General features: G+C 47.4%; 11 protein-coding genes across 16 annotated transcripts in view; 9 read left to right on the forward strand and 2 right to left on the reverse strand.

The window, feature by feature from the left end:
- LOC132587929 (protein PML-like) overlaps positions 1-2,676 on the reverse strand; it is a 15,267-nt gene extending 12,591 nt beyond the window's left edge. The window contains exon 1 of the mRNA XM_060260342.1: positions 2,210-2,676. Within this exon, the coding sequence (XP_060116325.1) occupies positions 2,210-2,676 (467 nt within the window). The remainder of the gene's footprint in view (positions 1-2,209) is intronic.
- Positions 2,677-14,502: 11,826 nt separating this feature from the next.
- On the forward strand, positions 14,503-32,794 carry STOML1 (stomatin like 1). Its single transcript, XM_060259931.1, has 7 exons — positions 14,503-15,830; positions 21,433-21,539; positions 24,928-25,077; positions 26,096-26,299; positions 27,211-27,421; positions 30,306-30,524; positions 31,984-32,794. Exons 1-7 carry the CDS (start codon positions 15,683-15,685, stop codon positions 32,175-32,177), a joined length of 1,233 nt encoding a protein of 410 aa, XP_060115914.1. The 5' UTR covers positions 14,503-15,682; the 3' UTR covers positions 32,178-32,794.
- Positions 32,795-35,945: 3,151 nt separating this feature from the next.
- Positions 35,946-65,985, forward strand: LOC132587510 (protein PML-like). Its single transcript, XM_060259788.1, has 8 exons — positions 35,946-36,108; positions 40,557-41,035; positions 42,187-42,767; positions 52,055-52,092; positions 53,306-53,564; positions 56,786-56,847; positions 59,522-59,651; positions 64,957-65,985. The coding sequence occupies exons 1-8, from the start codon at positions 36,061-36,063 to the stop codon at positions 65,712-65,714; spliced, it is 2,355 nt and encodes a 784-aa protein (XP_060115771.1). The 5' UTR covers positions 35,946-36,060; the 3' UTR covers positions 65,715-65,985.
- A 4,747-nt stretch (positions 65,986-70,732) lies between these two features.
- Positions 70,733-84,749, forward strand: LOC132587511 (zona pellucida sperm-binding protein 3-like). 2 transcript variants are annotated; one of them, XM_060259789.1, is made up of 9 exons: positions 70,733-71,393; positions 74,102-74,220; positions 75,114-75,217; positions 77,317-77,494; positions 77,593-77,710; positions 79,005-79,093; positions 80,440-80,603; positions 80,717-80,842; positions 84,579-84,749. In XM_060259789.1, the coding sequence occupies exons 1-9, from the start codon at positions 70,983-70,985 to the stop codon at positions 84,692-84,694; spliced, it is 1,425 nt and encodes a 474-aa protein (XP_060115772.1). In that variant the 5' UTR covers positions 70,733-70,982; the 3' UTR covers positions 84,695-84,749. The 2 variants fall into 2 exon arrangements, with proteins under 2 accessions (XP_060115772.1, XP_060115773.1); XM_060259790.1 differs by having other exon boundaries at positions 80,440-80,588.
- A 2,069-nt stretch (positions 84,750-86,818) lies between these two features.
- On the forward strand, positions 86,819-100,088 carry COMMD4 (COMM domain containing 4). 2 transcript variants are annotated; one of them, XM_060260112.1, is made up of 8 exons: positions 86,819-86,916; positions 87,015-87,086; positions 88,280-88,345; positions 89,791-89,830; positions 93,022-93,141; positions 94,581-94,661; positions 96,793-96,969; positions 99,034-100,088. In XM_060260112.1, exons 1-8 carry the CDS (start codon positions 86,914-86,916, stop codon positions 99,072-99,074), a joined length of 600 nt encoding a protein of 199 aa, XP_060116095.1. In that variant the 5' UTR covers positions 86,819-86,913; the 3' UTR covers positions 99,075-100,088. The 2 variants fall into 2 exon arrangements, with proteins under 2 accessions (XP_060116095.1, XP_060116093.1); XM_060260110.1 differs by having other exon boundaries at positions 86,914-87,086.
- Positions 100,089-102,524: 2,436 nt separating this feature from the next.
- On the forward strand, positions 102,525-116,331 carry NEIL1 (nei like DNA glycosylase 1). 3 transcript variants are annotated; one of them, XM_060259873.1, is made up of 10 exons: positions 102,525-102,583; positions 104,897-105,354; positions 106,690-106,809; positions 107,993-108,047; positions 108,260-108,359; positions 108,794-108,918; positions 110,485-110,512; positions 111,366-111,427; positions 113,255-113,501; positions 114,889-116,331. In XM_060259873.1, exons 2-10 carry the CDS (start codon positions 104,906-104,908, stop codon positions 114,945-114,947), a joined length of 1,245 nt encoding a protein of 414 aa, XP_060115856.1. In that variant the 5' UTR covers positions 102,525-102,583; positions 104,897-104,905; the 3' UTR covers positions 114,948-116,331. The 3 variants fall into 3 exon arrangements, 2 of the variants coding, with proteins under 2 accessions (XP_060115856.1, XP_060115857.1); XM_060259874.1 differs by lacking the exon at positions 102,525-102,583 and adding an exon at positions 103,025-103,082; XR_009556458.1 differs by lacking the exon at positions 102,525-102,583 and having other exon boundaries at positions 104,893-105,354; positions 114,889-115,953; positions 116,070-116,331.
- Positions 116,332-118,204: 1,873 nt separating this feature from the next.
- MAN2C1 (mannosidase alpha class 2C member 1) lies at positions 118,205-160,621 on the reverse strand. The gene is made up of 26 exons (XM_060260182.1): positions 160,466-160,621; positions 157,027-157,152; positions 155,980-156,103; positions 153,092-153,162; positions 151,642-151,819; positions 147,574-147,763; positions 146,334-146,440; positions 143,546-143,656; positions 142,018-142,110; positions 140,935-141,051; positions 139,981-140,076; positions 138,713-138,858; positions 136,781-136,904; positions 134,734-134,855; positions 131,754-131,839; positions 131,098-131,268; positions 130,877-130,962; positions 129,773-129,867; positions 129,027-129,131; positions 127,581-127,737; positions 125,100-125,243; positions 124,857-124,966; positions 123,344-123,423; positions 121,111-121,256; positions 118,792-118,895; positions 118,205-118,698 (listed from the first exon to the last, which is right to left on the reverse strand). The coding sequence occupies exons 1-26, from the start codon at positions 160,582-160,584 to the stop codon at positions 118,569-118,571; spliced, it is 3,138 nt and encodes a 1,045-aa protein (XP_060116165.1). The 5' UTR covers positions 160,585-160,621; the 3' UTR covers positions 118,205-118,568.
- A 6,639-nt stretch (positions 160,622-167,260) lies between these two features.
- On the forward strand, positions 167,261-212,669 carry IREB2 (iron responsive element binding protein 2). Its single transcript, XM_060259831.1, has 22 exons — positions 167,261-167,410; positions 172,004-172,093; positions 183,014-183,179; positions 184,416-184,553; positions 186,463-186,678; positions 187,547-187,616; positions 188,596-188,779; positions 190,092-190,231; positions 191,044-191,215; positions 192,729-192,829; positions 194,400-194,516; positions 195,565-195,724; positions 195,901-196,036; positions 199,244-199,328; positions 199,484-199,640; positions 200,310-200,434; positions 201,932-202,036; positions 203,137-203,279; positions 204,287-204,434; positions 204,539-204,661; positions 206,504-206,689; positions 208,992-212,669. Exons 1-22 carry the CDS (start codon positions 167,392-167,394, stop codon positions 209,100-209,102), a joined length of 2,892 nt encoding a protein of 963 aa, XP_060115814.1. The 5' UTR covers positions 167,261-167,391; the 3' UTR covers positions 209,103-212,669.
- A 6,663-nt stretch (positions 212,670-219,332) lies between these two features.
- HYKK (hydroxylysine kinase) lies at positions 219,333-226,699 on the forward strand. 2 transcript variants are annotated; one of them, XM_060260196.1, is made up of 5 exons: positions 219,333-219,782; positions 221,973-222,335; positions 223,913-224,055; positions 224,987-225,170; positions 226,130-226,699. In XM_060260196.1, exons 2-5 carry the CDS (start codon positions 221,990-221,992, stop codon positions 226,573-226,575), a joined length of 1,119 nt encoding a protein of 372 aa, XP_060116179.1. In that variant the 5' UTR covers positions 219,333-219,782; positions 221,973-221,989; the 3' UTR covers positions 226,576-226,699. The 2 variants fall into 2 exon arrangements, with proteins under 2 accessions (XP_060116179.1, XP_060116178.1); XM_060260195.1 differs by having other exon boundaries at positions 219,708-219,782; positions 221,983-222,335.
- A 2,854-nt stretch (positions 226,700-229,553) lies between these two features.
- PSMA4 (proteasome 20S subunit alpha 4) lies at positions 229,554-252,319 on the forward strand. The gene is made up of 9 exons (XM_060260197.1): positions 229,554-229,709; positions 234,857-234,881; positions 235,849-235,891; positions 238,030-238,192; positions 245,150-245,227; positions 248,483-248,571; positions 250,233-250,363; positions 250,541-250,664; positions 251,968-252,319. Exons 2-9 carry the CDS (start codon positions 234,879-234,881, stop codon positions 252,120-252,122), a joined length of 786 nt encoding a protein of 261 aa, XP_060116180.1. The 5' UTR covers positions 229,554-229,709; positions 234,857-234,878; the 3' UTR covers positions 252,123-252,319.
- A 20,308-nt stretch (positions 252,320-272,627) lies between these two features.
- CHRNA5 (cholinergic receptor nicotinic alpha 5 subunit) lies at positions 272,628-278,746 on the forward strand. Its single transcript, XM_060260277.1, has 5 exons — positions 272,628-272,779; positions 274,006-274,050; positions 274,792-274,901; positions 275,975-276,806; positions 278,567-278,746. The coding sequence occupies exons 2-5, from the start codon at positions 274,024-274,026 to the stop codon at positions 278,726-278,728; spliced, it is 1,131 nt and encodes a 376-aa protein (XP_060116260.1). The 5' UTR covers positions 272,628-272,779; positions 274,006-274,023; the 3' UTR covers positions 278,729-278,746.
- The last annotated feature ends 2,957 nt before the right edge of the window (positions 278,747-281,703 follow it).

The raw sequence follows: 281,703 nt of genomic DNA on the forward strand, positions 1-281,703 counted from the left end.
CTAACGTTTTAAGTTTTTTAAATCTTTAATTGCGTTTGTCTGTGTCTTTTATAAAGTTTATATCTCTGCTACCTAATGTTAAATAGGTGCACACCTATTTAACTAAATGTTAGATCCGGCCCTCATAACAAATGCGTTCAACACCCCTTCACTACGTGGACGAAAACAACTGGCGCTGTAACATGCAGTCAAACAATTATGAAACGCTAAGAAATTACTAAAATAGTTTCATTGTGTTATTTGTTAAGAACAACACAAATGATTCAATATCAGAAATATTACAGAGAAATTACATATCCTATTGAAGCACTAATAAATCCAAGAAATCCAAGAATATCTGAATGTTTTGCAACATTTGCACAGTGAAAGACAGGATGGAAAGATGGACTGAAAAAAAATATATTTTTTTTTTGTTCCAGCACAACTCACTGGACAGCAGGTGTCACTGAAGTGGCAGATGCGGTTCAATGTGGCCAAGTGCAAAGTAATGCACATTGGGGCCAAGAATCCCAGCTACAAATACAAGTTGATGGGGTGTGAACTGGCAGAGACTGACCAAGAGAGAGATCTTGGGGTCGTGGTAGATAATTCACTGAAAATGTCAAGACAGTGTGCGATTGCAATAAAAAAGGCAAACGCCATGCTGGGAATTATTAGGAAGGGAATTGAAAACAAATCAGCCAGTATCATAATGCCCCTGTATAAATCGATGGTGCGGTCTCATTTGGAGTACTGTGTGCAGTTCTGGTCGCCGCACCTCAAAAAGGATATTATAGCATTGGAGAAAGTTCAGAAAAGGGCAACTAGAATGATTAAAGGGCTGGAACACCTTCCTTATGAAGAAAGGTTGAAACGCTTAGGGCTCTTTAGCTTGGAGAAACGTCGACTGAGGGGTGACATGATAGAGGTTTACAAGATAATGCATGGGATGGAGAAAGTAGAGAAAGAAGTACTTTTCTCCCTTTCTCACAATACGAGAACTCGTGGGCATTCGATGAAATTGCTGAGCAGACAGGTTAAAACGGATAAAAGGAAGTACTTCTTCACCCAAAGGGTGATTAACATGTGGAATTCACTGCCACAGGAGGTGGTGGCGGCCACAAGCATGGCCACCTTCAAGAGGGGGTTAGATAAAAATATGGAGCAGAGGTCCATCAGTGGCTATTAGCCACAGTGTGTATGTGTGTGTGTATATATATATATATTTATATATATATATATTTGGCCGCTGTGTGACACAGAATGTTGGACTGGATGGGCCATTGGCCTGATCTAACATGGCTTCTCTTATGTTCTTATGAAATACTTGTCACTCGTTCAAAAGATAATCAGGATTCATCCACGACCTCAACTTTCGTGGCGCAATTGTTGCAAAATGTTCCTGTATCCAGAAATTCTTGCAATTGCTTCCATTGGATATATAATGTCTATGTATGCCATTTCTGATATCGAAGCAGTTGCGTTATTACGTCCAACAAATAATACAATGCAACTATTTTCGTAATTTCTTAAGAGATTCTCGATTGTTTAACTGCACAATTTACGACATCAACTGTTGTTGTCCGCACAGTGTTTTCCATTCTTTTCCGTAAGTGACACACAAAGTTCCACAGCCGCCTTGAGCCCTGATTGAATCCTGGTTATCTTTTGAACGAGTGACAAGTATTTCAGTGACACCAGCTTTCCAGTGAGTTGTGCTGGAACACACAAACAAACAAAAAACCAAAAATTCAGTCCATCTTTCCATCCCATCCCATCTTTCACTGCGCAAATGTTGCAAAACATTCAGACGAGAGAGTGGGATACAAATGTAATAAAATAAAACAAAATCCCTCTTAGGATCCCTCTGAGGATGTTCTCCGCAGCCGAGAACGAAACGTCTGGAAGGAAAACTTTCTCCAGTAGAACACGGCACTTGAGCCCAAAAGATTCTACAAACCCTAATGACGTTACCTGCCGTGAAAACTTTTCCTTTTACTGTTTCAGTCTTGGACTGAAGCGAAGGCTCTCTCAATCGCACAGCAGAGCTACTGAGCCAAGCCTCTTTTCCTTCTATTGGCTGAGACTCCTCCCCCTCCTGGCCCCCTGGGGAAGGAAGGAAAGAGGTATAAAATCCCTCTTACTTTCCCACCTGGAGGCTGGAAAAACTTCCGAGCACTCTGCTTTTCCCTTCCACAGTTCCTTCTATGCGCTTCCGTGGACTTCTTACCTTGCAATCTGACCCTGGTTACAATGGGTCGGATTGGAGCAGAAGAGGATGCAGGACTTCCGGGCCCCCGACAGGAACCTGGCGGCGGAATCGGCCTTCACGTCCTCGATCCTCTGGGCCTCGTGGCTCTTCTGCTTCAAGTACCACTGGTGAGCCTCGTGGCACTTCACGCAGAGGAACTCCTTGCATTCCGAGCACCAGAACTCTGCTTTCACTTTGCAACGGGAACACGCCAAGTCCTGGCCGGCCGCAATCTTCTGGTAAGTGCTCAGATTGGCCTGCAGGTGCGTGAAGAGGAGGTTGTCCAGGGAGCGAGGGACGGGAACCCGGCAGACGGGACAGTGGCCGACCGGCTTGGATTCTTGGATGCATTCGGAGCAAAGAGTGTGAAGGCAGGCGAGGAGTTTGGGGTTCTGGGCTTCTTTCTGGCACTTGTCGCACAACAGGAACTGGAATTCTTGCTCCATTCTGTGAGGAAGAGAGAGAAAGAGGTTAGCACCTTTTTTTGGAGAGAGCCAGTTTTGGTGTAGTGGTTAAGTGCGTGGACTCTTATCAGGCAGAACTGGATTTGATTCCCCACTCCTCCACTTGCAGCTGCTGGAATGGCCTTGGGTCATCCATAGCTATCACAGAGGTTGTCCTTGAAAGGGCAGCTGCTGTCAGAGCCCTCTCAGCCCCATCCACCTCACAGGGTGTCTGTTGTGGGGGGGAGAAGATAAAGGAGATTGAAAACCGCTCTGAGACTCAGAGATTCAGAGCGGAGGGCGGGATATAAATCCAATATCTTCTTCTTCATCATCTTGGAACAAACTGGTACCCAATGGTAGATGGCAGAACATCTTCCATCTTTTGTTTTGGAATGATATATTTCCCCATGGAAGAATGTCCCGACTCACATGCGTAACTGGTGGTGGTGAAAAGTGTCATCAAGTCACAGCCGATTTATGGTGACTCCATAAGGTTTTCAAGACAAGAGACGGGCAGAAGCGGCTTGCCATTGCCTGCCTCTACGTTTCAACCCGGGACTTCCTAGCTGGTCTCCCATCCGAGTACTAACCAAGACCAACCCTGCTTAGCTTCTGAGATATGATGAGATCATATGAACATATATATATGAACATCTTAAGCTGCCTTATACTGTATCAGACCCTCGGTCCATCAAAGTCAGTATTGTCTACTCAGACTGGCAGCGGCTCTCCAGGGCCTCAAGCTGGTTTTTCACACCTATTTGCCTGGACCTTTTTTAGTTGGAGATGCCGGGGATTGAACCTGGGACCTTCTGCTTATCAAGCAGATGCTCTACCACTGAGCCACCGTCCCTTCCAAAGGGTATGAACATATGAAGCTGCCTTCTACTGAAATCAGACCCTCAGTCCATCAAAGTCAGTATTGCCTACTCAGAGTGGCAGCGGTTCTCCAGGGTCTCAAGCTGGTTTTTCACACCTATTTGCCTGGACCTTTTTTAGTTGGAGATGCCAGGGATTGAACCTGGGACCTTCTGTTTGCCAAGCAGATGCTCTACCAGTGAGCCACCATCCCTCCCCTAGTCTGGGCCATCTAGGTGCGGGCACAGATAAACAGAGGCTGCTTGCCACTGCCTACCTCTGAACAGCAACCCTGGCATTTCTAGGTGGTTTCCCATCCAAATGCTAACCCGGGCTGACCCTGCTCAGCTTCCAAGACCTGACAAGATTGGGCTAGCCTGGGCTACTCAGATCAGCGCACATGTAAGTATAGTTTCTGTTTATCTATAGCTGCTATGTCACAAATCAATCACGACAGCCGGGAGAAAGAGCACTGGCAAACAACAGGGCTTGCACAGGGCGTGTTAAGAAAGAAAGGCAAATGTTATTTTAAGTTCTGCCACCATTATTTATATTAGGGGTGTCAAACATGTGGCCCAGGGGCCAAATCAGGCCCCCGGAGGGCTCCTATCAGGCCCCCGAGCAACTGGCTGTCATCTGCTTCCTTCTCCCTCTCTCTGGCTTCCTTCTGCATCACAGTCTTGCTTTGCCAGGCTTGCTCAACCGCGCAGCAGAGCTACAGAGCAAAACCTCGGTTTTCTCCATTGGTTGAGGCTCCTCCCCCTCCTGGTCCCCTGGGGAAGGAAGGAAAGAGCCAGAGCTTCCTTGGCCCAGTTCCCTGGATCCCATGGGAGAGATACAAAGAAAGAACCTTTTTACACCAATGTGCTAATGTTTTAAGCTTGCTTTAAGTGTTTTTTTTTTAAAAAGAAAAAAAATCTTTAGTCATGTTTGTCCGTGTTTTTTAAAAAGTTTATATCTCTGCTACCTAATCTTCAATAGGTACACACATGGCCGGGCCCGACAACGTCTCATTTATGTCAGATCCGGCTCTCCTAACAGATGCGTTCGACATCCCTGATTTAAATTGTCTGGCAAATCGGTGGTTCAGTTTCCCTCTGTCGCTGCTGGCAGCTAGTGGGGGGGTGGAGGGGGACGACAACTGAGTTTCCATATCTGTGCCGCCACTCCAGATACAGACAGGGAAACAGAAGTGTTCCTACACCAGATGTGGTTTCATTCCGTCTCAGTCCCAAGAACTGATGCAGCCTGAATTGGCAGGTAATCCATCGCTTGTCTGCAAGAGACCTGACTAAGGCATAGTGAGAGTAGGAGACTCTAGTCTGGAGCGCAGGGCTTTAATTCCCCAATTTTCCCCACGCTCTTGAGTCAGCCTCGGTTCTCTCCAAACTGGCTCAGCCCCACCTTCCTCAAAAGGGTGACTGTTGTGGGGAGAGGAAGGGAGGGAGATTGTAGGCTGCTTTGAGACTTCTCAGGGGAGAGACAAGTGAGGTGTAAAAACCAACTCTTCTTCTCACAATATGAGAACTTGCAGGCATTCAATGAAATTGCTGAGCAGTCAGGCTAGAACGGATAAAAGGAAGTACTTCTTCACCCAAAGGGTGATTAAGACGTGGAATTCACTGCCACAGGAGGTGGCGGCAGCTACAAGCATAGCCAGCTTCAAGAGGGGATTGGATAAAAATATGGAGCAGAGGTCCATCAGTGGCTATTAGCCACAGCGTATTGTTGGAACTGTCCGGGGCAGTGATGCTCTGTAATCTTGGTGCTTGGGGGGGGGGAGGCAAAGTGGAAAGACTTGTAGCCCCACTTGTGAACCTCCTGATGGCACTTGGGGGTTTTTTGGCCACTGTGTGACACAGAGCGTTGGACTGGATGGGCCACTGGCCTGATCCAACATGGCTTCTCTTATGTTCTCTTCAGGATCATTTCTGTAACAGGCCTTGTGTGAGAATTTTCTTCTGTGTGAGAATTTTTATTTTCTTATTACAAGACACTGTAATGCTGGACAGCACATCCAATTACCATGTTAGATTACACAGAGAAGCCATGGACATCCTTTAACATAAACACAACTTCAACAGGAAGGAAGTTTAAAAATGAATAGAGCATGGCTTCCAGTCCTGAAAAACACAAAATGCCCTACAGTTTACAACAGCACTACAGATAAGATTAGAATTTTAATAGCCAATCCATATACAAAAGAACCCCCTCAGGGAAGCTCCTCCATTAACATGTCCCAGCTAGGGAATCTCCTACAAGATAATCTCAGCCCTACCCCCAACTGCCCGAGTAGATATAAATTACCTGCCTACCAGCATCTTCTCAATTTGACCCAGAGAGAACTCCAGTTTTCTGGGTTATACCTCTAAGGATGCCAGTCACAGTTGCTGGCGAAACATCAGGTCTCACAATGCCAAGACCACAGCCACACAGCCCGGAAAATCTACAACCACCATTTTCTTCTGACTCCACATCCAGTAATTTGGGAGGGCCTTCCCATTTTTATCTACAGCTTCTATAGAAACATACAGCCTTAAATGGCTGGACCACATACTTGAAGGACCGTCTCCTCCCATACTAACTAGCTTGCCAGTTAAAATCTGCCTCTAAAGCCCTGCTCCCCTGCTCTCTACGTCTGGGCCTTCAGAGATGAGGCAAGCGGTGACTAGAGACAGGGCATTTTCTGTGTTGGCACCTTGATTCTGGTCACATTCAACACAGAAACACCCTGGTCATGTTTCCCGCAGGAATTACACCCTGGTCGTGTTTCCTGCAGGAATTACACCCTGGTCGTGTTTCCTGCAGGAATTTCAATCTGTGGAGCACCTAGAAGGCAAACTCAGGGCCAAATTTAAGTGGAGAGCCAAAGAATTTCCCCTGCCAAGAGCCCTACACATGTACAACTTCTAGTTCTGCTGGAATGCGTGACTCAAAATACCTGGATGTTGGGAGGAGCTACATCACTCTAAGTGTGTACAGGTGTTATCTCCTTGAATGGGAAGCCTCTCTTTGTATTAACCTGGGAGCTGCCCCTGTGACCCCTCCTCTCTCTCTCTCTCTCTCAAACTTTGTCCCTTTACTGCCGGCCTTCAGACATGCATGGACTGGATGGGCCATTGGCCTGATCCAACATGGCTTCTCTTATGTTCTTATGTTCATGTCTCTACAGGTCTCTCCTGTAAAAACAACACCCTCATACCCTCACGCACATGAAGCCAGGCAAGCTGGCAATTTGTGATAAGGGATGTACTCTTTAGATTGGGTCTCTCTCTCTCCTCCTTCCAACTGCAACCTGAACGGATCTACTTGAATAAATGCAAGTTTAGCTCTTTTGTAAAATATTTCATGGGAGATTTATTGACCGCACCCAGTTATCATGCTTCTACGACTGGGCCAAACTTTGCTATATTAAACAAAAATCCCAATAAACACAGTCCGAACACTTATTGGTGTGTCAAGGAAGCGCACTGTCTGTTTACACGGGTGGCAACGATCCCAGATCGAACTGGAAGTTCTGCAAAAGCAACGTCCCGGGGAAGAATTCACGCCCTCGTCTGCCTCTCCTTTCCATCAGGCCAGATTGAAAAATTGGAAAGCAAACAGGAAAGGAAAGTTGTCTCCCAAGTTCCGTTTTCAGCAAACAGTGTGTGTGGCTCCGTTTTAAAATGTTATGATTTCATCAACAACAACACCAAATTAAAGAGTTAACACTATAAAGCTGTTAATGAGTCGTGGAGCACTTTAAAGACCAACAAAATTTGTGTCAGGGGGTAGGAGCTTTCGCGAGCAGTGACTCTCTCAAACTCCTACTCTGCTGCAGATTTTGTTGGTCTTTTAAGGTGCTCTTGGACTCTTGCTCTTTTCTACTGCTACGGACAGGCTAATGTGGCTACCTATTTTGAGCTATAAAAGTTACAAATTCCGGCCTGACATGGATAGCCCAGGTAAGCCCAGTCTCATCAGATCTTGGAAGCTAAGCAGGGCCAATCCTGGCAAGTATTTGGATGAGAACCCTCCAGAGAATACCCAGGTCAGGAGGCAGAGGCAGGCTGTATCAAGCCATTTCTCTGAATATCCTCCATGCCCCAGTAGGAATGGCCAAAGGTTGCCATGACTTCCAGGCAGGAACACACACAAAAATGCAAAAAATACCCCCCTAAAAAAAGTTACAAAGTCCATAAAGAACTCCACATGGCATCAAGCTGAATCACACACTTTCCTCTTTGCAAATACCTAAGCCTAAGGGTGGAATTCTAGCAGGAGCTCCTTTGCATATTACGCCACACACCCCTGATGTACCCAATCCTCCAAGAGCTTACAAGGCTCTTTTTTGTAAGCTCTTGGAGGATTGGCTACATCGGTGGTGGGGGGGGGTGGCCTAATATACAAAGGAGCTCCTGCTAGAATTCCACCCCAAGTCAAATTAACATGGATCTTCTTGATTTTTTTTACCATCCAGTTCTGTATATTTGGGGCTAAAGTCTGAGAGCTGAGAGGGCTCTCACAGCAGCCGCCCTTTCAAGGACAACTCCTGCAATAGCTATGGCTGGCCCAAGGTCATTCCAGCAGGTGCAAGCAGAGGAGTGGGGAATCAAACCTGGTTCTCCCACATAAGAGTCTGCACACTTAACCAATACACCAAACAGGCTCTCAGAAGCATCTCTCTAGAAGGAAGAGTGGGAAATATGGATGAAACTCACAAACACCAGTATGAATGCACAGTACTACAGAGTTGGAAGGCACCTCAGGGTAACCTAGTCCAGCCCCCTGCACAATGCAGGAAATTCACAAATCACAAAAAAAAAAAAAAAAATTCAGATAGACGAACAAGTCGTTTCTTGGGCATGCCGAAACAAGTACCTTCACAGGTTTCCGGACGTTAATTTCCCTCCCCTAGAACTTTGAATGACATTCAAGGAAGCACCAAGCTACTGAGTTGTCCTGTCTCAAAGCATTTACAAGAATTGCAATAAAAACCTGTTTTCCCAGTGAAGCTTTGAAATTGTTTTCAATATGACATCTAAGCCATCAACAAATATTAAACTATTCAGTGTTCTTAAAAGGTAAAGGTAGTTCCCTGTGCAAGCACAAGTCATTTCCAACTCTGGGGTAACGTTGCTTTCACAACGTTATCACCGCAGACTTTTTACGGGGTGGTTTGCCATTGCCTTCCCCAGTCATCTACATTCCCCCCCAGCAAGCTGGGGACTCATTGTACCGACCTCGGAAAGATGGAAGGCTGAGTCAACCTCGAGCCGGCTACCTGAACCCAGCTTCCGCCGGGATTGAACTCAGGTCATGAGCAGAGAGCTCAGACTGCAGTACTGCAGCTTTACCACTCTGTACCATGGGGCTCAGTTCAGTGTTCTGGAGGGGGGCGGGAATCAGTATTTCCTGCTGAAACTGGCATACTGGGGATTGAATCTGGGACCTTCTACATGCCAAGCAGATGTTCTGCCACTGAGTCACAGTCTCTCCACCGGTAAATTACCAGTTCATACAAGGCAAACAAGTTACATCCGATCCCTGCTGATTTCAGGTATTCGGGGAAATTTTCAACTGTTATCCCATTCAAAATTCTATAGAAAGTCTGCATTGCTGGAATGGGCGTGTTCAAAGTTACATGCTTTGCGTTGAGATCGGCATCTCTTGACTACAGGATGGCCGATTGTGACTCGCTAGACCAAGGGCAGCCAAATTCGCTTAACGTAAGAGCCACATAGAATAAGCATAAGATGTTTGAGAGCTGAAAGACATGAATGTCAGATGTTTAAGAGCCGGAAGGCAGGAAGGCAAATGGGGGGAGGAGAGAGGTGGAAAGAAAGCAACTTTAAATGCATCCTCCAAGCTGCCAGCGATCACACGCTGACAATAATGCCCTTTCCAACTGGATTTTGCCAGTTCACACAGTAAAACCCAGTTGGAAAGGCCACTGAACGGGGTGGCCAAACTTACTTAAGAGCAACAAAGAATGAATGTCAGAAGTTTGAGAAAAGGAAGGAAAATAGATGGGGGAGGGAAGGAGAGGTGGAGAGTAAACCACTTTAACTTTAAAAGCATTCTCTAAGCTCTGCTCTGGCTGCAACGCCACTGAGGATGCTCTCCGCACCTGAGAACGAAACGTCTGGAAGGAAAACTTTCTCCAGTAGAACACGGCACTTGAGTCCGAAAGATTCTACAAACCCTAATTCTCTAAGCTGCTGGCTAGCTTGGCTTGGAGAACTGATTTAAAGAGAGAAATGCCTTCTCCAAGCCGGCTGACTGGGCAGTGGGGGTTTTGAGAGCCGCACAACATGTGTGAAAGAGCCACGTGTGGCTCCCGAGTCACAGTTTGCCCCCCCCCCTTTCAAAGTGGACTGAAAGCCCATTATTTAGCGCGTGCGATCAAAGCGCTGTTTTGTTTTGCCAGAAGAGCCTCAAGGAGCTGCCCCCTCCCTGCTTCCAGGAAAAATCCGGCCATGCATCTTCCCCCAGGCCTCCTGCGACTTCACACTGGACGGCACACCCCTGTCCCACCCCCATAGAGTTGCCAAATCCAATTTAAGAAATATCTGGGAACTTTGGGGATAGAGCCAGGAGACTTTGGGATGAAGCCAGGAGAAAGGGTGTTACAAGCATAACTGAACTCTAAAGGGAGTTCTGGTCACCACGTTGAAAGGGACCGCACACCTTTTAAACGCCTTCCCTCCATTGGGAACAATGAAGGATAGGGGCACCTTCTTTGGGGGCTCGTAGAATTGGACCCCTCAGTCCAATCTTTTTGAAACTTGGGGATTATTTTGAGGAGAGTCACCAGATGCTATGCTGAAAATTCGGTGCCTCTACCTCAAAAACAGCCCCCAGAGCCCAGATACCCGTGGATCCATTCTCCATTACACCCTATCGGAATAAGTCTCCATAGGAAATAATGGAGTGCCCAGCAGACATTCTCCCCACTCCCGCTTTCTGATGACCCTGAAGCCGGGGGAGGGCCTTCAAACCGGGGGGATCCCCTGCCCCCACCTGGGGATTGGCAAGCCTAACCCCACACACACACACCACACTATCACGTCTGAATAGGGTTGCCAAGTCCAATTCAAGAAATATCTGGGGACTTTGGGGGTGGAGCCAGGAGATATTAGGGGTGGAGCCAAGATCAAGGCTGTGACAAGCATAATTGAACTCCAAAGGGAGTTCTGGCCATCACGTTTACAGGGACGGCACACCTTTTCAATTCCTTCCTTCCATAGGAAATAATGAAGGATAGGGGCACCTTCTTTTGGGACTCATAGAATTGGACCCCCTGGTCCAATCTTTTTGAAACTTGGAGGGTATTTTGGGGAGAGGCATTAGATGCAGTACTGAAAATTTGGTGCCTTTACCCCAAAAAACAGCCCCCCCCCAGAGCCCCAGATACCCGCAGATCAATTCTCCACGATTTTCTATGGGAATAAATCTCCATAGGGAATAATAGAGTTCCCAGCAGACATTTCCCTCCCCCCCCCCCCCCGCTTTCTGACGACCCTGAAACGGGAGGCGGGTCTCCAAACCGGGGGATCCCCTGCCCCCACCTGGGGATTAGCAACCCTACGTCTGAAGGATGCCCAGGTCTCTTGAGAATGGCAAATTACGCACAGACGGGGTGGGGATGGGGAAGAAGAGAAGATCTCGGCTGGATTTACCTGCCCGGCGAGCGGATTCCGTTAGCGCTGCTGCAGCCCAGAAAAACGAATGTTTCAAAAAATGCTGATCCGGACGGCGGGAAAAGAAACGACGCGGCTGCTGGCGGTGCAAAAATCACTTTCGTTTTCTGCTTGCGACGGCTGGAGGGGAAGGAACGCCTCGGCGGGATAGACGTCGGCCAACGTGCCTGCCCAGCTTGCAACGGATTTGCAAAAAAAGAGCCGTCGGAAGGAGGAGTCGACCCGGGGCTAGGAGGTGTGTCTAACCCCTCCCCCTCCGGGTTTTCGTGCAACCCAATCTCGACTGTGTTTACTCGGGAGCAAAGGTCGTTTTCCCGCAGAAAGCAAGCGGGTTTCTCCTGCGTTGCCACCGTTGCAGGCTGAGCAAGGGGCGGTTGTTTGGGGTGTCGGCGTCACGCCCCCTTACAGTGAAAAAAATGATCCTTGCAGGGAGAAAACTAGGGTGTAAGGGCAAAAGGGGAAAGGGGCGCGCTTGGCAGGGAACTAGGCCGTTCAGCTCACAGGTTTCTCAAGGTGTGGGTATTTGCAAGGTGTAAGGAATGAATTAGTCTTTCGGAGAAACAGTTGGTATCTCATGCCGGAAGTTGCGCTAGGCTAGTGAGCTAGATTTCAGCGTGCAGGGAGTTCGTCTGGAAACGATTTCAATCACAGCCTTAAAGCTGGTTTAGTATATAACTGCTTCCTGATATTCTAGTTTTCTCCATGCAGGGGGTTTCTTTGTGGGCCTGTTCCCAAATCTAATCTGGAATGCTGAGGTAGGCTATTGACTGTTTCCTGATAGTCAAGTTTTCTCCATGCAGGGGAGTTCCTGGGTTTGAGGAACTATATTCTCAGCCTGAAAGCTGCCTGGCCTAGGTTATTGACTGCTTCCTGATAGTCGAAGCTGTCTCCATGCAGGGAGTTTGTGGGACTATTTCAGTCGCAGTGTCAAGGCTGAGCTAGGTGGCAGCTGCTTCTTGATGTCTTAGTTTTCTTCATGCAGGGAGTTTGTCTGTGAAACTATTTCAGCTTTGGCCTGAAGGCTGTGCTAGGCTGCTGCTTCCTAGCATCCAAGGTCTCTACAAGCAGGGACTGTCTTTGTCTGTAGAACTGTTTCAGTCTCATCCTGTAGGCTGAGCTAGACTGCTTCTTTTCCTAGTTTTCTACATGCAGGAAGTTTGCTTCTTTAACTATTTCAGTTTAGTCCTGAAGTTTGCATTAGACTAGTGAGGCCTTCCTGATGATCCCATTTTCTACATGCAACATTAATTTGTTTGTGGAACCATTTCAGTCTTGGCCTGAACAGCTAGGTCCATAACTGTTTCCTGACATCCTAGTTTTCTTCATGCAAGGAGTTACTTTGTTTTTGGAACCATTTCAGTCTCTGCTTTCAGCCTGAGCGGGGCTGGCGACTGCCTCCTGATACCTCTGTTTTCTACATTGCAGGGAGTTTGTTTGTGGAGCTAGTTGTGTGCAAACTGTACAGTTAAAATCCCAAAATTTTAGGCTGAGTTTATAAATTGGCTTCAGATCAATCTTAATTTAAGGAGATTTCCACCCAGGTAAGCGCATAGCTGTAGATCACAGGCCTAGGGTAATAAAGAACACTGGATATCTTTCACCAACACTGTGCCCTTTATTGACGCACATACACCCTGTTTTTGTGTCATATTTCCCCTGCCAGAGGGCTCTGCGGAACTCCAGAGCTGGCTCAAAACCTTGTGATTTTGAATTGTTCCTAAACAAGAGTACGATTGGACTACTGCAGTGCCCTCTACATGGGGCCGCCCCTGTCCCGAACTCGGAAACTGCAGCTGGTGCAGAATGCCGCGGCCTTGTTCAGTTCCGCAGGGCCTGTAAGACGACCCCCTTCCGGCTAGCTTACACCTAGCTGAGACGATAAACTCAATGTAGCTTTGCCAGACTCCTGTTCACATAGTTTTGGAATGTTTAATGGTTTTAAGGTTTTAACTGTTCTAAATGTTTTAATTGTTAATTGATTTTATGTTTGACTAGTTGTTGGGAGCCGCCCTGAGCCACTTGTGGGAAGGGCGGGATACAAATCATAAATAAATAAATAAATAAAATGATACTAATATTTCATATGGGTTTTTCCCCCTCAGTGGAGTAACGCAGGGCCTGCTGTTGGGTTTGTTGGCAAGAGATGAACATGTCTGCATTTGAAGCATCTTTAAGACCAGCAAAATTTTATTCAGGATGTAAGCATCTATTTGCATACACGCGCACTTCATCAGAAAACGGAACGATGACGTACACATGCGTATGAAAACTTTCTTTCTGAATAAAACTTTGTTGGTCTTCAAGGTGCACCTTGACTCCTACTTTGTTCTACTGCTCCAGACCAACACAGCTGCCCCCTTGGATGTGTCTGTTTTGAACAAGACAGAACCTTTCCTTGCATGAAAAACCGCACCCGTGTTGTTCTTCAGCATGTCCAAACAACCTCGGCAAACAGCCGCTTCCCTTCCCAAAGCTCGGAGGTAGGGTTGCCAATCCCCAGGTGGGGGCAGGAGACCCCCAGTTTGGAGGCCCTCCCCCCACTTCAAGGTCATCAGAAAGTGGGGGGGGAGGGAAGTGTCTGCTGGGCGCTCCGTTATTCCCTATGGAGACCAATTCCCATAGGGTATAATAGAAAATTTGATTTGCGGGTATCTGGGCTCGGGAAGCTGTTTTTTTGAGGTAGAGGTACCACAATTTCAGCATGGCATCTGGTGCCTCTTTTAAAAACACCCTCCAAGTTTCAAAAAGATTGGACCAAGGGGTCAATCAGTTTATTCGGTCAATGACCAGTCCAAGTCAAAAGCAAAAACTATTCAATAAAACATTTAAGAATAAAATTGATCTAAATATAACAGGAATGGGCCAGGGGGTCCAATTATAAGAGCCCCCAAAGAAGGTGCCCCTATCCTTCATTATTTCCAGTGGAGGGAAGGCATTTAAAAAGACGTGCGGTCCCTTTAAATGTGATGGCCAGAACTTCCTTTGGAGTTCAATCGTGCTTGTCACAACCTTGCTCCTGGCTCCACCCCCAACATCTCCTGGCTCCACCCCCAAAGGCCCCAGATATTTCTTGCATTGGACCTGGCAACCCTACTCAGAGGTGCAGAATCCGTGCTCCTCTCTGGGTGCACCAAAGTCCTCCAAGAGCCAGAGGGAGCAGTTTCGGATCTCCCTCAGAGAAAAGGGAAAAGAGGAAGCCACAACCGTCCTCCTCTTTTTCTCTCTGAACCAGGTTGTTGTTGCCGAGCTCAGGATGGAACTGGACTACGCGACCAGGAAGTCTAGCAGGAGCCTCTGCACGTCTCTATGTGAGCAAGCAAACATGTTCTAGCTTAGCCTGGAAACCAGCTAAAAGAGGCTCAATTTACCAAGGTGGAGGGATTGAAGGAAGCTGAAAGGGTCTTTTTAAAACCGGGACATCCAAGGTGAAAGGGCTGTTTAAACGGGAGGCACCGTCCAATTCTTGGAAAGAAGGGAGGCAGAGAGAAGTACCTTTGAGTAGGCTGGGAAATCCCCTGATACTAAAGGTAAAAGTTTTCTTTACCCTGTGCAAGCACCAGTCGTTTCCAACTCTGGGGTGACGTCGCATCACGTTTTCACGGCAGATTTTTTTACGGGGTGGTTTACCATTGCCTTTTCCACTCCCCCCGGCAGCAAGCTGGGGACTCATTTGACCAACTTAAGAAGGGTGGAAGGCTCAGTCAACCTTGAGCTGGCTACCTGAACCCAGCTTCCACCGGGATCGAACTCAGGTGGTGAGCAGAGAGCTCGGACTGCAGCACTGCAGCTTTACCACACTGCGCCACGGGTTCTTCCTGTGATAATAGCAGCCTGTAATGGTTCTCTGGAGACGATTGTGGCTTCCGGTTTAAGCCTTTAACTAGGGCCAGAAAGTTGGGACTTTTGAATACATTTGCATGGTGTTTCCTTCCATCAAGTCACTGCTGACTTAACAGCAACCCCTGCAGGGTTTTCAAGGCAAGAGATGTTCAGAGGTGGTCTCCCATCCAAGTACAAACCAGAGCCACCTCCTCTTAACTTCTGAGAGCCAATGAAACTGGGCTCGTCTGGGCATCTACACGCCTATGATTAGATGTGCCAACTGGCTTTTGTGGGCAATGTGAAAACAGGGTAAAGCACAAACCACAAGAAACTATCTGGAGGAGTGCCCAGGGAATATAACCGTGTTAATCTGCGGCACTAAAAGAGGCGCCCATAAGACCCCGCGAGATTTGGTCCCGGGTGTGAAGGTGATGGGAGAAAAAGAAGCATAAGTTTGAAAACGCCAGCTCAAATCAGAGAGAGCAAATAACACACACCCCTTTGGGTCCTGGTGCTTCCACGACTAGGAGTTAAAATAGGTCAGAAATGCAAAACCCTTTGTAGTTAATTCAAAAGAAGGACACGACTTTGAGACGCGGCAAAGAGGCCTTAGCGTGGAGACTTGGGGAGTCGACTGAAACATGTTCAGCCGGTCTGGGTACCAGGTTGTTCCGCTGGGAGATTTTGACCGATTCCAGCAATCCAATACCTGGCTAAATGGACCACAGAGAGGCTTTTTCTCATCGGGGCACGCATACGACCCGCTGGACCAAGTGCAGCCTGGGATAGGTAAGTTCTGGCTTTTGGTACAGGGCCTACTGTAAGCTCCAGGAGAATTGGCTACATCAGGGAAGTGTGTGGCCTAATAGGCAAAGGAGTTCCTGCTACAAAAAAAGCCCTGGGGATCGTTAACCTGGTGCATGCAGTTCCAATTAACACAACTGAAGGCACTCAACTGAACGGGGATGGGGGAATCTTTCTTCCAGGAATAAGGGGGATATAGAAAGGCAAATCAGACTACCCTTTCTGCTCCCTTTCTGGCTGGAGTTGGGAGCCCAATATCCTATGTATTTTGTTTAGCAATACTTCTCTATTAGAGAGAATTCTTTAGGATATGCAGTCCCTAAGAGATTTCCCAAAGTCTTGTGACGCTGAGGTGTTCTAGGACAGGGGTGGCCAAACTGTGGCTCGGGAGCCACATGTGGTTCTTTTACACATATTCTATGACTCAAAGCCCTTACCACCCTGTCGGCCAGCTTGAAGAAGACATTTCTCTCTTTAAATCACTTCTCCAAGCCAAGCTAGCTGGCAGCTTGGAGAATGCATTTTAAGTTAGGCGACAGGTCCTGGTAGAATTATTCCCTCTGTACCGCTCCCAACAGCTGTTCTAGCTAGCTGTAGCATGCATGTGCTGTGAGAGTGCTTGAATTTTGGGGTGTGTGCAGAGCTCCATTTGTTTCTTGCTGTATGGCATTTTAAAGAGGATAGGAAGAAGTACGGTAAGCGTGTTCTTCATTGGAGGCGGCATCAACAGCATTCCTTCGGAACTTGGTTAAATGGAACTTTGAAGGCTTCCAACTCAGTTGAGTTGTCTGGCCAACCCTTTTTGTGGGTTCTACGGTCTTCCGTTCTGTGGAATTCTGGCTCTCTGGGAGTTGGGGCCGCTCTGCTACAACCAGAACTTTTCCTTCCAGCCTCCGGTTATCCCTGCACAATTCACTGAAGGTGGGGTGTTCCGTCCCGATACATAACGGATTTGTTATAATACCCCGTCATGGGTTTTGCCCGTTAACGGACCGACTTCCAACAGCACAAACAGGGAGGTGGCACAAAGACGGGACGGCTTGTGAAGTTGGCAATGGATTATGCTCAAAAGCACGGCTTTGATTCATGACTGGCCAGGTATCGCTACCTCATATGCTTAAAAAAAAATCAGGACGGGGACAAGCTGGAACGGGTCCAGAGGAGGGCGATGAAGATGGTGAGGGGTCTAGAGAACAAGTCCTATGAGGAAAGGTTGAAGGAGCTGGGCATGTTTTGCCTGGAGAGGAGGCAGCTGAGAGGTGCTAGGATCACCATCTTCAAGTCCTTGAAGGGCTGTCCTAGAGAGGATGGGGTGGAATTGTTTCCTGTGGCCCCGGAAGATAGGACCAGAACCAACGGGCTGAAATTAAATCAAAAGAGTTTCTGGCTCAACATTAGGAAGAACTTCTTGGCCGTTAGAGCGGTTCCTCAGTGGAACAGGCTTCCTCAGGAGGTGGTGGGCTCAACATTAGGAAGAACTTCCTGACCGTTAGAGCAATTCCTCAGTGGAACAGGCTTCCTGGGGAGGTGGTGGGCTCTCCTTCCTTGGAGGTTTTTAAACGGAGGCTAGATGGGCATCTGACAGCAATGAAGATCCTGTGAATTTAGGGGGAGGTATTTGTGAGTTTCCTGCATTGTGCAGGGGGTTGGACTAGATGACCCTAGAGATCACTTCCATGATTCTAACAGCAAGATTTTTGTTGAAATAACAGGCAGAAGAATTTCAGGCAGGCCTCATTTTGGGCAAGAGCTCACAGGAACGGAGTTCCAGAACCTCTAAAGTTTATTGTGCTCTTTCTTTCTTAAACCACCTCCCCTCAAATATTTGTTCTAGGCTCCATTGCTCAACCACCCTGTGAGAATTTTGCTGAACGCTAAGATTTGACAACCTTTCTAATCTTTTCCCCTACAAAAGAATGGAAAAATAACCCAAACATAGAAAACAGACAGATGGAAATCTTCCTCGTGCCACTGTGACCACGTAGGAGAAAGAAATTTTTAAAAAGTATGATGGAGCAAGGTTTTATGATGATAATTATAATTTTATTTTATTTTTTATTATATTTATATCCCGCCCTCCCCACCGAAGGCAGGCTCAGGGCGGCTCACAGGTTGGGGGTCAAAGAATGACCGAACAAGATAAAACATCGATAAAACGTAAGAACATAAAAACAATTATAAAACATCAATTATAAAACACCATATCAGTAGGTGCTAGTGCATTAATTCATGAAACAGTTAATTTCGATGGTAGCAGTATAACTGAATGGTCAGTATTAGGTGTTCCAAAGGGACCCCGGATCGCCATAGCGTGGTAGGAAGTCCTGAGTGGCGTTAAATTTCTGGTTTATGGGCCTAATCCATTGTTGTAGAGGTTACCATTATGGGAAAGCCAAGGTGGAAGAGTGCCGTTTTACCGACCCTGCGGAACTGTGGGAGCTGAGAATTCAAGAAGCATTTTAAGATAGATGCTGAGCTGATATAATTGAGTACCTCTTCCGTTGATGTCAGGGGGTGTGCGGCATATGCAAATGAGTTGTGCTAATGAGCTCTGGCACTTCTTTTTCTATGAAACGACCCCTGATTTCAGGCATCTTGTTTCCTGTATGCTGCCTTAGCGGCACTGGAGTTTAATGGCTTCCGGGGCATGAGCTATGACCTAGAATTGGGATTCCCCCCCCGCAATATTGTGGCCATAAACATCTTTCTTGATGCCTTCCAAGTGTTTTTAGAAATTGGGAGGGCGCAGGCGGGGCTTTTGGCCAAGGGGCTTCTGATTGGCCACTGGAGATTTGATTGGCTGTGCCAGTTTGTTTGTTTTTTTTTAAATGTTCCTTTGGCTGCAGCTGCCTAAGCGGCTCAAGGGTCTTCAAAGTATGTTTTGTTCTGCTGCCCCCACTGGAATGGGTGGTGCTACACTATGCATTGGGAACGCTGGTTGCTGGGTTAGTCTCTTGTAGCGACATTATACAGGAGTGTGGTGGCGCCTGAAAGATGAGCAGAATTGATTTCAGGTTCAGCTTGTCCTTTCCTGAGTCAGAGCTCGCTTCCTCTGATACACAGAACTGTGCATCTATAGGACTGGGTTAAATACATCCCAGCTGGACCTGACCAGCGGTCCATCTAGTTCAGCATCCTTTCTCACACAGTGGCTAACCAGTGCCTCTGGAGGGGCAACAACAGGGTACAGAGGCCAAGACCTTCATAAGAACATCAGGAGAGCCCTGTTGGATCAGACCAGTGGTTGAATACTGTGGTTGGATCAGACCAGTGGCACTTGGGGTTTTTCGGCCACTGTGCGACACAGAGTGTTGGATTGGATGGGCCATTGGCCTGATCCAGCATGGCTTCTCTTATGTTCTTATATCCATCTAGTCCAGCATCCTGTCTCACATAGTGGCCAGCCAGCTCCTCTGGAGGGCCAACAACAGGGCATAGAGGCCAAGGCCTTCCAAAGAATATAAGAGGAGCCCTGCTGGAAGAGACCAGAGGTCCATCTAGTCCAGCATCCTGTCTCACACAGGGGCCAGCCAGTTCCTCTGGAGAGCCAACAACAGGGCATAGAGGCCAAGAACATAAGAGCCTTGCTGGATCAGACCAGTGGCCCATCTAGTCCAGCATCCTGTCTCACACAGTGGCCAGCCAGTTCCTCTGGAAGGCCAACAGCGGGGCAGAAAGGCTGATTTCTTCATAAAAAAACATAAGAAGAGCCCTCCTTTATCAGACCAGAGCTCCATTTAGATAGATAGATAGATAGATAGATAGATAGATAGATAGATAGATAGATAGATAGATAGATAGATAGATAGATAGATAGATAGATTTATTGTCATTGTTCTCAACAAAAGAGAGCAACGAAATGAGGTGCTCTTCCACAAACATTCCACAAACATACATTTAGTCCAGCATTTCAAGAACATATGAAGATCCTTGTTGAACCCAACCAATGATGCATCTGTAGTCTCTCATTCTGTCTCACACATCAACCAACCAGTTCCTCTGGAGGGCCAATAACGGTAGAGAGGCAGAGGCCTACATACGAACAGCCCTCCTGAAGGATCCATGGTCTATCTAGTCCAGAAGCTTAAGAACATAAGAACAGTCTTGCTAGATCAGACCATTGGTCCATCTAGTCCAGCATATTAAGAACATATGAAAAGCTCTGCTGGATCAGACCAATAGTCCATCTAACCCAGCATCCTGTCTCACACAGCATCCAGTCAGTTCCTCTGAATCCCAACAACAGGCATAGAGGCCGAGGCCTTCCCCTGATGCTGCCTCCTGGCTCTGGGATTCAGAGGTGTAGTGCTTCTGAATGTGGAGGTTCTTTTTAGCCACCATGGCTAGTAGCCACTGATAGACCTCTTCCTCTATGAATCTGTCTAATTCTCTTTTAAAGCTGTCTGTGCCCGTGGCCATCACATCCTCTGATGGAGCATCCCCCGTTTTGACCCCTCTCTGTGTAAAGAACAAAGCATCGATTACCTCGTCAATCCACAGTACAGACGGTATCTTTTATGGCGAGTCGGGATGGGGGGTTGCAATGCTGTTCGGTGGCCACCCCTTCTCTCTTGTTACTTCTATTATCTATCTATCTATCTATCTATCTATCTATCTATCTATCTATCTATCTATCTATCTATCTATCTATCTATCTATCTACATATGAAGCTGCCTCGTACTGAATCAGACCTTTGGTCCATCAAAGTCAGTATTGTCTTCTCAGACTGGCAGCGGCTCTCCAGGGTCTCAAGCTGAGGTTTTTCACACCTATCTGCCTGGACCCTTTTTTTGGAGATGCCGGGGATTGAACCTGGGACCTTCTGCTTCCCAAGCAGATGCTCTACCACTGTGCCACTGTCCCTCCCCTTATCTATCTATCATCTATCTATCTATCTATCTATCTATCTATCTATCTATCTATCTATCTATCTATCTATCTATCTATCTATCTATCTATCATCTATCTATCATCTATCTATCATCTATCTATCTATCTATCTATCTATCTATCTATCTATCTATCTATCTATCTATCTATCTATCTATCTATCTATTATTTATTGCACTTGTATCCCGCCCTCCTCAAATGGACCCATTCTCTCTTGTTACTTCTGTTATCTATCTATGTATCTATCTATCGATCGATTGATCAATTGCACTTGTATCCCGCCCTCCTCAAACGGGCTCAGGGCAGATAACAACAGTCACAATTTGATGACAGATTCACATTATAACAATAAAACATTATTAAAACATTAAAATATTAACACAGTTGAATACAGTTCAGATGGTATCCTGTCTGTTTTGAATTAATTTGTGATGATATTGTGGGGTAGATAGTACGCAGCCCCGTAGATGTTAAAAGTACCTCCATTTAGTTCTTAAAAGCCTTCCTGAACAGATATGTCTTACAGGCCCTGCGGAATTGTGATAAATCCCTCAGGGCCCTGGTCTCCTCAGGGAGGGTGTTGCAGAGGGCAGGCGCAGCCACGGAGAAGGCTCTTGCCCTTGTAGTGGTCAAATGGGCATCCTTTAGCCCGGGCATCTTTAACAGATTTAACGAGCTAGTCTCTTTTTTTCTCAGGTGCCCCCCAAGGGTTCTTCTCCCGGCTCTGCCATGGGGTGGTCATCTCCTTGGTGTTTCTACTGACCGTCCTCACCTTCCCGATTTCTGGCTGGTTTGTTCTGAAGGTAAGAGGAGGTGCAGGGACAAGTCGAAGTAACATTTCAAGGGGCGATCCAGAGACAGGTGCCTGGCTTGAAGGCCAGCTCTGTTTCAGCCTCTGCCGAAATCCGGACTAAACTCTGGATCATGGTCACAAACCAGTACTGATATTTGAAATGGAGGGGGGGGGTTGTTAGTTGATTCTAGAGAGATTCTAGAGAAATTCTGGAGACTAAGTCCTATATGGAAAGGTTGAAGGAGCTGGGGATGTTTAACCTGGAGAGGAGGCGGCTGAGAGGTGATAGGATCACCATCTTCAAGTACTTGAAGGGCTGTCCTATAGAGGATGGGGTGGAATTGTTTTCTGTGGCCCCGGAAGGTAGGGCCAGAACCAGTGGGTTGAAATTAAATCAAAAGAGTTTCCGGCTCAACATTAGGACGAACTTCCTGACCATTAGAGCGATTCCTCAGTGGAACAGGCTTCCTCCTTGGGAGGTGGTGGGCTCTCCTTCCTTGGAGGTTTTTAAGCAGAGGCTAGATGGCCATCTGACAGCAATGAAGATCCTGTGAATTTAGGGGGAGGTGTTTGTGAGTTTCCTGCGTTGTGCAGGGGGTTGGACTAGATGACCCTAGAGGCCCCTTCCAAGTCTATGATTCTGTGATCTCTCCCTTCCCCTCACACACTGATTGCAGCAGTCAGCTGTTTGTATATGTTTTAACTGTTCTATCTAAATGTACTTTTAACTAGGGATATCAGCTCTGGGTCGAGAAATAGCGGGAGATTTTGGAGGCAGAAAAAGATGATGATGATGATGATGATGATGATGATGATGATGATGATGATGATGATGATGATGATGATGATGATGATGATGATGATGATGATGATGATGATGATGATGATGATGATATTGGATTTATATCCCATCCTATACTCAGAGTCTCAGAGCGGTCACAATCTCCTTTACCTTCCCCCCACCCCACAACAGACACCCTGTGAGGTGGGAGGAGCTGAGAGAACTCTTACAGCAGCTGCCCTTTCAAGGACAGCCTCAGTGAGAGCTCTGGCTGACCCAAGGCCATTCCAGCAGCTGCAAGTAGAGGAGTGGGGAATCAAACCCGGTTCTCCCAGATAAGAGTCTGCACACTTCACCACTACACCAAACTGGCTCTCATTTGGTGTAGTGGTTGGAGGAGGAGGAGGTTGGATTTATACCTCGCCCTTCACTCGGAGTCACAGTGCGGCTTACAATCTCCTTCCCTTCCTCTCCTCACAACAGACAACAGGTGGGGCTGAGAGAGCTCTTTGAGGAACTGTTCATGAGAGCAGAGCTCTGAGAGGACTTGTATGCGGTGGAGAGTGGGGAATCAAACTCTGTCCTCCCAGATTAGAGTCTGCGCACATAACCGCTACTCCGCACTGGCTCTCTTGAGGGTGGAGCGTAGGGAGGGTAGAACACCAGAAGAGCTCTGCTGGATCAGACCAGGGGTCCATCTCATCCAGCATCCTGTCTCATACGGTGGCCAACCAGTTCCTCTGGAGGGCCAACAACAGGGCTTAGAGGCCGAGGCCTTAATAAGAACACCAGAAGAGCCCTGCTGGATCAGACCAGTGGGCCATCCAGTCCAGCATCCTGTCTCATACGGTGGCCAACCAGTTCCTCTGGAGGGCCAACAACAGGGCTTAGAGGCTGAGGCCTTCATAAGAACACCAGAAGAGCTCTGCTGGATCAGACCAGGGGTCCATCTCATCCAGCATCCTGTCTCATACGATGGCCAACCAGTTTCTCTGGAGAGCCAACAACAGGGCTTAGAGGCTGAGGCCTTCATAAGAACACCAGAAGAGCCCTGCTGGATCAGACCAGTGGGCCATCCAGTCCAGCATCCTGTCTCACACGGTGGCCAGCCAGTTCCTCTGGAGGGCCAACAACAGGGCATAGAGGCTGAGGCCTTCCCCTGTGTTGCCTCCTTGCTCTTGGAAGGACTACAATGAGGCATAATACCCTGAAGTCCATCTTCCAAATCAGTCATTTTCTTCAAGTAAACGGATCTCTGTCACCTGGGGATCTCCAGCCACCACCCAGATCTCCAGCCACCACCCAGAGACTGAAAATAAAGGTACATAACCCACCGTGAAAACCAGCTTCTATTATTGAATTATACAAAGTCAACAACGATAAACATACTCATATAAATTCCACCATCATAAATTACAAAACAACCATAACTTTTAGTCCTTAATGGAAAAGGAAGCATTAGCACCAAGAGTCCTTCTTTTCATCCTGTGGTAAAACTTCCCATCTCATTCCATGAAATCCTGGTGTAGTACTCCAGATGTTTAATGTTTGTCAAAAAATGCAGCCAATAATCCCAAATTTCCAAGGACAAGGTCGTACTGAACCCTTGTTTCGCGGGAGCTTCTTCAAGCTGCAATAATCCTCTTAGCAATTGAGCTTCTTCAAGCTGCAGTAATCCTCTTATTAGGCCAAACAGCCAGTATGTTTAAACGAACACCTACAGAGACTGGCAACCCTAGAACTCTTTTTTTAAAATTGTTTTAGCGATGCGTATGTTTGAGACGGGAGGCTGACTTTGATGATCTTATAGGGTAATTTATTCTTGCACGTTTTAAATTGTTAGCTGCTTCCGACTGCCTCTGTAAAGACAAAATAATGGGAGATAAATTTTTCAAATAAAATTAACAACTGGGGGTCCATCAATAGTCGATGCCCGGAGATTGCCATTGTGCGGGGAGAAAGAAGAAACTGCCTTGAACAATGAGGAAAGGTGGGGTATAAATAGGATTGCCAGCTCCGGGTTGGGAAATACCAGGAGATATGGGGGTGGGGCCTGAGGAGGGCAGCCGTAATGTACCAAAGCAGTTAGCCTGGGAACAGCTCATTCTGATTGGCGGAGCTGCAGCCATGGATACAGAATGTATCAATTGGAAGGAGGCTAGCAGTGGGGGAAATTGCCTCACAGTTCATACTTTGACTAAAACGTTGGTCTTAAAGGTGCCACTGGACTCTTAACTTTGTTCTGCTGCTTCAACATGGCTGCCCTTCTAACTTCCAGACAATAAATGTCAGTTTCCCTGGAGAAAATGGCCGCTTTGGTTGAGTTGCCAGCTCCGGGTTGGAAAATACCAGGAGATTTGGGAGGGGGGGGGAGCCTGTGAAGAGGGGGGTTTGGGGAAGGGAGGGACTTCAGTGGGGTTTAATGCCACAGAGTCCTCCCTTCAAAGGAGCTGTTTTCTTCAGGGGAACTCATCTCTGTCGCCTGGAGATCAGTTGTAATCCCGGGAGATCTCTAGCTACAACCCAGAGATTGGCAGCCCTAGGTCTAAATGGTGTAAGAAGTAAGGTCGCCTTTGAGTTCACACCTTGCCTTGCCTTTGCTCTCTTTCCTCTCCAGATGGTCCCAAACTATGAGCGAGTTATCGTGTTCCGATTGGGGCGGATCCGAGCCCCCAAAGGGCCGGGCTTGGTTTTTGTCCTCCCCTTCATCGACCAATGGCAACGCGTGGATTTGAGGACCCGTGCATTCAGCATTCCGCCCTGCAAGGTGAGCCGTTTCACCATCATCCCTGATGAGGTCCCTTCCCGCCCAAGGTTCCATCGGAAAACCTCCAGGGGTTGAAGGAGTGCAGTGGCCCCAGTTCACCCAGCAGAGGGGGGTGGATTCAAACCCAGACCCGAAACCAAGCTTCCCAGGTCCTAGTCCCAGGCTCTAACCAGCAGAGCTGTCTTAACACACGGGCCTGATGGGCACTCGCCCATCACGAGCATAGGGGCTCCATGCTAATCTGTGTATGATGCAGCACTAATAACCAGGCATTGATAGTTTGTGAATATATTAATGGATAAGCTTTTTATTTGTTCTTCAAGCCTTGTGTATCATATATGAACATATGAAGCTGCCTTATACTGAATCAGACCCTGGGTCCATAAAGTCAGTATTGTCTTCTCAGACTGGCGGCGGCTCTCCAGAGTCTCAAACTGAGGTTTTTCACACCTATTTGCCTGGACCCTTTTTTGGAGATGCCGGGGATTGAACCTGGGACCTTCTGCTTCCCAAGCAGATGCTCTACCACTAAGCCACTGTCCCTCCCCCTAAAATAAGAGTCCGCACACTTAACTACTACACCAAACTGGCTCTCCCAGCAGCTGCCCTTTTAAGGACAATGTAAGGGCTATGGCTGACCCAAGGCCATTCCAGCAGGTGCAAGTGGAGGAGTGGGGAATCAAACCCGGTTCTCCCAGATAAGAGTCCGCACACTTAATCACTACACCAAACTGGCTCTCCAAATCGTTCAAATCATGTTGATTAGTCGTTGCTGCCCAGCATGTTTTTAATGTTTCAACACCGGTTTTGTTGGACGCGCCAATAAAATAATATATATATTTAATTTTATCGACCATTTACATTTTTATCCCTGTGAGAAGTTGTCATAGGGGCCCAGTACACTGCTTTGCCCGGGGGCCCATAATGCTGTTAAGATGGCCCTGCTAAACAGTACGCTACACTGTCTGCCACCCGAAATGTGTCATCAGTTCGGTATTCGTTCTTTCGGCCCCCGCAGCTAAGTTCACAAGATGGCGCGCTGGTGTCTGTCGGAGCCGATGTCCAGTTCCGTGTTTGTGATCCGGTGCTTTCTGTCATGATGGTGAAAGACCTCAACATGACGACACGGATGACCGCTCAGAACACCATGACCAAGGTTCTGCTGAAGAAGTACCTGCGGGAGATCCAAACGGAGAAGCTGAAGATTAGCGACCAGCTCTTGGTAAACTTTTTTGGTAGAAAAAGCTTAGCAGGAACTCATTTGCCTATTAGGCCACACCTCTAATGTCACCATATAGGGATTTTTTGTCTAAAAAAGCCCAGCAGGAACTCATTTGCCTATTAGGCCACACCTCTAATGTCACCATATAGGGATTTTTTGTCTAAAAAAGCCCAGCAGGAACTCATTTGCCTATTAGGCCACACTCCCCGACACCAAGCCAGCCAGAACTGCGTTCCTGCTCAAAAAAAGCCCTGCTGTTATTTGACATGATCCCAGGCCATATATACACAAGCAAAACAAGACTTCACTGTTTTTTTTCCTGATAAACATTCTAAGATCATATGTCAAGTCGCTACAATCTGTGCATTAATTCTTAAATCACGAGCATTATATTTTAAAAGTTCTTACATTTGAATTTTTGATATTGTATTCCATGTTTGATTAAACTGTAACGGTAAAGGCACCAGTCGTTTCCAACTCTGGTGTGACGTTGCTTTCACAACGTTTTCACGACAGATTTTTTACGGGGTGGTTTGCCCTGGCCTTCCCCAGTCATCTACACTTTCCCCCCAGCAAGCTGGGGACTCATTTTACCGACCTCGGAAAGATGGAAGGCTGAGTCAACCTCGAGCCGGCTACCTGAAAAACCAGCTTCCGCCAGGGATCGAACTCAGGTCGTGAGCAGAGCTTAGGACTGCAGTACTGCAGCTTTAACACTCTGCGCCACGGGGCTCTTGATTAAACTGCAAGCTGGTCTTAAGACCATCATAAACAAATAAATCGATCAACTCTTCTTCTCCTTCTTCTTTTTCTTCCTAAATTGGGCTTCCACACACTGTAAAGAAGACCCAGACACCTAATACTGACGGTCGCCTGTCTGTCTGCCTGTCTCTTCCTTCCGTTATTTCTAGCTGGAAATCAATGACGTCACCAAGTCGTGGGGCCTGGAGGTCGACCGGGTGGAACTGATCCTGGAGGCCGTGCTGCAGGCGCCGGCGGAGACGGCAGCGGGTGCCTCGCGCAGGATAAGCTCATTCGACAACATCCAGCAATTGGCCCTTCATTTGTTCGGCAAGAGCTTTGCTGCGGCCGGGCCCAGCCCCAAGGGACCTCACGAGACAGGTGACGACCTCTACCTGACCGGAAAAAGAAACGAAAACCCTTTGACCCTGGCAGGGGGTAAACTGAGGCAGACTTCCCATGAGAGTGGAAGCTGTCTTCTTAGCAGGGGTCGTTTCGTAGTAAAAGAGGTGCCGGAGCTCATTAGCACAACACGTTTGCAGATGCCACACACCCCCTGGCGTCCCTGGAAGGTGGACTGAATTCTATCAGCTCGGCATCTGCCTTAAAAAGTTTCTTGAATTAGAACTGTTGTCATAAAACCGTACTCCCGTCATACTTTTTAAATTGCTTTCTCCTATGCGGCCACAGTGGCATGAGGAAGATTTCCAGCTGTCTGCTTTATATGTTTGGGTCATTTTTTTGTGGAGGAAAATATGAGAAAGTTTGTCAAACCTTAAGAGTTCAGCAAAATTCTCACAGGATTTGAACAGTGGAGCCCAGAAGCAAGTATTTAAAGGTCGGGGAGGTGGGGTTAAGAAGGAAAGAGCACAATAAAATGTAGAGGTTCCGGAGCTCTGATCCTGTGAGCTCCTGCTCAAAATGAGGCCTGCTTCTTAGCCGTTTAGATCCCCGTGAAGTTGGCCAATCCCCAGCATGGTAAAGCACAAGCTCCTCCCACCCCCTCAAGCTTGCTCATTTCCTGCTTGAAGTGCCTAGATTAGCTTCTAAATCAGGACTCTCCAACACAGTGCCTGCCAAGTGCTTTTTTAAAAAGTGGGCAGGGTTCATGCCAAGCAAGGCTTCTGATTGGCCATTGGAGGTTGGCTGCTCAGTTTTTTGGAACACGGTTGCTTGGGCAGCAGCTGCTCCCACAACACAAGGATCTTCACTGTGTGGCTGATGGCCACCTGGGGCAGCCATTTTTGTGGCAGGCTCCGCCTCTCGTGGCAGCCATTTTGTGATGACCATTTTGCGGCTGAGCCTACCACACCATGTCAGACTTTTCAAAGTGCCCACAGGTGGAGGGGGGAAGGTTAGGGACTTCCGGCCTAACCCTTTCCTTACACATGTCTAAATCAGTGAGCCGTGCTCTATCTTGTCACACTGTGTTCCAGAAGTTAATAATGTGCTACATGAAGAAGCTACTACCATTTCTTCACGCAGTGGCACCGCTTGTTCAGTTTGGGGAGAAAGAAAGAAAGTAGTTCGCTCTGGCCCGAATGAGATCCAAGCGCAAGGTAAATTCTTCCACTCCCGCCGTCTGGGTTTTCTCATCTCAGGGAGCATTTGGATGAATGGCCAGCGTGATAGATACTGCAACTGAGGAGAACTGGGCTCCAATCCCCCACTATACTACATAGAATCATAGAGTTGGAAGATACCTCCAGGAACATGGAAGATACCTCCATCTAGTCCAACCCCCTGCAAAATGCAGGAAACTCACAAACGCCTCCCCCTAAATTCACAGGATCCGCATTGCTGACAGATGGCCATCCAGCCTCTGTTTAAAAACCTCCAAGGAAGGAGGTTCCCGAGGAAGCCCGTTCCACTGAGGAACCGCTCTAACGGTCAGGAAGTTCTTCCTAATGTTGAGCCAGAAACTCTTTTGATTTAATTTCAACCCGTTGGTTCTGGTCCTACCTTCTGGGGCCACAGAAAACAATTCTGCACCATCCTCTATATGACAGCCCTTCAAGGACTTGAAGATGGTGGTCATATCACCTCTCAGCTGCCTCCTCTCCAGGTTAAACACGCCCAGCTCCTTAAACCTTTCTTCATAGGACTTGGTCTCCAGACCCCTCACCATCTTTGTCACCCTCCTCTGGACGCATTCCAGCTTGTCTTTATTAGAGGAGGAGGGAATCACATCCGCTGCCCATGAATATGATAGGGGCAGTTTCCCATGGTTTTGTCTAAAAAGGGATTGGCTGTCTCTTGGCAGCCGAGCAAGTGTTTTGCATGACGAACACTATGGTCCCCAGTTAAAAAGACCTCAGGAGAGATGAAGAGATGTCACCGGGAAGGGTAAACAACGTGACGTTGACTTGGTGTAATGTAGCTTCATAGGTCCAGTAAGAGGATATCACACAACTGAATAAAAACAAAGAATAGTTTCAGGTAGGCAGCTGTGTTGATCTGAAACAATAGAACAATGCTGGAGTCCCAAGAACAGAATGTGTTATTGACTGCTTTTGCCTGAAGTCCCTGATTTAAGTCGATTCCTGATTGTTTGTGCCTCTCCAACCTGGGAATCACTGTTTCCAGGAGATTCTGAATTCAACAAAATCCCTGATTCCTGATTGTTTATGCCCTCAAACCTGGCCATCAGTTTCCAGGAATCACTGATTTCAACAGTGCCAAAGATTCCTGATTGTTTATCCCCAAAAACCTGGGAATCACAGTTTCCAGGAGTCCCTTTATTCAGCAGTGTGAAAGATTCCTGATTGTTTATTCCCTTAAAACTGGGAATCACAGTTTCCAGGAGTCCCTGAAGTCAACAGCGTGAAAGATTCCTGATTGTTTATCCCCTTAAACCTGGGAGTCACTACTTCCAGGAGTCCCTGAATTCAACAGTGCCAAAGATTCCTGATTGTTTATCCCCCTTAAACCTGGGAATCACAGTTTCCAGGAGTCCCTGAAGTCAACTGCGTGAAAGATTCCTGATTGTTTATCCCCTTAAACCTGGGAGTCACTACTTCCAGGAGTCCCTGAATTCAACAGTACCAAAGATTCCTGATTGTTTATCCCCCTTAAACCTGGGAATCACGGTTTCCAGGAGTCCCTGAATTCAACAGCATCAAAGATTCCTGATTGTTTATGCCCCTGAAACCTGGGAATCAGTCAGGATAAGGCTGCCTTCCAATGTTTCTTTGAGGGGTTTTCGGTATTCGGTTCCCTTCTCTGGCTCCTCAAAACATTTTGACCTTTTCTCCCCCTTGTCCAGTGGAACGCATAGAGGTACAGAGAGAATCTGGGCCTTCTGCCCCTCCCGAAAGGATCGTGGTCCAGCCCATCCAAAAGCGCTTTGATCCCGAGGAGTTCCTGCTAACCGTGGAGGAATACTTGTCCGAATCCTTAGTGAACCAAGTCCAAGCTTGCTACCAGTTCAACATCCTGCTGCCGAATGGAGAGCAGAACACCTATTTCCTCGATCTCTCCACAGGTCAGTTGGTTTGATCCATGACTGATACATGCTGATGTTACACTGGCCCTAATAAGGGAATTCTACTCCTTGGGCCTAAACTGGAAGGTATATAGAGGCCCGGCACTAGGGCCTCAGGTGCCCCAAGCCAGCATCTATCCCACACCTCTATGCACCTGCCCCGCCGCCACACCTCCACCCATGGGGGAGAGCAGGCGCAGCAACATGGAAGGAGGGCCGGGCGGGCTCTGGCCGAGCCACACTGCACCGACATTCTGCGAGCCCGGCTTCCCTCACAAGGGAAGCCGAGCTCAGAAGGGAACACACCCCACCCTGCTTCTCTCGCCTTGAAGAGCAGCTGGGCAGGGGGTGTTCTCCTCCGAGCCAGCCTTCCCTCAGGTTGGCGTGGCTTCTCCGAGCCAGACTTCTCTCACCTTGAAAGTGAGAGCGACTGGGTGAGCACGCGTTCTCCCCCGAGCCAGATTTCCTTTGTGAGGGAAGCCAGGCTTGGAGGAGAGCACACGCCAATGAGCCGTCCCGCCACCCTCTGCGACCCGGGAAGCCGAGAGCTGCAGGGGAGGGGGAGGGGGCACCCAGAGGCGAGGTGGTATCCCAGGTGGCTGCCTACCTTACCCGCTCCTGCGCGTCGGGCATGTGTATGTATTGGCAATATTATCATCTCCAGTATATGTAATCGCTGCTGGCATAAAGCTAGATATATTTGCGGCCTCCCAACAGCAGCAAAAAAAATTTGGTCGTTCATTCCCAGTTTGGAACCTTCCATTTTGGGTTCTATATTAATTGTTCATTGTCTTACAAGCGTAACAGGGACTTGGTTGTAGGTTGTAATTTGTACTATAGGACCTTGGAAGAAGGCCTCCACAGGCCAAAACGGGGCAGGTTGCATACGGTTCTTTCTTGCGCGTTGGTCGCCTCGATGGTTTTATGAGGCTTCGTTCAGGCCCCTAAAAGGTTTTATATGTCTCTGTAATAAGCACATGCGCTTTCATCTATAACTGTCGACGCTTCTCACTTTTGGCCCTTTACTAGAACCGTAAACTTCCTTTGGAGGTTTCTGAGCCATGAGAAGCCATGCCGTTGGCCGCTTGCAAGCCCCCGATACTCTGGGATGGGTGGAAACGCAAACATGGAAAGCCCTGTAGGGTTTGGGTCCACAATACCTGTAGGTCCTCTCCTCCAGGATCAGCCTGTCCAAGCCCTGTAATTAATGACCTGGGCTCTTCTGCTTTGGTTGAGTCAGGATCGGTGGAGAGATCTTTGTGGCCTGCACGATGAGATCGAAAAACATCCCTGCGCTCGGACTTTGTCTCTGCGTATGTGTGTGGCTCTGCCTCCCACGGCAGCCGTTCCAGGGTGGTGCCCAGCACTGTATGTCAGAGTTCCACGCTTCCACGGACTCAGAAAGGCGTGGGGGGACCTCTGTTTTAAGACACTGACCTTCCTCTCCTTCCTTCCGTAGGCCATGGGAAAACAGGCTGTGGGCTGCCAGACCACACCCCGGACGTGGTCCTGGAGGTGGCAGAGTGCGACTTAGGCCCCTTAATCTGGGGCGACCTCAACCCCATTAATGCCTACGTGTCTGGGAGGCTGCGGGCATATGGAGACCTCTCCAAGGCCCTGAAGTTAGAACTGCTCTTCACTGCGATGAAATAGCACCCCCTCCCCCGAATAACTCCGGGCCACGACAACATCCGGGCCGCTTTCTTCAGGACAATCTATGCGGAGAGGCGTCTGTGCTACACACATGGCTCTTTACCCATCCACATGTGTACCCATTCAGGCAAGCTAGCTTTATGGGTGATACGTTGCCTCAATCCTCTGACCCACCCACCCCCATCACTGCATCTGCAAATTTGGGGCTCCCTCGGCTTTGAACGCTCAGCGAACTGGAGGGCCGCAGAGGCCCGAAGTAACTCGGAGCTGTTCCCCTTGCAGAAAGGCCGTGGCACAGATCAGCCAAGGATTGCTGCATGCGTCTTAAGCGACCAGACGGAAATAAGGGAATGATCAGGGGGCAAGAAGAGTGGGCGGGCAAAGTCACACGCCTGCTCGTGCCGTCGGCGAAGAAATTCCGCAACAGAATTCTGCACAAAATGGCAAGATCTCGGCATTTGAAAACCCTTCTTGGTTTGTTTGTTTTTTTTTTAATCTCAGCATTTCCTTTTGACATTTGTCTTTGGTGCATATGTTTTGGGTTTTTTAAATTTATATATATCCTGTATCTTAATTCTTGCTGTTGAACGTTAAGGCAATAAATGACATTTATTTATTATTCACGTCATTCCTACTTGGCCTGTCTCCCCACTATAGCGCCCATCCTTCTCCTCTCCTCCATTTTATCCTCACAACTGGGCCTCAGATTCAGCAGGAGCTCACCGGAGCACAGCTCCTGAACCTTTCTGAGGGTTCCCCCTCCTCCTCCCCACTTACCTACCTTGTCCATTGAATAGTAGGTGCAGCTGCGTAACAAACCCTGGATTAGGAGAGCGGCCAGCCAGCCACCAGGGGCTTTGCCACACCCCCAGCAGCCCTCATTAACCCCTGGAGAAGCCCGCGCCACCCTTTCTCCACTTCTTATGTGATTTTGGGCAGCGGGTGGCTTGCTAGCCTTTTGAACGGATCCCTAGCCAGCCCAAGCAGGCCTCACTCACCCGGGGCTCTCCTTTCTTGCATCAGTTTGCTTTCGGCTGGGGGGTGGGGCAGCATATGCTAATTAGTTATGCTAATGAGCCCCACGACCTATTCTACAAAGACTCCAACTCACAACAACCTTACATTGTGGGCAAGGCTGAGAGCATGTGATTGCCACAAACTTCCAGGACGCAGTGGGGATTTGAACTGGCTTCCCCAAATCCTATAGCAGGATCCTCTTTAACCAGACTAAGTTAAGTCAGACTTTTGGTCCATCGTACTCCGCTGTCCTCTTTCCAAATAGGGCTGGAAAAGGTTCCTTCTCAGCCCTTGTTCCCTGAGATCCTTGAGTGGCAATACCAGGAACTGAACTCGGGCCCCTTCTGCATATAAGAATATACACTCCCCTGGAATGGTGGCTTTTCCTCAAAAGTGGCTTTCATATGATCATATCTTTAGAAAAAGCTGCCTTATCCCCCTAGTTTGGTATTGGTTCCCATTCCGGAGGTCTCCCAGAAATACATCTCCAGACTCCAAACATCAGTTCCCCAGGAGAAAATGGCAGATTTGGAGGGTGGAGTGTATGGCATTGTACACGGCTGAGGTCTTCACCCTCTCCAGGCTCACACACACACACGTTAACTTCAGGTCCCAGAGTGGCTGGGGAAGGTTCTGTCCATAAAATACCAGTTGTAACATTGGTGTCGAACTTATTTGTTACGAGGGCTGGTTCTGACATAAATGAGACCTTGTCGGGCTGGCAGGGACATGTGTGTCAGGAAATGTAATGCCAGATAGCAGACACAAACAAAGATTTTTAAAAAAAACTTAAAATAAAACATGCTTAAAACATTAGCATTCTTACACTATTTTGTTTATTTAACAGTCTCTGATAACTGGCACTTCTTGCTCTGAATTATTGCATCAAAAACTGGAGACGATGTATGTGCTGTACCAATCTTGAGTATGCTGTTCAGGTGTGTATCTGTGAGTTGCAAGCCTACTTTTGATTTGCTTGCAGGCCTGATAGGACCCCTCCAGGGGCCTGATCGGCCCTCAGGCCGCATGTTTGACACCCCGAGTTGTAAACTTTTGCAGCCTCAGTTGGCCTCAGCAGTGCAAGGGAAAAGAAGGAGAAGTGTTAACCCTTGAGCGTTTGCTCAGTTTTGGTATTCAAATCAGGGCTTTGTTAGCATTTTTGAGGAGAAAAGCAATCAGTTTCCCCCTTTCCTTTAATAACCAAGCAGGGAGCCCATTTCGACGGGCAAATAATTTCATTAAGTAAACTGACGTCTGGGAGACTTCAGCCTTTCTCTGCTTTCTGTGTATTTTAATTTCTTTCACATGGTCTCTCTCTTTTATTACTTTTTAATTATAAATTTTAACAAAATGAAATATCATTTTTAAAAAAAAGAGCTGTACAATTGCGTAACAAACAAAAACTACTAGTGAAACAATATCAGTTATAGCATACACAAATTCGGTTGGCCTCCCATCAAAATACAAATAGCGATAGCGGGGGAATACCAACAGCAATAGCGGGAGATCTCCAGGCCCCACCTGAAGGTTGGCAACCCTACCGGGGCGTGTCTATCCCAGCCCAGCCCCAGGCCGAGCTGCGCCCTCTTCGAACCTGGATCTCCAGTGCGGTCCCAACCAGAGAGATGCCTTTCTAACGCCATTTATAAATCCATAGGCTTCAAGAGGGCAGAACTCTGTTTAGGATTGCACTGGTACGTGGGTTGCCTAGAAGTGGAATGAACCTGTATTCTTCTGCAGAGCCAGTTTGGTGTAGTAGTTAAGTGTGCAGGCTCTTATCTGGGAGAACCGGGTTTGTTTCCCCACTCCTCCACTTGCACCTGCTGGAATGGCCTTGGGTCAGCCATAGCTCTAAGTGTGCAGACTCTTATCTGGGAGAACCGGCTTTGATTTCCCGCTCCTCCACTTGCTCCTGCTGGAATGGCCTTGGGTCAGCCATAGCTCTCTTATCTGGGAGAACCGGGTTTGATTCCCCTCTCCTCCACTTGCACCTGCTGGAATGGCCTTGGGTTAGCTATAGCTCTTGCAGGAAGTTGTCCTTGAAAGGGCAGCTTTTGGGAGAGCTCTCTCAGCCCCATCCACCTCACAGGGGTGTCTGTTGTGGGGGGAGAAGATATAGGAGACTGTAAGCCACTCTGAGTCTCTGATTCAGAGAGAAGGGCGGGGTATAAATCTGCAGTCTTCTTCTTAAAATGGGACGTAGGGTTGCCAAGGGGGTGAAGCCAGGAGACTTTGGGGGTGGAGCCCGAAGCAAGGTTGTGACAAGCAGAATTGAACTCCAGAGGGAGTTCTGGCCATTCCATTTAAAGCGACCGCGCACCTTTTAAATCCCTTCCCTCCACGGGAAATAATGAATAAGAGCACCTTCTTTTGAGACTCACAGAATTGGACCCCCTGGTCCAATCTTTTTGAAATCTGGGGGGTGTTTTGAGGAGAGGCATCGGATGCTGTGCTGCAAATCTGGTGCTTCTACCTAAAAAAAAAACAGCCCCCCCCCAGCCCCAGATACCTGCAGATCAATTTTCCATTATACCCTATGGGAATCGATCTCCATAGGGACTAATGGAGTGCCCAGCAGACATTTCCCTCCCCGCCTCGGGCTTTCTGATGACCCTGAAGCGGGGGGAGGGTCTCCAAAGCGGGGGATCCCCTTATGGGATGGAGGGAGAGCAGAGAGCTTGAGGGGAAGGCGGGAGCGGGAGATCTCAGCACGGGGAGGAACCCGGCCCAGGCCTTTCCCTTCCCAGCTTTCCCCGAAATCGAAACCGAATTGCAACCAGGAAGGGTCGAGAAGTCGCGGCCGCTGCGAGAACCCACCGAAAGGGCCAAAGCCCAAAAAAACCCCAAGGCCAGCGGGAGACCTAGGATGGCTCAGGACAATGCTGGATCGAGCCCCGCGCCACCCGAGAGGCCGGTGAGGCCCAGACGCGTTTGGGGGGGTTGCAAAGGAGGGAGGCGTGTTCGGGTCAGCCAAGTTTTGCAAAGGAGTTTTGCAACCGGGAGCGTGGAGGGGGGAGGATTGGAAACGGGAACCGTGGATCTCCGCATGTGGCGAAGCCCTTGCAAAGACGCCGCTGCTGCCCCTCTGCATCGCGCAGGATCACAGCTTTTCGGTTCCTCCGGGGCGGCTATTTTTGGCCTTCCCTAGCGGCGATCCCCGGGTGGGTTTTGGAAGCAGCGCCGGGGAGAAGGCGGGGATCGAACCCTCGCGCTCTGCGACGGAGTTGGACCCTTCCAACTCCAGTCTGGGAAAAGGGGCTTGGAAGATTTGGGGAGCGGAGCCCGTGGAAAGGCAGGGGTGGAGAGGGGAGGGGGCCTAAGGCCGTCTCGTCCACCTTCCAAAGCGGCCATTTCTCTCCAGGGGGAACGGATCTCCGTGGCCTGGAGACCAGCTATTGAGCTTAGGAGATCTCCAGCCGCCACCTGGAGGGTGGCAGCCCTACCAGGCGGCCCTTGAGCCAGCCGATTGTGTCTCAAAAGCCTCCCTCCAAAACAATAATAATAATAATAATAAAAATCTCCCCGCAACTAGAAGAGAATGGCAGCAAGGAAAAGTCAAGAGATCTAACTTACTTTATGGGGAGTTTTTCTTTGTGGGAGGGGTGGGTGGGTTTGATATGACCAGGCCTCATTTGGGCCAGGAGTTCTCTGTGTCACATAATTTCCTTCCAAATACTAGCCAAAGCTAGCCCTGCTTAGCTTTTGGGATTGGGCCCATCCAGGTCAGGGCTTCTGTGTAGAATGGGGAGATGGGATAAGAACATAAGCCATGTTGGATCAGGCCAGTGGCCCATCTAGTCCAACACTCTATGTCACACAGTGGTCAGAAAAACCAGTCCACCATTGGGGCCAGGACACTAGAAGCCCTCCCACTGCCCCCCCCCCAAGCACCAAGAATACAGAGCATCACTGCCCCAGACACAATATTCCATCTATTTAAAAAAAATAGTCCCCTGTGCAAGCACCAGTCCTTTCCGACCCTGGGGTGACCTTGCTTTCACGTTTTCCCAGCAGACTTTTTACAGGGTGGTTTGCCATTGCCTTCCCCAGTCATCTACACTTTCCCCCAGCAAAATGGGGACTCATTGTACCTACCATGGAAGGATGGAAGGCTGAGTCCGCCTCGAGCCAGCTACCTGAACCCAGCTTCTGCTGGGATCAAACTCAGGTCGTGAGCAGAGGTTGGACAGCACTACTGCAGCTTTACCCCTCTGCACCACGGAGCTTCAATAAAGGTAATCCCCTGTGCAAGCACCAGTCATTTCCAACTCTGGGGTGACCTTGCTTTCACGTTTTGATGGCAGACTTTTTTATGGGGTGGTTTGCCATTGCTTTCCCCAGTCATTGACACTTTCCCCCCAGCAAGCTGGGGACTCATTGTACTGACCATGGAAGGATGGAAGGCTGAGTCAACCTTGAGCTGACTACCTGAACCCAGCTTCCACCAGGATTGAATTTAAGTCATGAGCAGAGTTTGGACTGCAGCACTGCAGCTTTCTGCGCCACGGGGTTTTGTAAATAAAGTGCCTAGAAAGCACCTTTCCTCCTTCTGTCGCCCTTAAGACTGGGAGACGTCACTGCAGAGCGACTGTGCTGAGAATTATTTCCATTTTCATTATTTAATTCCTACATCTGGGCATAGAGCAAGGGTCACTGGGGGAGTGGAGGGAGGAAAGGCGCTCTGAATTGCATATATTGTCCGGCAGGTTAGACTAGATGACCCATGGCAGGGGTGGCCAGTGGTAGCTCTCCAGATGTTTTTTTTGCCTACAACTCCCATCAGCCCCAGCCAGCATGGCCAATGGCTGGGGCTGATGGGAGTTGTAGGCAACAAACATCTGGAGAGCTACCGTTGGCCGCCCCTGACCCGTGGGATCCCTTCCAGCTCTGTCTCTATCCATCCAAAAGGCATAATTTGGGCGGGGGGGGGCGGTGTTTCAACTGATCTTCCAAATGATTGCAAACTCAGAAGGACGTTTGAAGAAAAAAGGAAGAGGAGCACGTCGGCTGTGTTGTAAACATTTGTGAAAGGGGTGTGAATTCTAGACGACAGAGGTGTTAAGAAATTGTTCAGCAGTTCCTCCTCTCTCCTCCACTAACCTCAGTGGTTTATCTTCCGTTTCTCAGAGAGAAACGTTGTTTTGTCTAGATAAAATTTAACGTGTTTTGCCGGAGAACAAACACTGTTGAAGCCAAGGTGTGTTTGCCCAAACAGGGCTGCAGTTTTGGTAGGTGGCTTTTCTTCCTCCTGGGAAGGAATTTCTAAACATTTCAATGGCCGGTGTAAGCTTGAATCGTTGGGGGGCGGTTCCATTTGAGGAAGTCTTTGGGGGTTTGAAGGGAAGGACTCTGAAGCGACAGTAGTTAAGGACTCAGGCAGCTATCAAAATTCGGCAGGATTCATGATCGTGGCAAGTGTCAAGTCACAGATTACTTAGGCAGCCCCGTAGAGTTTTCAAGGCAGAGAAGTTTCTGAGGTGGTTTGAAACAACTGTCTCTGCGTAATGAAATTTACTCACATCCACGGCTTTTTTCTCCTGGGGGAATGCAGTGGAACAGAGTTCCAGAACCTCTTTATGGAAACAAAATTCTCAAAAAGTGTTCAAAAGTTCATGAGGGGCACCCGTGTGTTTCTCCTTCATTTCCCTCTTGAGAGTTCCAACACCTCTTTTTTTCCAGAAAAAAAAAGAAGCCCTTTTTGCATCTAAAACGAACCATTGTTCTCTCAAGCACGATCCCTCATGGTGTAGAGAGCCAGTTTGGTGTCGTGGTTAAGCGTGCGGGCTCTTATCTGGGAGAAACGGGTTTGATTCCTCACTTCTTCACTCGCAGCTGCTGGAATGGCCTCGGGTTAGCCACAGCTCTCTCAGGAGTTGTCCTTGAAAGGGCAGCCGCTGTGAGAGCTCTCTCAGCCCCACCCACCTCACAGGGTGTCTGTTGTGAGGGAGGAAGATAAAGGCGATTGTAGGCTGCTTTGAGATTCGGAGCGGAGGGTGGGATATAAATCCAGTCTCTTCTTCATGGAATCATGAAGCTTTACCAGGTGACCTGTGGCACGTGGCTCTCAACCTCTGAGGACAAGATTGGTGGAGAGAAGCCATGAGCTCACAGCTGACTTAAAGTGACCCCCGTAGGATTTTCAAAGCGCAAGAGACATTCAGAGGTAGTTTGCCATTGCCTGATTCTGCTTCATGGTCTTCCTTGGTGGTCTCCCATACCAAATACTAGCCAGGATTGACACTTGCTTAGTAGAGAAGGTTCCAGACTGTTGGGCACCGTAGCCGAGGCTAGCTTCTGGCACACATACACCTTGCCCTCATAACATCACCGAGTCACATAGCGGGCATCCAATTCAGCGCCCCCAGAAGGCCAGCGCCCTAGGCAGGTGTCTAGTGGCAGGGTCAGCTCTCCTGATTAGCTTCCGAGACGCGATGAGATCAGGTCTGGTCTTGGTCTGGCCTCAGACAAGAAATCCAGAATTCTGTACCGCAGCAACTCCCTCACTTGGCAGCTGCGATGTAGACGTTTGTGTCTCATTGTTAGGTACGTGAAGCCACGTTGTTACCAATGGTGTTCCTGCCTGGCTCATTGGAGCCTGAAGGACTGAGCTTGGGGACTCGGGGACAATGGACAGAAGGATCCAAATCCAAACTGCCCTGCTCCGATCACAGGCCCCCTGCTGGTTTGAATGACCCAATCACGTGCTAGCGCGGGAACCCAGGGTTGTATATCAGGGATCCCCAACCAGTGGGCCTCAGACCGGTACCAGTCCGTGGCCTGCTAGCAACCGGGCCGTGGAGGAAAGCGGAGGTGCCGCACTGCTTCCTCCCACCCGGGCAGACGAAAGAGGCAGCACAGCTTTGGGCAAGGGTCTTTAAATGGGAGGGGGAGGCAGATTGGCCTTCTGCCACCTAGCAGGGAGGCGGCAAAAGCAGCCCCAGTCTCCCCCCCATTTAAAGACCCCCACGGGGGCAGGCTGGGGTGGCAAAACCACCATCGCCGCCGCCCCACTGGTCTGTGGAAAAATTGTCTTCCACAAAACTGGTCCCTGGTGCCAAAAAGGTTGGGAGCCACTGTTGTATATAGTTGGCCCAGCGGGCCCCATTTCTCAGTCTTGTTAGTGCAGCCTCCTACCATTCTATACTCACTTCCACCTCACCTCTTCAATGCCTAAGAACCCACTATATCAAGGGTGGCCAACGATAGCTCTCCAGATGTTTTTTTTGCCTACAACTCCCATCAGCCCCAGCCATTGGCCATGCTGGCTGAGGCTGATGGGAGTTGTAGGCAAAAAAAAACACGTGGAGAGCTACCGTCGGCCACCCCTGCACTATATTATCCTCGTTCTGTTTCTTCCTCCAGGAAATGGAGAAAGAATTCCAGTTCCTCTCGTGTGAGAATTGCCGCCAGGAAGCCGGGTGCCCCAAACTCCTGCCCTGCCTTCACAACATATGCACGGAATGCCTTCACGAAACCAAACCTGCGAATTGCTGCCCCATCTGCGAGACGCCGCACTCCCAAACGGAGGGGACCGCCGTTCAAGACAACATGCTCTTTGCCAATCTTCGAGACAAGCTGAGAGTCTTCCAGATGATTAAGAGCGGCCAGGACTTGGTTTGCAACAATTGTAAGAAAGAGGGGACGTACTGGTGCTCTGACTGCCAGGAATTCCTGTGCACCCCGTGTTTCGAAAGCCACCAGAGGTACCTCAAGAGGGAGAGCCATGAAGCGAGGGCCGTGAAGGATATCAAGGCCAATTCGAGCGAGGGATTCCTTGCGGAATTCAAGAATGTCACTGTCATGTTCTGCTCCATCGCAGACCACAGAATGCAACACCTGAGGTAGGGTTAAAGTTCCCAAGTCGCTCCTGTGGTGGTGGTGATGTGGGGTGGGGGACTTAGCAGGAGTGGGAAGGAGGCCTAGGCCTCATTGCTAGCGACACGGTGATGTCACTTCCGGCAGGCACTGGAAGTGACATCAGCATGTCACCAACATTACGGCAATGTTTTAGTACAGGGGTGGCCAAGCTGCGGTTCGGGAACCACGTGTGGCTCTTTCACGCATATTCTGTGGCTTTTGAAGACCCACACCGCCCTGTCAGCTAGCTTGGAGAAGGCATTTCTCACTTTAAATCATTTCTTCAAGCCAGCCAGCGGCTTGGATCTGATTTGTCAGGAGGTCCACCAGTGGGGCCAGGACACTAGAAGCCCTTCCACTGTGCCCACCCCCCTTCAAGCACCAATAATACAGAGCATCACTGCCCCAGAAACCTAAGAACATAAGAGAAGCTATGTTGGATCAGGCCAATGGTCCATCTAGTCCAACACTCATACATACATATGAAGCTTCCTTATCCTGAATCAGACCCTCGGTCCATCTTAGTCAGTATTGTCTCCTCAGACTGGCAGCGGCTCTCCAGGTTCTCAAGCTGAGGTTTTTCACGCCTGCTTGCCTGGACCCTTTTTAGTTGGAAATGCCAGGGACTGAACCTGGGACCTTCTGCTTACCAAGCAGATGCTCTACCACTGAGCCATCATCCCTCCCAAAGGGTATGAACGTATGAAGCTGCTTTCTACTGAAATCAGACCCTCTTGGGTCCATCAAAGTCAGTATTGTCTACTCAGACCAGCAGCGGCTCTCCAGGGTCTCAAGCTGTGGTTTTTCACGCCTACTTGCCTGGACCCTTTTTAGTTGGAGATGCCGGGGATTGAACCTGGGACCTTCTGCTTACCAAGCAGGTGCTCTACCCCTGAGCCACAGCCCCATTCATGGCTCTCCAGGGTCTCAAGCTGAGGTTTTTCACACCTACTTGCCTGGACCCTTTTTAGTTGGAGATGCCGGGGATTGAACCTGGGACCTTCTGCTTCCCAAGCAGATGCTCTACCACTGAGCCAGCGTCCCTCCCCACTCTGTGAGACCTAGACCTAGGCTTGCGGTGTTATGAAAGTTTTCAATAGCAATGATGGGCCTCTGACCTCCATTTGATCCACAGCATCTACTGCAAAGCCTGCCAGAGGTCCATGTGCTGCGTCTGCGCAGTGCTGGACTCCCGACACAACGGCCGGCACTGCCACATCCAAGAAGAAATCCAGCGGCGGCAGCAGGAGCTGCTGAGCATGAGCACGGAGTTGAAGGAGAAGAAGACCTCCTACGACCAGACATGCGTAAACCTCCGGGAGATGATCCGCAACATGGTGGAGACGAAGAACAAAACCAGGGAGCAGATCGAGCAGAAGGTGGCTGAGATGGTGCGGCTGGTGCAGGAGGAAGGGGAGAAGCTGTTGGCCTCCGTGCAAGAACAGCACCAGCGTCATGTCCAAAACGTGGATGAGAAGCTTCACAGGGTGGAGTTGGTGGTCCAGAGGATGGAATCCAGCAAGGAACTGGTGGAGAAGATGCGCCTCTATGCCTCTGACCAGGAGGTTCTGGACATGTACCCTTTCATCAGGGAGTCCCTGGAGGAGTTGAAGAGGAAGCAGCCGCCCGTGGTGGAGACTCAGATCCCGGTGGGGAACTTTGCAGAAGTGGAGACCCGCCTTCAGGCTTTTTATGAAAGAGTGACGAAGGAGAAAGGTAAGACCTTTTCACAGGAGCATGGCCAGGGTGGGTGAGATTGGGTGGGATGAGGGAGCAAGCCGGTTGAGATGCTAGGAAATTCACGTGGACACTTGCATCTGCCTTATACTGAATCAGACCCTTAGTCTTATGCAGGCCAGGGTTGTCTGTTCTCCGGTGGTCTGGTCAGTGGGTCGGTCCGACTACTGGGTATAGGCTCCTCCTCCTCATCACAGGGTCGGGTCTTCCAATTGATCCGGCAGGGGGGAGTGGCCTATACCTCCCAGAACTCTCCAGTTTTTTCCCGGCCCTGCATGAAGCAGGACAGCTTTCTTCCAAGCGCCTTTGGAGAAAAGCGCGGGAGATCCGGACGAAGAAGAAGAACGACGGCCGGGAGCGTAGGGGTTGGTCCCCAACAAAACCGGCAGAGGGGCAAGCTGTCGGAGGGCTACTCGTGAGTAGACCCGAGTCTTGGAGACGGCAGAGCCCCTGGAGCTCCGTTTCCTCGCTGACGCGACAGAAACAGAGCAGGAGGAAAGCGGCACAAAGCTGCGTGAGCCCGAAAACTGCAGCGCGGTGAGCCGCCCGGCAGTGCGAAAGGGCCTGGCATGGTTGGGAACATCGACCATAGCCCCGGGAAGAGGCATGGTATAGACAGAAATGCCTGGAGCCCAAACTGCGTTGCAGTGAGCCGCATGGCAGTGGGGGAAAAACCCTTCACGGGGGCCGAGGGAAGGGAGAAGACGTCTTAAGATCCGACAGGGGGCTCAGTGAAGGCAAGTTGCCTTCCTTTTTAGGCTTTTCGCGCCCTTTTCTTTTTCTTATGGCCTCTACTTTCACTTTTGTTTCCAGTGACGCAGGGAAGCAACGAAATGGCAGCTAGTTCAAAGAGCAATTCCCCCAGTGAGTTCGAACTGCCTCTTCTGTCAGGAACACTGGCTTCTCAGCAGGAGGCTCAGAACCCTGATCTTTCAGGGGAGGATGCCAAGGCAAATTTGCTGCAATGGCTTAAACAAGAGATGTTAAAAGAGCTGGGGCAGGACCTCCGTCAACACCCGGACTCCCCTGCTTCCGCGACGACGCAAAAGAAGCAGGAGGGAAGGAAAAGAGGCAGAGATACCAGCCCTAGTGACTCCCTGGAATGGCGACCTAAGGGCAGGTCTCATTTAGGTTTAGACTCGCCTCTTCTAAGTTCGGCTGAGGAGTCGGAGTGCTCTGATCAACAGTCAGACAGGGAAGAAGGGGAGCTTTCGGATGAGGAGGAACAGCCTGCTACAGTGCAATCTCGGCTCTTTCCCCTCGAATATTATTCAGAATTGCTCCCTAAGGTTTTAAGGACCCTTAATTTTGTGGCAACTCCTAAAGAGAAGGAGGAGCTGGATCCTGACCTTCCTACAGGCTCAGGAGAAATGATGCCAAAATTGAGTAGCTCTCAAACAGGGGTTCCTTTGCCAGCTGCCTTTTTCGCTATGATTAAGGCAGAGTGGGAGCGGCCGGCTAAGCCCAAGGCCACCCAGCAAGTTTTTTCTAAGCTCTATTCCTTAATTCCACAGGCCACTAAGAGGCTAAAGTTACCAACAGTAGATGACCCTGTAACTAGTCTCATCTCTAATTCGGTCCTGCCCATGGACGCAGATGGTTTACCCAAGGATCCATGTGATAGAAGAATAGAGCAGGCTTTGCGCAAGGAATTTGAAGCATCGGCCTGGGCCATTAAAACAGCCACAACATCCTCATTGTTTGCCAGAGCAATGTGTACCTGGGCTAATAATTTAGCAGCAGCGGATAGTGGAGCTCCGAAGGAGTTCAAGGACGAGCTGAAAAAGATTGCCTTATCTGCTGCCTTTGTGGCAGATAGTTCATTAGATACCATGCAGCAAACAGCTAGAGCCATGGCCTGTGGCGTGGCGGCTAGACGCAACATTTGGCTTCGAAATTGGGAGGTCGACACTGCGGCCCAGGCTAGGGTGGCAGCGGTACCCTTTAAAGGAGCCTTGTTGTTCGGAGAGGGCCTAGATAGGTACCTCATTGAGAACAGGGATAAAAAGAAGGTCCTACCCTCTAAGGGTAAGGAGACAAAACAGAGGAAATCCTTTCCTTCCTTTCGGGACTCCAAGAAGCCTTCTAGACCAGGCTCTTTTCGTTCCTTTAGAGGAAAATGGCAACAGAAGGGGCGGGATTCTAAACCCTACTATTCTGGAAAGTCAGACCAGAATTCAAAAACCCCCTCAAAAAAAGGGGGATCCCAATGACTATGCTGGTCACCAGGCGACGGAGAATAGGAGGTCGTCTCTCCCTGTTCGCAGACACATGGAATCATTCTATTCAAGACCGGTGGCTACTGGAGGTGGTGACACAGGGCTACGCCATAGAGTTTCACTCCCTCCCTCCCAACCGCTTTCGGGTCCCGCGGAAGCGGGATTTGGCCGCTCACAGAGCAATGTTGTCAGCCATTCAGCATTTGGTGGCTATAGGGGCTGTGGAGTTAGTCCCAACACCCCATCAGGGGTTGGGAGTTTTATTCAGTAATTTTTTTAGTGCCAAAGAAGAACGGGGAGTTCAGAACCATCCTGGATCTGAAATGGCTCAGCAAGTTCGTTCTAACGAAGCATTTCAAAATGGAGACCTTACGGTCAGTGTTGCTAGCCATTCAGCCACAGGATTTCTTGGCCTCCTTGGATCTATCCGAGGCTTATTTACATGTTCCCATTCGGGAATCCCACAGAAAATTTCTGCGTTTCTCCTTTGGAGGGAAACATTTTCAGTATCGGGCCCTACCGTTCGGTCTGAAGTGTTCTCCCCGGGTGTTTACAAAGATATTGGTGACCCTGGTGGCGGAGCTGAGACTGCAGGGCGTCGCCTTGTTCCCATATCTGGACGACATCCTGGTGAAGGCGGGGTCATACCAACAATGTCTGGAGGGCATCCAGCAGACCGTGACCATGTTACGTCGTCACGGCTTTGTAGTAAACATGGAAAACTTCTTCCCTCACAGAGGATAGTGCACCTGGGGGTAGAGACAGATACGACCATGGACAGAGTTTTCTTGACTGTAGAGAGACGGGAGAAGTTCTGCTCCCTATTACAGGGGGTTCCGCAACAACGCAGGGTATCGGTTATGTCTCCAGCGCAGTTACTAGGGATGATGGTCTCGTGTCAGGATTTGCTGTTTTGGGCCAGGTTCCACACTCGACCCGTGCAGTTGTTCCTTCGTCCTTTCCAGGACATCATAGGGTACAAACTTCGCAAACTGGTGACGTTGTCGTCAGAGGTGACAACCCAGTTACAGTGGTGGCTGGATCCGGTCCGCTTTCTTCCGGGCCATCCTCTCCGCGAACCCCAGAGAGTATGTGTGACCACAGACGCCAGTCTATGGGGCTGGGGGGCTCACTCGCAGGATCAGATGATTCAGGGACAATGGGAGCCCCACGAGATGAAGCGCAGTATCAACTCCTTGGAGCTCAGAGCAATTCGGCTAGGGTTGTTAGGTTTGCAGACAGTCCTGATAGGTCGCCATGTCCTAGTAAAAACGGACAATTCAACGGCCAAGGCGTATGTGAATCGGCAAGGAGGAACCCCGGGTGAAATCTCTTCACGCCGAGGCGAAGGTTCTTTTCGAGTGGGCGGAAGCCAATCTCCAGTCGATCAAGGCGGTTCACGTTCCCGGAAAGGGGACAACCTGCTAGCGGATTGGCTCAGCAGACGTTTTCTAGACCAGACGGAGTGGATGCTGCACAGAGAGACCTTCAGCCTGATAGTGGACAGATACGGTCCAGTGTCGGTGGATTTGTTTGCCACGGCAGAGAATCGTCAGGTGGACAGGTTCTTCGCCAAAAACAGAAGCAGAAGGGACCGATGCGCTCAGTGGCGAGCGGCCGACAGGGCTACTGTATGCCTTCCCACCCATTCCACTATTGCCCAGGGTGATTCAGAGGGTAGTGGAGTTAAGGGCAGAGATGGTGCTGGTGGCTCCTTTCTGGCCAAGACGGGCGTGGTTCCAGGAACTTCTGAGGTTGTCGGTTCAACCCCCTTGGCGACTGCCGAGGAGGGACGACCTCTTGACTCAGGGCAACATGTCACATCCTCAGCCGGACCTGTTACAGTTGACAGTTTGGAGGTTGAGCGGTTGCAGCTCGAAGGTCTAGGTTATGCCAAGAGGGTGGTGGACACTATGTTGGCGTCTCGTAAATTCTCCACTAACAGAGTGTATAACACCACCTGGAAGGTTTTCTCTGCGTGGTCGGCCCAGCAGGGGTGGGATCCGTTGAAGGTGAATGTTCAAGGTGTTCTGTGTTTCCTACAGGAGGGGGCGGACAAAGGGCTTTCCACTAGTACACTTCGGCGTCAGGTGGCTGCCATCTCTGCTATCCAAGGGGTGCGGGGGCGTAAGGCTTTGTCCATGCATCCGCATATTAGGCGTTTTCTGAGGGGTACTGCACTTCTCAAACCGCCACAGGTGCACAGGTTTCCTTCGTGGAAGTTGAATGTTGTGTTGAATGCTTTGTGTAGGCGTCCCTTCGAGCCCATGGCATCATGTGGGATTGAGGAACTAACTTTAAAAGCACTCTTTCTAGTGGGAATCACCACGGCACGTAGGGTGTCCCGAGTTACGGGCCCTTTCTGTGGATAAGGAACTCTGTGTCTTTCATAATGATAAGGTGGTGCTTAGGCCAGACCCATCTTTCATCCCTAAGGTTAATTCTATTTTCCATAGGTCTCAGGAGTTGGTGCTTCCAAATTTTTGCCCCAATCCTAAGTCTCCCAAGGAAAGGGAGTTGCACTGTCTAGATGTTAAGAGGGCACTCAGCTTTTATATTGAGCGCACAAAAGACTGGAGAAAGTCTGACTCCTTGTTTGTGTCTTTCAGTAAAAGGTCACAGGGACAACAGGTTTCCACTTCCTCTCTTAGTAGATGGCTGCGGGAATGTATTGTTCTGGCTTACAAGGCCCAAGGTCAAATCCCTCCGGATGGGATCACGGCTCACTCTTTGAGGGGTGCTGCTACATCGGCAGTGTATAGATCCTTTCCTTCTTTGGAAGCTGTGTGTAAGGCAGCAACTTGGAGGTCGGTGCATACCTTTACCAAGCACTATAAGGTAGATAAGTGGGCTTCGGCGGAGGCGGCCTTTGGGAGGCGTGTGCTGCAGCATGCACTCTAAACAGGGAAGCCGGTCCCGCCCAGTTATGTACAGCTTGGTTACGTCCCAGTAGTCGGACCAACCCACTGACCAGACCACCGGAGAACGGAAGATTTGTATCACTTACCGTGAAGCTTCCTTCTCGGTGGATTGGCAGTGGGTCGGTCCGGCCCGCCCTTTGGTGGTTGAACGGCTTCCTGGGTTTTGGAGATGGATTCTGGAGCTGGTTCCTTCCTTTGGAATAAGTTACTGTACTGTGGTCTGTAATGCTATAGTTCAATTATCCATTCTGTATGGTGCATTGAAGCATAATAAAATTGTTCTCGTTTACTCGGTAATAGAGTATGTTTGATGGGGAAGATTTGGAAGTTATTTTCTATAGGGGGATGCGGCTTGGATACAACTGGAGAGTTCTGGGAGGTATAGGCCACTCCCCCCTGCCGGATCAATTGGAAGACCCGACCCTGTGATGAGGAGGAGGAGCCTATACCCAGTAGTCGGACTGACCCACTGCCAGTCCACCGAGAAGGAAGCTTCACGGTAAGTGATACAAATCTTCCGTTGTCTGCTGCAGGAGGCGGAGCTAGCCACAGAATGGTTGCCAAACCTTAGCTCCAGTCACACAGTGGAAATCCCTGTGTCATCTAGTCCAACCCCCTGCGCAACACAGGAAACCCACAAATACCTACCCCAAATTCACAGGATCTTCACCGCTGTCAGATGGCTATCTAGCCTCTGCTTAAAAACCTCCAAGGAGGGAGAGCCCACCACCTCCCGAGGAGGCCTGTTCCACTGAGGAACCGCTCTAACGGTCAAGAAGTTCTTCCTAATGTTGAGCCGGAAACTCTTTTAATTTAATTTCAACCCATGGGTTCTGGTCCTACCTTCCGGGGCCACAGAAAACAATTCCACACCATCCTCTATAGGACAGCCCTTCAAGTACTTGAAGATGGTGATCATATCACTTCTCAGCCGCCACTTCTGCAGGCTAAACATCCCCAGCTCCTTCAACCTTTCCTTGTAGGACTTGGTCTCCAGACCCCTCTCCATCTTCGTCGCCCTCCTCTGGACCCGTTCCAGCTTGTCTATATCTTTCCTAAAATGTGATGCCCAAAGAATAGCGAGTTCAATGCATGGAGGGGTGAGGTAACAGTGATCGACGGCTCTTTCTTGTGATAACAGCATTGCGGCGGTTAAACTAAGACTGCTGAACTGGGCCAATGGGGCCAAATATATGCACAGTAAAGTTCTTGCACTGAGACGCCATTGAAGCACTAGGGGGCTGATGATTGGTCCGGGGAAGCAGAGGTTTGGATCCTGCTTCCCATTGTTTCCAGTCCCCAAGCTCAGTCCTTCAAGCTCCAATGAGCCAGGCAGGAATTAACCACACACGTGAAACTTAAAAGTTATATACACAACATCGTGGCAGCTTCAGCCAAGGCAACACAAGAAAACCACCCGGGAAAGCGCCTTCTCGATCGTGGCCCCCTATTGGTGGAGCCAACTGGTGGAGGAAGTTAGAGCCTTGTGGAACCTTGCCCAGTTCTGCAAGTCCTACGAGACAACGTTATTTCGGCTTGGCTTTAACTGAACTGCTGATATGGTAGCGTAAAAAGGATACCTAAGAGAACTGAGTGCCACCGGAAATTCAATGACATTAGCACCAAAACTGTTTTAATCGTTTACATTGTTTATACTGCTGAACTAATCAATTGTTTGAAATGTTTAATTAATGCTTGATTGAATTGTATTGTTGCCAGTGTTCCCGCTAAGCTCTGAGGGCCAGTTTGGTGTCGTGGTTAAGTGCGCGGACTCTTACCTGGGAGAACTGGGTTTGATTCCCCTCTCCTCCACTTGCAGCTGCTGGAATGGCCTTGGGTCAGCCATAGCTCTGGCAGAGCTGCCCTTGTGAGAGCCAGTTTGGTGTCGTGGTTAAGTGCGCGGACTCTTACCTGGGAGAACTGGGTTTGATTCCCCTCTCCTCCACTTGCAGCTGCTGGAATGGCCTTGGGTCAGCCATAGCTCTGGCAGAGCTGCCCTTGTGAGAGCCAGTTTGGTGTCGTGGTTAAGTGCGCAGACTCTTACCTGGGAGAACTGGGTTTGATTCCCCTCTCCTCCACTTGCAGCTGCTGAAATGGCCTTGGGTCAGCCATAGCTCTGGCAGAGCTGCCCTTGTGAGAGCCAGTTTGGTGTCGTGGTTAAGTGCGCAGACTCTTACCTGGGAGAACTGGGTTTGATTCCCCTCTCCTCCACTTGCAGCTGCTGGAATGGCCTTGGGTCAGCCATAGCTCTGGCAGAGGTTGTCCTTGAAAGGGCAGCTGTTGTGAGAGCCCTCTCAGCCCCGCCCACCTCCCAGGGTGTCTGTTGTTGGGGAGGAAGGTAAAGGAGATTGTGAGCCGCTCTGAGACTCTTTGAGTGGAGGGTGGAATATAAATCCAATGTCTTCTTCTTAGCTGTAGAGTCTTGTGAGCAAAAATTCTGCTTTTGTGAGCTATTGGTATTAAAGTTGTGAGCTCCTGCATATATTAGTGTGCTCTGGGGGCCATTTTCCCTGAGCTAAGACAAAAATGTGTGAGCTGGAGGCCAAGAATCTGTGAGCTAGCTCACGCTAACTCAGCTTACAGGGAACACTGATTGTTACTCTAATTTATTGTTTTCACTGTCTTGAGCAAGCCTTGAGCCTGCTTCGGCAGGGAGGGTGGAATATAAATCTAATAAATCAAATCAAACTCTTTTAAAAACCAGTGCAGCCAATCTGATCTCCAGTGGCCAATCAGAAGCTTTACTCTGCAAAATCCCCAACTGGCTCCACCCACTTTCTAAAGACACTCTGTGAGCACCAGGAAAGGTGTTGGCAGACACCATGGCACCCGCATTGTGGAACCCCTGCTCTAGCTTATCCACATCACCTGCAAACCAGAGCCAAACTCCCACAAATAACTCTTGAGTTGCATTTACCTAAACATACCAATCTTTGACTTGTCGGGAGCACGTCCTACTTGGCTACATCAGAGGTGTGTGGTCTAATATGCACAGGAGTTGCTGCTAGGGTCACCATCTTCAAGTACTCGAAGGACTGTCATACAGAGGATGGTGTGGAATTGTTTCCTGTGGCCCCGGAAGGTAGGACCAGAACCAGTGGGCTGAAAGACTGAACAACAACAAAACTTGTTTATTATACTATTAACAGTTCATGAACGGAGAGAACAGTTGTGAAACCAGAGAAGAATTAACGTAAGTCAGGGGTGTGCATAACAAAATTTCCCAAGCTGGAAAATATACACAAATCAGTGGTTCAGGCTGATATAGTGATTTCGCAGAATGGTAATACAAATCTGTGGTTAGTGGTATAATGAAAACCCCTTCTTGAACAATCTGTGTTTTGTTTTGCCCCCAATTTTAAGCGCTTCCCAGTAATGCAGTGTTTGCCTGTGCTTTCCCAGTAATGCAGTGTTTGCCCTGTACTAGAACTCCTTTGCATATTAGGCCACACACCCCTGATGTAGCCAGTCCTCCTGGAGCTTACAGGGCTCTTAGTACAGGGTCCAGAGACAGAATTCTAGCAGGGGCTCCTTTGCATATTAGGCCACACACCCCTGATGGAGCCAACCCTCCAAGGGCTTACAGGGCTCTTAGTACAGGGTCCAGAGATAGAATTCTAGCAGGGGCTCCTTTGCATATTAGGCCACACACCCCTGATGGAGCCAGTCCTCCTGGAGCTTACACTAGACACTGATTTCCTGAGCAACAGCAGTTCTCCCTTCCAACTGGATCCCGCAAAGGGAGGAGCACAGAGGGGCTCCCAGACAGTCACCTTTTGGGACGAGCTACAGAGAACTTCCATTCTCCTTTGTGCCCTACATTGCGGGGGTAAAGCGTGATTTGACCACTGAGGATGTGATTCACGCACCACTTCCGAGCCTGTTGATAACGGATTTTCAAAAACAAGACCAGAGAATCCATTTGCATGGAAATAACATTCAACAAAGTTGAATTATTTTCCGGGTAGGAAATAAATTCAGCTTTTAGGCCGCATTGACTGCCAAGGTATAAAATCCAGCGGAATACCTACAGCAGCTGAAGCTGTAAAACAAAATGATCAAATCTACTTTCCCCCTGCCCAGTGGCCTAATTTTCTAATCCCCTGTTACTTTATTCTTTGTTTAGAAGCTGCTCCAATTCCCGTCAGAATAACATCCAGCCAGGTAAGAGCTGCTGTGCGGTCATCTCCAGCTGCTGTATTCACAGGGTGATATTCTGGCTGGCCACAGAGAGTATCTTTTCATCCCCTTGAATATACACAGTATAGCCAAATGCAGGCCTTGAACTCAGCAGAAGCTCACAGGAGCACAGTTCATGAAACCTTCCGCACCTACCTACCTTGTCCACTGAATAGTAGGTGCAGCTGCATAACAATCCCTGGATTAGGAGAGCGGGCAGCCAGCCAGCCAACAGGGGTTTTACCATACCCCCAGCAGCCCTCATTAACCCCTGGAGAAGCCCACGCCACCCTTTCCCCACTTCTTATATGTGATTTTGGGAGGCAGGTGGCTTGCTAAGCATCAAGGGTGGACTTCTAGCAGGAGCATATTAGGCCACACCCCCCGATGTAGCCAATCCTCCAAGAGCTTATGAAAAAGAGCCTTGTAAGCTCTTGGAGGATTGGCTACATCAGGGGTGTGTGGCCTAATATGCAAAGGAGCTCCTGTTAGAATTCCACCCCAGTGTGGTGTAGTGGAGAGCCAGTTTGGTGTAGTGGTTAAGTGTGCGGACTCTTATCTGGGAGAACCAGGTTTGATTCCCCACTCCTCCACTTGCGGCTGCTGGAATGGCCTTGGGTCAGCCATAGCTTTGGCAGAGGTTGTCCTTGAAAGGGCAGCTGCTGTGAGAGCCCTCTCCAGCCCCACCCACCTCACAGGGTGTCTGTTGTGGGGGAGGAAGATAAAGGAGATTGTGAGCCGCTCTGGGACTCTTCGGAGTGGAGGGCGGGATATAAATCCAATATCTTCATCTACCTCACAGGGTGTCTGTTGTGGGGGAGGAAGGTAAAGGAGATTGTGAGCCCCTCTGAGACTCTCCAGAGTGGAAGGTGGGATATAAATCCAATATCTTCATCTACCTCACAGGGTGTCTGTTGTGGGAGAGGAAGGTAAAGGAGATTGTGAGCCCCACTGAGACTCTTCAGAGTGGAGGGCGGGATATAAATCCAATATCTTCATCTACCTCACAGGGTGTCTGTTGTGGGGGAGGAAGGGAAAGAAGATTGTGAGCCGCTCTGAGACTCTTCGGAGTGGAGGGCGGGATATAAATCCAATATCATTTTCTTCTTCTTCTTCTTCACCCCTGCCCAGCATTATATTGTTGACTTCCCTAGGGGCAATCAAAGAATGTTTGAGAACTTTGTTTTTTCTTTTCTAGGAATCTTTAGGGAAGGAGCCTGTGAAGAGGAAAATCGTGCAGGTGGGAAACTTCTCTCAAACCCCCGCAAAATTCATTAAAACTGAACCTGACAACAGTGAGCAGAAACAATCAGCCGGTCAGGTAGATCGGGAACAGCCAGGAACCAGTTTGGGAGACCATCCAGCGGGGAATGGAAGCAGCATCTGGAAAGGAGAAGATACTGAGATCATCTCCGAAAAGTGGTTCCCCGTTTCATTCTCCGAGTCGTCTGATACAGGTTGGTTAACGACATCGGGGTCTTCCATGCAGCGGTGAGGCCTTTCTAGGTCCACCTCTGATGGCCAGGTGGGCGTGTGGGACCCACTGAGCACAATCACATGACAGGAAGTCCCACGATATCACAGTCCATATGAGAGGAAGAGGAAGAGTCAGGGTTTTGAGCTCGTGTTGAAGCATTGCAAGAACCGGCTGGTGGGAGAGGCACACATGCTGAGGAAGGAAGGGGCAGAGGGGGCGCTCCAAAAGAAAGGGCATCTTTGAACCTGCCTGTTCTAAAAAAAGAATCCTGCCCAATGCCGATCGACCTTGCCTCACCTGGCTGGATGCGCTTTTCAAGGTGCAGGGAAAGAGAGAAAGGAAGCACAATGTCCTCAGTCTCTGCGCTTGCGCACTAACAAAAAAAAATATGACTTTCCTGTTGGGCTTGAGACCACCAGAGCGTCCTCACAGGGGATGTGTCTGAGGCAAGGCTTTTTTTGTAGCAGGAACTCCTTTGCATATTAGGCCGGATACCCCTGATGTAGCCAGTCCTCCTGGAGCTTACAGTAGGCCCTGTACTAGAACTCCTTTGCATATTAGGCCACACACCCCTGATGTAGCCAGTCCTCCTGGAGCTTACAGTAGACCCTGTACTAGAACTCCTTTGCATATTAGGCCACACACCCCTGATGTAGCCAATCCTCCTGGAGCTTACAGTAGACCCTGTACTAGAACTCCTTTGCATATTAGGCCACACACCCCTGATGTAGCCAGTCCTCCTGGAGCTTACAGTAGACCCTGTACTAGAACTCCTTTGCATATTAGGCCACACACCCCTGATGTAGCCAGTCCTCCTGGAGCTTACAGTAGACCCTGTACTAGAACTCCTTTGCATATTAGGCCACACACCCCTGATGTAGCCAATCCTCCTGGAGCTTACAGTAGACCCTGTACTAGAACTCCTTTGCATATTAGGCCACACACCCCTGATGTAGCCAGTCCTCCTGGAGCTTACAGTAGACCCTGTACTAGAACTCCTTTGCATATTAGGCCACACACCCCTGATGTAGCCAGTCCTCCTGGAGCTTACAGTAGACCCTGTACTAGAACTCCTTTGCATATTAGGCCACACACCCCTGATGTAGCCAGTCCTCCTGGAGCTTACAGTAGACCCTGTACTAGAACTTCTTTGCATATTAGGCCACACCCCTGATGTAGCCAGTCCTCCTGGAGCTTACAGTAGACCCTGTACTAGAACTTCTTTGCATATTAGGCCACACCCCTGATGTAGCCAGTCCTCCTGGATCTTACAGTAGGCCCTGTACTAGAACTTCTTTGCATATTAGGCCACACCCCTGATGTAGCCAGTCCTCCTGGATCTTACAGTAGGCCCTGTACTAGAACTCTATAGCAGCGCCCGCCTCGCGGCCTCACTGGATCTCTTTATTTCAGTCTCTTCGGGGTATTTTACTTGTTTATTTGATGGAAATATAATTCACTTCATAGGGGGCCACAGCAGCTTTGTTTGTTTTTCCCAAAAATATAGGCTCTCAAGAACTTTAACTCAAACCACAGATTTATTATAACACAAAGTCTTTAAACTGGGGATATGGGAGATATTTACACAGGCTAACACGTTGCTCAGTTGTTTCAGGCTTTACATTAACTTTTTCCTTCTTTGAGTCTCTCTCAGTTACACAGTTCACAGTTTCCCTATAACTTGCTCTCTCCACCTCTAGCACAGGTCTGGCCTCTTGGGAATGATGTGCCAAGTCTCACCCCTCGACTGGAGTCTCTCCTCTCAGCCCTTCTGGTGTCTCAGACCCACATCCACTCCCTCAACCTCCTCACTAGATCTTCAGGGTTGTCTATAGGTGTCTGTGACCGTTCAGGTCTTGACTGACTCACACTTGTTCCTCACACACAGCCCTCTTGGCTGGTTTTGTCGAGCTTGCAGCCTCTGGAAGTCTTTCCCGCCACTGTCTCAAGCTCCTTCACAGGATCAGCTGCCCTCCCAGCCTCTGTCAGGCACGAACTGACCCTCTCAGTCTCTGTCAGGCCCCAACTCTGACAGACTTCGCTGACAGGCACCAACACTGTCAGACCCTCACTGACTGAATCCCTGCCTCAGCAGCTTCTGTCACTCACAGACTTTCCCTCCCTGAGAGCTCTGAGCACTTTGCCCCCACCCTCAGGTCACCTGACGCAGGCCCTGTGCGTCTTCAGTTTCTGGTTAACCCCTAGCTTTCCGTCACAAACTCCTTTGCATATTAGGCCACACCCCTGATATAGCCAATCCTCCTGGATCTTACAGTAGGCCCTGTACTAGAACTCCTTTGCATATTAGGCCACACACCCCTGATGGAGCCAATCCCCCAAGAGCTTACAGGGCTCTTAGTACAGGGTCCAGAGATAGAATTCTAGCAGGGGCTCCTTTGCATATTAGGCCACACACTCCTGATGGAGCCAACCCTCCAAGAGCTTACAGGGCTCTCAGTACAGGGTCCAGGGATAGAATTCTAGCAGGGGATCCTTTGCATATCAGGCCACACACCCCTGATGCAGCCAATCCCCCAAGAGCTTACAGGGCTCTTAGTACAGGGTCCAGGGATAGAATTCTAGCAGGGGCTCCTTTGCATATTAGGCCACTCACCCCTGATGGAGCCAATCCTCCAAGAGTTTGCAGGGCTCTTAGTACAGGGTCCAGAGATAGAATTCTAGCAGGGGCTCCTTTGCATATTAGGCCACATGCCCCTGATGGAGCCAACCCTCCAAGAGCTTACAGGGCTCTTAGTACAGGGTCCAGGGATAGAATTCTAGCAGGGGCTCCTTTGCATATTAGGCCACACACCCCTGATGTAGCCAATCCTCCTGGAGCTTACAGAGCTCTTAGTACAGAGCCTACTGGAAGCTCTACTTTTTCAGAGACAAAAATGTGTGAGCTGGAGGCTAAAAATCTGTGAGCTAGCTCACGCTAACTCAGCTCAGAGGGAACACTGATTACAACTAATTTTCAGGCAATATAGAGATTTTCAGGTAATGGAGAAAATGGCTGCTTTGGAAGGTGGACGCCATGGCATCATACCCTATCGAAGTCCCTCCCCTCCTCCACCCTCAGACTCCACCCCCAAAATTTCCAGGTATTTCCCAACCAGGAGCTGGTAACCCTTCTGTTTGGGAAAGTGGAGATCACAACGGAGTGGACTGGACAGTTCTGATGCTCTGCTTTATCTCTTCCAGATGCCTTCAGCTGTTTGAACAGTGGTGGGGATGATTCGAGCGGCGATGACGTTGTATCTGTGGTAAGTTCAGGGGCCGCTCGCAAAAATTATTGCTTACTGACGTTTTATACCCTGCTAATGGAGACCCAGAGCTGCTTACATCATTCTCCTCTCAAGCCCAGGGCTTTTTTTTATCACAGGAACTCCTTTGCATGTTAGGCCACATCCTGCTGATGTAGCCAATCCTCCAAGAGCTTACAAGGCTCTTAGTACAGGGCCTACTGTAAGCTCTCGGAGGATTGGCTATATCAGGGAAGTGTGTGGCCTAATATGCAAAGGAGTTCCTGCTACAAAAAAAAAAGCCCTGCTAAACATATAAACATATGAAGCTGCCTTATACTGAACCAGACCCTTGGTCCATCAAAGTCAGTATTGTCTTCTCAGACTGGCAGCGGCTCTCCAGGGTCTCAAGCTGAGGTTTTTCACACCTATTTGCCTGGACCCTTTTTTGGAGATGCCGGGGATTGAACCTGGGACCTTCTGCTTCCCAAGCAGATGCTCTACCACTGAGCCACCATCCCTCCCCAAAGCCACTGTCCCTCCCCCAAAGCAGAGGGTCTTAACTTCTAAGTAACTATAACTGAGAAGTGGAGTTATTTTCTGCATCTCCAGATCTTGGAAAGTTATGTTTTGGAACCGGCAAAAAATGGAAGAAAAGAGTCCTGTAGCACCTTGAAGAGTTACAACATTTGTAGTAGGGTAGGAGCTTTTGTGAGTCACTGCTCACTTCGAAAGATGCAGCTAGACTGTGAGTCCATCTGTCCTATATACTGGAAAGTGGAGTGACTTCCGATGCCAGATGACAATAGCAGGCGTTGATTGGATTAGGTGTGATACGCAGAGAAGTAGTAGGCAAGAAAGAAATCAGCATTGCTAGTGAGACGAGAAACTTAGGTCTTGATTCAGTCCAGGTGGATGGATTGTCTTGAGCTTCATCATCAGACAACGCATCCACTGCAAATAAAGAGGGACATCTGAGATTTATTTATTTGGCTCTGACTTACTGTATACACTTTCTACTTTAGCTTGACATTTGGAGACTTTCACTCCATGTCAGAGTTCCTCTTCATTGCTGAAAGTTTTGTCCAACAAATTCTGAAAGCCTAGAAACATCGGCATTCCGAAACCGAGCAATCAACAGTGACCCTGGCAGCTCAGTTTATCAGGTCATTCCATGCACCCCAAAAGTTTGCCAACAGAGACCCAGATTTTCTGTTTCATGCTGTACTCCTGCACAGGGGTCGTTGTGCAGAATAAGAGGTGCCGGAGCTCATTAACACATAACTCATTTGCATATGCCACACACACCCTGACATCACCGAAAGGTGTACTAAATGATATCAGCTCACCATCTACCTTGAAATGTTTCTTGAATTAGAATTGTCATAATAAAAACTCACTCCCATCCAGTGTTCCCTCTAAGCTGAGTTAGCGTGAGCTAGCTCACAGATTTTTGTCTTAACTCAGGAAGGATGACGCCGGAGCACACTAATTGATGCAGTAGCTCACAACTTTAATGCCAGTAGCTCCCAAAGTAGAATTTCTGCTCACAAGACTGCAGCTTAGAGGGAACATGGCTCTCATCATATTTTTGAAATGACTTACTCCTATGTGGCCAGAGGGGCATAATGAAGATTTCCGTTTGTCCGCTTTATATGTTTGGATCATTTTCCCTTTTTAGTGAGGAAAATATTAGAAAGTTTGTCAAATTTTATTCAGCAAAATTCTCACAGGGGGTTTGCACAATGGAGCCCAGAAGCAAGTATTTTGGGGCAGGGGAGTAAGAAAGAAAGAGCGCAATAAAATTTAGAGCTTCCGGAGCTCTGCTCCTGTGAGCTCCTGCCAAAATGAGGCCTGCTCCCTGATTCCTCCAGTTTGGAGTTCCAGTTTGGTGTAGTGGTGAAGAAGAAGAAGAAGATGATGATTTTGGATTTATATCCCGCCCTATACTCTGAGTCTCAGAGTTTTAGAGCGGTCACAATCTCCTCTACCTTCCCCCCCCCCCCCCCACAACAAACATCCTGTGAGGTAGGTGGGGCTGAGAGATCTCTTACAGCAGCTGCCCTTTCAAGAACAGCTTCTATGAAAGCTATGGCTGACCCAAGGCCATCTCAGCAGGTACAAGTGGAGGAGTGGGGAATCAAACCTGGTTCTACCAGATAAGAATCCACGCACTTAACCACTACATCAGGGGTGGCCAACGTTAGCTCTCCAGATGTTTTTTGCTTACAACTCCCATCAGCCCCAGCCATTGGCCATGCTGGCTGGGGCTGATGGGAGTTGTAGGCAAAAAACGTCTGGAGAGCTACCATTGGCCACCCTGCACTACACCAAACTGGCTCTTAAGTGTGTAGACTCTTATTTGGGAGAACCGGGTTTGATTCCCCACTCCTCCACTTGTACCTTCTGGAATGGCCTTGGGTTAGCCATTAGCTCTGGCAGAGGTTGTCCTTGAAAGGGCAGCTGCTGTGAGAGTCCTCTCAGCCCCACCCACCTCACAGGGTGGGTGTTGTGGGGAAGGAAGATAAAGGAGATTGTGAGCTGCTCTGAGACTCTGAAATTCAGAGTAGAGGGCAGGATAGAAATCCAATTTCTTCTTCTTCTTCCCACTTCCCTATTTGCCAAGAAGGGGATTTGACCGTTTCAGAGTCGTTGTCTGAACAGGTACCACAGCGCGTGTTGTCTCATTGCTTAGGGTTCCATCCTTCAAGAGGACATCAGCTCAGAGAGCAGACAGGATGACTACTGGAGAAATATCTTCCGCCCACCCAGACAGCTTGTCTCAGGGCAAGGATCCCTGGTGTTTTTCGACCTGAAGGTTTTACGTAAGAGGCTGGTGCTCCCGCATAGATTCGAACGCAGCACCTGGGTTTCACTTGCGAGGGAGACTGGAGCTTGCAATTAGGGTTGCCAAGTCCAATTCAAGAAATATCTGGGGACTTTGGGGGAGGAGCCAGGAGACATTGCGGGTGGAGCCAGGAGCAAGGTTATGACAAGCATCATTGAACTCCAGAGGGAGTTTTGGCCATCACATTTAAAGGGACTGCACACCTTTGAAATGCCTTCCCTCCATTGGAAATCATGAAGGATAGGGGCATCTTCTTTTGGGGCTCATAGAATTGGACCCCCTGGTCCAGTCTTTTTGAAACTTGGATGGTATTTTGGGGAGAAGCATCGGATGCTGTGCTACAAATTTGGTGCCTCTACCTCAAACCACAGTCTCCCCAGAGCCCCGGATACCCGCAAATCAATTCTCCATTATACCCTATGGGAATCAATCTTTATAGGGAATAATGGAGTGGCCAGCAGACATTTCCCTCCCCCCCCCTCATGTCCCCTGTAAGCTGCAGAGCCTTGTGAGCCAAAATGCTACTTTGTGAGCTACTGGCACTAAAGTTGTGAGCTACTGCATCAGTCAGTGTGCTCCGGGGTCATCCTTCCTGAGCTAAGACAAAAATGCGTGAGCTGGAGGCTAAAAATCTGTGAGCTGGCCCACGCTCACTCAGCTTAGAGGGAACACTGCTCCCTCCCCCCCCCCCCCCCGCTTTCTGATGACCCTGAAGCGGGGGGAGGGCCTCCAAACCAGGGGATCCCCTGCCCCCACCTGGGGATTGGCAAGCCTACTTGCAATGCGAGGCAAAGAGATCCTTGGCTTTTGTTCTCCGCCCCTGTTCACAGAGGAGCCATCCCTCGGTGGCTGCTAGCCACACTTACTGAAAGGAGCCTCCGTAGTCTCTGAAACCCACTGCTAGGAGGCAACAGCAGGGCATCGCTTTTGCATTTAATTATAGCTCTCTTTTCTCCCCAGTTGGGACTTACAGCGGCTTAGAACATCATTTCCTGCTCTTGCATTCTTTTGACAACAGCCCTGTAAGATAGCTGGACAGAGAGTTTGTAGGAGGATGCTGTTACCTTCAGAGAGCCAGTTTGGTGTAGTGGTTTAGTGTGTGGACTCTTATCTCGGAGAACCGGGTTTGATTCCCCACTCCTCCACTTGCACCTGCTAGCATGGCCTTGGGTCAGCCACAGCTCTGGCAGAGGTTGTCCTTGAAAGGGCAGCTGCTGTGAGAGCCCTCTCCAGCCCCACCCACTTCACAGGGTGTCTGTTGTGGGGGAGGAAGGGAAAGGAGATTGTGAGCCGCTCTGAGACTCTTCGGAGTGGAGGGCGGGATATAAATCCAATATCTTCATTTACCTCACAGGGTGTCTGTTGTGGGGGAGGAAGGTAAAGGAGATTGTGAGCTGCTCTGAGACTCTTCGGAGTGGAGGGCGGGATATAAATCCAATATCTTCATCTACCTCACAGGGTGTCTGTTGTGGGGGAGGAAGGGAAAGGAGATTGTGAGCCGCTCTGAGACTCTTCGGAGTGGAGGGTGGGATATAAATCCAATAACTTCATCTACCTCACAGGGTGTCTGTTGTGGGGGAGGAAGGGAAAGGAGATTGTGAGCCGCTCTGAGACTCTTCGGAGTGGAGGGCGGGATATAAATCCAATATCTTCATCTACCTCACAGGGTGTCTGTTGTGGGGGAGGAAGGGAAAGGGGATTGTGAGCCACTCTGAGACTCTTCGGAGTGGAGGGCGGATATAAATCCAATATCTTCATCTACCTCACAGGGTGTCTGTTGTGGGGGAGGAAGGGAAAGGAGATTGTGAGCCGCTCTGAGACTCTTCGGAGTGGAGGGTGGGATATAAATCCAATATCTTCATCTACCTCACAGGGTGTCTGTTGTGGGGGAGGAAGGGAAAGGGGATTGTGAGCCACTCTGAGACTCTTCGGAGTGGAGGGTGGGATATAAATCCAATAACTTCATCTACCTCACAGGGTGTCTGTTGTGGGGGAGGAAGGGAAAGGAGATTGTGAGCTGCTCTGAGACTCTTCGGAGTGGAGGGCGGGATATAAATCCAATATCTTCATCTACCTCACAGGTTGTCTGTTGTGGGGGAGGAAGGGAAAGGAGATTGTGAGCCGCTCTGAGACTCTTCGGAGTGGAGGGCGGGATATAAATCCAATATCTTCTTCTTCTTCTTGCTTGTGGGTTTCTTAAAGGCACCCTGGCAGCCACTGTCTAAGCCAGGGGTGGCCATACTGTTGAACCATGCCGTAAACAAATGCCAACGTTTGATTTTTAAGACAATGGGGCAAGCTTAAAATAACGTAGATTTCTTATAAGATCTGCTTTAAAAGCTGCCATGCTTGGTACCTGGTGCTGTAGTGTAGGGTTGATCATTGGCGGGGCCATTGTGGTTTTGAACAGTAATGACTATCATTATATAAACTAGCTCACAGAACTGAGCTGTCGTGTCTCTCTCTTCTGGCTATAATCTAGGGTTGCCAATCCCCAGGTGGGGGGGGGGGCGGGGAAACACAGCCCAAAGGCATCCACAAACAACCAACCAACTATGGAAAACTTATACCAGTATTATATTAAATACAAATACATATATAAATACAAATACAAATTTAGAATGAAACAAGTAATCCCCTAAGACAAAGTCTTATCTCTCAGATGCGAAGTTGTTTTATAAAGCAGATGTCCGGGGAAAGCAATTCTTGAAGAACCGTGAGCATGGATTCCCTGAATTGTTTTCCCCGGACATCTGCTTTATAAAGCAACTTACGCAACAAAAAATGCAAGCTAGTGACCAATTTACTAAGAAGTATATAGAAATCAGTCCAAATGTCCAAAACATGTATATTCAAGTCCCAAAGTAGCGTGTAAAAGGCGTGTTTCTCATTAGGTTTTGGTTTCTTAGGACGGTCTACAGTCCAATTATAAATGCTACCGTCTGCGTAGTCTTTAAGGTCCCTGTTGAACTTCTTAACCTTAACCTCTTTAATCTTATTCTCAAAATCATATAAACTACTTCTAAATTCCTTAATTGTAGGAGTACAATAGGGAGGATGGGGATAGGAGAACTGGTGATGATTTTTTAGGACAGGGCCAGGACCAAAGGAACTGCAAGAAGACTTAGTTGTAAATTTGTCTAACCAGTTACTGACAGTTGAGCAGCGTAGGGTGCTTAATAGAGGGCTGGGTTTTGTGCCTGTACCTGATTGCAGCAGTTTTCAGACAAGAATTGATCTTTCTAAATTAATCCGAATGATCAAGCTCAAAAAATTGTTTTGGCAACGATGAGGGCAACAGGGAAATGTTCTGCCCCAAATCCACACTTAATCCCTCTATTCAGGATCCAACAATTGTAACTTTTGAAAGTTTAGTTTTGAGAGATGTCAAAAGGCTGGAAAGCAATTTAGAGTGACCTTGGAGTAATCTGCCTCGAGAGGAGGCTTTTAGCTCTTAAAGGGCTGATACAGGATGATTCTATCATAGTGAAGCCTGCTGATAAGGGCGGGGCCATTGTGGTTTTGAACAGTAATGACTATCATCAAGAGATTGAAAAGCAAGTAGCTGTTACCACACGTTATAAGTTCTTGATGAGTGATCCAACAAGGAACATTCAGAGATTGATTAAAATTGTCCTGAATGAAACTGAAATGATGGGCATAATCTCCAATAAGTTACATAACTCCTTGCCTTTGCATCTTGCCTGAGATACATAAACAGATACTCCACCACCAGGGAGACCAATTTTATCAGGCACAAACTCGGTGTTAGAACCCTTAGCAAAGTATTTAGATTATTTTCTACAACCCTTTGTCCTCAGAATGAGGTCTTTTACTAAAGACTCAACTCAGTTTATTAACAACATTGAAGGTTTATTGGTTCCAGAAGAGGCTGTCTTGATCACAGCAGATGATTCTTTGTATGGAATATTTTGTATGTTGTATCTGCTGTGATACAACATACAAAATATTGTGGTGTTTGTGTCTTTGAGCATGTTGCATTAGAAATATGTTACTTTACCTTTAAGAGGTTTGTGTAATAGCAGCTGCAAATGAGATGTTTGCCTTTTACCACACTACTTTGGGACTTGAATATACATGTTTTGGACATTTGGACTGATTTCTATATACTTCTTAGTCAATTGGTCAGTAGCTTGCATTTTTTGTTGTGTTATCCATTACAGTGACCTCTCTCAGATTGTATTTTATAAAGCAACTTTACATCTGAGAGAGAAGACTTTGTTTTAGGGGATTACGTGTTTCGTTCCAAATTTGTATTTGTATTTATAGATGTATTTGTATTTAATACAATACTGGTATAAGTTTTCCGTAGTTGGTTGGTTGTTCATGGATGCCTTTGGGCTGTGTTTTTTCTTCACTTTTCCACATTGCTCTTTGGGTCACTCAATCCCCAGGTGGGGGCAGAGGACCCCCCCAGTTTGGAGGCCCTCCCCTCGCTTCAGGGTCATCAGAAAGCCATGAGGGGGAGGGAAATGTCTACTGGGCCCTCCATTATTCCCCATGTTAACAGCACCAACGGTTTTAAATTTTAATCGATTTTATTACTATGATGCACTAATGTGTTAGTCACTTATTCTCATTGTGACTATTGTTGTAAGCCGCCCTGAGCCTGCCTCGGCGGGGAGGGTGGGGTATAAATTTAATAAACCTAAAGCTAAACATGTGGCTCTTTCACACATGTTGTGTGGCTCTCGAAGCCCCCGCCGCCCTGTCAATCGACTTGGAGAAGGCATTTCTCTCTTTCAGGGCTTTTTTTGTAGCAGGAACTCCTTTGCCTATTAGGCCACACACCCCTGATGTAGCCAGTCTTCCGAGAGCTTACAGCAGGCCCAGTACTAAAAGGTCTGTAAGCTCTTGGGGGATTGGCTACATCAGGGATGTGTGGCCCAATAGGCAAAGGAGTTCCTGCTACAAAAAAAAGCCCTGCGTCTCTTTAAATCACTTCTCCGAGCCAAACCAGCCAGCAGCTTGGAGAATGCATTTAAAGTTAACGTTGCTTTCTTTCCACCTCTCCGCTCCCTCCTTCTGTCCCCATCTGTTTGCCTGCCTGCTTGCCATCCTGTCTTGCGACTCTCAAACATCTGACATTTATTCGATGTGGCTCTTAACGGTAAGCAAGTTTGGCTACCCCTGGTCTAAGCAGAAGGCTGGGCTAGAGAGGCCTGTGTCCTGATCCAGCAGGGTTCTTCTTATGGGACCCACTCCAAGTAGCTTTTTGCGGTCTTTCTCAGACAAAACGCAGCCTCTCCCTTTTCTTGCAGCTGGGAAGATCCTTCACCTGGTAGCTGTCATTGACGAAACCAGCATATTCTCCGTTGTGATCCAGCCGCTGCTGTCTTCACCTAGAAGAGACATGCAAGGAGGTCTCTGCGAGATCGGGCTGGAGGCCTTCCTCTGCTGCCTCCTGAGTCTCCACCAGCCCATCCTCGTGGGCTACGACTTGTGGTCCATGAACTTTCCAGCCCTGGCGGGGGCCTTGAGGACCATCAAGAAGGAGGAGGACTTCAAAGGTGCTATTTTTGGTTTCTTAGATGCCCTGCCCCTCATTAAGGAGAGAGTCCCGAACCTTCCCAGCTATTCGCTGAAGAGCCTAGAAAACATCTACCTTACCGGGCAGCTGAACGAGAGCCAAGTGATCGACTGTGCCAAGACCGTGAAAGACCTCTGTATCGTTTTGGATCTGAACCCGGGGGTGGACAGAAGACTGGTGATCCCCTATTCCAGCTTGCAAAGTTTTGGTTCCCTCAAGCCTCTATTAACGAGGGGACTCCTCAGCCGTTCCACTGTTCAGGCTTTGGCTCTGCACGGCGTCTCCCTTTACGTGCTGCTCTCCGTATACAAAAAGGACCCAGGGCACGGGTTGCAAAAATTTGCCAGGTACTTGAATTCCAGGCAGATCAGTGGCGGGAGGAAAATCCGACAGCTGATCCGGGCTCGACTCTATTTTGACACTCTCCCCTCCATGTCTCAGGCCTCGACGTCTGCGGCAACGAAGTCGGAGACCTGCTTCTGCCATTAAACCTGAAAATAAGCAATATGTCTGTATCTTGAGATAAGCGATGACATATCTTCCAGGTTTAGACTGGACGTGTTTCGAGAGGCTCTCCTTTCTTCAAGTCACCATCATTACATTTGGAACTGCTGCTCAAAATAAAATTTCACAAATCAAAGGACCACTACTGGAAATGGACCAGGGACTTCTACATGGACTTCTTTTAATCTAGACACAAATAATGGCTCCGAAAATGTAATTTTGTATTGTGGAGTGCATAACACGTTATTTTAAGTAAGGTACAATGTTGTTTTGTGGTTGCTCATCCTGCACACTGTAGTTTCGCGTTTTGCTAAGTATCCTGCTATTAACCTGCCAACGCCGGGCACCACTAAAACCAGGGCTTTTTTTGAGCAGGAACGTACAGGAGTTCAGTTCCGGCTGGCTTGGTGTCAGGGGGTGTGGCCTAATATGCAAATCAATTCCTGTTGGGGTTTTCTATTGAAAAAAAAAGGTAAAGGTAGTCCCCTGCGCAAGCACCAGTCGTTTTCGACTCTGGGGTGATGTTGCTTAAAGCCCTGTGCAAAACAATGGTGGTGTGGGGGGTGGCCTAATATGCAAATGAGTTCCTGCTGGGCTTTTTCTACAAAAAGAGCCCTGGCTAAAACGGTGCGCTCTTCAGAGACGTCCAGTGAAGCCTCTGAAGAGCGAGCTGCAGGGGAAAGTGGCGGCGCTCTTGTGCGCTGCCTGTTGCTCCCTCGCCCCTCGCTCGCCTGGCCTACGCAATGACATCACTTTTGGTGACATCATCGTGCCACATGCATGCAAAGATAATTTTTTCCAAGGGAGCTGGGGGCGGGGTGCAGGGGTCTGCCTCAAGCATCAGAACCCCTAGCACAGGTGCTACCTCAGGCCCTGATCCAGATGGCCTGGGCCAGCCTATTCTCATCAGCTCTCAGGCTAAGCTGGGTCAGCCCTGGGTAGTATTCGGTATGGGAGACATAAGAACATAAGAGAAGCCATGTTGGATCAGGCCAGTGGCCCATCCAGTCCAGCACTCTGTGTCACACAGTGGCTAAAAAACCCAGGTGCCATCAGGAGGTCCATCAGTGGGGCTAGAAACCTTCCCACTGTGCCTCCCCTCCAAGCACCAAGACTACAGAGCATCACTGCCCCAGACAGAGAGTTCCAACAATACACTATGGCTAATAGCCACTGATGGACCTCTGCTCCTTATGTTATTCAATCCCCTCTTGAAGCTGTCTATGCTTGTAGCTGCCACGAGCTACTATGGCAGTGAATTCCATATGTTAATCACCCTTTGGGTGAAGACCAAAGAGTCTTTTGGGAGACCACCAAGGAATACCAGCAATCAGGAGGCAGGGGCAGGCTTTATTCAGACACCTCTCTGAATTTCCTCCATGTCTCCAGTAGGGGGTCAGTCATCAGAGGTTGACATGACTTCCAGGTGTGCACACACACAAAACAAGGGCCCAGGGTTCAAAAATACATCACAGTCCAGAAAAGTGAATTGCAGGTACATGAATACATGCATGAAGCTGCTTTCTGTTGAATCAGACCATTTGATCCATCCAGGTCATCACTGCCTACACAGAGGTCTTTCACATCATCTACTGCCTGGTCCTTAAACTGGAGATGCTGGGAATGTAACCTGTTCCTGGGACATTCTGCATGCAAGCTGATGTTCTTCCACTGAGCCATGGCCCCTCAGTTTGTTAAATTGCTGACAGGCCATTTGCCCTGCTGGACCAGACAAGTGGTCCATCTAGTCCAGAGCAGAGGCTGAGGCCTTCATAAGAACATCAGAAGAGCTTGACTGGATCAGACCAGTGGTCCATCTAGTCCAGCCTGCTGTCTCACACAGAGGCCAACCAGTTCCTCTGCAGATCCAACAACAGGGCACAGAGGGCAAGGCCTTCATTAGAACATCAGAAGAGTCCTGCTGGTTCAGACCACTAATTCACCTAGTCCAGCATCCTGTCTCACACAGAGGCCAGCCAGTTCCTCTGGAAGGCCAACAACAGGGCACAGAGGTTGAGGCCTTCTCCTGTAAGAACATCAGAAGAGTCCTGCTGGATCAGAGCAGTGGTCCATCTAGTCCCCGCATCCTGTCTCACGCAGAGGCCAGCCAGTTCCTCTGGAAGGCCAACAACAGGGCACAGAGGCTGAGGCCTCCCCCTGATGCTGCCTCCTGGCTCTGGGATTCAGAGGCTTATAGTGGCTTTGAATGAGGAGGCTCCCCTCAGCCACTGATCAACCTCTCCTCCATGAATCTGTCTAATCCCCTTTGAAAGCTGTTTCTTCCTGCGGCCCTCACGACAGCCTCTGGCAGCAAATTCCACATTTGAATCGCTCTCTGTGTCAAGTAGTCTTTCCTTTTGTCCATCCCGAACCTCCTGCCCGTCAGCTTCATTGGATGCCCTCGAGTTCTAGTCTTTGGGGGTTTCTCCCAACAGTGTTAAGAGAAAAGTCTCCATTTCAAGCTGCATTTCTCTAAAACTTTTGGCAGGCTTCCTGAATTCAATGAACAAGGAGACCTGCATAAATATGCTACGGATTGCAAGTAGGGTCCCCAGGTGTGGGTAGGGGATCCCCCTGCTTCAGGGTCATCAGAAAGCGGGGGGAGGGGAGGGAAATGTCTGCTGGGAACTCCATTATTCCCTATGGAGACTTATTCCCATAAGGAATAATGGAGAATTGATCTGCGGGTATCTGGGGCTCTGGAGGGGCTGTATTTTGAGATAGAGGCACCAAAATTGCAGCATAGCATCCAGTGCCTCTCCCCAAAATACCCCCCAAATTTCAAAATTATTGGACCAGGGGGTCCAATTCTATGAGCCCCAAAAGAAAGTCCCCCTATCATTATTTCCTATGGAAGGAAGGCATTTTTAAAAGATGTGCAGTCCCTTTCAATGTGGCGGCCAGAACTCCCTTTGGAGTTCAATTATGCTTGTCACACCCTTGCTCCTGGCTCCACCCCCAAAGTCTCCTGGCTCCACCCCCAAAGTCCCCAGATTTTTCTGGAATTGGACTTGGCAACCCTAATTGCAAGACCCCACATGTGCAAAAACAGCTGTTGTGTCAGGTGTTTGCAGGATGCTTAAAATATCCCAGAGGAAGCAGCTGGGGCAGAAACAGCACCCACGCAACATCCTCAGGCAACCTGCAGGGCCTCCCTGGAGCCAGGCTGCTTATGTTGGAGAAAAAGGTGATTCCATCCATTTCATGAGGCCTGAATGGGCTTTGAGGGTGGATTAGGGTTGCCAGGTCCAATTCAAGAAATATCTGGGGGTGGAGCCAGGAGCAAGTTGTGACAAGCATAACTGAACTCCAAAGGGAGTGCCGGCTGCCACATTTAAAGGGACTGCACACCTTTGAAACGCCTTCCCCCCCCCATTGAAAATAATGAAGGACAGGGAGACATAAGAGAGGCCATGTTGGATCAGGCCAATGGTCCATCCAGTCCAACACTCTGTGTCACATAGTGGCCAAAAAAATTATATATACACACACACACACACACTGTGGCTAATAGCCACTGATGGACCTCTGCTCCATATTTTTATCTAACCCCCTCTTGAAGCTGGCTATGCTTGTAGCCGCCACCACCTCCTGTGGCAGTGAATTCCACATGTTAATCACCCTTTGGGTGAAGAAGTATCTCCTTTTATCCGTTCTAACCCGACTGCTCAGCAATTTCATCGAATGCCCACGGGTTCTCGTATTGTGAGAAAGGGAGAAAAGGACTTCTTTCTCTATCTTCTCCATCCCATGCAGAGACCATCTTTTGGGGCTCATAGAATTGGACCCCCTGGTCCAATCCTTTTGAAACTCGGAGGGTACTTTGAGGAGAGGCACTGGATGCTATGCCACAAATCTGGTGCCTCTAACAAAAAAACCCAGCTCCCCCAGAGCCCCAGAAACCCACAGATCAATTCTCAATTATACTCTATGGGAATTGGTCTGCATAGGAAATAATGGAGTGCCCAGCAGACATTTCCCTCCCCCCTTGCTTTCTGATGACCCTGAAGCATTGGGGGGGGGGGCCCTCCAAACCGGGGGATCCCTGTCCCACCTGGGGATTGGCAACCCAAGGTGGAATACAGAGCTCTGTAACGGGGCAGGCGCTCTCCCTAGCAAAGCTAGTCCAGAGGTTCCCAATTTACAGATGGATGGACTCTAGTGCATGGGTGGCCAAACTAACATAAGAGCCACATAGAATAGACATTGGGTATTTGAGAGCCACAAGAAGGAAGGAAGGCACATAGGAGGGAGGGAGAGGCGAAAAGGAAGCAACTTAAGTTTAAATGTCTTTTCCAAAGCTGCCGGCTGGCTTTGCTTGGAGAAGCGATTTCAAGAGCCTTTCAATGCCTTCTCCAAGCCAGGCAGTGGGGGCTTCAAGAGCCACACCATATGTGTGAAAGAGCCACATGTGGCTCCCGAGCCACAGTTTGGCCCCCCCCCTGCTTTAGGGCATCATGTCCCTGCTGAGTTCCTTCCTTGTGTTGCCATCCTCCAGAGGGCACCAGAAGATCTCCCACGGTTACAATTGATCTCCAGAGGACCGAGATCAGTTCCCCTGGAGAAAATGGCTGCATTGGAGGGTGGAGTCTATGGCCTCGTACCCCACTGAGGTCCCTGCCCTTCCCAGGCGCCAGCCCCAAAATCTCCAGGTCTTTCCCAAGCCAGGGCTGGCAACCGTACGTCAAGCATCATGTCTTTGGGCTACCAGTCTCCAGGTGGAGCCTGGAGGCATGTGGGAACCTTTGGCCTGAGCCTGAAGGAGATGGAAGGATGGCCCTTTCACCTCTTGTACCTTGCAGTACTTGGAAAACTAGCCCAGAAGGCAGCGATTGCTCCGGTCTGCAAGAGAAGTTTAGCGATTGCAGCTTTTCCCACCTGAGTTTGCTTGTGGCAAGTCCCTCTAGGAACTTCTGCAGCTCTTAAAGGTATAGCAGCCCCATTCCCTGACAGCTGCGCCTTCATAGGGGGAGAGGCATTCAAATCCATCCAACCTCGTCCCTGGCTGATGCAAATCCCCCAAAGTAGCTTCAGGGTTGTGTCTACAAGAGGTTACCTTTCGTTTCCCCTCACCCTGTCCTGACTACAGCTGGATCTGATTGAGACTCCCTTTCCCTTGCAGAATTTGCAAGCTGGCAAATGCATGCAATTGGGTGAATTGGGGAGGGAAGAGGAAGGGGGGCTTCTGGATAAGGTATAAAGGCCTCCAGGAGGCCAATGCTGCTTTAGGTTGGGTCTTTAGAAACAAGCAAGATGGGACTGTCTTTGACATTAGGTCTGGCTTTCCTTGGTTGGCTTCTCAGTGGGGTGGTTGCTTTCAACCTCTGGGATTCCTCTGCGAGAAACCGGATCTTCTGGCGACCTGTTCAGACGGCCCCACCAACCTGGCCACCCTACTCTCCTTCCTGGCCTGAGTCTGATGTCTGGGCTTGGGTGGATGCTTCACAGACTAGGGCTTTGTCCACTTTCACCCCTGTTTCAGTAAAGTGCGGGGAGGCCCAGGTGGTGGTGACAGTGAAGAGGGACCTGTTTGGCACCGGAAGGCTGATCCAAGCAAGGGATCTCAGCCTGGGGTCTTCCGGCTGCAAGTACACCTCCCTGGACGCTGTGAAGGAGGAGGTGATCTTTGAAGCCATGCTCCATGAATGTGGAAGTACTTTGCAGGTAACTTCTCGTTGTCTTGACTGTTCTGTTGGGGAGTGTTGACACATCTCTGGTTGAATGACTCCAGAAGGCTTCCTCTCGCTTGGAGCCAGGTGGTATTCTGACCACAAGACTGAAGACGAGACTGAAAGTAGCTAACAGCGGCTGTGTTTGCAGTTTGCCGGAAATGTGTGGCTGTGAAACCTTCAGTTGTGTCAATATGGAGGGGCTGTGTTTGGCTGTCTAGAGACGCCTGAAGATTTGGGGGTGGGGCCTGGGGAGGACAAGGATCTCAGTGGGGTCCCCCCCACCCTCCAAAGCAGCAGTCCCCAACCTTTTCGGCACCAGGGACCAGTTTTGTGGGAAACATTTTTTCCATGGACCGGGGAGGGTGGGGGGTGCACAATGGTTTCAGGATGACACAATCATGAACTTTATTTCTATTAGTTTGGTGTAATGTTTAAGTGTGCAGACTCTTATTTGGAAGAACCAGAGTTTGATTCCCCACTCCTCCGCTTGCAGCTGCTGGAATGGCTGTGGGTCAGCCATAGCTCTCAGAGTTGTCCTTGAAAGGGCAGCTTCTGGGAGAGCTCTCTCAGCCCCACCTACTTCACAGGGTGTCTGTTGTGGGAGGGAAAGATTAAGGAGATTGTGAGCCACTCTGAGATTCAGAGTGGAGGGTGGTATATAAATCCAATGTTGTCGTCATCATCATCTTTTTCTTCCATTGTAATTGGGGAGGGACGGTGGCTCAGTGGTAGAGCATCTGCTTGGGAAGCAGAAGGTCCCAGGTTCAATCCCTGGCATCTCCAAAAAAGGGTCCAAGCAAATAGGTGTGAAAATCCTCAGCTTGAAACCCTGGAGAGCCGCTGCCAGTCTGAGTAGACAATACTGACTTTGATGGACTGAGGGTCTGATTCAGTAGAAGGCAGCTTCATATGTAATATATAACGAAATAATTATACAACTCAGCCAGGTTGCTAACAACTCACAGACCGGTACAGGTCCACAGACTGAGAATTGGGGACCTTTGCTCCAAAGCACCCATTTTTTCCCCAGAGGAACTGATCTCTGTAGTCTGGAGATGAGCTATGATTCTGGGGGGATTTCTAGGTCCCACCTGGAGGCTGGCCATCCCTCCTTCAGGGTTAGGATTTGAGAGACTAGACTAGGATTTGAGAGACTCAGATTCAAATCACTGCTCTTTGCCAAGGAAGTGTTCCGGGTGATATGGGGCTAGTTCATCTGTCAGCCTAACCCACCTCACAGGGTGGTTGTTGGTTTACTTATTTTACTTCAAGTTGTACCTCACTTTTGTCACCAGTGGGGCCCAAAGTGGTTTACAGACTTCTCTCTTCTATTTTCTCCTCACAGTGACAAATGTTATGCTCAGGGTGTGTGACTGGCCCAAGAGCTTGTGATAGTAAGGTGGAAGGAGAATTCTTTATTTGCTTCATCCATAGTCTGCCCTTCTCACTGAACCCCAAGGTGGGTTACAGAGTTCAACATAGTGTACTCAAGGAGATGCAGGGTTGCCAGCCTCCAGGTGGTAGCTGGAGATCTCCCCTTAATACAACTGGTCTCCAGGTAACAGAGATCAGTTCACCAGGAGAAAATGGCTACTTTGGAATGTGGCCGTTATGGCAATACATGCTGCTGTGGCCCCTCCCCTCCCTATACCCCACCCTCAGGCTTCCCCCCCCACAAATATCTAGGTATTTCCTAACCTGGAGATGGCAACCCTACTGAGATGAGGCATCCAATAAAACACTGCAGTCTCTGAATATCCTTCATGCCCCCCAGTAGGGGTCAGTCACCAGAGGTCGACATGACATGACTTTCAGGTGTGCACACACACACAGTGCGCATACACATAAAGTACAATTTTTTTTTAAAATGTGGGAAGGTAGGAGCCAATGTTCCCTCTAAGCTGAGCTAGTGCGAGCTAGCTCAGTTTTTAGCTTCTAGCTCACACATTTTTGGTTTTGGTCAGGGAGGATGCCCCCAGAGCAGTGTTTCCTCTAAACTGTGAAGTCTTGTGAGCTAAAATTGTACTTTTTGAGCTTCTGGCATTAAAGTTGTGAGCTACTGCATAAATTAGTTTGCTCTGGGGCCATCCTTCCTGAGCTAAGACAACTGTGTGAGCCAGAGGCTAAAAAACCCCAAACCATTAACTCAGCTTGGAGGGAACACGTCACCTGAGCGAACTAATTTATGCAGTAGCCAAATCACTTGTTTGCAACTTTAATTGCAGCAGCTCCCAAAATAGAATTTGTGCTCATGAGATTCCACAGCTCAGAAGGAGCATTTAGTAGGAGTTTTCACGAGTCATTTCATTTCTGAAGAAGTGAGCGGTGACTCAACAAAAGCTCCTACTCTGCTACAAATTTTGCTAGAAGACTGCAGATTTATACCCCGCCCTTCTCTGAATTGGAGTCTCAGAGCGGCTCACAATCTCCTTTATCTTCCTCCCCCACAACAGACACCCTGTGAGGTGGGTGGGGCTGAGAGGGCTCTCACAGCAGCTGCCCTTTCAAGGACAACCTCTGCCAGAGCTATGGCTGACCCAAGGCCATTCCAGCAGGTGCAAGTGGAGGAGTGGGGAATCAAACCCGGTTCTCCCAGATAAGAGTCCACGCACTTAACCTCTACACCAAACTGGCTCTCAAGGGGCTCCTGGACTCCTTCTCTTTTCTATTTCTAATGTGCCTTTGCCTCGTTCCGCACAGATGACGCCGGAGTCCTTGGTCTACAGCATCACCTTGTTCTACAAGCCCACCCCTGCTAGCAATGCAGTGGTGATAAGGACCAGCCCGGCTGAAGTCCCCATTGAGTGTCACTATCCAAGGTGAGTTGGGAAGGAAAAGGAGATGGTGGTTATGGATCCCACCAGGGCTTTTTTTGAGCAGGAGTACAGTTCTGGCTGGCTTAGCATCAGAAGGTGTGGCCTAATATGCAAATGAGTTCCTACTGGGCCTTTTCTTTTTAAAAAGTCCAGTGAAACAATGGCGATGCCAGGGGTGTGGCCTAATATGCAAATGAGTTCCTGCTGGGCTCTTTCTACAAAAAGCCCAATGAAACAATGGTGATGTCAGGGAGTGTGGCTTAATATGCAAATGAGTTCCTACTGAGCTTTCCTCACAAAAAGCCCAGAGAAACAATGGTGTCAGGGGGTGTGTCTAATATGCAAGTGAGTTCCTACTGGGCTTTTCTTACAAAAAGTCCAGTGAAACAATGGTGATGTTAGGGGGTATGGTCTGATATGCAAATGAGTTCCTGCTGGGCTTTTCCTACAAAAAGCCCAATGAAACAATGGTGATGTTAGGGTGTGTGGCTTAATATGCAACTGAGTTCCTACTGGGCTTTTCCTACAAAAAGTCCAGTGAAACAATGGTGATGTCTGGGGTGTGTGGTCTAATATGCAAATGAGTTCCTGCAGGGTTTTTTTCTACAAAAGCCCTGGATCCCACTGTACTGGAGTTGCCAGCTCTGGATTGGGAAATACCTGGAGACTGGGGGTGGAGCCTGAAGAGGGTGGGGCTTGCAGATAAGGACTTCAAAAGGGTACAATGTCATGGTAGCCACCTTCCAAAGCAGCCATTTTCTCCAGGGGGACGGATCTCTGTCATCTGGAGACCAGTTGCAACAGGGGGAGATCTCCAGCCACTGTACGGAGGTTGGCACCCTCTGCCGTACATTGGAGTAGGCTCTTCCTTTCATTGAAATCCCCCTTTGTCCTAGGAAGAGCAACGTCAGCAGCAAGGCTATCCTGCCAACTTGGATCCCCTTCAGCTCGACTCTTTCTGCAGAACAGAAGCTCAGTTTCTCCTTGCGCTTAATGAACGGTGAGTGGCAGGGCTCATTTTGTGGCAGGAAGGAACTCATTTGCATATTAGGCCACACCCCCTGATGTAGTCAATCCTCCTGGAGCTTACAGGGCTCTTAGCACAGGGCCTACTGTAAGCTCCAGGAGGATTGGCTCCATCAGGGGGTGTGGCCTAATATGCAAAGGAGCCCCTGCTAGAATTCTATCCCTGGACCCTGTACTAAGAGCCTTGTAAGCTCTTGGAGGATTGGCTCCATCAGGGGTGTGTGGCCTAATATGCAAAGGAGCCCCTGCTAGAATTCTATCCCTGGACCCTGTACTAAGAGCCCTGTAAGCTCTTGGAGGATTGGCTCCATCAGGGGGGTGTGGCCTAATATGCAAAGGAGCCCCTGCTGGAATTCTATCTCTGGACCCTGTACTAAGAGCCCTGTAAGCTCTTGGAGGGTCGGCTCCATCAAGGGGGTGTGGCCTAATATGCAAAGGAGCTCCTGCTACAAAATGAGCCCTGGTGAGTGGGATTCGAATGCAGCCAGGCATCTCCAACATGGTGCCCACGGGCGCCACAGTTTCCCAGGCTCCTGCCAGGTGTTTTTAGAAAGTGAGTGGAGTCAGATGGGACTTTTGCCCAGCAAGGCTTTTGGTTGACCACTGGAGATTTGATTGGCTGTGCAGGTTTTTTTAAAAAGTGTTGCTCGGGCAGCAGCTGCCAACGCAGCACAAGGATCTGCACTGTGTGACTGGAAGGAAGCCTTGGCAGCCATTTTGTGGCTTGCTACGCCACCTGCAGCAGCTATTTTGTGGAAACCGTTTTGTGGCTGTATCCACCACTCTGAGTTAGAATTCTTGTGGTGCCTACAGATAGCCAGTTTGCTGTAGTGGTTAAGTGACTCTTATCTGGGAGAACTGGGTTTGATTCCCCACTCCTCCACTTGCAGCTGCTGGAATGGCCTTGGGTCAGCCATAGCTCTCGTAGGAGTTGTCCTTAAAAGAGCAGCTTCTGGGAGAGGTCTCTCAGCCCCACCTACCTCACAGGGTATCTGTTGTGAGGGAGGACGATTATAAGATGCTCTTGAGTCTGATTCAGAGAGAAGGGCGGGGTATAAATCTGCAGTTCTTATTATTATTCTCAATAAGTCTGGGGACCTCTGTGCTAAGGCCTCTCAGCCAGATTGAAGGTGCCATATCACTGAATTAGACCCCCTTGGTCCATTGAGGTCTGTCTTACCTACTCAGACTGGCAGCAGCTCTCCAAGGTCTCAGGCTGAGGTCTTTCCCATCACCTATTGCCCAGTTCTTTGAACTGGAGATGCCGGGGATTGAACTTGGGACCCTCTACTGCAGATGCTCTACCACTGAGCCAGGGTCCCAGCTCAAGGTCTTTCCCATTGTCTACTACCTTATCCTTTCAAGTGGAGATGCTGAGGATTGAACTTGGGAACTTCTGCATCCAAAGCGGATGCTCTTCCGCTGAACCACAGCTATAGAGTGGCTCACCTAGCATTGCTGTCACACAGTCTGCAACTGGACCCATCGTTCCATCTTTACCCTGCCTTTCCCTGAGCTCTTTGGTACTTTACCACTCCTTTAGTCCTCACAACTACCTTGTGAGGTAAGTTTAGAGACCATGGTTGGTCCAAGGTCAACCAGGGAGTTTCATGGCTGGGGATCTGAACTCGAGTCTCTCAGGTCCTAGCCTGATACTCTAACCTACCAGCCCTCAACCTTCTTGAGTTTATGAGCACTTCTTGAAAATTGAGAGAGGCTAGTAAGTGTGGCAACAAAACTACTGTCATAGAACTGGGGCCACAAAATGGCTGCCATTGACCTGAGGCCAGTCACAGCACAGAAAATTCCATGCCAAGTGTCTTCATATGGTAGAGGTAGCTGTTTCCAGATGGGTGTTCTCTGCTGACCTGATGTTAATATCTCCTAGAGTTTTTTAAAATACCTGCCGTCTTTTGAGCGGGAAGAAACATGGTTCTTTGTGCTGATTCCCAAACCAGGTTGAGTGCCCAAGAGCTCATTGGGTGCCATGTTGGATTACTGCCTTGATCGTTACAAGTTGTCCCTTACTTGAATGCCTTCCAGATATGGTTCTATAACAAGCTTTCCTTCCAGATGACTGGAGTTCTGAGAGACTCTCCAATAGGTACCAGCTGGGGGATGTTATGAACATCCAGGCAAACGTGAATGGAGAGAACCATGTAGCTCTGAGACTTTTTGTGGACAACTGTGTGGCCACCATGAGCCCAGACAGCGATTCCAGTCCCAGATATGCTATAATTGACTACCACGGGTAAGAACTTCCTAAGGCCTGCCACTGAGTTACTTTGTGGGACAGGAAGTATTGCTTGTGGGACAGGAAGCATTGCTGATGGCTACCTTCTCTTCCAGCTGTCTTGTTGATGGAAAATCAGATTCCAGCGCTACCTTTTTATCCCCAAGGGTCACGGAAGACTCACTCCGGTTCACAGTAGATGTCTTCAAGTTTACAGGAGACTCTCAAGACTTGGTGAGACTTTGCTCGCAACCTGGCTTCAGCTGAAACACAGGGATAGCTCATTGCATTTGCTTCTCCCTCACCCGGTTTGGTGTGGTGGTTAAGTGTGCGGACTCTTATCTGGGTGAACCGGGTTTGATTCCCCACTCCTCCACTTGCACCTGCTGGAATGGCCTTGGGTCAGCCATAGCTCTGGCAGACGTTGTCCTTGAAAGGGCAGCTGCTGTAAGAGCTCTCTCAGCCCCACCTACCTCACAGGGTGTTTGTTGTGGGGGAGGAAGGTAAAGGAGATTGTGAGCCGCTCTGAGACTCTTCGGAGTGGAGGGCAGGATAGAAATCCAATATCTTCATCTACCTCACAGGGTGTCTGTTGTGGGGGAGGAAGGGAAAGGAGATTGTGAGCCATTCTGAGACTCTTCGGAGTGGAGGGCAGGATATAAATCCAATATCTCCATCTACCTCACAGGGTGTCTGTTGTGGGGGAGGAAGGGAAAGGAGATTGTGAGCCATTCTGAGACTCTTCGGAGTGGAGGGCGGGATATAAATCCAATATCTTCTTCTTATAAATATCTTCTACCCCTATTTTGTGGAGCAGCTGAGTTAAACTGCAGTAGTAGAACAGAATCTGAGTCAAGTAGCATCTTAAAGACCAACTAAGTTTTCCAAGGTGTAAGTTTTCGTGAGTATCCAACAAAGTGAGTTTTAACTTGTACTTATATGCTAGGGAATCTGGATGGTCTTGATGGTTCTACTGAGCTCAAACTTAGTTCCAACGCCTTCCCCAGTATCGAGAATGTCAAACAGAACAATTCAAAGAGAACAACTTGAATGTATTACTCAATATAAACCAATTAACAATGCTATCAACACAGAGCTACTCCAACATCTATTCTGAGTTTTGGTTAACATACCTTAAACTTGTATGTATTCTCAAATACTCAGAACAAGATATGAGCATGGGAAGTACTTGACCATTGGGAGCATCTAGCCCTCAGCATTTAACCATGTACAAAGAAAGCTAGGTTTTAAATGACATTCAGGACTGCATTTGAATAGTTTTTGTTGCAATTTTAATTCTGTTTTCTTCATTTATATTGTCAACCAACTTGAGTTCCAGAAAGCAGAAAGGCAGCTAATTTTAAATTTGCGTACATTGGCATTGGACTTCTGCTGCATAATACCTTAAAATTATATTCATCTGGTCAAAAATACCCACTCATGTTTGTAGAGACTTGGCCTCGGTCTCATACTTAAAGTTCCGAAGTCTTGCTGTGTTACTAACTTAAAAAAAACTGTTGGCTTCTAGTATATTACTTGCCACTTGAAAGTGACCGCTGTTGAACAGGTCCCCGATCCTGTGAAGAAAGCATGCTCTTTCAGCAAAGCAAGCAACGTGTGAGTAAGCTGATCTGCAGGTCTGTATAGGAAGTAAGATGAAAGGTTAACTCAAATTGCTATCTTTTATATTCCTGTTTCCCTTTCTAACAAGGTTGGTTCTGAGCTTGGAGCTTCCAATGGGTACTAAGAATGATCTTTCAAATGGATCACTGGTGAACTCATGAGCAGATGGAGTAATGCAGTATGGTGTAGTAGTTAGAACTGGGCTTGAACCTGAGGTGAAGGTTCAAATCCCCACTACCCCAGTGATTTGGACCTGGGTTTCCCAGATCCTTGTCTGATAACTCTAACCTACCAGTCTTCAGCCTTGTTGAGTTTATGGGTGCTTCTGGAATGTTGAGAGAGGTTACTAGGTATGACAACAAAATGGCTGCCATGGAACTGGGGCCACAAAATGGCTGCCATTCAACTGGAGCTAATCACAGTATTGGAAGGGTCCAAGTCAAGTAGAGGCAGCTATGGTAGAGGCAGCTAAGTGTCCTCATATGGCCAACTGTTTCCTACCAATATGGAACATACTGTGTATAACCTTAATGTCTGTGTCCTACCTTCCTCCAGTCTATCTAGTCCAGGGACTGACTCTCCCCCTCAGCCTTCGCCAGAAGGCCTTCAAAGCTCACTTTGGAAACCTTCGGTCAGTCACTTCCTTGGCCAAACTTACCTCAGGGTACTTGAGGGCAAAATGGATGAGAAACCATGGTTACCAGTGAACTCCTTGGAGCAGGGTTGCCAGTCCCCAGTTGGGGTAGGGGATCTCCCATTTTGGAGGCTCTCCAGGGTTATCAGAAAGTGGGGGGGCAGGGTTGAAGGTCTACTTGGTGTTCCATTATACCCTATGGAGAACAGTTCCGATAGGGTACAATGGAGAATCAATCTGTGGGGCTCTGGGGGAACTTTTTTTTGAAGTAGTGGCACCAGATTTTCAGCACAGTATCATGTGCTTCTCTTCAAACCACCCCCCACCCAAGTATCAGAAAGATTCAACCAGGAGGTCCAATTCTATGAGCCACAAAAGAAGGTGCCCCTCCCTTTCATTATTTTCAAATGGAGGGAAGGCATTTTAAAGGTGTGTGGTGCCTTTAAATGTGATGGCCAGAACTCCCTTTGGAGTTCAGTCATGCTTGTCACACCTTTGCTCCTGGCTCCACCCCCAAAGACCTCAGATATTTCTTGATTCAGACCTGGCAACCCTACCTTGGAGGAAGAAGGGTGAGTTAAAAATTACAGGTGAAAGGTTTAAAGATATAGGGCAGTGCCTGTCCCCCGCAGTTGGAGATGACTCTACTGGAAAGAGTCTCTCCAAAACTAACTTGAGTTCCTCTTTACCCTCTCTTGTACTCTAGGTGGATTCCAGTGGAAGGTAAAAGGGACATCTGTGGCTGCTGTGAAACCAGAAACTGTGGACCAACTGGTGGCCAGTCAGGGAGAGTCAATCCCTGGGACAGATGGTCTGGAGGAAGGCGAGTTGGCAGAGACGTGGCAGCCAGACGTGGTATGTTCCACAATGGTAGGAAAAGACGCCCACTAATTTTGATGTAATGACCGTCCCACCAGTTAACACTTGGAGTAGTGTAATCCTCTTGAGCTCATGGTGTCTTATTGAACTCTGTTCCGATATAGAGAAGCAGAAGAAAGAAGTGGAGACGGATGTAACATTAGGACCCATCTTCCTCATAGACGCATACATGGCTTCCAGAAGGTCCCTGAGCCACCAAAGCCAAACACTGGAGGCAACTGAAGAACAAGGTGTGTCAAACTATTAAATATCTAGCAAGATTGTCTGGTTGGGGTACAGCTGGTTTGGGGGGTCGAGCAGGAACAGGTCTAGAAATTTGGCTGCAGGCTTCAGAATTGGTGCCGAGATTAGAATCACTACGGAAGAAGCAGGACGTAAGAACGTAAGGAGAGATCCTGCTGGATCAGACCAGTGGTCCATCTAGTACAGGGTCCTGTCTCACACAGTGGCCAACCAGTGCCTCTGGAGGGCCAACAGGATCTAGGAGGCAAGGCCTTTAAGAACATAGGGAGAGCCCTGCTGGATCATACCAGTGGTCCATCTAATCCAGCATCCTGTCTTACACAGTAGTCAGCTAACCAAAAGACATGAAGAAGAATTGCAGATTTATACCCCACCCTTCTCTCTGAATCAGAGACTCAGAGTGGCTTACAATCTCTATCTTCTCCCCTTCACAACAGACACCCTGTGAAGTGGGTGGAGCTGAGAGGGCTCTTACAGCAGCTGCCCTTTCAAGGACAACTCCTACCAGAGCTCGGGCTGACCCAAGGCCATTCCAGCAGCTGCAAATGGAGGAGTGGGGAATCAAACCCAGTTCTCCCAGATAAGAGTCCACACACTTAACCACTACACCAAACTCACTCTTACTAAAAAAAAAAACCCTCACTAGTGTAATATTAAAGTGGAGACCAATATAACAAATCACAGGAAAAGGCACTTGTAATCCATGCATGGATTCCTGCAATTGTTATATTGAGTTCCACTTTAAGTTAATGTTATACTAGTGAAGGTTCTTTATGTGCTTTGGTTAATATACTGATACTCCTTCCTGGTTATTTGTGTCATGTGGCCAGCAAGAAGGCAGAGAGGCCCAGGACTTCCTCTGTTACGTCCTGGCTCTGGGATTCAGAGGTTTAGTGCTTCTGAATGTTGAGGTCCCCTGAGTCACCATAGCTAGCAGCCACTGACAGAACTCTCCTCCATGAATCTATCTAATCCCCTTTTAAAGTCGTTCCTGTGATTATCACTACATCCTGTGACTGTGAGCGTCACATTTTAATTGCTCATTTTGCAATATTTCCTTTTGTCTGTCTTGAGTCTACTGCCCGTCAGTTTCATTGGAGCCCTCAAGTTCTAGTATTTCGGGAGAGGGGAGAAAAATTTCTCTTGTCAGCTCTCTCCAGTTTGGTTAAGCGCGCGGACTCTTACCTCGGAGAACTGGGTTTGATTCCCTACTTGCCGCTGCTGGGATGGCTTTGGGTCAGCCATAGCTCTTGTAGGAGTTGTCCTTGAAAGGGCAGCTGCTGTGAGAGCCCTCTTCAGCCCCACCCACCTCACAGGGTGTCTGTTGTGGGGGAGGAAAGTAAAGGAGATTGTGAGCCACTCTGAGACTCAGAGTGTCAAGTAGGATATAAATCCATTATCTTCTTCTTCCACTCCATGCATAATTTCATATACCTCCATGCATAATTTCATATATATCATGTTCCCTCCCTTAGTTGTCTCTTTTTAACTGAGAAGTCCAAAGCTCTGAAAAATTCTCCCCATCTCTTTTACTATCAAATGCCTATTCTAAGGTTTTCTACCTCCCAGGTAGTAACTTGAGAAGAGGAGGCTGAGGGGAGACATGATTGCTCTCTAAGTATTTGAAGGACTGTCACTAAGAGGAGGGCAGGGCACTGTTCCTGTTGGCAGCAAAGGAGAGGACTTGCAATAATGGGCCTAAATCGAGGCGGGGGTGGTTAGCAGGAACGCAGTTCCGGCTGGTTTGGCATCAGGGGGTGTGGCCTAATATGTAAACAAGTTCCTGCTGGGCTTTTTCTGCCAAGAAAAGAAGGAAAGGTCCCCTGTTCAAGCACCAATCGTTTCTGACTCTGGGGTGACACTGCTTTCACAACATTTTCATGGCAGACTTTTGACGGGGTGGTTTGCCATTGCCTTCCCCAGTCCTCTACACTTTCCCCCCAGCAAGCTGGGGACTCATTTTACCAACCTCGGAAGAATGGAAGGCTGAGTCACCCCTGTTCTAGGCTACCTGAACCAGCTTTCGCTGGAATAGAACTCAGGTCGTGATAGGGTTGTCAAGTCCAATTTAAGAAATATCTGGGGACATTGGGGGTGGAGCCAGGAGACATTGGGGGTGGAGCCAGGAACAAGGGTGTGACAAGCATAATTGAACTCCAAGGGAGTTCTGGCCATCACATTTAAAGGGACAGCACACCTTTTAAAATGTCTTCCTTCATTAGGAAATAACGAAGGATAGGGGCACCTTCTTTTGGGGCTCATAGAATTGGACCCTCTGGTCCAATCGTTTTGAAACTTGGGGGGTACTTTGGGGAGAGGCACTAGATACTATACTGAAAATTTGGTGCCTCTACCTGAAAAAACAGCTCCCCCAGAGCCCCCGAAACCTCCAGATCAATTCCCCATTATACCCTATGAGAATCGATCTCCACATAGGGAATAACAAAATGCTCAGCAGACCTTTCCCTCTCCCCCCCTCCCTTCCGTTTCTGGCAACTCTGAAGCGAGGGATTGGCCTCTCTACTCACGAATCGCTGCCAACTTCTTCAAAGTAACACAGACACACCATCCCAAGAGGAAGTCGTTCAGTTGGAGACTGAAGACTCCGGAGCTGGAAAGGCACATGGTCCTCTGGGGGCGGGGCTTCCCCCCGCTGGCCAGCTGACTGGGGGCGGGAAGGAGCCCGGGACAGTGGAAGAACCCCCGCTGGGACCTGGGGATTGGCAAGCCTAGGTCGTGAGCAGAGAGTTCAGATCGCAGTACTGCTGCTTTACCACTCTGCGCCACGGGGCCTCTGGTCTAAAAAAGCCCTGGTCTAAATTAAGGGAGAGAAGGTACGGGCTGGATATTAGGAAAATCTTTTTGACAGTTGTTCAACAGTGGAATCAGCTACCACGGGAGGTGGTGAGCTCCCCCTCACCAGCAGTCTTCAAGCAGTGGCTGGACAAACAGTAGTCAGGGAAGTGTTAGGCCAGGGTTGTCATTTGTTATGAGGGCCGGATCTGACATAAGTGAGACCTTGTTGGGGCAGGCCATGTCTTGTTGGGCCGAGCCATGTTGGGCCGAGCCGTATGTGTACATATTTAAGATTAGATAGCAGAGAGATAAAGTTTATAAAGGGCGCAGACATACAATTAAAGATTTTTAAAAAAACTTAAAATAAAACATGCTTAAAACATTAGCACTCATTGGTCTTAAAGGTGCTTTTTTGTATCTCTCCCATGGGGTGCAGGGAACTGGGCAAAAGAAGCTCTGGCTCTTTCCTTCCTTCCCCAGGGGACCAGGAGGGGGGAGAAGCCTGTCAATAGAAGGAAGAGAGGCTTGGCTCAGTAGCTCTGCTGTGCAATTGAGAGAGCCTGGCAAAGCAAGCTCTCCTTCCCCACTTCCTCCCCAAGGGAGGAGCCTCAGCCAATGGATAAAATAGAGACGTTGCTCTGTAGCTCAGCTGTGTGATTGAGCAAGCCTGGCAAAGCAAGCTGTGATGCAGAAGGAAGCGAGAGGGAGAAGGAAGCAGACAAGAGCCAGTTGGTCGGGGGCCTGATAGAGTCCTCCGAGACCCTGATTTGGACCCTGGGCCGCATGTTTGACACCCCTGTTCTAGGCTGATCTTGCATTAGGCTGTGGGGGGAGGGGGAGGTCGGCCTGTCTGGCCCCTTCCAACTCTGTGATTCTTTGATATATTGGTGAAAAGTGCCTTTTAATCTTTTATGTTCTTGTTCACAGGGAGCTTTTCAACTCCTGCGCTGATCGTGGGACTGGTTTTGATGTCTATCGCTATGGTTTTAGCTCTGACTCTGGCAGTTCTCCTCTTGGCCAAGAAGCATTCCAGCTCTCCTTAAGATCTCCTAGTGATGTAATAACGTGATGTTAAAAAAATAAAGTAAATGGAACTTGCTTGTATCTTGTTGACTTGTCTGGAAGAAAGGTGTATTGGGACAGTTAGCTCATACAGCAGAGTTTGCCCTGTTGTAGAAGCATGATACTGAGCGTGGTAAATAAATCTCCCAAGAAGTATGTTGCAAAAAAGGTGAATTTGCATTGATTCAAATAGATCCAATTCACATTCAGGTTGCAGTCAAAAGAAGAGAAGGAAGCCTAATCTAGATAGTACTTCCCATATCATGAATGGCCACCTTGTCCAACTGTCGGCTCTGGGACTATCTTCAATTAAAGAGGACTTCCAGGATTGTCAAAGTTGTCTTTATGGATAGACGGAGCAGTAGCACACACATGGAGGTGTCAGAACTGGATCACCTGTAAGGTGACCAGTCTTACCTACAGGGGTGGAATTCTAGCAGGAGCTCCTTTGCATATTAGATTATGCCCCCGATGTAGCCAATCCTCCAAGAGCTTACAAAAAAGAGTCTTGTAAGCTCTTGGAGGATTGGCTACATCAGGGGTGTGTGGTCTAATATGCAAAGGAGCTCCTGCTAGAATTCCACCCCTGCTTATATACCTTATCTAGGGGCATTACTCAGCTTGCCTAAATTACAGTGCAAAAAGCCCACAAACGAGTATAACTTTTTCCCTACCAACTTCTCTGAGGTAGCAGGCAGTGGGCTGCGGAGCTGTCTCTGGAGACCAGATAAAGTGACCTTGATGTACTGGTCTGTAGGGCATAAGCAGTTACTTGTGTCTGTTACGAAGTGAAAGCATTAGTGCATCAAAGTAAAGCAAGCAGGTACGTTATAAATGGAGTATATTGGACAGATATAATAAAATGGCAAGGGAACTTAACACCGGCATCATGTGTGTGGGAGGATGAGGGCACTGTATCACAGGAGAGACATGCACAGACATGTGTGTCCATGGAAAGCCATGTGTAGAGTGAGGGAGGACTAAGCGTGACAAAGCGTGACAGGGCAGAGGGCAGCTCCCAAGTTAAGACCAAGAGAAGCATCCCATTCAAGGAGGTAACATCTAGACATTGAGTGATGTGGAGGGGGACCCCTGCATCTCCAGTCACTTGCTGAGTCACTACAGCGAGGGAGATGCTGATCAGGCAGAAAACAGCTGAGATGCTTTAGGTGCTTGTGACATCAGACTAAAATGATGGGCATGATTAAAAGTGTGGGTGGAGCTTGGGGAGGACAGGAACCTCAGTGGGGTACAATGTGGTAGAGCCCACCCTCCCAAGCAGCCATTTTCTCCAGGGGAGCTGATCCCTATAGTCTAGAGATGAAGTGTGATTCTGGGGGATCCCCAGGTCCCTCCTGGAGAATGGCAACAGTATGCAGGTGCTTATGACATAGGGTTGCCAACAAACTGGAAAAATACAATGTCTCTTTAAGAGAGGCTTTAAACTTGGAAATTTGTAGAACAGATGAAGTTTATCCTGGCAGAGACGCAAATGACATCACCTGGCTTGAGCCTATATTAAAGGGACGGGAAATCTCTCTCCAGCTGGTTTGCAGCCGTCAATTTTTACTGTGGAATTTTATTAAGCGAGTCCCCTTCTGGAGATAGCCAGGGGTATACAATTTTTTTAAAATAATGAACTGCTTCCTTTTTTCAGTTTGCAACTAGCTATCAAATCTTAGGGTCGTCGGGGCTCCCCTAGTCACTGGCAAGAGATGAAGAGGGGGACAGGGTTGCCAGATCTAATTTGGGAAATTCCTGGCGAATTGGGGATGGAGCCTGGGGTGGGCAGGGACCTCAGTGGGGCACAATGCCACGGAGTCCACCATCCAAAGCAGCCATTTTCTCCAGGGGGAACTGATCTCTGTAGTCTGGCGAGGAGTTGTAATTCCGGGGGATCCCCAGACCCCACCTGGAGGCTAGCAACCCAAGCCTACGAGGAAACTTTCCTGGTTTGGGATGTCTGATTTGCCAGCAAAAGGACATCGGGCACGGAAGGGTTACAGGCAGGAACCCAGAGTGATCAGCTGATGTCCTAATGTCAGCTGACACTGCCCTAGTCCTTCAGTGATAAGTTGAAGGAGAGGCGTTAGCTGATTGGCTGAGAAGAAGACTCAGTTCCTTCAGCGATTGGCTGAAGGAGAGGAGTCAGCTGATCCTTCTCTGCAGGGTAGAGGGAGGGAGTTCAGCGCAGGAAATCATGGTGAGTTGATGCTCTTTTTTTGCAAGAGGGATTTGGGGATTTGATTGACACGAGGACGGCTTTTGTGCATGGGAATTGATTTTGCTTCTTCTTTCCAGAGGTTCCGGTTCTGTGGCGACTTGGACTGCCCAGACTGGGTCTTGGCAGAGATCAGCACTTTGGCCAAAATAGTAGGTGGATCCATTTTTTGTGCTAAAATACGTGCTCTGTTTCTGATAGGGTGCACTGAGTGAGCTGCTCCGGTGATGGTTTAGCATTTGCCTTGCTGCGGTTGCTGCGTGGCTCTGGTTTACTCCAGACTGACAACAGTCTGCATTGCCCAGGCGAGCCCAGCGCTGTCAGATCTTGGAAATTAAGCAGGGTTGGCCCTGGCTAGGACTTGGATGGGAGACCACCAAGGACGTCTGGAGTTGCTGTGCAGAGACAGGAAATGGCGAACTGTGTCTGAACATCTCTTGCCCTAGCCTGGATAGCTCAGGTTAACCCAGTCTTGTCAGGACTCAAGAACTAAGCAGGGTTGGCCTTGGCTAATATTTGGATGGGAGACCACCAAGGAAGTCCAGGGTTGCTATGCAGAGGCAGGCAACAGGAAATCACTCCTGAACATCCCTTGCCTGCAAGCCTGGGGAAAGTGTGTGCATGGCTGAGAATGTCATGGCTTCTCTGCTAGTGCTGCTAATCTCCAGGTGGGATGTGGAGATCTCCAGGCTACAGAGATCAATTCCCCTGGAGAAAATGACTGCTTTGGATGACAGACTCTATGACATTATATCCCAGGAGTGACCAAACTGTGGCTCGGGAGCCACATGTGGCTCTTTCACACATATGATGTTTAAGGTTTTAAATGTTTTAAATATTTATATATCTAAATGTTAGTAATTTTATGCTTGACTCTTTGTTGTAAGCCGCCCTGAGCCACTTCGTGGGAAGGGCGGGATATAAATCCTAAATAAATAAATAAATAAAAATATTGTGTGGCTCTCAGCCCCCACTGCCTAGTCAGCCAGTTTGGAGAAGGCATTTGTTTCTAAACCAGCAGCGTAGAGAATGCATTTAAAGCTGCTTTCTTTCCACCTCTCTCTCCCACCTCATCTGTCTATCTTCCTCCCTCCCTCCCTTACATTAAGTAAACTTGGCCACCCCTGTTATGCTTCCCGGGTTCTGCCCCCAGATCTCCAGGAATTTCCTAGCCTGGAGTCAGCAGCTTTATATTTAGAACTAAGTGGATGGGAGTCTCTTCCATAACCCTTTATTTAATACAGTGGTGTAAAATTTAGGACGTGTTGGAATATGTTGTTTCTAGAAAGCTTCTTTGTGTCATTTATAGAGATGCTGAGTGGTGATTTTATTGTTTTTGTTTCAGTCCTCAGTGAAACTTAAGCTGATCTGCGCCCAGGTTCTAAAGGATCTACTTGGGGAGGGAATTGATGTAAGTCATTTTTGTTTTTCTTTCTCTCTTTTTTAACTTTCATCCTAGCTACACCTGCATAGACCAAACGACTGTGAGAAATCAGTTCATCTATTATCTAGTTCTGGCTGAGAATGTGGGAGATGATCTTCCCCCAAGAGAAATAAGCACGCACGTCCCCTTGAAGCTTGTACTTTCGAATAGGCTCGTTTACTGAAAGTATGCCCTCGCTGTTGGCCTGAACGTGCAGTTGTTTGTCGAGTTAAACTGGTCAAAGCCAACTGAAACTAATGGTTTTAAATTAAAGCCACTTTGTGTAGGATTGTTGCGTTAATTTTGATTTCCAGAAGTCAGGAAGCATCAGAGAAAGAACTGTTTTGGTTCTTCTGAGCTTGTGGGATGAGCGGGATAAATATTAAATAAAACCACATTCTAGCCTAAGACCGATTGTAATAAAGCAAGACATCTTGCTGTGCAACCATAGCTTAGCGAACTTGGGAGTGTGTCCTGATAGCCATTTCTTCCCCTCCCACCCCCCCCAAAAATAATTTTTGTGTAATAATGAGTTTGCAGATCTTGAAATATACATTTTAAAATCCAGTTTGTTTCCCAGTCCCAAATTATACTTGACTGGTATGACATCGGAGCCAGTTATGAGCAAATAGTTGAGCTGCAGCAGCCATGCTAGGAAATTCTGTGTGGTCTGGACTAGACTTGTGTCTCTTGAGGACTTTAGTTCCATGACAAATAAGAAGGTCTGGAGCATCCTTATGGTTTTAGGAATTAGGAATTATTAAGAGGGGAACTGAAAACAAATCAGCCAGTATCATAATGCCCCTGTATAAATCCATGGTGCGGTCTCATTTGGAATACTGTGTACAATTCTGGTCACCGCACCTCAGAAATGATATTATAGCATTGGAAAAAGTGCAGAAAAGGGCAACTAGAATGATTAAAGGTTTGGAACACTTTCCCTATGAAGAAAGGTTAAAACGCTTGGGGCTCTTTAGCTTGGAGAAACTTCGACTGCGGGGTGACATGATAGAGGTTTACAAGATAATGCATGGGATGGAGAAAGTAGAGAAACAAGTACTTTTCTCCCTTTCTCACAATACAAGAACTCGTGGGCATTCAGTGAAATTGCTGAGCAGTCAGGTTAGAACGGATAAAAGGAAGTCCTTCTTCACCCAAAGGGAGATTAACATGTGGAATTCACTGCCACAGGAGGTGGTGGCAGCTACAAGCATAGCCAGCTTCAAGAGGGAATTGGATAAAAATATGGAGCAGAGGTCCATCAGTGGCTATTAGCCACAGTGTGTGTGTATGTGTATTGGCCACTGTGTGACACAGAGTGTTGGACTGGATAGGCCATTGGCCTGATCCAACATGGCTTCTCTTATGTTCTTAGGTTCTCAAGACTGAGACCTAAACCAGGAATGTGTGTGTGTGTTTTCCCCCTCTTGCAGTACGAGAAGATTCTGAAGCTGACATCAGATGCGAAGTTTGGTGAGTCCTCTTCCCTTTTGCAATAAGTGGATAGGATTCCAGGGGCTTGGTGGCATTCGTTCATTTAGTACCCTCTGTGCCATTAATCAGAAATGGCCAAGTTGAATTTTAGTCACAGGGTCACCTTTTGAGCCAATATGGTATAATGATCAGAGTGTTGAACTGGGATCTGGGAGACCCAGGTTTGAATCTCCACTCGGCCGTGGAAGCTTGCTGGGTGACCTTGAGCCAGTCACACACTCTCCACCTAACCTACCTCACAAGGCTGTTGTGAGGATAAAGTAAAGGAGAGGCTAATTATGTAACCCACCTCAGATCCCAACTGCAGAGGAAGGTGAAGTATAAATGAAGTAAATGTTCTTCCCCTCAATTGAATTTTTAACAGAGGTTTTCCTCTAATGGCCTTCATATTTGATAATCCCAAGATCCACATGTGCTTGTTCAACAAATGTTGAGCCCGGTGGCACCTATAAGGCCACCACAAGCTTATTCAAGGTGTGAGATTTTGCATGCAGGACTTTGAATAAAGTTTTGTTGGTCCTAAGGGTCCCACTGGACTCAAAATTTGTTCTGGAGAGCCGGTTTGGTGTAGTGGTTAAGTGTGCGGACTCTTATCTGGGAGAACCGGGTTTTGATTCCCCATTCCTCCACATGCACCTGCTGGAATGGCCTTGGGTCAGCCATAGCTCAAAGGATATTATAGCATTGGAGAAAGTCCAGAGAAGGGCAACTAGAATGATTAAAGGGCTGGAGCACTTTCCCTATGAAGAAAGGTTGAAACGCTTGGGACTCTTTAGCTTGGAGAAACGTCGATTGCGGGGTGACATGATAGAGGTTTACAAGATAATGCATGGGATGGAGAAAGTAGAGAAACAAGTACTTTTCTCCCTTTCTCACAATACAAGAACTCGTGGGCATTCGATGAAATTGCTGAGCAGACAGGTTAAAACGGATAAAAGGAAGTACTTTTTCACCCAAAGGGTGATTAACATGTGGAATTCACTGCCACAGGAGGTGGTGGCGACCACAAGTATAGCCACCTTCAAGAAGGGTTTAGATAAAAATATGGAGCACAGGTCCATCAGTGGCTATTAGCCACAGTGTATGTGTGTATATAAAATTTTTTGCCACTGTGTGACACAGAGTGTTGGACTTGATGGGCCGTTGGCCTGATCCAACATGGCTTCTCTTATGTTCTTATGTTCTTATAGCTCTGGCAGAGATTGTCCTTGAAAGGGCAGCTGCTGTGAGAGCCCTCTCCAGCCCCACCCACCTCACAGGGTGTCTGTTGTGGGGGAGGAAGGTAAAGGAGATTGTGAGCCACTCTGAGACTCTTCGGAGTGGAGGGCGGGATATAAATCCAAAATCTTCTTCTTCTTCTTCTTCCCCGCTCCACTTGAACCTGCTGGAATGGCCTTGGGTTAGCCATAGCTAATATAAGTTTAAGATTATTGGATTTATACCCTGCCCTCCCCGCTGAGGCAGGCTCAGGGCGGCTCACAACCAAAAAAAATCACAGGAGTTGTCCTTGAAAGGGCAGCTTCTGTGAAAGCTCTCTCAGCCCCACCCACCTCACAGGGTGTCTGTTGTAGGGGGTGGGAAGATATAGGAGATGGTAAGCCACTGATTCAGAGAGAAGGGCGGGGTATAAATCTGCAGTCATCTTCTTCATCATCATCTGGGAGAACAGGGTTTGATTCCCCTCTCCTCCACTTGCAGCTGCTGGAATGGCCTTGGGTCAGCCATAGCTCTTGTAGGAATTGTCCTCAAAAGGGCAGCTGCTGCAAGAGCTCTCTCAGCCCCACCTACCTCACAGGGTGTCTGTTGTGGGGGTGGGGGGAGGTAAAGGAGATTGTGACCACTCTGAGATTCAGAATATAGGGCGGGATATAAATCTGCAGTCTTTTTCTTCTACTCCTGCTTCAGATCAACAAAGCTACCCACCTGGATCTATGTGCTTGTTAAGTTCAACTTTTTAACTGTGGACTATTTTGTTCATCCTAGCTGCTCGCCTCACCTCATCCTGTTCCATCTGCAGCTCTACATAACCAGAGTCTTTTTTTGACTCAATAAATCATGCAGTTGATGCCAATTAATGTTCTGTGTATAAGTATTGTTCAGCAATTGACAGATTTTAAGGACTGTTAGCTTTTAACTTTTTGTATGTTTTAAAAACGTAACCCACCCTGAACCTGCTGTGTGGGCAGGGAGGGCTAGAAATTGAATAAAATAAACTCTTACTGCAATACCCAAGTGCTCCTCAGCTGCATGCGATTGTTGATCCCCAGCACACCAAAGATGTTTGCTGCTTTGGAGAAGGGGCAGCTGCTAGCATCCATAACAACCTAGATCGGGGTGGCCAAACTAACTCAAGAGCCACATAGAATAAATATCAGATGTTTGAGAGCCGCAAGACACGAATGTCTGATGTTTGAGAGCCGAGGGAGGGGAAAATAGGTGGGGAAGGAGAGAGAGGCAGAAAGAAAGCAACTTTTAACTTTAAAAGCATTCTCCAAGCTGCTGGCTAGCTTGGCTTGGAGAAGTGATTTAAGAGAGAAATGCCTCTCCAAGCCAGCTGATGGGGTAGCTACACAATACCGGCTTCGTTACAAAGTGCTGGTCATTACCTTTAAAGCCCTATATGGCCGAGGACCTGCCTACCTTAGGGACCGTCTCTCCCCGCACGAACCCCAGAGAGCACTGAGGTCAGCAGGGAAGAACCTGGGCCAAAAGAGGCAAAACTCCAGAGTACCCGCACTCGGGCTTTCTCTGTTATGGCTCCACAACTATGGAATCAACTTCCAGAAGAAATGGGGGCCCTGTGGGACTTTGAACAGTTCCGCAGGGCCTGCGAGACCATCTTGTTTCGAACGGCCTTCACTGATTAGAACTGCTAAGTAAAGTTTGCCATCTAGGTAACAGCACAAAAATATTAATTTGACTGTTTTTAGAATTTTAATAGATTTTAATTAATTGTAGTTAAAATGTTGTATTGTACAATGTATGTATTGAATTCCTGTTGTTAGCTGCCCTGAGCCTGCTTCGGCGGGGAGGGCGGGATACAAATAAAATGTGATGATGATGATGAAAGAGCCACAGTTTAGCCACTCCCACCTAGGTCCTTGCAGTGACGTGCGAGTCCCTTCCATTTGTGTGCTGATCATTGTCCCTGTTCCTCCTCTCCTCTGCAGAGTCTGGGGACATCAAGGCCACCATCGCGGTCCTCAACTTCATCCTCTCCAGTGCTGCCAAGCACAATGTCGACAGTGAGTCTTTATCCAGCGAGCTGCAGCAACTGGGGCTGCCAAAAGGTGAGCCAGGCCGAGGTGAGACGGGGAGGGAGATCCTTGGAGTGAGTGGCACCATTCCCAAGCAGCGACAGCAGCTATTGCAAACATGGGAAGCTGCTTTATGTACAGCAGGACCCTAGCTAAGATCTGTCTGGTAGGCGGACATTCTCCAGAGTCATGCGAAGAAGAATCTTCCATAAGAATTTAAGAAGAGCCCTGCTGGATCAGACCAGTGGTCCATCTAGTCCAGCATTCTGTCTCACACAGAGGCCAGCCAGTTCCTCTGGAGGGCCAACAACAGGGCACAGAGGCCGAGGCCTTCATAAGAGCATCAGAAGAGCCCTGCTGGATCAGACCAGTGGTCCATCTAGTCCAGCATTCTGTCTCACACAGAGGCCAACCAGTTCCTCTGGAGGGCCAACAACAGGGCACAGAGGCCGAGGCCTTCATAAGAGCATCAGAAGAGCCCTGCTGGATCAGACCAGTGGTCCATTTAGTCCAGCATTCTGTCTCACACAGAGGCCAGCCAGTTCCTCTGGAGGGTCAACAACAGGGCAGAGAGGCCGAGGCCTTCATAAGAACATCAGAAGAGCCCTGCTGGATGAGACCAGTGGTCCATCTAGTCCAGCATTCTGTCTCACACAGAGGCCAACCAGTTCCTCTGGAGGGTCAACAACAGGGCAGAGAGGCCGAGGCCTTCATAAGAACATCAGAAGAGCCCTGCTGGATGAGACCAGTGGTCCATCTAGTCCAGCATTCTGTCTCACACAGAGGCCAACCAGTTCCTCTGGAGGGTCAACAACAGGGCAGAGAGGCCGAGGCCTTCATAAGAACATCAGAAGAGCCCTGCTGGATGAGACCAGTGGTCCATCTAGTCCAGCATTCTGTCTCACACAGAGGCCAACCAGTTCCTCTGGAGGGTCAACAACAGGGCAGAGAGGCCGAGGCCTTCATAAGAACATCAGAAGAGCCCTGCTGGATCAGACCAGTGGTCCATCTAGTCCAGCATTCTGTCTCACACAGAGGCCAACCAGTTCCTCTGGAGAGCCAACAACAGGGCACAGAGGCCAAGGCCTTCAGAAGAGCATCAGAAGAGCCCTGCTGGATCAGACCAGTGGTCCATCTAGTCCAACATCCTGTCTCATACAGTGGCCAACCAGTTCCTCTGGAGGGCCAACAACAGGGCAGAGAGGCTGAGGCCTTTCCTTAATATTAAGAACATCAGAAGAGCTCTGCTGGATCAGAGCAGTGGTCCATCAAGTCCAGTATCCTGTCCCACCCAAGGGCCAGCCAATTCCTCTGGAGATCATTGTGTGCAGGAATAAGATTTTGTCTTCTAGATCCTTACGGGTGGATTTGGCTTAGGACTGACTCCAGCTCAGACTGAGTTGAGACCTGTTGACGGCTGGCTGGATCCTTGCCTCTGGCTTGATTTCTGAATCCCCTGTTTTGTGTTTTAGAACATGCCACGGGACTGTGCCGGTCCTACGAGGAGAAGCAGAGTCCCTTACAGGAGAGTCTTAGAGGATGCAGCCTGCGATGTAAGTCTAACCTTGGATTGGCTTTGAGATGCTGGAAGGTGGCTCTCGTGAGAAGCAGGCTCGCAAGATGTTCCATCTCTGTATAGCTGAATTTGCCGTGGCCCTCCCAATAAGCTTGTGAAATAAGTTAGGCTGTATGATTGTGGCTTGCTCAGGGCCAGTTCCCAGAATTCTCTGCCAGTTCTGTGATTATAAGAAAAGCAACACTCTCACTCTGTGCAGAAAATAGAAGAAGAAGAATATATTGGATTTATATCCCGCCCTCCACTCCGAAGAGTCTCAGAGCGGCTCACAATCTCCTTTATCTCCCTCCCCCACAACAGACACCCTGTGAGATAGATGAAGATATTGGATTTATATCCCGCCCTCCACTCCGAAGAGTCTCAGAGCGGCTCACAATCTCCTTTCCCTTCCTCCCCCACAACAGACACCCTGTGAGGTGGGTGGGGCTGGAGAGGGTTCTCACAGCAGCTGCCCTTTCAAGGACAACGTCTGCCAGAGCTATGGCTGACCCAAGGCCATGCTAGCAGGTGCAAGTGGAGGAGTGGGGAATCAAACCCGGTTCTCCCAGATAAGAGTCCGCACACTTAACCACTACACCAAACTGGCTCTCCTCGATATAATCCAGAATTAGAAATGTTTATGAACTAATAAACAATTCAGTGTTACAGATAATAAACCATCCTATGCACGACACAACTACTGTCCAGAGAACCGCGCCGTTTTAACTGTGGTCCTATGAATGATAAAAGAACCAGTCCAGTTTTGTTTCAGAAGTATCCTCCTTCAAGGGACCGTCTTTTGCACTCATAGGTTAAGTAGAGTTGAAGTGCCCTAATCCATTTCCTGGCTTTCCAAATTACTGTTGTTAGAAAATTTTTCAATTCTTTCTGGAGCGCTACTGCCAGTCACAATCCTTCAGCGTTTGATAGCATAGGATGGTTTATTATCTGTATCACTGAATTGTTTATTAGTTCACAACAATTTCTAATTGTGGATGATACGGAGTGTTCTATTTATTTATTTATTTTATGATTATATCCCGCCCTTCCCACCAAGTGGCTCAGGGCGGCTTACAACATAGAATCCCACATAGATAAGGCTTAAAACATTTAAACAGTTAAAATAATTAAAACATTTAAAACATTAAGAGCAGCAGAAGTCTAATAGAACCACACTTAGTTTCTTGTGCCGGTTAGTTATAGGCCAGCCAGAAGAGGGTTGTCTTACAGGCCCTGCGGAACTGAGCAAGGTCCCGCAGGGCCCTCACCTCTTCCGGCAGCTGGTTCCACCAGGAAGGGGCCATAACAGAAAAGGCCCGGTCCCTGGTAGATTTTAAATGGGCTTCTTTTGGCCCCGGGGATAACAAGGAGGTTTTGAGTTCCCGATCTCAGTACTCTCTGGGGAACATGTGGGGAGAGACGGTACTTCAGGTAGGCAGGTCCTAGGCCATATTCTACACAGAGTGAGTGTGTTGTTTTTCTCCACTTCTGTTTACCTCCGTGGTCCCGATCTCTGCTGAGTTCTGTGAATTTAGGCTGATTGTGAGAAAGAGGGCAGAAAGGAAAGCGCCAGTGCTTGGCTCTCGTGGCCCTTTCTTTCATACCCAGCGTCTGCCCTCATTTTGGTCAGGAGCTCACAGGAGCAGAGCTCTGGAACATCTACATTTTATTGTGCTCTTTCTTAGCCGCCCCCCCCCCCCCAAAAAAAAAAACCTTGCTTCTGGGCTTCATAGTTCAAACCCCCTGTGAGAATTTTGCTGAACTCTTTAAGGTTTGACAATTTTTTTCATATATTTGGGGAAATAACCAAAAACATATCGAGCAGACAAATGGAAATCTTCCTCATGCCGCTGTGGCCACAGAGGAGAAAGTGATTTTAAAAGTATGAGGGGAGCCAGGTTTTATGATAACAATTCTAATTCAAGAAGCATTTTCAGGTTGCTGCTTTCGGTGAAGTCAGGGGGTGTGTGGCGTATGCAAATGAGTTATGCAAATGACCCCTGCCCAGGGTGATGCCAATCCACTTTGAATCAGGGAGAAATTATCCTCCAGGCCAGATGGGCTCAGGGATCCACATTTTTTCACAAATGGTCTCCCTTAACCATCCGTGTCTCTCTCACTGCCCACAGTGAACCGCTTGGATTCTGTGTCCTGGCGAGTGGATTATACTCTTAGCTCCAGCGAGCTCCAACAGGTTAACGAACCAATTGTTCATCTCAAGCTTAACGTGCGGGATGCTGACAAAGGAGTCTTGGAACCGGTGGTGACGACGCTATCGGCAGAGAAGTTCCGCGTCTTACTTGCAGGTTGGTCGCTTTGCTTTACCATTTGATCCCAGCCCACTTATGGCGACCCTCTTGGGTTCAAGGCATTTAGAGGTGGTTTGCTGTTACCTGCCTCTGCGTTGCAACCCTGGACTTCCTCGGTTGGTCTCCCATCCAAACACTAACCAGAGCTGACCCTGCTTAGCTTCTGAGATCTGACAAGATCGGGCTAACCTGGGCCATCCAAGTCAGGGCAGAAATAAACAGAGGTGGTTTGCCCTTGCCTCCCTCTGCGTAGCAACCCTGGACTTCCTTGGTGGTCTCCCATTCAGATACTAACCAGGGCTGATCCTGCTTAGCCTCCAAGGACTGACTGTATAGCGTGGGCTATACAGGGCAGGGCTTATTTGCAGGTAGGACACTAGAAATAGCTAATCGTTTCGTAGGGCAAAGAAGTCCAAATGTTGGGTGGGTCTTAAAACTGATGTGGAGGTTGCTGGAATAGAGGTTGTCGCCTGCCCTGTTGCATGCAGGGTCTTTCTTGTAGAGCCAGTTTGGTGTAGTGGTGAAGTGTGCGGACTCTTATCTGGGAGAACCGGGTTTGATTCCCCACTCCTCCACTTGCAGCTGTTGGAATGGCCTTGGGTCAGCCATAGCTCTGGCAGAGGTTGTCCTTGAAAGGGCAGCTGCTATGAGAGCCCCCTCAGCCCCACCCACCTCACAGGGTGTCTGTTGTGGGGGAGGAAGGTAAAGGAGATTGTGAGCCACTCTGAGTCTCTGATTCAGACTGAAAGGCGGGGTATAAATCTGCAGTCTTCTTCCTTCCTTCCAATTTGGTGTAGTGGTGAAGTGTGCGGACTCTTATCTGGGAGATCTGGGTTTGATTCCCCACTCCTCCACTTGCAGCTGCTGGAATGGCCTTGGGTCAGCCATAGCTCTGGCAGAGGTTGTCCTTGAAAAGGCAGCTGCTGTGAGAGCCCTCTCAGCCCCACCCACCTCACCGGATGTCTGTTGTTGGGGAGGAAGGTAAAGGAGATTGTGAGCCACTCTGAGTCTCTGATTCAGACTGAAGGACGGGGTATAAATCTGCAGTCTTCTTCCTTCCTTCCAATTTGGTGTAGTGGTGAAGTGTGCGGACTCTTATCTGGGAGATCTGGGTTTGATTCCCCACTCCTCCACTTGCACCTGCTGGAATGGCCCTGGGTCAGCCAGAGCTCTCGTAGGAGTTGTCCTTGAAAGGGCAGCTGCTGTGAGAGCCCTCTCAGCTCCACCCACCTCACAGGGTGTCTATTGTGGGGAGGAAGGTAAAGGAGATTGTGAGCCACTCTGAGTCTCTGATTCAGACTGAAAGGCGGGGTATAAATCTGCAGTCTTCTTCCTTCCTTCCAATTTGGTGTAGTGGTGAAGTGTGCGGACTCTTATCTGGGAGATCTGGGTTTGATTCCCCACTCCTCCACTTGCAGCTGCTGGAATGGCCTTGGGTCAGCCATAGCTCTGGCAGAGGTTGTCCTTGAAAGGGCAGCTGCTGGGAGAGCCCTCTCAGCCCCACCCACCTCACAGGGTGTCTGTTGTGGGGGAGGAAGGTAAAGGAGATTGTGAGCCACTCTGAGTCTCTGATTCAGCGAGAAGGGCGGGGTATAAATCTGCAGTCTTCTTCCTTCCTTCCTTCCTTCCTTCCTTCCTTCCTTCCTTCCTTCCTTCCTTCCTTCCTTCCTTCCTTCCTTCCTTCCTTCCTTCCTTCCTTCCTTCCTTCCTTCCTTCCTTTTTGGTGTAGTGGTGACGTGTGCGGACTCTTATCTGGGAGAACCGGGTTTGATTCCCCACTCCTCTACTTGCAGCTGCTGGAATGGCCTTGGGTCAGCCATAGCCTTGGCAGAGGTTGTCCTTGAAAGGGCAGCTGCTGTGAGAGCCCTCTCAGCCCAACTCACCTCCCAGGGTGTCTGTTGTGGGGGAAGGAAGGTAAAGGAGATTGTGAGCCGCTCTGAGACTCTTCGGAGTGGAGGGCGGGATAGAAATCCAATATCATCTTCGTCTTCTACTGACAGCGATTTACAGTCTTGCTTTATTTGCCCCCATTTTTGGTCTCCTTCTCTTCCCTCCTTCCAGAGCTGAAGCAGGCCCAGGCCCTTATGAAAACACTCGACTGAGGAGTATCACAGACAGAGCAAGCGGAGCCGGAATGAACTGATCTTTTGTCGGCTCGAGAAGCATTAAGTGAACCATCGCTCCGCGAGGGAAGCTCCACGCACCCCGGTGCTTCCCCCCTGCTGGCGTGGAAGGCGTTGCTACAATCCGTTCCACCTCCTGGGATTTTTGGGCCAAAAACCGAGGCAGGTCCTGCAGCACATGGTAACAGTGGCCCCTGCCTGCTGATCACGTATTTCAGTTTAAAAATACCTTCCGGCTGTTTTCAGCTCCCGCTGAAGCCTGGACGTTGTGGAATCTGACAAACTTGCTCTCTTCCCCACCATTCTTCTAGATTTTTCATTACTGGCAAAGCAAATCAAGGATACTGCCCCCTCCTTGGCTAGTGAGAGGTCCCTGCTGGAAAAAAAAGCTCCTTGCTAATCCTACTGCTCCAAATAAAGGCCAGTAATTCCCCAGCAAAGAGGAACGAGACAAAGCCGTGCCACACCGTCCTTGTTATGGGCCTGTCTCAGGTCTGCTGAGACTCTGGGCTCAGGTGTGTGATCCTCAAAAAAAAAAGCCATCTGCAGGCTCTTTGAAGCTTTACTTGGTCAGTTCACCTGTATAGGAGACCCCCAAGGGTTTCAGAGCTCTTGTGACTTCATAGCAGCAGGAGATCTCGATGGGATTCCACCCTGTCCTTGACATACCCTTCTCTGAGGAGGCCTTGTTGATCTTCCAAAGGACTTCTACCGGCTGCCATTTCTTGGGTCCATCTTCCCACAAACGGGGGACGACGTTTCTCCCCGCCGAGCACGATGACAACTTTATTTACAGGCACTGAAAGGGAGACGCCTGCCCTCTTCCCAAACGTGTGCTTTTTCGGCCTGCGATCCTCTGAACGATAAATCTGGGAAGCTTCGCCTCTCTCAAGCATCTGCAGTTCACTGCTGACGCGTGAAGTTGTTCCTTTGTAAAAACAAAATTGTACTTTGGGAGGGATGGGAGAAAATAAAATCTTGGTGCATTGAGAAGGCTGAGTTGGATTAACGTCGTCTGGTCAGGGAGGGGCTGTGGCTCCGTGGTAGAACAGCTGCTTGGCATGCAGAAGGTCCCAGGATCAGTCCCTGGCATCTCCAGTTCAAAGGGCCAGGCAGGAGGCAATATGAATGCCTGAGACCCTGGAGAGCCACTGCCAGTCTGAGTAGACAATACTGACCATGATGGACTAAGGGTTTGATTCATCTGTTATTGGGGAGGGAGGGTGGCTCAGTGGTAGAGCATCTGCTTGGTAAGCAGAAGGTCCCAGGTTCAATCCCCGGCATCTCCAACTAAAAAGGATCCAAGCCAAGTAGGCATGAAAAACCTCAGCTTGAGACCCTGGAGAGCCGCTGCCAATCTGAGTGGACAGTACTGACTTTGATGGACCGAGGGTCTGATTCAGTATAAGGCAACTTCAGATGTTCACGTCGCTTCTGGTAGACTTGTCTCTTATTTTAAACAGGAAATACTTCTGTTTCCAGAGTACACTTCAGTTGTAAGCATGCATGCCTCTTTGGCATAAACAAAATTAATGGTCACTGTCTGTTTTGGAGATTTGCACGCCATTGACCCTGAGCACTGCTTTCTACATGGCGGACATGAGTGTTATTCAGCTGGGTACGAATCACAGAGATGGACAGAGGGTGATTTCCGTGGAGAGCTTCCTACTCCAATGGCTCTTGTTATTTTGTCCTCTGATACGCTTCTCTTTTTTCCCCTAGAGCAGGGGATTTAACATAACTCACAGAATCAATCGTTGGCTTATAGGAGAACTACCAGAGAACAATTCAAGCCATCCATTTGATAAACCAGGCAACAAGAACAAAATCAGAGCCAAATAATTTTTGGTTCATTAATCAGCTGCCTTTTCCTGATTGGGCTGTGAAATTTAAATGAATGTGCATATTCTCAGAATTTCAAGAGAAGGGTGAATTTTGACACAGTGAAGTTATAGCCATCTCTTCTCCTTTGCAAGCCAGATGAAATGTAATATTTTTCCACAGCATCATCCTCAGTGTGGCAAAATAACTGCTGTACCCTTTAATAGGCTTATCTGTTAAAAACGTCCCTATCATTAAGAACATCAGAGAAGCCATGTTGGATCAGGCCAGTGGCCCCTCCAGTCCAACACTCTGTGTCACATAAGAACATAAGAGAAACCCTGTTGGATCAGGCCAGTGGCCCCTCCAGTCCAACACTCTGTGTCACATAAGAACATAAGAGAAACCCTGTTGGATCAGGCCAGTGGCCCTTCCAGTCCAACACTCTGTGTCACATAAGAACATAAGAGAAACCCTGTTGGATCAGGCCAGTGGCCCCTCCAGTCCAACACTCTGTGTCACATAAGAACATAAGAGAAACCCTGTTGGATCAGGCCAGTGGCCCTTCCAGTCCAACACTCTGTGTCACATAAGAACATAAGAGAAACCCTGTTGGATCAGGCCAGTGGCCCTTCCAGTCCAACACTCTGTGTCACATAAGAACATAAGAGAAACCCTGTTGGATCAGGCCAGTGGCCCCTGCAGTCCAACACTCTGTGTCACATAAGAACATAAGAGAAGGCATGTTGGATCAGGCCAATGGCCCCTCCAGTCCAACACTCTGTGTTACACAGTGGTCCAAACCCAGGTGCCATCAGGAGGTCCATCAGCTGGGCCAGAATTCCAGAAGCCCTCCCACTGTGGCCCCCACAAGCACCAAAAAGACAGAGCATCACTGCCCCAGACACAGTGTTCCTTCTGTACCTCATGGCTTATTGTCACTGATGGACCTCTGCTCCATAAATTTCTCCAATTCCCTCTTGCAACCGCCACCACTTCCTGCAGCAATGAATGCCACGTGTTAATGACTTTCTCATATCTGTTCTAAGTTTACTGTTCGTTAATTCCATCTAGTGCCCTTGCATTCTTGAATTGGGAGAAAGGGGGGGGGGTATTTTCTTCTCTATCCCATGCATAATTTTGGAGTGGCAGTAAGGTTGTCAGATCCTGGTGGGGAAACTCCAGGAATTTTGGGGATGGAGCCTGAGTAGAACAGGGACCTCAGTGGGGCACAATGCCTACAGAGTCCGCCCTCCAAAGCATCCATGTTCTCCAGAGGAACTGATCTCTGTAGTCTGCAGATGGGCTTTAATTCCCGGGGATCCCCAGGTCCCACCTGGAGGCTGGCATCCCTAAGGTTCACATCCCTGCTCTGCCATGGACCCCGGGGCAGTCACATGCATTCCGCCTAGCCTACCTCACAGGGTGGTTGTGAGGCTAAACTGGAGGAGAGAACCGTGCAAGCTCCTGGGGCGGGGGGGGAGAGAAGGTGGAGTATAATAAATGAAGTTAAAGAAGTGAGCTCTTTAGGAACTACAGCTCCCAACATGCTTTGCGGTGCGCCTTGCCCAATCGGTGCCGAGCCAGCAGCCCTTGGAACTCTTGGTTTCGCTTGCGGGCGAGATTGGAGGACGTTTCGCTTTTCGGAGTTGAGTTTTGCAACCTGGGTAAGTTGCTCGTCGGAACGGGCTGTTCCCCTGGCAGGCGGGGATTTTGCTGGGGCGCTTGCAGCTGCGCCCGGGGTGGGAGGAGGAAGTGAGCCGGGAGTTATGCAACTCCTCTGTCTCCCGCATTTGGGGAGTTTGTTAATCAAACCTGCAGGGTGGGGTATGTTTGCCTTTTGCACTAAAGCTCTTGCTTTAGGATCCAGCTCCAGTTTGGATGGCGGCGCTCAGGCCTCAAAAGAAAGCCCTAGGAAAGAGGATCTCTGAGCATGTACAGAGCGCCTGCGGAGTGGGAACTTTAGGAACCCAAGTTCTGCTCCGTCCCCGCCCTAAACCCTTGAGGAAAGAGGCGGAATGGATTTTGAAAGTGGGAACTCTGCGCTGTAAACGGTTACATGAGAACACCTGGCAGGTGCTCATATAGATAAGAACTAAGACATGCCCAGACAGCTCACTGTGCTGAAAGAGACATAGGGGACCGGATGTAAAAAGAATCTGGAAGGTCGGTGTGATTCTTAAATAATTTAAACGAAGAATTTCATGTGATTCTGTAACGTGTAGTGGATGTTAGTGGTAGTTCAGTTGTCTTTATATAAATAACTTATTGTGAATTGCTCTCTGTACATGCTCTGTGAAAATACCAGGTGTTTTATCAGTAGGCTTTAATTGTTTTTGAAATGAATTATTAAACATAATTTCCTATTTGTATTGTTTTGATAGATTCCCGCCCCCCCATGAAACTGCGCACAGAAAACACATAGGACTTATACAATCATTAGAGTCTTTCCTTTGCACCTTTTTGTCTCCTCACTTTCATCCCCCAGTAGATCTGACAAACTTTAATGCCAAGCTTTTATATAAGTCCCATACCCATACCAAACCTTTAATGGCATAATAGATTCAGATAAAAATACACAGAATATAAAAATTTAAACATTGGAGATAAAATCAAGATAAACCCGAGCTTACAGATGCACTCAAACATGGTCAAAATTAAATTTAAGGATGTCAGCCAGAAATTTTGCCACAGCCTCACTAACCACCCCCTCAGTATCACTCAATAAATAATAACAGGGTGGCAGAATAGACAAATCTGGAGAAAAAGAAAGCTTGCCAAATAAATCTTTACGGAGGTTATGGTATAAAGAACAATCAAGCAATATATGCTGGATTGAGTCAGGGGTATTTGCTCCACAGGAGCAAAGTCTGTCGGCTAAAGGGACTCGCTGATATCTCCCTTGTAAAACTTTGGAGGGAAACGCGTTTAGTCTAGCCAACATAAATGCCCTGCCAAGCTTTTATAAATAGGATGGACTAATTTTCAACAATGATATTCTCTCTCCTCTCTCTTTGCCAGTCAGGCTTTAAAAAGAAAAAAGAACACACGTTATGCAAAAAATGCTATACTGTTTAAACCATCCAGCTCTTGTGGTGAAACTCTTCAATTGGGGTTACCATGTTTCAGAAAAGCAAAAAAGAGGCCATATTTCCCGACTGAGCACTTCAAACAAGTAATCCCAATGACAAGTCTAATTTTTAATACCCCTACTATCCTGGCGGAAGCTGGGTTCAGGTAGCCAACTCAAGGTTGACTTAGCTTTCCATCCTTCCGAGGTCGGTCAAATGAGTACCCAGTTTGCTGGGGGGAAAGTGTAGAGGATTGGGGAAGGCAATGGCAATCCACTCCTGCTGTGAAAAGCCTACACCATTTTGTGATGTAGTGGTTAAGTAGGCAGACTCTTATCTGGGAGAACCGGATTTGATTCCCCACTCCTCCACTTGCACCTGCTGATGTGACCTTGAGTCAGTCACAAGTCTCGCCGAGCTGTTCCTCTCAAGAGCAGTTTCTGTCAGAGCTCTCTCAGCTCCACCTATCTCACAGGGTGTCTGTTGTGGGGAGGGGAAGGGAAAGGAGATTGTAAGCCGCTCTGAGCCTCCTTTGGGTAATGAAGAGCAGAGTATAAATCCAATCTTCTCCTCTTCTCCTTCTCATCTTCTTTGACTTCGTCTTCTTGGTGAGCCAGTTTGGCGTAGTGGTTAAGTGCTCAGACTTTTATCTGGGAGAACTGGGTTTGATTCCCCACTCCTACACTTGCAGCCGCTGGAATGGCCTTGGGTCAACCAAAGCTATCGCAGGAGTTGTCTTTGAAAGGGCAGCTTCTGGGAGAGCTCTCTCAGCCCCACCCACCTCACAGGGTGTCTGTTGTGAGTGGAGAAGATATAGGGGATTGTAAGCCGCTCTGAGTCCCTGATTCAGAGAGAAGAGGGGGGTGTAAATCTGCAGTCGTCTTCTGTTCTGTCTCATTTTATCTATAGGTTTTAAGAATGCCTGAAGGCCCAGAGCTGTTCTCAGCCAGCCGGTACATCAACGACATATGCGACGGGCTCACCTTCTCCGGACGCGTGGAGAAATCAGAGGTGAGCAAGAATCCAGAAGTGCCCTTTGAGAGCGAGGAATACCTGATCTCTGCCACGTCCCGGGGCAAAGAGCTGAAGCTGACTCTGACGCCGGTCAAACAGGAACGTTCAGCCCCTTACAAAGGGCGGGATCAGAAGCCGATGGATATCATTGTCCGGTTTGGGATGTCAGGCATCTTCAAGATGGCTTTGGCCGCTGAGCTCCCCAAGCACGCGCACTTGCGCTTCTACACCAAGGAGAGCTCACCCCGAGCTCTCTGTTTTGTGGATTACCGGCGCTTCGGGAGGTGGGAAGTGGACGGCTCGTGGCAACTCAACCGTGGACCGTGCGTGATGCTAGAATATGAGAAATTCAGGTAATATCAAAGCCTTCCATATGTCCAGCATCGGATCTATGACTGTATGGATCATCCCTATTGTGTGGGTAATCAGTGCTGGACAGTGGGGGGGATTCTAGCAGGAGCTCCTTTGCATATTAGGCCACACCCCCAGATGTAGCCAATCCTCCCAGAGCTTACAAAAAAGAGCCTTGTAAGCTCTTGAAGGATTGACAACATCAGGGGTGTGTGGCCTAATATGCAAAGGAGCTCCTGCTAGAATTCTACCCCTGGTGCTGGGTATTTTATAAAGGTAAAAGGTAAAGGTGGTCCCCTGTGCAAGCACCGGTCGTTTCCGACTCTGGGGTGACATTGCTTTCACAACGTTTTCACGGCAGACTTTTTACGGAGTGGTTTGCCATTGCCTTCCCCAGTCATTGACCCTTTTCCCCCACAAGCTGGGGACTCATTTTACCGACCTTGGAAGGATGGAAGGCTGAGTCCACCTGGAGCCAGCTACCTGAACCAGCTTCAGCTGGGATCGAACTCAGGTCGTGAGCAGAGAGCTCCAACTGCAGTACTGCAGCTTAACCACTCTGCGCCATACCCTCCCCAAAATTCTAAAATGTTAGGATGAGTTTGGGCAGGGATTCTGGAGGGGTGTTACTTTTTTTTTGCCATCATCTGGGCATGGAGTAAGGGTCACTGGGGGCACGTGAATTTGGGGGCATCTGGGTTTGACTTGATGACCCTGGAGGTCCCTTCCAATTCTACGGAAAAAAAAATGCTTTTGAAGATTTTATTTTTAATTGCTGTAGCAGCCCATGAACAACCATGAACTTACTTTAACTTCTCTTAATATTGAATCAGGCTGCCTGTCTATCGAGGTGAGTATTGTCTACTCAGACTGGCAGCAACTGTCCGGGGACTCAGACAGAGGTCTTTCTCATCCCCTGATCCTTTTAACTGGAGATGCCAGGGATTGAACCTGGGACCTTCTGCATGCCAAGCAGATGATCTACCAATGAGCTAGGGTCTCAGGTCAAGGTCTTTCCCATCATCTACTGCTTGGTCCTTTCACTGGAGATGCCAGGGATTGAACCTGGGACCTTCTGCATGCCAAGCAGGTACTCTGCCACTGAGCCACAGCCCCCCTCCAGTAAGCATTGTCTGCTAAGACTGGTAGCGGTTCTCCAGGGTCTCAGGTAGAGGGTCTTCCACATCACATGCTGCCTGGTCCTTCTAACTGGGGATGCCGGGGATTGAACCTGGGACCTTCTGCATGCCAAGCAGATGCTCTACCACTGAGCCACCGCTTCTCCCCTGCTTCTAACTGGGCTTGCTGCCTGCAAACAAGCCCTTCTGTGTTTCTAGGGAGAATGTACTGAAGAATATATCCGATAAAGCATTCAACAAGCCCATCTGCGAGGCTTTGCTCAACCAGAAGTTTTTCAACGGTATCGGCAACTACCTGCGGGCCGAAATCCTCTACAGGTGAGGGGGGAGCCGAACGCTAGCTTGAGCCAAACCGTTCAGAGTTTGTCAAGTTGCTTTAGGGGCATAGGTGACCAAGTACAGAGGGGCCCGGAAGCCTATCTGTAGAGGGAGGTGTGCGGAGAACACATGAGGCCTTCCTGCGCTTGGCCTTATGGGAAAGAGGGGGGAGTTGTCTTAGGCCTGGTTTCTTGCGTGTGGCGATGACTGTCCATCAAGGTGAAGACCTCAGCACCGATATGCTCAGGCGCCTGCTGAATCCGAGCAGTGCCCCCCTCCCTGCCCTGTATAGGGCCAGGCTTCAAGCTTTGGTGGAGGTCTGCGGTATGGCAGAGGTGGCCAAACTTGCTTAATGTAAGTGCCACACAGAATAAATATCAGATGCTTGAGAGCAAGAAGGAAGGAAGGAAAGAAAGAAAATAGATGGGGGCTGGAAGGAGAGATGGAAAGAAAGCAATTGTAAATGCATTCTCCAAGCCACTGGCTGGCTCGGCTTGGAGAAATGATTTAAAGAGACAAATGCCTTTTCCGAGCCGGCTGACGGGGAGGGGGGTGCGGCTTTGAGAGCCACACAATATGGGCGGCTTTGAGAGCCAGTTTGGTGTCGTGGTTAAGTGGGCGGACTCTTATCTGGGAGAACCGGGTTGGATTCCCCACTCCTCCACTTGCAGCTGCTGGAATGGCCTTGGGTCAGCCATAGCTCTGGCAGAGGTTGTCCTTGAAAGGGCAGCTGCTGTGAGAGCCCTCCCAGCCCCACCCACCTCACAGGATGTCTGTTGTGGGGGAGGAAGGTAAAGGAGATTGTGAGCCGCTCTGAGACTCTCCATGAAAGGGCAACTGCTGTGAGAGCCCTCTCCAGCCCCACCCACCTCACAGGGTGTCTGTTGTGGGGGAGGAAGGTAAAGGAGATTGTGAGCCACTCTGAGACTCTCCTTGAAAGGGCAACTGCTGTGAGAGCCCTCTCCAGCCCCACCCACCTCACAGGGTGTCTGTTGTGGGGGAGGAAGGGAAAGGAGATTGTGAGCCGCTCTGAGACTCTTCGGAGTGGAGGGCGGGATATAAATCCAATATCTTCTTCCATATGTGTGAAAGAGCCACAGTTTGGCCACCCCTGCTACACGATGCCATCCATGATGTCCAGGATTTGCGAGCGTGACCGTTGCTTTTCTGGGGGCTCTTTTAGGTCAAAAATCCCTCCCTTTGAGAAGGCACGGACCGTTCTGGAGAACTTGGAACAGGTGAGAGGGAAGGTGACTGAGGGGAACTCCAGCATTCAGAGGCACTAATCCTCTGAATCCCAGAGCCAGGAGGCAACAAGAGGGGAAGGCCTCAGCCTCTCTGCCCTGTGGTTGGCCCTCCAGAGGAAACGAGCCTGCTTGGGGACCAGGGTGGGGTGTCATTTTCCAGTCACGGAGGCTGCCTTTTTGTAGACTTTTCCCAACCTTCACAGAACTCCGCCGTGACGCTCAGCCGAAAGGTGAAGCTCAAACGGGAGAATCCAGATTTACTGGAGCTCTGCCACTTGGTGCCCACCGAGGTCATTCGTCTGGGTAAGGGCCGAGCTGACACAGTCTTGTGTTTCTCACTAGGGAGTGGGCTGGCAGAGGGGATGCTGGCATCCAGAATGGTGTCTAGCGGGGCTTTCTGATTGGCCACTGGAGATCTGATTGGCTGTGCAGATTTGAAGTAACAATTCAGCAGCTGCTGCCACTATGATGTTAGTTTTAGCCTTTTTCTGTTTCCTCTTTTTAAATGGCTTCCACTGTGTGTGTGATTGGCTCCGCCTCCCACAGTGGCCATTTTATGGTTGTGCCCACCACCCTGTATCAGAATTCTAGCACAGCCCTGGATTATACCATTGTGCCCTGATGCTGACGCCAACAGAATCTGAGAAGCTCTGAAAAAATTAAAGATTCTAGTGCTGAAGGTGGGTTAGGAGGTATCTAAGAGTCAGCTCTGGCAAGCTTTTCCTCCTGTGCTTCAGACACCAAAGGCTACAACCAGGGGAACTCTGACTATTACCTGACCCTTAAACAGTGGTTTCAGTGCTACAACGTTCCTGGCATGAAGTCTCTGCAGGATGCGAACAGCAGGACAATCTGGTTCCAGGTAGGGGCTGAAATTACGAACGTTTTGTTAGAGCATCGCAATAGCAAGAGATCATTCTTTCCAAGAGGATGGCATCGACTCTAGATGTTTTGCCCTGACCTATTGGATGGTTGCTATGCAGAAGCAGGCAATGGCCAACCACCTCTGTTCCTCTGCCCTGACCTGGATGGCTCAGGCTAGCTTGATCTTTTCCAATCTTGGGAGCTAAACATGGTTGAGTCTGGTTAGCTTTTGGGTGGGGGACCACCAAGCAAGTCCAGGGTTGCTATGCAGAGGCAGGCAATGGCAAGCCACCTCTGTTTGTCTCTGCCCTGACCTGGATGGCCCAAGCTAATGTCATCTTTTCAGATCTTTGGAGCTAAACATGGTTGGGCCTGGTTCATTCTTGAATGGGGGACCACCAAGGAAGTCCAGGGTTGATATGCAGAGGCAGGCAATGGCAAGCCACCTCTGTTTGTTTCTGCTGTGACCGGGATGGCTCAGGCTAGCTTGATCTTTTCCAATCTTGGGAGCTAAACATGGTTGGGCCTGGTTAGCTCTTGGATGGGGGACCACCAAGAAAGTCCAGGGTTGATATGCACCTCTGACCCTCTCTTGCCTTGAAAACTCTATGGCAGGGCTGTCAAACTCATTTGCTATGAGGGCCGGTCTTTGACCTTATTGGGCCAGGTCATGCGTGTCATAAAAAGTAATGCAAGTTCAGGGAGATGTAAACTTTATAAAGGACACAGGCAAACACACACACTCAGCCTAATCCACCTCACTGGCTTGCTGAGCCTCAGCCAACAGAAGGAAGAGAGGCTTGGCTCCGTAGCTCTGCTGTGCAACTGAGAGAGCCTGGCAAAGCTAGCTCTCCTTCCCCCACTTCCTCCCCAAGGGAGGAGGTTTGCTCTGTCGCTCCTGTGCGATTGCGCAAGCCTGGGAAAGCAAGTTGTGATGCAGAAGGAAGCAAGAGAGAGGGAGAAGGAAGCAGATGACAGTGAGTTGCTTGCGGGCCTGCTTTGGCTCCCGGGCCGCATGGTTGACACCCCTACTCTATGGGGTCACCATAATTCAGCTGTGACTTGACAGCACTTTCCAACACCACCCTAGATATCCTGCCAGTATCACAATATGTGATTTACTTCCATTATTTCCCCCCAAAAAATCTGGTAGGTAGCCCTTCTCCCATTTCGTCAGTGGTTTAAATGCAAAAGAATTCCATTACACCTCCCCACGTCAAGTAACCAGAGAAACAAAGTTCTGTGATTATAGGATGTTAGGCAGGATGCAACAACTTTGCTTAACAAAAAAAGAATGCACCATTTTCCACTGAATTTTCAAGGACTTGTTTTGCACTGAGTGCTTTTCTTAATGTTAGAAGAATGTAAGCAGAAAGCAAAGAACGCTTCCCTATGCTGAGTGGAAAAAAAGGGGGGGGGGCTTACTGTTTTCAAGTGGCTTCACATCTGGAGGACAGCATGATGATACCAAACTTTTATGATTTGTACATTGTGTTCCAGTGTCTGAATTAGGGGAGGGGGAGCTTCTGTATATTGAACACTGAGCCCTTCTTCTTTCATGCAGGGAGATCCTGGACCATTGGCCCCGAAAGGTAAGCGTCACCTTGGACACCGTTTGCAAGATCACCCTTGCTGGGGAAGGAAGTCCTTTTCAACAGTGTCGCAGGCCTTTTCAAAAGCAAGCTGTATGGTTCTGTATGGCTTGTTGAGAAAAGCCTGAAAAGGCTGGGACTTTTCAGCTTAGAAAGAGATGGCTAAGGGGGGGGGGGGGGAAAGAGTTGACAAAGAGACATTTTTTTCTTTCTCCCAAAAGGCTAGAACTAGAGGGCATCCAATGAAGCTGTGGACACTGGGTTCAGGAAGATGGACAAAAGGAAATAATACTTGATACAGAGAGTGATTAAAATGTGGCATTTGCTGCCAGAGGATGCAGTGGTGGCTGCAGGAATAAGCAACTTCCAAAGGGGACTAGACAGATAAATAGAGGAGAAGTCTATCAGTGGCCACAGCCATGGTGACTGAGGGGAACCTACAGATTCAGAAGCACTAGTCCTATGAATGTGGAGGCAGCATCAGGGAAAGGCCTTGGCCTCCATGCCCTGTTGTTGGGATCCAGAGGAACTGACTGGCCACTGTGGAAGACAGGATGCTAGATTAGATGGGCCCAGGGGTGGAATTCTAGCAGGAACTCCTTTGCATATTAGGCCACACATCCCTGATGTGGCCAATCCTCCAAGAGCTTACAAGGCTCTTTTTTTGTAAACTCTTGGAGGATTGGCAAACATCAAGGGGGTGTGGCCTAATATGCAAAGGAGCTCCTGCTAGAATTCCACCCCTGGATGGGCCACTTGTCTTATCCAACAGGGCTCTTCTGGTGTTCTTATGAAGGCCTCAACCTCTGTGCCCTGTTGTTGGCCCTCCTCTTTTATTTTTTATTTTTTACAGGGGGAAAGTCACGGAAAAGACAGTCGCGAGCAAAAGAGGAACCAGAGGTATCCAGTCCCAAGGTGAGGGACTTCCTGGATGAGTACCCATCTTTCTATCGAGTACATTTTAATCCTGCCCTCTCCTCCTCCAGGACAGCATATTTGTTTGTTTATTTACTTCATTTCTCCTTTGTCTTTCTGGGGGGGGGTCAAAATGGCTTCCATCGGGGCTTTTTTTATTGTAGCAGGAACTCCTTTGCATATTAGGCCACACCCCTCTGAGGAAGCCAATCCTCCAACAGCTTACAGGGCTTGTAGTACAAGGCCTACTGTAAGCTCCTGGAGGAGTAGCTACATCGGGGAGGTGTGGCCTAATATGCAAAGGAGTTCCTGCTACAAAAAGAGCCCCGTCAATACCAAATTACGATGTGAATACAAACTGTCACATAAATGAATCAGGAAAAAACAATGATACAGATTAACACGACCCTTTCAGTAAAGAGAATCCATAACGTCATGTATAACAATATCAGACATCCTACCAAAAGGGAGTTATTGAATCATTTTATTTATAGATATAATTTACTTCAGTCATCGTAACTGTGTCTGGGTAACCAATGATACAAACTTTCCCATTTGCACTGCAATCTATCTATCCTTATCTGCCAGCAACACAAAGAATTTCTTTTGCTCAGACCTCCCCGGCAAACTTTGTAAAATATTTCTAAGCTACTTCTCCTGAAAATTTACAAACTTTGGGCATCAAAGTGTAACATGAGCCAGCTCTTCAATGGATTTGTAGTCACAAGAGCCCACTCGATCATCAAATGAGATCTTATCATAATGGCTCTTCACTACCGCCTGTTGTAAGCAGTGTTCCCTCTAAGCTGAGTTAGCGTGAGCTAGCTCACAGATTTTTAGCCTCCAGCCCACACATTTTTCTCTTAGCTCGGGAAGGATGACCCCAGAGCACACTAATTGATGCGGTAGCTCACAATTTTAATGCCAGAAGCTCACAAAGCAGAATTTTTGGCTCACAAGACTCTGCAGCTTAGAGGGACCATTGGTTGTAAAATATCCATTTGTGCCCTAGCAAATGCCTTTCTATATTCTACAACTGTTAGGTCAAGCGGTGCATTCACACTACACTCTATAATGTGTTTTACATCCGGACTTTACTGTGTAATAGCAAAAATCCGGATGTAAAACGCATTATTCAGTGTAGTGTGAATGCACCAAAGATGTAGGAAGTACTACAGCCACCTTGAGCTAAGAGGAAAATAACTGTTTTAATAATAATAAGATGTATAACTTTACATACCAGTCCAGGCGGATAGCCATGTTGGTCTGAAGCAGGAGAACAAAGTTAAGAGTCCAGTGGCATCTTTAAGACCAGCAAAGTTTTATTCCTTGATTAAAACATTGATCGTCTTAAGGGTGTCACTGGGTTCTAACTTTGTTTTACATACCAGTGTTCTGGATTTGAAAAGAACTTGGGCACATGAAGCTATGCATGGATACATGAAGCTGACTTCTACTGAATCAGACCCTTGGTCCATCAAAGTCAGTGTGGTCTACTTAGACAGGCAGCGGCTCTCCAGGGTCTCAGGCAGAGGTCTTTCCCATCGCCTACTGCCAGATCCTTTTCACTGGAGATGCTGGGGATTGAACCTGGGACCTTCTACACGCTAAGCAGGTGCTCTTCCACTGAGCCAGGGTCTCAAGGCAGAGGTCTTTCACATCACCTTCCACCTGGTCCTTTTAAACTGGAGATGCCAAAAGACCCGGGACCATCTGCATGCCTGGTAGATGCTCTACCGCTAAGCCACATCCTCTCTCTCAGCCCACTTTGAGTGGCAGAATTGAAATTTTGCTTCTCTTTTGATCCTGCGCCATGTATCTGCCTAGGTAACAAAGCCGAGGGCGAGAAAGAACTTGAAGACTGGCACTCACGAGGAAGGTGCTGATGAAATACAAGCAAAGAAGAAGAATAGGGGCAAATCTGCCCAAGGAAAGGCAGAGGACGCTGGAGGAGCTGGCACCAGGAACCCGACCACCAGGGCTAGGAGAAAGGCCCTTGTCTCACAGAGATCTCCCACGGTTGCCTCCGCAGCAGAATCCCGCAACAGGCGAGCTTCTGCTCGGAAGAATGCAGGTGAGAGATGTGCTTTGGCATCAAGGATGCTGAACTGGTTCAAAGTAGGGGTCCCCAACACAGTGCCCAGGGGCACCGCTGTGCTCGCTGATTTCCATATGGAGCAGAGGTTCATCAGTAGCTATTAGCCATAGCATATTGTTGGAACTCTCTGTTTGGGGCAGTGATGCTCTGTATTCTTGGTGCTTGGGGGGGGGCACTGTGAGAGGGCTTCTAGCATCCTGGCCCCACTGATGGACCTCCTGATGGCACCTGGTTTTTTTGGCCACTGTGTGACACAGAGTGTTGGACTGGAGGGGCCATTGGCCTGATCCAACATGGCTTCTCTTATGTTCCAGGAGCCCACATGTTTTTAGAAAGTGGGTGCTTCTTTTTCCCCAGCATGGCTTCTGGACGGCCACTGGAGATTTGATTGGCTGTGCATACTTTTAAAAACGTTGCATGGGCAGCTGCTACAACAGCACAAGGATCTTCACGTTGTGACTGAAGGTTAGCTGCAGCAGTTGTTTGGTGACTGCCTCCGCCTCCTGCAGCAGCCATTCTGTGGCTGCATCCACCATATTGTGTGAGAATTCCAAAGGCGCCCACAGGCACAGAAAGGTTGGGAGCCCTTGGTTTAGATGGGCCCACAAAAGCAGGATTCAAGTAGACTGGGCGGATTGATGAGGGCAGGTCCATCAGTATCTCCCAGCCATGTCAATTCAAGGGAACTTCCACATTCAGAGGCAGTCAACCTCGTAACACTGAGTATGGCCTGGGCCTCTGGGCCTTCTTGTTGGGCTTCCAGAGGAACTAGTTGGCCACTGTGTGAGACAGGAGGCTGGTCTAGATGAACCACTGGTCTGATCCAGCAGGGCTCTTCTGATGTTCTAATGAAGGCCTCAGCCTCTGTGTCCTGTTGTTTACCCTCCAGAGGAACTGGTTGGCCACTGTGTGAGACAGGATGCTGGCCTAGGTTGTCTAATCCAGCAGGGCTCTTCTGATGTTGTCATGAAGGCCGAGGCCTCTGTGCCCTCTTGTTGGCCCTCCAGAGGAACTGGTTGGCCACTGTGTAGGATAGGATGCTGGAATAGATGGACCACTGGCCTGATCCAGCAAGGCTCTTTTGAAGGCCTTGGCCTCTATGATCTTTGTTGGCCCTCCAGAGGAACCAGTTGGCCACTGTGTGAGACAGGAAGTTGGACTGGATGGACCACTGGACTGATCCAACAGGGCTCTTCTGATGTTCTTATGAAGGCCTCAGCCTCTGTACCCTGTTGTTGGCCCTCCAGGGGAGCCGGTTGGCCACAGTGTGAGACAGGAAGCTGGACTGGATGGACCGCTGGTCTGATCCGGCAGGCCTCTTCTTATATTCTTAATGGTTCTCGTTGCTGATTTCCCCTTTTAGCCTCACCTGCCGTTACCACTAGAGCCCGACGTTCTAAGGCCAAAAAGGAGCCCTGCTGACAAAACCATCCCTTCTTGGAAGCTCCATCCCGGGAGACGAATGCTTTGCCTCATCGCCAATGCAGCTTGATTAGGGAATCCCCTTCTGTGACAAGCAAATTATGAAAAATTTTGCTGATTCAAGAACTCCTGCTCTGGGTTCCTGGCTTAGGGGCTGGGGACTGAGTATAAAAGCATTCCATGCTGTTGAGTCCCGCTATGAATTCACACCTCGGGTGTAGAACTATTACTACTGAACACATTAGGATCTCCGTGCTCACACCAAAGCAGCGACAGAGGATGGTGATACTAATTTGGGATTGTTTTCGGCTATAATCTCATGCTGACGCAGGACTGTGGCTGGGTTCCCTGCAAGGGAGTGGCACAGCTCTCTGCAAGAGTCTTGCAACTTTGGAAGGAAGTTGTGTTGCCTGTTAGCATAGCCAAGAATCCAATAGTGCCTTCCCTTCATTTCCATCCCAAGAACTGAACACACCTTCTCTGCCACGGGGAGATGTGTTTTTATATGAAATCAGGTTATGACTTTTTGAGACCGAACCAGGATGCCGATTCTTTGCGCTGACAATCGGATCGGGACCCATGCACAAAGTGCAGCGTCTCCTCCTGTGCGCCGGTTCGGTTCATTGTGATATCAAATCATCTGAAAACCTTGCTACGTACAATACTAGGACTAGGCAGATAAATTTTATGGAAAGGAAGTTAAGGAGAAAGAACAGGAATAATAGGCCAGCCTCGTTTAAGGACTTCACCACCTGCTTACATATGGCATGTGACCTCAAAACAAAATTTTTCACTGTGGCAAGTTATTTCTGAAGAAAGATCAGAGAGAAGCAGGGAGATATAGAACTGCTCTGATTATTCTGGGGAGTTTACTAACTCTGGCATGATATATTGTGAGCGAATGTCCTTGAGCGTTGTGTTTTTTCAGGGGGGAGCAACTGTTTCTCGTAATGAAGCGAGCCACTTGAAACTGCAGTTCCAGCGGAGCTGATGGGCGGAACCAGGGGTAGAATTCTAACAGAAATCTCCTTTGCATATTAGGCCACACACCCCTGATGTAGCCAATCCTCCAAGAGCTTACAAGGCTTTTTTGTAAGCTCCAGGAGGATTGGCTACATTGAGGGGTGTGGCCTAATATGCAAAGGCGCTTCTGCTAGGACTCCACCCCCGGGGCAGAACTACAAACCTTCCATTCCAAAAGGAACAGGATCTGATTGACTTACGTGTACCCGCCTCTAGTCTTGTCCCGGAAGTACTTTTTTAATAGTTACTTTGATCATATGCTTTGCTGCCCTCTTCTCTTGGTGACTGTACCTTTTTAAAAATTGCTTTCTGGGGATATAATTTTTGATACGAATAAAAATGTTATTTTTTTTCACAGAAATAGTCCTGCCTTGGTGTGTCTTACTGGTATTATAAAACCAGACGGCCAGCAAGAAAAGACTTCCAAGTGTCAGTAGTGCCCCTCTCTTAGCACTGCTTCGATGTGTCCAGTCCAAACATTTAGCAAAATGCAGGTCAAAGAAGTCAAAATCACTACCCCTGTATAGATCTTTGGTGTGGCCTCATTTGAATGCTGTGTGCAGCTCTGGTCCCCGTATCTCAAAAAGGACACTGCAGAGCTGGAAAAGGTACAGAGGAGGGCGACCAAGATAATGATGGGGGAGTTGGAACATTTTCCCTAGGAGGAAAGGCCAAAGAGTCTGGGACTTTTCTGTTTAGAAGAGATGACCAAGGAATCACATGATAGAGCAGGGGTGTCAAACTCATTTGTGATGAGGGCCGGATCTGACATAAATGAGACCTTGTCGGGCCGGGCCGGGTGTGTCATACAATGTAATGCCAGGTAGCAGAGATATAAAGGACACGGACAAACATTAAGATTTTTTAAAAACTTAAAATATAACATGCTTAAAACATTCGCACTTGTTGGTCTTAAAGTTGCATTCTTTATATCTCTCCCGTGTGATCCAGGGAACTGGGCAAAGGAAGCTCTGGCTCTTTCCTTCCTTCCCCAGGGGACCAGGAGGGGGAGGAGCCTCAGCCAATAGAAGGAAGAGAGGCTTGGCTGAGTAGATCTGCTTTGTGATTGAGAGAGCCTGACAAAGCAAGCTATCCCTCCCCCACTTCCTCCCTAAGGGAGGAGCCTCAGCCAATGGAGAATATAGAAACTTTGCTCTGTAGTGCCTGTGCAATTGAGCAAGCCTGGCAAAGCAAGCTGGGATGGAGAAGGATGCAAGAGAGGGGGAGAAGGAAGCAGACAAGAGCCAGTTGCTTGGGGGTCTGATTCGGCCCCCGGGCTGCATGTTTCACACCCCTGTGATAGAGGTTTATAAAATTATGCCTGAGGTGGAGAGAACTGACTAAAGAGATCTTTTTCTCCCTCTCCCAAAAGACTAGGGCATCCCATGAAGCAGATGGGCAAAAGGTTCAGGACAGACAAAAGGAAAATACTTTACACAGAGAGTGATGATAATGTGAGATTTGGTACCAGAGGATATAGTGATGGCCACAAAATTCACTAAGAAACGAGTAACTGAAGCCATTTTAAAAGCTGTTAGAGAGCACACACTCAATATAAAAGGAAATGAGGCGAAAGTCTTATGAGAGATCCCTTGGCCAGTGAGACAGAGAAGAGAGGCATACAAGGCTTTAACATCACTTCCACGGGAAAATGCTATTCCTTATAGATGGTCATAACCTGAAGGATTACTCTTTGCCTATCAAGGTAAGAGATTCAAGATTAATTCTACCTTTAAGGTTAAAGGCTTTTTAGATAACCAAGCGCAAGACCTCCGAAAAGAGAGAGGTGATAAGAAGAGGGGAAAGGGAGAAAGAACAGGAATAAACAACTCTCAAAGGGGATTTAGATAGATTCATAGAGGATCAGTCTGTCACTGGCTACTAGCCAAGGGGACTGAGGGAAACCTCCACCTTCAGAGGCACTAACCCTCTGAATCCCAGAGCCGGGAAGCAACATCAGGGGAAGGCCTCGGCCTCTATGCCCTGTTGTTGGCCGTCCAGAGGAACTGTGAGACAGAATGTTGGACTAGATAGACCATCGGTCTGATCCAGCAGGGCTCTTCTGATGTTCTCGGCCTCTCTGTACTGTGTGAAACAGAACACTGGATTGGGTGGACCGCTAGTCTGATCCAGCAGGGCTCTTCTTATATTGGACTGTTCTCTTCCGCAATTTACAGAATGTTGCCCTTCACCCACGTATAAACACAGATAGCCACCTGACATGACTGCTCACATTTTCTTTTAAAGTCTTTTATTTCCTATTCAAGGCAGTGCTTGCTGTGAAGCTGGCCACTGCCAAAGCTATTTGGCTTCTGAGGTCTGCATCACACAAGGGAGGGGAAATCTTCCTTAGGGATGGACTGATGCGGCTCACTTGCTTTGGGCAAAGCGGCCAGAGAGAACCAAAGCCCAGGTGAACGCTTCCGCCCAGCAGTGTTTTGGTCCCCACTACTATTCCTATGGTACACTCACTGGCTTCCTGCCTTCCTCAGTGTGAAAGCCGTTTCTCCGAATCTGCACCCAGTCCCTTAAGTCCCCTACTATCCCCCCCCTCAAAAGAAAGCAACACAGAGGAGGGAATGGGTGTCAGCCGTCGCCTCAGGGGCTGCCTTGCTGCTTCAAGATCAGCAGGACAGACTGGACTTGGAACAGCGTGAAGGAAAGCCTCAGCCCACACTCCTCCAACGGCAGAGGACGCCTCGGATGGGGCCGTTCCAGGAGGTCGCACCTAAGAGAGGAGAAGATGAGAAGGTAAGGAGGGGAGCTCTTGGCGGAAAATGCTGTTGGAGTGTTCCCCGACCCAGCTACGATGCACACTCACAGGGCTGCCTCTTGAACTGGGAGCGATGTGCGGAGCCATGTCTCGACGGTGCTGCCGTAAGACTCGTACAGCCGGAGGACCAGTGCGTCCGGCCTGTCCTCAGCCTGGAAGGAGGGGAAGAAAAAATTCTTCAGTACACTGCTGTCTACATCAGGGGTCCCCAATGTGGTGCCCACAGAAACCTTTTGTGGTGCCACCGAGTGTTCTTAGAAAATGGGCAGGGCCAGGTGAGACTTGCCCAACGAGTCTTCTGATTGGCCACTAGAGCTTTGATTACATTTGCAGATTTTTTTTAAAGTGTTGTTTCGGCTGCAGCTGCCCCAGGCAGCTCAAGGACCTTCACTGTAAGTAAGCTGCGGCAGCCATTTTGAGGGCTGGCGCTGCCTCTTGAGGCAGCCACTTTTGGCAGCCATTTTGAGGCTGGCTCTGCCTCCTGAGGCAGCCATTTTGGGGCTGGGACTGGCTCTGCCTCCTGAGGCAGCCACTTTTTGGCAGCCATTTTGGGGCTGGTTCTGCCTCCTGAGGCATCCGGTTTTTGGCAGCCATTTTGAGGCTGGCTCTGCCTCCTGAGGTATCCATTTTTGGCAGCCATTTTGTGGCTGTGACCACCCACCTGTCAGAATTGCAAAGGTACCCACAGGTTCAAAAAGATGATGATGATGATGATATTGGATTTATATCTAGGGTTGCCAATCCCCAAGTGGGGGCAGGGGATCCCCCAGTTTGGAGGCCCTCCCCCCGCTTCAGGGTCATCAGAAAGCGAGGGGAGGGGAGGTAAATGTCTGCTGGGAACTCTGTTATTCCCTATGGAGATTTATTCCCATAGAAAATCGTGGAGAATTGATCCGCGGATAACTGGGGCTCTGGGGGGGCTGTCTTTTGGGGTAGAGACACCAAATTTTCAGTATAGCATCTAGTGCCTCTCCCCAAAATACCCCCCCAAGTTTCAAAAAGATTGGACAAGGGGGTCCAATTCTATGAGCCCCAAAAGAAGGTGCCTTTATCCTTCATTATTTCCTATGGAAGGAAGGAATTGAAAAGGTGTGCCGTCCCTTTAAATGTGATGGCCAGAACTCCTTTTGGAGTTCAATTATACTTGTCACAGCCTTGATCTTGGCTCCACCCCCAAAGTCTTCTGGCTCCACCCCTAAAGTCCCCAGATATTTCTTGAATTGGACTTGGCAACCCTATTTATATCCCTGCCTATGCTCTGAATCTCAGAGCAGTTAGTCTCCTTTACCTTCCCCCCTCCCCACAAAAGACACCCTGTAGGTAGGGCTGAGAGAGTTCTTACAGCAGCTGCCCTTTCAAGGACAACTACAAAAGCTACGGCTGCCCCATGGCCATTCCAGCAGATGCAAGTGCAAGAGTGGGAAATCAAACCCGGTTCTTCCAGATAGGAGTCCGTGCACTTGACCACTGCACCAAACTAGCTCTCTTATCCGGTTCCTCCAGATAAGAGTCCACACACTTAACCACTACGCCAAACTGGCAAAAAAGTTGGGGATCCCTAGGCTAGAATCTTGCTTTAGAGAAGAAAATAAAGTTAAGAGGACCACTACACAGGGAGCTGATTTCCTTTCTAGACAATGCAACACAACGTATCTGCATCCAGACATAACTCCACAGTACAGGATATGAACATGTGAACATGTGAAGCTGCCTTCTACTGAATCAGACCCTGAGTCCATCAAAGTCAGTATTGTCTACTCAGACTGGCAGTGGCTCTCCAGGGTCTCAAGCTGAGGTTTTTCACGCCTATTTGCCTGGACCCTTTTTAGTTGGAGATGCCAGGGATTGAACCTGGGACCTTCTGCTTACCAAGCAGATGCTCTACCACTGAGCCACCGTCCCTCCCCTGCTCTCCAGGGTCTCAAGCTGAGGTTTTTCACGCCTACTTATCTGGACCCTTCTTAGTTGGAGATGCTGGGGATTGAACCTGGGACCTTCTGCTTACCAAGCAGATGCTCTACCACTGAGCCACCGTCCCTCCCCTGCTCTCCAGGGTCTCAAGCTGAGATTTTTCACGCCTACTTACCTGGACCCTTCTTAGTTGGAGATGCTGGGGATTGAACCTGGGACCTTCTGCTTACCAAGCAGATGCTCTACCACTGAGCCACCGTCCCTCCCCTGCTCTCCAGGGTCTCAAGCTGAGATTTTTCACGCCTACTTACCTGGACCCTTCTTAGTTGGAGATGCTGGGGATTGAACCTGGGACCTTCTGCTTACCAAGCAGATGCTCTACCACTGAGCCACCATCCCTCCTTCTGCATCTGCTGAGCTGGTGGTGTATAAACCAAGTCATATAAAATGAAGTACCTGCTTTACAGTTTCTAGAATAACAGCTGGAGAGTCCACAGAGAACGCACTCCAGGTCGGACTTTGCACTGAGGCTCTGAGCAACGGGTGAAGGGGGAAGTTCAGGTTGTAAGCCTGTTGGATCACCCTGGCCTCCTGGAAGGAACCTGCACAGGAGACAGTGGGGGGGGGGGATGGATGGATGCAGCAAGATTCGCAATTACAAATCAGGCTCCCGTTGTCACGTGATGAGAAAACCGCCTCCTGCCCAACTCCCATCTATGTTCAGAGGATGCTGCTGGGTTCGTTGGAAGGGCTCTGTCCCACTCTCTTTGGAAGTTGGTTTCTCAAGACTCACTGTTAGGGGAGTTTTCAAAACTTGAGGACAATGGCCCCTTCTCCGAGTCCAGTCCGGGAGAGGAAAGATGCACTCAAGCCTTTTTCACTAACAAAGGCAGTTTTATTAAGAATAATCATTCTGATGCAAGCCAGATTAAACCATGCCAGCATACTGAACAAGAGTCAAAGTCCTTCCTTTATAGGATAAAACAGGCAAAAGGTCAGGGTCTGGTATTTGAAGAAGAATTCACCAATTTTGTTCTCAAATGTGTCTCACTCCACTCTCTGTTTAGAGTACATAGAGAACAAAAAGGAAGCAAACCTTTTACGCTTTCCCCAACAAATAAGGATGGCCACTGGGCCTTGACCAAGATATAATTTCTTAGAGATCAAGAGGTCAAGGAACAGATTTACAGGGAGGAATATAACATCTTTAAAATGTAGCAAGCCAACACTGGCTCAGAATTTAGAAACCATTATAACAGGAGTGGCCCAACTTGCTTAACGTAAGAGCCGCAAGACATGAACGTCAGATGTTGGAAGGAAGGAAGGAAGTGGAAGGAAGGATAGAAGGGGAGGACGGAAGGATAGAAGGGGAGGAAAGATAGAAGGAGAGGAAGGTGGAGGTGGAAAGAAAGAAACTTTAAATGCATTCTCCAAGCTGCTGGCTGGCTTGAAGAAGTGATTTAATGAGACAAATGCCTTCTCCAAGCTGGCCGACAGCTGGTGGGGGCTTTGAGAGCCACACAATATGTGTGAAAGAGCCACATGTGGCTCCCAAGCTGGAGTTTGGCCGCCCCTGCATTACAAAATTCTCAGTCTTACTTGATAGTGTAACTTTCAAGATACATGCAAAATGCCACCCTCGCCTGGATAACGCAGGCAAACCCAATGTCATCAGATCTCAGAAGCAAAGCAGGCCTGACCCTGACAGGTACTTGGATGGGACACCTCCGAGGGATATCAGGGCCGAGACACAGAGTCAGGCAATAGCGAACCACCTCTTGGGGTTTGGAATACTTTCCCTATGAAGAAAGGTTAAAAATTCAGGTTTTCACGGCTGGTAACATAATTAGGGTTTGTAGAATCTTTCGGGCTCAAGTGCCGTGTTCTACTGGAGAAAGTTCTTCTTCCAGACGTTTCGTTCTCGGCTACGGAGAACATCCTCAGTGGCGTTGCAGTCGGAGCAGGCGCTCTGACCTTCTTGGCTGCTGTGCATTGAGTGGTTAAACTCAATGGTTAAAACACTTGGGGCTCTTTAGCTTGGAGAAACGTCGACTGCAGGGTGACATGATAGAGGTTGACAAGATTATGCCTGGGATGGAGAAGGTAGAGAAAGAAGTACTTTTCTCCCTTTCTCACAATACGAGAACTCGTGGGCATTCGATGAAATTGCTGAGCAGTCGGGTTAGAACGGATAAAAGGAAGTACTTCTTCACCCAAAGGGTGATTAACATGTGGAATTCACTGTCACAGGAGGTGGTGGAGGCTACAAGCACAGCCAGCTTCAAGAGGGGATTGGATATACATATGGAGCAGAGGTCCATCAGTGGCTATTAGCCACAGTGTATTGTTGGAACTCTCTGTCTGGGGCTGTGATGCTCTGTATTCTTGGTGCTTGGGGGGAAAGCACAGTGGGAGGGCTTCTAGGGTCCTGGCCCCACTGGTGGACTTCCTGATGGCACCTGGGTTTTTTGGCCACTATGTGAAACCGAGTGTTGGACTGGATGGGCCACTGGCCTGATCCGACATGGCTTCTCTTATGTTTTTATGTTCTCTCTGAAAACGTCTAACCCACATTAGAGGTCGCCAGAAGTCACCCATGACTTCCAGGCACATCTGCACACCCATGCACACGAATACCCACAAAAAGGGCAGGGGGGGGGGAATACATGTAAAATCCTTTAACACTCACCCATATGAGGCATCACTGCATATGTAAACCAGTGGCATCCAATATCGGCGGTGGCATCAGGTGACTTTGGCGCTCTTAACCTTAGTGGGAGGAATGGGGAAAATCATTTGCTTGTACAGCCCTCTGCTGCTGTCAACACAGCCATGATCCGCACTTGCATAGCACTGCCAGTGTTCAAAAGGTTTCATGCAGCAACTGGTCAACCTTACTAATAGGGAGGGACAGCTCAGTGGTAGAGCATCTGCTTGGTAAACAGAAGATCCCAGGTTCAATCCCTGGCATCTCCAACTAAAAGAGCCAGTTTGGTGTAGTGGTGAAGTGTGCGGACTCTTATCTGGGAGAACCGGGTTTGATTCCCCACTCCTCCACTTGCACCTGCTGGCATGGCCTTGGGTCAGCCATAGCTCTGGCAGAGGTTGTCCTTGAAAGGGCAGCTGCTATGAGAGCCCTCTCAGCCCCACCCACCTCACAAGGGTGTCTCTTGTGGGGAGAGAAGATAAGGGAGATTGTAAACCGCTCTGAGTCTCTGATTCAGAGAGAAGGGCGGGGTATAAATCTGCAGTCTTCTTCTTCTGGTACAGGCAAATAGGTGTGAAAAACCTCAGCTGGAGAGCCACTGCCAGTCTGAGTAGACAATACTGACTTTGATGGACCGAGGGTCTGATTCAGTATAAGGCAGCTTCATAGGTTCATATCCCCATATTTCAGACAGGGGAACTGAGGCTGGAGAGGCTTGCTTAATATCCCACTGTCCCTGCAGGCTGCTAACCGCATTAAACAGTGCGCATAGTGAAAATGGAATTTAAATTAATAATAATGCCAACATCCCTGTCTTTATAAGGATCAGAAACATTTTTTTTTTAAAAAGAGAGAAATCTGAGATTGAAGTTGGGAAACTCCGCACCCAGGGGTGGAATTCTAGCAGGAGCTCCTTTGCATATTAGGCCACAGCCCCCTGATGTAGCCAATCCTCCAGGAGCTTACAAGGCTCTTTTTTGTAAGCCCTTGGAGGATTGACTACATCAGGGGTGTGTAGCCTAATATGCAAAGGAGCTCCTGCTAGAATTCCACCCCTGTCCGCACCCATTTCTGTCTTCTACAACTGAACGCAGGAAGCTGCCTTATACCCAATCAGACCCTTGGTCCATCAAAGTCAGTATTGCCTATTCGATGCCGCCATTGCAGCGGGGACATAAGCGTTCTTGAAACAGGCACTTTTCTGTATCTCCCCTCGAATCTTTAGTCCATGTCCTATTTGACTGTGGGGCTTAACACATCCATCGTGAAGTTCTTCCGTTTTCCTTTGACCAGTAGCCAAAAACTGGAACTCCTTAAGAATCTTCAACCATGTAGGAAAGGTGGGGTACTGTATGTTTTAAGAAATGAAGAATTTGCACAGAATTGTGTGTGTCGCCAGAATACAACAGACTTGCTTTCGTGAGAATGTAAAAACCCCCTGCATTCTTGAGAACTGAAACGCCACCTGTTCCCTCCCGTTCCCTCCCCGACTCACAAGGAAAGGCTCATAACGTGGCCACGGACTGAGCAGCCGTATTTGCAGTCGTTCAGCAGCGCCACCCCAAACCCGTGCTCCGAGAGATCCATCCACTTGTGGCTCCACACCTCGAGAGGAAGAGACAACAAACAAGGTTGGCTCTCGTTCTGAACCGGAGGCCAGAACTAAATTCGAGAGCAGTCAGATCTCCCCCGAAGAGAGGCCTGCGACACGAGGTCAAAGGAGCGACTAGAATCTCACCTCAAAGCGGGCCCAATCCCACGATGTGTTCCAGTGCGTCGGTCTCTGCAGGTGGCCGAATTGGATCTCGTACGTCGCGTTGGGGCTCCGGACCTTGGTGGGAAATTCCACCTTGAGGAATTTGTGAGCTTCGTTCCAATCAACCTGCAGATGGCAAGAGGAGGGATGGATGATCACAGGAGAGGGAAGGATAATTGTAGGAGGAGGAGGATTAACCCATGGAATTCACTGCCACAAGAGGTGGCGGCGGCAAGCTTCAAGAGGGGATTGGATAAGCATATGGAGCAGAGATCCATCAGTGGCTATTAGTGACAGGATATTGTTGGAACTCTCTGTCTGGGGCAGTGATGCTCTGGATTCTAGGTGCTTGGGGGGACAGGACAGTGGGAGGGCTTCTAGTGTCCTGGCCCCACTGGTGGACCTCCTGATGGCACCTGGCTTTTTTGGCCCCTGTGTGACACAGAGTGTTGGACTGGATGGGCCATTGGCCTGATCCAACATGGCTTCTCTTGTGTTCTTATGAGGTCCCCTCTCTTCTCCCACAGCAGCTTCCAACTGTCCTGGTTGCTCCAAGGTATGGATTTTCCCCCTCTACAAACTTCTTGGTTGCCCAGACAAAGAAGTTATAACAGCGTGGCAGAAACTGAAAAACTGCTCTGGTTCCAGAGTGTTTCCCAAGAAGCAAAGAAAAATGGACCCAATTATGGCTGGACTGAACTGAAATGCTCAGTATGGGGGCAGGGACATAAGAAAAGGCCTGCTGGATCAGACCAGTGAGGGTCCATCTAGTCCAGCATCCTGCCTCACAAAGGGGCCAACCAGTTCCTCTGGAGGGCCAACAACAGGGCAGACAGGCTGAGGCCTTCCTAGGAACATCAGAATATCCCTGCTAGATCAGACCAATAGTGCATCTATTTGAGCATCACATCTCGCACAGTGGCCAACCTGTTCCTCTGGACAACCAACAACAGGACAGAGAGGCCAAGGCCTTCGTGAGAACATAAGGCCTGCTGGATCAGGCCAGTGAGGGTCCATCTAGTCCAGCATCCTGTCTCACACAGTAGCCAAACAGTTCCTCTGGAGGGCCACAACAGGGCAGAGAGGCTGAGGCCTTCATAAGAACATCAGAAGAGCCCTGCTGGATCAGACCAGTGGTCCATCTAGCCCAGCCTCCTGTCTCACACCGTGGCCAACCAGTTCCTCTGGAAACCCAACAACAGGGCTTAGAGGCTGAGGCCTTCCCCTGAAATGCTTGGGACTCTTTAGCTTGGAGAAACGTCGACTGCGGGGTGACATGATAGAGGTTTACAAGATAATGCATGGGATGGAGAAAGTAGAGAAAGAAGTACTTTTCTCCCTTTCTCACAATACAAGAACTCGTGGGCATTCGATGAAATTGCTGAGCAGACAGGTTAAAACGGATAAAAGGAAGTACTTCTTCACCCAAAGGGTGATTAACATGTGGAATTCACTGCCACAGGAGGTGGTGGCGGCCACAAGTATGGCCACCTTCAAGAGGGGTTTAGATAAAAATATGGAACACAGGTCCATCAGTGGCTATTAGCCACAGTGTGTGTGTATATATAAAATTTTTTGCCACTGTGTGACACAGAGTGTTGGACTGGATGGGCTGTTGGCCTGATCCAACATGGCTTCTCTTATGTTCTTATGAAGTTGCCTCCTGGCTCTGGGATTCAGAGGTTCAGTGCCTCTGAATGTGGAGTTTCCCCTCAGTCACCATGGCTAGTAGCCATTGACAGACTGATCCTCCATGAACCTGTCTAATCTCCTTTTAAAGCTTCTATTCCTATGGCATCAGTACATCCTCTGGCAACAAATTCCATATTTTAATCACTATCTATGTCAAGGTGTACTTCCTTTTGTCCGTCCTCCCGAACCTCCTGCCCATCAGCTTCACTGGATGCCCTCGAGTTCTAGTCTTTTGGGAGTGAGAGAAAAAGATTATTTTTGTCAGCTCTCTCCACCCCAGGCATAATTTTATAAACCTCAGTCATGTCCCTGCTAAGTCGTCTCTTCTCCAAACTGAGAAGTCCCCACCTCTTCAGCCTTTCCTCCTAGTGAAGGTGCTCCAGCCTCTTCATCATCTTGGTTGCCCTCGGGGGTGGAATTCTACCAGGAGCTCCTTTGCCTATTAGACCACACACCCTCTGATGTAGCCAATCCTCCTGGAGCTTACAGGGCTCTTAGTACAGGGCCCAGAGATAGAATTCTACCAGGAGCTCCTTTGCATATTAGGCCACACACCCCTGATGTAGCCAACCCCCCAAGAGCTTACAAGGCTCTTTTTTGTAAGCTCTTGGAGGATTGGCTACATCATGGGGCATGGCCTAATATGCAAAGGAGCTCTTGCTAGAATTCCACCTCCGGTTGCCCTCCTCTGGACTTTTCCCAGCTCTGCAATGTCCTTGTAGTGACCAGGTCCCCTTGTTTGGGGGCTTTCCCCTGCGCGCCTCCTCCAACCTGAGTCTGGAAACGGACGAAAGGGCACGCCGCATCCAGGATGACCTCTTGAGTGAGTGTGCTCTTCTCGCTGATCCGCAGGGAGAATTTCACACTGCCCCGTAATCCCCCTGGTAGGACGACTTCCGAGGGATTCAGGAGTTTTGTGATGGGCTTCCTGAAAGACAGAATAGTATAGAAAGATTTGAACAAAGTTTGAGTCCAGGGGCACCTTTGAGAACGACAAACTTTAAGGCAAAGTTGGTCTCAAAGGTGCCCCTGGACTCAAACTTTGTTCTGTTGCTTCAGACCAACATGGCTGCCCACCTGGATCTAAGGAAATGTTTGCTCCACAAGCAGGAAGACAAGGTTGGTTCAGTTTTAAGAACAGCAGGTTTCTGGTCCTCATGATGACTGAGGACACAAACTATAATTTATTATCTAATTAATTTATACCCTGCCTTTCTCCCCACTACGGAGTGGACCCAAAATGGCTTACATTGGTCTCCTCTCCATTTTATCCTCACAACAACCTTCTCTTACAATCTCCTTTATCTTCTCCCTCCACAACAGACCCCCTGTGAGGACTCTCACAGCAGCTGCCCTTTCAAGGACAGAGTCTTGGAGCGGCCTACAATCTCCTTTCCCTTCCTCCCCCACAACAGATACCCTGTGAGGTGGGTGGGGCTGAGAGAGCTCTCCCAGAAACTGCCCTTTCAAGGACAACCTCTGCCAGAGCACTGGCTGACCCAAGGCCATTCCAGCAGCTGCAAGTGGAGGAGTGGGGAATCAAACCCGCTTCTCCAAGATAAGAGTCCGCGCACTTAACCACTACACCAAACTGGCTCTTTTACAAGAACACCTAATCTTATAGATGCTTTACATTTATGGAAATTGTCCTGTATTACAATATAATTATATGGGGTTTTTTATACGTTATCTAATAGTTAACTGTGAAATGTTAATGTATATCAATAAAAAAATTATTGGAAAACAACAATAACAACCACCTTGTGAGGTAAGTTAAGCTGAAAGAGTATGATTGGCCCAAGGTCACCAAGCATGCTTCCCTGGCAGAGTGGGGATTCGAACTCAGGTCTCCCAGATCGTAATCCAACACTCTTAACAGCTACACCACACCGGCTCTCACGTAAGCTGTTCTGAATTGACTTATGAAGCGCTTCTGCAAGTTAGACCAAAGGTGTCAATGGCCATCCAGATGTTTGGGGGAATCACATCTTCGATCATAACTGTCCCAAACTGATAATATCCATATTTAGCATTACAGTCTCTGAACAGGAAGTCTAACATTTCCACCTGTCATGAGTCAGAACCACCTACCCATGCAAAAATAAGATCCTTCGGATCATTTTTCCTGGCTGATTTGCCCCAAAGCCATGGCAGGTGGGATTTGTTTATATTGATCCAGAAATACTGAATTGTGTCACTACGGGATTAAGCACCTACCTGGTCTCCAGGTGATAATCCATCACGTCCCAGGCATCCCAGTACAATGGAACATCATCAAAGATGGCAAACTGGTTGGCGTAGCAACCTTCAGGGACCACCTCTCTGAAATGATCAGTACAGGATGGTCAAAAAACACTACAAAGTGCAGGGGAAGGTCATGGCTCAGTGGGAGAGCCTCTGCTTGGCATACAGAAGGTCCCAGGTTCAATCCCCAGCATCTCCAGTTGATAAGGTAGTAGACAATGGGAAAGACCTTGAGCTGGGACCCTGGCTCAGTGGTAGAGCTTCTGCTTGGCATGCAGAAGGTCCCAGGTTCAGTCCCCGGCATCTCCAGTTGAAAGGATAAGGTAGTAGACAATGGGAAAGACCTTGAGCTGGGACCCTGGCTCAGTGGTAGAGCTTCTGCTTGGCATGCAGAAGGTCCCAGGTTCAGTCCCCGGCATCTCCAGTTGAAAGGATAAGGTAGTAGACAATGGGAAAGACCTTGAGCTGGGACCCTGGCTCAGTGGTAGAGCTTCTGCTTGGCATGCAGAAGGTCCCAGGTTCAATCCCCGGCATCTCCAGGCAAGCAGGTGATAAAAAAGACCTCCACCTGAGACCCTGGAGAGCAGTTGCCAATCTGAATAGAAAAGACTGACTTCCACTGGCTAAGGTTCTTAACACAGTTTGGACCAGCTGTTACTTGTATTCAGGAGGGCTGAAATCAGGATCGGATGCTGTTCCTTCAATGGATTTCAAAGTACCTCTCAGAACGAATAAACCAGAGTGAGGTCACGTGCCCCATGGTATCCAGGCAGACTCGAAAGATGCCGTTCTCCATGACAAAGGAACCGTCTGCCTGGAGAAAAAAAGGATGCAGGGTTGTTTAAAAGACACCCTGAACCCATGCAAATCTGTAGGAGAGAGAACTGTTTTGCCTTGCATTGTGTGAACGAAGTGCTGGACCTGACGGACCTTCAGCCTCATCCAGCAGGGCCCTTTTTGTTTTGGAAGAAGAATAAGAGGAGTTGGTTTCTATTCCCTGCTTTTCACTACCTGAAGAAGTCTCAGAGTGGCTTACAATCTCCTTTCCCTTCCCCCCCCTCCCCTCCACAACAGTGGGGAAGGGGGGCTGAGAACTGCTCTTGAGAGAACAGCTCTGAGAGAGTTACGGCTGACCCAAGGTCTTCCAGAAGCAGCATGTGGAGGAATCAAACCCCATTCTTCCAGATTAGTCTGCTTGTAACCACTACACCAAACTGGCCCTCATTCATTCGCTCGTTGGTTCGTTCGTTGATTTGTTGGTTTGTTTGTTCGTTGGTTGGTTGGTTTGTTCGTTGGTTGGTTCGTTGGTTGGTTCATTGCTTGGTTCGTTGGTTGGTTCGTTTGTTTGTTTGTTCGTTCGTTCATTCATTCTCCACTTTTCTCACCCATAGGGTCCCAAAGCAGCTTACATTGTGTGGTAGGTTAGCGTATGACTGGCTCAAGGTCCCCCAGTGAGATTCCATGGCCCAAGCAGGGATTCAAACCCAGTTCTCTGAAATACTAACCGGCAACGGTCCCTCTAAGCTGCGCAGTCTTGTGAGCCAAAATCCTAATTTGTGAGCTACTGGCATTAATGCTGTGAGCGACTGCATAAGTTAGCTTGCTCTGGGGCCATTTTTCTTGAGCTCTGATACAAAATGTGTGAGCTGGAGGCTAAAAAACTGTGAGCCAGCTCACACTAACTCAGCTTAGAGGGAACACTACTAATCGGACACTTTTAACCGCAGCACTGCACTGGCCCTCTTATATTTTTATCTGCATTTTCCTTCTGCATGGGGGTACTACTTAGATTTTTTTGGACCAACTTCCTCAAAGCAGCTCACCTTTTTGGTTACTGTCACAGGCTGTGACAGTGGGGATAATGAATCCTGAAGGGCGCAATAACCCATGCTGGGAACTGTCGCCAAAGCTGGAGGCAAAAGACACAAAACCTGATCAGGCGTTTTTGTTCGTTTCGTACTTGAATGGAAACATCAGCCTCTAACAGAAGGGCTGGCAAAATATCGACCTTTTAGCAGCCAGGTAATCTGGGGGCTGCGGCTACCTAAAGTCTCAGATCCACCCGGTCCAGTTTTGGAGATGACTTCGGTGCGTTCCCACGGCAACGTGTTGACGACAAAGACGCCTTCATGTGTCCCTTGACTGTTCCCTGGCAGATCCCCGAACAAAGACTGCATCGCGTCCGTTAGAAGACGAACTCCAGCATCTCGAATTTCTGAGAAGACATGACACGGACTTTTAAGAAGAGGGACAGACCCTTAGCAAGTGAGTTAAGGAGTATGAGGAAATTAGAAGAAGAATTGAAGATTTATTAGAGACTCAGAGCAGCTTACAATCTCCTATATCTTCTCCCCCCACAACAGACACCCTGTGAGGTGGGTGGGGCTGAGAGGGCTCTCACAGCAGCTGCCCTTTCAAGGACAACTCCTGCAAGAGCTATGGCTGACCCAAGGCCATTCCAGCAGCTGCAAGTGGAGGAGTGGGGAATCAAACCCGGTTCTCCCAGCTAAGAGTCCGCACACTTAACCACTACACCAAACTGGCTCTCAAATACCTCCCCCCGACACACACACAGTGACCCCCGATCCAGCAGAGCTGTTCTTACTCTCTCGTAGACATCAGCCTCAATCCTTAGTATCTGGGACAGTCACCCTCTCAGCCTAGTCCAATTTACAAGTCTGTTCCTTCTCCCCAGTTTACCAGAATAGAACTCCACGGCATCCTCCGCAACCATCTGGATGCAGCTGCCTGGCAGCACGTCATGGAACTGATTCAAAAGCAACAGCCTGAGACAAAGAAAGGACAGATGAGACCCCAGAAACCGCAGAACTATTCCATCTTCTACAAACAATCAATATACCTTGACTCAAAAAGGTATCTTTGATAACTGGAGACATCTCCAAACACTACCGTGAAAACTAGGCCCATCGAGTTTCGTGGAATGGTTCCCCGAGGGCTTTTTTTTGTAGCAGGAACTCATTTGCATATCAGGCCACACACCCCTGACGTAGCCGATCCCTCTGGAGCTTACAGTAGGCCCTGTCAAAAGAGCCCTGTAAGCTCTTAGTGGATTGGCTACGTCAGAGGTGTGTGGCCTAATATGCAAAGCAGCCCCTGCTAGAATTCTATCTCTGGACCCTGTAGTAAGAGCCCTGTCAGCTCTTGGAGGGTTGGCTGCATCTGGGGTGTGTGGCCTAATATGCAAAGGAGCCCCTGCTAGAATTCTATCTCTGGACCCTGTACTAAGAGCCCTGTAAGCTCTTGGAGGATTGGCTCCATCAGGGCTGTGTGGCCTAATATGCAAAGGAGCCCTTGCTAGAATTCTATCTCTGGGCCCTGTACTAAGAGCCCTGGAAGCTCTAGGAGGATTGGCTCCATCAGGGCTGTGTGGCCTAATATGCAAAGGAGCCCTTGCTAGAATTCTATCTCTGGGCCCTGTACTAAGAGCCCTGTAAGCTCTTGGAGGGTTGGCTCCATCAGGGCTGTGTGGCCTAATATGCAAAGGAGCCCCTGCTAGAATTCTATCCCTGGACCCTGTACTAAGAGCCCTGTAAGCTCTTGGAGGGTTGGCTCCATCAGGGGTGTGTGGCCTAATATGCAAAGGAGCCCCTGCTAGAATTCTATCTCTGGACCCTGTACTAAGAGCCTGTAAGCTCTTGGAGGGTTGGCTGCATCAGGGGTGTGTGGCCTAATATGCAAAGGAGCTTCTGCTAGAATTCCACCCCTGGACCCTGTACTAAGAGCCCTGTAAGCTCTTGGAGGGTTGGCTCCATCAGGGGTGTGTGGCCTAATATGCAATGGAGCTCCTGCTACAAAAAAAGCCTTGGGTTCTCCTCCCTCTCCAACGCATACCTTTTTTTTGGTCTTTTATAATCAGATTTCTTTTTTACAGGGGTTTCTTTTTTCTTTTTTGTGTATTTTAGAGGGGGGGGGTGTCAGTGTGCATCTGCAACTGGAAGTCATGTCGACCTCTGGTGACTGACCACCACCGGAGTCCTGGAGGATATTCAGAGAGGCAGCAAAAAGCCCGCCACTGTCTCCCTGACTGCTGGTATTCCTTGGAGGTCTCCCATCCAATTACTAACCGCAGTCGACTCTGCTTAGCTTCTGAGAGCTGACCCGATTGGACTTGCCTGGGCTATCCAAGTCAGGGCTACGTCAAGCTGACTTCTGACGACCCCGAGTGGAGCTGAAGTCAAGGGACGTCCACAGATGGCTTGGCATCCCTTGCCTCTAGAAGCAGATTTCGAGGGTGAATTTGGAACGTGAAATTATATAGGGGCTTTATATTTTCATTTTTTTTAAAAAATGAAAAGCAAGCTTCTAGACCTTGGGGTCTTGAAGATACATTTGGCAAGGGGCAAACAGTGCCAAGCCCTGAGATGGTTGGCCCTGGCGAGCCGTAGCTCATCAGATCTTGGAGATCAAGCAGAGCCAGCCCTGGCTGGGACTTGGATGGGAGACCACCAAGAAAGTCCAGGGTTGCTACGCAGAGGAAGGCAAGGGCCCAACCATCTTTGAACGTCTCTTGCCTTGGAAACCCTACAGCAGGGGCGTCGAACTCATTTGTTATGAGGGCTGAATCTGACATAAAAGAGACCTTGTCGGGCCAGGCCATGTCTGGTTGGGCTGAGCCATGTTGGGCCAGGCCATGTGTGTATCTATTTAAGATTAGGTAGCAGAGATATGGCGAGAGCCCCGTGGCGCAGAGTGGCAACGCTGCAGTACTGCAGTCTGAACTCTCTGCTCACGACCTGAGTTCAATCCCGGCAGAAGCTGGTTTCAGGTAGCCGGCTCAGGTTGACTCAGCCTTCCATCCTTCCGAGGTCGGTCAAATGAGTCCCCAGCTTGCTGGGGGGGAAGGGTAGACGACTGGGGAAGGCAATGGCAAACCACCCTGTAAAAAGTCTGTTGGGAAAGCAACATCACCCCAGAGTCGGAAACGACCGGTGCTTGCACAAGGGACTACCTTTTTAACTTTACCAGAGATGTAAATTTTTAAAAGAACACAGACAAACACAAATATATATATTTTTTAAACTTTAAACGTGCTTAAAATGTTAGCACTCATTGGTCTTAAAGGTGCTTTCTTTGTATTTCTCCCATGGGATCCAGGGAACTGGGCAAAGGAAGCGCTGGCTCTTTCCTTCTTTCTCCAAGGGAGGAGCCTCAGCCAATCGAGAAAATAGAGGCTTTGCTCTGTAGCTCTTGTGCAATTGAGCAAGCCTGGCAAAGCAAGCTGTGATGCAGAAATAAAGATATAGGGAGAAGGAAGCAGATGACAGCCAGTTGCTCGGGGGCGCCTGACTGGAGCCTTCCGCGGGCCTGATCCGGCCCCCGAACTGCATGTCCAACACCCTTGCCATACAGGATCGCCACAAGTCAGCTGTGACTTGACAGCACATTCCACCACCAAACAGCGTTCAGTATCTGCGGTAGCCCCCCTGGGGATTCTCTCCATCTTTTCACCTGCAGTCCTGGGGTTGGATCCAACCGACTGCAGACAAAGAAAATTTATGAAAAGGGATCTCAGCAGCTCCCCTTAACACACAGCTACTGAGTTGGGGGGGGGGTGGGGGTGAGTGATGCTCATTCCCCAAACAGACCTGATTGGTCCTCCTCCAAGAGCTACAAAGTCCTGTCTGCTACAAGGCATCAAAGAGCCCACTCACAGCTTTACCTCCAGAGACGCTGCAGCTCATCGGAACGGTACCGAAAAGAGGGTTTCCTCGACAAAGCAAAGCTGCTCAGCACCTCAACGTCGTGGAGCAGGCGTTCGCACTCCCGGTTTCCCTTTTTAATCTGGCTCCAAAAGGAAGAAGATGATGATGATGAAGATATTGGATTTATATCCCGCCCTCCACACCGACTCTCAGAGCAGCTCACAATCTCCTTTATCTTCCTCCCCCACAACAGACACCCCCTGTGAGGTGGGTGGGACTGAGAGGGCTCTCACAGCAGCTGCACTTTCAAGGACCACTCCTGCCAGAGCTCCTGCCAGACCGGGGAATCAAACCCGGTTCTGCTAGATAAGAGTCCGCACACTTAACCACAGTTTCATGAGCCCTGAGGAGGGGGAGCTGGAAGGGTTAACAGACCAGGAAGAACCAACAGCTGGCCCATCAATCACTCTCCCCTCATTCCTGCCAGCTGTTGCCAGCTGTTGACAATCAGTCTCCTCCAAGCTCTCCCCCTCCTACCTCAAGAATGCGCAGCCATCTTCGACAAACACTGGCAGAAAACAGGCGCGCTACACGCCAATGCTTCCAATCTCTTAGCCCTGATTATTAGGAGAACTACGGCCACCCAGGGAGCAGGCTGATTGAGGTGCCCATATAACTCATGCTTGGCAACCTTGTGGAAGCAACAAGTCGATTCCCTGGCATGCGTCCACGCTCCTTCCTGATTCCAGTTCCTGACCGGCTAGAATTCCTTGGCTCCCTGACCCTTTGACTTTGGACACTGACTTCTGCTTCTGGTTTGTGATTTTATTGTGGTGACTTGGCTCCTGACTGACTCCTTCCTGCCTGCGCCCCGAGAACATGACACACTACACAAAACTGGCTCTCAGAGAAAAAAAGATATGGGATTCACATAAGCTCAAGGACAGGATAAAACATGGCCTATCAGTTTCAAAATCTGAGGAGAAATGGTGTGTATATTATGCAAGTAGGAGACAAACTTAAAATGAGAAATAGAGGAGGAGGAGAAAGAGAAGAGATTGGATTTATACCCTGCCCTCTACTCAGTGTAGTTTACAATCTCCCTCCCTTCCTCTCCCCACAACAGACACCCTGAGGGGCTGAGAGAGCTCTGAGAGAACTGCTCGTGAGAGAACAGGTCTGAAAGAACTTATGACTGACCCAAGGTCATTCCAGCAGCTGCATGTGGAGGAGTGGAGAATCAAGCCTAGTTCTCCCAGATAAGAGTTTGAACCCTTAATTACTACACCAAACTGGTTCTCATCTTTAAAAATGTATATGAATGCGTTGCAGTGCATATAAACGTACCACAATGTTAGGCTGATTCAGAGTTAAGTTTTTAATATAAATGCATAAGGAACTGGATTTGGGACAAACTATTTTCTGGTTTTTTAATTGTGTGCTACCTAAAGGATCTCTTTTAAACCTTGCTATATTAAATGATGAAATATGTAACACAGAATATACAGTAATGATGAAATTAGTAACAAAGTTGCAAGATACAATTAGTAATGAAATCTGAAATGGCCAAAGTAAGGATCACTATACCTTATAGAGAATGCTTTAAAATTTCGATAAACGGGATGTTGGCGAGAAATACTTTTTAACTTCTTGTTTGATTACCCTGCAGTGTATAACAATAACAATCTTTGATATTCACAACTTGTTATATGACCCCCTTTTCCTCTGTTCTGTTACCCTTTTTACTTAATTTAAAAATATATATATATGTATCTATCTATCCGTCTGCCTGCCTGCCTGCCTGTCTGTCATCTACCTATTGTCTATCTACCTGTCTGTCTGTCTATCTATCTGTATCATCTATCTGTCTTTCTGTCTGTCAGTCTGTCTATCATCTACCAATTATCTGTCTGTCTATCTCACCTACCTACCTAAAGATTAGACATGACTTGTTGAATGTAAACCTCTGGACAGGGTTAGACCTCTTCATTGTCACTGCTATACAATGAGCCAGTGGTAGCCACAATCTAATGCCCTTTTCCAATGTTCCCGGGGCACACTAACCTGTCCGTGGGTGGTGTACGTGCCGTTATGTAACTCCAGAAAGAGTTCTCCAACCCACGTGCACAGCTGGGACTCTACTTTTTCCAAGCTGGAGAAAAACTGGTCCGGAGTGGACATCTGGACCCTGCAAGAAAGGAAGAAAGACGGGAGCTGGATAGACAACAAGACCAAGGGGCTTTCCCATCCTCCCAAAAGAAAATGCAAATGGGTATATTTTCAAGAGTTCTTCCTCTCTGCGGGTAAGACATGGGAAACCTTCCAAATGGTTTCTAGGCCCAATTCAAGGTGCTGGTATTGACCTTTAAAGCCCTGTATGGCCTGGGCCCAATATAATAATGGGACACTTTTCTGTTTAATTTGGCATACCACCCCCCCATGACAGTCCCTAGCCCCCCTTCTGGGTTCTGGGGTCTGTTTATGTGTTTTTATTGACATTGTATCATTTGAATTTATTTTAATTGTTTTTAGATCTGATTGAATGATTGCATCATTTTAAACGTATTTTAATGCTTTTCAAATGTTTGACTGAACGACTGCATCGTTTTAACATATTTTAATCGTTTTCAAATGTTGCATTGACTTATTGTATCGCTTGAAATGTATTTTAATTGCTTCTAAATGTATTTATAATTGTTTTGAAGTGTTTCAGTGCTTTTTACATTTACCATCTTGAGGACTCTGCTTGGGTATAAGGATGGCATAGAAATATTTTAAATAAAAAATATATATAAAGCTTTATGGTCCTTCCTGGGCATCTTCCTCCTCCTCTTCTTCCTATCCCAAACAGAGCCAGTTTGGTGTAGTGGTGAAGTGCGCGGACTCTTATCTGGGAGAACGGGGTTTGATTCCCCACTCCTCCACTTGCACCTGCTGAGATGGCCTTGGGTCAGCCATAGCTCTGGCAGGGGTTGTCCTTGAAAGGGCAGCTTCTGGGAGAGCTCTCTCAGCCCCACCCACCTCACAGGCTGTCTGTTGTGGGGGGAAGGAGATAAAGGAGATTGTAAGCTGCTCTGAGACTCTGATTCAGAGAGAAAGGGAGGGTATAAATCTGTGGTCTTCTTCCTCAAAGGCCCTGGATCTGTACTTCTCCAATGCTCGGCCTCAGTTTTAGCTCCCTTTTCAGAGATAAGAACGTAAGAAGAGCCCTGCTGGATCTACCCAGTGCCCCATCCAGTCTAGCATTCTGTCTGACACAGTGGCCAGCTAGATCCTCTGGAGGTCCAGTGACAGGCCATAGAGGCCAAGACCTTCCCCTGATAAGAACAGCTCTGCTCAATCAGATCAAGAGTCCATCTAGTCCAGTATCCTGTCCCATTCAGTGGCCAATCAGTTCCTCTGGAGGGCCAACAACAGGGCACAGGGGCCAAAACCTTCATAAGAAGGTAAGAAGAGCCCTGTTGGGTCAGAACAGTGGTCCATATAGCCCAGTATCCTGTGTCTGACACAGTGGTCAACCAGTTCCTCTGGAGGGCCAACAGCAGGGCACAGAGACAGAGGTCTCCTTAAGAACATCAGAAGAGCCCTGCTGGAAAAGACCAGTGGTCCATCTAGTCCAGCATCCTGTCTCACACACTGAACAACCGGTTCCTCTAAGCAGCCAACGACAGGGTGTGGAGCAGAGGCCGTCCCCTTATGTTACCTCCTGGCTTTGGGATTCAGCGGCTTAATGCCTCTGATTGCGGAAGTTCCTTCAGCAACCATGGCTGGTAGCCACTGAAAGACTTCTCCTCCATGAATCTACCTAATCCCCTTTCAAAGCTGTTTATTCCTGTGGCCATCACTACATCCTCTGGCAGCCAATTCCATGTTTTAATCTCTGCTCTCTCAGCCAACATATTGTCCAGTTCTGATCTTTCAAACACTGGCTTTCACTGTGGTGTTCTCCTTCTTTCACAGGAGTGAGGTCACGTTTTATGGTCAAAGGAGGCTGACCTGGGCAAGCCGTCCGTATCCTTCATCCTCTTTAAGCGGTCCAGCATCTTCTGCGTTGGGCCGCCTCCGCCGTCTCCAAACCCAAACAGAGCAGCGCTGTGGTTCACCCGTCCCTTGTCCTTATTGTTCTTCAGGGTCTTTAACATCTAGGAGGAGATTCAATGTAGCTGTGATATGCGGTCAATTTCACAACAACACATTCGGCATGTCCTTTCCTCCCAACGTCATTGGCTACTCAACATCACTGGCTACTCAATGACCAGTGCCACCTGTTAGGGGAGTTTGCTAAAAACAAGCACACACACACACACACCTTTCTCCGAGATGAATCTGGAAGACCTGCTCAAGGCTGACAAAGCATGCAATTAAGAATGGTCATTCTGAGCCCTGACCTTGATAGGCCAGGCAAATCTGATCTCAGAAGCTAAGCAGGGCCGACTCTGGTGAGTACTTGGATGAGAGGCCACCACAGAATACCAAGGCCAGGACGCAGAGGCAGGCAATTGCAAGCCACCTCTCTGAAAAGTCCAAGCCCCGCTGGAGGTCACCAGAAGGCAACCATGACTTCCAGGCATGTATACACACTCACATACTCACACACAAAAAGAATGATCATTCTGATGCAAACTCATTTGAGTGCCCAAGACCCAACAAGCACGCTGGCACACTGAGCAATAATCAAAGTTCTTCCTTTATAGAATAAAACAAGCAAAAGGTCAGGGTCTGGTATTTTTTTCTGGGTGGGTGGGTTGGGTTTCAACTATTCTGTTCTTAAACACAAATTCACCCTACCCTCTGTATAGAGTACATTCCACATTCCTAAGAGGGACATAATGGAAACAAACCTTATACAGAATGCTGTCAGCCCTTGATTGAGATGTAATTGTTTAGAGACAAAGAACAGAATTTGTGTCTGTTTATCATCTGAAAATAAGAGCAAGGACATCCTAAAATATAGCAGATTAATTCACAAGATAACAGATTAGCCTTCAGGCTCACTAATCGAAGTTATTGCAAAGATCTTAACTTTTTGCTCAATTCTTAATGGTGAAATAAAATTCCTTAACACCATCCTAACCAGAGTTACACCCTTTTAAGCCCTTTGCCTGAATATCATCAGAAAAGGAGGCAACAAAAGGAAGAAATACAAGAAAATACAAGAAAATGTAGTCCCAGGTCACGGTGGTTCACGGAGGATAAGTTCCAAAAGTCATAGAATTGAAGTGTACAGCCAATCAAGACAGGTACTACGTGGCGACATCACTCACCTCCTCCACCCGTCCGGAAAGCCCATAAGAATCCGCTGGCGGGAAGTGAGTCAGAACTCGAGACCCATCGATGCCTTCCCAGAGAAAGGTGTTGTGCTGCAGGAGAACATGGCCATGGCTGAATATGCAAAACTGACTGGTGAGGAGAACAGATCCTTGGTCTATTCAGCTCAGGATTGTCTACTGCAACTGCCAGAGGTTCTCCAGGGCCTCAGGTCGAGGTCTTTCCCATCACTTACTGCCTGGTCCTTATAGCTGGAGATGCCGAAGATTGAACCTGGGACCTTCTCTTTCGCAAAGGCCCTTCCCCAGGGTACATAGTGGAGGAGGGGAGAACCATGTATGCCATGCTTCTTGGAGAAAGGGCATCGTAACAATGGGTTATATGGAATTAATTAATTAATCAATCAATTTTCCCAGGGACATGTCAGGAACTTCAAAGCAAGTTGGAGACCACTGGAATCATTCTACAAAGGAACTAAAAAAGCAGATCCCAACTTACAGTCATGTGGCACACTTCAATGGAGGAATGGTGGAATTCACTGCCACAGGAAGTTGCGGTGGCTACAAGCACAGACAGCTTCAAGAGGGGATTGGATAAACATCTGGAGCAGAGGTCCATCAGTGGCTGTTAGCCACAAGGTATTCAAATGGAATCCTCTGTCTGGGGCAGTGATGCTCTGTATTCTTGGTGCTTGGAGGGTAACACTGGGAAGGCTTCTGGAGTTCTGGTCCCACTGGTGGACCTCCTGATGGCACCTGGGTTTTGTACACTGTGTGGCTTAGAGTGTGGGACTGGTTGGGCCACTGGTCTAATCCAACATGACTTCTCTTGCATTCTTAATGATGCTATCTAGTAAATGAAAGGGGGGAGGATCTCAGCAAACCAGTGGACCTAAGTGAACAACACAGGCATCTCTTTAGCTCACACCCCTGCAAAGAACATCTGCTCACCGGGAAAGTGTTCACGAGGTTCCAGCTGAGCTTCTGGGTCAGGAACCGGTGTATCCCACATCCACGCATCAGCTGGGGAAACTGGGCTGAGTAGCCAAAGGTGTCTGGCAACCAGAACTGGGTCAGCAAACAGGAGAAGGAAGAAGGTCTCAGAGGCAACATTCCCTCTAAGCTGAGTTAGTGTGAGCTAGCGCACAGTTTTTAAGCCTTTGGCACACACATTTTTTTGTCTTAGCTCAAGAAAAAACGGCCCCAGAGCAAATGTATTTATGCAACAGCCAAATCATTCACTCTCAGCTTTGATGGCAGTAGCCCTGTGCACACCACAAAAAATACTTTAAGAAACAAGAAATAGCAAGCTGAGCTCCCATCTGCTGAGTCTCAGTGAAACAGCCAAACTGAGATGAGATCATGGGTAAAACTAAGCATCTTATACTCTAAGTGTTGGCTACTAGTCAAAAGATCATGAATCAAGCTATCCCAAACACTGAGATGAATCAGGCCATCTCACACCTGGGGCCTAGCTGTGAGAGAGAACACATCAGCCTTTGCAGAAAAGAGCTGCTAAAAAGCACGAAACAGAGAAATATTTTCCTGTGAGCGGTCTGAAGGCTGTTCCCCCAGAGAACTCAAGGCAACTAAAGGTCAACTCCATCCTGTAACAAAGATGGAGTCACACAGGACCCACAATCTTCCTTGGAGGGTTTTAAACAGAGGCTAGATGGTCATCTGACAGCAATGAAGATCCTGTGAATTTTGGAGGAGGTGTTTGTGAGTTTCCTGCATTGTGCAGGGGGTTGGACTAGATGACCCTGGAGGTCCCTTCCAACTCTATGATTCTACAAGAAGGCAGTCCCAAGTGGCCACTGTAGTTGTTGCTGAAAGGCAGAAACAGATGTTAGCCGTTACCCTCAGCAGCAGTGGGGTGGATCAGAACAGAAAGTAAGCTACTAGCACAAGGGTGACCCAGGTACAAGACCCGCAGGGACTGAAAAGACAACCATGCATATGGACTATATCAGCTTTGGAGAGGAATCCCAGGAGAGTGCATGGAGGATTGAAAAAAGGTAAATCAGCTCCTACCTCGGAGCAGAGCTTCCCGAATTCCTGTTGGAAGAATCGCTGCCCTTGCAGGAACTGCCGGATCATGGACTCTCCGCTGGGGAGGTTTCCATCCTGGGGAGAGACACCAAGAAGCCTGTGCCACTTTCAAGCCCCATGAGGCTGCTTTATACTGAGTCTATTAAGGTCAATGTTGTCTACTCGGATTGATAGCAGCTCTGCAGGGTCTCTGTGCAAGGTCTTTCACATGTTTTCCTACCAGGTGCTTTTACTGGAGATGGCTGGGGACTGAACTTGGGGCCTTCTGCATGCCAAGCAGATGCTTTGCCACTGAGCCACGGCCCTCCCTTGAAAGCTGGGACACAAGAAACTGACTTATACTGAATCAAACTATCAGTCCATCAAGGCCAGTATCATGTACTCAGATTTGCACCAGCTCTCCAGGGTCTAAGGCGGAAGTCTTCAACATTCCCTACTGCCTAGTCCTTTTTTATCCGGAGATGCTGGGTTTGAAGCTGGGATCCTCTGCATGCAAAGGACTGAGCCACGTCCTCCTCCCCTAAAGATTATTGCTTCATCCTTTGTATTCATATGAACACATAAGAACATAGCATAAGAAGAGCCCTGCTGGATCAGTCTGTCTAGTCCAGAATCCCATCTCACATAGGGGTCAACCAGTTCCTCTGGAGGGCCAACAACAGGGCACAGAGGCCGAGGCCTGCACAAGAACATCAGAAGAGCCCTGCTGGATCAGACCAGTGGTCCATCTAGTCCGGCATCCTGTCTCTCACAGGGGCCAACCAGTTCCTCTGGAGGGCCAACAACAGGGCACAGAGGCCAAGGCCTGCACAAGAACATCGGAAGAGTCCTGCTGGATCAGACCAGTGGTCCATCTAGTCCGGCATCCTGTCTCTCACAGGGGCCAACCAGTTCCTCTGAAGGGCCAACAACAGGGCACAGAGGCCGAGGCCTTCATAAGAACATCGGAAGAGCCCTGCTGGATCAGACCAGTGGTCCATCTAGTCCGGCATCCTTCTCTCACAGGGGCCAACCAGTTCTGCTGGAGGGCCAACAACAGGGCAGAGAGGCCGAGGCCATCCCCTGATGTTGCCTCCAGACCATCAGTCCATCTAGGTCAGGACTGACTACTCAGACTGGCAGCAGCTTTCCAGGTCTTTCATATCGCCTAGTCTTTCCTGTAGATGCCGGGGATTCAACCTGGGACCCTCTGCACGCCAAGCAGGTGCTCCACCAGTGAGCCACGGCCCCTCCTCAGCCATAAGCAGCCCCAGCTTTCACTAGCAGCCCTGGCTGGAGAATTAAGCCCTGCAGCTAAGAATTAGCCTAAATCCTGCAGTGTTCCACACCAGAGACCAGAGGGAAGAGCAATCTGCAATGCAACAAAATCCCATTTTTTCCGATAGGAAAGAAAAGCTGTTCCAGTGTTTTCCTTATTAGCCAACAGGCTGCCCGTTCTTGGGAGTCAGGAGCCCAACTTCTGTGGCTCTTGGGAAAGTGGAGCTGGGCCAAGGGGTTGCCGCACCCTTACCATTTCCACCCAGGTGCCCCCAACAGGGATGAAGCGTCCTTCTTTAGCAAAGTCTTGAATCTTCGTGTAGAGACCGGGATACTGCCTCTTCACCCATTCGAACTGCTGGGCCTGTAGAAGAGAAGGCAGCGGCATTATTAAGAGCAGGGCTTTTTTTTTTGTAGCAGGGACTCCTTTGCATATTAGACCACACCTCCCTGATGTAGCCAATCCTCCTGGAGCTTACAGTAGGCCCTGTAAGCTCTTGGGGTTTGGCTATATCAGGGGTGTGTGGCCTAATATGCAAAGGAGTGGCTGCTACAAGAAAGCCCTAATTAAGAGCAAACAGCAAGCTTTGTGGCCTAAGCACGAATAAAAGGAACAGCAGACAAGACTCAATATTCTTTTTTAGGTTTTAGAAAAATGTATATGCCACCTTCAATGCCACTTTGGAGAGCCAGTTTGGTGTAGTGGTTAAGTGCGGACCCTTATCTGGGAGAACCGGATTTGATTCCCCACTCCTCCACTTAACACCTGCTAGCATGCCCTTGGGTCAGCCATAGCTCTGGCAGAGGTTGTCCTTAAAAGGGCAGCTGCTGTGAGAGTCCTCTCAGCCCCACCCACCTCACAGGGTGTCTGTTGTGGGGGGGAGGGAAGGTAAAGGAGATTGTGAGCCGCTCTGAGACTCTTCAGAGTGGAGGGCGGGATATAAATCCAATATCTTCTTCACTTGCAAGATTTTAAAAGAAAAATCATAAAAACAGACATAAAACCATAAAAATGTGCAGTATTTGAAGCTTTTATTTTTTATTTTCTTATTGTTTTTATTTGAAGGGGAAATGTATTATGTTGTCTCAAGTTGGCTCACAAGATTTCAAAAACATCATAAAAACAGAAATAAAAATTAACACTGTTCAGACAAGCCCACAAGTCATCGCATCTTTTTTTTTTAAAAATTCTTATTGCTCATTTTTATTTTCTAGAAAATGTAGATGCCGCTTCTCTAGCATTGTCTTTGAGATGGTTTATGAGTTTAAACTCTCATAAAAACAAAACAGAAACACAGCCGTAAAAATGATAAATATTCCCACCAGCCACAAAATAATTTTAGAGTTTTAGGCTGAAAACTGTTAAATTGATTTTAAGCTGCTCGGCTATTTCTTTTTTTAAAAAATCCTGTGGTTGGGTTTTTTAAACGAAAGGTTTTAGTTTATAACTTCTATTGATTGTGTTCTATTACCAAATTTCGTAAGACACTTCAGCAGGCCTCATTTTGGGTAGGAGCTCACAGGAGCAGAGCTCCAGAACCTCTACATTTTATTGTGCTCTTTCTTCCTTAAACCCCGCCCCCAAATACTTTCTTCTGGGCTCCATTGTCCAAACCCCCCTGTGAGAATTTTGCTGTTCTCTAAGATCTCACAAATTTTCTCATATCCCCCCCCCCCAAAGGGGGAAATAACCAAAACGTATGAAGCAGACAGATGGAAATCTTCCATATGCCACTGTGGCCACATAAGAGAAAATAATTTTAAAAGTATGATGGATTTTAGGATGGGAGTAAGGTTTTAGGATGACCATTATATTCCAAGAAGCATTTTAAGGTAGATGCTGAGCTGATATAATTTAGTACATCTTCCAGTGATGTCAGAAATGTATGGCATATGCAAATGAGTTGTGCTAATAAGCTCTAGCACCTCTCTTTCTACAAAATGACCCTTACACTTCGGGCAGGTTTCCCAAGAGAAGGAGCATAAATATTTCCTAAATATATTAATAAAACTGCCTTCAGAGGAGATGCAGACCATAAAGCAGCTACAGGATGGAACGCTATTAATAGCCCGGGTAAAAAGAACTGTTTGGCCTCCCCCTAGAGGACAATGCAGTAGGTGGCAGGCAAATCTCCAGCTGGAAAGTTTTCAACGGCCAACAGACCCCTATATTTGCTCTCCAGCTTCCTTAGGTCTCTATGCTTTCTGTGGCAAAATGCCCAATTATCTATCAGACTTAACCATTCCAAGTCATCACAGGGCATTTATGTTGGCTAGACTAAATGCGTTTCCCTCCAAAGTTTTACAAGGGAGATATCAGCGAGTCCCTTTAGCCGACAGACTTTGCTCATATATTGCTTGATTGTTCTTTTTACCATAACCTCCGCAAAGATTTATTTGGCAAGCTTTCTTTCTCCCCAGATCTGTCTATCCTGCCACCCTGTTATTATTTATTGAGTGATACTGAGGGGGTGGTTAGTGAGGCTGTGGCAAAACTTCTGGCTGACATCCTTAAATTTAATTCGGACCATGTTTGAATGCATCTGTAAGCTCGGTTTCATTTTGATTTTATCGCCAATGTTTAAATTTTTATATTCTGTGTATTTTTATCTGAATCTATTATGCCATTAAAGGTTTGGTATGGTATGGTAAGTTTTCCAGAGGTTAGATGCCACCACTGAAAAGGCCCTGTCTGTAGTCACTGCCGGTCTTGCCTCTACAGGTAAAGGTTCAGACCGAGACAGGCTCGTTCATGTACTCGTTCACAACAAGCCCATGAAGTAGGTTTGGGTGAAAGACTATGACCGGACCACAGCACATGTCAGAGCAGAGATCTGAACCCAAGTCTCTCAGATCCTGTTCCTACACTCCAACCACAGCACTACTCTCGCTCTCTACCAATGACATCTTTCCATTTCTTTCCAACCCTAAGGCAAAGGGAGACTGTCTTATCAAGCAAGTGCCAACTTGGAGCCGGAACAAAGACCTAGTGACTTCCGCAGACTGACTGAGAGACAGGCCCACGTAAATATCAATCATACCTGCGAGCAGACGAAGGTGAACTCCGGGTTCTTCTCCATCAGGCGTACGACTGTCACCCAGCTGCGTGCACATTTACGGATAGTCTCCTCGTAAGGCCACAGCCAAGCTGCGAAGGGAACGGCAGGCTGGTCTCAGATGGGCACGTAGCTTATTGCCACTTATAAACTACACTGTCCCCACAGCAGACAGAGAAATGAGACTTTCGTTTGAGGGCCAAAGCAAATTGGGTTTCCAGGAAAAGGATAAGAAGAGCTGCAGAAGACTTGGTTTTTAATACCCCGCTTTTCTCTACCCCGAGGAGTCCCAGGAGTGGCTTACAATCACATTCTCCTCCTCGCCACACAACAGGCACTTTGTGAGGTGGGTGGGGCTGAGCGAGTCCTGAGAGGGCTGTGACTGGCCCAAAGTCACCCAGGAGGCTTCATGGGGAGGATCAGTAGGGAATCGAACCTGGTTCTCCAAATTAGAGTCCTCTGCTCTTAACTACTGCACCTCTCTACAAAAGGCAAGCCGCTGACAGACGAGATCATTGTCTCTTTGGCTGGGCTTTTTTTGTAGCAGGAACTCCTTTTCATATTAGGCTACACCCCCCAGATGTAGCCAATCCTCCAAGAGCTGACAGGATCTACCGTAAGCTCCAGGAGGGCTGGCTACCTCAGGGGTGTGTGGCCTACTATGCAAAGGAGTTCCTGCTACAAAAAAAAAGCCCTACGTCGGTCACACGATAATGTGACCAACCTTTGGGCAGAAGGGCACAAGATTCTGCCGGCAGAAAACCTGCATTCTGAGCTCAGCCCAATTTATTCACAGATACAAAAGTAAATGCATTAGGAAATGCATTTATTCCCGTCGAATCCTCATAGGAATACATTCCCACTCCCAAATTCACGCCATCTGTCCCCTTCCCACCTTACTGTCTGCCAGCTCCGTTCTTGTCAAATTATTACAAAGCACAACTCTTGAAAACGCAAAGCTACTGGCAGAGACTGGCAGAACACTATAATCTCACCGTCTGCCAGTTACATGAATCTGATAGACTGACGTCCCCCTCTTACATAAACGCAAGCAGCTCGAGTCTGCTTCCCTCTGCTTCACGAGCATCCCTTCCAAAGGGTACCCACCACGTCCACAAAACCGCTCCCCGCACCAAAGCTCAGTCAAGGTGTGCGAGAAGTCCCTGTTGGGCCCGATTCCCACCTCTCAGCATTAAGAAAGCCATATCCGGGTTTCTCCTCTTACCGGAATCGATGTGGCAGTGGCCCATCGCGTGAATGACGTGCTGGCTGTCGCCGTTCTTTTGGCCGAAGACCGAACGGGCCACTTCCCGAGCCAACGGGAAAGTCGATGGATCAGTGACGTCGCACAGGTTCACCATCTGATTGGCCGTGTACAGCGCCTGGAAGCTCCGCTGGTTTTCCTCCCCGAGGAGCTGATTAGCCCAGACACAAAACGCAAGCGGCTGATATGGCTCAAGGGGATGCTCTCACGCCCGTTCTGCAAGTCCCAAAGGAACGAACGGCAGCTTTGTTCCTGGCTAGTAAGAACCGGGGGGCTTGCACATTATAAAAAGGTAAAGGTAGTCCCCTGCAGTGTTTCCTCTAAGCTGAGTTAGTGTGAGCTAGCTCGCAGATGTTTAGCCTCCAGTTCACAAATTTTTGTCTTAGCTCAGGAAGGATGACCCCGGAGCACACTAATTTATGTAGCAGCTCACAACTTTAATGCCAGGAGCTCACAGCTTTAACGCCAGTGTCCCACAAAGTAGAATTTTTGCCCCCAAGACTCTGCAGCTTAGAGGGAACATTGGTCCCCTGTGCAAGCCCTGAGTCATTACCGACCCACTGGGTGACGTCACATCATGACGTTTTCACGGCAGACTTTCCCCAGGGTGGTTTGCCATTGCCTCTGGTCACCTACACTTTCGCCCCAGCAAGCTGGCTACTCATTTGACCAACCTCGGAAGGATGGAAGGCTGAGCCAACCTTGAGCCGGCTACCTGAACCCTGCTTCCACTGGGATCGAACTCAGGTCGTGAGCAGAGCTTGGACTGCAGGATTGCAGCTTTACCGCTCTGTGCCACGGAGTTCCTCTTGCACATTATACATCATTTGAAAAGAAGCTTTAGAACCGTGGCGTCCTTTTCTGGCACCTGTCAAGTGTTTTTAGCAGGGCTTTTTTTTTTTTTATAGCAGGAACTCCTTTGCATATTAGGCCACACAGCCCTGATGTAGCCAATCCTCTTGGAGCTTACAGGGCTCTTCTTACAGGAAGCTCTTGGAGGATTGGCTACATCAGGGGTGTGTGGCCTAATATGCAAAGGAGCCCCTGCTAGAATTCTATCTCTGGACCCTGTACTAAGAGCCCTGTAAGCTCTTGGAGGGTTGGCTCCATCAGGGGTGTGTGGCCTAATATGCAAAGGAGCCCCTGCTAGAATTCTATCTCTGGACCCTGTACTAAGAGCCCTGTAAGCTCTTGGAGGGTTGGCTCCATCAGGGGTGTGTGGCCTAATATGCAAAGGAGCCTCTGCTAGAATTCTATCTCTGGACCCTGTATTAAGAGCCCTGTAAGCTCTTGGAGGATTGGCTCCATCAGGGGGGTGTGGCCTAATAGGCAAAGGAGCCCCTGCTAGAATTCTCTCTCTGGACCCTGTACTGAGAGCCCTGTAAGCTCTTGGAGGATTGGCTCCATCAGGGGTGTGTGGCCTAATATGCAAAGGAGCCCCTGCTAGAATTCTATCTCTGGACCCTGTATTAAGAGCCCTGTAAGCTCTGGGAGGATTGGCTCCATCAGGGGGGTGTGGCCTAATAGGCAAAGGAGCCCCTGCTAGAATTCTCTCTCTGGACCCTGTACTGAGAGCCCTGTAAGCTCTTGGAGGATTGGCTCCATCAGGGGTGTGTGGCCTAATATGCAAAGGAGCCCCTGCTAGAATTCTATCTCTGGACCCTGTACTAAGAGCCCTGAAAGCTCTTGGAGGATTGGCTCCATCAGGGGTGTGTGGCCTAATATGCAAAGGAGCCCCTGCTAGGATTCTATCTCTGGACCCTGTACTAAGAGCCCTGTAAGCTCTTGGAGGATTGGCTCCATCAGGGGTGTGTGGCCTAATATGCAAAGGAGCCCCTGCTAGAATTCTATCTCTGGACCCTGTACTAAGAGCCCTGAAAGCTCTTGGAGGATTGGCTCCATCAGGGGTGTGTGGCCTAATATGCAAAGGAGCCCCTGCTAGGATTCTATCTCTGGACCCTGTACTAAGAGCCCTGTAAGCTCTTGGAGGATTGGCTCCATCAGGGGTGTGTGGCCTAATATGCAAAGGAGCCCCTGCTAGAATTCTATCTCTGGACCCTGTACTAAGAGCCCTGAAAGCTCTTGGAGGATTGGCTCCATCAGGGGTGTGTGGCCTAATATGCAAAGGAGCCCCTGCTAGAATTCTATCTCTGGACCCTGTACTAAGAGCCCTGAAAGCTCTTGGAGGATTGGCTCCATCAGGGGTGTGTGGCCTAATATGCAAAGGAGCCCCTGCTAGGATTCTATCTCTGGGCCCTGTACTAAGAGCCCTGTAAGCTCTTGGAGGAGTGGCTCCATCAGGGGTGTGTGGCCTAGTATGCAAAGGAGCCTATATTAGAATTCTGTCTCTGGACCCTGTACTAAGAGCCCTGTAAGCTCTTGGAGGGTTGGCTCCATCAGGGGTGTGTGGCCTAATATGCAAAGGAGTTCCAGCTACAAAAAAGCTCTGGCTTTTAGGAAGTAGGTTGGGGCAGGAAGGAATGAGTCAGTGCTCAGCTCTCGTGGTCCTCCCCTGTATGCCCAGGGTAAAGCCAATCACCACTTCGGGATCAAGGAGGAATTTTCCTCCGAGTCAAGTCAGCCCAGGGATCCTGGAGGTTTTCTTGCCTTCCTCTGGGCATAAAGCAGGAGTCAATGGGGGAAGGGGGGGGGAGGGTAAGTGTGAATTTCCTGCATCGTGCAGGGTAGGGCTGCCAGATCTCCGATCTGAGCAGGGTCCCCCCACTTTTGTGGGCTCCTCCGCACCACTGGCCACCTGGCTGGTGGGGGGAAACCCTGCCTGCAAATGCCCCAAAATGTGGCACAAAGATGTGACCTGGAAGTGACATCATCCACTGGCAATGCTCTAGTTTTTGGGCAAATCTCTAGGGTAAAATTGGGTTCAAACCATAGAACTTTGCCCAAAAACTACAGCATCAGGAGCACAATGATGTTACTGCCAGGTGATGTTATCGCCCACCGGCAGAAAGGTAGGATCTGGCAACCCTCGTAAAGGGGGTTGGACTAGAATACCCTGATCAGGGCTTTTGGGGTAGCAGGAACTCTTGACATATTAGGCCACACACCCCTGATGTGGCCAACCCTCCAAGAGCTTACAGGGCTCTTAGTACAGGGTCCAGAGATAGAATTCTAGCAGGGGCTCCTTTGCATATTAGGCCACACACCGCTGATGGAGCCAACCCTCCAAGAGCTTACAGAGCTCTTAGTGCAGGGTCCAGAGATAGAATTCTAGCAGGGGCTCCTTTACATATTAGGCCACACCCCCTGATGGAGCCAATCCTCCAAGAGCTTACAAGGGCTCTTAGTACAGGGCCCAGAGATAGAATCCTAGCAGGGCTCCTTTGCATATTAGGCCACACACCCCTGATGGAGCCAACCCTCCAAGAGCTTACAGGGCTCTTAGTACAGGGTCCAGAGACAGAATTCTGATATAGGCTCCTTTGCATATTAGGCCACACACCCCTGATGGAGCCACTCCTCCAAGAGCTTACAGGGCTCTTAGTACAGGGCCCAGAGATAGAATCCTAGCAGGGGCTCCTTTGCATATTAGGCCACACACCCCTGATGGAGCCAATCCTCCAAGAGCTTACAGGGCTCTTAGTACAGGGTCCAGGGATAGAATTCTAGCAGGGGCTCCTTTGCATATTAGGCCCCACCCCCTGATGGAGCCAACCCTCCAAGAGCTTACAGGGCTCTTAGTACAGGGCCCAGAGATAGAATTCTAGCAGGGGCTCCTTTGCATATTAGGCCACACACCTCTGATGTAGTCAATCCTCCAAGCACTTACAGGGCTCTTAGTTCAGGCCCTAATGTAAGCTGCAGGAGAACTGGCTACATCAGGGGATGTGGCCTAATATGCAAAGCAGCTCACACTAACTCAGCTTAGAGGAAACATTGCAGGGGACTACCGTGTGGCCTAATATGCAAAGCTACAAAAAAAGCCCTGACCCTAAGGTTTTCTTCCAGCTAAGGTTTCTTCGCCAGTGCCCTGTTGCCCCAGAATGTCCATTTAAGGACAAAAAGCTTTACCTTGGCCATATCCAGAAGGATCTCAAAGTCTACCAGAAGCTCATGGACGTCCCTGTTGAAAACCACCAGCTCAGCTTTCTGCAAGGAGAACCTCTTGCCTGGATCCGGTGGGGCGATCATGCTGCCCTTCCCAGCTCCAAAGAGGCCGTTGCAGGCAACCTCCACGTACAGGGTCAGACTGCCAAAGCAAAAGAGTGATCAGCAATCTCACTGTGCTGTCGTTTGACGTTTTGTTGTAGATGTCATCGTCACCAGCGGCTCCGCTCAAGCAGCCTCACTAAAACACACAGAGGAGCTGGGCTTTTTTTTTCCTAGTAGGATCGCAGTTCCGGCTGGCTTGATGACAGGGGGTTTGGCCTAATATGCTCCCGCTGGCAGGCCTGGTGCACGCACCCTCACCCACCCCCCACCCCCAGAGGAAAAGTTATCGAACATGCGGGTAACGACCCAGAGGTGACGTCATCATGCCAGGCACTCAGTTCTTCCCCTCCCCAGCACTCTCCAGGTTTGGAGGGCACTGAGGACAGGAAGCACTGTTCTTTTCGGGCATGTCATGAGCCCTGACGAGGAGGAGCTGGAAGGGTTAACAGACCCGGAAGAGTTGCCAGCCAGTTCCTCAGCTGAACAAACAGCAGCTGGCCCATCAATCACTCTCCAGGCTCCAGTGTCAGCTGCTGACGATCAATCTCCTCCAAGCTCTTCCCCTCCCATCTCAAGAGTTCGAAGCAGGCTCCGGAAAGAACTTTCAGAGCAAAGACATGAGGCACGCCGATGCTTCAGATCTCTCAGCCCTGAGTTCTAGCAGAGTCACTGCCACCCAGGGAGCAGGCTGATTGAGACTCCCATATAACTCCCAACCAGGACCTGGTAACCTTGTGGAAGCAACAAGTCTATTCTCTGGCTTGTATCCGCACTCTTTCCTGATTCCTGACCTGCTTGATTTCCTTGGCACCCTGACCTTTTGGCTTTTGGACATTGACTTCTGATTCCGGTTTGTGATTCTGCATTGGTGACTTGGCTCCTGCTTGACTTCCTGGACTTTGACCTTGGACTGGCTTTGGACTCCTGCCTGCCTGCACCGAGAACATGACAGGGCCAGGGGATCAGGGGGAAGCTCCTCAGATCCCTCAGCACCCAGAAAGAACATGCGGCGCTTCCCCTCCCCGGCACTCTCCGAGTTCAGACAGCGCCAAGGGTGGGAAGTGCTGTTCTTTCTGGGCATTGAGGGGCCAGGGGAGCTCCTTTGACCCCTCAAAGCTGAATCGGAGGCTCAGGGACGGTGCGAACGGGGAGGGGGCGCCCGGCCTCAGACCCTGCTGGGAGCTGGCACCCTAGGGAATCACCTAGTTTGCCGGCTCCCACGTGCCGGTCCTGCCTGCTGGCCTTCTACAAAAGAGCCCTGAGGAGAATCCTCTGTAAAAAGACAGGAGGGCTTCCTGTCCTGTCTCACCTGTGGGGGTCGGTCTCCTTAAGATACTCCGTCAGGATGTAGCTGAGCTTCTCACCTTCTCGAGTCAAGCCCTGTCCACAAAACGAGAAAGAGGGTCTACAGTTCAGCTGTTTTCCACAAAAAGAAGAAGAATTGCAGATTTATACCCCGCCCTTCTCCCTGAATCAGAGACTAAGAGTGGGTCACAATCTCCTTTATCTGCTTCCCCCACAACTGACACCCTGTGAGGTGGGTGGGGCTGAGAGAGCTCTCACACCTGCTGCCCTTTCAAGGACAACCTCTGCGAGAGCTCTGGCTGACCCAAGGCCATTCCAACAGCTGCAAGTGGAGGAGTGGGGAATCAAACCTGGTTCTCCCAGATAAGAGTCTGCACACTTAACGACTACACTAAACTGGCTTCCCAAAAAGGAAGCGACTGCATGTCAGATGATGCCTGGAATAATGCGGGAACACAAACTTCAGCAGTGAGCCCCAGTCCCTTTAAGGCAGGGGTGGCCAACGGTAGCTCTCCAGATGTTTTTTTCGCCTACAACTCCCATCAGCCCCAGCCAGCATGGCCAATGGCTGGGGCTGATGGGAGTTGTAGGCAAAAAACATCTGGCGAGCTACCGTTGGCCACCCCTGCTTTAAAGCATTCTTTATGTGCATACCATTTGGGGTAATATAACTCCCCCCCGTGCCGGAGTATTCCTCATTACTACGTATGGGTGTGAAAGCTGGGCAATGGAGAAAGCTCACGGGAAGAAGAAGAAGAAGAATATATTGGATTTATATCCCGCCCTCCACTCCGAAGAGTCTCAGAGCGGCTCACAATCTCCTTTACCTTCCTCCCCCACAACAGACACCCTGTGAGGTGGGTGGGGCTGGAGAGGGCTCTCACAGCAGCTGCCCTTTCAAGGACAACCTCTGCCAGAGCTCTGGCTGACCCAAGGCCATGCTAGCAGGTGCAAGTGGAGGAGTGGGGAATCAAACCCGGTTCTCCCAGATAAGAGTCCGCACACTTAACCGCTGCACCAAACTGGCTCTCGAAGTTTTGAGTCCATGGGGCATCTTTAAGACCCATGAAGTTTTATTCCTGCTATAAGCTTCCACATGCAAACACACTTCTTCAGAGACATCAAAAGTAGAAAGTCAGTTGCCTTGAAATGTGGTGCTGGAGGGGAGTTTTACAGGTATTGTGGACCACCAAAAAGACAAACCAAGGAGGTTTCTAGCAGTGGTTTCAAATCAAGGCCTGAACGATCCCTGGAAGCTAAAAATGACAGAACGGAGGCTATTGTACTTTGGTCGCAACCAGCTGAGTCAGTGTGAACTAGCTCACAGATTTTTAGCCCCCAGCTCGCACGTTTTTGTCTTGGCTCAGGGAAAACGGCCCCAGAGGATCTACGCAATAGCTCACAACCCTTAATGCCAGTAGCTCACAACTTTAATACCGGTAGCTTACAAATTAGAATTTTTGCTCTGCAGCTTAGAGGTCACCATCACGGGAAGACAAACATCACTGGAAAAGGCAATCATGCTAGCGAAAGGAAAAGAGGAAGCCCGAAACGATAGGGGGGGGGGGGGGACTCTGTCAAGGAAGCCTCCTCGTTCCGCATCCAAAGTTCTGCCTTCTTGCCCTGACCTGGAAAGCCTAGGCAAGCCCGATCTCGTTAGATCTCGGAAGCTAAGCAGGGACGACTCTGGAAAGTACTTGGATACGAGACCTCCTTGGAATCAAGCCTGCCTCCACCTCCAGTCAGGAGGTGGAGGAAGAAGAAGAAGAAGAAGAAGAAGAAGAAGAAGAAGAAGAAGAAGAAGAAGAAGAAGAAGAAGAAGAAGAAGAAGAAGAAGAAGAAGAAGAAGAAGAAGAAGAAGAAGAAGAAGAAGAAGAAGAAGAAGAAGAAGAAGAAGAAGAAGAAGAAGATGAAGATGAAGATGAAGATGAAGATGAAGAAGATGAAGATGAAGATGAAGATGAAGATGAAGATGAAGATGAAGATGAAGATGAAGATGAAGATGAAGATGAAGATGAAGATGAAGATGAAGATGATGAAGAAGATGAAGAAGATGAAGAAGATGAAGAAGATGAAGAAGATGAAGAAGATGAAGAAGATGAAGAAGATGAAGAAGATGAAGAAGATGAAGAAGATGAAGAAGATGAAGAAGATGAAGATGAAGATATTGGATTTATATCCCGCCCTCCACTCCGAAGAGTCTCAGAGCGGCTCACAATCTCCTTTCTCTTCCTCCCCCACAACAGACACCCTGTGAGGTGGGTGGGGCTTGAGAGGGCTCTCACAGCAGCTGCCCTTTCAAGGACAACTCCTGCCAGAGCTATGGCTGACCCAAGGCCATGCTAGCAGGTGCAAGTGGAGGAGTGGGGAATCAAACCCGGCTCTCTCAGATAAGAGTCTGCACACTTAACCACTACACCAAACTGGCTCTCCTGGCAGGCTTGATTCGGCCACCTCTTTAAACATTCTCCAGGCCCCAAGTAGGAGTCAATCACCAGAGGTCACCACGACTTCCAGGTACGTGCACACACACACACACACAGGGCTGGCCCTACACCGTCTGGCTCCCTAGGCAAGGCTAACTTCTGGCACTTCCCCCCCAACCCCGTCACCGAATCATGTGGGGGGGCATCCCAGAAGGCCAGCGCCCACCTTACCTTTTTGCAAGAGATTATACTGCAGGCCACTTGTTTTCCAAGGGCTTCTCTTTGGGGAATTAAGCTGCACCTACCCTGTTTGACATGTCCTGAAATTCCACAACTGCCTGGCTTCCTGATTTCCTTAACCCCATTATTCACTGCATGAAGAATGGGCAGCTTGAAGAAGCGGGGAAGCCCACTGAAAACTGAACGCGCCCCCAGGATGCAGCATCTGAGATGGCTTGTCACTCACCTGAACCGGCTGGCCGTCCTTCCATACCATTCCTTCTCCTTCGCTTTCCCACCAAAGGTGCACTTCTTTGCCTGCCCACTCCGCGGGGATGCGGAGATCGATTTTAAACCAACAAGTCTTCCATCTGAAAGAAACAAAGTTTCTTCTGAGGGATCTCCTAGAGCAAGGAGTCCCCAGATTTTCTCAGCCTGCAGGCACCTCTGGAATGCTGATGCAGTGTGGTGGGCGTGGCCACAAAATGGCTGCCCGGGCTTCCCTTCAGTAACACAGTGAGGATCCTTGTGCTGCGGTAGCAGCTGCTGCCAAAGCAACATACTAAAAAAACCCCACAGAATCAATCAAACCTCCAATGGCCAATCAGAAGCCTTGCTGGAGAAAAGCCCAAACTGGCCCCACCCACTCCCTAAAAACACCCTGATTTTAACAGACACCACATTGGAGAAAGAACCCCTGTCCTGTTAGCAACCAGGCCACGGAGAGAGGCAGAGGTGCTGGACCACCCATTTTGCCTGTCCGGGACTCAGGCAGATGAAAGAGGCAGGGCAGTCTCACCACCTCTTCCACTCACCTGGGACCCGGGTGAACAAAACAGGCAGTGTGGCCGTGCTCCGAAGCACCACCTCTTTCATCTGCCTGGGTCCCGGGAAGACAGAAGAGGCTGCATGGCAATGACCTTCGCCTACCCCTCATTTAAAGACCCCCCCATGGGGGGCAGCCTGGGGTGGGGGGGCAGCCTGTGGCATCAAAAATCCCAGCACCCACCATCCCACCAGCCCATGGAAAAATTGTCTTCCACAAAACTGGTCCCTGGTGCCCAAAAGGTTGGGAGCTACTGCTTTAGGCATAGCGGTTGTCTCATCACAACCTTTGACCCTGAGGGTCAATTCAGGGGCTCTTCTCAGAGTCTCAGGTCTTCAGCTGAGACGCTGAGAAACCTGAGGGCCATTGGCTGGCCGCCCCCTTTGAGGGGTGATACAATTCCTAGCTAGTCTGAGGAAGCGCAACTGGGGTGCAAGTCCTCTCACGGCTTCAGAAGAGGATACTTACGTGTTTCCAAAAGGGTCCCCAACTTTAATGGGCCGGAATTCTTGTCGGATAGCTTCCTCGTAAGGGATCCGTTCAGGGGTTTCAAAGAGAGAGAGAGATTCCAGTGAGCGAGTCTCGCCAAACAGCCTGCAATTCAAAATGGCACAGCAAGGACGGAGTGATTAAAATGTGGGATTCGCTGCCAGGGGACGTAGCGAAGGCCACAGGAACAGACAGCTTTCAAGGGGGATTAGACAGATGCAGAGGGGAGAGGTCTATCAGTGGCTGCTCGCCATGGTGGCTAAAGGGAACCTCTGCATTCAGAGGCAGGCCTCCTCTGAATCCCAGAGGCAGGAGGCAACATCAAGGGAAGACCTCAGCCTCTATGCCCTGTTATTGGACCTCCAGAGAAACTGGTTGGCTGCTGTGTGAGACAGCATGCCAGACTAGACCCACTGGTCTGATCACGCATGGATCTTCTTATGTTATCAGGTCTTGGAAGAGATGTTAGAACAGTAACATCCAGAGACTCGCATAAAGACAAATTTGTGCCACATTCTGGCCAAAGTTTATTATTTATTAGACAGGTATTCCAGAAGCATTTGGTTGAGGTGGGAAACAAAGCACCTCTTTTGGAACTAGATGTAAAGTCAGGTTCAGGAACCTTCGAACACAATGTCAAGTATGCAGAAAGCAGTTTGACAGTTTAGAAAGACCATAGCAACACTGAGATCCGTCGCCACAGCCTCAGTGTTGGGAAGAGTGTGTGACTCAGCAGTAGAGCATTTGCTTGGCAGGTAGAAGGTCCCAGGTTCAATCCCTGGCATCTCCAGTTGAAAGGCTGGCTGAAAGATCTTTGCCTGCGAACCAGAGCTGTTGCCAATCGGAGCAGGCAAAACTGACCTTGATGGACCAATGGTGTGATTCGATATAAGGCAGCTTCATATATCACACATCAGCGTTCAACACTATCCACAGAACTTTTATGACCACTTTTTCAGTTCTTCGTTAATGACAACAGTAGCCAGTGAAAACTTCTGTCTACACAAGCAAGTGCTACATCATAATTCCACTTCCTGCAGCAAGCGCTACAGCATTATTTTATTCTATATGGAGTTCATGTTCTGCCATTAGCTACAGTTTACATTCTGTCATTCCAAGTAACCACTCTCTGTTCCTTCTTGTCTTTTTGATTGATTCTCAGGGTGTGTTAAATAAGCACCTCGTATGCTTTGGATGCCTGTTTTGGGGAGGGGTATGTGCTCTGCATGAAGGCCCCAGGTTCAATCCTTAGCATCTCCCATTAAAAAGATCAGGTAAGCAGGTTATATGAAAGTCTTCTGCCTGAGATCCTGGAGAGCTGCTGCCAGCCTGAGTAAACAGTACTGACATTAATGGGCCACAGGTCTGATTCAGTTTCTGATCTCTAGATGGGGAATGGTTGTGGCTCAGCAGTGGAGCATCTGCTTGGCATGCAGAAGGTCTCAAGTTCAATCCCCGGCATCTCCAATTAAAAGGATCACGCAGTAGGGGATGCGAAAAGCCTCTGCCTGAGACCCAGGAGAGCCACTGCCAGTCTGAGTAGACAACATCAACCGTGACCTTCAGTATAAGGTAGCTTCATGTGTGTTTTGCCTTACAAAGCTAAATAGTTTGGGGTTCTGCATGCCTCACATCTTTCCTATGTATCCCATAATAACTACAGAATCTCTTGAGTACAAGACTTTCTGGTAAGGGCAAAATGATAGATCCTCGGTGCAGAATGACATTTAGTTGGAGCCTTGCCAATGTCTGAGCCAGCACATTTCCCAGAAACCCTGTAGCACATTTATACTTGATAGGACTTTTACTGGCAAAGGTTTAAAGTAAATTAGTTACACTGGTGTATTATATTACAGAACATATTTCATTTTTTTTAAATTTTCTTTTAAAAACAAGATTACACATTCTGAATCTTTGGGGAGGGAGAGTGTTCACATGGGATGATACAAAATTCCTGTTAGCATTGAAGTGGGCAAACATCCGTCCCTCCTTGGGGAGGGACGGTGGCTCAGTGGTAGAGCATCTGCTTGGGAAGCAGAAGGTCCCAGGTTCAATCCCTGGCATCTCCAAAAAAAAGGGTTCAGGCAAATAGGTGTGAAAAACCTCAGCTCGAGACCCTGGAGAGCCGCTGCCAGTCTGAGAAGACAATACTGACTTTGATGGACCAAGGGTCTGATTCAGTATAAGGCAGCTTCATATGTTCATATGTTCAACAAGCAAGAAAGCCTTTCTCAGCACCAAACAAGTCTTTCCTGCAAGAGTTTTCCAGAATACCACAGTAGCCCCATTATTTTCTCCATCTTCTTACAGCTGCACCATCCAGGCAGACAACTTCCCCCAGTGCTTCTTATTCCACCGCTGCCAATTACAGCACATTAAACAAACATGAGCTGAATGACCTAACCAATTGGAAAGACCCTGCTGAGACCTCCTGTCCGCTGAGTGGGCACCCGGTGGGACATCTCAATGTGGAAGAAGACCTTTTGGCTTCTTATAAAAACCTGACAGCATATGATCAACAATTAATTACAGCCAGACTGGAGGAATTGAGATCATGTCTTTTGCAGTAACTTGAACAGTTCCCTATGATCTGGAACTATAGTTTAATCTCATTTGATCATGGCGTTGCATCATCTTCCTTACCAAGAAGGGTTAAAAGAGTGTGCAGTTTAAAACAGACAATCACAGAAGGGGTTGTAAAGGTTTATAAAATTATGCATGATGTGGAAAAGGAAGATATAAAACGCTCACCCATATTATTTGAATTTAAGGGCACCCAATTTAGTTAATAAGACAGTAAATGCAGGACTGGCCAAAGAAAGTAATTATTGATGGGGGGATTACTTGTGTAACTCACTGCCTCAGGGTAATGATTACTAGACTAAATGGCTTCAACATAGGGTTGCCAGATCCCCTTTGCCACCTAAAGCTGCCAGCTCCGGGCTGGGAAACTCCTGGAGATTTGGGGATGGAGCCTGGAAAGGACAAGAACCTTAGTGGGGTACAATGCCATAGACCCCAACCTCCAAAGCGTCCACTTTTTCTAGGGAAAGTGATCACCGTAATCTGGAGATGTGCTGGAATTCCAGGGGATGCCCGGGTCCCACCTTGAGGCTGGCATCCCTACTTTAGGGAATTAGATTCATGGAGGATAGCAATCAAGCTATCAGTAGCAATAGCGGCTCGATAGAACCTCCATGTGCAGAGACAATATATCTCTGAATACCAGTTGCCACGGAACAGCATTCGGGGAAGGTTTTTGTCTTCATGCTCTGCTAGGAGGTCTTTCCAGGAGGATCTGGTGGGACACTGCAGGAAACTGGACAAATGGCCCATTTAACACTTGTTCCGTGCATAAGTGCTGGACTTAAGGGGAATTATTTTAGCGACGGACCAACACCTCCCCCAGTTTTCCCACCTGCCCCGGAGATTACAATCCACGAAGTAGACCTCGGAGATAAACTTTTCCACCCGTTCGAGCGCCGTTCGCCGGTGCTTCAGTACCACGGACTGTGAAATTTGCCCGGTCCCTGCCATGATTCTCCACGACCAAATTTCCGCCTCCAGTGCAGTACCCAAATAATCCCGGTGAGCAACCCGAATCACGCCCAATTGTTCCGCCTTTCCCAGGTTCCCGGCAAAGGCGTAGCTCTTCAGCTCTCCTCCTCCTTTAGAATTCTGTTCTAGAAAACGGAACCGGTTGCATCTAGCAGCTCAGGAAAGATACTGCAGTTTCCTCTATCGTTCAGATAATGGGATGGTGACGTTTTGTAAATTCCCATTCGAAGTGCAGCCGCTGGCCCACAGCAATAGTTTTATCTTCACCCATTGAACTTTCTAGGAAGAACAGGAATATGAACTTTGCTCTCCCTGCTCTACTCTCACTCCAAACACTACATCTCTCACCAGATCTACCTCTCTCACCAGCAGTGTTCCCTCTAAAATGAGTATGAGCTAGCTCACAGATTTTTGTCTTAACTCAGGAAGGATGACCCCAGAGCACACTAATTTATGCAGTGGCTCACAACTTTTAATGCCAGTAGCTCACAAAGTAGAATTTTTGCTCACAAGACTCTGCAGTTTAGAGGGAACATTGCTCACCAGATTATGATAGCCAATCGGTGCTGTTGTAAATGTGCCGCTGTGTATCTGGTACACAGCTCAGCTTGGCACAGAAATGTGACAGCACATCTCTTACATTTGCTTTTTGACCCCAGCTGTTTATGTTCCACCAGTCTCTGCAAGCCACCTGCATTTGCATTGTTCCATCACCCAGGGCAATTACTGCTTTAGGCTCCTGAGTCCTAGGCTCGCCAATCTCCAAGTGAGGCCTGGAGATCTCATTGAATTGTTCTCCAAACTAGAGATAGTTCCCCTGGAGAAAACAGCTGCTTTGGGGAGTGGGGTGGAGTCTCAGGCATTATACCAGGCTGAGATCCTTCCCTAGACTCCAATCCCAAACCTCCAGGAACTTCCCAAACTGGAGTTGGCAACTATAGGCAAAGCTGGCACTGAACTGGCCCTCAAAGGTGTTGGAGCAAGAATCTACATAAACCCAGTCTGACAGCTACAGTATGACAGCTGGTGATCTAGCTGCCAGGCTAGGTCACAGTGACCTGATCAGCAGACCGGCTTGAGCCGGCAGAAGCCAAGTGATGCAATCTGCTGAGTCAGCATGGCCAGGATTGGCTGCTTGGACTATATATGATCTGTGTGTGCATCACACAGGTCTCTCCCTGTGAGATGGTGGTTAGGCGAAGCACTTTGTCCGTGGAGGTGATATTGTATAGACTGCACAAGAGAGCACTTGTCGTGTATATATGTTAATACACCTTTTGGCACTAGTTGCACGCGTCTGCCTGATTTTCTTTCCTGAAGCCCTGTGTCGGGCAAGTCATCTCCCTCACTCTGCTACTCCCGCTTCGACAGGGTTATGGGCCCAGGGCGCTTCCGCTGCGCGGAGGAGAGAGTTGAGAGTTGAGCTGACTGTGAGTTTGGAAAGAGCCGGAGGCGAGGAACGCCGGCGAAGGACACAGAAGCACCACCGTTCTCTGTTTGAGAGCCAGAGGGACGTCGGCAGCCAGCTGTGAGGAGGAGTCGGCACGATGGCTCAGCAACAGCTTGGAGTAGCCGTTGAGAAGCTCACCTCAGCCAACTACGCGGTGTGGAGCCTGAGAATGCAACACTACCTCAAGCGTGAAGGGCAATGGCTGTTCGTGAGTAACCCCCCTGCTGACTTATCTCCTGCCGAGACTGTGTTATCGGATAAGGCACTGGCCAACATAGTGCTGTCTATAGGAGATGACCAGCTGGTTTATGTGCGAGGGAAGGACACTCCCAAGGCTGCCTGGGACGCGTTGAGTGCGGTGCATGTTAGCACCACTGCTGGTTCCCTCATGGCCTTGACAAGGAGGATGTTCCGCACCGTTATGCCGGCTGGAGGGTGTGTGAAAGATCACATCAAACGGCTAACGGACTGTTTCGTTGAGCTGGAGGCAAGAGGCAAGACTGTAGCTCCAGACGACAGAGTGTACATTTTGCTGTCGTCGTTGCCACCTGAGTACACTCCCCTGATAACTTCTCTGGAGACGGTGGACGTAGCGACCCTGACCATGGAATACGTCTGTGCCCACCTGCTTGACTTCCAAGAGAGAATTGCGGCCGTGAGCTGTCCGGGGGTGTCGGCCAGGCAGCGTGCTGTTATCGGTGTGTCCGGGAAGACAGCCAAGAATGAGCCAGCTTTTGCTGCTGGCAGGCGTCCGAAGGTGGAGGAAGTGGAGCCGACTGCGTTTGCAGTCCGTCGCTGCTATGGATGCGGGTCGTCGCAGCACCTGCTCCGAGCTTGCCCTGAGAGGGAGAAGAGGCGGGGGCGTGTGCGGCGAGAGCGGAGGACCGCCAGCCCGTGTGAGGAAGCAACCCGGCTGGTCACGTCTGCAGTAGAGAGCACAGGGTCTGCTTGGATTTTAGACTCCGGGGCAACGAGCCATCTCTGCTGCGAGAAGGAGTTGTTGAAAAACATTGACAGTCCTGAGCATAAGTATGTGAGATTGGCTGATGGGACCACTGCCAATTCTGTTTGCTCAGGCAATGTGGAATTTCCTGCACTGAAATGTATGTTGCAAAATGTGTTGTATGTACCCTCACTGCAGTCTAACCTGTTGAGTGTTAGCACACTGTTTGACCAGGGATACCAGGTGAGATTTGAGAAAACCTGCTGCAAAATCCTGGGAGGTGGGGGAAAGTTGCTTGTGACAGGAAAGAGGGAAGGTAAACTGTATGTGGTCCAGAGTGATTGTGCCCAGGTGGCTCAGGTGTCGAATGAGCCTGTGCACAATAATTGTATACATTTGCTCCATAGGAGACTTGGGCACTGCGGATTTAGGGCGTTAAAGAAAACCCTGGAGCTTGTGCCTAGTTTGAAAGTAAATCCTTGCAAATGTTACTTGGATTGCCAGGTCTGCAAGAAGACCAAAAGCAAGGCGTGTGCTGTTGCTAAAGAAAGCTCAAGGGAAAGCACACGAGCCCTGGAACTAGTCCATTTAGACGTTATTGGCCCATTGCCAAAGAGTCTGTCGGGGAGGAGATACTGCTTGGTGGCCACCGACGACCACACGAGGTACGCGTGGGTTTTCACCATGGTGCATAAGTCTGAGGTGTATAAGACATTCACCAAGTGGGTCAAAGCAGTGGAGAGACAATTAGGGGTTAATCTCCTAGCTGTACAAACCGACAGAGGGGGGGAATTCTTATCTAACCAGATGAAACGTTGGCTGGAGAACAAGGGCATCGCCCACCGTCTGACGAACCCGGCAACGCCCCGAGAAAATGGGCATGGGGCTGTATTGCAGAATGTGATGCATTGCATGTTAGAGGATGCACAACTGCCAATGACCTATTGGGCAGAAACCATACATGCAGCTGTTTTTTTGCAAAATAGGGTTTGGTGTAATACTGTGAAAAATGTGCCTTACAGGTTACTGTTGAACAAGACCCCAGATTTGAGTTCTTTAAAAGTCTTTGGGTCACGGGCTCGGGTTGGCATCCACTCCACGAGTAGCGGGGAGGGGGATGTCCGGGCAGAGAGCCTAATTTTTCTGGGCTACAAGCCAAGGGCCAGGTGTTATCGCTTCTGCAATAGCAAAAGCAAGATAACACTTAATAAGAGTGCCCAGTTCAATGAAGAAAGCAGCTGGCCAAGGTTGCACTCCTTGCAGAAACAATTTGTCCTGCTGCCAAGTAGCGATAACGATGTTGGAGCGCAGCCCAGAACTCCAGCCCAGGAGGTGGCACCCAGTGGGGCTGGAGAAGGTGAGCCGAATGCTGGCACAGAGCCTGACGAGCAGAGTCAGGAGGCAGAGCCTCAAATGCAGGAACTGGAGGTAAAGTGTGAGAGTCAGGAGGTTCAACACCCAATTACAGGGGCAGAGCAACCAGCCCAGGAGGTGGGAACAGAGCAACCCGAAGAAGACAAAGCTGGTCCAAGCACAGGGCCACGGGTGTCTGCCAGGTCCACCAAAGGCCAACGTCCCGCTAGGTACAAGTGTCCCTATGTCACTCTGACTGTCAATCCAGACCCACCCGGATTAGAGGAAATGTTAAAAGAAAAGGCTAAGAAATGGAAAGCCTGGGTGGCAGAGTGCGAGGCAAGGGAGAAGGAGGCTGAAGCCAAGCGTCTGAAAGAGCTGGCTGAACAGGAACACGATGATGTGTTTTACAATCATGATGAGTTCCTGAACGAATTCCGGAAAGGGTTCCGAGCTACGTAAATATGAACTGTAATGTTGCTGGTGGACATGTATGTAAACTGTGTAAAGTGTTTTGGTGCACTGGGTTTAAATAGATTAGGAGGTGTGTTGGAGCAAGAATCTACATAAACCCAGTCTGACAGCTACAGTATGACAGCTGGTGATCTAGCTGCCAGGCTAGGTCACAGTGACCTGATCAGCAGACCGGCTTGAGCCGGCAGAAGCCAAGTGATGCAATCTGCTGAGTCAGCATGGCCAGGATTGGCTGCTTGGACTATATATGATCTGTGTGTGCATCACACAGGTCTCTCCCTGTGAGATGGTGGTTAGGCGAAGCACTTTGTCCGTGGAGGTGATATTGTATAGACTGCACAAGAGAGCACTTGTCGTGTATATATGTTAATACACCTTTTGGCACTAGTTGCACGCGTCTGCCTGATTTTCTTTCCTGAAGCCCTGTGTCGGGCAAGTCATCTCCCTCACTCTGCTACTCCCGCTCCGACAAAAGGTTTCTGCTATAGCACCAGTGCAATCCTAAACAGAGTCCTGTCCATTTAAACCCATTGCTTAGAATTGGCAATTTCCAGCGTGCAAAATCTCCTGAAATTACAGCAAATTTCCAGACTACAGGGATCAGTTTCCCCAGAGGAAACGGCAGCTTTGGAAAGTGGCATTATACCCTGCTGAAGTTCCTCCCCTCCCCTCCCCACCCCAACCCCACCCTGCCCAGGATCTGCACCCCAACCCCATCCTCCTCAGGATCCGCACTCCAAATTTTTCCCAACGCAGAACTGGCAACACTATTTTTCCCAACGCAGAACTGGCAACACTATTTAGAACCAACTAATTTGTCTTTTGACCTGTGGTGCTGAAGAAGACCCTTAAGAGTTCCTTGGACTGCAAGAAGATCCAATCAGTCAGTCCTAAGGGAAATCAACCCAGACTGTTGATTTCCCTGGAAGCTCAAATGCTTTGGCCACCCAATGAGAAGGGAGCACTCACTGGAGAAGATGCTGATACTGGGAAAGACAGAAGGCAAAAGAAGGGGACGGCAAAAGATGAGCTGGCTGGACAGCGTTACTGATGCAACTAACATGAATTTGAGCAGACTTTCGAGGATGATGGAAGGCAGGAGGGCGTGACTTGGTCCATGGGGTCGCAGAGTCAGTCTCCACTGTGCGACTGAACAACAACAAATTTGTCTTTGGTATTCGTAATGCTCTCCTCCAAAACCACGTTTCAAATGACTCAACTTTCTTACCACCCTGTTTTTATTGTCCAGGGTGAACAGACACCACTTCAGACAACATGCAAAAGCACACTTACATTACACGAGCTATATTATTATATTTAGTTTAATTATACTTAATATTTAATTTATCTATATTTCTATTTAATCAACATCTCTATAATAAAACAATTGATGTTTGTAACATTGCATTTAATAACATAAAGCAGTGGTATACAGTAATAAATATCTATATTTTTTTTCTGTGCAAATGTATTTTATTGAAAAAAACCTCATTTTCACAAAGTACAACGATGTTATATAAATAAAAGAAAGAAGACTTCCTTCTGCAATAAACGTAACATATATCCATGTAAAGGTCGTTTGGGGTACATTCCTAAACATGGGAAAAAATTAACGCAACATGCGTATACATAAATTTTTCCATATACAAGACTAACGTAAATGATATATGGTCTGACAAATTAAATTTGTCTCTCTATCCACTTATAAAATTTTCCCCATTTGATACTAGCTTCATCTTCAGGTATCCCTTTTAACAAATTTGATAAAATATCCATTTCTGCAGCGTACAGTAATAAATATCTATATTATACCTATACTTTCATTCAATTTTAGAGAGATTAGAAAGATATACACACATATTTATATTTAATCAAAATTTCTATATTAATAAAACAATTTACGTTCATAACATTGCATATAACATACAATAATAATATGCAGTAATAAGTATGTTGTATCTATACTTTTATTAAATTAGATATAAAATGTTATGCTTCTATTTAACCGACATTTCTATAATAATATTGACTAATAAAGCAATTTGCGCTCATATAATTATATTTAATAACCATACAACAATATTATACAGTACCAAATAATAGTTTTTATTAAACTACCTATATTAAAAAGATTTTAAAAATAAATTTAAAAAAAGGACCGGACTCATTTATCATGCTGAGCACCCCCTCCCCGCCGCCTTGAAATCTCGCGAGAACTCCAACCCCGCTGCCTACACCGCTATTTCTGCCCCTCCCTAGCCTCCCCCGCCTGCCTCTTCGGGGGCAAAGCCTCGCGAGCTTTCCGCCCCCTTTCCTTTCTTACCTCTCCTCCAGATCTCGCGAGGCTTCGCCAGGCTGAGGGACTCGCGGGAGAGCGGAGGGGGGGGGGAGGCGGAGAGAAGAGCTGAGCCCCGAGCCGGCCGAGCTTCGCCGAAATCTCGCGGGGTTTCGAGAAGCCCCTCCCCTCCCACGTCGGTCCCCGCCCCCTTCTTCTCCTCCTCACCTCAGCTTCCCTCCCCTTCCCCCGCCGGAACATCTCCTGAGGGGACTAATATGGTCGCCAGCGATGGAGCCGGCCAGGCCAGGTCAGTGGCAGCCCCCCAGCCCGGGGTCGAGGACAGGCAGCCGGGACAGAAAAAGGGGGTCTCGGTTCCCCCCCTTGGCCTTTCCCACAAGCCCCTTCTCGAACCTTCCTGCCCCCAATCCTCGCCCCTCCCTCTCGTTCTCCTCCTGCCCCCCTTCTCTGATGGGGCCTGGTCTGCTCTGCCCGTCTCTTCTCCCCCCTCCCCACAAAGCCCCTCATGGTGGGGGGGATGGGAGAGACATAGGCCGGGGGGGGGGGAGGAGAGCTGGGGGGGGGGCGCTCGCTCGCGCAGAGGGTGAGAGCCAGGGGTTGCCAACCTCCAGGTGGGGCCTGGAGATCAGCCAGAATCGCAAAAGGCATCAGTTCTTCTGGAGGAAATGAGGTGCTTGGGAGGGTAGCCTCTGTGCCATAGAGTCTATGGCGTTTTAAAAACCCCCACCCACATGCAGAGGTCTCTCTCTCTCTCCCCCCCCGCCCCAGTCTCCAGGAATTTAGCCACGCAGAGTTAGCAACCCCGACTCCCAGTTAAAACGCACACCCGTTTCGTGCAGCTGGAGAGAGCAAAAATTAGCTTGGCCTTTCTTAAAAAGAGCAAGTCAGGCTGTTGCATGGGAAATTGGCTCGTGGGAGGGAATTCTTTTCTCCATTAAAAAAAAATATGCAAGGGGGTTGTGTTTTTTTGTTTTTTTTTTAAGAGGGGAGATTCCTTCGTTTTAGTTAGTTATTTTATTTATATTTATAGGCATAGGTTTAGTTGGTGTGCAAATTCTTGTGTGTGTAGGTGTGGGTATATATATGTGTATTTATACACACGCATGTGGGTATTTGCATATGTGGGCATATGTGTATATATATACACACACATATGTCCAGATGATTCATGAAAGCTCCCACCCTGTCACAAATTTTGTTAATCTTTTAAGGTGCTACTGGACTTTTGCTCTTTTCTAATACTTTATATAAATGGACATATGTATACGCCCATATGTATACACATGTATGTATATAGAGAGATATAGACTAATTCATCTGCCACAGAGGTTTAATCTAGAGTGCCTGATATACTAGTTTTCTCTGTGTGGGGGATGGAGGGAGGGGAGTTGTGGAACATTCCATTTTGGGAGTGTCTGCTTGCAGTGGTACAGTCCAGGTTGGCTTGTTTTTCTAAACCTATCCCCCCTTCCAGAGAGAAGCAGGCCAGAGGATCCGCTTAATATCTTTCTTAATAGCACCTTTGCATCAAGATTTAAACACTGCAGTGGGAGATAATAGGGTTTTGCATAAGGCCAACCAGTTCCTCTGGAGGGCCAAGTCTTTTTTTTTTAATGTATTTTTAAAAATGTGCCTGGCTTAATCTGAAGCTCATCTCTCAAGCATCCTTGTTTTCTCTGTTCAGAGATGGAAAGATACCATTTTTTCTGGAAATTTGAGAGTGCCTTGTTGAAATGCTTTAGTCCAGAGAAAGTTTTTTTTTTAAAAAAATCCCTCCCTCCCACTCCAAGAAAAGCAGGTCAGAGTGCTTAGTATTTTTGTAACATTCTAACAGCAGTTCTGCATCCAGATTTACAAACAAAAGACAAGCTTTTGTCTCATTTGCTTCCTGGCTCATTTGTTGTTCTTCTTTTATTCCACCCCAAATCGGATTCAGGTCTGAGTTTTCTGCACTGTTTATTCATTCTTTACTATTTTGTATAACTTTTGTGAGGATTGTGCTTGTTCATGTAGTAGAGGAAATAGAAATGATTGTAAGAACTAATTTGGATGAACCTATTTTGGGTCAGGATAAAACACCCCTCCTCCAGCAAAATGACCCAAAATATTATAACAACATAAAAGCCCTGCTGGTTAGGATCAATACTCCATCTAGACCAGCATCTTGCTTCACACAGTGGCCAACCAGTTCCTCTGGAGAGCCAACAACAGGGCAGAGAGGCTGAGGCCTTCATAAGAACATCAGAAGAGCCCTGCTGGATCAGAGCAGTGGTCCATCTAGTCCAGCATCCTGTCTCACACAGTAGCCAAACAGTTCCTCTGGAGGGCCAACAACAGGGCAGAGAGGCTGAGAGCTTCCCCTGATAAGAACATCAGAAGAGCCCTGCTGGATCAGAGCAGTGGTCCATCTAGTCCAGCATCCTGTCTCACACAGCAGCCAAACAGTTCCTCTGGAGGGCCAACAACAGAGCGCAGAGGCTGAGGCCTTCATAAGAACACCAGAAGAGCTCTCCTGGATCAGAGCAGTGGTCCATCTAGTCCAGCATCTTGCCTCACACAGTGGCCAACCAGTTCCTCTGGAGGGCCAACAACAGGGCAAATGGCAACATTATTGAACTGAACGTGTGTCAGCACATTTTGAGATAGTCTTTCCCCCTTTTTTTTTGATCTTACATTAATAAAACTTCAAAACTGTTGGTAAATTACGAATGGTGCCATTTGAAGGCAAACAAGAGTGTGTCATCTTCCCTATTTTCTGAAAGCCACCAACACTGAGTGGAATATATATAGTTCATTCTTTTAGAGAATTTGGTTCACATTACCTTGTTGTTTAAACAGTGTTTTAAAATGTTTTAAATTTTTCAGTCTTATAAGTCTTGACATTCTGGACCCAACATGTTTGCAAATAATCTGCAACACAGAGATGGGAAATAAATATATAATCAGAATCGCTCAGTGTGGTAAATATATCATTCATTAGGACTCACATAAAACTCCCTTTAATCTATAATCAAAATATTTAACCTATATAATGAAAAAGTCACAAGCCCAGGCTTTGCAGCGTCTTACTTAATCCCCAGCAGTATAAAGTTTTTAACTGCCTTTTTTTTTGTTATTGACACTGATCTTTTAATAATAAAACAACCCAGCACAATCTTACATGCACTTTACCCTGTTGAAATGATGTTGGCTATTGACCCATGTGTATAAAGCATTCTTGTTTCAGGGTGGAAAAGAGCTGCTTGATTAAAGTAGTATAGCCTTTTTTTATTCCTCCAGATGTTGCTTCTTGTTACATAACTGGAGCAGAGAGCTGAGAAAGTACTGGCAGAGGATGAATTAATTTTAACTTACTGCACACTAACTAGGAGTCAGCAACGTTATATTGTGCAAAGCTGTACATGCTGTTGTTTTTATATGTTCTCCTAAATTTGTACTGCAGAATGATTTGTTACCCAAAAGTTGTTTTACCCCGTGTGTTTTGAACACAAAGAGTCCAATGTGTTTAAGGCTGCAGCACTAAGAACTCTTTCTTGGCAATGATCTTCTTTCACATTTTTTTTCCAAATTTTTGTTGAGTTTCGTACAGGGAAGATTGGGGGTTGGGGGGGGAAGGAATGGGGGAAGAGATACAAAAGAGGGGGAAAGATAATTACCATTATTTCTACTTTAAGAAAAAAATATATATACTTCATTATACCTGCAAGTATTCAGTATTACATACGTATTACTTTTAAACTCTACAAACATTCTGTGATCTTTTGATATTTTTATACAATCATACTACTTTGCAAATTATCTGTCATATTACAAAGCCAAATCCATATATCCTTCATCTCTAATAAGGAAAAAAGGAAGGGGGGAAAAGAGAAATTCTGGTCTTCAATACAAGCGTGTTAAGAACATTAATGGGAAACGCAGCTGCACTGTATTTAATGCATTAAAAGAACTTTGTGTAGGTTATTTCAGTGATAAGGTGAAATGTATTTATCTTGAGAACATAAGGAGAGCCCTGCTGGATCAGACCATTGGTCCGTCTAGTCCAGCATCCTGTCTCACATGCTGGCCAACTAGTTCCTCTTTAGGGGCCAGCAGCAGGACATAGAGGATGAGGCTTTCCTCTGAGGTTGCCTCCTGGCATCTTCTTAGTTTCCTCATTGATTGCCCCTTTGCATCTTGTTTTCTTGCACATGTTCCTTGCTTAAAACACTTCCCTAGTTTTTATAGCATCACTCTGCCAGCATGGCCTTCCTCAGGACTCTTAGATGTACAATACACAGGCTAGAGTAGTTACCACTAATGTCCAATCCACAGTATGTTTATGTCTGGATGCCTGAAATACATTCCTTCCTGTCTTAAGTCTTTCAAGAAGTAATCCGATGTTCCACATGTTAAGATGCTAATTGAACAGGTAGCCACGGAGCATTGAATTATTTAGGAAATGTTTATGCTGCCTCATCAGAGTCTTGCTCGAGACAGCTTATGAGTTAAAACAGAATAAAAGCATTGTGAATTATCCATGCGAAAAACAAAAGCCACAACATAGGGAGTGTTCTGCTGGATCTAACCCAGTGTTCTGGTTCCCACAATGGTTATCCAAAAACCTTTGGTAGTCATACCAGTAGAGCATGGTAATAGCCCTCCCTAATGTTGCTGTTCAACAAAAGGAATTCAGTTCTGCCTCTAAACGTGGAGGCTCCATTTAGCCATTGTGGGTGATATTTTTGGATAGACTCATTCTCAAAGAATTTGTTTAATCTCTTTTAGTACTGTCCCTTAGGGCTAGCTCAGACCAATATTTAGTCTGACTTGTCTAAATCTGTGCTGTTATAAATACTGTAATGAATTTTATTTTTTAACATTTGTGTCATTTGTCTTTCAGACTGCCCGTTCCAGCACTTAATTGAGCTTTTGGAAGACAGTCCGGGAAAGAAGTTCTACAACATTGCTAAACTCGGAGGCCCCAAATATGGTAGTCAATTTATAATTGCTTTTTATAAATAGTAATAATAATAGTAATGTGACTTCCCCTAAACTCTCAACTGTTTCATCTCAAGCATTTACAGAGCAATATTTAAGCACCTTTTCTTTTTGCAATACGAGCCCTCTGGTTTGCTTCAGAACTGTTCTAACTGAATAACGATTTAGGACACTTATCAGTTTTGTAGCATTCCGTGGAAGTTATGCATGAAGTTCCATGGAGGGCCATTCTGTGGAAGTTATGCATGAAGCTAGCTGCGTAGTATTTTTGGTATTTTGTCACAGCATTCATGAAACTGCCTTCTACTGAATCAGACTCCTGGTCCATCAAAGTCAGTTTTGTCTACTCAGGCTGGCTGCAGCTCTCCAGGGTCTCAGGCAGAGGTCTTTCCCATCACCACCTGCCAGATCTTTTAACTGGAAATACCAGGGACTGAACCTGGGCCCTTCTGCATGCCAAGCAGATGTCTTGCCACTGAGCCGTAGCCCCACCCACATTTCATAAAGTAGGTTGATCCCCCCACCCCCCACACACACACTTGCAGAGAGAAGCTAGTTTATTGATGAATGGTAACTAGACCATTACCTGCTACACAAGTAGCATTGGATATGCCTGGGCCTAGGAACTCTAGCACTTCCTTGGCAACCAGGGCCGGATCTCAGCAGCACAGAAGAAACAACAGGTATAGCTTTTGCCTATCCTAGACTCCCATACTGTGCAGCTGCTGGCTGAATCTGAAGCGAATACTTAAGATACTGGCAGCACCAGCGGGGCAGAGCTTTCACCAAGTGTATCTGGTCATCTTCCTCTCCCCTGGGCCCTTTGATTTACCAGCCCACTGGCATTTTCTCAGGTAGATGATTAACCGGGGGAGGGAAGGGGTGGCTTGGGCGAAAATGATTGCCTACACCTGGTTTAGTTGCTCGTGATTCAGGATTTTGGCTTTGGTACACGCAAACTGCTTGTCAGCTGAATTACCTGGAAATGTTACAAGTCAAGGTAATGACGCTGAAGTTCCTCAGTAGATCTGTTAACAGTGCAGCGTTGTTATGTCCTGATGCTAGTTAATTATCTTTGCAGCTTTGATCAGCTCAGATAAGTTTCCTGTTTTGCTTAAGGAGCTGTGGGCACACGCAAGCCAACAACCACGACTTCTGTTGCTGCCCCTGTTCAATAGAATGTAATGAAGCTCAGTATAAAATAAATTAATAATAATAATATTTGATGGATTGTGACCTAAAGTCACAATCCATGCTTGTCTTTACTGCAGAAGTCATCTTTGACAGCTACAACTGTTTACCTCGTTGCTGCTTGCTAAAATCCCAGCTAGGGGAACAGAGCATGATTTGCCTTGCAATTAACAACAGTTGGGGGTCATTGGCCCTAAAAGATTCGAGCCAGGGTGTTTTTTTTTTTTTTATAACTGGAAGATGCTTCTTTCAAGTTGGCACAGTCATGTTTGACCTTCCAAATGCTTCCTCAGAAGCCTGGAAAAAAGCAGTTAACAGCTGGGGAGGGCCTGTGTTTGTTGAAGCGGTTTGTAACTTCTGTGTTTAGATGGCCTCTTGGGCTTCTTTTGCTTAGTTTCAGGTCATGTTTATAACAGCAGTTCAGCTGCTGCTGTACATTCGCAGAGGTCTAAAGTCCACGCTGTTAGATTTACAGTGCAATCCTGTGCCTGTTTACTCAAAGGGAAGTCCTCTTGAGTCGATTGGGATAGTGCCTTGTAAGCATGCACAGGAGCGCCGCTCTAGTTTATCAGTTTGCTCAGCCTAGCTCCTCCAGGCCTGCAAATGTTATCTCGTAAAACACAAATGTGAACAGTTCCTGCTCTGTGTATCTTTTGAAAAGCTTATTTAAGGCAGCCTCTTAGGTTCCTTTCCTGAGTCCTTTTAGTCCAGTATTGTCTAGCTCTGACTAGCAGGAGTTCTCCAGAGTCTCAAGTGTAGAAATGTCTTTCCCAGGGCTGGCTGCCTGAGATCCATGCAACTTAAGATTCCGGGAATTTAGAACATAAGAAGAGCCCTGTGAGATCAGGCCAGTGGCCCATCTAATCCAGCATCCTGTCTAAAGAAATACTTTTCTCCCTTTCTCACAATACAAGAACTTGTGGGCACTCAATGAAATTGCTGAGCAGTCAGGTTAGAACGGATAAAAGGAAGTACTTCTTCACCCAAAGGGTGATTAACACATGGAATTCACTACCACAGGTGGTGGTGGCAGGTACAGGCATACACAGCTTCAAGAGGGGATTGGAGAAACACATGGAGCAGAGGTTCATCAGTGGCTATTACCCACAGCGTATTGTTGGAACACTGTCCGGAGCGGTGATGATCTGTATTCTTGGTGCTGGGGGTTGACAAGAGTGGGAGGGCTTCTAGTGTCCTGTCTTCACTAGTGGACCTCTTGATAGCACCTGGTTTTTTTGGCCACTGTGTGACAGAGTGTTGGACTGAATGGGCCACTGGCCTGATCCAGCATGGCTTCTCTCATGTTCTCAATCCAACCAGTTTACAAGTATAGACAGCTTGAAGAGGGGATTGGTTAAGCATATGGAGCAGAGGCCCATCCGTGGCTATTAGCCACAGCATATTGTTGGAACTCTCTGTCTGGGGCAGTGATGCTCTGTTTTCTTGGTGCTTGTGGGGTGGGGGCAACAATGGGAGGGCTTCTAGTGTCCTGGACACACTGATGCACCTAGTTTTTTTGGCCGCTGTATGGCACAGAGTGTTGGACTGGGTGGGCCATTGGCCTGATCCAACATGTCTTATGTTCTTATGTTTCTCTGGATGGCCAACAACAGGGCATAGGGGCTTAGGTCTTCCCCTGATGTTGCCTCCTGGCTTTGGGATTCAGTGCCTCTGAATACTGAGGTTACCTTCAATTTCTGGGGCTAGTAGCCATTGATAAACTTGATGCTCCATGAATCTATCTAAATCCCCTTTTTAAAGCTGTTCATTCCTGTGGCCATCACCAAATCCTCTGGCAGCAAATTCTACATTTTAATCAGTCTCAATGACTAAGTGGCATCTATGCTCTGCCAGTGAGCTATTGCCTCTCACCATTTCCATAAGAACTAAACTTCCTGTTTTATAGTTCATCTGTTCTTTCCTACCATTGAGAGAGCCTGTTCATCTAGCTTTCTGAAGGCGGAACCAAAAGAACGGTTTATAGACAATACTCCCTCTAAGCTTGTGAAGTCTTGTGAGCAAAAATTCTAGTTCATGAGCTACTGGCATTAAAGTCGTGAGTGAGCAATGGCTACTGCATAAATTAGCCTGCTCTGGCACCATTCTCCTTGGGCTAAGACCAAAATGTGTGAGCTGGAGTGTAAAAAACTGTGAGCTAGCTCACGCTAACTCAGCTTAGAGGGAACACTGGTTATAGGAAAGGTACAATTTAAGGCTAGGGAGGCACACTCCTGATGAGTTAAGGGTGGGGAGCCAGTAAGATACAGAGCAGAACCTGAGACATAGATAAAAGGCTGGACAAGACAGGCACAAAAGAAAGAATTAGTTGCCAGATCATTTTAATTACTCCAGGGATCATCTGCAGGGGAAGGCTGCAAGGAAGTTAGAAATGGAAGCAGGGACAGTCTGCAAGTTGTAAGGGAAGCCGCATGAAGGGAGGGGGCTTTAGCTCAGTGGAAGAGCCTGTGCTTTGCATGCAGAAGGTTCAAATTCAGTCCCTGGCGTCTCCAATTTAAAAGGAGTAGGCAGCAGATGATGTGAAAGACCGCAGCCTGGGATGCTGGAGCAGTGTTCCCTCTAAGCTGAGTTAGTGTGAGTTAGCTCACAGTTTTTTAGCTTCCGGCTCACACATTTTTTCTTAGCTCAGGAAGAATGGCCCCAGAGCAAACAAATTGATGCAGTAGCTCACAACTTTAATGCCAGTATCTCACAAAGTAGAATTTTTGCTCACAAGACTCCACAGCTTAGAGAGAGTGTTGCCCTGGAGAGCTACTGTGATCTGAGCAGACAATATTAGCCTTGATGGACCGATGGTAGAAATCAGTGTAAGGCTGCTTCCTGTGCATTCATATGATTTTGAGGCCCTGCAGCCCAATGCTCTTTGGGTTTCTAAGCAACTAATCAGTAGCTTGCTGCCACCTTCCAGGAGGTCCTCTGTTCTATTTCAAGAGCCAATTATACTACATCTGGCTGGCCCACTAGGAACAAAGGTGCTGTCCTCTGGGGTATTAAACTTGCCAACTGCTGCAGAACATGAGAGTCAGACTGTGTTGCAGCAGCTGATTTGAGCCGTTGCCCTGACAGTCGTTTTAGTGCATTTCTTTTGGGTCTGTCAAGGAAGCTGTTGCAGTTGTTCATTTGAAAGGACTGTATTGTGGCAACTGGGGAGAATTCAGCTAAGTGATAACTGATTAAAGAAACACTGTCTTGAAGGAAGAAGAAGACGACGACATTGGATTTATATCCTGCCCTATACTCTGAGTCTCAGAGCGGTCACAATCTCCTTTACCTTTCCCCACACACACACAACAGACACCCTGTGAGGTAGGTCGGGTTGAGAGAGCTCTTACAGCAGCTGCCCTTTCAAGAACAACTCCTACAAGAGCTATGGCTGACCCAAGGCCATCCCAGCAGCTGCAAGTGGAGGAGTGGGGAATCAAACCCGGTTCTCCCATATAAGACTCCACGCACTTAATCACTACACCAAACGCAGCTGCCCACCTAGAAGTATCTTGAAGGGTCAGAGGGGCTGCCGACAGGTAGAGGTGACTTCAAATTTTAGTAACCAGTCATAGAGCAGTTATGAACAGAGGACATTCTTGAGAGATGCTGTGGTGCATGTGGTTGCAGATGATGTGTAGGAAGTTGGCGGCAGATGATTCCGAAATGTTCTGTGTGATCTTTGCTGTTAACGTTTGTGAGAAGCGTGTCAATACCCGAGAAGCTTTTCAGTATGATCTCTGAAAGTTTTATACATTTGGTTCCTTTTGTTCTGATGAATTCTCGCTAATTATTGCAAGTGAGATGGGAGAGTCTCAGCTCTGAGAAAACCGTAGCTAGGTGTCATTTGAGAATCTTCGGGATAATTAATTCATTTTGTGTTGTGTTAGAAAAGTTCTGGGAGCTCTTAAATGAATGGGGAGGTGGGATTGCAAGAGGTATTTACGCTGCTGGGAAAAGTGGAACTGTTGCTGATTCAGAAGTAGCTTCTCATTCCAGTTAGCTTTTGGGATGAGTCACCTAATTAGGGAGAAATTATACTGTCTGCCTTGTAAAACGCAGCTAATTTAGATGAGGCCAGCGAACCCTGCAGCTGCAGTTTGTAGTTTCCAGAGCTGAATAGCTAGCGGAGGGACCTGTTAAACTTGCTCGCTCACAGCCTTTTCACCCATCTTTTCTATTGCTGCTTGTCTTGGTGAATGATTGTTTAAAAGAATAAGCTTGAACCCCCCCCACGCTGCTGTGGATGCTTGCAGGTTGCTTTGGGCCAGTCTAGCCTACCTCAGAAGACGGTTGGGAGAATGATATAGAGAATGCTTTTAGCCACTTTGGGTCCCCCATTGGGGAGAAAAGCTTGATACAAATGGAGTAAATTAAATAAAAAGTCCGTTCCAAAATGGTAGTAGACATTTGCAGCCTCTACCTGTTGCAGCCTTGCAGTAAAAGCCCAGGATTCTCTAGTTAGCCTTGTAGAAGACTGTGTGAATGGCTGCCACAGTAGGTGGTGGTGGCTACAAGCATAGCCAGCCTCAAGAGGGGATTGGATAAACATATGGAGCAGAGGTCCATCAGTGGCTATTAGCCACAGCTTATCGTTGGAACTCTCTGTCTGGGGCAGTGATGCTCTGTATTCTGGGTGCAAGCGGGGGGGGCACAGTGGGAGGGCTTCTAGCACCACTGGTGGACCTCCTGATGGCACTTGGATTTTTTTGGCCACTTTGTGGCACAGAGTGTTGGACTGGATGGGCCATTGGCCTGATCCAGCATGGCTTCTCTTATGTTCTTATAATTTCCAAAAAATCAGACTAGAAGACAAAACCCAGCAGATTTCCCACTGCAAACCACAAAGTTTCTCAGAAGGTTATTGGGTTTCTTGGCGAGCAGATTAGTCATGGTGGGTTTGCATCTCTTTCAAGATTGCTTGTTGTCTCTGATCTTTCCTGCAGTACCTAGATGCAAGGAAGTATTGGGTTCTGGATGGGATATTGGTCTGCCTTTGAATTGCTGTTTAGCACTGGGGGGAAGGGGTGGTTCAGAGGCTGTGACATCATTCCGTCATGTGGCTGTAAATGCCATGTGACTTCCTGCCTACTAGGTCCCATATTCTTCCATAAAAGTAGATCCCAGGTGCAGAAACTTGAAAACCACTGTTCTGGAGCTCACCCTGAGTTTTATAAGGAGCGTAGGGAAGCCCAACATACACCAAGCGTACATCCTATTATGTGCCTCCAGAAACTTGCCCAACAAGAAGGGTTCCTCAAACGATGTCTAGAGGAAAGCATTTCCTGAAGGTAGGAAATGTAGAAATCTGTGGTGCTACAGAATCTTAAATGTCTGTTGGCAGGAAAATTTAACTCTTTTTCTAGTTCTGTTTATCTTTTTAGATTTTTTTTTAAAAGCCTCAAAATGCAAAACTGATTGACATGATTTTTGCAATTTCCCAAATCTTGGTAGTGATGGTTTGTTCTATTCCATATTTCAGGAATTAAGTTGCAATTAATCAGTGGAAGTCTAATCTGGTATTGCTCCGTAAAATGACCATCGAGGTAAAGAAGTGCTAGGCCTAAAAACTTTCTCAACCAATTACTCAGCTCTTTCCAAAAATGTTTCAAACTAAGTTTGACCACCCCCATCAAGGAAGGGAAGAAAATCTATTATGTTATAATTGCATCTCTGACGAATTTGTTGTTCAGTCACACAGTCGAGTCTGACTCTTTGCGACCCCATGGACCAAGTCACGCCAGGCTTTCCTGTCTTCCACCATCCTCAGAAGTCTGCTCAAATTCGTGTTTGTTACATCAGTAACACTGTCCAACTATCTCATCTTTTGCCATCCCCTTCTTCTTTTGCCTTCTGTCTTTCCCAGCATCAGGATCTTCTCCAGTGAGGGCTTTTAATTATACACAAGTTCTATTTCCATGGGGCACTCCCCCGCAGTTACAATTTTCCATGGATTTTCTGTTTATATAGTCAACATCAGTATAAAAATAGCTTCCATGGTGATTATTTATTTAGTAGGCTTATGTTCTGCTCTTTCCCATAATGGGCTCAGTGTGAATCACAACACGAACTGAACAACAATTTTTTTTAAAAAAAAAAAACCCTACCATTTAAATTTAAAAACAATACAATAAAATTAGCAAACCAAAACAATAGAACAATCAAACAAAATAAGGTGCATCGTCAGGCAGGAAGGGCACATTTCGCAGAATACAGCAGTTTTCGGCCCAAGACGAAATGATGGTGATAGTAAATAGGATAGCACCATAGCCCATGATGCCCCAACAAGGGAGGCCAACTGACGGAATAGCCGCTGGATTAGGACGCCTAGTGCCTCGACCAAAGGCCTGGCAGAATAGCTCCCGTCTTACAGGGCCTACGAAATCATAGTAACTCAGGTAGGGCCTGGATCTCCATAAAGAGCTGATTCCACCAGGCAGGGGCCAGAGCCGAGAAGGTCCTGGCTGAGGCAAAACAGACGTCCTTTGGGCCCAGGGTGGTCAGGAGGTGTAGCAGACCGCAACGACCTCTGGGGCGTATATGGGGAAAGGCAGTCCCTCAAGTATATGGGAAAAGGCAGTCCCTTACATGGTCCCAGGCCATGTAAGGCTTTAAGCATCATTCAGCTGTACTTCAATATATGAGTAGTATATTGGTCCTGAAGCTTCATGTCATAATATTCTTGGATAATCACCCTTCTGGAGTAATAATAATTTTTCCCATTAGGTCATTGTATCTTTCGGCAGGCCTTTTAATTATGATATGCGGAGCTTAACATCCTGGTTTTGAAGCAACGAGCTGTTGTTCGTACTTGGTTTTTAGTAGTCATACATGGTGCCTTGGTTAACCACATTAATTACAAGAGCAGTTCAGCGTAGCTGTATCTACTTTCCCAGTATATCAGTGTTGATCTCCTGAAAGCAAAAGTCTGAACAAGGTGCAGAATCTGAGAGATCTGGCTCACCTGGCAACACTTCTGTTGGACTGGGAAGATTCATTCCTAGTGGAAGAAGAGATGCAGCGCTGTCTGCTGTTTGCGTGACCTGTTGCTGAGACACGATACTGAGTGCTGGCATCGAGTCAATTAATTTCCAAGACTAACAGATAACATTGATATGGAATTGGCTCTTCTGGAATTCCACTTAGCTTTGAAAAGTCCTAAAATATGGATGCCAGTTTACTCTGTTTACCACATATTCTTTTGGATAAAACAGCTGTATCCTACAGTTTTCAAGGTGAGGGACATTCAGAGGTGGTTTGCCATTGCCCACCTCCACATCACAGCCCTGGTAAGAACATAAGAAGAGCCCTGCTGGATCAGACCAGTATCCTGTCTCACACAGTGGCCAACCAATTCCTCTGGAGAGCCAACTGCAGGGCATAAGGGCTGAGGCCTTCTTAAGAACATCGGAAGAGCACGGCTGTGTCAGACCAGTGATCCACCCAGTCCAGCATCCTGTCTCACACAGCGGCCAACCAGATACTCTGGAGGGCCAACAACAGGGCATCAAAGATGAGGCCTTCTGATGTTGCCTCCTGGTTCTGAGATTCAGAGGATTTAGTGTCTTTAAATATGGAGGTCCCCCTCAGTCACCATGGCCAGTAGCCATAGATAGACAACCTCCAAGAATTTATCTAACCCCCTCTATATTCACTACATCCTCTGGCAGTGAACCTTACATTTTAATCACTCTCTATGTAAAGTATTTCCTTTTGTCTGTCCTGAACCAGCTGCCCATCAGTTTCATTGGTATTTCTTGGAGGTCTCCCATCCCAATACTAGCTAGGGCCAACCTTGCTTAGTTTCCATGTTCTAATGAGATTGGGCTAGCCTGCGAGAAGCACCATGAGTCACAGCCTTTGGGTTCAGATGTTTTATACACGGGAACTGGCAGAAACATGTTCCTGCCGTGGAATTAAGATCATAGGGAGAGACCCTCTTGACCATCCCATCAATCAAAGAAGCTCGTTTGGTGGTTCCAAGAGACAAGACCTTTTCAGTGGGAGCCCCGCAGTTCTGGAACAACCTCCCCATGGTAGTGTGCCCGATCCCCTCACTTTCAATCTTTAGGAAACAGTTGGAGATGGTTATATTTAGGACCGCATTTGGTTAAGTTTACTAGCAGTTCCAAGCTGTGATTTTAAAATTTTAGTTTTTAGGTTTTTAATGTATTTTTATCCTGTGCGTTTTTGTCGTAAGCTGCCCTGTGCTCAGTAAGGAAGAAAGGCAGCGAATCAGTGCTTTAAATAAATAGATGTACGTTATTTTATTCTCCCATTAAGAATAACTGGTCTGTCAGTGGAACAGCTCCTCATAGCTTTATCAGTCATATTTTGAGGTTTCAGTCAATCCCATGCTATTCATACCAAGAGTGTTGAAGAAAAAATGGTTGGAGTAATGAGGCATTGTTGTGCACAGTGGCCGTCCTCCCGGCTCTGCATATGGCTGAAGATGCCTTCATACGAACTTTACATAAGAACATAAAAGAAGCCATGTTGCATCAGGCCAATGGCCCATCCAGCCCAACACTCTGTATCACACAGTGGCAAAAAAATTTATATATACACACACACTGTGGCTAATAGCCACTGATGGACCTCTGCTCCATATTTTTATCTAAACATATTTTTATCTAAACTTTAAGACATCTGTTCTTGGTTTTCAGAAATTCTTCAGTGAGCCATGCTGAGTAGTCATGCAATACATCCGTATCAACCTTCTTTAGTCTAGGAAGGATGTCCAGACGAATTCTGTGCGGTGTTACTCCAGTCTAAACCAGTGGACTTACCCTGGTGTGAATCTGCACAGAATTGCACGTTAGATTTTTGGCTCCTGGTATCGGTGGCCCTGCTCCTGAGGAAAGGAAAGCTAAGGAAATTAGGATGCACCTTCCTGAGCTGTATTAAAGGGAAAGCACCGTCCGGCTCTTCTTCACCTCTTCAGAATTTTCTGCTGTTTTATCGATTCTGAGTCCTTCTCCTGGTTCTTCTCGCAGATCAGTGTATGAACCGTGGCAAAATACCAGAATATCTGTGTTTTGTCAAAGGAGTGGCATCTTTTCTGTAGTCAGACTTTTCTCAAAGCTGCTGGTCGGCTAATATGTGAGCAACTGCGCAGTGATCTGCCCGCCACTTCCTTGTGATACTTGTCATTCCACAGGGCTTGTTGTATGTGTGTGGCGGTAACTCACTGGCACCTTCCAGAGGGCTCTCCCAAGTCCTGATAGGGGATTGGTGGAAATGGATGCAATACGTCTCTGTGTGTGAGGAGGAGGAGTGTGTTTTATACCCTGCACTTCACTCAGAGTCTCAGAGCAGCTTACAAGCACCTTCCCTTCCTCTCCCCACAGCTGACCCCCACTGTGAGGTAGGTGGGGCCGAGAGAGCTCTGAGAGAACTGTGGCTGACTCAAGGTCACCCAGCAGCCGCATATGGAGGAGTGGGAAATCAAACGTCCCTCTACTTTCTCCAGATCAGAGTCCACCGCTCTAGACCATTACACCAAACTGTGCTGCGTGTCATCGCCTTCAACTTTCCCTCGCATTGTCATCTTTTCCAGTGACTCTTCTCATAAAAATATGATAGCCTCAGTTTAGTCATTTTAGCTTCTAGGGAGAATTCAGGCTTCGATGGTACACACACTGAAGGAGAGCAGCAGTAAAAGATATGCATGTTTCTAAATATTTCCTTGGTCAATTCTGTTACTTTCTCTTCATTGCAGATACCCTGCCTTACTCTATACGGGTACTCTTGGAAGCCTCCGTTCGTAACTGGGACGGCTTCCTAGTGAAAGAAGAAGATGTGATGAATATCTTGGACTGGAAAGCAAAACAGAACAATGTTGAAGTGCCCTTCTGTCCTGCCAGAGTGCTCCTCCAAGACTTTACGTAAGTCTTATTTTAACTAGCTCTCATGATCTCTTGCAGCAGCACAGTCTCAGAACGTCCAGGGTGGGGCCTGCCTAGTGTTTAGATAGTCGCCGCCAGTCTAAACTTACACGCATAGTTAAACTTCTGACTGTCGTCTGGTTCCAAGCGAATGTCTGTTTAAGAAGAACCAGTGGGGCATTGTTTGTATTTGTTCTGCTTACACCACACCAAAGATGGCTCAAGAGACACTTGGAGACTGGGGATGTCCCAGATAGTTGAGAAATGTTTTAAGTACGTGTGCTTGAATTCCTTTCTAATATAATGATTTTGCTGACTCCCTGCACAGACGCATGTTGCAGCGATGGTAGGTGGTTGGATCTGTGTCTTGCTTGTGCTGAATATAAGATTGAGGCCGTTTGCAAGCACTAAAATATGAATACATGAAACTTAAAGGTATAGATTTTGAAAACAATTTTTTTAAAAATATTTTTAAAAAGAGATACGAAAGTCATAACCAGATGCTTAAATTTGTTTCCAGAAAGCCAGCTGTGGTAAGATTGAGATGAGATGTCATTAAAGATGTAGACTTTTTATATGTATTGTATGGGGATGGGACGGTGGCTCAGTGGTAGAGCGTCTGCTTGGGAAGCAGAAGGTCCCAGGTTCAATCCCTGGCATCTCCAAAAAAGTGTCCAGGCAAATAGGTGTGAAAAGCCTCAGCTTGAGACCCTGGAGAGCCGCTGCCAGTCTGAGAAGACAATAATAATAATGGTGTCTCCAACATGTAAAGTTTTTGAGGGTATCGAGGGATATTCTTTAAAGGTGCCAGTGTTCACTAATAGCCTTTTGTAACAAAAAAATATTTTTGTTAGGTCTGGCAGTCATAGGAGAGCAGGATGGGGTTAATTCTGTTGAACATATGAAGCTGCCTTCTGCTGAATCAGACCCTCTTGGGTCCATCAAAGTCAGTATTGTCTACTCAGACTGGCAGCGGCTCTCCAGGGACTCAAGATGAGCTTTTTCACGCCTACTTGGCCTGGACCCTTTTTTATTGGAGATGCCGGGGATTTGAACATGGGACCTTCTGCTTACCAAGCAGATGCTCTACCACTGAGCCACCATCCCTCCCCATTCTTCAAGAGAATGCTCTTGTTTCCATAAATATCTCATGGGGTGTTGGACAGTTTGTGCAGTGCTGATGTCCTCAGCGTTGAAGGATCTCTCTGTTCCTTGCTCCTTCCCCCCCCCCCCCAGTGGGATTCCTGCGATGGTGGATTTTGCTGCGATGAGGGAAGCTGTGAAAAATCTTGGAGGAGATCCCTCCAGAGTTCATCCTGCCTGCCCGACAGATCTCACCGTGGACCATTCTTTGCAGATTGACTTCAGTAAATGGTATTTATTGTCAAGCTAGTGCTTGCGGTTTTATTTGACTTGGAAGGGAGGTAATGTTGCTAGTGAGTGATCCCAGAATGGCCACAGAGGAACTTGTCAAAATCCCTGATCTTCTTTCTTGGTGTACAATGTGGAATTATAATACTCCCATCAGTGATGACTTACTGTGTCTTCCTTGAAATCTGCTCGTTCTCCAGCGATAGATCTCCCAAGAGCTAGAGTATTTCTTTCTCCATTTCAATTATACTCCACCTGTCTCTCCAGTGGGGACCCAGAGTGGCTTACACTGTATTCCTTTCCACTGTTTTGTTCCCTTAGCCACCTTGTAAGATAGATTGATGCGGATAGCTGTGTTGGTCTAAAGCAGCAGGACAAAGCTTGAGTCCAGTGGCACGTTTAAGACCACCGAAGTTTTATTCTGGGCATAAGCTTTCATGTGCATGCACTCGTCACATGAAAGCTTATGTCTTAAATAAAACTGTGTTGGACCGATTTCCCGCTAGCCTTACGCTGCTCTCACGCGCCTCTTCTCAGCGGGGCTTCCATCGGACGTCACACTGTCTGCCCCGGGGCTGCAAACTAGCTTTGCCTTTTTAGCACGGCAAACAGAAACTGGTTTTTAGAGGATCTTGTTTGCTGCACAAAAGAGGCGGAGCGAGTGGCAGCCCCGGGGCAGATAGTGTGAAATCCGACAGAAGCCCCACTGAGAAGAGGAGAGTGAGAGCGGCATAAGGCTAGTGGAAATCGATCTCTGTCTTAAAAGTGCCACTGGACTAAAACCTGTGAGGTAGGTCAGGCCCAATATCACTCTGCAGAGGAGGGGATTCAAACTTGGTCTCCCAGATCCTCCTCCAGCACCCTTAACATTCATGCTTCACTAGATTCCAGTAGGTCATTGGCTCCTAAGCCCACATGCTGACTTGAATACATAAATCCTTTTAAAAAGTGTGTGTGAGCATGCATGCTTGCCTTTAGTTATGCCTAGTGTCAAGAATACCCAGCGCAGGGGATCCTTTGTGTAGTGGGCAAGGCTTAAAATTGCACAACCGTTCCGGTGTTTGAGCTCTCACAAACCAAGGGGGTAGCCTGCCACCAGTGCGTTCGAATATCCCTGCGATCAGAAGCCGGTGGGCAGACCCCTGATCTTCCTGGGATTAAACCAGAAAGGCAATCCTGCAAGGTTGAGCACTTGCGCTAAGAGTTTCTGTGAAACCATTTACCATAGGCTGCTTTCCTTAGGAGAAGTCAAGCGTCTTTCCAAGTTTCTTTGTTTGCCAGGCCCATGTCCAACCTGCGCCAGTGCCTCCAGGAGAGCTGAAGCCGGCTTGCTCCAACTAACCCACAAAACCCAGAAAATGCAAGCTTATTAAAAGTCTTAAGTTGAATCAGCTGGGGGCCCTCCAGCCAATCCAGAGTCAGACCTTTGAAGTTTCTTGACACGCGACCCGTGACCAAGTGGTTTAGCAGAGAAGCAGTGTATCCTGAAAGGACGCTTCTCTCTGAAGTGTAAATAAGCCTCAACAGAAAGAGGGAGGGGCGTATTCATGGTCAAATGGTGTGTCTCCTTGTCACTGTTGTTCAAATGCGCCAAATCAGATTTGTGAACTTCCTCATTAAAAAAAAAAAGCAACAGATGTTTCCCTTTCATCAATTCCTCCATCTTTCGGGCCTAAATCCCGATACGAAGCCTTAACCAAAGTTTAATTCTATGTCTAACGAAAGCAGCCGTGTTGGTCTGAAGCAGCTGGACAAGGCAGGAGTCGAGTTGCACCTTTTAAGACCAACCGAGTTTTATAAATAAATAAATAAAAACTTGGTTTGTCTTAAAGGTGTCACTTGACGCCTGCTTTGTTCTTAACACCTAGTGATTAAAATTTCTTTCCACCGTTTTTTTTTTTGCAAATGACAGTGCAATACAGAATACTCCCAATCCCGGAGGTGGGGATCCGCAAAGGCCCCCGGCAAAACTCTCTCCCCTTAAAGCACCGCGGAAGCTTCCATGCAGAGGCCAGGCCAGCTGCAGAGGACCCTGCGACGGCGAGTCGAGCCGTAACTCGGGACCGCTTTCGGTGCAGATCGAGAACACGCCTCTGCTGTGTCCTTTTCATCTTCAGCCAGTGCCTGAGTAAGTTGCCGGAGTGCGCGTTTGCTTTAACAGCCAAAAGTTCCTGATGCAAAAGAACTCTAGTGTGTCGCCTTTCCATTTTCTGATTTGCAGTACAAAGGACCAGATGCAAAGGTAAACGCTTTTCCTGGTCACGTTTAACATGAATCATCCACCTTTTGCACCCCCAGGGCTTCTGAGGTTAAAAAGGTAACGGTAGTCCCCTGTGCAAGCACCAGTCGTTTTCGACTCTGAGGTGACGTTTTCACGGCAGACTTTTTACAGGGTGGTTTGCCATTGCCTTCCCCAGTCATCTACGCTTTCCCCCCAGCAAGCTGGGTACTCATTTTACCAATCTCGGAAGGATGGAAGGCTGAGTCAACCTTGAGCTGGCTACCTGAACCAGCTTCCGCTGGGATTGAACTCAGGTCGTGAGCAGAGGGCTCTAACTGCAGTACTGCAGCTTTACCACTCTGTGCCATGGGGCTCTACTATTCTCAGCTTAGCTTCCTGTAAGAAAGAATACTGCTCAAAATTGCACTGCTTTTCTCATTGGTGATGTTGATCTTACAGGCAGGTTCCTTTCCTAATAGGTCTTATTTGCATCACTTGCCTCAAGCAAATTGGAGTGGTGACAGTTTTCACTTGCGATACTCTTGACAAGGTGTTGGCCTTTCTCAGGATGACACATCATGACACATTACACGTTTTCTTAGCATGACACATTATGACACATTGCACATTTTTAAAGGATGACACAGATCCCTGCCGTTTTTCATTTCTTTATGTTACAACCATTCCCAAACTCCACAGTTAAGCAACAACCATCTGAATATTAGGAAGGCAAATATCGATTTTTATTTGTGGTTTCTTTTTGTCTCTCTCTTAGGCCTGAAACTGTGTTAAAAAACCAGGAGGTGGAGTTTGGTAGAAATAAAGAGAGACTCCAGTTTTTCAAGGTATGTTGGTTTGGAGACAGCCTGATCCAGCAAAAGACCCATACAGAATTGTTTATTGGAGATGGTGATAAACCTGATGTGGTATTAATCTTAAAGCCTTTTCCCCTGTTTTTTAGAGAACAAAGGGGGGAAAATGTGTATCGACAATGAAGATAGCAAATCTGTTACGTTTTGTGTTGAATGTTGCTTACATGTCAAATCTCAGGAAAAGACAATGCAGGGATCTCCAACCTTTTTGAGCTTATGGACGCCTGACAGTGTGGTACGCGCAGGCACAAAATGGCTGTCACAGGAGGCGGAGCCAGCCACAGAATGGCTGCTGCCGCTTACCTTTGGTCACACAGTGAAGATCCTTGCATTGTGGTCGCTGTTGCTGCCAAAAGAATGTTTTTAAAATCTGCACAGCCAATCAAGCCCACTTGGCCCTGCCCACTTTCTAAAAACTCTTGGCAGGCAGAAGGGAAGGCGTCAGCACACACCACGGGCACCATGTTAGTGACCATTGAATGAATGGAAAGCCTTTGCAGTTTATGTTCCCAGTGGAATCACAATATAATGACTGTGCGAAGTCGAAAAGCATTTTATCAATTGCCGCGTTAATATTGCTTTTTAGCTGCTAACGATATTTGCCAAGTGGGCAGCCATGCTGGACTGAAGCAGTCGAACAAGAGTTTATTCAGCGTATGAGCTTTTGTGTGAGGAAGTGTGCCTCAACACGAGAATTCATAACCTTGAATAAACTTTTGTTGGTCTTCAGGTTGCCCCTGGACTCGATATATGACAAGTTATTCTTTGACTTTTTTGTAAACATTCAAATGTATAGTTTCCCCCCCCCCCTAAGTAGATATGGAAGGTGTTTAAGTCTCTGGTTTATTTGTCTGCATTCAAAGCTAACAGCGCTGGTGTTTGCGCAGTTCAGACATGAAACTAATTTGTCATTTCCCCCTCCTCCCCCCCCCTCTCTTTTGAAATGAACTAGTGGTGCTCCAAAATGATTGAGAACGTCTCAGTAATTCCTCCTGGGACAGGAATGGCCCACCAGGTGAACCTGGAGTATTTGTCCAGGGTGGTGTTTGATGTGAAAGATTTCCTCTATCCCGACTCCGTGGTTGGCACCGATTCCCACACAACAATGGTAAATGGTCTGGGAATCTTGGGATGGGGTAAGTTCATTTGCTTAACTGTTCATTTGTTTCTCTGTTACTTCTGCACTATAGTGGTTTTTGATTTCCTTCCTGCTGGCTGCCTTGTGTTCCAGCAAGGATGCTTAATGAAGTACAGAGACAGTGTAGTGTGGAGGTGAGAGTGCTGAGAGTCTGGGAGGGGTGGATGGAAGGAAGAGGTAGGTAGACAGACAGACAGATAGAGTGACTAGACCTGTCACATACATACCATTATTTTAAAAGTATGCAAAAAATGAGATATGCAAAATTAAAAGTTAAAATTGGAGCCTAGGAGTGGGAGTTCAAATTCCCGCTGAACCACGAAGGCCCCCTAAGTCAGTGACTCTCAGTCTGACCTCTCGCCCAAGGTGGTTGTGGGGATAACGTGGAGGAGGGGAGAATCCTGAGTGCTTCATGGAGGAAGGAGGGGATAAATAGTTGAGAGAGTCATGGAGAAGGCAGTATTTCGAAGTAGGAGGCAGTACTGGCAGAACTCTGGCACTTCCTCTTTTTAACCCTCCTGCTTGAGAACACTTTGATCACGGGTTCAAAGTGATTTAAACTTACCTTGAGCTCCTCTGGTCTTGATTTAGGACAGGACCTGTTGGAGGGTGAATTAGCTAACTCTAGCTCCACTGGTGGACTTCCTGATGACGCCTGGGTTTTTTTGGCCACTGTGTGACACAGAGTATTGGACTAGATGATCCAACATGGCTTCTCTTATGTTCTTAACTCTCACTGTGCTCTTCCCGCTTCCCTCTAAGCTGCAGAGTCTTGTGAGCAAAAATTCTACTTTGTGAGCTACTGGTATTAAAGTTGAGCTACTGGCATTAAAGTTGTGAGCTCCTGCGTAAATTATTGTGCTCTGGGGCCACCTTTCCTGAGCTAAGACAAAAATGTCTAAAATCTGTGAGCTAACTCACGCTAACTCATCTTAGAGGGAACACTGGAGGTGAAGTGCAAATGACTGGAAAAGGTAATGGCAAACCACCCCGTAAAAAGTCTGCCATGAAAATGTTGTGAAAGCAGCATCACCTGAGTCAGAAACGACTGGTGCTTGCACAGGGGATTTCCTTTACCTTTGCCTTTTTAAGCCTCGCAGGAGTAAAAACACCCCCTTTAACAGTGTGCGTGCCTCCCAGCTAGGTTAAAATGGGGCTGACCATAATTATTATGACTCTGCTTGCTGTGAAATATTCAGTAGCCTTTAAATTGAGGCAAAAAGAGGTTTACAAGAAAGCTCTCTTTAATGTTTAATGAGGATTCAGTTGCTTTACAAGCCTGTTAATGGGCAGTCATGTTTTTCTCCCAGGTGCTGGTGGAATCGAAACAGAAGCGGTCATGTTGGGAATGCCAGTCACCCTGACCTTACCCGAGGTGGTTGGGTGTGAACTGACTGGCACGGCCAGCCCACTCGCCACATCAATAGACATCGTCCTGAGCATCACCAAGGTAATTTGGAGCTTGCCCTGTCTCTGCACCGAGCCTATGGGCTCCTGTTACGCAAGCTATTCCAGAGAACTCTGGGTTCTTTTCCCAAGGAGCAGTGTGGTTTTGTAAGCTCTCAACCACAGAAGCAAAACAGGGCAGATAACGAGGCCATCTGCAGGGCTCAGGATTCAGGCCAAGGTCTTCACGCACGTACAGTGCTGCTCATTTCGACACAGTTATCTCTTCGTGAGCATTGGATTGGTAAACCAGATTGCGTTGTGGAGGTCCTGTCTGCATGTGATTGCGTGAGATCTTTTGTCTTTAAGAAATACTGGTTTCGACTGTAGCAGTTACGGCTTTGGCTGCACATAGCATCTGAAAGAGCCAGGGCTGGCTAATGCCATCTTGGGCTATGTGTGTAGTCCCTGTTCTATCCCTGCTCCTGTAAAAATCTTAAGGCTGGAGAAGGGGTGATCCACTAGTGACTTTGGAATGACGCTGCATAGCCCAATCAGATCAGAAGCCACGCAGGGTCAGTACTTGGAAGGGAGACCACCAAGGAAGATCCTGCGGAGGAAGGCAAGGGCAGGTCATCTTTGCTTCTCATTGTATTGGAAGCCCCTTGCTGGAATGGCTGTAAGTTGACTGCACTATGACAGCATTTTATACACACTCCCTTCTCTCATGACTTCTTCACCTCAAAGTCCTGAAGGCAGCCCGGTTCATTTCCATGGGTGGAGTTAGTCCAGAACAGCATAGCGCCACCATATGTCTTCTTCTTTTTCCATACACAATATTTCCATGGGGTTTTGTTTCTTTTCTCTCCCTAACAGCAACTAAGGCAAGCGGGAGTGTCTGGAAAATTCGTGGAGTTCTTTGGGCCCGGCGTTTCCCAGCTCTCTGTAGTTGACCGAACCACAATAGCAAATATGTGTCCAGAGTATGGTGCCGTTTTGAGCTTTTTCCCAATAGACAATGTGACCCTCAAGCATTTAAAACATAAAGGTAAGTTTGGAGTTTCTACTGGATGGCCCATTTGTGGAAATGATATAATTTTGCACCCACTTTTCTCTGTGGGACCATGGCTTTCCCACGCAGAGATGTGGCTCCAGCTATACTGCTGGCATCCTATCCAACTGCCCCGCGATGTATCAGACAGTCTTTAATGTGGCTGTTTTTTCCTTAAGTGTGTTTATGGCATAGCAGTTAGTCACAAGACTTTTGTAAAATGTGGGTGAAATTGAAGAGAGTTTTCTGAATCTGGTAGCAAGCTGAGTTCCGAAAGCATAGTTGACTTCTTGAGTAACCGAAGTGTTTTGTTATCCCTTGTACAGAATTCTTTCTTTCTTTCTTTCTTTCTTTCTTTCTTTCTTTCTTTCTTTCTTTCTTTCTTTCTTTTCTTTCTTTCTTTCTTTCTTTCTTTCTTTCTTTCTTTCTTCTTTCTTTCTCTCTCTCTCTCTCTCTTTCTCTCTCTCTCTCTTTCTCTCTCTCTCTCTTTCTCTCTCTCTTTCTCTCTCTCTTTCTCTCTCTCTTTCTCTCTCTCTTTCTCTCTCTCTTTCTCTCTCTTTCTCTCTCTCTCTCTTTCTCTCTCTCTCGCTCTTTCTCTCTCTTTCTCTTTCTCTCTCTCTCTCTTCCTCTCTCTCTTTCTCTCTCTCTTTCTCTTTCTCTCTCTCTCTCTCTTTCTCTCTCTCTCTCTTTCTCTCCTTCTCTCTCTTTCTCTCCTTCTCTCTCCCTCTCTCTCTCTCTTTCTCCCTTCCCTTCCCCTCCCTTCCCTTCCCCTTCCCTTCCCCTCCCCTCCCCTCCCTTCCCCTCCCTTCCCCTCCCTTTCCCTCCCTTCCCCTCCCTTCCCTTCCCTTTCTGTTTTGTTTATATATGTTATATTTTGGGGAGAGGTGAATTTATTGACATTCCCTTATTGTATTATATAGTTCTTTTAACATGTTCCCTTAAGAAAAATACATTTGCTTTAGTTTCACTTGCTATATTCATTGCTGGCTACATCTGATGATGTCCTAGCAGGGCCCAGACCTTGCTGTCAGCATATGCTTGCTAGTAAGACTTCAGGCTGGAGTCTAATGCAAATGACAGTTCATGATCTGTGACAATTCCTGACAGCGTTCCTTAGCAGGTGTATAGCGGTTCTGTCCAGAGGACTCGTGCCTACGCAGGATGACTCAGCACTGGGTGCTGATTGGTGCTTGTATATAGCTATATGTATATAACTGGGAATAGCCTGTGCAGTGGTTTCTCTGCTCTCAAACGTGGTGTCTGGCGAAGCACTTGGTCGAGTGTATACCAGACCAACTATAACTTGTATATCTGTAAATAAATGTAAATAGTTAGCACAAGACAGTGTGCTGTCTTTTCTTAAACCTCACAAATCCACAGCATTCCAGCAAATACGCCGATACTTGCCTGTTTCCCAATAAAGTTCTGATCTGTTTGGATACCGGATGCTGTGGAGTTACTGCAACACAACAGAATATTCTCTGGTTTTGTTTTTAAACGTTTCTTTTAGGCTTCGACGAGGCTAAGCTGAAGTCCATGGAAACATATCTTAAAACTGTGAAACTATTTAGGAATTATCAGCTTTCCACAGGAGAACCTGAATATTCCCAGGTAATTTCAGAATGGCTTCCCCTCTTTCAAAATACCTTTGCAGAAGTTTTATGTCCATCCCTTAAAGCCCTGCCGTCCCATCTGTGGGAGTCTGTTCAACACCTCCAAAAGAGAGATCCCTTGTCTTAGTTCGTTCAGCGTCCCCTTCCCTTCTCAGTCTTGGATCTGCACAACCACATACCGAAGCTTGGTAATAAGAGGCCCAATGAATAATTTGTCAAGTCCAGATGCTGTAGCATTGCTAAAGCAAAGCGGGTGTTGTCCTGATCAGTGCTGAGAGGGAGCTCTGAACCTTCTAAGGAAGAGGAAATAACTCGTTTCTCCTGTCCTTTGGGATCCTTGCCACTGAAGTTATCTGCCGTATACCCAAAGTGAGTAGAGCCCTTCAGCACTCGCTTGCATTCAGGATGTCACTTGGGCCAAAAAGCTATTCAGTCAAGCATTTTGTACAATGGTGTAGTTACAGTTCCTCTCTGAGCAGTTTTACGAACATGTAGAACAGGGGTGGCCAAGCTTGCTTAATGTAAGAGCCACATAGAATAAACATCAGATGTTTGAAGAAGAAGAAGAATTGCAGATTTATACCCCGCCCTTCTCTCTGAATCAGCCTTCTCTCTGAATCAGAGTCTCAGAGCGGCTTACAATCTTCTATGTCTTCTCCCCCACAACAGACACCCTGTGAAGTGGGTGGGGCTGAGAGGGCTCTCACAGCAGCTTCCCTTTCAAGGACAACCTCTGCCAGAGCTCTGGCTGACCCAAAGTCATTCCAGCAGGTGCAAGTGGAGGAGGGGGGAATCAAACCCAGTTCTCCCAGATAAGAGTCCGCACACTTAACCACTACACCATACTGGCTCTTGAGGATGTCAGATGTTTCAGAGCCGGAAGGAAGGAAGGATGGAAGGAAAATAGATTGGGGGTGGTGGTGGAAAGAAAGCAATTTTAACTTTAAATGCATTTTCCAAGCCAGTCAACGGAGCGGTGGGGGCTTCAAGAGCCACACTATATGTGTGAAAGCCATGTGTGGCTCCCAAGCCACAGTTTGGCCGCCTTTGGTGTAGAAGTTGTGCTTTTCCTAAAGCAGCCTTTTTGTCATTAATACTTACACTCTTAATTGGGGACAGCTCTCTTCCACAACATAAGCACCACACAATAAGATTGCCATTTAGAGAAGTCTGTTTCTTCTTTTTTCACAAGCTCAGTGTTAAGAAGTAACAGGTAAAAGGGGGAAATGGCATGGCTCTTGTAGATCCATTCCTCTAGCGAAGGCACTTTTACTTGGGCAGTAAGAAGTCTTTGAACCTTTTGAACCAGGGAATGGTGCCTGCTGCTAAAGGAGAACACCTCTTCTAGTGATCTGTAGATGGATCTGTCAGAACCAGCCAAGTCTTCTCCTGCTTTGCTGGGCTCAGAACGTGGCTTTTGTAATGTCCCCCAAGCCTTACTTCTGAAAAGCTTGACTGGGCTTTCCATCAGCTTGACAAAATTCATTGATGCATACAGAAAAGCTAGAGATCAGCGATACATGTGCCGTGGGGCAATAACTAATGCGATGTCTTTCCCTCCCTATCAGACTGTACACATAAACCTGGGTTCCATAATGCCATGCGTCAGTGGCCCCAAAAGGGCGCAGGACAGAGTGGCCGTTACGGATATGAAAAGCGATTTCCAGGCATGCTTGAATGAGAAGGTATGGCTACAGCTGAAGCGCACCTTGGCCGTCTGTAAAGCAACTGTTAGACTTGCAACAGATTTGAATAAAAAAGTATAATCTCTGGAAAATTAACTTTCTTCTTTTCCTGTCATGAGATCCCCTTTCCCAAGAATATAAATTCTTTCTAGTCAGTTGGAATGTTGGAAAATTATAAGCCATGTCCAAGAGGCAGCTTCGGGGTACTTCCGCTTGGGCACTGTAGCAGGTACACTTGCCAATGTCCCCCCGCCCTCCTGGGGGGGCAGTTCTTATCCTCAGTCTCTGCTGCTGATCAGCTGGCCAGCAGGGGGACTTACTGGTAGTGGAGGGAGGCCTAGGCCTGTGTTTCAGTGATGTCACTTCCCATGAGCTCTGGAAGTGACATCAGCGCGTCATTGGCAACACTGGATGCTCTGGCAAAAATTCTGTGGCAAAACCATAGATTCTCTCCCCACCAAATCCCAGAGCATACCATGTTGCCAATGACACACTGATGTCACTTCCAGTGCACGTTGGAACTGGGCGTCCCCTTGCCACCAGTAAGTTCCCCCCCCCATCTCCTGCCAGTTGCCTGGCAACCCTAATGACAGATGGACTTGGGGAGCAGTTTTCTTGGAGAAGATGCTTCCCTTTTCATTGCAGAGCACTATCACCCTCTCCTGGAGAAAGCCAAACACCTTAATCCTCTCTAGCCTGTGTCAGCCATGCAAACTGGGAAGACAGCAGCACAGACTGAAAATCCTGTGCAGATTACACTGCCACATGGGTGTCAGCCCCTGGCCCCGTGAGGAGTTGGCTTTCTGTCCACCAAGCATTGTGTGTTACCCAGGCTTTCTTTGCAGACAAAGCCCAGCAGGATCTCATTTGCATACTAGGCCACACCCCCTGGCACCGAGCCAGCCGGAACTGCGTTCCTGTGCATTCCTGCTCAAAAAAAGCCCTGGTGTTACCGCATAGCTCTTCAGTCTCTTCTCTTGCCCCTTGTGTGCAAGTTACAAGTCCCTTGTGTGACTCTCATTTTGTGGTCAACTTTTTCCTCCCTTAGGTTGGTTTTAAAGGCTTTCAGATCTCCCCCGAGAAGCAAAGCGACGTGGTTCCAGTTGAGTTTGAAGGGAACGAGTACAAGCTGGCTCACGGGTCGGTTGTCATTGCGGCGGTGATCAGCTGCACAAACAACTGCAACCCCTCCGTGATGCTAGGAGCAGGTAGGCGGCGGGGTTCCCTGCCCATGTTCCCTCTAATTTTTCCCCCTCCTGAGTGGCCCCAGATGGCAGCTGAGCATCGCGTCCCACAACTTAAAGGGAAAACTGCTTTCCACCTAGAATTCTATGTCGAAATCTGAATTAACCGTCTCCCCTCCCCTCCGTGTTTTTTTCATTAGGATTGTTGGCCAAAAAAGCCGTCGAAGCTGGACTGACGGTTAAACCTTATATAAGAACGAGTTTGTCACCCGGCAGTGGAACGGTTACGCATTATCTCAGTTCCAGTGGAGTGCTGCCATACCTCAAGAAACTTGGGTACAGATTTCTTATATGCAAAAGTTATCACAAAGAATATGTGCAAAACGACATTCAGAGTGTATCAAGGAGTGTATCATGTTCCCCAGAGAGTACTGAGGTCAGGAACTCAAAACCTTCTCGCTATCCCCGGGCCAAAAGAAGCCCGTCTTAAGTCTACTAGGGACAGGGCCTTCTCGGTTACGGCCCCTATATGGTGGAACCAGCTACCGGAGGAGGTGAGGGCCCTGCGGGACCTTACTCAGTTCCGCAGGGCCTGTAAGACAACCCTCTTCCTGTTAGCTTACACTTAACTGGTACCGGAACTAATGTAGCTTATCAGACTCTTGCTATTTATATTGTTATAAGGTTCGATGTTTTAAGGTTTTAAATGTTTTGATTGTTTTAATTGTTTATATATTTAAACGTTAAGTCTTGTTTTCTGTTGTGAGCTGCCCTGAGCCGCTTTTGTGGGAAGGGCGGGATACAAATCATAAATAAATAAAAAAAATAAAATAAAGGCTTTATTCATGTATGCTTAATGTAATGCCTTTATCCTGAAGTATAATCTTCAGCTCCAGTTCCACTCCAGTGCACATGGGCTGTAAGGCAGGAATGGGAAGACAGCATGGAGTTTCTCAGGCTCTAATGCAGTGGCACTCACTCAGGGGCTCACAGAGAGCGGCGTTCATGTTTATCAAAAGAGAAAAAGAAAAGGAGATTGGATTGATACCCTGCCCTTCACTACCCAAAGGAGTCTCAGAGTGTATTGCAATCTCCTTTCCCCTCCCCTCCCCACAATAGACACCCTGTGAAGTAGGTGGAGCTGAGAAAGCTATGGGGTCATGGTAGATAACTCACTGAAAATGTCAAGACAGTGTGCAATTGCAATAAAAAAAGGCCAACGCCGTGCTGGGAATTATTAGGAAGGGAATTGAAAACAAATCAGCCAGTATCATAATGCCCCTATATAAATCCATGGTGCGGTCTCATTTGGAATACTGTGCACAATTCTGGTCACAGCACCTCAAGAAGGATATTATAGCACTGGAAAAAGTCCAGAAAAGGGCAACTAGAATAAAGGTTTGAAACACTTTCCCTACGAAGAAAGGTTAAAATGCTTGGGGCTCTTTAGCTTGGAGAAACGTCGACTGCGGGTTGACATGATAGAGGTTTACAAGATAATGCATGGGATGGAGAAAGTAGAGAAAGAAGTCCTTTTCTCCCTTTCTCACAATACAAGAACTCGTGGGCATTCAATGAAATTGCTGAGCAGTCAGGTTAAAACGGATAAAAGGAAGTACTTCTTCACTGCCACAGGAGGTGGTGGCGGCTGCAAGCATAGCCAGCTTCAAGAGGGGATTGGATAAAAATATGGAGCAGAGGTCCATCAGTAGCTATTAGCCACAGTATATTATTGGAACTGTCTGGAGCAGTAAAGCTCTGAATTTTTGGTGTTTGGGGGGGGGCAAAGTAGAAGGGCTTCTAGACCCACTTGTGAACCTCCTGATGGCACTTGGTTTTTGTTTTGTTTTTGGGGGGTTTTTTGTTGGCCACTGTGCGACACAGAGTGTTGGACTGGATGGGCCATTGGCCTGATCCAACATGGCTTCTCTTATGTTCTGGGATAAGAACATAAGTTTCTGGGATAAGAACATGGCTTCTCTTATGTTCTTATCCCAGAAACTGCTCTTGAGCAGAACAGCTCTGGGAGAGTTATGACTGACTCCAGCGGTTGCATGTGGAAGAATGGGGAATCAAACCCAGTTCTCCCAGATAAGAGTCTGCACACTTAACCACTACACCAAACTATCCATGTCTCCTCCTCCTCCTCCTATTAGATTATTAAACTGCCCTCCCCCATATTTGGGGCTCAGGGCGGTGTACAGCAACTTGAAATACAGTTAATGTAAATACAGTTTCAAATACCATACCATTAATTTGAAAACAATAAAAACAGATCCAAATAGTTTAACGTACAGTAACAATCCAGAGGGTGTCTAATCAGTTGTCCTTACCCCAACGGGGGAAATGAATGGGAAAGGAGGCCAGGTTGGATGATAACCCATCGCTTTCCTCAAACGCACCTGGTGGAGCATGTCTGCCTTACAAGCCCAGAGGAACTGAACTGGGGGCATGGATGTCCTTGGGTAGAGAGTTCCACCAACTCAGGGCCAGGGCCAGAAAAAGCCCTGGCCCTGACTGTGGACAGCCAGACATCTTTCAGGCCAGAGATCTGCTTCCACCCCTGGTGTGAGGCCAGTACCGGAGGCAAGCGTCTTACCTGTGAGGCCAGTACCTCTGGGAGGCGAGCGTCTTATCATCTTACCCGTGGCAGCAATTTGAAGGTGGGAACCACCTGCAGCTTCAAGGGTCTTGCCCACTTTCCTGAAACATGGGGCATATGCCCCATTGGGGAACAGTGCCAAGAAGAACCACAGGTGGAGTGCCAAAAAGCCACCTGAGGCTCCCAAGCCACTGAGCAAGTATCACTGTTCTATCACTGAGAGCCAGTTTGATGTAGTGGTTAAGTGTGTGGACTCTTATCTGGGAGAACCAGGTTTGATTCCCCACTCCTCCCCTTGCAGCTGCTGGAATGGGTCAGCCATAGCTATCACAGGAGATGTCCTTGAAAGGGCAGCTGCTGTGAGAGCCCTCTCAGCCCCACCCACCTCACAGGGTGTCTGTTGTGCGGGGAGAAGATATAGGAGATTGTAAGCCTCTCTGATTCAGGGAGAAGGGAGGGGTATAAATCTGCAGTTCTTCTTCTTCTAATGCACAGATTGCAGATTTACTGGTCTCTGGCTCATTTTTGCTGTTTCAGTTTTATGACCGCCTCGTCCATAATTCAGAAGCTAACTACCTTGCAAGCTAAACTTGATTTTAACCTACTTTCCCCCCTGCTAATGGGACATTTCTTAGAGACCCTTTGGTAAAGGTGTGTTTCTTGCTTTTAGAGTCTGGTCATTCTTTGAGTCAAAGGTATGGCCCCTGCTTAGGTTGAGGCAGGCTCATGTTCTGTTCATCAAGACCTATTTTTGAAATAACTCCTTACACCCGACCCTCTCGTGAATACTTAAATCAGTAAAGAATTGGTTTTTGGCAAGTCCAAGTGGTATATTTTGTGAAGATCGAGTATGCCTCAGTGACCAAACTTGCAAAGAATGAGAGAGTAGGATTCACCCCAGTTCGGCTGACCTTCTCCCATAATCCTGTTTTCTCTTACAGATTTGATGTTATTGGCTATGGATGCTCAACATGCGTTGGGAATACCACTCCTTTGCCAGAATCCATTCAGAATGCGATAATGCAGGTGTGTTTTAACAGCTGGAACAAACTCTTATCCTGTTGACTGGCCAAGAAATATAAAGCTTAGCTACTAATAAAACTCTGCATGAAAATTCAGAAGAGAAACAGAAAAACAGTACTGAGAAATATATTTGTGTATGTTTGTTTCTTATTTTTCAGGGCGACTTAGTCGCTTGTGGAGTTTTGTCAGGAAACAAAAACTTCGAAGGCCGCCTCTGCAGCTGCATCCGTGCCAACTACCTTGCTTCTCCGCCTTTGGTTGTTGCTTATGCTATAGCAGGGACTGTGAATATTGATTTCCAGACTGAGCCATTAGGTAACTGTACCTGTCCAAGCTCCTATTTAATCTAAGACTTTTGTGCCCAGTAGCTTTCGCACTGTTTTAAAGGAGACTTTGAAAGTTTCCAAAGGTGGTGTGCAAACCAAGCATTTTTAATTTTGACCATTAACATAATCAGCTGTGGGGGAGGGAGGGGGGGATCCTGTTCAGAAATTAGAGTGCCAAAGCATGTGGGCGAATCCTAAATTATTAAATAAATGGAAAAAATTAGCCCCAGGATTTAGATGATGCATACATTCTTCTAACTTTTAAGAGCAGAAAGAATAAGTTTAACTGCAGAGAGTGCGACTCCCTTATCACTAGCACCCAAGAAAAATAAAGGTTAGAAATCATGCTAGTAGACAGGAAACTAGGCAACAAACAGTGTTATAAAGCAAGCCCTTTGAGTGGAAAGTGTCTTGGCAACAGTTTCCACCACTGCATAGGCCAGGCAAAGAGATTTATGCCAAGGAGATGAATCTGAGTTGCACTGTTTGAGCAGCCTTAGAGCAATGTAATCAGTAACAGCATGCCTTAAAAGTGTGATTATGTTTGGATGTCTCTGTCTATGTTTTTTAAAAGTAATGTCTTTCAAAGAGAATGTAAATATCCTTGGTGTTTTTTTAAGCGACCGTTGTCACTGTCTGCAATAATTTTCTTCTTTAGGAGTTGATCCTGCCGGCAAAAGCATCTTCTTGCACGATATTTGGCCCAGTAGAGAAGAGCTTCAACAAGTAGAAGAAGAATTAGTGATATCGTCCATGTTTAAGGAGCTGAAGGAGAAAATGGAGGTTGGTTAACTATTAATAGAAGCACGTAAGAAGAGCCCTGCTGCATCAGGCTCAGTGGTCCATCTAGTCCAGCATCCTGTCTCATGCAGTGGCTGCCTTGTTTCTCTGGAGGGCCAACAACAGGGCAGAGAGGCTGAGGCCTTCCTAAGAACATCAGAAGAGCCCTGCTGGGTCAGACCAGTGGTCCATCTAGTCCAGCCTCCTGTCTCACACAGTGGCCAACCAGTTCCTCTGGAGGGCCAACAGCAGGGCATAGAGGCTGAGGCCTCCCTAAGAACATCAGAAGAGCCCTGCTGGATCAGACCAGGGGTCCATCTAGTCCAGCCTCCTGTCTCACACAGGGGCCAACCAGTTCCTCTGGAGGTCCAACAACAGGGCAGAGAGGCCTTTCCCTGATGTTGCCTGGTCATCTTTGTTCAAGTCCAGTACTCTAATCTCTATTCCCAGGGTCCCTAAAATGGTCGCCATGATGCCCTGGAGACTTTTTGTGGTGCCTGCCAAGCGTCTTCAGTAAGTGGCTGGATCTAGGTGGGGTTCGTGCCAGGCTTTTACTTGGCTACGCAGATTACAAGGCATCCTGTTAAACACAGCTTCAACCTAAAGTGTAGAAAGCTTCGAGTTATATACAGCCTCACATTTTGTGGTTGGCTCGGTCTCCTGTGGCAACCATTTTGTGATTGTGCCCACCACCCTGTTTCAGAATTCCAAAGGTGCCCTCATGCTTAGAAAAGGTAGAGGGACCCCTATTTGGACCATTCCAGCTCTTTCAGCATTGCTGTTAGTAAACCAAAAGCCCAGCTTGAAACACTTTGCGGTGTTGTATTTGTGCATCGTTTTGGGTGTCGAGCCTGGGGCAACAAATATACACCTGCTAGTCTGAACATTCCTTGTAGGGCTGCGGGTTCTTTTTGAGCGTCTAAAGCAGGTGCGCACCTGTGAACTGGTTTGTAGAGCCGGAAGAAGCGTGGAGCGGGAATTCTGTTGTCAGAGCCTCGCTTGAAATCAGCTCCAAGGTGACAACGTGTGAACCGATATTTTGGCAGGAGCAAAAAAGTAGGTTGCAGACAAGTTAACCGGGAACGTCAAAGTCACAAAGAAAAGAGGTTGCATTTTTATCAAGGTTTCATGCCTAGAGCAGAGTCCTCTATGACATTGTGATATTGAGAGGTTTTTTTCTTGGCTAGTAAGGGGAAAAGACAATTCATTCGTTTATTACAGTTTGGAAACTTCTTATGGACTTCCGGCAGGAAAAAGATAATAATGACCTGATGATTTGTGGTTTTTATGATTAAGATGCTAGGATTCAAAAAAAGAGAGAGTTCTTTATTCTGTATATATAGCAAGGGGAAACTTTGTAATCAAACTTATATTTGTTGTAGAGAAAATTGGAAGTTTTTTAATTTAAAAAACCTACTGTGATACTGAGTAATCCATGTTTTTAGTACAAGCAAGGGGGTAATTAAACTGATTTCCTCCAAATGCCTCCATTTTTTGCAGAAAGGAAATAAGCGATGGGATTCTCTAGAAGTGCTGGAGTCAGTTTTATTTACATGGGATTGGAAGTCAACATACATTAGATGCCCTTCCTTTTTTGATAAGCTTGTAAGTATGTCATAAGAACATAAGAGAAGCCATGTTGGATCAGGCCAGTGGCCCATCCAGTCCAACACTCTGTGTCACACAGTGACCAAAAAAAAGGAGGTTCACAAGTGGGGCTAGAAGCCCTCCCACTGTGCACCCCTCTCCCCAAGCACCAAGAATACAGAGCATCACTGCCCCAGACAGAGAGTTCCAACAATAAGCTGTGGCTAATGGCCACTGATGGACCTCTGCTCCATATGCTTATCCATTCCCGTCTTGAAGCTGTCTATGCTTGTAGCCACCACCACCTCCTGTGGCGGTGAATTCCACATGTTAATCACCCTTTCATTGAATGCCCACGAGTTCTTGTCAGACTTTCATTTGGGACATGCTGGATGTTGAACCAGTGGTATTTTATTTTATTTTTTTAAATTATTTTAATTCATTTATCCCTCTCCTTTCTGCAACGACTGGTGCTTGCACAGGGGACCTTGCCTTGCCTTTCCTTTCTGCCCATTGGGGACCCAAAGCAGCTTAAATCGGTCTGCTTCTCCTCCATTTTATCCTCACAACAACCCTGTGAGGTAGGTGAGGCTGAGAAATTGACAGGGCCAAGGCCAGCCTGAGAGCTTCCGTGGTGCACGTAGAGATTTGAGCCTGGGCCTCCCAGATAAGTCTGACACCACTAGACCAACCAGGGTCTCAATGGCAACTAGGGTTGCCAGATTTCAGGTGGGGCCTGGACATCTCCTGCTTTTACAACTGATCTCCAGCTGGCAGAGATCAGCTCCCCTCGAGAAAACGGCTGCTTTGAAGGGTGGACTGTAGGGCATTGTCTTATGCTGAGGCCCCTCCCCTCCTCAAACCCCGCCCTCTCCTGGCTCCACCCTCCAATGTCTCCAGGTGTTTTCCAACCTAGACCTGGTGACCCTAGTGGTAGCCCAGGGTGATATTTTGAACCAATTGAGGATTGGTCAAATGATGGGCCTAGTTATTTCCCTTACTGGAAAGGAGTACACTGTCAGAGATGAAGCCTCCTTTGCAGCGAGCTTCCGTTTTCAGGACTGAACCCGCTTCGTCAGGAACGATGCCTCATTTAGGTTCTCTCGTACATCGAACAGGCCAAAGAACCACTTCCCGTTCAGTCCATCGAAAACGCGCACGTCTTGCTGCATTTGGGAGATTCCGTCACAACCGATCACATCTCGCCCGCCGGGAGCATCGCGAGAGGGAGCGCCGCAGCCAGATACCTGCTGAGCAAAGGGTACGGACATCCGAGAGATTGGCTGGAGTCCCAGCCGATCCCCAGCAAATGACTCTCTTCTAGCAGCGTGCAGTGAATAGCGAATGCCATAACTAATTAAAAAAGGGGTTCAAGTAGGATGAAATGCATTTCTCTTGCTGTGGATCAGGGCTTGCGCAATAATCTCTTCATCCACAGAGGCAGAAAAAATTCAGGTTGGGATCTCAGGCTTCTCATCGCAGTAGCTTCAATCTGTGCCTACCTATACCGCTTAACAAATAATGCATATAGGAGAACGTTTACTCTTATGAGGTGGGACAGGCGGTGGAGGGGAGATACAAAAAAGTGCCGTTCCAAGAACGACGATGTCCCTGCTGCAACGATGGTATCGAACCTTTAGTCCATCTCATATTTGACTGTGAGGCTTATAAATGAACATCGCGAAGTACTTCCATTTTCCACAGCCGTATCTTTTACCAGTCAAAAACTGCAGCTCCTTAAGAATCTCCTTGACAATAAGAACCCTGAGGTTGCATACAAATTAGCAACATTTGGCTGGCTTGCCACAAGAATAATGAAGAAAACTAATAATTCAGTCAGGAAATGGCTAAACACCTTTGTTTGCGGTAACTGCCGCTTTCTGTTATATTTGTAGAACAAAGTAGGAGTCAAGTGCTCCTTTGAGACCAACAAAGTTTTATTCGGAACGTAAGCTTTCGTGTCTCAAAGGTGCACTTGACTCCTACTTTCTTCTGCTTCAGACCAACCCGGCTGCCCACTTGGATCCATCTGTTACATTTGTAGCTCTACAAACACTATTTTATGCCTTTTTATGTACGATGTTATGGTCATTCAGTTTAAAATTTGTATGATTTTACTTAGGGTGTGAATCAACAGCTTAGGCTGTGAATAAACCAAACTAAACTAAGGTGCCGCTGATTATCACGGACCTCTTTCCTTTCCCTCTGAATTCTGAGTCAATGGAATACGGAAGCAGACATCTAAGCATCACTTACGGTCTTTTCCAGCCTCACCCCCCGCGAGTTCAATTCTTACGGCGCCCGTCGAGGGAACGACGCCGTCATGACGAGAGGCACCTTTGCGAACATCAAGCTGTTCAACAGATTCATCGGGAAGCCGGCTCCTAAAACGATTCACTTCCCAACAGGAAAGACGGTGAGGAGAGCACGGTTGTTCTGTTAGAGCTCTTTGCAGGCGTCTGTGTGGGAATTGGCTGTGACCTCAGCTCGCTCGCTCTCTCCCTCATTTTTAAACTGCAGATGGATGTATTTGACGCAGCAGAGGCATACCAGAAAGAGAACGTCCCTTTGATTATCTTGGCGGGTGCAAAGTACGGTCAAGGGAACTCCAGAGACTGGGCTGCCAAAGGACCTTTCCTACTGGTATATTTGTTAATTGTATTTTTTTTTTATTATTACTTTATCACATTTGTATCCCGCCTTCCCCTGATGGGCTTAGGGCAGCTAACAGCAAAAAAAAAAACCACACATTAAGAACAAATTATGCAATAAAATCAACCATACAGTTTACAGTCATTAAAACCAAGATGTGCATTTCTGATTTCTCTGATGTTCTTGATTCAATTATAATGATTCAGTGGGATTATCGGTGCCGTGGTGTAATAGCTACCTCCCTTCAGTCGCTAAAAGCGAGTTTAAATAATTCCGTTTTACAGGCCCTGTGGACTTGTGGAAGGTCCCGCAGGGCCCTGATGTTTTCGGGGAGGGCATTCCACAAAGCAGAGATCAAGTCCTAGAAACTCTTGCCACTTCAAGCTAGTTGTTTTCCGTTAAGCAAAGCATTCTCCTGGGTCAGTTGGTCAATCAGTCTTTCTAACTGATATCAAAGATTTCAGGTTTTCACGGCTGGCAACATCATTAGGGTTTGTAGACTCTTTCGGGCTCAAGTGCCGTGTTCTACCGGAGAAAGTTTTCCTTCCAAACGTTTCGTTCTCAGCTGCGGAGAACATCCTCAGTGGCGTTGCAGCCGGAGCAGGAGCTCTGACCTTCTTGGCTGCTGTGCATTGAGTGCACGTATTTTCTGGGACTTGCCAAATGCTTTTAGAAAGTGGGTGGGGCAGATGGGGCTTTATATAGTGCTTCCCCCGTGCCTGCATGCCTGGCTGGGAGACAAGCGGCGAGATCGCTCCCTGCGAAGTGCTGGGTTTGCGATGGGGGCGGAGGGAGCAATCTCGCCGCTTGTTTCCCAGCCAGGCACGCAGGCGCGGGGGAAGCACGCCGTCCCCTCCACAGCCAGCGCTCACAAAGCGCTGGGTTTGCGGAGGGGGCAGGTGCTTCCTCCGTGCCTGTCTTCCTGGCTTCAGCTGATGCTTACAGCAAGCGCCAGGATCGCTCCCTCCGCCCTCCGATCCCAGCGCTTGCTTTAAGCATCAGCTGAAGCCAGGCAGACAGGAACAGAGGAAGCACCCGCCCCCTCCGCAAACACAGCGCTTCGCGAGCGCCGGCTGTGGAGGGGGCGGCGTGCTTTCTCCATGCCTGCCTGCCTGCCTGGCTTCAGCTCTGATGCTTAAAGCAAGCGCTGGGATCGGAGGGCAGAGGGAGCGATCCTGGCGCTTGCTGTGTCAGAGCTGGAGCCAGGCAGGCAGGCGCAGGGGAAGCGCCGGGATCAGAGGAGGAGGCAGTGGATCGCCCCCCCCCCCCCGGGAGGAAGGTACGTACCTTCACTCCATAAGATGCACACACTTTCCCCCCACTTTTTTTGGGGGGGGGGGTGCGTCTTATGGTGCGAAAAATATGGTAGCTGGGGAGGAAGAGATGGAAAGAAAGCAACTTTAAATGCATTCTCCATGCTACCAGCTGGCTTGGAGAAATGATTTAAAGAGAGAAATGCCTTCTCCCAGCTGGCCAACAGGGTGGGGGGCTTCGAGAGCCACACAATATGTGTGAAAGAGCCACATGTGGCTGCTGAGCCACAGTTTGGCCACCCCTGTTTTAGACCCAGTCTGGTTAGGTCCAGCCTTTCAAAGGTCGAAGCTGCCAGTGGTTTCTGTCTTTCAGTTGTTTGAGTTTTCCTTTCCTTTTTTCTCTCCGCACTCCCATTCCACGACATATTCCATTTAATCCAACTGTGCTCTACCTCGAGCGAGAGATGGTCCTGCATTTGGGTTACAGAGATCTTGGACCTAAACGTGAAGGATATTTTTCTTTTCTTTCCTTCACTTGCAAAGGAGCATGACTGTGTGTGTCTGTAATGCCTTCCCACAGGGCGTGGTAGCAGTTATCGCCGAAAGCTATGAGAAGATCCACAAAGGGCACTTGATCGGGATTGGCATCGCTCCGCTTCAGTTCCTCCCGGGGGAAAGCGCCAGTTCTTTGGGCCTGACTGGCAAAGAGCAGTTCTCTATCTCCTTTCCTCAAAAGCTGTCTCCTGGGATGACCCTAGACGTAAAGGTATCACTGTCTGATTTCTCCTCTGTTGGGATATTTGGTTAATATAGCGGAATTTGCCCACTCATAGAAGTGTGTTACCGAGCGCAGTAAATAAATTTCCCAAGAAGTATATTGCAAAAGTAAAAACCTACATTTATTCAGGTAGATCCAGTGCAGATTCGTGTTGCAGCCGAAAGGAGAGATAGAAACCTAATCTAAAGAATGCTTTTCCTATTACAAATGGCAGCTCGTCCAGCGTCATGAGTGGGGGAGTGTAAGGGGACTGTATCTACAGGAGAGGCCTGCGGAAATGTGTCTCCATGGAAGGCCATGTAGAGGGAAGGAGAGGACAAACAGAGACAGAGGGAAGATCAGAGGGCAGCTCCCAGGTTAGGACGAAGGGTGGCATCCTATTCAAGGAGATAGATCCAAGGGGGCAGCCGTGTTGGTCTGGAGCAGTTGAACAAAGCCGGAATCAAGTTGCACCTTTAAGACCAACCAAGTTTTATTCAGAACGTAAGCTTTCATGTGCTCTTAAGCACACTTCATCAGACGAGATCAGGTATTGTGGCCTGAAATACATGCAGTTTGTTGTTTAAGAGTGCAAACTGGCTGCGGTCACATGATAAAACAGTGTGTCTTGGCCATTTGGTCTGGATAGCCATAAAAGGTATTTCAGCCCACAATACCTGATCCCCTCGACTGATGAAGTGTGCTTAGAGAGCACACGAAAGCTTACGTTCTGAATAAAACTTGGTTGGTCTTAAAGGTGCCACTTGACTTCTGCTTTATTCAAGGAGATAACACCTAGACACCCTTAGAAGAAGAAGAAGACTGCAGATTTATACCCCGCCCTTCTCTCTGAATCAGAGTCTCAAAGCGGCTTGCAATCTCCCCACAACAAACACCCTGGGAGGTGGGTGGGGCTGAGAGGGCTCTCACAGCAGCTGCCCTTTCAAGGACAACTCCTACGAGAGCTATGGCTGACCCAAGGCCATTCCAGCAGCTGCAAGTGGAGGAGTGGGGAATCAAACCCGGTTCTCCCAGATAAGAGCCGCACACTTAACCACTATGCCAAACTGGCTTAGAGTGATGTCGCGCCCTCCCAGTGTCCGGGGCGTGCTGAATCGCTTGCTCCAACAACTTCAGGTTTTGCTTAAGAATTTTGATTTCCTTGCCAAAAGCAGCTGTGGGGTTTCCTCCCTTTGCTACGGACTGGTGGCAGATGGGATTCTTACCTTTATTTCCTTCATAAAAAGCAAAGGACAGGATAAATTCAAATGGTCAGATTGGGGGCAGGGAAGGCGCTAATGAGTAGAAAAGAATAGGGCAGGATTCAGAGGCTGACCAAACTCCTCGCAAAGCGAAGGTGAACCAAAGGCAAAAGATAACACCGCCGGGTTAAATATCTCCTGCTTGGGTGCATCAGAAGCTCTGAGGCAAAGGGAAGGCCTGAAGCAAGTTAGTTTGAACTGTGGCCCCGTTTGACTGCATTTGGAGCAGACTCTCCCCCCACCCCTGCCCCCACCACCTCTGTCGACTCAGCCAGTGCTTATAGTCAGAAAGTCCTGCAGACCCATAAAGCAAGAGTTGCGTTCCTAGGACCTCCGTTTCTTCATCACATTCACCCTTCACATTCAGAGGCATACTAGTGCCAGGAGGCAACGTCAGGGGAAAGCCTCGGCCTCTCTGCCCTGTCGTCGGCCCTTTGGAGGAACTGGTTGGCCCCTGTGTGAGACAGGATGCTGGACTAGATGAACCCTCGCTGTTCTGATCCAGCAGGGCTTTTCTCATGGTCTTAGGAAGCCCTCAGCCTCTCTGTCCTGTAGTTGGCTCTCCAGAGGAATTGGTTGGCCACCATTTGAGACAGGAGGCTGGACTAGATGGACCACCGGTCTGATCCAGCAGGCCTCTTCTGAGGTTCTTAGGAAGGCCTCTCTGCCCTGTTGTTGGCCCTCCAGAGGAATTGGCTGGCCACCACTTGAGACAGGATGCTGGACTAGATGGACACTGGTCTGATCCAGCAGGCCTCTTCTGAGGTTCTTAGGAAGGCCTCTCTGCCCTGTTGTTAGCCCTCCAGAGGAATTGGCTGGCCACCATTTGAGAGGATGCTGGACTAGACAGACCACTGGTTTGATGCAACAGGACTTATTTCTTATTTTCTTATTGAGAATCCACTGAACCCTGGCACTCCAGTGAAGGTTCTGCCTCTCTGCAGCTATACAGGGCTTTCTGGGCATTTATAAAAGCTGGTTTGGGAAATACTGGTCCTAATTAATCAGCTGTTATTGATTTGCTTCTTCCTCCTCCCTCCCTCCCAAAGACAAATACCGGGAAACTGTTCCGCGTGATTGCCTCTTTCGACAACGATGTGGAAATAACATTGTACAGACATGGCGGCATTCTCAACTATACAGTCCGAAGGCTCTTGTAGAGCCCAGCTTGGCAACCTCGGGGGAGGGCCGACCCACTGACTCCTGGCGCGTCCCCCCGCCTGCCGCCGACTGTGCTCCCACCGTGCTCGGATACGTCATCCTGGATGTAAAAGATTGTGAATCGTCGTAGGGACTGCAGCGAGATCCTTCCTGTTTTTTTTTTAAACAAAATTTAAATGATACTCAAATGGTGCTATTGAGATTGCTAAAAAAAAAAATTGACGTGCGTGTTGTGGAAGAGAGCTGTAAGTATGGGGGGAGGGAGGGGGGTTGGCTCCGGCCGCTCTGTAAATAATCTGCGTAAAACCTGAAACTGAATTGTGATGAAGATTTTAAGCCGGAAGATTTTCTGATGTTAGCTGCTGCTGCTGCTTCTTTTTTTCCCCTTTCTCCTTTCCCAGTTCTTGCACCTTTTAAAATTTTCTCGTCGCTGTTTGTTGGTTTGAGGGGCAGCATATGGTTTGAAAAATGAAGGCCCCCTCAGATTTCCCAAATTCAGAGCGGAGGCTCGGGGCCCAGCCTACCAACCATAGGCCCGGAAAGTCGAAAGGAGCCAGAAACAAGGTCCAAAGACTTCTGTGTCCTCTGATGCCTTTAACCCATTTCAGAAAAATTAATATTTACAGACAACAAAAGGCGATGCCATTCTCAAGCAAAACCAGGTGAATTTTTGGCAGGCCACTGTGAAGTAGGTCTTAATTTAGGCCTTTGCTTCACACACACCAACCCACTCTGCAAAATTAGCAGCAGTCTCCCTCCCACGATTTGCCTTTAGGAGCCAGAGACATGCGGTTGTAACAAGGCCTATCCTTTGCAACCCGTCACAGAGGACGTGCGCGGCAACCTCCACTTTCCACACTCTCTTTTTTAAATCTAGCCCACCTTTCCAGTTTTTTCCCTTTCTGCTTTAGCGTGTGACTGAAAACGCTGGTGCTGCGCTTGGCCCAGGGAAGATTGTAAAAAAAAAAATCCAACCCTTTTTGAAATAACCGAGACGTCTTTTGTGGCCTTCTGTCGTTCCTATTTTAATTAGATGGGAGAGCCCCTCTTACGACTTCCTGTTATAACCACGCCATCTGTCCTGTTGTTTGTACTGGTATCAGGCTTGCTCTAGGAACCCAGATCATCAATTTGTATTCGGAAAGGGCGTGAACGGTGTCTCAGCCAGAAAGGCAGAAGATGTGGCTTTTTCAATTAATTAATCCTGTTGGGAGTTCCCCCCCCCCCCTTTAAAGCATTCCGTATCTTTTGAAAACAGACGTATGTTCAATTTGGTTGATAAGCAGTTTAATAGCAAGAAGGTAACCCGCAATTTGAGCGCCACCTCAAAGAGCAGACGCTAACACCGGTCTCTGCATTACTCAGTGGGGTTCTCCGCCCCCAGAAATCACTCTTGGTAATTTTAGTTCCGCAAACCGAAGCAGTTTTTGTGCATATGTCTTTTTAAAAATTTTTATGCCATACAATGTGTGCTACTTGTGAATGTTAATACATCACAAAAATATTCGCTGATTTTATGAAAGAACCTCTTATTTGGATAAATATTAGCCTCTGAAAATTTAGTCAGATGGCTTTGGAAGTATCATGTCAGAAATATGAAACTTTTGTTTTGAAACGAATCCCTCTTCTTGGGTAAGCCTTCCGAAACCTGGGTCGCTTTTCAGGCAAAAAGAGCACCATGAAATATATAAAGAGATTGTGGTTTTGTGCGTGGGTAATTTAGGTGGGGAGGAGTCTTCTGTACCTGTTTCAGAATTCAGCATTTTCACCATATCAGCTGCGCTGTCGTGTTTTTAATCAAAAGCCAAATACTTCCTTTCAGTTTTCCTGTCGATACACTGACATTTCTAAACATGCCTCTTAACTTCCATAATTGGCATCCGAATGAATTTAATATTTGAAGAATACAGTTGCATCCTGGCAAACAGCAGTCATTATTGAGGAGACAGTAATTCATGGGCTGTCCTGCGTTATCATTCTCCCTGCTTGTGCGTTCCTGTCGCTTTGGGAGGGGAGTGGGCTCCATTACACACTCATCCAACATAAAGACCTGCAAGTTTAAATCCGCAGGAAAATAAGTAGGACATAAAACAGTGTAATATAAAATCGACCAATAGAGAAAGCAAAGACATGCAGAACAGGGAAGAAACCTCTCCCCCCCCCCCCCCGCAAGCAACAGGAACACACAAGCAAGAGAAATTAGGATGCAGAAAAGCCCTGTAACGGAATGGTACCCAAATGCATCCTTTCCAGCCTGATAGAATCTTCTCTTCGTGCTGACTATAGATCCTAATTTCCAAAGCAGACAACAAAGCTATGAGGATCGTCCCAATGTGACTTCATCTAAGCGCACAGCGTTTCCTAGTCCTAAACCCATACCTGCAGAGCCCTGCGAGTCTTCCTTGGAAAAGGTGTATTGAAATGGCACATTTGGAGTTATCACACAAGCTTCCACACTTAACGTCTTTGGGAGCGAGACCGGCACTGACAGTATTATGGATTTAAATGCCATCTAGAAGCTAAACACGCGTGCCCGCACACAGATGCTGGGGCACTCGGTTTCTATAGACCGCCCCAGTTTCATTTGCAAAGTGAGCTCTCCATGCTGTGTCCTTAAGTCAGCGGCAACCTGAAAGTACACAGTTTACCCTTCCTGGCTTTGCGGGACTGCAACAACTTCAAGGTGTCTTTAGTGATATTTTCCCTCCCTTTTTGGTTCACCCTACAAGTTAGATTAATGCAAAGACATTTTGAGACTCCCTGCGTTAAACTGCCAGGCGGTAGAGAAACCCTTCTGAAGTTGTTAGGCTGTTTTCCAACTTGGGAGCAGACTGGGATTACTTCCGGGTTATGCTTTTAAAGCGTGCCACTCCCCACGAACTTGGGAGGAGTTACTTCAGAGTAAATGTACGTAGGGTGGGAGCTGTGTGTCTCGGATTGCAGTGTCCACAGCTCACTTGTCGTGGATAAGTTTATAAGGAATTCTGCCCTCCCACTTGCTTGATCGAGCCAAAATGAATTTTAGTCTTGGGACACAGAGAGACTGTGCTTTTCCGATCTTTCCCCCCCACCCCCCGGTGTGCAAATCAGCTCTTCACGTGATCCTATTGGTTTGGGAATTTTCTCCATCTCTTAGCCCAACAGTACTGTGTACTTTACACAGAATGTTTGAGGAGATTAAATTAAGTGTAAAAACCTCCGAGGGTTTTTACCGAGGGTTTCCGATGCCAGCGGGAAGTGTTTTTTTGTCCCCTGAGCTTTCTCTCCAGTTTCGTTTGGAAGGGGGAGGGAAGCTTGTATTCTTGGCCCCCACCACCAAATCCAGGACGGTGTTCTATAAACCTTTCGAAAGCGAGAAACAAACGCATATCGTTCCTCGCATCTAAGCAACTGCAAGCGTAAGGTCTGCTCTTTCAAGCCAACAAACCAGTATCATAGTTTTTAAGTTCACTAATAAGTATTGTATAGAAATCTTAAAAAGGACAGAAGTTTGATTTGCTGACAACTGTGCATAAAATGTTAAACTGGTGTAAATTATTTTTTAATAAAGAAAGTTGTACCATGTGTTTTGCTTGCAAGTGTGTCAGACTTCTTTTTTTTTTTTTTTAAAGGCTGTATTGATAATTGCTGGCGCAGTGGCTGTGGAAGGGTGGGGGCAGATGAGGAGAAATCAGTTCTATCCATCCAGTGGTTCTCGGAGGGTGTAGACTGCAATAGATTTAAACCAGACATCCCCAACAAGATTCCCATGGGCACCATTCTGGCAGCCACCAAGTTTTTTTTTAGGAAGTGGGTGAGGCCAGGCAGGACTTTTATCCAGCAAGGCTTCTGATTGGCTAATGGAGATTTGATTGGCTGTGCAGATTTTTTTTTTTTCAAAATGTTGCTTCGGCAGCAGCTGCCCCCACAGCACAAGGATCTGCACTGTGTCACTGAAGTTAAGCTGTGGAGGTCATTTTGTGGCCGCCACACTGTGTCAGAATTCCAGATGTGCCCGCAGGCTCAAAAAGGGGGGGGGGGAGTCCTGATCTAAACTGTAGGGGAAATGTAACAGTTGTATCACAGGACCTCACAAGGTGAAACTCTGCACTTATTAATTGCCCCTTCGGAGGGTAGCTTGTACCCCTGCTTTGCAATATGTTTTTTTCTACCTCCACGTTCAGAGGCACTAGTCCTGTGAATCCCAGAACCAGGATATAACTTTAGCTTGGAGAAACGTCGCCTGCGGGGTGACATGTAGAAGTTTACAAGATTATGCATGGGATGGAGAAAGTAGAGAAAGAAGTACTTTTCTCCCTTTCTCACAATACAAGAACTCGTGGGCATTCGATGAAATTGCTGAGCAGTCGGGTTAGAACGGATAAAAGGAAGTACATCTTCACCCAAAGGGTGATTAACATGGAATTCACTGTCACGGGAGGTGGTGGCGGCTACAAACATAGCCAGCTTTAAGAGGGGATTGGATAAAAATATGGAGCAGAGGCCCATCAGTGGCTATTAGCCACAGTGTATATAACACACACACACACACACACATATATATTGGCCACTGTGTGACACAGAGTGTTGGACAGGAGGGGCCATTGGCCTGATCCAACATGGCTCCTCTTATGTTCTTATGTGACACAGAGTGTTGGACTGGAGGGGCCATTGGCCTGATCCAACATGGCTTCTCTTATGTTCTTATGTGACACAGAGTGTTGGACTGGAGGGGCCATTGGCCTGATCCAACATGGCTCCTCTTATGTTCTTATGTGACACAGAGTGTTGGACTGGAGGGGCCATTGGCCTGATCCAACATGGCTCCTCTTATGTTCTTCTGTGACACAGAGTGTTGGACTGGAGGGGCCATTGGCCTGATCCAACATGGCTTCTCTTATGTTCTTATGTGACACAGAGTGTTGGACTGGAGGGGCCATTGGCCTGATCCAACATGGCTCCTCTTATGTTCTTCTGTGACACAGAGTGTTGGACAGGAGGGGCCATTGGCCTGATCCAACATGGCTTCTCTTATGTTCTTATGTGACACAGAGTGTTGGACTGGAGGGGCCATTGGCCTGATCCAACATGGCTCCTCTTATGTTCTTCTGTGACACAGAGTGCTGGACTGGATGGGCCACTGGCCTGATCCAACATGGCTTCTCTTATGTTCTTATGTGACACAGAGTGTGGGACTGGAAGGGCCATTGGCCTGATCCAACATGGCTTCTCTTATGTTCTTATGTGACACAGAGTGTTGGACTGGATGGGCCACTGGCCAGATTCAACATGGCTTCTCTTATGTTCTTATGAGGCATCATTGGTTAAGGTCTTGGCCTTTCTCGCCTGTTGTTGACTGTCCAGGTTGACTATGTGAGACAAGATGCTGGACTAGATGGACCACTGGTCTGATCCAGCAGGACAGAAGGACACGAGAAGCCATGCTGGGTCAGGCCCATGGCCCATCCAGTCCAACACTGTGTCACACACACGGCTCTTCCGATGTTCTTGTATCTTGGGGGAGAGGCTAATAACAGAAATCGGAGAGTTTGGGAAGAGATTCTTAGGTCAGCACAGTTCCTGCCTCACAGTTGCCCAGCAATCACCCACTGGAATGCCCTCTGGATTGTTCTTCATACTTCTGTGCAATTGGATTTTTAAAAATCTGCATCCAGCAGATTTGCCAACTCTGTCATGGAGTTGAGGTTACTTGCAAAACGGAACTCAAAAAACGAGTATAAGGTGTGTGTGGGGTGGGGGGGTGGGGGGTGGAACTGATTTGAAAAAAGTAAACCCAGCTATCGAAGTTTAGAAAAGAGATGCCCGGGGGGGGGGGATGATAGATAAAATTATGCTTGAGGTGGAGAGAGCTGAAAAAGATACCTTTTTCTCCCTCTCCCAAAAAGATTAGAACTCGAGTGCAGCCAATGAAGCTGAAGGGCAGGAGGTTCAGGACAAATACTTCTTCACACAGGAAGTTATTCAAATGTGGATGGTGGACCCTGTCAGCCAGCTTGGAGAAATCATTTGTCTCTTTAAACCACTTCTCCAAAGCAACCGGTGGCTTGGAGAATGCATTTCAAGTTTCTTTCTTTCTACCTCTCCCTCCCCCCATCTGTTCGCCTTCCTTCCTTCCTGTCTTGCAGCTCTCAAACACCTGACATACATGTCTTCGACTTTCAGACATCTGATGTTTTATTCTGTGTGGCTCTTAACGTTAAGCAAATTTAGCCAGAAGCAGTTGTCCTTTTGATCAGTGAGACAGCCCCAGAAAGTAAAGCATTCGCCTTGAACGGCTCGATTTCCCCCTCTCCCAGCTGCCTTTCCATGGAAACTGAACGTGCCCCCAAATTGATCCAAGAGGGCAGCCATGTAATGTAATGTAATGTAAAATTTTATTTATATCCCGCCCTCCCCCGCCGAAGCAGGCTCAGGGCGGCTACCAGCATTTCAAGTAAACAATACAATAATAAAAACATTAAATTCACATTAAAACCAGTCAATAGTCAATAATTAATTAAAACATTCCTAAATTAACACTGGCGGTAAACGTTATTAATCTGGCGGTAAACATTAAATTCAGTTATTGGTGAACGCCTGTTTGAAGAGGGCGGTCTTGCAGGCCCTGCGGAACTGGTCTAAGTTCCGCAGGGCCCGCACCTCCTCTGGGAGTTGGTTCCAGAGTTGTGGGGCCGCAACGGAAAAGGCCTGAGTGCGGGTGCTTTGAAGTTTAACTTCTTTTGGCCCAGGGATATTCAGTCTGCTTTTCCCCACTGACCTCAGTGCTCTCTGGGGCTCATATGGGGAGAGACGGTCCCTCAGGTAGGTCGGTCCTTGGCCATATAGGGCTTTAAAGGTTATGACCAGCACTTTGTACTGGATCCGGTATACGATTGGCAGCCAGTGCAGTCCACGCAGCCCCGGCCGTATATGCTCCCATCTTGGGAGACCAAGTAACAGCCTGGCCGCCGCGTTCTGCACTAGCTGCAGCTCCCGGGTCCGGTACAGAGGCAGCCCCATGTAGAGAGCGTTACAGTAGTCCAGTCTTGAGGTGACCGTCGCGTGGATCACCATTGCTAGGTCCCGACGCTCTAGGAAAGGGGCCAGCTGCCTCACCCGCCTCAGGTGGAAGAATGCTGATTTGGCAGTGGCTGTTATCTGGGCCTCCATTGATAATGAAGGCTCTAGTAAGACGCCCAGGCTCTTCACCCGCTGCGCCGTCTTCAGCGGCACCTCGTCAAAGGCCGGGAGAGATATTTCCTTCCCCAGAGTGCCACGACCCACATGGAGAACCTCTGTCTTCGCTGGATTTAACTTCAGCCCACTCAGTCTAAGCCACGTTGCAACTGCCTGCAAAGCCCGGTCCAGGTTCCCCGGGGCGGAGGCGGGCCGGCCGTCCATTAGTAGATAGAGCTGGGTGTCATCTGCATATTGATGGCAACCCAGCCATGTTGGGCTGAAGCAGTAGAACAAAGTAGGTGTCGAGTGGCACCTTTAAGACCAACAAAGTTTTATTCAGAACGTAAGCTTTTGTGTGCTCCAAGCACACTTCATCAGACAAAGAATCCGGTACAGTGGGCAGAGCTACATAGAGCTGGTAGACGGTGGTTTAGGAATGCAAAATGGTACAAATTTAAGATCCAATGACAGAATAGTAAAATTAACAAATAGAACAAACCTTTGATCTGGGTAGCATGAGTATGAGAAAGCAATAAAAGAGTGATACGTCAGAATGTGAGAATATCTGTTAATCACTATTGTATAAGCCTGGGCCATTTCTTTCTCAGAAGTTTTTCCCATCAACTAACTTACCTTTTTTTTTTTAACTTTAAAATAATTTATTCAAAAAAGGAAAATTCAATATTACAATGTTACAATATTACAGTCTCATTACACCCATTCAGTAATACATAAATATATCTTTATATCTTTATCTAAGTTATTACCAAAAACCAGTTAAAAAGAACAAACAAAAAAAGAAAACAGAAAATATAAAATATAAAAGAAAAAAAAAACCCAGAGAGATAGGTGGATATAGACATTTTTGTAAATTAACTAGTTGATCTTTACCTAATTCTTTCACATCCAAACTTAAATTCTTCATAGTCACCTTAATTATTAATTACCCCTTTTGCTCCCTCGTGTCCTTTACTATCAATCCACATGTAAAACTTTTCCCATTTCTTACTCGCCTGTATTTTAGATTTCCCATTAATAATTGCAGTCAATATATCCACCTCAGCTGCCAAGAAGATTTTATCAATCACTTCTTCTAATTTAGGATATTTCGTTTGTCTCCAGTACTTAGCATACACTATTCTTGCCACTGCAAGAATGTAGCTTATCATATACATATCATCTTTTGGGGTCTCTGTATTTATCATTGAGAGTAGCATTACTTCTGGTTTAAACTGACATCCATTTGTAACAATTTCCCTCAAAAAATCATAAATTTCAATCCAATATATTTTTTGCCATTTTACATGTCCACCATAAATGAAAAAAAGTACCAATTTTTTTCCACATTTCCAACACATTGGAGATAGGCTAGGATCTATTCTTGCTAGCTGAACTGGTGTTATATGCCACCTGTGAAACATTTTAAAAAGATTTTCTCTAAAGTTCACCGTTTTAATCTTATAGTTCATTCGCCACATTCTTAACCATTGCTCTAACTCAATAGGTTTCTCCACATTTTGTGCCCATTTTATCATTGCCACTTTTACTACCTCATCCTCCCAACTTTAATTGTACCAAATAATTGTAAAATTTTTTGATTAGTTTATTCTCCTTTGACAAAAGTAATTTGTCAAAATCAACATTTTCTTTAGTGAAACCTTTAATTTTGTCTTGACTAAATTTTGCATTGACTTGTAAATTTAACCACCAATCCATTTTTTTTCCTTTTTGTAATTCCACTTCCTCTTTCGATCTTAGAATATCATCCTCTTTCAGCAAGTCTTGATAAGTCACAAGTTTGTAAAATCAAATAACTGAGGTTGAATGGAAGCTTCACTTGGAGAAATCCACCTAGGAGTCTTATGGTAGATCAATTTCTTTACCTTTAACCATGCGTTGTAGATTGATTTGCGGACTAAGTGGTTTGCGAAGTATTTTTGCTCTTTTTGAATGTACCGCATGTTAGCATGCCCACCCGACTTCAAATCATGTCCCTCTAATACCAGAATTCTTTTATCTTCTAAATTTACCCAATCTTTCAGCCACACAATTGCATTTGCGACATAATACGTCTCCCAGTCTGGCAGAGCAAGCCCCCCATTCTCTTTTTTTATCCCAAAGAATTTTTCATTTAATCCTTGGTTAACTAATTTACCTTTTAACATGTAACATACATATAGTTTCTTTGCCATTAGAAGAAAAATACATTAAAATATAGTGGAATATACTGCAGGGGTGGCCAACGGTAGCTCTCCAGATGTTTTTGCCTACAACTCCCATCAGCCCCAGCCAGCATGGCAGATGGCTGGGGCTGATGGGAGTTGTAGGCCAAAAACATCTGGAGAGCTACCATTGGCCACCCCTGGAATATAGTATACATTAACCACTGCCTACCAGCTATATGTAGCTCTGCCTACTGTATCGGATTCTTCGTCTGATGAAGTGTGCTCGGAGCACACAAAAGCTTACGTTCTGAATAAGGCTTTGTTGGTCTTAAAGGCACACTTGACTCCTACTTTGTTCCAATGCCCTCCCCGCCTAGGGTTGCCAAGTCCAATTCAAGAAATATCTGGGGACTTTGGGGGTGGAGCCAGGAGCAAGGGTGAGACAAGCATAAATGAACTCCAACGGGAGTTCTGGCCATCACATTTAAAGGGACGGCACACCTTTTCAATTCCTTTCTTCCATACGAAATAATGAAGGATAGGGGCACCTTCTTTTGGGGCTCATAGAATTGGACCCCCTGCTCCAATCTTTTTGAAACTTGGGGGATATTTTAGGGAGAGGCACTAGATGCTATACTGAAAATTTGGTGCCTCTACCCCAAAGAACGCCCCCCCCCCCCGAGCCCCAGATACCCGCGGATCAATTCTCCATGATTTTCTATGGGAATAAATCTCCATAGGGAATAATAGAGTTCCCAGCAGACATTTCCCTCCCCTCCCCCTGCTTTCTGACGACCCTGAAGCGGGGGGAGGGTCTCCAAACCGGGGGATCCCCTGCCCCCACCTGGGGATTGGCAACCATGCCCCCGCCCCAATTGTTTTCCATCTGCAACTGCTTGGTTCTCCAGTGCAGGGGGAGAAAGCATAGCAATGGGAACCAGAGAATCATAACCAATGGGAAGCTTCCTTACAGGCACCTCGAGTCAACAGCAAGGAGGGGTTTTGTACCTCCTGCTCTGATAGGGTAAGGAAGGAAGGAACAGAGAGTTTCCGGAGAGCTCTGTTTTCTCTGGACTGCACCTTCTGCAGAGATGAGCGTCCCAAGCTGGGGGGCCCCTAGCAGGCATATGCTGTCTGCACCACCCGTTTATGCCTAGAGAGCATTGGCTGTTCCCAGCGACTTTTCACCATAGCAGCCCGCCCTCCTGGGACTTTGCTCCGTGCCTGACATTTCACTTCCATTCCATTTCGCCTAAGGGATAATCCTTTAACACCTTGCAGTCCTTGCGTTAATGTACCTGTGCAGTTTCCTGACTTGAGAACAACACAGCGGCTTAGCTTTCCTGATTTGGCCAGGTAAGATCATTTTAAATTCTGGGATAAACATTTTTTTTTTAATTCAAATGTTTTCTGCTGCCTTTCAAAGCAGGGCTTTGGATAATGGTTTGCTGCTTACATGGGATTCAGTGAGAATGTCCAGGTTTGGTTGCCAGATCCGGTTTGAGAAATTCCTGAAGATTTGGGGGTTGAAGTCTGCCAAGGGAGCTCAGGGGGTGTGAGGCTCTAAAGTCCACCCTCCAAAGCCGCCATTCCTCCTAGGGTTGCCAGCCTTCAGGTTGGTAACACAACCAAAAATGCAAGCAAGTGACCAATTAACTAAGAAGTATATAGAAATCAGTCCAAATGTCCAAAACATGTATATTCAAGTCCCAAAGTAGTGTGGTGACAAGCCAATCGATTAAGTACTTGTTTCTTTCCAGTCTTCATCAGACCTGGGACCACTAACAAAAGAAAATATTATACAAAAATATCAGAAGGACATTGAACATATGAATATATGAAGCTGCCTTCTACTGAATCAGACCCTCGGTCCATCAAAGTCAGTATTGTCTACTCAGACTGGCAGCAGCTCTCCAGGGTCTCAAGCTGAGGTTTTTCACACCTATTTGCCTGGAGCCTTTTTTAGTGGAGATGCCAGGGATTGAACCTGGGACCTTCTGCTTACCAAGCAGATGCTCTACCACTGAGCCACCCTCCCTCCCATTGATTCAATTATATAGATTCTTTACACAATTTTCAAAAAAGAGGGACGCAGAACGTCTCCAGCAGCAATTTCACATCGGCTACAGCTCAGTATGTGGCTTCTTGCGGACCCTAATGGTGCAACTAACATGTTTAAAAAGGCAAACATCTCATTTACAGCTGTGTCCCTCTTTTTTGAAAATTGTGTAAAGAATCTGTATAATTGAATCAATATGCAAGTATGATACATTTTCGCACTGGAAGAGGGTTGGTGGTGTCTGAATGTCCTTCTGAAATTTTTGTATAATATTTTCTTTTGTTAGCGGTCCCAGGTCTGATGAAGACCGGAAAGAAACAAGTACTTAATCGATTGGCTTGTCACCACACTGCTTTGGGACTTGAATATACATGTTTTGGACATTTGGACTGATTTCTATATAGTAAATTGGTCACTAGCTTGCATTTTTTGTTGCGTTATCCATTATAGTGACCTCTCTCGGATTGTATCCCAGCCTCCAGGGGGGCCTGGAGATCTCCCGCCTTTACAACCAATCTCCAGCTGGCAGAGATCAGCTCCCTTGGAGAATATTGACTGCTTGGAAGGGTGGACTCTGTAGCATCGTACCACGCTGAAGCCCCTCCCCTCCCCAAACCCCACCCTCTCCTGGCTCCACCCCCAAAGTCTCCAGGTATTTTCCAACACAGACCTGGCAGCCCTTGGCTGAGGCTCTGAAGAGTCTGAGTAGACAATATTTGACCCTGAGGGACCGAAGGTCTGATTCAGTAGAAGTCAAAAGCAACGCTCACGGTCAATTGCTGCAAAATGTTTTCTGTATTTATAAATATTAAAGTGCTCATCAATAGTAGAAATTCATATTCATATACTTGTAAACTGTACAACAGTTGCAATTCACACTATGCAGACTCGAAGAAATGTTATTTTATGAAAGGTAAAGGTAGTCAGTCCCCTGTGCAAGGACCAGTCGTTTCCGACTCTGGGGTGACGTCGCATCACATTGTCTTCATGGCAGACTTTTTTACAGGGTGGTTTGCCATTGCCTTCCCCACTCATCTACTAAGCTGGGGACTTATTTTACCAACCTCGGAAGGATGGAAGTCAACCTGGAGCCGGCTACCTGAACCCAGCTTCTGCCGGGATCGAACTCAGGTCATGAGCAGAGAGTTCAGACTGCAGTACTGCAGCTTTACCACTCTGCCCCACGGGGCTCTTATTTTATGAAAAGCCAAAGCTTAAAAGTCCCAAGAACTTATCCACTCAAAAGAGCACGGCTCAATCTTCTTAGCTCAGCATAGAGGTGCAGTCCAGTCCCGATTTGGATGGAAAAGCGCAACAGCAGACTGGCATCCACACTGTTTCACAGCGAGCTTCTTCAGGCGCATCTACAATATTGAGATGGTGATACAATCACAGGTTCATTTCGAGCCATGCATGCTGCTGGCGTTACCCCTTATCCTCAGTATAAGGCATTTTTACGAGTTCCATTCTTCTTTCCCTTTTTCCAGTCTCCTTTAGAGGCGCAATGTCATCCCCCGCCGATCGAGCTCTTCACAAATGGAAGAAGCCAGCCTTCAACGAAACACAAGCCGTCAGTTTGGTCGAACGGGAGTATGGATTCAGCGTGTCTGAGATCAGGCCTCTTCCCAGCTACGACGATCAGAATTTCTACCTGTGCATCACTCGCCCGGAAGGGAACGAAGACAGCGCCGAGGAGTACGTCCTTAAAATCATGAACTGTGAAGACAGCCAAAACCCCAGCCTTGTCGAGGTGCAGACGCTGATCATGAGGTTTCTGAGCAATGAAGGTTTTCCCGTGGCCACCCCGCAGGTCACCAAAAAGGGTGAAATAATGTTTCTCGAATCGATAGGTAAGAGACTCAAAAGTACAGCTAATATGATTCTCTTATAAGAAGCATGGACTGAGCTGCAGTTGTCCGATGGGAAGGGTTGTCAACTCTGGGTAGGGAAATTCCTGGAGATTGGGGGGGTGGAGCCTGAGGTGGGCAGGGTTTGGAAGGGCATGACCTCAGTGGGGTATGATGTCATAGCATCCACCTTCCAAAGCAGCCATTTTATCCAAGGGAACCGACCTCTGTAACCTGGAGACCCGTTGTAATCCTGAGAGATCTCCAGCCATCCCCTGGAGACTGGCACCCTGCACTGAACCCCTTCCTTTGACTTTTTCCTAGGTTGCAAAAATGCCTACAGAGATACAGTACATAGTTCACTGAAGGGGCTGCAGGGTAATATCTAGTAAGAAGTACTAGATTTTTTTTTGGGGGGGGGGATGAGTATTTTGTGGGTGGGTGGGAGGGAGCGTGTGCATGCCTGGAAGTCATGGTTGACTTCTGGCAACCCCTTGTGGGGTCTGGACATTTCAGAGAGGTAGCTTGCTATTACCTGCCTTGGCATTCCAGCCCTGGTATTCCTTGGGGTCGTCTTTCATTCAAGTTCTTGCCAGAGTTGGCCCTGCTTAGCTTCCAAGATCTGATGAGATTGGGATAGAAGAACTAGATTAGAATCCAGTAATTCCTTCAAGACCAATGAGATCGGGGGGGAGGGGGTTATAACCTTTCAAAAGTCAAAGCTGCCTTTGTCAGATACCTACGTCTCATTGGTAATCTCTGGGGCTTTTTTTGTATCAGGAGCTCCTTTGCATATTAGGCCACACACCCCTGATGTAGCCAATCCTCCAAGAGCTTACAGGGCTCTTAGTACAGGGTCCAGGGGTAGAATTCTAGCAGGGGCTCCTTTGCATATTAGGCCACACACCCCTGATGGAGCCAGTCCTCCAAAGGCTTACAGGGCTCTTCTTACAGGGCCTGCTGTGAGCTCTTGGAGGATTGGCTACATCAGGGGTGTGTGGCCTAATTAGGGTTACCAAGTTCGCCATGGCCTCCAGCGGGGGACTGTTTTCATGTGCATGAAGATGTCACCCCATGATGACATCATCACGCCGGCAACGTTGCACGCCAGCTGCTCTAGGAGTTTCTGGGAAAACTCTGGTTTCCCCAGATGCTCTAGCATTTTGGGAGGTAAAAACTCTATGGTACCATAGAGTTTCCCTTCCCAAAAATGCTAAAGCCTCTGGGAAAACCATAGAGTTTTCCCAGAAATGCCTAGAGTGGCTGGCGCACAACGTTGCCGGTGTGATGACATCATCACAAGGTGACGTCATCGCACTGGTGACGTCGGGGGAGGTTCCCCCTGCCAGCCCGGGGGATTGGCAGCCCTAGGCCCAATATGCAAAGGAGTTCCTACTACAAAAAATTAAGCCCTGGTAATCTCTAAGGTGCCCCTGGACTTGAACCCAGCTCTTCTGCTACAAATCCACAAGGCTAGCCGCCAGAAACTCTTTTGTTTCCCAAATAAGAATGCTGTGCACCAGAGGGAAGCCGTTCCTTCTTTCAAACAAGTGACATACGCCCCTCTCGTTGCCTTTTAGACATTGGCGCAGCCACCCAAGGCTACTTGGTGAGGCTCTTGACCTATCTACCAGGCCAGGTGGTGGCCACCGTCCCCGTGAGTCCTCCCATTCTGTATGAGGTTGGACAGCTAGCTGCCAAGCTGGATAAAACGCTTGCCGAGGTGAGCCTCAGAGCGGGTCCTGAGGTAGGGATGGCCATCCTCCAGGAGGGACCTAGGGATCCCCCGGAATGACAGCTCCTCTCCAGACTACGGAGACCAGTTCCCCTGGAGGAAATGGCTGCTTTGGAGGGCGGAGTCTATGGCACTGTACCTGGCTGATAGGGATGCCAGCCTCCAGGTGGGACCTGGGGATCCCCCGGAATTACAGCTCATCTCCAGTCTACAGAGACCAGTCCCCCTAAAGAAAGAGGGTGCTTTGGAGGATGAACTCCATGGTATTGTACCCCACTGAGGTCTCCCCAGGCTCCATCCCCAAATCTCCAGAAGTTTCCCAGCCTGGATCTGGCAACCCTGTCCCCCTCCCCAATCTCTTTCAGACATGGCAAGAAAACGGAGGGCAACTTGCTCCTTCTTTGTGTGTGTGTGCAAGAGAGAGAGAGGATAGGACTGAAGGAAGGAAGCAACTCCCTGAGAGTATCAGTCTACCCAGGGCTTTTTTTTTTTTAGAAAAAGGCCAGCATGAACTCATTTGCATATTAGGCCACACCCCCTGACAGCACCATTGTTTCACACAGGGCTTTTGGGTAGAAAAAGCCCAGCAAGAACTCATTTGCATATTAGGCCACACCCCCTGACAGCACCATTGTTTCACACAGGGGTTTTGGGTAGAAAAAGCCCAGCAAGAACTCATTGGCTTATCAGGCCACACCCCCTGATGCCGAGCCAGCCAGAACTGCGTTCCTGCTCAAAAAAAGCCCCGTGTCTACCCATCGAAGGGACAGAGGCAGAAGAGTGAGCAGGAAGGATGCTTCCCATTTTGGCCTCTCTATCCATGCGGCTCTCTTGTTACCCCCTCTGGAGGCTGAGGCGAAGAGACAGCATCGAAGTCCTTCTCTTCTAACAAGATTCGTATTTTTTTTTGCCCCTGCAGAAATTCCGTCATCCTTTAACAAAACATCTGCATCGAGGGCACTTCATTTGGAACCTGGCTAACGTCCCCCTTCTGGAGCAGTACCTTCCGGCGCTGAGCCAGAGCAGAGACCTCGAAGTCGTGAAGTGGGTGATCCAACAATTCCAGCTGAAAGTGGTGCCAAAGCTAAGCAATTTCCGACCCTGTGAGTGTTGACGGTTGTGTTGCTCACGCCTCTCGGTCGGGGGGGGGGGGCAAACTGCAGCTCGGGAGCCCGCACCACCCCATCGGCTGGCTTGGGAAAGGCATTTCTCTCTTCAAATCACTCCTCCAAGCCAGCCAGCGCTTTGGAGAATGCGTTGGGAGTTAAAGTTGCTTTCTTCCCACCTCTACCTCCCCTCCATCTAGTTGCCTGCTTGCGTCAGTCATATATTAGGCCACGGCTGCTAGCCGCTTAGTAGGATATTCCCTGACCTGAACAGCTCAGGGTAGCCCGTTCTTATCAGTTTTTGGAAGCTAAGCAGGGTCAGCCATAGCTAGTATTTGGATGGATGACCTCCAAGGAACAGGCAATGGCAAAGCACCCCTGAGATGCCTTTTTGCCTTAAAAACAAGTCTAGCTCGCCACCTAGTGGTGCACATTAACGAAGAGGAAGAGATTGATTTATACCCAACCCTTAACTGGCTGAAGGAGTCTCAGAGCAGCTCACTATCTCCTTTCTCTTCCCCTCCCCACAACAGACACCCTGTGAGGTAAGCGGGGTTGAGAGGGCTCTCCCAAAACTGCTCTCGAGCAGAACAGCTCAGTGGGAACTTGTGACTGACTCAAGGTCACACCAGCAGGTGCCCATGGAGGAGCGGGGAATCAAACCCGGTTTCCCCAGATAAGAATATCCGTGCACTTAACCACTATAACAAACTGGCTAAAAGAGCTAGAACTTCCGGCTGCCGGACAACGTTAGGATCTCCTGGCTATTCTACACATAACACCATATGCTAATAAGTATTATTATTCCCTGCTTCTTCAGCTGCCAGACCAGCATATGAAAACAAACTAGTTTAGCCCTCTGTGATGTTTGTCCATCTTCCTCTGAAGCATCTGGAAATTGCTGGCCATGGATAAGATGCTGTGCTAGACATTTCAGTTTTTTGTTTTGTATTTAGGTATCAACCATGGAGACCTCAACGACCACAACATCTTACTGGATACAGATTCTGCTTGCCCTGAAAGTCCACGCTACAGAGTGTCGGGTATTTTGGACTTTAGTGACATGAGCTACGGCTATTACGTATTCGAAGTTGCGATAACCGTCATGTACATGATGATCGAGAGCAAGGATCCACTCAGCGTGGGAGGGCACGTCCTTGCAGGATTCGAAAGCCTCACCCCCTTGACCCCCGAGGAGCGAGACGCCCTCTTTCTCCTCGTGTGCGGAAGATTCGCTCAGTCTCTCGTGATGTCCGCGCACACCATTCGGCTGCACCCCGAGAACGAAGCATACTTGACGATCACAGCCAAAACCGGATGGAAGCACTTAGCGAAGCTTTTCGAAGCGGGCCAGGAAGCCGTAGAGAAGATCTGGTTTGAGACAGCCAAAAGATATACCTGAAACGACCCGCCTATAGATCTTGTGTGAGATCCTGATCAGTCTTCTATATTAAATGTTGGGGAAACAACAGTTCCCAAATGTAAATAACTGCAGGGGTGTTGAATAAATGATGCTAATTTGCAAATGCCTTGAATGGAATTCCTTTTGCTTCCAAATTCCAGAATCTGGAATTCATCCTTTGGGGGAGGGAGGAAGGAATGGAGGTGGAAAGTAAAGGTGACATGAGGATTTTTTTTTGGGGGGGGGGTGGACCCCTAAATCTTCAGGGTTGCAGCTCTAGGTACGGAAATTTCTGGATATTTGGGGGTTCAACCTCCAAAGCAGCCGTATTCTCCAGGGCAACTGATAGGGTTGCCAGCTCTGGGTTGGGAAATGCCAGGAAATTGGGGGGGGGGGGGCAGGTTGGTGGTTGGGGAGGGGAAGAACCTCAGAGGGTACAATGCCATACAGTCCATGCAGCAAAACAGCCCTTTTTTCCCAGGGGAACTGATTTCTCGTTTAGAAACCAGTTGTTGTAGGGGGAGATTTCCAGGCTCTGTCAGAATTTGAGATCTCTAGAACAAACCTGGAGATTGACCATCCTAAGTGAATCCGGGGAGTTGCCAACTCCAGGTTGGATTTCCGGGAGATCTAGCGTAGAACCTGGAAGGACCGAAGTGGGTTATAATTCCAATTGGATTGCCAGTCTCCAGGTGGGGGCAGGAGATCCCCCCCCCCCCATCCTCAAAGTTGAACTTGTGGATCTTCTGACAAAAATATGTAATCTTTCATTGAAATCTGCCTCCGTTCCTGAAGACTGGAAGGTAGCAAATGTCACCTCCATCTTTAAAAAGGGTTCCAGAGGAGATCCGGGAAACTACAGGCCAGTCAGTCTGACTTCAATACCGGGAAAATTGGTAGAAACCATTATCAAGGACAGAATGAGTAGGCACAGTGATGAACACGAGTTATTGAGGAAGACTCAGCATGGGTTCTGTAAGGGAAGATCTTGTCTCACTAACCTGTTACAGTTCTTTGAGGGGGTGAACAAACATGTGGACAAAGGAGATCCGATAGATATTGTTTACCTTGACTTCCAGAAAGCTTTGATAAAGTTCCTCATCAAAGGCTCCTTAGTTAGCTCGAGAGTCATGGAGTAAAAGGACAGGTCCTCTTGTGGATCAAAAACTGGCTAATTAATAGGAAGCAGAGAGTGAGTATAAATGGGCAGTCTTCGCAGTGAAAGACGGTAAGCACTGGAGTGCCGCAGGGCTCAGTACTGGGTCCCATGCTCTTTAACTTGTTCATAAATGATTTGGAGTTGAGAGTAAGCAGTGAAGTGGCCAGTTTTGCAGATGACACTAAATTGTTCAGGGTAGTGAGAACCAGAGAGGATTGTGAGGAACTCCAAAGGGATCTGTTGAGGCTGGATGAGTGGGAGTCAACGTGGCAGATGAGGTTCAATTTGGCCAAGTGCAAAGTAATGCACCTTGGGGCCAAGAATCCCAGCTGCAAATACAAGTTGATGGGGTGTGAACTGGCAGAGACTGACCAAGAGAGAGATCTTGGGGTCATGGTAGATAACTCACTGAAAATGTCAAGACAGTGTGCAATTGCAATAAAAAAGGCCAACGCCATGCTGGGAATTATTAGGAAGGGAATTGAAAACAAATCAGCCAGTATCATAATGCCCCTGTGTAAATCCATGGTGCGGTTTCATTTGGAATACTGTTTGCAATTCTGGTCACCACACCTCAAAAAAGATATTATAGCATTGGAAAAAGTGCAGAAAAGGGCAACTAGAATGATTAAAGGTTTGGAACACTTTCCCTATGAAGAAAGGTTAAAACGCTTGGGGCTCTTTAGCGTGGAGAAATGTCGACTGTGGGGTGACATGATAGAGGTTTACAAGATTATGCATGGGATGGAGAAAGTAGAGAAAGAAGTACTTTTCTCCCTTTCTCACAATACAAGAACTCGTGGGCATTCGATGAAATTGCTGAGCAGTCGGGTTAGAACGGATAAAAGGAGGTACTTCTTCACCCAAAGGGTGATTAACATGTGGAATTCACTGCCACAGGAGGTGGTAGCAGCTACAAGCATAGCCAGCTTCAAGAGGGGGTTAGATAAAAATATGGAGCAGAGGTCCATCAGTGGCTATTAGCCACAGTGTGTGTGTGTGTATAAATTTTTTGGCCACTGTGTGACACAGAATGTTGGACTGGATGGGCCATTGGCCTGATCCAACATGGCTTCTCTTATGTTCTTATTTGGAGGCCCTCCCTTCACTTTAGGGTTATTAGGATTATTGAATGACTGCTGAGCACTCCATTATACCCCATGGAGATGGGTTTCCATAGGGTATAATAGAGAATCAATCCATGGGTATCTGGGGCTCTAGGAGGACAGTATTTCTTTTTTAGGTAGAGTACCAAATTTTCCGTATAACATCCAGTGCCTCTCCTCAAAAAATCCTCCAAGTTTCAAAGAGATTGGGCCAGGCGGTCCGATTCTATGAGCCCTAAAAGAAGGTGCCCCTATCCTTCATTATTTCCAATGGAGAGAAGGCATTTAAAAGCTGTGCGGTCCCTTTAAATATTACAGCCAGAACTCCCTTTGGAGTTCCATTATGCTTTTCACAACCTTGCTCCTGGCTCCACCCCTAAAGTCTCTTGGCTCCACCCCCAAAGTCCCCAGATATTTCCTGAGTCGGACGTGGCAACCCTAATTCCACAGATTCCAACTTCCCGAGCAGCCCTTTCCTCCTGATCACATATCCTGCAGAGCAGCTGCAGTTCCGGAAGATCTCCAGGCTCCACCTGGAGGTTGGCAAACGCATTACAAAACCCCCACCTTTGACAGCTGCCAGCCCACGGAAGGCTTCCCCCTCACGCCATAGAGATGAACAGGAGGAAAACCCTAGAGCCGGCCACAACTTCCGGTTTCAAACGGATTTCCGGTTTTCCCCTCCTCCCTCAGCTGAGGCGACAAACTCCCACCATAGAGTTCGCCTGCCGGAGGGTAGAGCGTCGCTGCCTAGAGGCTCCCAAGCGGAAACTGACTTAGCGTCGTTCTACCGTCCCGCCCACCGCATCGAGGCGAGTGCGCAGGCGCGGCGGACATTTTGGAAGCCGGCGGACGGACGAGGGAGACAGGTGAGTCGTCGGGGTCTGCCGTCGGGTTGCGGCTCCCTTCTTTTCCCGGGCGGGTGGAGGAGAACAGGGGGGCGCCCGTTGTCTCGTCCTCCCTCCCCGTGGGGTGCTGCGTTGGGCCCCGCGCTTCTCCTCCTCCTCCGCCTGGGTCAAGGCAGAGCATGACTTTGCATCCTCGCTGCAGGGAGGCGCTGCCAGGAGAGCTGGCCATGGCCCGCAGCTGCACCCAAGCTGGGCTTGCAGAAGGCACCAGCTTCTCCTTCCTCCCCAGGCTGTGGGCTGTTTGCCCGGCAGGCAGGCTGGAATCCAACAGGTGCTGCTTTGCCTGGCAGGCAGGCTGGAGTCCAACAGGTGCTGCGTTGAGTCCGCTCTAGGTGAATGGGTGGAATATGGATCCAAGTGGGCAGCCGTGTTGGTCTGAAGCAGTAGAACAAAGTAGGCGTCGAGTGGCACCTTTAAGACCAACCAAGTTTTATTCAGAACGTAAGCTTTCGGGTGCTCCGAGCACACTTCATCAGACGAGGAATCAGGTACAGTGAGCAGAGCTACATATAGCTGGTAGGCGGTGGTTTAGAATGCAAAATGGTACAAAATTAAGATCGAATGAAAGAATAGTAAAATCAACAAATCGAACAAACCTTTTGGGTAGAATCCTAGAGTTGGAAGGGACCTCCAGGGTCATCTAGTCCAACCCCTGCACAATGCAGGAAACTCACAAATGCCTCCCCCTAAATTCACAGGATCTTCATTGCTATCAGATGGGTAGTATGAGTATGCAAAAGCAATAAAACAGTAATATGTCAAAATGTGAGAATGTCTGTTAATCACTCTAATTGCTACAAGCCTGAGCCAAATTGAGGGCATTTCTTTCTCATTTCTTATTTTCCCATAAAATTAAAAAAAAAGGTTTTCCCATCCACCTAATTTACCTTTTAACATGTAACAAACATATAGTTTGCCATTAGAAGAAAAATACGTTGAAATATAGTGGAAGATGGGTTTAGTATACGTAATGAGATAAACAGCCAATATCCCTATTTGAGTATGTCAATACAGCTAAAAGAGAAATACATTGGATAGTGATGTTCTTGTCCACCTAATTTACTATTTAATATGGATTGTATGCCAATCTCTCTGTCCGTCTGCAGCAGGGGTTGCCAAACTTGCTTCACGTAAGAGCCACAAGGATGTTTGATAGTCGTGAGATGTTTGCGAGCCGGAAGACAGGGGAAGGGAGGAGGGAGGGAGAGATGGACAGAAAGCAACTTTAATTTTGAATGCATTCTCCAAGGCAGCGGATGGGGTTTTTCGAGAGCCGCACAATGTGTGTGTGTAAGACCCACGCTTGGCTCCTGAGCCACAGTTTGGCCACCCCTGGTCTGTAGGATCGATGTGCGATGCCATCTAACAGTAGATCAAATTGTTGAATAATAGTATTAGAGTGTAATTGTACTGTGTGGATTTTATTATATATTGATGTGTATTTTTAATCATATTGTTTTATGTATTAATGTATATATATGTTGTACAGTGTCCGGAATCTCACTTGCAGGAAACGGAGCTGGATAGACATTAAATGAATAACAATGATAATAGTAAGAACAACTACAGACAGGGAACATAGCCATCTCAGTTATAACAGGCTGGCTCAGGAAAATGCCAGAAATGTGTCTCTGCTGGCATAATATCATGAGTTTATTAGCGATCCTTTTTCATGCTTGCCTGTGAATAAAACTACTTGAATTTGGTGGAGTTTACTCCCAGGTAAACAGGGCTAGGACCTGACTACCAAAAAGAGCCAGTTTGGTGTGGTGGTTAAGTGTGCGGACCTTTACCTGCAAGAACCAGGTTTGATTCCCCACTCCTCCACTTGCACCTGCTGGAATGGCCTTGGGTCAGCCATAGCTCTGGCAGAGGTTGTCCTTGAAAGGGCAGCTGCTGGGAGAGCCCTCTCAGCCCCACCCACCTCACAGGGTGTCTGTTATGGGGGGAGAAGATATGGGAGGTTGTAAGCCGCTCTGAGTCTCTGATTCAGAAAGAAGGGTGGGGTATAAATCTGCAATTCTTCTTCTTCCTAAACTGAAACACTGTCCTGTGCTACATGTGGGTTGTTATGGCTTGTGCTGGTTTTTCACTGATATAGAGCAATTGGTTTTATATACATTATTAGTATACTAAGAGCCCTGTCAGCTCTTAGAGGATTGGCTCCATCAGGGGTGTGTGTGTGGCCTAATATGCAAAGGAGCCCCTGCTAGAATTCTATCTCTGGACTCTGTACCTAGAGCCTTGTCAGCTCTTAGAGGATTGGCTACATCAGGGTATGTGGCCTAATATGCAAAGGAGTTCCTGCTACAATTCTGCTCTCCTTCCAGCCCTAGAGCCAGTTTGGTGTAGTGGTTAAGTGTGCGACTCTTATCTGGGAGAATCGTGTTTGATTCCCCACTCCTCCACTTGCACCTGCTGGAATGGCCTTGGGCCAGCCATAGCTCTGGCAGAGGTTGTCCTTGAAAGGGCAGCTGCTGTAAGAGCTCTCTCAGCCCCACCTACAGGGTGTCTGTTTTTTTGGGGTGGGGGGGGGAGGTAAAGGAGAATGTGACTGCTCTGAGACACTGAGATCCACGGTATAGGGTGGGATAGAAATCCAATATCATCATCTCCTTCTCCTCTCAACAAAATGGGACATTCAATAGCCAGTGCATCAGGATTTTAGAAGTCTGGAACCATCAGAAAGAAACTGAAGCATAGCATACATAAGTATTAACATGATGCATTAAGCAGTATAGACCACAGTTTCTGATCATATACCCAAGTAAGTTTGTAAACCGTTTTGTACGGAGTAACCCTGTATTTTCTGGTTCTGTGCTGACAGTGCCTAATGCATTAGACTCCTAACTTGGCTCATAAATATGTATATAAGTGTTGGGCAAACAGCCTTGTTACAACTTTTTAGTTACGTTCAAACAATGCAGTGTGGATAAAAGGGCTTAATAAGCAGAATACTTAAAATGTCCATGAGGGTGTGCGTTTCTGGTTTCGCTTTCACTCTCCTGATATCAGATGCACACTGTGAATCAAGTGTACCAGTCTAAATTATGAAATTTATATCAGGCTTTTGTATTCTGAAATGAAGGATATTATTCTAAAGCGCTGTACTGCTGATGTGTCTCTTCAAAGGCTGGTCTCCTTATTGCTGGAAATGTGGCTATTAACATATTGTGATCCCTATTTTTTTTGTTGTGGCCGCAGCTAAGTATCTGCCAGAGTTCTTTTCTGGAGCTTAATGGGAAGTCTTGGAAGTCGGAAACTGGGGTGGAGTGACTCTATCTATGGAGTGCCTTTTTAGCTATTGTGTAAACAAAGTTTGGGGTGTGTATGTGGGGTTTGTTAGCTCCTGTCTTTCCCTAGAAGAAGATGAGAAGGTATTGGATTTACGGTATATCCTCCACTCTGAATCTCAGAGCGACTCAGAATCTCCTTTATCTTCCTCCCCCACAGCAGACACTCTGTGAGGTAGGTGGGGCTGAGAGGGCTGTCACAGCAGCTGGCCTTTCAAGGACAACCCCTGCCAGAGCTATGGCTGACCCAAGGCCATTCCAGCAGCTGCAAGTAGAGGAGTGGAGAATCAAACCCGGTTCTCCCAGATAAGAGTCCGCGCACTTAGCCACTGCACCAAATTGGCTCTCTACACCAAAATAACCCCTCATTGTGGCTATTAGTCCCGTCACTGGTAGGAGCGAATCAGTCACCCTACCAAATTACTTTACGGGACAGGAACCCTTTCATTTTAGCTGGCCCTGTGATTTAGTTGAAATGTGGTGTTGGAGGAGGGTTTTACAGATCCCGTGTACTGCCAAACCGCCAGAAAAGCGGTTTCTAGATCAAATCAAGCCTGAACTCTGGAAACTAAAATGAACAAACTTGAGGCTATTGTAGGAGAAGACAAAAATCACTGGAAAAGGCAGTAATGCTAGGAAAAGTGGACGGCAGAGGAAGACCCAACAGGAGATGGACTGGTTCAGTCAAGTTTCCGGGACCGAAGTGAGGCTGTAAATGAGAAGAGGTCATTTTGCAGGTCATTAATTTGTGGGGTTGTCAGAAGTGACTTGACAGCCTTAACACAAACACACACACACACACTCTAAAAGATAGTAAACATTTTGCTTTTTATTCAGTAACTGTGTTAACTCTCGTAAAGGTAGAAAACCTTTACGGCACGTTTTGAATAAATGAAGCAGGCCATTAATGTATGTACCATTAGGTTGTCAGCATTTAAAAAAAAATGTACAGCTTATCTGTTTTAACAGCGGTGCATCTCTTAGAAATTTAGTAGGAGAGGCTTGAATTGGCGTGGGAGAATTGTGGGGGAAGCTTCAGATGCTTAAAGGGCCATTGCTGTGGGAACCACTGGAGACCATCCCGCTGGAGAAATACAGGCGAAGCCCATTAGGGCAGCAATCCTCAACCTTTTGGGCACCAGGGACCGGTTTTGTGGAAGACAATTTTTCCACGGACTGGGGTGGCAGGATGGTTTTGGGAGGATATGATTGTTAACTTTCTTTCTATTAGTTTGGTGCGGTGGTTAAGCACAGCAATAGCTCTCACAGAGTTGTAGCAATAGCTTGGTCAGCCATAGCTCTCACGGAGTTGTCCTTGAAAGGGCAGCTTCTGGGGAAAGCTCTCTCAGCCCCACCCACGTCACAGGGTGTCTGTTTTGGGGGAGGAGGGTAAAGGAGATTGTGAGCTGCTGCGAAACTCCGAAATTCTGAGCGGAGGGCAGAATAAATCCCATGTATTATTGTCATCGTCATTACTACGTTGTGATATATAATGAAATAATTATGCAACTCACGGCCCGGTTGCTAACACGCCATGGACCGGTACCAGTCCACGGCCCCAGGGGCTGGGGACCCCTGCATTAGGGTAATAGAACAGAACTATTCCTTTTCCCCTTGCACTGTTTTTCGTTCCTTTGCTCTGTTGTTGGAGGGTCCTCTTCTCCATCTTAAATATCTCCAAGACAAAACGTTTTCTTGCTTTTTGGACCGTAAGCAAAGGAGTGTTGCGAGTAAAAGAAAAACCCCAAACAAACAACTGAGCAGATGCCATGGAGGAAAGTGTAACTAGGCTCTGTTTTGTTTTTCTTCTTACAGCAGAGCGTAGCCTACAAGCAACATGGTGAGTATATCTGTCCCGAGTTTTGCAAGCGTTCGGTTATGCAAGGGGTGTGGAGGATTGGGTGTTCCAGCTGAAGGACCGAGGATCAGACTATCTGAAAGACAAAGCTAATCGGATGGGGAAAATGCGAGAGGTTAGCCTGTAGAGTCCAGAGCCATATGGGAAGAAGCAGCTCCACTTGGGAAGGGAGGGCCCAGAAGTTCAGCTCTCTGTTCTCTCCTGCCCACCCCCAGCTCATGAGTTTCGCAAGCATCGGCAGGCCTTGAATTCAGCAGGAGCACAGCTCCTGAACCCTTCTGAGGGTTCCCCCTCCTCCTCCCCACCTACCTTGTCCACTGAATAGTAGGTGCAGCTGCATAGCAATCCCTGGATTAGGAGAGTGGGCAGCCAGCCAGCCACCAGGGGCTTTGCCACGCCCCCAGCAGCCCTCATTAACCCCTGGAGAAGCCCACCCCACCCTTTCTACACTTCTTATGTGATTTTGGGTGGCTCTCTGGCCTTTCGGCAGTGGGGCGGGGGGAAGCCAAGGAGAGCCCCAGGTGAGCGAGGCCTGCTTGGGCTGGCTGGATCTCTAGCCAACCCAAGCAGGCCTTGCTCACCTGGGGCTCTCTTTCCTTGCGTCAGGTTGCTTTTGGCAGGTGGGGAGCAGCATATGCCAATGAGGTCCACCACCTATTTTTCTACAGAACGACCCCTGAACATAGGCATTAGGTTCTGTTCTTGGAATTTTTTCGCAGTCTGGCAGAAGAGTGGGGTGCTGAGTCAAGTTGGGAGGTTGGGAACAGGGAATGGAGAGTGAAGATGAAATACTGTCTTTTAAAAAAATGTTTTAAGCTGGTTTGAGAGTTTGTTATGGTCAGAGAGTCAGATGTAAATCTAATAAATGATGCACTCGTGAAAAAACCCCGAAGCTGTTCCACTTCAGAAAAAGAGTAATGGAAAAAAAACCCCACATTTTTCTTTGCAGTCCCGAAGATATGATTCCAGAACTACGATCTTCTCCCCAGAAGGTAATTTCATGGCACGCAGAGGAATGAATCTTGCGGAAGGTTGGAAGTTTCCAAGCATTGATTACTGCTCTTTTTATTTGAGCTGGTTTACCTGCATCGAGTCCTGTTGTAAATGCTCATGTATTTGCAGTTCGTATCATCATACCCCATATTTGTATAGCTCTCCCAAGTGCTTTGCATGCATGATGTCAGCGATCCGTACCACAGCTCTCTTGGGTAGGACTCGGCCCTCTCTTTCTGACACGGGGCTGAGTGAATGGCAGCTAGCCTAAGACAAGCTCAGGCTTACGATGAGATTTGATCGGGAGGCTTCCTGGCCTGCAGTTTGATTCCTTAGCTCTTAAGCAATGGCTGTAGATCCTTCTGCTGTTGTCATCACCAGAGTTGGGAGGTGGAGCTCGACTGTAGTGTTTCCTTAAATCTTAGCAGGGCTCTTTTTCTAGCAGGAGCTCCTCTGCATATTAGGCCACCCCCCACCCCCCCGATGTAGCCAACCCTCCAAGAACTTAGAGGGCTCTTAGTACAGGGCCTACTGTAAGCTCCAAGAGGATTGTCTACATCGGGAGGACGTGGCCTAATATTTTATTTATTTATTTATGATTTATATCCCGCCCTTCTCACGAAGGTGGCTCAGGGCGGCTCACAACAGATAGTCAAACATAAATCAAATTGGCATTTAAATATAAAAACATTCAAAACATTTAAAACCTTAAAAACATTAAGCATTACAACAATATGTATAGCAAGAGTCTGGTAGCTACATTAATTTCCTATGTCAGTTAGGTGTAAGCTAGCCGGAAGAGGGTTGTCTTACAGGCCCCGCGGAACTGAATAAGGTCCCGCAGGGCCCTCACCTCCTCCGGCAGCTGGTTCCACCATGTAGGAGCCATAACAGAGAAGGCCCTGTCCCTAGTAGATTTTAGATGGGCTTCTTTTGGCCCAGGGATAGCGAGAAGATTTTGGGTTCCCGATCTCAGTACTCTCTGGGGAACATGTGGGGAGAGACGGTCCTTCAGGTAATGTGCAGAGGAGCTCCTGCTAGAAAAAGAGCCCTGAATTTTAGGTTGCGTAATAGGGGCTGTGGTTCAGTGGAAGAGCCTCTGCTTTGCATGAAGAAGGTCGCAGGTACAATCCCCAGCATCTCCAACTAAAAGGTCCGGGTCATAGGTGCCTCGAAAGACCTCAGCCTGAGACCCTGGAAAGCCACTGCCAGTCTTAGACAATACTGATTTTGATGGACCAAGGGTCTGATGCAGTATAAGGCAGCTTCATGTGTCCATGTATTATAGGGGAGGGGCTGTGGATCAGAGGCAGAGTCTCTGCTTGGCACGCGGGCAGTTCCAGGTTCAATCCCCGGCATCTCCAGCTAAAAGGACCAGGCAGCAAGCGATGGGAAAGATCTCTACCTGAGACCCTGGAGAGCTGCTGCCATCTACAAATGATGGAGAGAGGCCATGGCTCAGTGGTAAAGCATCTGCCTGGCATGCAGAATGTCCCAGGTTCAATCCCCGGCATCTCCAGTTAAAAGGGAGCAGGCGGTTGGGAATGGGAAAGACGTCTGCTTGAGACCCTGGAGTGCTGTTGCCATGCATGGCCAATACTGACCTTGATGGACCAAGGGCCTGATTCAGTGTAAGTGAGCTTCATGTGCTCATGTACCATAGGGGAGGGTTTGTGGCTCAGTGGCAGAGCCTCTGCTTGGCATGCAGAAGGTCCCAGGTTCAATCCCTGGCATCTGCTGTTGAAAGGACCAGGCAGCAGGTAATGGGAAAGACCTCAGCCTGAGAGCCTGGTGAGACACTGCCAGTCTGAGTAGACAGTACTGACTTGGATGGACCAAGGGTCTGAGTCAGCATAAGGCAGTTTTATACGAGATCTTTGCCTTTGTAATTGTTGGTGCTGGTCAGGTGAAAATCCAGTTGCTCCTTTGTTTGTAAACTCAACCCTTCATACGTTTTGCATGGCATTGTTTTGCACTAAGCTTCCTTCTCAAAGCAGTGACTTCCATCTGTAGCTTGATGGTGTCTCTGAACTCAGTGAAGTTCTTCCAGAGTCTTAACTCCCAGGACACCGATTCTGGCCATCTCGGCGGCTCAAAGCTGAAAGTATTGGCTGTTCTGACACTCACTTCCCTTCAGGCCGCCTCTACCAGGTCGAGTACGCGATGGAGGCCATCGGACACGCGGGCACCTGCCTAGGGATTCTAGCAAACAACGGAGTTTTGCTGGCTGCCGAGCGGCGCAACATCCACAAGCTTCTGGATGAAGTCTTTTTCTCAGAGAAGATATACAAGCTGAATGAGTAAGTCTGGAACCTTACAGTTGCTGTATAAACGCATAAACACATTGGGGAGGGACGGTGGCTCAGTGGTAGAGCATCTGCTTGGGAAGCAGAAGGTCCCAGGTTCAATCCATGGCATCTCTAACTAAAAAGGGTCCAGGCAAATAGGTGTGAAAAACCTCAGCTTGAGACCCTGGAGAGCAGGGGAGGGACGGTGGCTCAGTGGCAGAGCATCTGCTTGGAAAGCAGAAGGTCCCAGGTTCAATCCCTGGCATCTCCAACTAAAAAGAGTCCAGGCAAATAGGTGTGAAAAACCTCAGCTTGAGACCCTGGAGAGCCGCTGCCAGTCTGAGTAGACAATATTGACATTGATGGACCGAGGGTCTGATTCAGTATAAGGCAGCTTCATATGTTCATATGTACAACTGAAAAACGAGTATACTTCAATCCTTCTATATCAGGGATGGCCAACGGTAGCTCTCCAGATTTTTTTTCCCTACGACTTCCATCAGCCCCAGCCATTGGCCGTGCTAGCTGGGGCTGATGGGAGTTGTAGGGAAAAAAACATCTGGAGAGCTACCATTGGCCACCCCTGTTATACATGATTTATCCTATAGACAACTCTAAACCAGTGTATTACAAATATCAACATCAATTTCCAGTTTCTTCCCTCCAGAAAAATTTACAAATTATTAACAAAACAGCAATTAGGAACCTACAGGTGCAGGCTCTGTAAAAAAGGGTGTGCAACAAACTTAAACCGAGAACCCAGTGATTCTGTTTTAGTTTTGAACTTTGAGTCTGTGTAAGGAATTGTTGAAACAGGGTTCCATTTTAAGAGCCTGATTAACTGAAGAAGACCAGTCTTGAAACGTCTTGAAATCCAGAGGAGGCGTCTTATGAAGACTGCAATCCTTATGAGAGAGCCAGTTTGGTGTAGTGGTTAAGTGCGCGGACTCTTATCTGGGAGAACCGGGTTTGATTCCCCACTCCTCCACTTGCAGCTGCTAGAATGGCCTTGGGTCAGCCATAGCTCCGGCAGAGGTTGTCCTTGAAAGGGCAGCTGCTGTGAGAGCCCTCTCCAGCCCCACCCACCTCACAGGGTGTCTGTTGTGGGGGAGGAAGGTAAAGGAGATTGTGAGCCGCTCTGAGACTCTTCGGAGTGGAGGGCAGGATAGAAATCCAATATCTTCTTCTTCAAAGATTTCCTGGGCCCTCCGTTGGAAAGAATTTCACAAGAAGTCATGGACTGCATTATGAACTGTGTTTATTGGATGAAGGATTTCTGAAAATCCCTCTGTTGGAAAGTATTGGCACTAACTGTGGTTTGTTAATAATTTGTAAATTTTTCTGGAGGGAAGAAACTGGAAATTGATGGTGATGTTTGTATACACTGGTTTAAAGTTGTATATAGGATAAATCATAAGGATTGAAGTACACTCATTGTTTTTCAGTGGTATTCTATCTGCTTTGACTTTACACTGAAACCCCCTGCTGTGGTATAAACGCATGCGGCAAAGCTTCATTAACGCCGTCGCTTCAGCCACCGCCACGAAACTTCTCTATAAGATTAAGCACTTAAACATAGATGATTAATTTTTTGTTCCTGCTTAGCTTTCGCTCTGCGTCACTCTCTTGATTTCGGTCATAATGTCGTAGCATGATAAAATTTGAGTCCAGTGGCACCTTTAAGACCAACAAAGTTTTCATTCCGGGAAGTAGCTTTTATGTGAATGCGCGCTTCTGTGAAGGAGGCAGACCATGAGAGGGAGGGCAGGAAAGGTCGTATCAGTGCTTAGTTCTCGTGGCCCATTCTTACCCACCCAAGGAAATGCTGATCGCCACTTTGGGGTCGGTCGGCAATTTTTTCCAGGCCAGTTTGGCAAGGGATCAGTGTTTCCTCTAAGCTGAGTTAACGTGAGCTAGCTCACAGGGGGTTTTTTTAGCCTCTGGCTCACATATTTTAGTCTTAGCTCACGAAAAAAACGGCCCCTGAGCAAGCTAATTTCTGCAGTCGCTCACGACTTTAATACCAGTAGTTCACAAAGTAGAATTTTTGCTCACAAGACTCCATGGCTTAGAGGGAATATTGTCAGGGGTCCAGGAGGTTTTTGCCATCTTCTGGGCCTGAAGCAGGGGTCACGGGAGATGTGTGTGAGGGGGGGAGGTATTTGTGAACTTCCTGCGTTAGGCAGTGGGTTGGACTAGATGACCCTAGAGGTCCCTTCCAACTCTGATTTTCCGATTCTTCAGAGACATTGCAGTCCACTCCGGTGTATCTGAAGAAGCGCGCATGCACATGAAAGCTTATACCCAGGATAAAACTTTGTTGGTTTTCAAGGTGCCACGGGACTACGGTTTTATTCTGCTGCTTCAGGCCAACACGGCTTCCCACCTGAATCTGCTGTCATAGTAGGAGTTTGTTGTTTTTCCAGAGTAGCGTAGTGAATCCTAATCAGGTGGAAAGGCAGCCTAAAAATGTTTTTAATAATAGTGGGTAGAGTAGGGTCTGGAAGACACAGATTCTAATCCAGCTCTGCCATGGAAGCTAGCTGGGTGACCTTGGGTCAGTCACACTGTCATGATCTCCCTGCAGGCCCCAGAGAAGCCTGCCTAGGAGTTTCTGGGGAAAGTACATTTCCCAGGGTCCCCTCTGTCCCTCTGATTGGGGGCCAAGGTTTTGGAGGGAAACTAGCCCAGAGAGGGGTGGGAACTGGGAAGAGAGCATAAAAATGGCCAAGCACAGACAGGGTGTGTTCTTTCCTGGAGAGGCTGCAGGCAGAGAGGTTCTCTGAGAGGTTGCAGACAGATAAGGAGAGCTCACTGGAACAGGCAGTAGGAGAAGATCCCTCACCCAAGGGAAGCGTGGTGAGTTGGTATGAGAGCAGGGACTATTTAGCTAAACGCATCAGACGCTTTTGTTTATTTGCCCCATCCTTTACTATTTTCATATTTTTAGCACTAAATCTTTATCACCCACTTATTGTTTTTAGAGCACTAATAATAAACTTCTTTTTGTTGTTATACTGCCTGGGTTTTTGTGTCTCCTTGGTCACAGTTCAGAGGTATTTATTCATAAGGAAGACAAGGGTGGTTGGGTGCTCTGGGCCCTCCAGACAGACCCTTACCAGAGTGGTGGCAGCCACTCTCAGCCCAGCCTGCCTCAGAGAAAATGGAGGAGAGGAGAATGACGTAAGCTGCCTTGGGCCATCATTGGGGAGAAAGGCAAGGTATAAATCAGGGATGGCCAAACTTGCTTCATATAAGAACCACATAGAATAAATGTCAGATGTTTGAGAGCCTCAAGATAGGAAGGCAAGCAGGCAGGAGGGAAGGAAAGGTGGAAAGAAAGCAACTTTAAATGCATTCTCCAAGCTACCGGCTGGCTTGGCTCGGAGAAGTGATTTAAAGCGAGAAATGCCTTTTCCAAGTCAGCCAATGGGGCGGTGGGAGCTTTAAGACCCACACAGTAAGCGTGAAAGAGCCTCATGTGGCTCCCGAGCCACAATTTGGCCACCTCTGGTATAAATGAATTTAATAAATAATGTTCATAAAGCGAATGTTCCTCGCTGTATCAAGAGTCAGTTATAGCTGTCAATCTGTTGGCATTGATGTAGACACATTTACTAACAAATGTGCAAGGAAAATTTTTGTCCTTAAACGTGGGAATCGCCCACAGATCTTCTGCACTTGCCTTCTTCGTACAGTGCCCAGAATTTATTTTATTTTTTTAAAAAAGGCTTTGTTAATCTTTCACTTTTCAGCTTCCAGCTGCTCCTTGAAAACTCCGTTTTTCTCGCAGGTTGACGGAGCTGTGTGCCCTCTCTGGTGTGACGTGCTGATTATTTATATCTGCCCTTGTTCTTTCATTTCCGAAACCCACTCCTTCGATTACGCTTTCCCCCTAGCTGGAATGACGGATGTCCTGATATCCGTCTTGAATTCAGCAAGGAAAGCATTTCTTAAAGGCCGGTTCTGAGGCAGGGAGCACTTCCCCAGAAAGCAAAGACAGCAAAAAGGCCTTTTTGTTTCCAGTTCAATTTCTAGGGAATCGGAGGGAGCAGGACATTCATTTTTTTGGCCTCATTTTCTTGCCCAGTATCACATTTATTTATTTATTTTATTCAATTTATATCCTGCCCTCCCCACGAAAGCAGGCTCAGGACGGCGGCTTACACACCAATGTAAATACATGGAACATAAAACCGCATTAAAATATAGAAAGATACCCAACATAAAACCATTTCCGGCGCTATAATAATCTTTAAATTTTCTATTTGTTATTCCAGCTGGATGTTCTATAGAAAGATTGATCTTAGGTTCATGTTCAAGTTGTTTTGGAGTCTGTTGCAGCCTGTGATCGTAATTTCCAAATGCCGGGTGGAAGAGCTCAGTCTTACAGCCCTGCGGAACCGTGTGAGCTCCCTTAGGGCCCTAACCTCCTCGGGGAGCTCGTTCCACCACTTGGGGCTGCAACAGAAAAGGCTCTGATTCTAGTTGTCGTGAGCCTGGCCTGTTTAAGGCCAGGGATTGAGAGTAGATTTTGTGACCCTGACCGAAGTGCTCTCCGGGGAACATGTGGAGAAAGGCTGTCTCTAAGGTATGCAGGTCTGTGGCCATATAGGGCTTTAAAGGTAAGAACCAGCACTTTGAAACGAACCCAGTTTGCGATGGGCAAACCAGTGTTCCCTCTAAGCTGAGTTCATGTGAGCTAGCTCACAGTTTTTAGCCTCCGGCTCACACATTTTTGTCTTCGCTCGGCCTGCTCTGGAAGGGTGGTCCCTGAGCACACTAATTGACAAAGAGCACACTACTCACAAAGTAGAATTTTTGCTCACACGACTCCACATCTTAGAGGGAATATTATGCAACCCAGATATCTTTCAGTCTTCATTTGTGTTAGAATGTCTAATCCAGGGGTGTCAAACTCATTTGTTATGAGGGACGGATCTGACATAAATGAGACCTTGTCGGGCCGGGCCGTGTGTGTCATAAAATATAATGCCAGGTAGAGATAGAAACTTTATAAAGGACACATACAAACACAATTAAATAATTTTTTTTAAAAAAACCTTAAAATAAAACATGCTTAAAACATTAACACTCATTGGTCTCAAAGGTGCTTTCTTTGTATCTCTCCCATGGGATCCAGGGGACTAGGCAAAGGAAGCTCTGGCTCTTTCCTTCCTTCCCTAGGAGACCAGGAGGGAGAGGAGCCTCAGCCAATAGAAGGAAGAGAGGCTTGGCTCAGTAGCTCTGCTGTGCGATTGAGAGAGCCTGACAAAGCAAGCTCTCCCTCCCCTCCTTCCTCCCCAAGGGAGGAGCCTCAGCCAATGGAGAAAATAGAGGCTTTGCTCTGTAAGTCCTGTGCAGTTGAGCAAGCCTGGCAAAGCAAGCTGTCATTCAGAAGGAAGCAAGAGAGAGGGAGAAGGAAGCAGATGACAGCCAGTTGCTCAGGGCCTGATAGGAGCCCTCTGGGGGCCTGGTTCGGCCCCCGTGCCGAATGTTTGACGCCCCTGGTCTAATTACTGCTATATGCAGTAGAAAAGAGCAAGAAAAGCTACTGAGCACCTTGCAGACTAACAAAACATGTGGCAGGGTATGAGCTTTCATGAATTGCTGCTCACTTCTTCAGAAACAGCTAGAACGGGAGTCCCTCTGTCTGAAATCACTCCGCTCTTCAAGATAAAAGGACAGGTAGACTCACATTTCAGCAGCAGGAAAGAGCAAGAGTCCAGTAGCGCTTTAAAAAACTGGCAACATTTGTGGCAGGGTGTGAGCTTTCGTGAGTCACCGCTCACTTCTTCAGATACGGCTGGAACAGGCAGTAGCTCATGAAAGCTCCTCCCCTGCCACATATTTTGTTAGTTTTTAAGGTGCTGCTGGACTCTTTGGCGTGATGGTGAAGTGTGCGGACTCTTATCTGGGAGAACCGGGTTTGATTCCCCACTCCTCCACTTGCAGCTGCTGGAATGGCCTTGGGTCAGCCATAGCTCTCGCAGAAGTTGTCCTTGAAAGGGCAGCTTCTGTCAGAGCTCTCTCAGCCCCACCCACCTCACAGGGTGTCTGCCGTGGGGGGAAAGATAAAGGAAATTGTGAGCCACTCTGAGATTCGGAGTGGAGGGCGGGATATAAATCCAATATCATCATCATCTTGCTCTTTTCTACCGTTAGAGACAGACTAACATGGCTACCCAACTTGATCTACTCTCATATACCTTACCTGGTCGCTAAGACGATCTGCACAAGTCCCAAGTACCTCCATTACATAATCCGGGGGTGGCCAAACTTGCTTAAGAGCCACATAGAATAGATGTCAGATGTTTAAGAACCGCAAGACATGGACATCAATTGTTTGAGGGGGGGAAGGGAAGGGAAACAGATGGGGAGGAAGGAGAGAGAGAGGTGGAAAGAAAGCAACTTTAAATTCATTCTCCAAGCTGCCAGCTGGCTTGGTTTAGAGAAGTGATTTAAAGAAAGACCTTCTCTAAGTTGGCCAATGGAGCGTAGGGGGCTTCAAGAGCCGCATAATATGTGTGAAAGAGCCGCTTGTGGCTTCCGAGCCACAGTTTGGCCACCCCTGACCTAGTCGCTCGCACGCACACAAACACACAAAACTCAGACCCCCTCAGTTCTTGTTGAGCCACAATTCTTGAACTCCTAGCTAAGGAAAGTTGGTTAGCCTTTTCCTCTCTGCCCATGTTCCATCAGCATCTGGAAAGGCACTTTTTAAAAAAGTTTGGAATCTCTTCTGGAGTCTGAACAGTGAGCTCTTTCTCTGACGGGTGGTGGTTTCTTTCTGCGGACTTTGCGGATTAATTTTTAGCTGGCTTTCAGCTGCTGATTTCATTCTGTATTTGTACCAGAAGATCCAGAGATCCTACGTGGGGCAAAAAGGAGGGGCGGAAGGCTACCTGTGCTCGGCAAAACAGTACCGTAAAGCTTATGATCTGAACGCTCTGCCCTTGTGTCTTCCAGGGACATGGCTTGCAGCGTGGCCGGCATCACTTCAGATGCCAACGTGCTGACCAATGAGCTGAGGCTGATAGCGCAAAGGTAGGAGCTTGGAAGCGTTTGGCTGTTTTAATGACTGAACGTGAAAGGAGAGGGAGCTGTGCTTGTATGGGAAGCCACCCAGGAAGTCCACAGTTGCTACACGGGTGCAGGTAGGGGCAGGCCACCTCTGAACCTTTCTTGGCTTGAAAACCGTACAGGGCTCATCCTAAGTCAGCTGTGTGTGATAGTAATCTGCACACGCCCCTGCTTTCTCAAGAGGGTACGTGTAAGCTCCCAAATAGTTCGGAAGACAAATGCTCCTAAGCCCAGCTGAGCCAGCCCTCTGGGAATTATCTGCCCGTATAAACTGAGTGTGTGTGTGTGTGTGTGTGAACAGGCCTCAGATTCATCAGGAGCTCACAGGAGCTCAGCTCCTGAACCTTTCTGAGGGTTCCATCTCTTCCTCCCCACCTACCTTGTCCATTGGATAGTAGGTGCAGCTGCATAACAATCCCTGGATCGGGAGCAGGCAGCCAGCCAGCCACCAGGGGCTTTGCCACACCCCCAGCAGCCCTCATTAACCCCTGGAGAAGCCCGCACCACCCTTTCTCCACTTCTTATGTGATTTTGGGTGGCAGGCGGATTGCTGGCCTTTTGACTGGGGAGAGCGGCCAAGGAGAGACCCAGGTGAGTGAGGCCTGCTTGGGCTGGCTGGATCTCTCCTTTCTTGTGTCAAGTTGCTTTAGGCTGGGGGGGGGCATATGCTAATGAGTTATGCTAATGAGCTCCACCTATTTTTCTACAAAACGAACCCTGTGTGTGAATATCACTTGCACTGGAAGAAGGCATACCCAGCACTTAGAAAGAGACGGTAACTCAGTTTGGATCTGTCTCATCAGATTTTTTTTTTGGAGGGGGGGAGATTAAGGTCAGCACTTCCTTTGCTAGGGAGCTTTAATTGGGGGGGGGGGGGGGTTGCCTTTGAAGAGGACTTCACAGCCCTCTCCTTCCTGTTAGCTTTAGCTCTAGGGACTGACTGACCCAGATCAGCAGAAAATCGATGACCGTTTTGAAGAAAAGTGTCAAACAAACAAACAAGGAAAAGCTTTTCTTCTTTAAACCTTTGCCAGAACGTGAAATTCCTATTTAGGGTTGTTCTGACTCAGCCTGTCATGACTTTCAGAAGCTCAAAGGACTTGGAGGGCAGCTGTCTGTATCTCATAGCGGCCGTCCTGCAAGGGTAACAAGTTTCATTCAGGCCGTAGCAGGGCTATCCACAAGCCTTTATTGGCATATCTCAGATTATAAATAAGGCAAAAAAGAAATACAAAAATATCAAAATACACCGGTCATATACAGCTATACATTGGACAATCGATCTTTGATTACCATACTCAAGAATAAAGCAACCTTTTCAGTTATTTCGGATGACAAGTCATTCAGAAGACAGCATGCCTTTGCAGCATCTGAGCGAGAATCCATAGATTCCATAGGGACAGGGATCCGTAGAATCCATAGGGACAGGGCCTTCTCGATCACAGCCCCTTGCTGGTGGAACCAGTTACTGGAAGAGGTCAGGGCCCTGCGGGACATTGGACAGTTCCGCAGGGCCTGTAAGACAGTCCTCTTCCGGTTGGGTTATAACTGACCGGCATTGAAATACTGAAATATTCTGACGGAAGACTATAAGATAGCACACTGAGTCTGATTGATGTATTGATATATTAGTTGTTTTAATTATGTAAATTATTGTTGTATTTTAATTCTTGAATTTTATTGTTAGGATATTTATGTTGTGAGCTGCCCTGAGCCCGCTTTGGTGGGGTAGGGCGGGATATAAATCAAATAAAATGGGGGGAAAAATGAAATAGATAAACCTAAGGTGGATATTTTCTTCTCTGTGCAAGCAATCCATTTGGATGAGGAGGATTCAGACAGCATTTGGTATAGATAGCTCCCACAGGCAGCGGAGTAGTGCACATATAGCCAATATTTGATAGATATAAGCCATGCTCTCGTTTCTAACATACTGAGGTCTGATTCTAGACAAAGAGTGGCATATGGGACACAGCGTGGTAGGCCCATGGTTTTCCTAACAAATTTGGACCGAACTCTTTCAATATCGGGCTCAAAGGCACTAATCCATGTTGGGATACCATACAGTAACTGCGGGATTACTTTGGCCTTATAGATTTTTAAAGCCACTAGGAGAAACCGGTTGCCTCTGTTGAAGGAAAACCGGGAAATGGCTGATGTACTAATGGCTGCTAAGTTAATTATAGATTTGCGGTGACATGACCAAGCCATTTGAACTGGGGCAGATACTACAGAGGAAGATGGGAATTGAACCTTAGAATCATAGAGTTGGAAGGGACTTCCGGGGTCATCTAGTCCAGCCTCCTGCACAATGCAGGAAACTAACAAATACCTCCCCCCACGCCCCCAGTGACCCTTGCTCCACTCAGAAGATGGCCAAAAGGTGGGGGGGGGGAAACCCTTCAGGATCTCTGGCAATACCCCCTCTAAGCTGTGGAGTCTTGTGAGCAAAAATTCTACTTTGTGAGCTACTGGCATGAAAGTTGTGAGCTTCTGCAGAAATTAGCTTGCTCTGGGACCGTTTTTGTGAGCAAAAATTCTACTTTGTGAGCTACTGGCATGAAGCTACTGCAGAAATTGTGAGCTACTGCAGAAATTAGCTTGCTCTGGGGCCGTTTTTTTCCTGAGCTAAGACTAAAATGTGTGAGCTGGAGGCTAAAAAAACCTGTGAGCTGGCTTACACTAACTCAGCTTAGAGGGAACACTGATCCTTGGCCAAACTGGCCTGGAGAAAGTTGCTTCTTGACCCCAAAGTGGCAATCAGCATTTCCCTGGGCATGTAAGAAAGGGCCACGAGAACTAAGCTCCAATGCAACCCTTCATGCCCTTCTTCTCATGATCTGCTTAATTCACAGGATCTTCATTGCTGTCAGGTGGCCATCTAGCCGCTGTTTGAAAACCTCCGAAGAAGGAGAGGCCACCGCCTCCCGAGGAAGCCTGTTCCACTGAGGAACCACTTTGTCAGGAAGTCCTTCCTGATGTTTAGCTGACAAAGAAAGAGGGGACCAGGCTCTGTTGTTCTGACAGAGCTCCTGCCTCCTCAATCCGGAGGGGGGGAGGAAGTGTCTTCCCCTGTAATCTTTATTAGTGCCTTGAAGTAAAAGCTTGTTGAATACTTACTCATTTCTATTGCACGCAAAATTCTGCCCGTGTTAACGTATGCGGAAACGGCGTTTAGATCTTTGCATCTGGATCAGAATATTCCTAAATGTCGTTTAGGTATCTGTTGCAGTACCAGGAACCGATTCCTTGCGAGCAGCTGGTCACCGCCCTGTGTGATATCAAGCAAGCTTACACACAGTTTGGGGGTAAACAAGCGTTTTTTTCCTCTCCTTTAAATGTCAAAAGTACTTGTAAATAGTTCATGCCGTTCAGCATAACAGTCTAAGGAAGCTTCATAGCGGGTATGGGAGGTCTTTGCTTCAAATCCTAAGAATTAATTCTTCTGGCTAGAATGCAGATTATCTAGGAACATCGCAGCAAACGACTAGAGCCTTTGTAGCCAGTGATTCTTTTGTCTCTGAAATGTCCTTGGAGCATTCCTCAGCCTGAGCGGCATAGCAGTAAACTGACACAGACCCATCTGTGTAATAGATGCTCATTTGGGTTGGTCCTCGGCTCTTGGCTGGGTCTGCCAATATCCCTGAGACAGATCAGAAGCGCTGATAAAAATTGCCCTCCCCGGCTCATCTGGCAGCACATCCATTCATGGCATGGGATACATGTCAGGCTGACTGATTGCATTTAGCTTGCAGTTATCCATGTAGAATCTCACAGTCTCACTCAGTTTCTTCACTGAGAATGTGGGCACTTCCAATGGACCAATGGGTCCCTGCACATCACCCACTTCCAGTATCTTCCGCAACACTATCGTGAGAGCAGGCCAAAAGCTCTAGATTTGCTAGTGCCCGTGAACACACATGAAACTACCTTATACTGAATCAGACCCTTGGTGTCTCAAGGTCAGGATTGCCTACTCAGACTGGCAGCCGCTCTTCAGGGTCACAGGCAGAGGTCTTTCCGATCAAATACTATCTGGTCCTTTTACCTAGAGGTGCCGGGGATTGAGCCTGGGACCTTCTGCATGCCAAACGGATGCTCTGCCACTGAGCTGCGGCCCCTAGCACAGATGGAGACACGGGTTAGTTGCAAAATTCTAGTCTGCCACAGAGCTTCATTTGACAGCTGATATTGTTACGATCTGTACGTTCAGGAAAGATGTAATTTGGAATAAATAAGGCAGCAAGATCAATCCTGGAACGTGCTGCATCAGCTGTTTGGAGAGCCAGTTTGGTGTAGTGGTTAAGTGTGCGGGCTCTTATCTGGGAGAACCGGGTTTGATTCCCCACTCCTCAACTTGCAGCTGCTGGAATGGCCTTGGGTCAGCCATCGCTCTAAGTGTGAAGACTCTTATCTGGGAGAACAGGGTTGGATTCCCCACTCCTCCACTTGCACCTGCTGGAATGGCCTTGGGTCAGCCATAGCCCTGGCAGAGGTTGTCCTTAAAAGGGCAGCTGCTGTGAGCGCCCTCTCCAGCCCCACCCACCTCACAGGGTGACTGTTGTGGGGGAGGAAGGTAAAGGAGATTGTGAGCCGCTCTGAGACTCTTTGGAGTGGAGGGTGGGATATAAATCCAATATCTTCTTCTGGTTTTTTTTTTTTAAAGAAACTGTAGATGGGTTGCAAGTTAATCACCCTTGAATGTTGACCTCCTCCTCAGAAGCCAAGAAACCACATGAAAGCAAGTTCCTTTGTACCTCACATCTTGGGAAGAAACAATAAGGGGATTTATTTAGCGCTTATCTTAAGGAGCAGTAGGGACAGAGCATCCTATTAATCCTCATTCACAGAAGGGGATTTTGACATTTCTTGATCTCCTCCCCCTCCCCCCAGCCCCCTTAACCAAAGCAGAATTTGTGGCAATTCACTCTACCTAATTTAAAATTGTCCATAACCTTGTCTTTAACAGGCAAACGTCCCTTCGGTGTTTCGTTGCTGTACATCGGCTGGGATAAGCATTACGGATTCCAGCTGTATCAGAGCGACCCGAGTGGAAACTACGGGGGATGGAAAGCAACATGCATTGGAAACAACAGCGCAGTAAGTTAGCTTGCCTTCTCTGACCATTCTCTGCTTTGTCTTTTTTAACGCAGAAGTGCACAGCCATTGTTCTATATATGTAAATTTGAGCTTCAGCTCACACACTTTGCTTCTGCCATGGTCTCACACAGGCCAGCGAGAAAATTGCTGCGACATCTTTTTTCTTTTCTTCCACAGGCAGCTGTGTCGATGTTAAAGCAGGACTACAAAGAGGGAGAAATGACTTTGAAATCTGCGCTCGCTTTAGCTGTCAAAGTCCTGAACAAGACCATGGACGTTAGTAAGCTGTCTGCGGAGAAAGGTGAGCAAAGCGATTGCTTCGTTTCCCTCCCCACCCCCCTCCACCTCAGAAAATTTAGGCTGCGGTCATAATTGGTTTCAGCCGTTTCCTCGGGGAGAAGAGGGTCTTGTCTTCCCAAATGTTACAGCTGACCATTTTGCTAATGCTCAGTGTAATTGTAATGACTGGAAATTAAATCTGTTATTGCCCGTGAGAATATCTCCTAGGAGTGGTTCGGGCGTCATGCCAGATTATGACTTGGTGCTGCACGAATGAACACTGGGTCAGAATCAGAGATTGCTTTAAAAGGAGATTAGGCAGTTTCACGGAGGAGAGAGCTATCAGTTTCTACTAGCTTATGATAGCTTCTGAACGTGGAGGTTCTCTTTAGTTACCAGCCTCTGAATACCAGTGCCAAGAGGCAACATCAGGGGAAAGCCTCTATATGCCCTGCTGTTGTTCCTCCAGAGGAACTGGTTGGCCACTGTTTGATATAGGAGACTGGACTAGATGAACTCCTGGTCTGATGTCCTTACATTCTTATCAGGGGAAGGCCTCAGCCTCTATGCCTTGTTGTTGGCCATCCAGAGGAACTGGCTGGCCACTGTGTTAGATGGAATATTGTTCCTATCCAGCAGGGCTTTTCTTATGTTCTTTATTTCGGGGCTTTAGCTGGCTAATTGTAAAATTTAGGCCTCAAGGTTGTGGCGGGATTTCTTTTGGGGTTGGGTCTTTTATGGAAATTGACCATCAAGGGTTCAAGCGTTCATAGTGCCAGCAGCCTAGACTGAGAATCTAGGTCAGTGGGTGAAAGTTGAAAACTGTCTCAGGACAGGAATATCCTTATATGGTATGGGCAGGAAGCAAGACAACTGGTCATCTGGATTTGCATCTGCAGTAACTGAAATGCAAAATATCAGATAAGATAGAGATAATTGATAAGGTTTTGGGGAGAGAAGGCTTTATAAACCGTGAGATTTGAGCAGAAGTTGCTAACCGCATGAGAGGCAGGGGATCTCTATGCCTGTCAAGCCCAGAAATTAACAACCCTTGTTGAATTCTGTTTGAGGCCTCAAACATACAACATAGCCTATATTCTCAAACAGAGTGTGTGGCTCTAAGAGAAATGGGACGTAGGTTTTCATAGATTGAATTCTCTTTAAAGGTATTAGATTATAAAAGTAATCCTGCATCAAAGGTAAAACTTTAAATCCATGCTCTGGAAAATATTGGTCTTAATGGTGCTTCAGGGCCCAATTTTTGTTCTTCTGCTACAGACTTAACATGTCTCCCCCACCTGAAATGAAACATTTTCTTGTTTTAGTTGAAATTGCAACCTTAACACGAGAGAATGGAAAGACAGTAATAAGGGTATTAAAGCAAAAAGAAGTGGAGGAGTTGATAAAGAAGCACGAAGAGGAAGAAGCCAAAGCGGAGCGTGAAAAGAAAGAAAAAGAGCAAAAGGAAAAAGATAAATAAGTGAAGACCCTGGAAGGTGGGGGAAAAGAGTCTGTACAGATTTTCAGTTATGTGCATGGAGGAGGGAAGAAGTCAGAAACACTGTTTACTGAATCAGCTCATTATACCATTGAAACAAATTATTCCTGCCCTCTTTAACTCGGTTCTTTTCATCTTTATTTCTTTTTTATTGCACAATAAAAACTTTTTAAAAATGATGCTGTCAACGTTTGTAGTGCATTAGTAGCATCTAGTATGCTAATACTGAAGGAAGCCTTTTGGTTTGACGTGCATAACTACTAGGAATAGTGCCTCAGCCGCGACAAATTGGAATGTTTTTTAAAGAGGGGTAATGAAATAAGAGCTTGAGAGACATTTTCATAAGAACATAAGAACATAAGAGAAGCCATGTTGGATCAGGCCAACGGCCCATCAAGTCCAACACTCTGTGTCACACAGTGGCAAAAAATGTTATATACACACATACACTGTGGCTAATAGCCACTGATGGACCTGTGCTCCATACACTGTGGCTAATAGCCACTGATGGACCTGTGCTCCATATTTTTATCTAAACCCCTCTTGAAGGTGGCTATACTTGTGGCCGCCACCACCTCCTGTGGCAGTGAATTCCACATGTTAATCACCCTTTGGGTGAAGAAGTACTTCCTTTTATCCGTCTTAACCTGTCTGCTCAGCAATTTCATCGAATGCCCACGAGTTCTTGTATTGTGAGAAAGGGAGAAAAGTACTTCTTTCTCTACTTTCTCCATTCCATGCATTATCTTGTAAACCTCTATCATGTCACCCCGCAGTCGACGTTTCTCCAAGCTAAAGAGTCCCAAGCGTTTCAACCTTTCTTCATAGGGAAAGTGCTCCAGCCCTTTAATCATTCTAGTTGCCCTTCTCTGCACCTTCTCTAAAGCTATAATATCCTTTTTGAGGTGCGGCGACCAGAACTGCACACAGTACTCCAAATGAGACCGCACCATCGATTTATACAGGGGCATTATGATACTGGCTGATTTGTTTTCAATTCCCTTCCTAATAATTCCCAGCATGGCATTGGCCTTTTTTATTGCAAACGCACACTGTCTTGACACTTTCAGTGAGTTATCTATCATGACCCCAAGATCTCTCTCTTGATCAGTCTCTGCCAGTTCACACCCCATCAACTTGTATTTGTAGCTGGGATTCTTAGCCCCAATGTGCATTACTTTGCACTTGGCCACATTGAACCGCATCTGCCACGTTGACGCCCACTCACCCAGCCTCAACAGATCCCTTTGGAGTTCCTCACAATCCTCTCTGGTTCTCACCACCCTGAACAATTTAGTGTCATCCGCAAACTTGGCCACTTCACTGCTCACTCCGAACTCTAAATCATTTATGAACAAGTTAAAAAGCATGGGACCCAGTACCGAGCCCTGCGGCACCCCACTGCTTACCGTCCTCCACTGCGAAGACTGCCCATTTATACTCACTCTCTGCTTCCTATTACTCAGCCAGTTTTTGATCCACAAGAGGACCTGTCCTTTTACTCCATGATTCTCAAGCTTTCTAAGGAGCCTTTGATGAGGAACTTTATCAAAAGCTTTCTGGAAGTCAAGGTAAACAACATCTATCGGGTCTCCTTTGTCCACATGTTTGTTCACCCCCTCAAAGAAATGCAACAGGTTAGTGAGGCAAGATCTTCCCTTGCAGAACCCATGCTGAGTCTTCCTCAATAACCCGTGTTCATCAATGTGCCTACTCATTCTGTCCTTGATAATGGTTTCTACCAACTTTCCCGGTATTGAAGTCAGACTGACTGGCCTGTAGTTTCCCGGATCTCCTCTGGAACCTTTTTTAAAGATGGGGGTGACATTTGCTACCTTCCAGTCCTCAGGAATGGAGGCAGATTTCAATGAAAGATTACAGATTTTTGTTAGAAGATCCACAAGTTCAACTTTGAGTTCCTTCAGAACTCTCGGATGTATGCCATCCGGACCCGGTGACTTATTAGTTTTTAATTTGTCTATCAGTTGTAGGACCTCCTCATTTGTCACCTCAATCTGACTCAGGTCTTTCAACACCCCTTCCAAAATTAGTGGTTCTGGGGCGGGCAAAAAGTTCTCATCTTCTACAGTGAAGACGGAGGCAAAAAATTCATTTAGCTTTTCAGCCATTTCCCTATCCTCCTTCAGTAATCCTTTTACCCCATGGTCATCCAAGGGCCCCACTGCCTCCCTGGCTGGTTTCCTACTTCTAATATATTTGAAGAAAGTTTTATTGTTGGTCTTTATGTTTTTTGCAATATGCTCCTCATAGTCCCTTTTTGCCTGCCTGATCACAGTCTTGCATTTGATTTGCCACAGCCTGTGTTCCCTTTTACTAATCTCACTTGGACTGGTTTTCCATCGCTTAAAGGAGTCCTTCTTACCTTTTACAGCTTCCATTACTTTGTTTGTTAACCACGCAGGCCTTTTCTTATGCCTGTTTGTGCCTTTCCTAACTTGTGGTATGTATTTTATCTGAGCTTCTAGGATTATAGTTTTAAATAGCGTCCAAGCTTTCTCAAGGGTTTTGACCGTATGTACCTTTCCTTTCAGTTTCTTCCTCACATGCCTCCTCATCTCAGTGTATTTACCCCTTTTAAAGTTAAACGTGGTTGTGGTGGTCTTTTTGGACAACTCCCTATTTATACAAACGGTGAAATCAATAACATTATGGTCACTGCTCCCAAGCGGCGCAATCACTTTTACATCTCTCACCAAGTCTTGGGCATTACTTAGGACCAAATCCAGGATCGCCCCACCCCTGGTAGGTTCTGAGACCATCTGCTCCATAGCACAGTCATTGAGAGCATCAAGAAACTCAATCTCTTTCTCTCGACCAGAACACATATTGACCCAATCAATCTGTGGGTAGTTAAAATCACCTATTACAACACAGTTTTTACGTTTAGCCGCTATCTTTAAGCCTTCCATCATATTATAATCGTCCTCTCTCTTTTGATTTGGTGGGCGATAACAAACTCCCATAGTTAAATTTCCTTTTGGGCCCTCTATTTCAACCCAAAGCATTTCTAAAAGTGAATCTAATTCTCTGATCTCAGCCTTACTGGACCGTATATCCTCTCTGACATACAGAGCCACCCCACCTCCAACCCTTCCCTCCCTATCCTTCCGATATAGCTTATATCCAGGAATCACCGTGTCCCACTGATTCTCCTCATTCCACCAAGTTTCTGAAATTCCCACAATGTCTATGTTTTCTCCCAGCACTAAACATTCCAATTCACCAATTTTACTTTGAACACTTCTAGCATTTGCATACAAACATCTATAATTTCCCAGGCGAGCTAGGCCCGCCACCTTCCTCCTGCCGCCTCGAGACACTGGCAGACAGTCCATATTGTTTGTCACCTTCACAGTGGACAACTCCGGTCCGTTACCCGGTAGAAAAATAGCAGCTAGCCCTTCATCTCTTTGAGACGAGTCCTCCCGAACCAGAGACATTTCATCTCCTGTCGGCTTTCCCCCAAGATTTAGTTTAAAAACTGCTCTGCCACCTTTTTGATTTTAAGCGCCAGCAGCCTGGTTCCATCCGGGGACAAGTGGAGACCGTCTCTTTTGTACAGCTCCCGCTTGTTCCAGAAAGCATCCCAGTGCCTAACAAACTTAAACCCTTCCTCCTTACACCATCGTCTCATCCACACATTGAGACTTCTAATTTGTGCCTGTCTCTCCTGCCCTGCACGTGGAACAGGTAGCACTTCCGAGAAGGCTACCTTGGAGGTCCTGGCCTTAAGTCTCCTGCCTAGCAGCCTAAATTTTTCCTCCAGGACCTCACGACTGCATTTCCCCACATCGTTGGTGCCAACATGCACCACGACCACAGGCTCCTCCCCAGCACTGTCTATCAGTCTATCTACTACACGCGTAATGTCCGCTACCTTCGCACCAGGCAGGCAAGTCACCATACGGTCAATACGCGGTTTCGCCACCCGGCTGTCTACTTGCCTAATGATCGAATCACCAACTACCAATACCCCCCCTCTCCCCCTGCTCAGGGATGGTTCCTTGGCGCGAAAGGATTCCCGCTCACCAACCGAAGAAGAGGTCCCTTCTGAGGGCGCATTCCCCTTATCCTCAGCACGGTGCCCTGTTCCCTCTCGACCCTCACGCTCTCTGGCAGCAACGGGGCTGCTACGTTCAGATATTACGTTTTCAAAAGGTCACCGTCGTACAGATGCAAATCAAACTGATATCATCCAAACTTAACAGAAATCACATTGTCCTGCTTTTTTTCCCCATAGTAGTCTGTTTATTTGAAACATTTTTATGTTGCCTTTCCATCCCAGTTCAGGGTCTCCACAATAGCGAACAGCCAAAACATTAATTTTTTTAAATATACATATATGAAAATAATAAAAAGAGTTCAATGTACAGGTACATAAATATATGCACATAAGGCAATATTAAGATAGTGACAGGGAAATCCTATAAAGAGTTACTGCAGTATAAGCCTATTGACGTCAGTGGATTTAGGGTGGAATAATTCCATGTGGGCTTGCACTGTAAACCCTCCACATACTCAAAGCAGACTGTGTAAAAAGATGAAATCCAAATAGGAAATGACAAATAATAATTTGGATAATTTATGGTATCTATGCATTATTTTTTAAGTGATTCTTCTGCCGTTTGAAAAATAATTTATTAGTTATGGATTAGTCATGTTTGAAGGATATGTATGAGGTGCCTGTATTGACTTACAAATTTGGGTGTGGCATAAGGTTATGATGCTTGGGGAGAAAAAAAATCAAGCTGCAAATATGATTGGAAATTCTGTCTTGATATGAGGAAGTATTCCATATTTCTTATCACAAGCTGTTGGTCTTCCACTTTGGTTTGTATGCTAGTGGTGTTTTTTCAGCTGGCTGGTATTTCCAAACCCTCCATGCGGGTGAGCTTTCCCCACTTTTAGAAAATGGTCTTTATGGAAAGATAAAAAGGTAAAGGTAAGTCTCCTGTGCAAGCACCTGTCGTTTCTGACTTTGGTGATGTTGCATCATGACGTTTTCACAGCAGACTTTTCTACAAGGTGGTTTGCCATTGCCTTCCCCAGTCATCTTTACTTTTCCCCCAGCAAGCTGGGGACTCATTTTACCAACCTCGGAAGGATGGAAGGCTGAGTGAACCTTGAGCTGGCTACCTGAACCCAGCTTCTGCCGAGATCGAACTCAGGTCGTGAGCAGAGTTTAGCACTGCAGTACTGCAGCTTGCCACTCTGTGCCACGGGGCAGATAGTGGATCCTAAAGTCAACGGAAGGTACCAAGTCTGTAGATCCAGTTATTTTAATAATAAGAATTATGTGGAATTTGAGACTGCTGTTGTATAATGCTGCCCTGAGAGAGGCGTGAATCTGAATTTCTCTTCAGAATATCCAAGCTATATCCTAAATTACACCCCCAGTTTTAATTACTCCAGTGATATTTTTACTTTAATTTGATCTGTAAAACCAACTAAAGAGCTTCTCAAAAGCTCTTTTATTAATACAGAGGAATGGCTGTCCCATTCTTGATCTGTGATTTCTAAAGATCGCTTTCATACTGAAATGAATTTCCCAGAGCCAGTCTGCAATTAACTCATCGATTTAAAACCCCAGATGAAGATTTCAAGGGTCAGTTTTACACAAAATGCTCAGTTTTTTGAAGGGTCTGCCAATGTTCCCATTGAGTGAAGCCGGGTCAAAAGATGGGTAAGAATAATTTGGACGTTATCAAAACAGAAAAGATTATGCCTGCTTCATTATCTGAGCATTCCCGCACTAAGCCTCTGCTGCAGAATTATATACTGGGGGAAGGGGGTGATCATAACTACCACTTAAAAAACATTCTTGTGCTAAGGAATTATATATAAAGCATCTAGCAGCCTAACTAGGGATGTGAGTTGGCGGTAATGGCCGCAAGATGGTTATATGGATCAGGAAGTGCTTGGTTTGATTCTCCTTATTGCCACAAATTTAAGTTATTTTAGGCAAGATGCTCTACTGGAGTTCCTCCCCTTCCAAAATTTGGAGTTTCGCAGACAGTGAAATCTGCCTCATGGAGTCAACAACCTGGGCTCTCTTGCTGCCTGTTCCGGTTTTACAAAAAGACCCAGATTCTGACAATTATGCATATACGCTTGCAGTGAATGAATGCATTTTCCTAGGACGTTTATTCCCACAGCAAGGTAGCAGAAGGCAAAAAAAATTGGGGGAACCACTACTTGAGGCCAGAATTTGGAACTGTATGAGAGGAGAGGTGCATGTAGGACATAGATGTCTTCTGTGTTTTTGTTTCTCACAACAAGCTAGTCTCATGTTTTCCGTTTTTTCCTCCTCTGTAAAGTCTCTGTGCATTTGGGTGTGGGTTTTTTTTAAAAATGAGAAAATGCAGTCTTAACAAAATCAACGGTCTCAGTAAATTCCAGATGTGCCCAAGTGGTCGTGGTCGAATTTGTTAAAGGACTGTCTACAGCGGTCCCCAACCTTTTTGGCACCAGGGACCAATTTTTCCATGGACCGGTGGGGGGTGGGGGGGGGAGGTGGTTTCGGGATGATACAATTGTGCATTTTATTTCTATTAGTTTGGTGTGGTGGTGAAGTGTGCAGACTCTTATGTGAGAGAACTGGGTTTGATTTCCCACTCCTCCACTTGCAGCTGCTGGAAAGGCCTTGGGTCAGCCATAGCTCTTGCAAGAGTTGTCCTTGAAAGGGCAGCTTCTGGGAGAGCTTTCTCAGCCCCACCCACCTCACAGGGTGTCTGTTGTGGGAGAGGAAGGTGAAGGCGATTGTGAGCCGCTCTGAGACTCTGAAATTTGGAGTGGAGGGCAGGGTTTAAATCCAATGTTGTCTTATTACTATTGTTAGTACTACTTTGTTATGTAATGAAATAATTATACAGCTCACAGCCCGGTTGCTAACAGGCCATGGCTCAGCACTGGTCCACGGCCTGGGGGCTGGAGACCCCTGGTCTAGGAGCTAACAAATGAGACCTTGAATTTGGATGAGACCATCAACATAAATGCATCATTCCTAACTAAAAGGACTCTATGGCCTTGCCTCACTCTTCTTTATCAAGTGATGATACGTCCTAGCTGATGATCTCCCTGAATTTATCTAATATTAATTGCAAAACAATCTTAATAAAAATATGCTTAGCTTTGGGGTACTGATTTTGAAAAAGAAGCAATACACACAAGGCTGTTGCTGGTTAAGGCACTGGACTTTGGCGGGATTTGGAGCCTGGAGTGTATTTCAGCAGGGAAAAGAGGGCAAGACGTTTCCAGCCGAAGGCGCACAGCTGGATAAGGATTCACAAAGTGAGGAATTAAGGGGAAGTCTCATTTCCCCAGATACGGTAATGAAAGCCAGGGAGAGATAAGCAAAGATAGTTAGGATAACTCAAAAGCTTGCTGCCTGTTTTGTGACATTTTGGTTGCTCTTATTATGTGGACTATTTATTTAAGGAAACCTGGTGCCGGAATAATCCAGGTAAGCACTCTTTTGCTGAATGTAGATGTCAGGTAGTGAAGATTTTGCCTGAACTGTGTAAAATGCATACGTTTTCTGCTGGAAAAATCCTAAATTGTGCTGAGGGGGGTGGGAAATGCTTGACTTATTAAGGGTGAAAGACACAAATGAGAGACATTACCAACCAAAATGCTGATTCATGCCACTGAATATCACATTTTTGTCCTGCCTGTCTTGCAAGGAGTTTAAAACCAAATACAGAGGATTATTTTCGCTCTTTGCAAGATTGATGAAGATTCAGAGGCTGTCGCCGAGCAAAGTTGAGTCAAGGGGTTTCACAGCCGAAGGAAGATTTAATCTCAGGTTCATCTTAAGACCAAAATTGTGCTCTATGATGACATAGGTTCACATTATGCCAAACACCTGCATCCAAAGGGGAGGCTACAACAGGCAAGAAGGCCGACTTGTTCATAAAAGCAGAATCATAAATAAACCTAGAACTTCTGATCGATTAGACCTGACCAATAAAAATGACACTCGGCAAAGCTGTGGGCTATTCATTGACTTAATGCCTGGGATGTATCTGCCGGGAAGTATTAGAACGTATCTCTGACCTGTGTAAAGGTAAAACGCTACACATTGTAACTCTAACAAATTGTGCAATGGAAGATGAAAACTTGCTTGTGTGGTATTCCTTGCAAAACTGCCTGGCTAAGCAGGTATATGTGAAGCCAGGGACTTTGAAGTTAAGAAACGTTCTTTGAATGTCAAATATGGTAAATTGACAGTTTACTGCAGAGTATATACCAAGCCACCACAAGTGGAGAAGAAATCATTGTGGAAGTAGCTTTTCCCTGAATGCCGGCATTGTGGGTTTTCTTTTTATACCTTTTTTTTCATTCTCATTCAGAACCAAAACCTGTTTATTTTAGATCAAGATGGGTAGCCATGTTTGTCTGTAGCAATAGAAAGAGCAAGAGTCCAGTAGCATCTTTAAAACTTAACATTAAATATTTATTTCTTCTGAAGAAATGAGGCTTGTCTCATGAAAGTTCATACCCTGCCACAAATTTTGTTAGTCTTTAAGGTGTTGCTAACTGGACTCTTGCTCTTTTCTACTGTTTGTTTTAGTTAAAACTGCTTTTATGGAATTAAATTAAACAATGTATTTGGATATTGGCCACGTAGTTATTGAATTGGCACTTTGTACTTGGAACAATTGCCAAATCTGAATACATAGTACAAAAATTGCTGTATAAGAAAACATTTCCAAAAAGTTAAAAGTCTTCATTCGGATTCTTAATCATGCTGTTAACCCTCCGAATGCTCATGTTTATTGCATAAAACTGAACTATTCAAAACAGCTTTTCTGCACGGGTAACACAGCTGCACTGTGTATAGCATGGTTCACAAACTTACTTGAATAAATTATTAGGGACTGTGGGCTATAGTACCATAATATACTATGGTCTGATCCAGCAGGGCTCTTCAGGTGGGTAGCTGTTTTGGTTTGAAATTGAACAACGTTTGAGTCCAGTGGCACCTTTAAGACCAGCAAAGTTTTAGTCTGGATATAAGCTTTTGTGTGCATGCACATTTCTTCAGATTGCACACAATTGGCATCTGAAAAACTGCACACTGTCACAAAAGCTTATAGCGGGAATAAAACTTGGTTGATCTTAAAGATGGCCCTGACCTCAAACGTTCTGCTACTTCAGACCAACAGGGCTCCCCACCTGAATCTAGTTTTACACTGGGTCTAAGCTTTCATATTCATGCACACTTGAGGAAGTCTGTTTCTGTATCTCTGAAGAAGTGCACATGCACAGGAAAGCTTATACCCGGAATTAAACTTTGTTGGTTTTCAAGGTGCCCCTGGATTCAAACTTTGTTCTCATAAGAGAGATATGCTTTAATTTCCAGTCTGAAACGGTACAGCCTCACCTTAGGGAAGCCTCTACCACCTCAGCCCATATCGGAGGCTGGTTTGTTGTGGCCACTCTCCAAAGCATCCATTTTTTCCAGGGGAACTAATTTCTCTAGCTTAGAGATCAACTGTAATTTCAGGGGATCCCCAGGCCCCACCTGGAGCTGGCATCCCTACCTGAATCTAGTTTAATTCTAGTGTTATAGTGTCCTGGCCCCACTGATGGACCTCCTGATGGCACCTGGGTTTTTGGCCACTGTGTGACACAGTGTGTTGGGCTGGATGGGCCATTGGCCTGATCCAACATGGCTTCTCTTATGTTCTTATGTCTGGGGCAGTGATGCTCTGAATTCTTGGTGCTTTTTTGGGGGGGGCAACAGTGAGAGGGCTTCTAGTGTCCTGGCCGCACTGATGGACCTCCTGATGGCACCTGGGTTTTTTTGGCCACTGTGTGACAGTGTTGGACTGGATGGGCCATTGGTCTGATCCAACATGACTTCTCTTATGTTCTGAGTATAAGCTTTGGTGTCCATGCACATGTAAAGAAGTCTGTTTCATGTCTCTGAAGACCTGTGTTTGCACACAATAGCTTACGCCCAGAATTAAACTTTTGTTGGCCTCAGAGGCAAAGTTCCCTCTAAGCTATGGAGTCTTGTGAGCAGACTTTGTGAGCTACTGGCATTAAAGCTATGAGCTACTGGATAAATTAGTTTGCCCTGGGGCCATTTTTTTGTGAGCTAAGACAAAAAGGTGCGAGCCAGTTTCTCAGTTTAGAGAAGAAGAAGATGATATTGGATTTATATCCCGCCCTCCACTCCAAAGAGTCTCAAAGTGGCTCACAATCTCCTTTCCCTTCCTCCCCCCCCACAACAGACACCCTGTGAGGTAGATGAAGATATTGGATTTATATCCCGCCCTCCACTCCGAAGAGTCTCAGAGCGGCTCACAATCTCCTTTACCTTCCTCCCCCACAACAGACACCCTGTGAGGTAGATGAAGAGATTGGATTTATATCCCGCCCTCCACTCCGAAGAGTCTCAGAGAGGCTCACAATCTCCTATATCTTCTCCCCCCACAACAGACACCCTGTGAGGTAGATGAAGATATTGGATTTATATCCCGCCCTCCACTCCGAAGAGTCTCAGAGCGGCTCACAATCTCCTTTCCCTTCCTCCCTCACAATAGACACCCTGTGAGGTAGATGAAGAGATTGGATTTATATCCCGCCCTCCACTCCGAAGAGTCTCAGAGCGGCTCACAATCTCCTTTCCCTTCCTCCCCCACAACAGACACCCTGTGAGGTGGGTGGGGCTGGAGAGGGCTCTCACAGCAGCTGCCCTTTCAAGGACAACCTCTGCCAGAGCTATGGCTGACCCAAGGCCATTCCAGCAGGTGCAAGTGGAGGAGTGGGGAATCAAACAAGAACAACTCCTATGAGAGTTATGGCTGACCCAAGGCCATTCCAGCAGGTGCAAGTGGAGGAGTGGGGAATCAAATCCGGTTCTCCCAGATAAGAGTCCGCACACTTAACCACTACACCAAACTGGGAACACTGCTCAAAGGTGCCACTGGACTTGCACCCTGTTCTGAGGAGAGAGCCACTTTAGTGTCCAGCAAGCCTGAAGTGGAACAAATTTTGAACCCAGTGGCCCCTTGAAGACCAACAAAAGTTTAGTCAGGGTATTAGTTCTCCTGTGGACGCACATTCCCTCAGACACCGCCTGAGGAGATACAGCCACCCTCCCCTCAGCGAGGCCTCCACCACCCCCTCAGCCAGCGCCTGCAAGGCGACGAGGGCCAGCTCGTCCTCGAGGCTTTCCCGCCTTTTTCTCCTCCCCGTCGGGGGGCGGGGCTTCGGCGGCAGCGGTTGAGCGGCTCTTGCGGGGACTCCTCAGCCATGGCCGGGCAGCCTCGGCGGCGGCTCCGTCCCCTCTTCCCGCTTCTCCTCCTGTCCCTCGCCCGAGGAGGGACCCAGACGGGCAGCCTCAGAGGGGCGGGCGGCGGCGCTGCTGCTGCTTCTCTGGGTAAGGAGGTTCCGGGGGTCGTGCGAATGGAGCTCAAACCCGGGCACGCGTCGGGGCGCCCCTCGCTCGCGCCTGCAGTGGGGCGGGGAGGGGGGGTGGCAGGCTTAAACGACCCCTGGCTGCGCCAACACTACTGCTGAAACACTGCTGGGTGCTGTAATTATTAGTTTATAATACTTTAATATATAATCTGTGTGTTACTATATAACACTAAAGTATTAATATATAACACTAAAGCATTGCTGTGTGCTGTAATTATTAGTTTTTAATACTTTAATATATTATGTAATTTATAAGCGTTAATATATAACACTAAAGCATTGCTGTGTGCTGTAATTATTAGTTTATAATACTTGAATATATTATGTAATTTATAAGTGTTAATATATAACACTAAAGCATTGCTGTGTGCTGTAATTATTAGTTTTTAATACTTTAATATATTATGTAATTTATAAGCGTTAATATATAACACTAAAGTATTAATGCATAATATTAAAGCATTGCTGGGTGCTGTTATTATTAGCTTATAATACTTTAATATATTATATAATCTATAAGTGTTACTATATAACACTAAAGTATTAATATATAACACTAAAGCATTGCTGTGTGCTGTAATTATTAGTTTTTAATACTTTAGTATATTATGTAATTTATAAGCGTTAATATATAACACTAAAGTATTAATGCATAATGTTAAAGCATTGCTGGGTGCTGTTATTATTAGTTTATAATACTTTAATATAGTATATAATCTATAAGTGTTACTATATAACACTAAAGTATTAATATATAACACTAAAGCATTGCTGTGTGCTGTAATTATTAGTTTTTAATACTTTAGTATATGATGTAATTTATAAGCATTAATATATAACACTAAAGTATTAATGTATAATATTAAAGCATTGCTGGGTGCTGTTATTATTAGTTTATAATACTTTTATATATTATATAATCTTTGTATTAATATATAACACTAAAGCTGTGTGCTGTAATTATTAGTTTATAATACTTTTGTATATTATGTAATTTATAAGTATTAATATATGACACTAAAGTATTAATGTATAACGTTAAAGCATTGCTGTGTTCTGTAATTACTAATATATAATACTTTGGATATGATCTGGAGAGAAACCGGAGAGAGTCATAATGCTATAGATAAGGCTGTATTGATTGTTATATTGCTGTTGGTACTCTTACAATTATGTGCTTTTTGTGTTTTCAGTGCCAGTAGCATTATTAGTTCTGCTAGTGATGGCATTTTCGATACTCCTTGTGATTATTATCAGTTCTAATCTCAATAATGTCAATAAAACTATATATCTAATTATACTAGAAGTATAATATTGAAAGTAATGGATCACATTATAAGTTTGCTTAGTGTTATTAGTTATAGTTTTTTGTAGCATCAGTATTGAATCAGTCGCATTATCAATATTGCAATATCTGTTGCAAATATCAATATACCAATAAAGCTAATACAACTCTATTATAGTTATACTTAGTATTATTAGTGATTGCATTCATAATAGTGAGGTCTTATCAATAACAATAATGCTAATACTAATATAACTTTGTTATTGTTATACTTCTGTATTAGTATTATTAATGATCACATTAATAATAGTGAAGTCTTATTATCAGTGGCAATAATGCTAATATAACTTTGTTATTGTTATACTTCTGTAGTAGTAGCATTAGTGATTACATTCATAATAATGGGGGTCTTATTATTTAAGACCAATAAAGCTAATATAACTGTATTATAGTTGCATTTATATTAGTGATAATATTTACAATACTGGGTCTTACTATCAAGACCAGTAATGCTAATATACTATATTGTAGCTAATACAATTATAATGCTAGTGTTTATTATGAAAATATTATTAGTGCCGGTAGTACCAATATAGCTATACTTGTAGTGTTCTTAGTAATTTTATTATAATATCATTTATTAATCAATGGTAATAGAGCTGTAATATTATTATATTACAATTATTAGTTCCATTGTTGGACATTGGAGGAATATTGATATGTCTGTCTTGATTTCTTTTGGCCTTTTTTGTTTCAGGTATATTGTTATTGGATGCTGATGTTGGCGGTTTAATATTCCCCCCCTCCCCTGGTGTTTATTGCATGCTCTTAACTGATTTTTAAAAAAAACACCTTTTTAATACCTTAAAGCAGCACGAAAGTATTAAAAAAAATAAAATTTAAACCCCTTCATTCCTAAATGTAGGCACTGCCATAGTTTCCTGGGTGCCCCCCCCCTCCCCCACAACTGCCCTGCAAAAGATTTCTTCCCAGTCTTCCTTTTTTTTCTAGACTGAAACTGGTGCAGTAGAGCCGTGCAGATAAGAACAGAAAATGCTTCTGCCTTACAAAAGAGACGATGCAGGATTTTGGAGTTTTAAAATAGCTGCTTTTGCTTGGAGGGGGTAAAAGGAGGAAATCCTGCAGGGATTTAAACAGATAAGGACACATTTGTGTAACCGTGGCATGGATTTTATTTTTGCTTTTTGGCCTTTGGAGGATTTCACATGCTTAAATCTGATTTGAAGGAGGGTTTTGAACATCAGTATTGCAATGCTAGAGAGATAATGCAACAGCAGTGGAGGTCAACAAACTGGCTTTAGATCTTTTTTTTTTTTTTAAACCCAAAAATATATAATGAAAATGGTTTTAAGAGTCTCATGCTAAACAGTTCTGTTGCAGTTCTCTTTTACAGAAAGAAGAGTGAGAATGTTGTGAGATTGTTTCATTTATTTATTTATTTATTTTTCAAATGCACTTTTCTCTTACCTTTCTGCTTTGATTCACTTAGGTTCACACTGGGAACACGGTCTGCTCCTGAGACCTATTTGCCCTCACTTTGTCTTGTAAAGCATTCAAGCATTTTTATGGTGCCTCAGCATCTGTACTCCTTTTTTTTGCTCAGTGGGATGTTCATTTTTCACAAAAATGGTGGATCTGTAGCAGGTTCCTGAAGTACCCACACCATTCATAGTGATGCTGCTTCCTGCAGTGTTTAGACAAAATCTGCTTTGCTTAGCGTCAAGACAGTCTGGGGACTGGTATAAACTGAAATCAGCTTCCTTGCTTAAAATATGCAGTGTGTTGTAAACCAGAAATATATGCAAAAGACTGCAGCAAGCTCAAAAGTTTACTGAGTGTTTTTTTTTCCTGCTGCCAGAAGTGCATGTCAAAGCACATGGAATAGGTGCTTATTAAATAATGTCCCATCTTCAGTGTCTACATACTGAGGCTGGAATAGTTTTTAAATTGTACGCTTGCTGTACAGAGGGGCGGTGGCTTGTAGAATATGAAAATAAAATAGTCTCAAAAAACCTGGTTTCTTCAGTTTTAGTGCAGGATGTGAAGAGATGGTTGGTTGAGTCAGTCGAGAGCCTCTAGCTGAAATCAGTGGCTTGATAGTTAACTTTGAAATTTTTGTTTTTCTTTTACGTCATTTCTATCCCGCCTTTATCTCCAATGTGCACCCAGAGTGGTTTGTAGTTTTGTCCTCTGTTCCATCCTCACAACAACCCTGTGTGATAGATTAGGCTGGAAGGGTATGACTGGCCCAGGGTCACTCAGCCAAGCTCCCGTGGCAGTGCAGAATTCAAACCTGAGACTCTCAGATCCTAGTCTGATGGTCTTAAAACAAAACCCAGGTAGCCCTCAATAATAAATAATACAAACATATTGCAGGTTAGAGTGGCATTACCTGGAACAAACGTTTCTAGGAATTAAATATTTTTGTCTGCATAGTCAATAAGTAGAGGTGTGCTGTGGGCCAAGTAAATACAAGGGTCTCATAGCTGTTCACCTGTGAATTAAATGAGTCAGAATCACACAGCTTCATATGGCTCCCTGGGTGGAATATTAATTAATGCATATGAGAAAGTGTGCTCTACTCCATACACATAATTTGTATATGTTACAAAAAGGTGAAAGATGTCGTTGTAGCCCAGGCTGTAGTCTGATGCTCACATCTTTGGGAGTAAACCCCATTGAATTTGGAAGGTCTTACTGGAATTCCAAGGAAGCATGGGATTAAGGTGATCCTGACGTATCGCAGTTTCACAAATTGTTTGGTGTGAAATGCAGTTTGCAAACTGCATGATTTACAGTCTCTGACTTCACAGTGCAACCCTAAACAGAATTACGTCTTTCGAATCCATTGATGTCAGTGGGCGTAGCGGGGTGAAACTCTGTTTAGGATTATGCTGCAAGTTTTGTCTCCACACTTCTTGCAGATAATTTTACCTTAAGCAAGGGTGTTAAAATTAACAATGACAATGCATCTACTAATAACAAGCACTGGGATTAAAGTTATTGGGTTTTCTTATGCTTTACTTAACGGGAGGGGGGTGTTGGGGGGGGGTGTCAGCACACTCAAGAGAAATTTGAAAAAGGAGCTTTTATAGACTCCCCAGAAAGAAAAATCCTTATTTGACTATGTCAGGAAATTACTGTAGAAGCCGAAATTGGCTTTGTAGCAATTGTGTGCCAACGTTTCCTTGTGTAGTGGTAACTGGTTGTTAAACCTCAATCCTGTTAAAGACAAACGACAATCCGTGCAGCATCGCAGACCACATCTGCGGCTTGTTAGAGGCCCGGAGGCTGTGCCTGATTTGCATATTATTTACATAATTGTTAATTTGTATTCACATCCATAAATCTTGTAGGATAAACGCACAGCATAGGAATATTTTTTCCTTAGCGTTACTGTCACTGACATACATGCAACGTTTTCCCTTTCCTTCCCCCCCACCCCCAGTTTACTTATTTAAAAATTATTATTTAAGATTACAAACAATGGACGTGGAAAATTGGCAGTTTGGGTTAGTTAAAATAATATCAAGCGTTTGCAGTAGTAACCACCAGAATTAGAAGTCCACAGCAGGAACCAGTCACTCTCAAGGTTTTGAGCACAGTGCAAGTTACTCCACTTCAGGACTCTCTCCTGGTACTATTATCAGCTGTTTCATAGAGATTAAGCCTCAGCTGTTATAGCATAAAAGTTATGTTTTTGTATTCTTAGCGATGATGACATGCGCATACTTAAGAGTAAGCCCCCATAAACTCAGTGGGAATTCTATTTTGATTAAACATACAAAAGATAGGGCTGTTTACTAAGAAGTGGTTTTCTGGGTTTCTGGCCATTTTAGCAGATGGCTGGTGAAATCCACAAGGGGATCCTTAACTGTTGTCTGTGCGGTGGCAGCGTGGTGCATTATTGTTATTGCCGGTGACTTTGCCAGACAACTTGTGAGGCTACATACAGCTCAAGCAATTACATTGAGTTACGTTGATGCCTTCAAAATGCCACGCGCTTTCCAAATGATTTAAAAGGAAACATTGCTCTGCTGTTAAGCTCTTAATCCAAAGATGTCGATGTACAGAGGCTAGCGGAAGGGCAACTATAACAGACAATCAATAGACAAGTCAATTAAACTTCTTTAAAAAACAGGTACTGCTTGAGTCTCCCAACGGTTTGTTGCTAGGCTTGCAAAATCCATTCTGCAAATGCAGCTTCTTCTGGTATATAAAGTGTTTCTGGTTTTGCCTGAAGTTTTCCATCTTTTCAAATTGCCAGGATAAATTTTTGTACATGAGCCGGATAGTTTTGTAATGTCAGCAGCCACATTTTCTGTATCTGTGGCTGCTTCTAGTTCCACCGGATTAGTTTTGCACTGCTTGTTCAAAATCCGCATGCATTTAATGGGAATTAAGAACCTTGCAGTTGTGTCACTGAAAGTGATGCTTGGCAGATGACGATATTTAGCTGTAGGGCCAGAGCAAGAAAATACTTTGGATATGGCAGAATGCAAGACTCTGAGGTAGCTCCTGTTTTTGTTGAAGATGGTCTTGTCTTGTTTGATGTACAAGATACTGTGCTGTAATAATAATGGCAGAAGAAGTACTTTCCCCCCCTTTCTCACAATACAAGAACTCCTGGGCTCTCAATGAAATTAAAGCGCAGTAGGCTTAGAACAGCTCAAAGGAGGTCCTTCATCCAAAGAGTAGTGAACACATGGAATTCATTGCCACAGGACATGGTGGTAAGAGGCAAAAGATTTATGCGATCTGAAGAGAAACCAGAGTGGTGGCTACAAGTGGTGAAGAAGATGAAGAAGAAGAAGATGTTGGATTTATATCCCGCCCTCCACTCCGAAGAGTCTCAGAGCGGCTCACAATCTCCTTTACCTTCCTCCCCCACAACAGACACCCTGTGAGGTGGGTGGGGCTGGAGAGGGCTCTCACAGCAGCTGCCCTTTCAAGGACAACCTCTGCCAGAGCTATGGCTGACCCAAGGCCATGCTAGCAGGTGCAAGTGGAGGAGTGGGGAATCAAACCCGGTTCTCCCAGATAAGAGTCCGCACACTTAACCACTACACCAAACTGGCTCTCCAAACTGGCACAGACAACCTCAAGAGAGGATTGGAGAAACATATGGAGCAGAGGTCCATGGGTGGCTCTTAGCCACAAGGTATAGATGGAACATTCTGTCTGAGGAAGTAATGTTTTGTATCCTCGGTGCTTGTGGGGGGCAAGAGTGGGAGGGCTTTTGAAGTTCTGGCCCCACTGGTGGACCTCATGATGGCACCTGGGTTTTGGGCACTGCGTGACACAGAGTATTGTGCTGGATGAGCCACTGGCTTGATCCAACATGGCTTCTCTTCTGTTCTTACATTCTTAATTGTAGTGGAGGTACTTTGTTTACAGGGGTGTTCGTTGTATGTCTTTTAATACTAGAGCTGATGCTGGCTGGGGTGGAAAGGAAGGATAGACAGAGACCTGGAGACCAAGCCCTACAAGGAAAGGACTTGGGAAAGTTCAGTCTGGAGAATAGGAGGTTAAGGGGGGGGGGGGTACAGAATTGCTCTCTTGAAGTGTCACTTAGAGGGGGGGCAGGGAGCTGTTCCTGTTGGCAGCAGGGGATAGGACCTACAACAGTGGGTTTAAATCACCAGTGGAAAGGTACTGACTGGATATTGGAGGGGGGGGGGCGAATTCCACTAAGAGTAGTTCAGCAGTGAAACTGTCTGCCTAAGGGGGTGGTGAGCTCCCCCACATTGTCAGTCCAAGCTGTGGCTGGCTGAGCACTTCCCTGTCAGGGATGTTTGAGGCTGATCCTGCATTGAGCAGGGGGTTGGACTAGATGGCCTGTGTGGTTCTTTCCGACTCTTATGATTTTATGGCCATGTGATTCATAACCGGGTTGGACTGCAGTAGAACACCTAGATTCATTCCAGTAGCACCTTGTTGTTGTTCAGTCGCACAGTCGAGTCTGACTCTTTGCGACCCTGTGGACAAAGTCAAGCCAGGCCCTCCTGTCTTCCACCATCCTCTGAAGTCTGCTCAAATTCGCATTAGTTAACACTAGTAACGCTGTCTAGCCATCTCATCTTTTGCCGTCCCCTTCTTTTACCTTCTGTCTTTCCCAGCATCAGGATCTTCTCCAGTGAGTGCTCCCTTAGCTACCAATAATTTTAGAGACTGGAAAACCTCCAGTGGGTCTCTTGCTATACCTGAATCTAGCTGCTCATGTCTACTAGAGCATGTAGTAATCTGGTACATTCAGTTTTGATACAGGAGACTCCCGTTTGAATCCTTTTTGAGCCCTGATGTGCATTGGGTGACTTCAAGCAATGAAGTGAGAATTGCCTGTATGTGATCTTGCTGTCCCAATGTGATAGACAATACACCAGAAAGAGTCAAGGCAGCAGTCCTTCTTGAAGGTCAAAACCGGGTCTTAAATCATGTACCCAAATCGCCACATCTGGGGGTTATAGGAGGACACTGTCGTACAGCAAAGCAAATGTTTCTGTAGATAGCCTGAAGCTGCTACACTTTAATAGGGTTTGAACCAAGGTTTGCAGCAAATTTAATCTTTCATGGACGCTATCAAGTGTAAGAACAAGCAGACCTATGGATTAGTTGGTGCAGCACAATACTTTCTTAAAGATCAGGGGTGCCCAAACTTGCTTAACAGAAGAGCAACATAGAATAAACGTTGTGTGTTTGAGAGCTGAAAGACATGAACGTCAGATGTTTGAGAACCAGGAAGGAAGAAAGGAAAGAAGGAAAACAAATAGATGGGAGAGGTGGAAAGAAAGCAAGTTTAACTTTAAATGCATTCTCCAAGCCTCCAACTAGCTTGGCTTGATTTAAAGAGACAAATGCCTTCTGCAATCTGGCCAATGGGATGGAGTGGGGGCTTGCGAAAAGCCACATGTGGCTTTCAGATCACAGTTTGGCCACCCCTGTTTTTTATTTTTCCATGCATTTTTTAAAAATAACATATGGACCAGACTGTTAAGTATCACAGAAGAAGTCCTAGGCTTCGAGACTACACTGCACCAGGGGCTGGTTCTTACCCCTTGTTCTCACTTTATTCCAGCACCCTTTTCTGTCTTCTGGCTTTGTGTTACCTCCCTTAACTTAGCAGTCTACTGTATCTTCTTGCTGCTTTCATTTGCATGCTTCCAACTCAGTAAATCATCATCTCTGAGAGGAGACAGTAGGAGCACAGAGGCAGCCAGCCATCTGCCAGGTGCCCTTATGTGTGGGTTGTCTGGCAGCCTCTCCAGGGTTTGCACCTGGAACCAGTGCTCTCTTTGGAAAGGAAGCATATTAGTTGAATGGAAAGGATTTGAGGTGTGGTGTCCTAATGCATCCTGAGCCCATTCTACGTAGGATTATTATCCTGTTCAATGTGTCTGGGTCTGGTACATCTGACAGGCAAATGTGGCAAAGAGAAAGCTACGGACATTTATTACAGAGTTGGAGGATTGTGGCTTTCCACAGGATTTAACTTTCTATCAAACCTGTTTTCCTCTGGAGATATATATATATATATATATATATATATATATATATATATATATATATATATATATATATATATATATATATCAGTGGACAAATCTGTCAGTTTGAGAAGTTCACTCCATTCTCCATACCTTGCTTTCTTTCACCTTTGCTACGCTAAATTTTTATGAGTTCCGAGAAAGCTTTTATATTACATTGAAGCTCATTTTCCTTTTGTGTAGGCACAGCGGAACCTTCCTTTATTGCTAAAAGTGAAGACCGTTTGTTCAAGCACTTATTTGAAGACTATGAAAGATGGGTTCGCCCAGTGGAACGCTTAAACGATACCATCAAAGTGAAATTTGGCCTTGCCATTTCGCAGCTGGTGGATGTGGTATGTTACAAAGCTTTGCTGGTGCTACATAGTTAAATTGGAAATGTGGGCGTTTTGGGGTGCAGTGAGTCGGTGCTTGGAGGCAAATGATCTGAGAAGTTTTCACCTTGCAGAGTGCTGGAGCGTCACAGACCAACAGAAACGTCTCACCTGCATGCTCACACCTATGCCCGCCAGTGGGGGAAGTAATTAATTAATAATAATTAATTAATGTATGGCATTGCGTGTAGTGTAGCTAGGAGATTGTAAGATTTCCTGGCAGCCAGAAGTTCTAGCTCTTTTAGCATTACGCACCGTTAGGTGGCAAGCTAGACTTGTGCCTCTGCCTCCTAGCCCTGGTATTCCTTGGAGGTCACCCTTCCAAATACTAGCCAGGGCCAACCCTACTTATTTTCCAATATCTGACGAGATTGGGCTGGCCTGGGCTACCCATGTGTTTCGGACTTAACGATGGTGATTCTGGACAGTTTACAGTTTTGCACTTCTGTTGAGACTTTTACCATCAATTCTTGGTAAAGAAGGGACTGTTCTTCTCTCTTACTCTAGTTTACAGCGTCGTATTCAAGGGCCATTTATAGAGGGGGGGCAGTGTGGAGAAATGCACAGCTCCTGCTATTATATAGTATGTTGCTCAGACAGACCAGGTGGAGATCTCATTCCATCCATAAAATGCACATAGTCTCAGCTTGTCTCAGAGCAACATGAAGAAGAAATATTAACCCTTTAAGAACTCCTGCTTGGCTTTGCTGTTTGAAACTAGGCTCTTCCTTAAAAAAAATTGTGTGTGTGTGCTTGCAGGCCTGGAAATCACGGTGACTTCTGGCAACCCCTAATGCAGCTAGGACATTTTTCAGAGAGGTGACTTGTATTGCCTGCCTCTGCATCCCGGCCCTGGTATTCCTTGGAGGTTTCCCTTCCAAGTGCTTGGCCCTGCTTAGCTTCCGAGGTCTGACAAGATCGGGCTTGCCTGGGCTATCCAGGTTGGGGGCGGCTCCTCCTGTTATGATTAGCAGTTTAAAGGGGGAAATGCTATTCAAAGGACTCGTCCTTTCTCCTTTTACAGGAGCCCGGTTTCAGATTGCAAAGCAGTATAGAGGTCGAAGGGTTAATCGACATGTGGGACAGTATTAGGTCAGTAGCCCTGAATGATAACTGCAGAATAAATGTCATGTGTTTATGAACCCCTGTCTTGAAATGTGAAACACTTGTGATTTGTTTTATAACAGGATGAGAAAAACCAGTTGATGACGACAAATGTGTGGTTGAAGCAGGTGAGTGGAAATTTTCATTCTGTCTGTGATGCTGGGGGAGATGCTGAATTCTGCCTCCAGGATTGGTCACCGAGGTCTGAGTTCTTCATTAACTGCATATCCCACCTTGCTGCTAATGTAGATGTAAAATAATAATTGCATCCTGTTAAAACACGGAGTAGCTTCTTAAAAAATGCTTGCTGTCTGCTTAAGTTATCTGAAGAATCTTTTAGATATGCTATATTCCCGGAGAAAAGTTTGGCTTCACTTAGTTAATAAGAAGAAAAATGGGAAGAAAAATGTTTTTTTATTTCTGTACTGGAAGAAATCTGTTTATTTCTGTACTGGAAGAAAAAAATGCCTAATTCTGTTGATCTAATTTGTAACAATTTCCTGTCCTGTTTCTGTTGGCATTTCAAAGCTGATCTGAAACAACAAAAAATGAAAATGTATCCTAGGAGCTTATGTGTATTGCTGCCGCTGCCTAAGAAAAATGCTTATTGTAGTCAGTACGTTAAATTTTTTTTTTAAGGAGTTGGGTTTCAGATGCTCCATTCTGTACTGCCTGTTTCAAATTAATTCTTTTGTGTTTATATTTGTCATTATCTGGAAAATTCCTAATTCATATGTGTGTGTGCATATATATATGTGTGTGTGTGTGTGTGTGTGTGTGTGCATATATGTATGTATATGTGGATGGATGGATAGATAGATATTTAAAGACTTGTTTTTATTTTTGAAACACTTTTCATCGCTTTATAGGAATGGGTTGATGTGAAACTGAAGTGGGACCCAAAAGAGTATGCAGGAATAACATCTATTCGAGTCCCATCAGATTCTATATGGATTCCAGATATAGTTTTGTATGACAAGTAAGCACTTCTTGTTTTACTACATAATAATTATTGACCGGCCAAAAGGCTTTTGGCATCGGAGAATATTAATGAAAGGAGTTTTATTCTTAAACTGCTAATGTAAACAATGTTTTTCTTCATGCATGATTCAGTGTACTGTGTCCTTGGTATAAGGGTCTTTCTTTCTTTATGTTGTTTATAGTCTGCCTGTCTCACAGAGTCTCAAGATGGATTGCACACAGTGGGTCCATAAAGTTAACAAAATGGGTCATTCCATACCCAGTTCATGAGGATTTTAGAAGTCTGGAATTATCAGAAACAAATGAAGCATAGCATAAGTCTTAACGTGACACATAAAGCAGTGCAGAGATTACATACCTAGTTACAGTAGGCCATGCACTACAGGATAGACCACAGTCCCTAATAATTTATCCAAGCAAGTTTGTGAACCATCTTATATGATGCAGCCCTATTGCTTGCACAGAAGAGGAGTTGATTTTTATACCTTACTTTCCTCTACCTGAAGGACTCCCAAAGCAGCTTGCAATCACCTTCCCTTCCTCTCCCCTGTGTGGTAGATGGGGCTGAGAGAGCTCTGAGAGAACTGGGACTGATTCAAGGTCACCCCAGCAGCTGCATGTGGAGGAGTGTGGAATCAAACCCTGGTTCTCTAGATTAGAGTCCGCTGCTCTTAACCACTATGCCACACTGCTTCCCTTAAATACAGGGCTTTTTTTAATAGCAGGAACTCCTCTGCATATTAGGCTACACCCCCCTGATGTAGCCAATCCTCCAAGAGCTTATAGTAGGCCCTGTACTAAGAGCCCTGTAAGCTCGTGGAGGATTGGCTACATCGGGGTGGTGGTGGTGGTGGCAAAGGAGTTCTTGTTACAAAAAAAGCCCTGCGAATAGTTCAGTTTTGCACGCTGTTGAAACATAAAATTAAAGTGCTTACTTTAGCATGTGAATTAATACCACAAATATCAGCAAACAACTATGTAAAATGGAAGCTTTTCCTGGGGAACAGATCTGTTTCAGCATGTTCCTCTTTAATACTCATTGCAGGGTTTTTTTTTTTTTTTCTTTTCCAGCGCAGACGGTCGCTTTGAAGGCACCACGACCAAGACTGTAGTGAAGCACGACGGCACTATTGCTTGGACTCCACCCGCCAACTACAAAAGCTCCTGTACTATCGACGTGACTTATTTTCCCTTTGACCTCCAAAACTGCTCCATGAAGTTTGGCTCCTGGACATACGACGGCTCACAAGTGGATATCATTCTGGTGGACGAGGAAGTTGACAAGAGGGACTTCTTTGATAATGGAGAATGGGAGATTGTGACAGCAACTGGGGTCAAAAGGAACAGGACGGATGGGTGTTGTTGGTACCCATTTATTACGTATTCGTTTATAATCAGGCGCCTGCCTCTTTTTTACACCTTGTTCCTCATCGTCCCTTGTATAGGGCTGTCCTTCTTAACTATCCTCGTCTTCTACCTCCCATCTTACGAAGGTGAGAAAATCTCCCTGTGCACCTCTGTGCTGGTGTCTTTGACCGTCTTTCTTCTCGTCATCGAAGAGATCATCCCGTCGTCGTCGAAAGTCATCCCCCTTATCGGCGAGTACTTGGTGTTCACGATGATTTTCGTGACGTTATCCATCGTCATCACGGTGTTTGCTATCAACGTCCACCACCGATCCTCATCGACGCACACCGCAATGGCGCCCTGGGTCCGCAAGATATTCCTTCACCAGCTTCCCAAACTGCTTTGCATGAGGAGCCACATAGATAGGTACTTTCCTCAGAAGGAAGATGCTGACAATCCCGACGGATCTGTGCCCTCCCGGAATACGTTGGAAGCTGCCTTAAATTCTATCCGCTACATCACAAGGCACATTGTCAAGGAGAACGAAGTACGTGAGGTGTGTGCGTTTGTTGCGATGCGGTCCTCCAAGGAAGTCAGAAGTTTGGAAGAGGGGGGAGACACAAGTGCTTAGATCAGGGGTCCCCAGCTTGGTGCCTAGGGGCACAATGGGGGCTGCTGATTCCTTTCTTGCTGCCCACCAAGTGTTGTAGAAAGTAGGTGGGGCTCAGCAAGGCTTTTGATTGGCTGCACAAGTTCGTTAAAATGTTGACTTCAGCTGCCACCACAGCACTGGGATCTTCACTGCATGATATTTTTTTTGCAATGCTTGCATTTATAAGAGGGGATAGTGAGTTTGACCAAGAAGCATTTAAGATGATTATTTTAATTAGGCCTGTTACATCAGTGAAGGGAATTCGAAAGAGCCGGAGTTTTACAAAAAGAGATGAAAGCTGAGGAGTAATTCTCTGTGACTTGAAAGCACAGTTGGCCTTTTGCTCTGAAGCCTGAACACTGAGTCCACAAGAAGTATGTTGACTTTCATGCAGCAGCGGCATCTGTTAGGCCTCCTAGCGTTTGTCTCTTTGGATTCATGGAGTCAGGGTAGTGTAGTGGTTAAGAGTGGCAGGCTGTAGTCTGGGAGAACCGTGTTTGATTCTCCACCTCCACATGCAGCCAGCTGGCGACCTTGGGTCAGTCACAGGTCTTTTAGAGCTGTTCTCTCAAGAGCAGTTCTCTCAGAGCTCTCCTAGCCACACCTGCCTCACAAGGTGTCTGTAGTGGGAAGAGGAAGGGAAAGGCAATTGTAAGCCACTCTTGAGTGAAGGGTAGGATATATAAACCCAACTCTTCTTCATCTTCACTGATGATGCTCTAAATATGCTTATTTATACCTTGGCTTTTTCCCCATTGAGGACCTAAAGTCTCCATTTTATCTTTACAATAACCCTGTGGAGTAAGTCAGGCTGAGTATGTGATACTAAACACCCAGCAAGCTTCCTTAGCAGAGTGAGGATTCGAACCTGGGTCTCCCGGGTCCTAGTCTGATGCTCTAACCACTACACTGCACTGATGGCAAATTTAGCATCTTTTAAATAGCAAGGTGTTTTGGGTTTTTTGTCTTTAATTGTTGAAAGTCTTCTCCCTGGAGTTCCTGTCACATTTTTTCAGCTCTTACTGAAACAAGAAACAAGGCAGGAGTTGTGGCACCTTTAAGACCCAAGTTTTATTTAGAACGTAAGTTTTCGTGTGCTCTCTAAGCACACTTCATCAGAGGAGGGGATCAGGTATTGTGGCTGGAATACATGCAGTTTGTTGATTAAGAGGGCAAACTAACTGATCACATGGTCACATAAAACAGTGCAGCTCGGCCATTTGGTCTGGATAGCCATAAAAGGTAATAAAATTCCCTGCCAAATGGTGTTTCTGCAAATCTAGGTAAATCACAAAAGGACATGGATTTCCTAGTTGTAGTCCACCCAAGAAAAGTAGCACAGTCTGTGCCTGAATAAGAATGCATATTTTCAAATAATTGGAAAGTGTGTGTTATAGTGGTTAAGAGCAGCGGACTCTAATCTGGAGAACCGGGTCTGATTTCCCACTCCTTCACATGCGGCCAGCTGGGTGACCTTGGGTCAGTCACAGTTCTTTCAGAGCTCTCTCAGCCCCACCTGCCTCACAGGGTGTCTGTTATGGGGAGAGAAAAGGAAGCTGCTCCAAGGCTCCTTCAGATAGTGAAGGGCAGGGTATAAAACCAACTCTTTTTCTCCTTCAAGCAGTGCTAATATTTCTTTTCTTATATTTTCTTTTGTTTTTTAGGTTGTCGAAGATTGGAAATTTATAGCTCAGGTCCTGGACCGCATGTTCTTATGGACGTTCCTCCTGGTTTCGATAATCGGATCGCTGGCACTGTTTATTCCAGTAATTCATAAATGGGCAAGCATAATAGTACCAGTCCACTTTGGAAGCACAAATACATAAATGTACGTGGGCTAGGGCAGATTTGAACCGATTTTTCTATGAATGTTGATCGTGATTCAAGCACAACTTAAGTCTTGGCACAATTTATTATAGAACGATGAAAACTTTATAAAGAATGGGGTGGGGAGGGGAGGGGCTAGCACTGATATCGAAGCACAAACACAGAACATTCTTCTTAGCTCATAGTTCATCATCCTCACAATAAGTCAGGACTGACCAGTGAAGTATCGCTGCTGGCAAAAAGCATGAGGGGCCAGGCAGACAACTAGGGCCATAGGACATAGGGATGCATTTCCTATAATAAGGCATGGTGTACATTATAGATTATTTCAGGCATTCAAAGCACTTTCTAAATCTTATCTCAGTAGCCCCCTGCAGCAGCCTCATGAGGCAGGACAGCCTTGTTATCGTCATATTATTCTCCCTACCCCCAAATACTCGAGCTTGAGGTCATCCAATGAAATTCACTAGGCAGTGGGTTCAGGATGGGCAAAAGGATTTATTATATGGCAGAGTTAGACGCAGGAAGTGTATAATAACATAAAACATGTAACCAAGTTGATACAACAGGTATACACAGGCCCAGCGCGTGGGAGTAAGCCATGTAGGTGGCTGTCTTGGGCACCGCATAGCCTACAGGGCACTGCAAGGCACCCCCTCCCCACATGCAACTGGTGCAGCTCTGCCTCTTTCCCCCGCCCGAAACTCGGGTGGAGGAAAGAGGCAGTTTGGCCTCGCTTCCGGGCTGCCTCCCCTGCAGGGAAGACAGCCCGACAGCGACGACGAGCCCCTGCGCCAGCTCTTTCCCCCGCTTGAGACTCGGGCGGAGGAAAGAGGCTTGGCTTCACTCTTGGGTTGGCTCCCCTGCAGGAGAGGCAGCCCGAGAGCGAAAAGGAGGTCCTGTGCCAGCTGTTTCCCCCGCCCGACACTCGGGCGGAGGAAAGAGGTGCAGGAAGGTTGGAAGGGGGCGTTTGCATACGGCACTGGGGACCCTCCCCCACTGGAGGGGGGTGGAGCCTGCTGCCCTTCCAGACTTTGCCGGGGTCTCTTGAGGCTCAGGAGTCTTCGGCAAAGTAGGGGGAGAGACAGTGACATCATTGTGATGTCACCGGTGCATGCTAAGATAACCGGGGAGGTGAGGCAGAGGACCGCAGTCCGGGCTAGAGGCGCAGGCACCCCTAGCACCGGACCTGGGTATACAGACCAATTGGGCAACCCCCCTAAAGGAAATACTGCTTTACACAGAATGATTACAATGTGGAATTCACTGCCAGAGGCTGTAGTGATGGCATAGGAATAAACAGCTTTCAAAGGGGATAAGATAGATTAACGGAGAATAAGTCTATCAATGGCTACTAGCCATGGTGACTAAGGGGAACCTCCATCTCCAGAGGCACTAAAGCTTCTGAATTCCAGAGCCAGTAGGCAACATTGGGGAAGGCCTCAAAAAAGAGACAGATGCATGGAGATAGATTTATGGAAGAGAAGTCTATTAGTGGCTACTAGCCACGGTGACAGAGGGGAACCTCCAAGCTCAGAGGAACTAATCCTCTGAATCCCAGAGCCACATCAGGGGAAGGCCTCAGCCTCTGTGCCCTGTTGTTGGCCATCCAGAGAAAGTGGTTGGCCACTGTGTGAGGCAGGATGCTGGACGAGATGAACTGCTAGTCTGAACCAGCAGGGTTCTTCTTGCTTTCTTATATTGCATGTCATCACATCCTCAGTGCATGGCTGAGACCAAATACAGCGCGCTCTTTAGAAGCCATCAAGTACGCCAGACCTGGATGGCCCAATCTCAGAAGCTAAGCAGGGTCAGCCCTGGTTAGTATTTGGATGGGAGACCACCAAGGAATACCAGGGTTGGTACGCGGAGGCAGGCAATGGCAAACCACCTCTTAGGTTCTTTGCCCTGACGTGGATGGCCCAGGCTAGCCTGACCTCATCAGATCTCAGAAGCTAAGCAGAGTCATTTCTAGTTAATATTTCAGTTTAGAAAAGAGATGACTAAGGGAGGGATTGATCGTTATAAAATTATGCCGAGGATGAAGAGAGTTGACAAAGAGTAATTCTTCCCCCTCTTCTACAAGACTAGAACTTGAGTACATCCAATGAAACCGGTGGTCAGCAATGTTCTCTCTAAGCTGCAGAGTCTTGTGAGCAAAAATTATACTTTGTGAGCTGCTGGCGTTAAAGTTGTGAGCTACTGGCATTAAAGATGTGAGCTACTGCAGAAATCAGTGTGCTCTGGGGCTATTTTTCCTGAGCTAAGACAAAAATGTGTGAGCTGGAGGCGAAGAGTCTGTGAGCTAGCTCACGCTAACTCAGCTTAGAGGGAACACTGGTGGTCAGTAGGGTCAGGATGGACAAAAGGAAATGCTGTTTTACACAGTGATTAAAATGTGGAATTTGCTGCCAGAGGATGTAGTGATGGCCACAGGAAGAAGCAGCTGTCAAAGGAGATTAGATAGGTTCATGGAGGATAAGTCCATCAGCGGCTACTAGCCCTGGTGACTGAGGGGAACCTCCACTTTCAGAGGCACATCCTCTGAATCCCAGAGGCAGGAGGCAACAATATGGGAAGACCTCCACCTCTCTGCCCTGTTGGCCATCCAGAGCACCTGGGTGACCACTATGTGAAACAGGATGCTGGACTAGATGGGCTATTGGTCTGATCCATCAGGGCTGTTATGTTCTTATGATCTGTGATTAGCTGCTGTTTCAGACTTTGCAGTTTCCTATATGAGTGTATGCCCTCTACTGGATATGTGAAAGGACAGCATATTTTTTGAACAGGTCCTCTGGAATCAAATCCTCAAGCTGAAAAAAAAAAATGATGCAAATATTTGCATGTGTGCTATGGCAAAAGAATGCTTATGACTGTAACACTATTTAAATGCACTTTTTGGACTGTCATAATTCGGTAATTACGTTTGTGATCGGCATAAAGTGACATGCTTGGTCATTGGTGGCTTTAT

The sequence above is a fragment of the Heteronotia binoei genome, chromosome 19 (assembly GCF_032191835.1).
Source record: "Heteronotia binoei isolate CCM8104 ecotype False Entrance Well chromosome 19, APGP_CSIRO_Hbin_v1, whole genome shotgun sequence".
In the NCBI taxonomy this organism is placed as follows: domain Eukaryota; kingdom Metazoa; phylum Chordata; class Lepidosauria; order Squamata; family Gekkonidae; genus Heteronotia; species Heteronotia binoei.

Bases quoted from the DNA above. Each gene is read 5' to 3' on its own strand.
- PSMA4 (XM_060260197.1), top strand. The intron at 235,892-238,029 runs GTAATTTCATGG...ACTTCCCTTCAG, and splicing joins TACGATCTTCTCCCCAGAAG to GCCGCCTCTACCAGGTCGAG. The intron at 248,572-250,232 runs GTAAACAAGCGT...TGTCTTTAACAG, and splicing joins AGCTTACACACAGTTTGGGG to GCAAACGTCCCTTCGGTGTT.
- IREB2 (XM_060259831.1), top strand. The intron at 199,329-199,483 runs GTGTGTTTTAAC...CTTATTTTTCAG, and splicing joins TTCAGAATGCGATAATGCAG to GGCGACTTAGTCGCTTGTGG. The intron at 206,690-208,991 runs GTATCACTGTCT...TCCCTCCCAAAG, and splicing joins GGATGACCCTAGACGTAAAG to ACAAATACCGGGAAACTGTT.
- MAN2C1 (XM_060260182.1), bottom strand. From the start codon at position 160,584: ATGGCAGGGACCGGGCAAATTTCACAGTCCGTGGTACTGAAGCACCGG. The intron at 138,859-139,980 runs GTGAGTGATGTC...ATCTCCTCCTAG, and splicing joins TTTCCGGACGGGTGGAGGAG to ATGTTAAAGACCCTGAAGAA. The intron at 125,244-127,580 runs GTTGGAGGAGGC...TGCCATCTGCAG, and splicing joins TCGTCCGTTTCCAGACTCAG to GTTGATTGGAACGAAGCTCA.
- HYKK (XM_060260196.1), top strand. From the start codon at position 221,990: ATGTCATCCCCCGCCGATCGAGCTCTTCACAAATGGAAGAAGCCAGCC. The intron at 224,056-224,986 runs GTGAGCCTCAGA...TTGCCCCTGCAG, and splicing joins TGGATAAAACGCTTGCCGAG to AAATTCCGTCATCCTTTAAC. The intron at 225,171-226,129 runs GTGAGTGTTGAC...TTTTGTATTTAG, and splicing joins GCTAAGCAATTTCCGACCCT to GTATCAACCATGGAGACCTC.
- LOC132587511 (XM_060259789.1), top strand. From the start codon at position 70,983: ATGGGACTGTCTTTGACATTAGGTCTGGCTTTCCTTGGTTGGCTTCTC. The intron at 75,218-77,316 runs GTGAGTGGCAGG...CTTTCCTTCCAG, and splicing joins CTCCTTGCGCTTAATGAACG to ATGACTGGAGTTCTGAGAGA. The intron at 80,843-84,578 runs GTGTGTCAAACT...TCTTGTTCACAG, and splicing joins GGAGGCAACTGAAGAACAAG to GGAGCTTTTCAACTCCTGCG.
- CHRNA5 (XM_060260277.1), top strand. From the start codon at position 274,024: ATGACGACAAATGTGTGGTTGAAGCAG. The intron at 274,051-274,791 runs GTGAGTGGAAAT...ATCGCTTTATAG, and splicing joins CAAATGTGTGGTTGAAGCAG to GAATGGGTTGATGTGAAACT. The intron at 274,902-275,974 runs GTAAGCACTTCT...TTTCTTTTCCAG, and splicing joins GATATAGTTTTGTATGACAA to CGCAGACGGTCGCTTTGAAG.
- COMMD4 (XM_060260110.1), top strand. From the start codon at position 86,985: ATGGGAATTGATTTTGCTTCTTCTTTCCAGAGGTTCCGGTTCTGTGGC. The intron at 94,662-96,792 runs GTAAGTCTAACC...CACTGCCCACAG, and splicing joins TAGAGGATGCAGCCTGCGAT to TGAACCGCTTGGATTCTGTG. The intron at 96,970-99,033 runs GTTGGTCGCTTT...CCCTCCTTCCAG, and splicing joins GTTCCGCGTCTTACTTGCAG to AGCTGAAGCAGGCCCAGGCC.
- NEIL1 (XM_060259873.1), top strand. From the start codon at position 104,906: ATGCCTGAAGGCCCAGAGCTGTTCTCAGCCAGCCGGTACATCAACGAC. The intron at 108,919-110,484 runs GTAGGGGCTGAA...TCTTTCATGCAG, and splicing joins GCAGGACAATCTGGTTCCAG to GGAGATCCTGGACCATTGGC. The intron at 113,502-114,888 runs GTGAGAGATGTG...TTCCCCTTTTAG, and splicing joins TTCTGCTCGGAAGAATGCAG to CCTCACCTGCCGTTACCACT.
- LOC132587510 (XM_060259788.1), top strand. From the start codon at position 36,061: ATGGCTCAGGACAATGCTGGATCGAGCCCCGCGCCACCCGAGAGGCCG. The intron at 41,036-42,186 runs GTAGGGTTAAAG...TTTGATCCACAG, and splicing joins CACAGAATGCAACACCTGAG to CATCTACTGCAAAGCCTGCC. The intron at 56,848-59,521 runs GTAAGTTCAGGG...CTCATTGCTTAG, and splicing joins GCGATGACGTTGTATCTGTG to GGTTCCATCCTTCAAGAGGA.
- STOML1 (XM_060259931.1), top strand. From the start codon at position 15,683: ATGTTCAGCCGGTCTGGGTACCAGGTTGTTCCGCTGGGAGATTTTGAC. The intron at 15,831-21,432 runs GTAAGTTCTGGC...TTTTTTTCTCAG, and splicing joins CCAAGTGCAGCCTGGGATAG to GTGCCCCCCAAGGGTTCTTC. The intron at 25,078-26,095 runs GTGAGCCGTTTC...CGGCCCCCGCAG, and splicing joins TCAGCATTCCGCCCTGCAAG to CTAAGTTCACAAGATGGCGC.